We start from the raw sequence: 272,615 nt of genomic DNA, 5'->3' as shown, positions 1-272,615 counted from the left end.
CCCCCCCAATGAATGCTTCTATAGTTTTCCTTTGAAACATTTTATTAAAAGGTCCCATTGATTTAAGGATTTTCAGATCAAACTTTGTCATTTTCTACATTTATTATGCATTCTGACTCAACTGTATTGTGGGCCCAAGTTCAGGTATTTTTTCCCCCCTCAGGCAAATTTTATTTTTTTTTCTCTTTTATACTCACTTTGGTCATGAGACTAGGTTCTCATTCATTCATAAAACCAAAAACGTATGTCATTTTTTTTTCCAGCACCCTCTTCCCAAAGAGCACCGTGATCAAATCTGTAGTCAGTAATATAAATAATTTCTAGCTGTAAGAGTGACCCAAAGCATAAAACACTGTAGGGTGTATCAGTAACTACTCTCAGAAGGACTTCTTGGTTGGATTTTGTGTTAGATGATTGCTGTTCAAGGAAGGTTTTGTATTGGGTTGCCCTGAGGAAGTGAGATTAATTCTATAACGGGCAATTATAATAGTTTTTATCTATAAGGCAGAAAGAATGGTTTTGATGCTAAACCTAATTTGCGAGAAGCACCGTTTACATTAGAAGAGGAGAATTTGGGTCATTTTCATTCTTTGGAATGTTCTCTGTTACCATTTATAGACACATAGTTACAGAAGGCATGTCTGTTTATCTTGATCTATCTTGGTCAAAGAGTAGCTTTGTCTGGTGATGGACATGTGTGACATTTTTCTCTTCCACAGGGTTTATCTAGGCCCTTGAGGCAGTGTGAGGTCAGCTCCCAGTCCTCTGGAACAATTTTGCTTTTCCTGTTATCTAGATACTGAAATAATTTCGTATAGTGTATTATTGGATGCTTTCCGGAAAGTACCTCACTTAAAATGTATGGTTTTGGGGCGCCTGGGTGGCGCAGTCGGTTAAGCGTCCGACTTCAGCCAGGTCACGATCTCGCGATCCGTGAGTTCGAGCCCCGGGTCAGGCTCTGGGCTGATGGCTCAGAGCCTGGAGCCTGTTTCCGATTCTGTGTCTCCCCCTCTCTCTGCCCCTCCCCCATTCATGCTCTGTCTCTCTCTGTCCCAAAAATAAATAAACGTTGAAAAAAAAAATTAAAAAAAAAATGTATGGTTTTTTTTTTAAGTTTATTTATTTCGAGAGAGCAAGCACGTGAGCAGGGGAGGGGCAGAGAGGGGGAGAGAATCTCAAGCAGGCTCTGCACTGCCAGCTCAGAGCCCGACACGGGGCTTGAACCCACCAACCATGAGATCATGACCTGAGCCCAAGTCAAGAGCCGGATGCTCAAGCAACTGAGCCACCCAGGCACCCCATAAAATGCATATTTTCCTAATCACACATTACTTAGCAAACTGTCTGGTCTTTGTTATCTCTTTTATGAGTCAGATGAGGTTTAGAAGCTTAGATAAATTGCCAAAGAACACGAACCAAGCAAGAGACAAAGTCAGGATCTCTTCGATAATGAAGTCATGCTCAGGGACTATGGTCTTAGAACTAATTTTTCGAGATACGTCCTATGCCAGACAGTATGGACTGAAAAATAGCCAATTTAGCACAAATACCCAAGTCTCATCATGGATTGATTAAATCATGCAGTCGCAAGAAAGAAATGAATCATGACCACAGGGAATGAATGATTGACTCACCGGTGAGAAAGAGTCCCTGCTCGTACATATTTTCCATGGGATCTAAAGTTTTCACGTCGGAAACATTTTCTGAAGTTAACCATTCTAATGACCCAGAAGTTATTTTTCTTATGAAGTGCCGATTTCTTCTGGTTCCAATGCTCTTTTTCGGAACCTAAGTTCTGGAAGGATGCCCACCAAATGCATCTCTGGTATCTGTGTTTGTGCACCTTTTTGGCAAAACCGTGACAGACACCAGTGGTCAACAGTCAAGATCAAAATGGAGCTATAAACAAACCCAAGAATGCGGATGCACAGCAAAACCCTTCACGGAGACATCAGGTTTGCAGCAAGGAGAGATTTGATCGGCAGCCAAAGGAAAAATGCTTCCAGAAGACTAGCCTCAAGTTCATCTCCCCAAAGGAGGAGAGAACAAGTGTTTTATAATCAAAAGGGTTGTGATTGCATACAATTTGATGAAAAGGGTGGGGAAAACTTAACTACGCCTAAGGAAAGATGGAGCATGCGCGATGAGCAAACATACGGAACTTAACCGTTGTTCACGTTAGGATGGAAACACCACCAAAAGGAGACAAAATTCCACCCCTGAGGCGAAGAGGTTATTTTAGGACTAGGAAAAGGGCTTTGGGCATTCTCTGAGAGCCAGTATCAACTGGATGGGGTCTTAGGCTGGGCTAAGATACATTCACAGGCTGGAACTGTATCAGATGACTTTGAATCCAGGCTTCTGCCGAGATAGCTAGTGGATTTGTTACTAAGGTCTCAGGAGACACAATAGGAGATTGGGGGGGGGGGGGAGGGGGCTTGAGGGGGGGGTTGGGGGGGGGTCGGAGTTCTCCAAAAAACAAGCATAAACTTCTCGCTAGTTTCAACCTCATGAACGCTATGGGGCACGGTTTCAGAGCTCGACTAAGTATTGCATATGGAGAGGGGACTTTTAAGTGTCTGTGTTTGTAAAGAAGGATCAGAGATCCAGGAGTGGACTGACAGCACTGGTTACAAGGCAACTGTTCTGGACCCGGCGGGATCCAGTCCGCCTTAGGCTCAGACACGTAACCCTCGGCCCGGCTGTCACCCAGGCGTGGAGGGGCGAGGCCTTACGAACTGTCCAATCAGGGGCGGCGGCGGTGCGGTGGGTGGGGCATCGCTCCGCAGCCTCTGCGGAGGTCCTTGCTTGTTTCAGCCTCGCTGGGTAGCCCAGGTCCCCTTCTTTCAGCGGACGCATTGCCGTGGCCTTGTTTCTGTTCCGCTGTGATTCGTGTGTCCGCGGGAGTTGAAGGAAGGCCATTGGGTAATCCAGGAAACGTAGAAATGGAGGTTGCGCCCGCGGAGTCTGATGACCGGGTAGAAAGTGTCGCTCGAAACAGGCGCCAACCCGCCGTGGTCGGAATCCTCCCCGTGGTCACCTCCGGAGTCTGCGGACCCGAGTCCCCCATGGCGCCGCTGGGACCTCGGTCGCCTCCGGCGAGGGGCGTGGGGACCGCACTCGGTCCCTGCGCGCCACGATTTCGGCCCTGAAGCATTTGATCAGCTCTGCGCCCGCTTCGTCTCACGGGGAGAGTCTCCAGGGGACAAGCGTGACTCCTTTGCGTTCGTGTGTGGGAGGAGCTGTGGTCTGTGGGGTCCCCGGTCCCTCCTTTGTCCCCACCGGGAGCCCATTTTCTCCTGAGTGTTCCAGATGTTTGGGAAGCAGGGTCTGAAATCCACCAGCCTGTTTCGCCAGCCATGCTCTCCGACGCCTGGCAGTAAATGCCTGTTTCCATTACCTCCCTGCCTGCCCAAACGCCAGATTCCCACCATTACCAACTATTTGTTCTCTGTGGTGCAGTTCAAACGGTCCCAAAGTTTCAATTGTTCATCATTTTCCCACAGTGAATGGATGGCTCATTTTAAATGGTTTATTTTTGTCCGTAGATATTTACATCCGAAGAAAGCAGAGAATAACTGCTTGGAACTACGTTTGGAAAATTCTTGCACTTCTCCCAGGATCTTTCCTGGGCACGGACATCCTGTGGGAAGTCCTTTGGGTGGCGGTCCTTCTTGGGAGAATTTTCCCGAATGATCTGCCTTGTCAGCAGGGTTCCACAGTGGGACTGCCCCAAACTAAGTTAGTCACCTTTAAATTTTACTCATTTTTGGGCGTTTGGGTGGCTCAGTCGGTTAAGTGTCCGACTTCGGCTCAGGTCATGATCTCGGGGTTCCTGAGTTTGAGCCCTGCGTCAGGCTCTGTACTGACAGCTCAGAGCCTGGACCCTGCTTTGGATTCTGTGTCTCCCTCTCTCTCTGTTCCTCCCCCACTTGGGCACACACACACTCTCTCTCTCCCTCTCTTAAAAGTAGATAAACATTAAAAAAATAATTTAAAAAATTTACTCATTTTTAGTATCAGTTTTTTAATGAGTGAAAATTTATTTCATCAGTACAACTTCAAACCATATAGAATATTAACGAGGAGGTAAGGAAAGGGTGTGTTTCAGAAAAAAAAAAAATTCCAGTACTACATTGCTTGTATTAGAAATTCTTTAAAGAAATAAAATAAATTCTTTTAAAATATAATTTTATTTAATTATTTATTTTTTAGTTGGAAAAAAAAAGGCTTTATTTTATTTATTTTATGTAAGCTCTACACCCAACGTGGGGCTTGAACTCACGGCCCCCAAGATGAAAAGTTGTATGCTCTACGCAGTGAGCTGACAGATGCGCCTGCTCGTATTAAAAATTCTCGTTCCCCCTTTTTCCTCTCAGCATTGGTAGTAACATTCTTTTGTGTTTTTTTTTTTTAATGATTTTTTTTAAATGTTTATTTATTTTGAGAAAGAGAGGGAGCCCTTCATTCTGAGAGAAGCTGCAGGCTGGTGGAAATCTGGGATGGCACTCGGGGTGGGTGGGGTGACGAGGCAGTCGAGGCCTTTCTGGAGTTGTAGCTCTCATTGCCTTGGGCCTGTTTGTAGGCCTGGTCTTGCGCGCCCAGCGGAGGTGCGCTCAGTATAAATCACGTCCGTCGAGAAGTCTGTGAAAGTCCGGTTCTGTGTCCTGGAACCGTGTCAGTGAATGGGGGGGGGGTCATCTGGGTCAGAACCTTAAACTGAACCCTGCTGAGTGTCCTCACTTGGGAGCCTGGAACCCTGAGGCAGGGAGAGGTTCCCTTTGCCCCGGGGAGGGGAGGGGAGGGGAGGGGAGGGTGTGCAGGGCTCCCTGAGCGCATTCCTGTGGCTGCTCGGGTGTCCCTCCCTTCCCTCCGCGGGGACTGACCCACTCCAGGGCTTCTGTCTCCACCGGGACAGTCTAGACTGGGGAACCTTCTGAAGGTGGCTTTCCTCGTGTCCTGTGGGACGCGGGCTGCTCGTCCCTGCTGAGTCCAGTTTCTTTCCTGGATTCCTTTATTGATGGAACAGCGCAGCCCTTGGGCCCCGGTTTCCCCCTGCACTTGGGCCCCTGAACTGTAAGCTGGTGGAGAGAGACGGTGTGAGGCAAGGTGGAAAATGCGGGAAACCCAAGTAGGATTTGTGTTCAGTTTTACTCAAGACAACCTCATGGTGTGAGATGAATGTGTTTAAGTTCTCAGGTCATTTTTCTTTCTTTTTTCTTTTCTTTTTTTTAATGTTTATTTATTTTTGAGAGAGAGAGAGACAGAGTGTGAGCAGGGGAGGGGCAGAGAGAGAGGGAGACACAGAATCCGAAGCAGGCTCCAGGCTCCGAGCTGTCAGCACAGAGCCCGATGCGGGGCTCCAACCCGTGAACCGTGAGATCATGACCTGAGCTGAAGTCGGACTCTTAACTGACGGAGCCACCCAGGTGCTCCCCGCCCTTTTTAAGTTTTTATTTATTTATTTTGAAGAGAGATCACGAACAGGGAAGGGGCGGACAGAGAGGGAGAGAGAGGATCCCAAGCAGGCTCCATGCTGCCAGTGCAGAGCCCAACTCATGAACTTGAACTCATGAACCATGAGACCATGATCTGAGCTGAAAGCAAGAGTGGACGCTTAACTGGCCGAGCCACCCAGGCACCCCTCATTTTTCATTTTTGGGTCAGTTTTTATTTGTTTGCATTCTTAGAGAACACTGACATTCAACAGGCTAGAGCAACCGAATTTCTATTTTAATTAATGTGAGGAAAACCACCCAAAGCTTATGTAAATCTTTGAAAATCCAATGCATGTAAGGAGCTAAACTGAAAGTTTTTAAAGCATTAGAAAATGCTACTCATTCCTGGAAATATCCCAAGTGTGGTATAGGGGAGGGGCAAACTACCTGCCCCATGTCGTGTTAGAAAGAGACTTGAGAATTTTCATCTTGTATGGTTTGTGCTTTTGTAACTGTCAGTGTTATAAGGAATTAAATCTTAGAATGGCTTCTTATGTATGCAGTCTAAAAATAGAGCACCTGGGTGGCTGAGTCATTAAGCATCTGACTTCCGCTCAGGCCATGATCTCATAATTCGTGAGTTCGAGTCCCGCATCAGGTAAAAACAAGAGCCCTGGGTGAGCCCCTCTTCTCTCTCTCTCTCTCTCTCTGCCCCTCATGGAATTCTCTCTCTCTAAAAAAAAAATGTTAAAAATAAAGAATAGAAATATATCTTTATTTTATTTTGTTAATGTCTATTTCTTTATTTTATTTATTTATTTTTTTTATAAAAATTTTTTTTTTTCAACGTTTATTTATTTTTGGGACAGAGAGAGACAGAGCATGAACGGGGGAGGGGCAGAGAGAGAGGGAGACACAGAATCGGAAACAGGCTCCAGGCTCTGAGCCATCAGCCCAGAGCCCGACGCGGGGCTCGAACTCACGGACCGCGAGATCGTGACCTGGCTGAAGTCGGACGCTTAACCGACTGCGCCACCCAGGCGCCCCACTATTTCTTTATTTTTGAGAGAGAGATAGCAAGGAAGGTGCAGAGAAAGAGGACTCAAAGCAGGCTCTGCCGTGAGAGCCCGATGTGGGGCTCGAACTCACGACCCCGAGATCAAGAGTCACGCTCTCCACCGACTGAGCCAGTCAGATGCCCAGTGTTTCTTAATATCATCAAGACAAGCAATTGCAAATTCTTTGCTGTGTTCGTTCTTGCAGCCAGTGGGCGGGCTCCACATTTTTGGATGTTTGAGTGCCAAGAGCTTACGCCTCATCCCGCCTTCTGCTGCCTGTGCTTCTGGCTGGACGAGCTGATGAGAAGGCCTGAGCGGTCTCGCTAGAGCAGGCAGGAGATTCCAAGCAGAAAAGCCCCTGTCTGTGTGCCGAATTCTTACCCCTGCTCTACTCCCCAACCCCAGTGAAAACACAGGCCAGGCTCTTTCCTTCCTTCCTTTTAAGTTTATTTATTTATTTTGAGAGAGAGAGAGAACAAGCAGGGGAGGGGCAGAGAGAGAGGGAGAGAGAGAATCCCGGGCAGGCTCCACGCTGTCAGCACAGAGCCTGATGTGGGGCTCGAACTCACGAACTGTGAGATCATGACCTGCGCCGACACCAGGAGTCCGACACTTAACCGACTGAGCCACCCAGGCGCCCCTCTTTTCCTTGTTCTCTGAAGCCATTTCAGAGTGGAGATCTCTGTTTGGGGAGTCATGAGCCTTCTCGTCTCCTTTCTGTATGGGTGAGTGCGTGCCTGGGACCCCCGCTATCAATCTGAGCCACATGTCTGCAGGTGACCATAATAGTTGCCACGGGAGCAGCATGTCCAGCCATGACCATGACCGGTGGTTCTGTCTCTTCTTGTTCTGACTTGCTCACCTGCTCTGCTGGCTGACAAGGGCAGGTACCGTGGGCTGCCGGGTGCCGGGGAGCCCGTGCCGTGACCTGTGCTGCCCTGTGTTGCTTTGGCGACCCCATCAAGCCTCAGTTCTAGTTTTAGACCTATCCCAGTTGGCAGGTTTTTTTTTGTTTTTTTTTTTTAACGTTTATTTATTTTTGGGACAGAGAGAGACAGAGCATGAACGGGGGAGGGGCAGAGAGAGAGGGAGACACAGAATCGGAAACAGGCTCCAGGCTCTGAGCCATCAGCCCAGAGCCCAACGCGGGGCTCGAACTCACGGACCGCGAGATCGTGACCCGGCTGAAGTCGGACGCTTAACCGACTGCGCCACCCAGGCGCCCCCCCAGTTGGCAGTTTTGAGAGTTCCTGGGAATTTGGGAGCAGGAGTATGGAGTTGGGGCTCTCCTCAAAGTGCTCCTGGGTGGATGTCTTTGTCAGTGTCTATCTGGGTCGTAGCAAGAACCGACAGAGGCTGGGTTGGCCCCGGGTATACCCCGGGGACTGGGTGTAGCAGCTGAGACTCCACCCTGTGCTAGAGGAGGGCCCAATGGGGTTGCTCCTGAAACAGCTGCTGTTTAAAAAGAGAGAGACAAGGGGGTGCCTGGGTGGCGCGGTGGGTTAAGCGTCGGACTCTTGACCTCGCTCAGATCAGGATATCGCGGTTTGGGGGTTTGAGCCCCGCATCCAGCTTTGCGCTGGTGGCGCGGAGCCTGCTTCGGATTCTGTCTCTCCCTTTCTCTCTGCCCCTCCCCTGCTCGCTCGCTCTCAAAATGAATAAACCTAAAAAAAAAAAAATAATGTTATAGAAAAAGAGAGAGACAAGAAAGAAGAAGGTGGCCATTAGAATACAGGCTGAGTCCAGAGTCCTAACCCCACGGGGCTCACCAGGCCCTTAAGTTCCTCAGCTGCCTCTGCCCCCTGCCTCTACTGCAGCAAAGATCTTAAGCCTCCAGGCACAGGGGACGACACTTGAGGTACCCCTGTGTCACAGCAAGGGGATTCGTTCAAACCTGACTTAGGTCCACGGTCCTTAAACCCTATAAGTAATCGGTTGGCATCAGGGAGGCTCCAAACCCTGATGGCACTGCTTTGGAGATCTCTGAAGGAAAAAAGATACAAATACCAGTCTAGAGAGGACACTCCCTTCCCCCAAATACTGGACAGTAAGTATATCCAGTCAACAAAAAAACCAGAACAAAGACAGAAAAGAGGGAACAGAAGAAAATACTACTGAAACAGGGGCGCCTGGGTGGCTCAGTTGGTGAAGCGTCCGACTTCGTCTCAGGTCATGATCTCGCAGTTCGTGAGTTCAAGCCCCACGTCGGGCTCTCTGCTGTCAGCACAGAGGCTGCTTTGGATCCTCTGGCTTCCTCTTTCTCTGCCCCTTCCGCATTCATGCGTGCATGTTCTCTCTCTCTCAAAAATAAACATTAAAACAAATATATACTGAAACGAAGGTCTATTACTTGACCCATTTGGAAATCCAAAATATATTGAAAGGATTGACATAACACAGGAGATCTTTATCCGCTTGGCTGTTCAGCCTCTACAACATAAGTTCTCGGTTAATTTTGCCATCTGATGTAATGCACTAATTCAGAAGACTTCAGGCAGTTAGCCAAGAGTAGGTCTTAAATTATAGGAACAGCTGGAGTCCCACTACATTTACGCAGGGTACCCCGGATGATCGCAGGGCTGTTACTGACGGGTGCGTAGGGGACAAATAGAGCAGCTGTTCCTTCTTGACCGTCAGAAATACGGTCCCGTCTAAATCCTCCATGGTCATAGCACCCATTGTCCTAAAATATCCCATAGTGAGCTGCGACCCACAAGTGATTCATAAACTAACATATAGCCATCGCCACTCACAAGTGAGCTTGAAAAAATGGGACCCCGTGAACCTTATCCTTCAAATAAAGTGGTTGATATGGCCCCGTGTAAATTGCACAGGCCCTTGAAGGAACGAAACCGTACACAAAGCCGATTTGGCGAAGGGCTGTTTATTCCCAGGGCTTCCTCTTTGAACGGCCGAATTTGGCCTGTTCTTAGATCTGGGGTGAACAAATGACACCTCACGGTGGATCACCGCCACCTTGTAGCTGTGGCCCCACCCAACAGTCCTCGATGCCCAGTCCCCAGCTTTATGGAAAATGCTGACTCCAGCTGATCAACAACAGGCAGATATCCTGCCGTCACGGAGTCACCCGGATCTGTTCTGTTCGTTGCTTGTCTCCACAGCCCCCCAGCTGTGGTTGCCTTCACCTTGAAGGGACGTGATACACCTTTACTGGGTTATCCTCATGGATCTTCAACAGCTTTGCCCTCGCACACAATCACTGCAGGCGGGATCTGAACTACATGCTGGGTTCTCCAAGGACACAGGTGCCACATTACATTAATGACTTCCTCCTCCAAGGACCTATAGGAAACGCAAATGCTGAAAAAAGTGGCTAGCAAAAAGGGGAGGGGACGGTGTCATGCCTATAAAGTGGGCTCTGTCAACTTTATTAAATTTCTGGAAATTATCGGCAATCGGACCCCCACCCAATCCCTCCGTGATATCACGACGAAATAGCTGTTCTCCGCATCAGCACCCATAACACCTGCTACATTCTTTTGTTGTTCCAGAGGTCACCGATTCCTTGCTGATAAATTTTACTTCAACCCACTTATGCTGTTATTTGCAAATTGGCCCCCAGCTTGAGTGGACACCCCTACCACAAATGGCTGGAGGCTCTCCGAAGACATTTTTAAGGTTTATTTATTTATTTTGAGGGAGACAGAGACAGCGTGAGTGGGCGGAGGGGGGCAGAGAAAGAGGGAGAGAGAGAGAACCCCGGGCAGGATCCACACTGTCAGCACGGAGCCCAATGGGGGGCTTGAACTCACGAGATCATGCGATCCTGACCTGAACTGAAACCGAGAGGTGGATGCTCAACCGACTGAGCCACCCAGGGGCCCCAGCTCTTCAAACTGCCGCGGAGCTCCCCCCATAGGACTCCCCGAGTGACAAACCGCTGGAGTTCACGCACTCTAAGTATGACGCCACGACAGTGGTACCTGGGGGGGCTCAGCAAAGTGGTTGCTCTTTATGTCTTAACTAGGACATCTTGTGAAGGAGCAGACCCAAGGGCCATCATAAGAGACCCCACGGTCATTTTTGCACTCCCTAATAATGACCGTCTTCACCTGTTGACTATACTTGGGTGATTCTCTAAGAGTTGCCTCTTTGGGGGGTAAAAGAACTCCGGGAATCTTTTGCCCCACTCACCCTCATTTATCATTCAAAGTACCTCTTGTCTCCAGTTGGTTAAGTGTCCGACTTCGGCTCAGGGCACGATCTCGCGGTTTGTGAGCTCAAGCCCCGCGTTGGGCTCTGTGCTGATGGCTCCGAGCCTGGGGCCTGCTTCGGATTCTGTGTCTCCCCGTCTCTCGGCCCCTTCCCTGCTCATGCTCTGTCTCTCTCTGTCTCTCAATAATAAATAAACGTTAAAAAAAAAATTCAAAGTAGCTCTTGTCTCTCCATATCCTAAGGCCATAATCCAAGGCCTCGCCAGGAGACTCCTTATCTTTGTCAGGGTTCCAGACACTATGGATAGTCACAAGGGCACTCACTTCACTTCCCAGAACATACAGTGCTGGCCTCTCCAATGAGGCATTCAATGGAAGTTTCTCCATCCCTTCTAAGTCTCAGGGTGCAGGCCTCATAACGCACCATTATGACTTATTGAAATAAATTCAGATTAATTTACGAAAGATGGTCTATGCCTGTCATGAGTCAGTCATCAGGTGTGAATATTAAATGTGTCTGTCTTCATCTTTTTTTCCCTAGTACACTGTACTTTTTTTTTATGTTTATTTTTGAGAGGGAGAGACAGAGCACGAGCGGGGGAGGGGCAGAGAGAGAGAGAGACACACACAGAATCCGAAGCAGGCTCCAGGCTCCGAGCTGTCAGTACAGAGCCCGAAGTGGGGCTCGAACTCACAAACCGCGAGATCATGACCCGAGCCCACGTTGGATGCTTCACTGGCTGAGCCACCCAAGTTCAAGAATGTTTCTATCCAGACAGCTGAATCCGATGGCTTATAATGGCATGGAATACTTTAGAATCATATGACCAACTGGGCTTTGTTAAAAGTTAAAAGTTTTGTTAAACCAAAGTTTTAACTTTGTTAAAAGTTAAAAGTTTGTAAGAAATTTCCACAGGCCTCCTGGCCTCTCATGTTTGGTGGTTGGCTTCGAAGAAAAAACTTAGTTCTTTGCTGTTTTTTTTTTTTGTTTAAAAAAATTTTTTTTTCAATGTTTATTTATTTTTTGGGGGACAGAGAGAGACAGAGCATGAACGGGGGAGGGGCAGAGAGAGAGGGAGACACAGAATCGGAAACAGGCTCCAGGCTCTGAGCCATCAGCCCAGAGCCTGACGCAGGGCTCGAATTCACGGACCGCAAAATCGTGACCTGACTGAAGTCGGACGCTTAACCGACTGCGCCACCCAGGCGCCCCTCTTTGCTGTTTTTATTATGAAAAACTCCTGCAGACTTGGCCTTCTGCCTCATGGGGTGCTGTAAGTGGTGGGTAATAAGAAGGTGAAAAAAATGTTTCTCCCAAGGAATTGATGGTCTTCAAATTGCAATATGTGTGTCATCTGCACTGCATTTCTGTCATTTCCCGGCGCCCTGTGGATCCTGCTGTTAGAAATAAGGTGGAATGTGATCACAGTGAAAGTGGGCACACAACTGCCATGTGTTTGTCATGCTGCCATAGTTTCGAGGAAGTGTGCAGAGAGAGTAAGTTTCTGATGACCGAGTCCTAAAATAAATGTTTGGAGAAGACAGAATCATATGTAACCTTCCTATAAGTGGAGGGTAGTTCCCCAGTGCTGTCGGTCTCCCCCATCCACTGAACACATACGTGGGATGTGTTAGGTCCCACTGGCCGGTAAAGATGTGGCTTTGAACTTCACCCTGGAGGAATGGGCTTTACTGGATCCTTCACAGAAGAAACTCTACGGAGATGTGATGCGGGGAACCTTCGGGAACGTGGTCAGAGTAGGTAAGGGCGACGACTTAACTTTACCTTGTCAATCCGCGGACAGGTGTTTCTCCGTTAACATTGCTCTAAGATGTGGAATGCGGGAAGGGAGGACACTGGTAACTAAACGAGGCATGGAGCGGGCGGGGGGACAGCGCCTGGGTGGCTCAGTTGGTTAAGCGTCTAACTCTTGATCTCGGCTCCGGTCACGATCTCACGGTTCGTGAGTTTGAGTCCCACTTCAGGCTCTGTGCTGATGGCTCCCATCCTGCTTGGGATCCTGTCTCTCCTTCTCTCTGCCACTCCCCAGCTTGTGCTCACTCACGCTCTCTCTCTCTTTCTCGAAAGAAATAAACTTAAAAAAAAAATTTAAACAAGGCATGGTCACAGCGAACAGATGAGAGAGAATCTAATACTTTTTCTCGAATTTGTAATATTTTGGAATTGTTTGGCTCTGCATTTCGGAGGAAAAAAGGGAAGATTGTGACTTTGAAGATCAGTATAAAAGCCAGGGGGGAAACTAAGGTGAGTTAACTCACAAGAGAAAGCAGTGTCTCATGTGATGATAGTTGAGAAGAAGGAAATGGTGCGGCTGGGTGGCCCGGTTGGTCAAGTGTCTGACTCTTGATTTTGGATCAAGTCATGATCTCACGGTCGTGAGGTTGAGCCCCATGTCAGGCTCTTCGCTGGTAGTACAGAACCTGCTTAAGACTCTCCCCGGGGGTGCCTGGGTGGCTCAGTTGGAAAAGCGTCCAACTCAGGTCATGATCCTGCGGTTCTTGAGTTCAAGCCCCACGTCAGGCTCTGTGCTGGTGGTGTAAAGCCTGCTTGAGATTCTCTTTCTCTCTCCCTCTCTCTCTCCCTCTCTCCCTCTGCCCTTCCCCCGGCTCACACTCTCCCACTAAAGGAGGGAAGGAAAAAAGGGCAACGCCTGCTTCAAATTTGGTGATTCCTAGAAAATTGTCACCCAGAATACTTTCTTATATGTGACATACTTATTCAGTGCTTGCAAAATAGTTCACTCGGAAATGGTATTAATAAACCCTACATGTGAATATCACTCAGTTTTCAATGTTTATTTATTTTTGGGACAGAGAGAGACAGAGCATGAACAGGGGAGGGTCAGAGAGAGAGGGAGACACAGAATCGGAAACAGGCTCCAGGCTCTGAGCCATCAACCCAGAGCCTGACGCGGGGCTCGAACTCACAGACCGCGAGATCGTGACCTGGCTGAAGTCAGACGCTTAACCGACTGCGCCACCCAGGCGCCCCCACTCAGTTTTGATAATAGCACAATGCTCTAGCATTCCTTCGATGTGGTTTGAAACAATTTAGACAAGGGGAAAACCTACCCTTTGGGTATAAATCATAAAAATGTAGTCCAGGGGTGCCTGGGTGGCTCAGTCGAGCTTCCGACTTCGGCTCAGGTCATGATCTCGCGGTCCGTGAGTTCAAGCCCCACGTCGGGCTCCGTGCTGACGGCTCAGACCCTGGAGTCGGCTTCGGATTCTGTGTCTCCCTCTCTCTCTGCTTCTCCCCTGCTCGCGCTCTGTCTCTGCCGCTCTCTCTTAAAAATAAATAAACATTTAAAAATGTAGTTTAAATACCCTTCTCATAAATACAAAATTTGTTAAGGAAGAAGTCATTACTAACGTGCTTCTCATTTTTTATAGAAGTCATACAGTAGAGAGAGTCTGTGAAAGTCAAGAGGATTAGTGTGGAGACAAGTTCAGTGTTATTCCAAATCTCAATCTGAGTGCATGTGCAAGAATCCTCATGGGCCATTCATCCCTTAATAGTCACATCAGATGTCACACTGGCCGTAAGCCCTATGAGTACCAGAAATATGGAGAGAAGCCATACGAGTGTAAGGAAGGTGGTAAAGCCTTCAGTTCTCTCCAGTATTTTGGGGGGGGGGGGGAAAGAGGAAGAAATCACAAGGGAGAGCAAAACTGAGAAAGTTAGGAATGTGGGAAAGCCTTCCATTTTTGTGGATCCTTTAAAAGTCACCAAAGGGTTCACACTGGAGAAAAACCCCTACGAATGTAAGGAATGCGGGAAAGCTTTACGTGGTCCACAGCCTTTTCAAAGACACTTGGAAACGCATACAGAAGATGCTCCTTAGAAATGTAAGGAAGGGGGAATTTAAGCTATTCCACTTCATTGAGAACACATAGAAGGACTCACACTGGAGAGAAAACCCTACGAATCTGAGCAGCGTGGCAAAGCCTACACAGGGATTGCAGTTTGTGACAAGCACACAAAAGAACTCACACTGGAGACAAACCTTCGGAACGTGGGAAAGCCATCATTTCTCGTGCCAACTTGAAAACGCCTGTGAGGGTGAGCACGGGAGAGACACCACGTGACTGTGCAGGATGTAGGAGAGCCTTCTGTCATCCGAGTCCTACCAAAGGCACGAAAGGACTCACCGGGTAAAAACCTCTCCTGCAAACGGTGTAGGAAAGACTTCAGCGGGCGCACGCCCTTAGATGTGAAAATTCTTCCGGAAAAGAAATAGACATGTAAGTAACATGACAAAGCTTGATGCGAAGGAATCCCTTTGTAGAGTTCCAGAAAACTTTCCACACGGAAGACTTGTTATTAAAGTTGCATGTGTATTGTGTTTACTGAGCCTCTTTCTTTTCTTTTTTTTTTATTTTTATTTTTTTGTTTTTTTCAACGTTTATTTATTTTTGGGACAGAGAGAGACAGAGCATGAACGGGCGAGGGGCAGAGAGAGAGGGAGACACAGAATTGGAAACAGGCTCCAGGCTCTGAGCCATCAGCCCAGAGCCCGACGCGGGGCTCGAACTCACGGACCGCGAGATCGTGACCTGGCTGAAGTCGGACGCTTAACCGACTGCGCCACCCAGGCGCCCCAATGAGCCTCTTTCTTAAAGCACACCATCGCAGGGTGCCTTTCTCCTAATTACTCTCAGAAATGAATGTGGAGAGGAGGGAATTCTGAGTTGTCTTTCCACCACAACCCCTGAGATTATAGGTAGTTTTTTTCCCCCCTTTTATCAGTCACTCATATTTTTTCTTTCCCTGTAGAAGCCTGTTGGATCCACAGGGGAATTGAAGTCTATTGGTCATGAGTAATTCGGTTTAATTTTTTTGTGATGTTTTGTTTGTGTGTGAAAGGGCCATTGAAAAATTAGTTTGGTATTTGTTGGTATTTTCTACTGGTCGGGTGCAGCAGTTCCTGAATATCCTTACTCCATTATACATGTGTACTGTACTTTTCTTGCTGAGAAAGCTCTTTTTTTAGGTGATGGATATAGGAGCCTTTTTTTCATTTTCCATGGTAACAGCCGAAATAAAGTTTTGCCTATGGCAAGTATGGTGTCATGTGGACTTGTATTTTCATGCTAATTTCTCCGTGGCAACACCAGGCAGGGGGCTGGGAGCTGTGAGGGTGACAGGAGCAGTGGGAGATCGGATGTCATGGGTCGAGTCCCCTCAGCCACAGCCATCTCCGCTGTTGCATATTTATGAGATTTGCTGGCTTGCTTATTCACACAACACTTACAAATTGACTAGTTTTTTTTTTTTTTTCAACGTTTATTTATTTTTGGGACAGAGAGAGACAGAGCATGAACGGGGGAGGGGCAGAGAGAGAGGGAGACACAGAATCGGAAACAGGCTCCAGGCTCTGAGCCATCAGCCCAGAGCCTGACGCGGGGCTCGAACTCCCGGACCCCGAGATCGTGACCTGGCTGAAGTCGGCCGCCCAACCGACTGAGCCACCCAGGCGCCCCACAAATTGACTAGTTTTAAACGAGGAAAGAAATGGCTCCAGAATTCATCAAATAATAGTTATTTCATTCGTGTCTCTCTCCCTAGAGCCCTTTACCCATAGAGCCTATAGCAATCTTCTGGGGGCACCTGGGTGGCTCAGTCGGTTAATTAGGCTCAGGTCATGATCTCACCGCTGGTGGGTTCGAGCCCCACGTTGGGCTCTGTGCTGACAGCTCAGCGCTTGGAGCCTGCTTCGGATTCTGAGTTTGTCTGTCTCTCTCTCTCCCCACTTCCCCCACTTCCGCTCTCTCAAAAATAAACAAAAAATAAAATAAAAATAATAATAATAAAGTATGTTTGTAAAGAAAGGGTCACAGGTCCATGAGTAGGTTCGCAGCCTCATGCCAATGCCCCCGACCCAGGGAGGACCTCAGACCCTGCGTGTAAACCCCGCCTGGCCTGGCCCCTCTTCCTCTGAACAAGGGAGTCGCTCCACCGGAACGGACTCTGGACGCCTGTGTCCCCACGTTTACAAGGAGCTGCAGGAAGACGCCACGGTCCCCCTAGGGCCAGGACCAAGTTTTGTTTAAAAGCAAACGTCCCAGGAGGGGACAGGTTCCCGACCACCTAAAAGACTGGTTTTCGCAAGCAATCGGACCTGCTGCCCTGTTGTCACTCAGGAGCGGAGGGGCGGGTCCTTGCGAGCGGTCCAATCAGGGCCGCGGCAGGGGCAGGTGGGTGTGGCGACGCCCCGCAGCCCCCTGGAAGCTGGATGCCTGGCTCCGGTTCGCTTCTCACCTGCGCTTAAAAGGTCCCAGGTGGCTCTGCTGCAGCGTTAATCGCGCAGTGACCTGCACCTGCCGCGGGAGCAGCGGGCACGACGACGCCGGGCGACCCGAGAAGCCGGGAGATGGTGAGTGTGCGGGGCCGGGTGTGCCAGGACGGGGCGGAGTCCCCGAGTCCCCCGAGTCCCCGGTGGCGCCGCTCCGACCTCAGTCCCCCTCCGCGCGCGGCCTGCGGGCTGTGCGGGCAGCCGGGACCCCGCGGCGTCCTGTCCCGTCACTGCGCGCGGCCGCGTCTCTCCCGATCCGTGCGGTGACCACGGGGGGAGGGGGGGAGTCGTCAGGGGACAGTCGTGACTCCGTCTCCGGGATTCGTACGCGGGAGGTGCTGTGGTCTGTGGGGTCCCCAGCCCTTCCTGTCTCCCCAGGGGCACCCGTTTTCTCCGGAGTGTTCCAGATGTTGGGGAAACAGAGTCTCAAATCCACGACCCTGTGCCCCAGCCTGTCCTTTCCTTGAACTGGCAACAAATGCTTAATTTCCCAAATCCGGCTCCGCCTTCCCCTCTCCAGTTCACAGCCTCAGTATCAACTATGTGTCCTCCGTGGTGTATTTCAAACAGACAACAGTATTTTAATTGCTTGTCGTTTTCACACAGTCAGAGTGGATGGCTTCTTTTAAAAGGTTTATTTTGGGGGGCGCCTGAGTGGCTCAGTCGGTTAACTGGCTCTTGATTTCAGCTCAGGTCATGATCTTATGGTTTGTAGGTTCGAATCCCATGTTGGGCTCTGCACTGACAGCGCGGAGCCTGCTTGGGATTTTCTCTCTCCCTCTCTCTGCCCCTCCCGTGCTCACTCGCACTCTCTCTCTAAAAATAAATAAATAAGCTTTTTTTTTTTTTTAATTTTTTTTTATTTTTTTAAGGGGGGGGCACCTGGGTGGCTTAGTCGGTTGAGCGTCTGACTTCGGCTCAGGTCATGATCTCGCGGTTGACAGGTTCAAGCCCTACGTGGGGCTCTGTGCGACAGCTCAGAGCCTGGAGCTTGCTTCGGGTTCTGTCTCCCTCTCTCTCTGCCCCTCCCTTGCTCATGCTCTGTCTCTCTCTGTCTCAAAAATAAGTAAACATTAAAAAAAAAAAATTAAAAGAAAAAGGTTTATTTATTGTTTATGGATATTTTACATGAGGGGAAGCAGAGTCTATCCACCTGGAATTACAGCTGTATGAAATCCTTGTGCCCCTCCGGGCCGGATCTTTCCAGAGCTGAGCTATCTTTTGGAACCTTGAACACCCTTTGAAACTTTCCTGGGCGATCTGTCCTCACAGCCCCGCACCTTCCTGGGTCTGTCCCATTGAAAACATTACATTCACTCTTTTAAAGTCTCTGTTTGACAATACATGTACGATGTATTTAATCAACGGGTCTTGCAAAACAGTATAAAATAGGTCCAAGGAGGCAAGAAAGAGGAGAGTTTCCGAAAGTAGTATTACATTGCATGTGTTAAAATTTCTTGTTTTCTAAGAAAAATAATAAATAAATAGGATTTCTGGTTTTCTCTTTTTCTTCCCCTAGGCGGGGAGTTTAGACTGGCAACACCAGAGTGTTCAAGAATGACTGTTGAACAGTTTCTTGCCGTGCAAATAATAATGAATTAATATCATTAGTTTCTGAATGCGGGAGACACTTGTGGGTTTTCTTGTTAGAAAAATACCTTACAATTTTCTTGTCTCCTTTTATGTAATCACTGGGTTTGAGGGATTTTGTTGGAGTGTTTGGACACTGGGTTTGTGTCCCTTAAAATATCACTGTGGGGGGGGGGGGCGCCTGGGTGGCTCACTCGGTTGGGCATCCCACTTCAGCTCAGGTCATGATCTCACGGTTCATGGGTTCGAGCCCCGCGTCAGGCTCTGTGCTCAGAGCCTGGAGCCTGTTTTCGGATTCTGTGTCTCCCCCTCTCTCTGCTCCTACCCCATTTGTGCTCTCTGTCTCTCTCTCAAAAATAAATAAACATGAAAAAAATGTATCAGTGGTGGTCTAGAGCCACCCTACTGGGGTCAGAGGCATGCAGTCAGTGTCATTAAGGTAAGATCCCCTCCTGGAACCTGCAAAGTACCTCGGGGCTCGGATCTTTCTGGGGGGCCTCTCCTGCAGGTGTCCGACCTACTCACACACACCTGAGAAGTACCCCTTTCTACTGAGAGACAGCACAGAGCCCTGGAAAGCTGGGGATAGAAGTACACCAGGTGGGGAGGTGACACTCTTTCTGAAGTTATAACTGTTGTTCCCTGGGGCCTTTTTCTTTCTTTCTTTCTTTCTTTCTTTCTTTCTTTCTTTCTTTCTTTCTTTTCCTTCCTTCCTTCCTTCCTTCCTTCCTTCCTTCCTTCCTTCCTTCCTTCCTTCCTTCCTTCCTTCCTTCACATTTATTCATTTTTGAGAGACAGAGCACAAGCAGGGGAGGGGCAGAGAGAGGGGGAGACACAGAATCCAAAGCAGGCTCCAGGTTCTGAGCTGTCAGCCCAGAGCCCGACGCGGGGCTCGAACTCACGGACTGTGAGATCACAATCTGAGCCAAAGTCGGCCACTCAACCGACTGAGCCACCCAGGCGCCCCGCGCCCCCGCCCCGGGGCCTTTTCTTTTTTTTTTTTTTTTTTTTAATTTTTTTTTTTCAACGTTTATTTATTTTTGGGACAGAGAGAGACAGAGCATGAACGGGGGAGGGGCAGAGAGAGAGGGAGACACAGAATCGGAAACAGGCTCCAGGCTCTGAGCCATCAGCCCAGAGCCCGACGCGGGGCTCGAACTCCCGGACCGCGAGATCGTGACCTGGCTGAAGTCGGATCGGGGCCTTTTCTAAGCATACACTGGAGTTTTGCATGTGCACAGAGTAGGTGTACTCAGAGTGCAAATTGTTTACATTGAGAAAGTCTGTGAAAGTCCCAGTTCTGTGTCCTGGAACCGTGTCAGTGAATGGGGGGGGGGTCATCTGGGTCAGAACCTTAAACTGAACCCTGCTGAGTGTCCTCACTTGGGAGCCTGGAACCCTGAGGCAGGGAGAGGTTCCCTTTGCCCCGGGGAGGGGAGGGGAGGGGAGGGGAGGGGAGGGTGTGCAGGGCTCCCTGAGCGCATTCCTGTGGCTGCTCGGGTGTCCCTCCCTTCCCTCCGCGGGGACTGACCCACTCCAGGGCTTCTGTCTCCACCGGGACAGTCTAGACCGGGAAACCTTCTGAAGGTGGCTTTCCTCGTGTCCTGTGGGACGCGGGCTGCTCGTCCCTGCTGAGTCCAGTTTCTTTCCTGGATTCCTTTATTGATGGAACAGCGCAGCCCTTGGGCCCGGGTTTCCCCTGGCACTTGGGCCCCTGAACTGTAAGCTGGTGGAGGGAGACGGTGTGAGGCAAGGTGGAAAATGCGGGAAATGCATGTAGGATTTGTGTTCCGTTTTACTCAAGACAACCTCACGGTGTGAGATGAATGTGTTTAAGTTCTTGGGTCATTTTTCATTCTTGGGTCAGTTTTTGTTTGTACGCGTCCCTGGAGAACACTGACACCAACAGGCCAAAGCAACTGAATTCTTACTTTAATCGATGCGAGGAAAACCAGCCAAAGCTTACATAAAACTTTGAAAAGCCGATGCATTTAAGGAGCTAAACTCAAACCCCTAACGCATCAGAATTTGCTACCCATTCCCAGAGATATCCTGAGGGTGACATAGGGGCAGGGCAGATTGTTGATGATGCGGGATCTTTGAGCACAATGGCCCAGAAAGAATTCTTGAGACATTCTGTGGTGCAAAAAGGTGGTTTTATTATAGCGCGGGGACAGGACCTGCGGGCAGAAAGAGCCGCACTGGGGTTGTGAGCAGGGACTGATTACATAGGTTTTTTAAAAATATAATTTATTGGGGCGCCTGGGTGGCGCAGTCGGTTGAGCGTCCGACTTCAGCCAGGTCACGATCTCGCGGTCCGTGAGTTCGAGCCCCGCGTCGGGCTCTGGGCTGATGGCTCGGAGCCTGGAGCCTGTTTCGGATTCTGTGTCTCCCTCTCTCTCTGCCCCTCCCCCGTTCATGCTCTGTCTCTCTCTGTCCCCCCAAAAATAAATAAACGTTGAAAAAAAAATTTTTTTAATATAATTTATTGTCAAATTGGCTTACGTACAACACCCAGTGCTCATGCCAACAAGTGCCCTCCTCCAGTGCCCATCACCCATTCCCCCGCCCCCACCCTCAGTTTGTGTTCTGCATTTAAGAGTCTCTTATGGTTTGCCTCCCTCTCTGTTTGTAACTATTTTTCCCCCTTCCCGTCCTCCTGGTCTTCTGTCAAGTTTCTCAAGATCCACATATGAGTGAAAACATACAATACACGTCTTTCTCTGACTGACTTATTTCACTTAGCACAATACCTTCCAGTTCCATCCACGTGGCTGCAAATGGCCAGATTTCATTCTTTCTCATTGCCAGGTCGTATTCCGTTGTATATATAAACCACATCTTCTTTATCCATTCATCAGTTGATGGACATTTAGGCTCTTTCCATCGTCTGGCTATTGTTGGAAGCGCTGCTATAAACATTGGGGTGCATGTGCGCCTTATATGAGGCTTTCTATCCTATGCAGGTTAAGGTGACGTTAGGGCTTCAGGAGATTGGGTCTATAGGTTCCTGGAGTTCCTGGAGGTCTATTATTAGCACTGTGTTTTTCTTTTTTTTTTTTTTTTTTAATTTTTTTTTCAACGTTTATTTATTTTTGGGACAGAGAGAGACAGAGCATGAACGGGGGAGGGGCAGAGAGAGAGGGAGACACAGAATCAGAAACAGGCTCCAGGCTCTGAGCCATCCGCGGGGCTCGAACTCACGGACCGCGAGATCGTGACCTGGCTGAAGTCGGACGCTTAACCGACTGCGCCACCTAGGCGCCCCGCACTGTGTTTTTCTTGTAAACCATTCAGACAGTTGCAAACTATATATGTGTGTGTGTGTGTGTGTGTATATATATATATATATATAGAGAGAGAGAGAGAGAGAGAGAGAGAGAGAGAGAGTGTTAAGGGGGTGGTGGTTAAGGGGTGTCAGCTCACGTCTTGCCCTCAGCTTGTTTTTAGCCCTCTCCTCAGTAATGCTGTAACCCAACGAATGTAGGTTTGCTCTTTGGTGGGTCATAGGGGTAGAGGCTCATCCGGGGGGGAGCTGTCACACAATGGAAACTATTTGGAGTGAATAAGATCACAGGGAATAACTTCCAAAGCCTGGACTCCCCAGCAAGGGTGAGAGTGGGTTCCTTTTATTTAGAGTTAGGATGGGTGATTAAAAAAAAAAAAAAATAGAGTTAGGATGGGTGGCTCAGTCGGTTAAGCGGCTGACCTCGGCTCAGGTTATGGTTTGGTGAATTCGAGCCCCGCGTCGGGCTCCGTGCTGACAGCTTGGAGCCAGGAGCCTGCTTCCGATTCTGCGTCTCCCTCTCTCTCTGCCCCTCCCCAGCTCACGCTCTGTCTCTCTCTCTCTCTCAAAAATAAATAAACACTAAAAAAACATTTTTTAAAAATATTTAGGGTTAAGATGAATATCCAGAAAGGGGAATTTTTTCCTCATATGTAGAGGTGGGCACGAGGTTGCACACGCATCTGGACGCGTGATTATACATACAGTGTGTTGTTAATGAGGTTTGCGCTCCTTCTCGGGCAGAGAGTTTAACATTATAAATTGTTTTTGTTTAATTTTTAAAGTTTATTTATTTTGAGAGACAGGGAGAGCGAGCGAGCGTTGGGGAGGGGCAGAGGGAGGAAGAGAATCCCAGGCAGGCTCCACGCCTCCGGCACAGATCATGAACAGTGAGACCATGACCTGAGCTGAAGCCGAGTCAGATGCTTAACCCACCGAGCCGCCCAGGCAGCCCCACATGTCTCTGTTTATTTTAAATAAATCTGTAGATAGCAAAGTCTAACCTAAGAAAACTTGCTGCCCATAGATCCTGGATCCCTCCAGCACGGTTACACCAGCCCCACCCAAATACACGGTGTTTATCATTTCTTGAACTTTTGGTTAGTGTTTCCTTATATAAAAACAGCCATCACAGGGGGCGCCTGGGTGCCTCCGTGGGTTAAGGGTCTGACGTCGGCTCAGGTCATGATCTCGCAGTTCGTGGGTTCGAGTCCTGCGTCCGGCTCCGTGCTGGTAGTGTGGAGCCTGCTTAGGATTCCCTCTCTCTCTCTCTCTCTCAATCTCTCCCTCCCCCCTTTCCCCCACCTGCATGCACTCATGCTCACTCTCTCTCAAAATAAATGAATAAACTTAAAAAAAAAAAAAACCCAGCCGTTGCAAATGCATATTTTTCTTATCTACGTTTGGCCTTGTAATGAGCAGTTGGACATTTTTTTTGTTGTTTGCGGGCAGCTTACACCGGCCCCCGGCCTCTGAACTGTGCCCCCCCCCCCCGGCTCCCCCCCCCTCCATCGGGAAAGCTGATGAGAACGTCTGGAAGCCCCCTTCTCTGGCGCTGACTTCAGACTCAAAATCGCACAAACCCCTGCCTGCCTGTGCAGAATCTTTGCTCCAGCCCCACCCCACCCCCAGGGAAAGCCCGAACCAGGCAGCTCCTTTCCTGGCTTTCTGAAGCCATTTCACAGCTGCCTGCCAGGCCGGCCCTTCCTCCCCCAGGGATGCCTGTCATGTGAGTCCTGAGCTTTCCCCCACTCTCTCGGGGTGTGTTTGTGTGTGTGCCTGTGTGCCACGTGGGTGTCATTCTTTTTTTTTTTTTTTTTTTAATGTGTATTTATTTTTTGAGAGAGAGACAGAGCATAAGTCGGGGAGGGGCAGAGAGAGGGGCAGAGAATCCGAAGCAGGCTCCTGGCTCTGAGCTGTCAGCACAGAGCCTGGCGCGGGGCCCAAACCCACAAACTGTGAGATCATGACCTGAGCCAAAGTTGGACGCTCAACCAGGCACCCCAGAAGCAGCAGTCATTTAACTAGAAAAAGAGAAGGGAGAGTCCAAGGCAGCCAGTAGATGGGGGCCTGAGTCCACGCTCCTTGACCCCAGAGGACTCACCAGGACCTTTAAGGACCTCTGCTGCTTCTGCCCCTGCCTCTACTGCAGCCCAGATCCTGAGCCTCCAGTAGAGGGCATGACGCTCAGGTGCCCCTGTGGCACAGCAAAGGGATTAGTTCCACTTGATTTAAGTCCAGGGTCTTTAAACCCTGTAGGGCAGGGGCGCCTGGGTGGCGCAGTCGGTTAAGCGTCCGACTTCAGGCAGGTCACAATCTCGCGGTCCGGGAGTTCGAGCCCTGCGTCGGGCTCTGGGCTGATGGCTCGGAGCCTGGAGCCTGTTTCCGATTCTGTGTCTCCCTCTCTCTCTGCCCCTCCCCCGTTCATGCTCTGTCTCTCTCTGTCCCAAAAATAAATAAACATTGAAAAAAAAAATTAAAAAAAATAAACCCTGTAGGGCAGCCAGTGGTCACGGGAGAGGCTCTGGAGAACCCTGAGGCTCTCTGGAGGAAAATGTTAAAAATACCTGGGTAGAGAGGACACCCCCCTCCAAGTATATCCAGCGATGGGAAAAAACAAGACAGAGAAGGAAGCAGGAGAAACAAGTGTTGAAACCAAGGTCTAAAATTTGCCCAACCGGAAAGGCAACGTGTAATAAAAGAATGTACGCAATAAAAAGGAGAAAAGTACCCTGCTTGGCCCTCGGGGCCTCTCAGAGGTGGCTTCTGAATTCATGTTGCTAATTTACGAACCCTCCTGCACCTAATCAGTGGTAGGGTCAACTCGCAGTGACACCCGGGGACCCCACTAAGTTGTAGCAAGATACCCGGATCATCTTTGGGGAGTTACTGAATATCATACAGAGGACAAGAGAGTATGACTCACCTTAATCATCAGAAAACCACTGTCTCGCCTGACTTCCCTGTGGTCATACCACGGTGTCCTGAAATATCCTTCACCAAGCAGGGCAACTCTGACCGAGCAAGGAATGAATTAAATTTAAATGAAGTCTTCGGCACTTGCAAATTTTACTTTATTTCTTTGAAGATTTATTTGCGGTAGCTTTTGAAATTTTTATTTTTTTATTTTACTTAATTTTGAGACAGAGAGAGAGAATGGGAGGGGCAGAGAGAGAGGATCCCAAGCCGACTCCGCACTGTCAGCATGGAGCCCGGCGTGGGGCTTGCACTCACAAACCGGGAGACCGTGAGTGACCTGAGCCGAAATCAAGAGTCGGGCACTTAGGTGGTTCCGGGTTCCGGGGCGGGGTTGGGGTGGGGGCAGGCAAGCGGGAGCCAGGGCCTGACCACGTGGGTCCTGATGCCTCCTCCCTTGGTTTCAACACCAGGTCGCAGTGATCTGTGATAGGCTTCGCTATCCTTGGACCTGGATTACTGTGCCTTCCAGGCGGCATAAAGCCTTTTCCTGCGTTTCATACCCTTGGGAATGTTGCTGCATTGGCCAGTGTGTGCTTTTTAATGGGACCCTGAAGCAGCTGAAGAACATGCTTGAAACAATAAGATGGCTTTGCAACGATTATTCTGCTTTTTGCGTTTCATATTTACCTCGTGTGCTGCTCTTTGGTGGCACACGAGGGGACCGGCCTTATTATTCTGCATGTTGCAGTTCTCGTCAATGACCTGGTTTAGCCTGTCCTACATCCCGCTCGCAAGGGATGCGAATTAAAAGCTGTTCCTCTCTCTTAAGTTGCAAATCAGAAATTCTTTGAAAAGAGCATTGGAGGGGCACCTGGGGGGCTTAGCCAGTTAAGTGTCTGACTTCGGCTCAGGTCACGATGTTGTGGTTTGTGGGTTCGAGCCCCGCATCGGGCTCTGCGCCGACAGCTCAGAGCCTGCAGCCTGCTTTGGATTCTGTGTCTCCCCTCTCTCTCTGCCCCTCCCCTGCTTGCACTCTGTCTGTCTCTCTCTCTCAAAAATAAATAAACATTAAAAAGAATAAAAGTTGGATGCTTAACCAACTGAGCCACCCAGGCGCCCCCAAAATTTTTTGATAAGGATCAGAGAGGTTCCCTTCTGAGGTTCTGTTCTCTTGATGACAGTCGTCATGGAAACAGAATATTGCCTTACAAAAATTGCTTCCACTTCTTTCAATTGTCTTAAAAACAGTAATATACTTATATTCCTTTGGCAGCTTCCCTTTTCCTTCTAGCTTCATTACGACATAATTGGCGAATAAAATGTGCATATATTTAAGGTGTACAACGTGATGATACATACATACACTGTGAAATGATTATCACAATCAAGCAAATTAACACATCTATCCTGTAGCTAAAAGGGAGAGAGAGAGAGAGGAAAGAAATAATGGCTGGAGATGTCCCAGATCTTGGGAGAGGCAGGGACACCCAGGTAAATGAAGTCAAGTGTCACCAAATGGGTTCAACCCAAAGAACACTTCACAAACACATTACGATCAAGTCACCAAAAATCAAAGACAATTCTGAAAGTAACAAGAGGAAAGTGACTCATCACACACAAAGGAATCCCAATTAGACTATCGGTGGATTACTCAGCAGAAACCTTACAAGCCAGAACAGAATTGGATCCCTATATTCAGAGTGCTGAGAGAAGAAACTGTCAACCCAGAATGCTTTTCCTAGTATAGCTGTCCTTCAGAAACGAAGGAAATATAAAAACTTCCCCAGACAAACAACTGTTGAGGGAGTTTATTTTCTTATTTTCTTTTTATTTTTTTTAAACCTTAAAAAAATGTTTTTATTTATTTTTGAGAGACAGAGAATGAGCAGGCGAGGGACAGAGAGAGAGGGAGACACAGAATCCGAAGCAGGCTCCAGGCTCTGGGTTGTCAGCACAGAGCCCGACACGGGGCTGGAACCCACCAGCGGTAAGATCATGACCTGAGCTGAAGTCCGGACGTCTGACGCTTAACTGACTGAGCCACCCAGGCATCTCTGGTTGGGGGAGTTTTATCACCAGTAGGCCTGCCTTAGAGGAGATGCAAATAAATGGATGCTGATGAACAACGTGAAAAAAAATGTGGAAGTTTGAAACTAACGGGTTAAACTGTCTTTGTTTTTATTTTAAAGTCCTCTCTACATCTGACGGGGGGGGCTCAAAATCACAACCCTGACATCACAAGTCACACACTCTTCCAATTGACCCACCCAGGCACCCCTACTGTTGTTTTTAAGATAAACCAAATTGACAAAACTTTGGCTAGGCTAAGAAAAAAAATACAGGAGACTCAGATTACTGAAATCAGAAATGAAAGAGGAGAAACTATCTCTGACATCATAGAAATACAAAGGGATTGTTAGAGATTACTGTGAACAATTACACGCAAACCAATTGGGTAACCTAAAGTAATTGGATGACTTCCTCAAAGCACACAACCTCCCAAGACTGAATCATGAAGAAACAGAAAAATCTGAACCGACCAATAGTGAGTAAGGAGATTGAATTCCCAATAAAGCCTCCCAACAAAGAAAAGCCCAGGACTGGATGGGCTCACTGGTGAATGCTACTAATCATTCAAAGAAGAACGAATACAAATCCTTCGTAAACTCTTGCAAAAAAAACAAAAAAACAAAAACAAAAACTGAAGCAGAGGGAACACTCCTAGAGTTCTTTTACCAGGCCAGCATTACCCTGATGACAAAGCTGGACGAATCAATGAGATACACCACATTAACTGAATAAAGGGTGAAAAGCACACAATCATCTTAACAGGTGCAGAGAAAAAAAACCTTTGACAAAACTCAACACCCTTTCATGTTAAAAATTCTCCATAAATTTAGTATTGAAGAAACGTTTATAGATTCTGCATTAAGCGAATACATGAAGTATTATTTCTGTGTCTGACTTACTTCATCTGGCATAACGTCCTCCAGATTCATTCAGGTTTTAACAAATGTCGGAATTTTCCTTGCTCTATAAGACCGAATACCATTCCTTTGTCTGTAGACGCCGCATTTTCTTTATCCGGTCATCTGTCAACACTCGGGTTGTTTCCATATCTTGGCTATGGTGTATAATACTGCAGTGAGCATGGGAATACAGACATCTTTTCGAGAAGTAACAAGTGTTGGTAAGATGTGGAGAAAAGAGAACGCTTGGGGAGCCTGGGTGGCTCAGTCAGTTAAGCATCCCACTCTTGGTTTGGGCTCAGGTCGTGATCTCACAGTTTGTGGACTGAGCCCTGTGTTGGGCTCTGTGCTGAGAGTACAGATCCTACTTGGTATTCTCTCGCTCCTCTCTGTCTGTCCCCCCACCCCCCCAATACATAAACAAACATTTTAAAAAATTAAAAAAAAAAAGAGAGAATCCTCATGCACTGTTGGGAGGAATGTACATTGGTGCTGCCATTGGAAGATAGTGTAGAGGTTTCTCAAAAAATGGAAAATAGAACTACGATACAATCTAGCAATTTCATTTCTGGGTATTTACCCAAAGGAAATGAAGACACTAATTTGGAAAGATATATGTGCCCCTGTGTTCATTGCAGCATTATGGGCAATAGCCAAGATATGGAAGCAATGTAAGTACCCATTGATAGACGAATAGATAAAGAAGACGTGACAGGTATAAAATGGGAGTCTAGTTGCCATCTGTCACCATACAAAATTATTACGGTATGCGGCGCCTGGCTGGCTCAGTCGGTTAAGCGTCTGACTCTTGATCTAGGCCGAGGCCATGATCTCACAGTCGTGAGTTGGAGCCCTGCATGGGGCTCTGTGCTGATGGCGCACAGCCTGCTTAGGATTCTGTCTCTCCTCCTCTCTGCCCTTCCCCTGCTTGTGCTCGCTCCCTCCCTCTCTCTCCCTCAAATAAATAAACTTTAAAAAATTATTACAGTATTAATGACTGTATTCCCTAGGCTTTACTTTACATCCCTGTGACTTATTTATTTTATAACCGGAAGTTTGTACCTCTTAATCCCCTTTACTGATTTCATGAGTCCCCCTACCCCCTTCTCTGTCAACCACCGGTTTGGCCTTTGTATTTATAAGTATGATTCTGTTTTCTTTTCTTTGTTTTTTTTTGTTTTTGTTTTTTTTTTTTAGGTTCCACGTATAAGTGAAATCACGTGGTATTTGTTTTTCTCTGTCAGACTTATTTCACTTAGTATAATATGCTCTAGGTCCACTCATGTTGTCACACATGGAGAAATTTTATCCTCTCTGGGGGCTGAGGAATATTCCTTTTCATCTTTTTGATAATGGCCCTTCTGACAGTTGTGATGTGATATCTCATCGTGGTTTTGATTTGCATTTCCCTGATGATTAGTGATGCTGAGTATCTCTTCCAGCATCTGTTGGCCATCTGTATGTCTTCTTTGGACAAATATCTCTTCAGGTCCTCTGCCCATTTTTAAATCAGACTTTTTTAGTGTTGAGTTGTATGAGTTCTTTATGTATTTTGGATATTAACTCCTTCTTGGATATGTTATTTGCAAATATCTTCTCTAACTCAATAATTTGCCTTTTTGTTTTGTTGATGGTTTGCTTTGCTGTAAAAATCTCTTTTGCTTTCAGTTTCAGATAGTCCTACTTGTAGATTTTTGCTTTTATCTGAGAAGACATCCAAAAAGATATTGCTGAGACCAATGTCCAAGGTTTACTGCCCATGTTTTCTTTTAGGAGTTTTATAGTTTCAGGCCTTACATTTAGGTCTTTAATCCATTTGGGGTTTATTTTTGTATGTGGTATAAGAAAGTAGTCTGGTTTCATTCTTTTGCATGTTGCTGTCCAGTTCTCCCAGAATTTATTGTCTTTTCCTCGTGGTATATTTTTGCTTCCTTTGTCATAGATTAATTGACCATGTAAGTATGAGTTTATTTCTGGGCTGTATTCTGTTCCATTGAGTTCTGTGTCTGTTTTCATGCTGGTACCATACTGTCTTGTTTACTATAGCTCTATAGTATTATTTGAAATCTGGGAGCATGATACCTCCAGCTTTGTTCTTTCTCAAGATTGCCTTGGCTATTCAGAGTCTTTTCAGTTCCATACAAATTTTAGGATGACTTGTTCTAGTTCTGTGAAAAATGCTAAAAATGCTATTGCTATTATGACAGAAATTGCATTTAAGCTGTAGATTGCTTTCGGAAGTATAGAACATTTTAATATTATTAATTGTTCCAATCCATGAACATGGTATATCATTCCATTTATTTGCATCATCTTAAACTTCTTTCATCAGTTTCTTATAGTTTTCAGAATACAGGCCTTTCACCTTCTTTTTATTTATTTACTTAAAAAAATTTTTTTTAACGTTTATTTATTTTTGAGACAGAGAGAGACAGAGCATGAACGGGGGAGGGTCACAGAGAGAGGGAGACACAGAATCAGAAACAGGCTCCAGGCTCTGAGCTGTCAGCACCAAGCCCGACGTGGGGCTCGAACTCACGGAGTGTGAGATCCGGACCTGAGCCGAAGTCGGAGGCTCAACCGACCGAGCCACCCAGGCGCGCCTCAAACACATTCTAAAGTATATTCCCCCTCTCCTCATGCTTTATGTGTTTGATGCCATATTTTACCTCTTTTTATTTTGGGTACTCCTTAACTAATTATTGTAGATATAGTTGGTTTTAATATTTTAGTATTTTATCCTTTGTACTAGCTTTATAAATAAGTGACCCACTATCTTTACTACATGTTTGCTTTTACCAGTGAGATTTCTTCTTTCATAATTTTCCAAATTTAAGTGGGAAAGAAATGGCCATACTCAAAAGAAATTCCTTGATCATTTCTTGTTAGACCAGTTTAGTGGTCTTTTCACTTTTGTTTGTCTGGGGAAACTATCTCTCTTTCAGTTCTGAATGATAATCTTGCTAGGTAGAGTATTCTTGGTTATAGTTTTTTTCTCTTTCCTTTTTTCCTTTTAGCACTTTGAACATATTTAATGGCACTTGCTTCTGGCCTAAGTTTCTGCTAAAAAAGATCAGCTGATGGTCTTATGGGTTTTCCCTTATATGTAACTAGTTGTTCTTCTCTTGCTGCTTTTAAGATTTTATCTTTAATTTTTAACATTTAAAAAAAAATTTTTTTTAACGTTTTTTTATTTTTGTTTTTGAGACAGAGAGAGCGCATGAACAGGGGAGGGGCAGAGAGAGAGGGAGACACAGAATCTGAAACAGGCTCCAGGCTTTGAGCTGTCAGCACAGAGCCCGACTCGGGGCTCAAACTCACAGACCGTGAGATCATGACCTGAGCCGAAGTCGGACGCTTAACCGACCAAGCCACCCAGGTGCCCCTTAACCTTTTAATTAATATGTGTCTTGGTGTGGACTTCTTTGGGTTTATCTTGTTTAGGACTTTCTTTGCTTCCTAGACCTGAATGTCTGTTTCCTTCCCCAGGATAGGGAAGTTTTCAGCCATTATTTCTTCAAATATGTTTTCTGTCCCTTTCCCTCTCTCTTTTCCTGGGACCCCTATAGCATGCTTGATGTTGTCCTAAGGGTCCCTTAAACTATCCTCAAATCTATTATTATTTTTTGTTTTTGCTGTTCAGTCGGGATGATTTTCACCACCTTGTCCTCCAGATTGCTGATCCATTTTCCTGCATTGTCTAATCTGCTGTCGTTTCCCTCTAGTGTATTTTTCATTTCCTACTTGTATTCTTCAGCTCTGAATATTTCCTTTCTCCTTGTTGAAGATCTCACTGTATTCACGTTCTTCTCCTGCGTTTGATGAGCATATGACCCTTAATTTGGTCTACTTCATCGGGTAGATTATCTCCATTTCATTTATTTCTTTTTCTGAGGTTTTCTCTTGTCCTATCATTTAGAACATGTTCTTCTGTCTCCTTATTTTGCCTGACTCTGTGTTTGTGTCTAGGTGTTAGATCAGCTACATCTCCTGGTGTTATGTACAAGACATCCTTTGGGGCCCAGAAGTGCAATTCCTCTGGTCACCAGAACCAGGCATTCCAGGGGTGTTACTTGGATGGGCTGCCTATGTCCTCCTGTGGTATATGGACCACGACTGCTGCAGGCACGCTTGTGGGAAGGCCCTGCTATAATTGTGGGCACACTGGTGGGTGGAGCCTCCCTCCCCCACTGGTATAGGAGGTGTTTGGAGGGGCACCAGTCCCGGACAGGGCTGCCTGCCGTGTGTGGTGGTGGGGACGGGGGCAGGAGCCACCAGGCTTGTGCAGGTCCTGGCCAAGGCCACCGGCCAGGTGTGTCAGGGTGGGAACTGCTCTGGAGAGGCACCTGCTGGGGTGGGCAGGTTCAGCAGGGCGGGTCTGCAGGGGAACACCAGGGTGAGGTGAGCAGTGCTAGCAAAAGGTAGATGGAGAGTGTCAGACCTGGCAACTGGGCTGAAGGAGCACAAGAAAATTTGCCCCCACCAGTACCTCCCTGCCTTTCAAACTGCCGTCGCTGTGCTGGGTCTCTGAGTGAGCCTGGGCATTGGTCCTTTAAGAGCAGAGTCTCGGTTTCATGTAGCCCTCCAGCTTGCCTGGAGGTAAGCCCCACTGCCTTTCACAGCTCCCGGAGTTAAGCCCTGCTGATTTTCTTTCTTTCTTTAATGTTTATTTACTTTCGAGACAGAGAGAGACAGAGCATGAACGGGGGGGGGGGGGGGGGGGGTCAGAGAGAGAGAGGGAGACACAGAATCTGAAGCAGGCTCTAGGTTCTACACTGTCAGCTTAGACAGCTTAGACGCGGGGCTGGAACTCACCAGCATGGAGGTCATGACCTGAGCCCCAAGTCAGCTGCTGTTTAACCGACTGGGCCACCCAGGCACCCCAACCACTTCTTTCTAAACAGCCAGTTGTTACCAATTTTTTTCTGCCACACCCGAGAATGAAAACTGACACTGCCCCATTACAGAAGAAACAAACTTACAAATTGTTCTTTTTCGACCTTAATAACTTCTTGAAGTCTTTGATCATCCAACCTACTGAGAAAAGAGTGTACAAAATGTTTTGTGGTAGGATTTGCTAGAAAGACCAACATGGAACCGGACTCATGCTTACGAATGGTGAGGTCACTTGCGCGTGCGCTTGTGAGGAAGGGTCACGGTTCCGTGAGTGGCCTGGCGGCCTCGCGCTTCCCAGCGATGGCCTTGGAGACAACAGGCGGCAGCCCCCTGCCCAAGCAAGGTCGGCTCAAAGACGTGACCTCCGGCCCGCTGTCGCTCAGGCGGGAGGGGGCGGGGCCGTGCGAGCCGTCCAATCAGGGGAGCCGCCGGAGCCGTACGTGCGGGCGACGCGCCGTGGACGCCGTGGACGCCGTGGACGGCGAGGGCTGTGTGCGGTGGTTGCTGTGCGTCCGAGCCTCGCACCCGCTGGCGCCGTCCTTACGGGCTTCGGGAGGTTCCGCCGCGTCCTGGGTCGCCGCGACCTGCGCTGGCCGCGGCAGCCGGATGGTGGGCGACCCGGCACCCCGGAAACCGAGCGATGGTGAGTGTGCGGGGCCGGGAGTCGGGAACCGGGGGCGCGGGACCTGAGCTCGCGGCCGTGACCCCCGGAGTGTGGGGACCCGAGTCCGCTGCCGGCGCGGCACGCAGCGCGGGGCCGGGCGGCAGCCGGGACCCGGGCGTCCCGTCCCGTCGCTGTGCGCGGCCGCGCCTCCCGTAGACTGGGCGATGACCACCGGAGGGTCATCGGGGGACGGTCACGCCTCGGTCTCCGGGGTCCTCGCGCGGGAGGAGCTGTGGTCTGTGGGGTCCCCAGTCCCTCTCTCCCGGGAGGGAGGGGGGGTACCCGTTTTCCCCTCACTTTTCCAGATGTCCGGGGAGTGGGGTCTCAAAGCCACGACCCTGTGCCCCCAGGCTAGCTCTTCGTAAGACTGGAAATAAATGCCTCAATTTCCAGATCCTTCCCTGCATTCCGAAACGCCATCTTCCCTCTCCAGTTCACAGCATCATTATTAACTGTTTGTTCTCCGTGATGCATTGCAAATTACGCAGTATTTTATCGTTTATCTACAGAGCCGCGAATGGCTCTTTTTAAAGATTTTGGCGGGGGGCGGGGGGGGGATATTTTACACGAGAAGAAAGCGAAGCATAACCACGGAGCTATGTTTTATGAAATCCTGCGCCTCCCCGCTCAGGATCTCTCCTGGGCACAGACATCCTGGGGGGAAGCCCTCTGAGTGGAAGTTCTCTAAAACTTTGCTGGGTGATCTGCCCGCACACCCCCTCCTTGCATTTGTCACTTTGAAAAGATTTTTTCACATGAGACTTAGTTCGGGCTTGGAAGACACTCCAAAAGTATTTCCAAAAAGGTGAATTTCAGGAAAAAAAAATACTACTTTCCATTCGTTAAAATCTGTTCCCTTTTTCTACCAAGTGGCTATAGTAATATTCCGAGGTGTGTTCCTTCTTGCAGGTGATTTCAAGTGGCTTATCAGGGCGTAGACTTGTAACATTTCCCAGCCTTCCAGTCCAGTTGCATACAAATCTGTTTCTTTTCTTGGGAGTAATCACATCTTCATCTTCTGATAGTAGAAATCTGTTGGTTTTCTTGTTGAACTGGTAAAATTCCTGAAATTCTTCTTTCCTCCTTAATGTACAAAACACTGGGTGGTTTCACCGGATTCAGGAATTACTGGATTTCTGTCATTAAAATTTGTTAAGGGGGGGGGGGGAAGAGGGGGGAGGTGGCTCAGGCGGTTGAGCCTCCAACTTTCCACTCAGGTCGTGATTCGCGATTGGCGGGTTCGAGCCCCGCATGGGGCTCTGTGCTGACAGCTCAGTTTCTGGAGCCTGCTTCGGATTCTCTGTCTCCCTCTCTCTCTGGCCCTCTCCTGCTCCCGCTCTCTCTCTTTCTCTCAAAAATAAATAAACGCTAAAAAAAAGTTGGTTTTTTTTTTTTTTTTAATTATTCATGGTGGTCCAAAGCATGACTGGGGAGCAGAGGCCCACGGCCAGTGACTCCAAGCTACGGCCAGCTCAAAGCTGACCAAGGGAGTCTCCTTAGGTCTAGATATTTTTACATGTTCGGGTTTTGCATCCATGATACGGATGCCCTGAGAGTATAATATATGTATTGAGAAACTCTATGAAGGTCCAGAGCTCTGTCTCCGGGACAAAATGTTGATGAACTTGGGAGTTTAAACTGAATCTGCTTGAGTTTGGAGGGGGGGTTCTGCTAAGCTTCTGGGAGAGGGGAGGGTGTGCAGGGCTCTCGGAGTTCACGTCCGTGGCCGCTCAGGTGTCCCTACCCTCCCTCCCCGGGGACTGACCCACTGTGGGGCCGCTGTCTCAACGGGGCATGTGTGGACCCCGGCCTGGACGTGTTTAACTTTCTGAACGTGGGTTTTCCTGAGCTCTGGGTTAGCAGGCTGCTTACCTGAGCGGATGTGAGTGTTTGCATTTCTTTCCTTAGCTTTCTTCTCCCTGTTGACTATTTCAGCCCTTCCACTATGGCTTCCCTTCGCAGTCTGCAGTTTTATTTCTGTCCGAGTGGGCAAGATGTTTTTCTTTCTTGGGCTTTGAAAATGTAAGGTGATGGGGCACCTGGGTGGCGCAGTCGGTTAAGCGTCCGACTTCAGCCAGGTCACGATCTCGCGGTCCGTGAGTTCGAGCCCCACGTCAGGCTCTGGGCTGATGGCTCAGAGCCTGGAGCCTGTTTCCGATTCTGTGTCTCCCTCTCTTTGCCCTTCCCCCGTTCATGCTCTGTCTCTCTCTGTCCCAAAAATAAATAAACGTTGAAAAAAAAAAATTAAAAAAAAAAAAAGAAAATGTAAGGTGATTGAGAAATATGTATGAGGCAAGAAAATCTTGAAACCAGTTTTTAATTCATTTCAGGCAACAGACTCTCAAGTGGTAAGACGGGTACATTTGTGTCCTTAGGCACAGTTTTCATTTTTATTTTCTTTAAACATTTTCTTTTGAGGGCACCTGGGTGGCTCAGTTGAGCGTCCGACGGTTTGATTTTGGCTCAGGCCGTGATCCCAGGGTTGGGGGATCAAGCCCCGTGTAGGGCTCTGCACTGAGCTTTGGAGCCTGCTTGGGATTCTCTGTCTCTCCCTCTGCCCCTCCCCCCACCTTGTGCATTCTAAAATTAAAGCAAACAAACAAAAAAAAAAGATTTTATTTTTAAGTAATCTCTACACCCGACACGGGACTCGAATTTACAACCCTGAGATCAAGAGTCAGATGCTCCACTGACTGAACCAGCCAGGTGCCCCTTATTTTTCATTTTCATTTCATTTCATTTCATTTAACTTTATTTAAGTAGGCTTTCGTGCTCAGTGCGGAACCCAAAGTGGACCCCGAACTCCAGACCTTGAGATCAAGAGTCGGGCGCTTAACCGACTGAGCCACCCAGGCACCCTCATGTTTTCATTTTTATTTTTAATTTATATCGAGAGAGCAAATGTGAGTGGTGGGGGGGTGGTAAGAGAGGGAGAGAGAGAATCCCAGGCGGGCTCCTCGCTGGCAGTGCAGAGCCCAAATGCGGGCCTGATCTCCCAAACCGTAAGATCATAATCTGAGCCAAAATCAAGAGTCAGACAGTTAACCCACTGAGCCGTCCAGGCGTTCCCCATTTTTCATTTTTAGATCAGTGTTTGCATGTGCATGTCCCCAGAGAACTTTGACGTTGAAAAGCCTGTATTAAGGCAGATGAATTTCTATTTTTTTTTTTTTTTTAATTTTTTTTTTGAACGTTTATTTATTTTTGGGACAGAGAGAGACAGAGCATGAACGGGGGAGGGGCAGAGAGAGAGGGAGACACAGAATCGGAAACAGGCTCCAGGCTCTGAGCCATCAGCCCAGAGCCCGATGCGGGGCTCGAACTCACGGACCGCGATATCGTGACCTGGCTGAAGTCGGACGCTCAACCGACTGCGCCACCCAGGCGCCCCGATGAATTTCTATTTTAATTGAGGTGAGAAAAACTACCTAATCTTATGTAAATCTTTAAATTTTTTTTTAACGTGTATTTGGTTTTTTTTTTTTTTAACTTTTATTTATTTTTGAGACAGAGAGAGACAGCGCATGAATGGGGAGGGTCAGAGAGAGGGAGACACAGAATCTGAAACAGGCTCCAGGCTCTGAGCTGTCAGCCCAGAGCCCGACGCGGGGCTCGAACTCACGGACCGCAAGATCGTGACCTGAGCCAAAGTCGGCCGCTTAACCGACTGAGCCACCCAGGCGCCCCTAACGTGTATTTGTTTTTGAGAAAGAGAGCGAGACAGAGTGCGAGCCAAGAAGGGGCAGAGAGAGGGGGAGACACAAAACTGAAAGCAGGCTCCAGGCTCCGAGCTTTCAGCACAGGGCCTGACGCGGGGCTCGAACTCACAAGCAGTGAGATCACGACCTAAGCTGAAGTCAGGTGCTTAACCGACTGAGCCATCCACGCGCCCCTCATCTTGTGTAAATCTTTTAAAAAGTTTTTAGTTTTCAGGGATTAAATGCAACCCCCTCATGCAGTGCAACATGCATAACTCATTCCTGACAGTATCCCCAGTGTGAAATATAGTGGAGGGACAAACTCTGATATCCCTTTCCCTTTTAGTTAGAGATACGAAATTTTCCACTTTTTATGGGTTGCGGTTTTATATCCATTAGTGGTTAAAGAGTTAAATCTTGGGGTGCCTGGGTGGCACGGTCCGTTAAGCGTCGGACTCTTGATCTTGGCTCAGGTCCAGATCTCACGGTTTGTGAGTTTGAGCCCCACATCGGGCTCTGCGCTGATGGTGTGGAGCCTGCTTGGGATCCCGTCTCTCCTTCTCTCTGCCCCTCCCCAGCTTGTGCATTCACTCTTGCTCGCTTGCTCGCTCGCTCTCTCAGAATAAATAAACCTAAAAAAAAAAAAAAGAAATCTTAAAATGATTTCCTATGTAGAAAAGTTTAAATCAATTTAAAATTAAAGTAGCAAAAGTTAAAAACACTACTATGTAGTGAGATATAGTGTATAAAAGTTTATTTTATATTAATTGCATGCTAAGGATAAAAATTAATAAACTAGTAGACTTCAGAAAAAAATTAGGTTTGTTTATTTATTTTGAGAGAGAGGCAGAGAGAGAGGGAGAAAGCGTGAGTGGGGGAGGGGCTGAGAGAGAGGGAGAGAGAGAGAGACTCCCAAGCGGGCTCTGTGCTGTCAGCACAGAGCCTGACATGGGGCTCGATCTCATGAACTGTGAGATCATGACCTGAGCCAAAACCAAGAGTGAGACTCTTAACCAACTGAGCTACCCAGGTGCCCCCAGGGGGGAAAAAAAAAAAAATTCAGATAAAATGATGAGAGTTCAGGGTTTTTTTTTTTTTTTTTTTTAGAGCATTTTATGTTTACAGAAAAATTGATCACAAAGTACAGAGTTCCCACTTGACCCTTCTACATCCACAGTCTGCACTATTTTTAACGTCTCTGATTATTGTGATATATTTGTTACAATTGATAGACCAATAGTGAGGCACTGAAGTCCATTCTTTATATGAACATAGATATTTTGTGTTATACAGTTAATGGGTATACAATTAATTAATGGGTTATACAATTATACAATTTAATTATACAATTAAAGGTATGATGGCCTGTGTCCATCATTTTCTGTATCATAGAGAATAGTCTTCCTTTTCTAAAAATATCCACCTATTTCTTTTTTTTTTTTTTTTTTTTTTTAACGTTTTTATTTATTTTTGAGACAGAGACAGAGCATGAACGGGGGAGGGGCAGAGAGAGAGGGAGACACAGAATCGGAAGCAGGCTCCAGGCTCTGAGCCATCAGCCCAGAGCCCGACGCGGGGCTCGAACTCACGGACCGTGAGGTCATGGCCTGAGCGGAAGTCGAACGCTTAACTGACTGAGCCACCCAGGCGCCCCTCCCCTTTTCTTTAAATAATTGTTTTAATGTTTACTTTTGAGAGAGAGAGAGTATGTGCAAGCGGGGGAGGGGCAGGGAGAGGGGGATAGAGGATCTGAAGCAACTCCAGGCTCCGAACTGTCAGCACAGAGCCTGACGTGGGGCTCGAACTCACGGACTGGGAGATCGTGACCTGAGCCGAAGTCGGGCACCCGACCGAGCCACCCAAGCACCCCCTAGATGAATTTCTTGTGACGTTTCTTGCCTCCATTTTTATCTCAGAGTCTTTATGTCTCCCTTGTTTTTGAAGAAGAATTTTGTCTAACACGGCATTTGTCGGACAGTGGTGTGTTTGTCACTCTAGTCTCTTGCTTAAATAGTTTTGGAAAGAAGTCCAGTTTAATTCTTAATCCTTTTCCAGTGTAACTGATTTGTTTTTCCCTCTGGCTTCTTTCACTATTCTCTTTGATTTTTCTCCAATTTGGATAGGATGCTTGAACGTGCATTTTTGTTGTGGGGTTCCCCCCCCCCCCCCCGATGTCTTGTGTTCTCTTAGCTTCCTGGGTGTGCAGTTTGTTGTCACGGATGTTAGGAAGATCCGGTGATTCTCGCTTCACTGATTTTCTTCTGTTCCTTTCTGCCTTTCTTTTCCATCAGTTATTTCCATTGTGTGTGTTTTACACCTGTCGTCCCAAAGTTCTGGGATGTTGTGTTATTTTTTTCTGCCCCAGTGAAACAGATTCTTTTGAGGACAGGCCTTATTAAGAACATTCTGGGAGCACCTGGGTGGCTCAGTCGGTTAAGCCTCCAACCCTTGATTTCGGCTCAGGTCGTGGTCTCGCGGTTCGGGAGTTTGAGCACCGCATCGGACTCGCTCTCGAAGTAAATAAATAAACTTAAAAAAAAAATAGAATATCCCGGGCATATTTGAAAATAGCTTCTTTTCTGTCTCCACAATTTTGAAGACAGTGGTTTGCCCTGTGTCCTCAGTTCTGTAATGGATTTAAGAAGAGTTGTTCATTTTAAGTTTTTTGCTTTTTCCTTGTGAGGGAGTTACTGCTTCTTAGTTCGTCATATATGACCAAAAATGAAAAAAAAGTCTGACTCCAATTTTTAAAAAAATTTTTTTAACATTTATTTATTTTTGAGACAGAGAGAGACAGAGCATGAACGGGGGAGGGGCAGAGAGAGAGGGAGACACAGAATCCGAAACAGGCTCCAGGCGCTGAGCTGTCAGCACAGAGCCCGATGCGGGGCTCGAACTCACTGCAAGATCATGACCTGAGCCGAAGTCAGATGCTCGACCGACTGAGCCACCCAGGCGCCCCATGACTCCAATTTTTAAAAAAATTTTAAATTTACATCCAAGTGAGTTAGCATATAATGCAATAATGATTTCAGGAGGAGATTCCAGTGATTCGTCCTCTATGTATAACACCCAGTGCTCATCCCAACAAGTGTCTTGCTTAATACCCCTTCCCCATTTCACTTAGCCCATCCCCCTACCCACAACCCCTCCAGCAACCCTCTGTTTGTTCTCCATGTTTAAGAGTCTCTTAGGTTTTTGTCCCCCTCCCTGTTTTTGTATTATTTTTGCTCCCCTTCCCTTATGTTCATCTGTTCTGTGTCTTAAAGTCCTCATATGTGTGAAGTCATATATTTGTCGTCCTCTAATTTCCTTTAGCATAACACCCTCTAGTTCCATCCACATAGTTGCAAATGGCAAGATTTCATTCTTTTTGATTGCCGAGTAATACTCCATTGTATACATATATATACACCACATCTTCTTAATCCATTCTCCTGTTGCTGGACATTTGGGCTCTTTCCATACTTTGGCTGTTGTCGATAGTGCTGCTATAAGCACTGGGGTGCCTGTGCCCCTTCAAAACAGCACCACTGTATCCCCTTGGATAAATACCTGGAAGTGGAATTGCTGGGTCGAGGGTAGTTCTATTTTTAACTTTTTGAGGAACCTCCATGCTGTTTTCCAGAGTGGCCGCAGCAGCTTGCATTCCCACCAACAATGCAAAAGAGATCCTCCTTCTCGGCATCTTTGCCAACATCTGTTGTGGCCTGAGTTGTTAACGTTAGCCATTCTCACAGGCATGAGGCGGTATCTCATTGTGCTTTTGATTTGTATTTCCCTGATGGTGATGCTGAACAGTTTTTCATGGGTCTGTTAGCCATCTGGATGTCTTCTTTGGAAAAGTGTCTATTCATGTCTTTTGCCCATTTCTTCACAAGATTATTTGTTTTCTGGGGGGCGCCAAGTCTGAGAAGTTCTTTATAGATTTTGGATACTAACCCTTTATCTGATATGTCATTTGCAGATATCTTCTCCCATTCCGTCGGTTGCCTTTTAGTTTTGCTGATTGTTTCCTTTGCCGTGCAGATTATTATTTTGATGAGGTCCCAGTAGTTCATTTTTGCTTTCGTTTCCCTTGCCTCCGAGAGACGTGTTGAGTAAAAAGTTGCTGCGGCTGAGGTCAAAGACGTTTTTGCTTGCTTTCTCCTCGAGGATTTTGATGGCTTCCTGTCTTGCGTTTAGATCTTTCATCCATTTTGAGTTTATTTTTGTGTCTGGTGTAAGGAAGTGGTCCGGGTTCATTTTTCTGCATTCTGATTCCAGTTTTTGATGCTTGCTCCCAACTTGGAAGCTCATCCCTCCTTCTTCGTCTTGTGGTCCACATCTATCCAAGGCAGTAAGAAAGCCTTAGTGCTTCCTGCTTTGGCAATGGCAAGAGATTCAGTCCACAGGAGCCCCTAGCCTTGTGTGTGAACTTTTAGTCCCCCCGTAACCTGATTAAAAAAAAGCCCACGTGCTTTCCTTGCGCCCTCAAGCCACTTCATCCTGCTTGAGAGGCCTGCCTTCCTCCCCGCAGACGCCAGTTATGAAATCAACTCTTTCATACCCTATTGGCAGGATGTACTGGCATCAGCTTAGGGACTCCTATGCTTGGGTCCGGGCTGTTCCGCCTCCGCGCATCACACTGGAGCGCATAAATGAGAGAAGCCGCGGGCGCTGCCTCTCGTGTGGCCGCTCGGGAAACTTCCTCCCGAAGTTGGACAATAGAGATTTTATGTTCTTTTGGAGGAAAGCACTGCAGAATCCTTTACCTACTTGATGATCGTCAACAGATTCACAGTCAAACCATCGTGGACGCCCATGGACTCCCTCGCGACCTGTAGTTCTTAGCCTGTTCCTCGAGGTCAGCGTGGGCCAGAGTACACGGTTACAGTTTGGCCAGAAAGAGCTCTTCTGGCACCTTCTCATCTCAGTATGTGTCCTAAAAATTGAGAAGCAGCCCTGAGGCTCATGTGTATAGGGTCTTCGGGGAGATCTAAATTGTCATGCCTTTTGAGCATGTCCTGTCGTGCTGGGTTATCTAGCCCCTAACTTCTGGGTAACTTACCGGCTCCAGGAAACGGGTCAGGGAGAGAATGGAAAAACCGAGTGTAATAAATATCACACAAGTTCAAAGTGCTGCTTCTTGATGAGAATATGTTCGTTTATCCAGCTACCTCTGGCTATTTCTGATGGCCTGGAGTGCCTCAGGCCGATGTGACAAACTGATCCTTGTTACACGTTGGATTTCCACAGGCCTCCTGGACTGTCAGGTTTGGTGATGGGACTAGAAGAAACAGCTTCCGGTTCTTCACTGTGTTTTATTCATTAAAACCTCCTGCAGATCTGACCCCGGGCATCATGGAGTGCTGAGTTAAATGGTAGGTAATAAGGAAGGAGAGGAGTTTTTCTCAAAAGGAATTGGTGTGCTTAAAATAATACTTGTTTCATGTGTATAGCCTTTCTCTCATTTCTCCAAGGTGCTTCTAGACCCTGCCATTAGAGAACAGTGATCACAGTAGGGGCACCTGGGTGGCTCAGTCGGTTGAGCGTCCGACTTTGGCTCAGGTCATGATCTCAGGGTCTGTGAGTTCAAGCCCCGCGTCGGGCTCTGTGCCGACAGCTCAGAGCCTGGAGCCTGTTTTGGATTCTGTGTCTCCCTCTCTCTCTGACCCTCCCCCATTCATGCTCTGTCTCTCTCTCAAAAAAATAAATAAAGGTTAAAAAAAATTAAAAAACAAATAAAGTGATCACAGTAAAAATGCGTAAGTAATTTGCATGTGTTCGTGATGTTGTTAAGTTCCTGAGGAAGTGTGAACGGAGAATAAGTGTCTCATGAGCAAGACGTAAATGTTTGGAGATCGCAGAATCGTACATAACCTTCCTGTAAATTGAGTTTAAATCCCCAGTGCTGTCAGACTCCACGCATACTGCTGTAAACATATTTGTGATGTTTTAGGACTCGGTGACCTTTGAGGATGTGGCTGTGAACTTCACCCTGGAAGAGTGGGCTTTACTGGATTCTGCACAGAAGAAACTTTATAGAGATGTGATGCGGGAAACCTTCAGAAACGTGGCCTCAGTAGGTAAAGATGATGATATTTTTTTTTCTTTTTTTTAATGTTTGTTTATTTTTGACAGAGAGAGACAGAGCATGAGTGGGGGAGGGGCAGAGAGAAAGGGAGACACAGAATTTGAAGTAGGCTCCAGGCTCTGAGCTGTCAGCACAGAGCCCGAAGCGGGGCTTGAACTCACAGACCGTGAGATCATGACCTGAGCCGAAGTCGGACGCTCAACCGACTGAGCCACCCAGGCACCCTGATGATATTTTTTCTTACTTAACTTTGGCATTAGAGAACAAGTATTTCTTGCTCATCAATCTTGTTCTGACATGTGGAAAAAGAGTACATTGGTCAGGCTAAGCTCACCATAGATATAAAATCTGGTAATTTTTATATAATTTCTAATAATTTGGATTTTTTTTTTCTGTCTGCATTTTAGAGAAAAAATGGAAGGATCATGACACTGAATACAGGTGCAAAACCCAGGGGAGAAAAACAGGGTGAGTTGCACAATAGACAGCAGTGTCCCACATGAGAATCCTGCTATGTCATGATTTTTTTTTTAATGTTTATTTAGTTTTGAGACAGAGACAGAGTATGAGCGGAGGAGGGGAAGATAGAGAGGGAGACACAGTATCCAAAGCAGATTCCAGGCTCCGAGCTATTAGCACACAGCCCGACGTGGGGCTCGAACTCATGAACCGCGAGATCATGACCTGAGCCAAAGTCATATGCTTAACCTACTGAGCCACTCAGGCACCCCCGTCATGATTTTTTAAAAACCAAATTATTCAGCTTCAAATTTATCCTTAAATTTTTTTCACTGAAAACATTTACTTAAATGTGACATAGGGGTTCAGTGTTTGCAGAATGGTGCACTTGGAAACAGCATAAAGAATCCCTGTATGTTAATAACCACTGTTTACATAATAGCTGTGGTCAAGTCCTCTTTACAGAGCATTCAGTACATCAACTTCTCAGTCTATTCAGAAAGGGCAGGAAACCTTCATTTTGCTGTAAATTATAAAAATGTAATTCCGATAGGGACCCCTGGGTGGCTCAGTTGGTTAGGTGTCCGACTTCAGCTCAGGTCATGATCTTAAAGTTCGTGAGTTCGAGCCCCACGTCAGGCTCTCTGCTGTCAGCACAGAGCCCACTTCAGAACCCTTGTCCCCCCATCTCCTTACCCCTCCCCGGCTCCCACTCCCACTCAGAAATAAACGTTTTTTAAAAATAATTCCAGGGGCGCCTGGGTGGCGCAGTCGGTTAAGCGTCCGACTTCAGCCAGGTCACGATCTCGCGGTCTGTGAGTTCGAGCCCCGCGTCGGGCTCTGGGCTGATGGCTCAGAGCCTGGAGCCTGTTTCCGATCCTGTGTCTCCCTCTCTCTCTGCCCCTCCCCCGTTCATGCTCTGTCTCTCTCTGTCCCAAAAATAAATAAAAACGTTGAAAAAAAAAATTAAAAAAAAAAAAAATAATTCCAATACCCTACTGAGTTATTAACAAAGACATCATTAATAATATGCTTCTCAATTTTTGCAGAAGTCCTACGGTAGGAAAACCTTGTGAAAGCAAAGAGGGTCGTCAGTGGGAAGAAACCATCAGCCAGATTCCAGATGTTAATCTGAACCAGAAAACTCCGTCTGGGGTAAAAGCACCCGAAGGTCGTCAGTGTGGAGAAACCACCGGCCAGACTCCAGATCTTAATCTGAGCACGAAAACTCCTTCTGGAGTAAAACCCTGCGACCGTGGCGTGTGTGGAAAAGTCTTTGTGACTCATTCATCCCTTACTAGGCACGTCAGATCGCACAGTGGACACAGGCCCTATGAGTACCATGAGTACGAAGAGAAGCCATATAAGTGCAAGGAATGTGGGAAAGCCTTCAGTTACCGCAAATCTGTTCACAGACATGAAAGGACTCACACTGGAGAGAAACCCTACGGATGTCAGGAATGTGGGAAGGCTTTCACGTGGCTCACAACTTTTCGAAGACACATGATAACTCACACGGGAGATGGACCTTTTAAGTGTAAGGACTGCGGGAAGGCTTTCAGTTGCTCCACGTCATTGCGGACACATGAAAGGACGCACACCGGAGAGAAACCCTATCGGTGTAAACAGTGTGGGAAATCCCTCAGGTCCCCGCTAGGTTTGCGAATACACGAAAGGAATCACAGCGGGGAGAAGCCCTATGAGTGTCGGCAGTGCGGAAAAGCCCTCAGCTGCCCCAGCTCCTTTCGAAGACACGAAAGGACTCACACCGCCGAGAAACAGTACGAGTGTAAGCAGTGTGAGAAAACCTTCAGTTCTCCTCTGGGTTTGCGAATCCATGAAAGAATTCACAGCGGGGAGAAACCGTATGAATGTAAGGAATGCGGGAAAGCCTTCGTCTCTCTGTCAAGCATTCGAACGCACATGATCACGCACACCGGCGACGGGCCTTACAAATGCAAGGAATGCGGGAAGGCCTTCGTTTGCCCCAGTTCCTTTCGCTCCCACGAAAGGACACACACCGGAGAGAAGCCCTATGAGTGTAAACAGTGTGGGAAAACCTTCAGTTGGCCCAGTTCCTTTCGAATCCACGAGAGGACTCACACAGGGGAGAAACCCTACGCGTGTAAGGAGTGCGGGAAAACCTTCATTTATCGCACCACCTTTCAGGGACACGTGAGAAAGCACACTGGAGAGAAACCCTATAAGTGTAAAGAGTGTGGGAAAGCCTTCATTTCTCCCTCGAGCGTTCGAACGCACATGATCATGCACACGGGAGATGGACCTTATAAGTGTAAGGAGTGCGGGAAAGCCTTCAATTTCCCCAGTTCCTTTCGCATCCATGAAAGGACTCACACGGGAGAGAAGCCCTACGAGTGTAAACAGTGTGGAAGAGCCTTCAGTTGTTACACGTCCTTCCGGACACATGAAAAAACTCACACTGGAGAGAAACCCTATGAGTGTAAGGAGTGCGGGAAAGCCTTCATTTATCGCACTACCTTTCGAGGACACGTGAGAATGCACACGGGAGAGAAACCCTACAAATGTAAAGAATGCGGGAAAGCCTTCAGTCGTCCCAATTCCTTTCGAAGGCACAAAAGGTCTCACACCGAGTAGAAACCTCCTGAAGGTAAGCCGTGCGGGGAGAAACGTTTGCTCTTCATCCTTACGTGTGAAAACCCCCGCTGGAAAGAAACACGATAAATCTAAGAAGGCCTGACACAAATCAGTCCGTGAATAGTGTTCCAGAAAACTGTAACATGAAAGAATCATTATAAAAGCTATAAATATATTGTCTTGATCAGCGCCTCATTCTTACGGCGGATCTCTGGACTCCGGGTATTTACTGCTTGCTTCCAGCAATGAACACTGAGGTGAGAGAATTCTGCAAATACTCTTTAAGCAATAGATGAATGTTTTCTCCATAAATCGGTAACACTTACCTCTTTCCATTCTTGAGCTTGTTTGATCCAAGGGTGAAGTGAAGTGGTTTCTAAACAGGTTTAATTGTTATACAATGTTTCAATTGAATCATGGATCAATGACATTGAGGCATTTGTTGGGATTTTCCTGCTGGCCACCCGGGTCAGCCGCCAGATATCCCTTACCCATCATGTATTCCATCATTCTTACGAGAAAACCAATTCTTGTTTTGGCCAAAAGAGCCTTGTCCCGTGTTCCCTGTTAGTAAAAAGACGGCATAAGTTTGCAAATGTGCAGAGTTTATCTTGTAGCCTGATGTCTGTTCCCTTTGTCATTCCTTCTGGCTGGAATCTGAATAATCCACTTTGCATTAAGACAGACCTATCACTGGATAATAAAATGCAGAATTGGGAGATGGCTCTCTCACGTTCTGTTTTGTCACCTGGGGAGTGAGACATTTTCTACAATCTGTGTCCTCTGTGATTCCATGTTAGAATTCACCTGTCGCCTCACTTGTAGGAGATCTGGAAGGTGGTACGGGAGGCATCAGGTTTCAGAGCCACCACACAGAGAGACGGACGGATGCGCAGGAGCTTTGAGGATACCCGCTTGCAGCCTGTGTTCCCGATTCCCTGCCCTGCCAATCAAGAGTGCCCTCAGAGCCAGTTAACTGCTTGACTTCATCTTCCCAGAGGTATAGGTTTCCACAGATACCTCCCCACGCTCCACATAAAAGGTCCGTCACCGTCTAGGGGACTGTGGGGATGTGCCCACGAGGCAAATAATTTGAACTTTCGTGGTTGGGAGTATTCTCTGATGCTCAGACTCTCCTCTCCTCTCCAGATTAGAGCCATACAAGCTCTTATTTGCACAGTGAACGCCTTGTCCTGCTAATACCACGAGTGACCGTGTATTCCTGACTCCACTACAGTGACGCAGTCCATAGAACCACAGGTGACGCTGCTCCTGCACCTGCCCTGACCCTGCCCTTCCCTGGAGGACTGGCGCCTTCCTCCCGTCAGGCAGGTTATGGAGGAGGGCTCCCTTTGCTCGCAGCTGTGCGTAATTCCTCGGTACGGTTTCGAGTATGTTCGAGCGTATGTGATTGAAAGCAGTGCATCTGTCGAAATGTTGTTTCTGAAAACATTTTATTAACTTTTAATACAGTCTGTGTGCTAACAGAATAGAACAGCCCCTGCGGGCAGTACACAGTCTTCCTGGACACGGAGGCTCTCGCAGGCCCTGAGCTGACGGTCCCACGCAGCCAGGCTTTCATTTTGCCTTGGGGCCCGAGTCCAGGCCTGCTTTCCCACAGAGACCTCCTCGTTGAAAAGATCTCGGTACCTACGGGACAGGAAGAAATGGGCCTTCTCGCATATCCCACCTCTGGGAGAAGGTGTGTTCCCCTGTGCTCCAAATGATGTAATCGTTCTCGAGGAGGCCACCCCTTTTCTAGACTCACTGGCCACTTGGGGAGGCCCCTGGGACCAAGTGAATGACCGGGAGAGTTCGTGTACTTGATGGACCCTGTGCCGCCATCACACCTGATGAAGGAAGTCAACTGCAGAAATACTTTGTCCCCAGATCAGAGAGGCCGTCCCTGATCAAAGACTGCGCAGATCGATTCCAGGCGGTCACGCTAGCGCTACAGGACGCGCTGGCCGGGAGCGCAACTCACCCGCCCATTTTTATACATCGTTTGACCATCGCCAGTGACCTTCTATCTGGTCCCGCCACCAGAAACCACTCCTTATCCAAGGTTGCCCCCTTTGGGATAAAGAACGCTAGGAATATCCTGAATCACGACGATGCAAGTACAAGTCAGGGTCCCTGCTAACTCTGTACGTATGTAAACTTCAAACTACAGAGGCTTTTTCGATACTCAGGGCAATAAATTAACTCCAGTTTCTGAGACTCCTGACATCTCAGACATACTAATATTAAACTTGGCCCTGTGTGCCCATGAAATATGAAGCCACGGAGACCCCCTCTACCCTAAAGCTCTAGGCAGAAGGCACAGGACTTCCTCTGACATGGCTAAAACAGTGACCGACCAGAGCACCTGTTGTGAAAAAAACCACACCACTGGTAATATAAACAGTGGACGGAATTCCCAGGCCAAGGAGGGGGTTATAGCTGGTGGAAAATAGACTGTATGCGGCCCCTTATCTCCTACGCAGGGCTGCTTCCTATGACCAGACCGTGTTAGGTACTGAGACATGACTCACTCACCCTAACACACATGCCACTGATGACACCAAAACGCAAGGACTCATTCACTCCAGGCACTGATGTGATCAACTCCTTTCTCAAAGGGGAGGAAGGAAAAAACCCCGGACCACCGGACCCTTGCAAAAGGCGTTCATTGGGACTTGCCTATTTGCCCATCCCTCTGCCCGCCTCCCCTCCAGCCATCGGGTGTGGGGCTTGCCTCCTATAAGCTCAGGCCACAGCCCTCATGGAAGCCAGAAAGGCTTATTTAAACAAACCTTGATGTCTTCTAAATGGGTCTTCCTGCTGCTCAAGGCCTTAGACTCCACCCTTGGTTTTGGGGCCCATGACCTCGTTTTTGTCCTCATGTTTGCCGGCACCTTGTGACTAGAGGCCTTTCGGTACATGACCTTCATGTGAAAATGGTCATTTTCACGGGCCTGTGCAGTTACAATAGTGCCCACTCTCACATCCCACCCCGGGACCTTCCTCCTAGCATCACCCGCACTCTGTACCCCACGTGTCAACATTTTGGGCTCCCTTTCCCACAACAACCTCAGGGCCACCGCGACAGACGGGATGTCTTCGTACCAACAGCGCTCGTGCAGTCGTTGTCAGGGGAGTCACTGTCCACGTCCAAGGGCACGTATGGTGTCATTCAACAGACTCTCATCACGGGTCCCAATGAAAAAGTGTCCAAACGCTCTAAGCACCTACCGCAGACAGCTAATGCTTTAGAGGCTTTGGGTGGAGGAAAAACCGGTAGCTGTGGCAGCCGACTACTTGGCTTTGGGCGGTTTACTGGCCAGGCAGGGAGAGTTCTGTTCCCTTGAAGGGGCTGCTTGCTGCACGTGGGTACACAACACTGGCAAAGTGCCACCAATAACAACAAAGGAGACAACAGATGACGATAACCAACAACACTACTAAAATAACCAGAGCTCCAGAAGCCTATTGATATACCCGAATCTCTCCCAAAACCTTGGGATGACTAGATTCCAATGCTTTTTCAAAGATCCCTCATCTTTTTTTTTTTCTATTATTTTTTTAAAATATTTTGGGGAGACAGACTGGAAGCAGGGGAGGGGCAGAGAGAGAGGGAGACACGGACTCTGAAGCAGGCTCCAGGCTCTGAGCTATCAGCACAGAGTCCGACGTGGGGCTCAAACCCACAAAGCCCAGGATCATGACCTGGGCCGAAGTTGGACGCTTAACCGACTGAGCCGCCTAGGCGCTTTTTTTTTTTTTTTTTTTTAATGTTTTGAGAGGGAGAGAGCGCAAGCAGGGGAGGGGGAGGGGGAGAGAGAGAGAGAGAGAGAGCGAGAGCGAGAGCTGTCAGCACAGAGCCCAGAGCAGGGCTTGATCTCATGAACCAGGAGATATGACCTGAGCCAGAACCAAGAGTCGGACGCCTAACCGACTGAGCCACCCAGGTGCCCCAAGGTTTCCTCATCTTGGTAAGAACATGTTGCTTGTGTTTGTCACATGGCTTTTAAAATTCATGTTCGGGGGCGCCTGGGTGGCGCAGTCGGTTAAGCGTCCGACTTCAGCCAGGTCACGATCTCGCGGTCCGGGAGTTCAAGCCCTGCGTCAGGCTCTGGGCTGATGGCTCAGAGCCTGGAGCCTGTTTCCGATTCTGTGTCTCCCTCTCTCTCTGCCCCTCCCCCGTTCATGCTCTGTCTCTCTCTGTCCCAAAAATAAATAAAATAAACGTTGAAAAAAAAATTTTTTTTAAATAAATAAAAAAATAAAATTCATGTTCAAATTCAACTTTGCGTAAATGTGATGGGGCACAATTCAGTGAACAGCCACCAGGGAGTGAACTTTACTAAAGACACTATGTTTTTGATGTCTGACTATTGGTTTTAGGTGCCCCCTCACCCTGCCTAGCCCACAATAGGCAACGAAACTAAGACGGTTCACATATGCCCCTTTTCTCTCTGGGCCCATGGTAGGAGGGTCAAGCCTTGAAAACCCACAGCCCCAACTCCTTGACACATTAAAGGCTCTACGGGCTTTTCCCCCTTTACTCCAGCCACCTGAACCCACTTACACTTGCCCTGCTTTCCCAAGTGCCTGACTGATAAACTGGGAGCAGAAATCACTTCAGCCGCTAACCTGTAGGAACACAAACTCCAAGAGAGGAGTTGCTTGAGTATAGCCTACCTTGAGAATCAAATGGTTTGGGGAACCCGGTCTTGGAGGGCGCCCCACAATTCATAAATTCTTCCTGCAGGAGCCAAACCGGTTTCTCACCGTGAAGATCAGAAAAAAAATGCCTCAGGGCGCCTGGGTGGCTCACTCGGCTGGGCGTCTGACTTGCACTCAGGTCATGATCTCACAGTTCATGAGTTCAAGCCCCGTGTCAGGCTCTGTGCTGACAGCTCAGAGCCTGGAGCCTGCTTTGGATTCCGTGCGTCTCTCTCTCTCTGCCCTTCTCCCACTTGTGCTGTCTCTCTCTCTCTCTCTCTCTCAAAAATAAATATTAAAGAAAATTTTTTTTTTAATTGCCTCGTGTTTTGTGCAGGAAACAGGAAGATATGTTTTGATATGTACACAATGCAGTCTGTTGTCTGTAACTTAAACCGCCCTTCAAAGAAAACGAATTTGCCAACGCATTATCTGATTGGGGAAAGAACAACCAGACAACTCGAGCCCTCTGCACCTTTCCTCTTTGACTAATGGGGAGGAAATTTTCATAGTCCAGTCCATAGTGCCATCAAAACATCACAGGCTTCATCATCATAACATAACAGAACATTTTCCCTCCCAAATACCTTACCATCGCATCAGCAGGGCCCCAGTGTGATTAACACAGAAAGCTGCAAGACACAGACTCTACTTAAGCTTGAGTTGCTGGGATACCCAAACCCCCTGGGGAGAAAAATAAAAGGACACGGGAAGGTACTGTAGCCCCGGATACCTACAGTTAACAGTGAACATTCAACATAGTCTAGCTCCTATTCAACAACACATAAAACCTCCCATTAAAGGCCAATTTTCCCCAAATCTTATTAACTGATCCATCATGTCTGGCTTTCAAGCAAAAATTGGAAGGCATACTGAAAGGGAAGAGACAACACATTCTGAAGAGAGAAAACCGTCATCAATACAAGACTCCAGTACAGGAGAGACTCTGAATGACCGGGCTATGAATTTTAAAAAACTGTTAGTTTCACACAAAGCCAACTTCAGAACAAGGAAGATTATCTGGGAGAAAGAAGGGCATTACGTACTAGGGAATCTGCTAATTCTCCAGGAAGACCCAATAAACCTTAATACGTCATATGCCAAACAACATTGTCAAAGTAACTGATGCAAAATACACAGAACTGCACGGTAAGATAGACAAATCCACAACTATAACCTCACTCTGTCAGTAACTGGCAGATCCAGCGGGCAGAAAATTGGTAAATACATTGTTGAAGAGAGAAGGACCATCAATCAACTGGTCTTATGTGATATCGATAGATGATTTCATCCAACAGCAGCAGGATAGACATTCATCTCAAACTAACAATGGAACAAGTACCAGCTACATTCTGGGCCCTAAAACACACCTGTAAAAAAAATTAAGACCAGAAGCCCTACAAAGGATGCTGTCAGAACACGACAGATTTAAACTAGAAATCAGTAGCAGAAAAGATAGCTGGAAAACCACCAAATGTTGAAGACTGAGCCACATGCTTCTTTTTAATATTTTTTAAACGTTTATTTATTACTGACAAACAGAGCATGAACAAGGGAGGGGCAGAGAGAAGGGGAGACACAGAATCTGAAGCAGGTCTCAGGCCCTGAGCTGTCAGTACAGAGCCTGACACGGGGCTTGAACTCCTAAAATGCGAGATCATGGCCTGAGCCGAAGTCAGACGCTCAACCGACCGAGCCACCCAGGCACCCCTGAGCCACACACTTCTTAAAAGAAAATTTTAAATATTTCATCTGGGGCACCTGGCTAGCTCAGCTGGAAGAGAATGTGACTTTGATCTCAGGGTCATTTGAGCCCCGTGTTGGGTGCAGAAATTAAAAAAAACTTTAAAAAATTGCAGCTGATGGAAAATGGAAATCTACCCCACACTTATGTGTGGGATGCAGTTAATAGCAGTGCTTGGGGAGAAACTGATAGCACTTGAATGCACACATTTGAAAAGAAAATAATATAATCCTCAACTTTTGGAAACTAGAGAAAGAGGAGTCAGAAAAAATAAAACCCAAACCAGTGTAATTAAAAACAGGAAATCAGTAGAAAAAAATCAGTAAAACAGATTTTTTTAATGGTTTTGTTTTGTTTAGAGAGAGAGAGCGAGAGCACAAGCAAAGGAGGGTCAGAGACAGAGGGAGACACAGAATCTGAAGCAGGATCCAGGCTGCCCAGAGCCTGACGCGGGGCTTGAATCCACAAACCATGAAATCATGACCTGAGCCAAAGTCGGATGCTTAACCACCTGAGCCACCCAGGCACCTCATCAAAGATGTTTATTTGAAAAAAAAAAACAAAAAAACAATGAAATTGATAAAGCTCTAAGCAGGATAGTCAATAAAAAAAGAGAAAACAAACTGTTAATATCATAAATGGAGAGGCCATCACAGCTCATTTCATGAGAATTAAAAGGATGACAAAGGAACATTATGAATAACTCCATGCCCACAAATCTGGTAACCTAAATCAACTGGACCAAGTTCTTGCAAAACACATTTGACCCAAACCACACACACACACACACACACACACACACACACACGACCTGTAGCTATTAAAGTAATTGAACCAATAATTACTTTCCAAAAAAAGAAAGCACCACACCCAGGTGAATTCACTGGTGAATCCTAATAAACACTTAAGGAAGAATTATCTCAATTCTCTTCATTCTTTTCCACAAACTAGAAGCAGAGGGAACACTCCCTAAGTTAGAGAGGCCACAATTACTTTAATACCAAAACCAGATAAAGACATTTTAAGAGGGGCGCCTGGGTGGCGCAGTCGGTTAAGCGTCCGACTTCAGCCAGGTCACGATCTCGCGGTCCGGGAGTTCGAGCCCCGCGTCGGGCTCTGGGCTGATGGCTCAGAGCCTGGAGCCTGTTTCTGATTCTGTGTCTCCCTCTCTCTCTGCCCCTCCCCCGTTCATGCTCTGTCTCTCTCTGTCTCAAAAATGAATAAAACATTAAAAAAAAATTAAAAAAAAAAAGACATTTTAAGAAAGGAGAAATTAACATTCTCATGAACATAAATGCAAAAATAATAATATATTAGCAAATTGTGGCTTAGTCAATTGAGTGTCCAACTCTTGATTTCGGGCCATCCCAGGGTCATGGGGTTGAGCACCATGCAGGGCTCCACACTGAACATGAAGCCTGCTTAAGGTCGTCTCTCCTCCCTCCATCTCTCTCTCTCTCCCTCTCCACCGTCCCCCTAGTGCATGTTCGCTCTAAAATAAAATAATTTAGGGTGCCTGGGTGGCTTAACTGGTTGCGTGACTTCGGCTCAGGTCATGATCTCACAATTTGTGGGTTCGAGCTCTGCATCAGGCTCTGTGCTGACAGTTGGGAGCCTGGAGCTTGCTTCGGATTCTGTGTCTTCCTCTCTCTCTCTCTCTCTCTCTCTCTCTGCTCCTCCCCTGCTCACGCTGTCTCTCAAAAATGAATAAATGTTAAAAAATTATTTCAAAAAAATAAAAAAAATAATATATTAGCAAGTTGAATCTAACAATGTATAAAAAGAACCATACATCATGACCAAATGCAGTTTATTCCAGGTATGCAAGGGTAGATCAACATATGAAAATCAAAGTAATTCACACCAACAGGCTAAAGAAGAAAAAAAGCATAGGATCGTATCAACAGATGCAGAAAAAGCATTTAACAAATCCAACCCTCCACTGCTGATTAAAAAAAAAAAAAAACTACTGGGGCACCTGGGTGGCTCAGTTGGTTGAGTGTCCCAACTCTTGATTTCAGCTCAGGTCATGATCCTAGGGTTGTGGGATCAAGCCCCACATCTGGCTCTGTTCTGAGCATGGAGTCTGCTTAAGATTTCCCCTCTCTCTCTCTCTCTCTCTCTCTCTCTCTATCCCTCTCCCCAACTCACACTCTCTCTCTCTCAAAATAAACATTTAAAAAATTTTAAAAACTACTGACATTCTAGAAATACAACGGAAATTCCTCAACTTGATAACGAACATCACACTGAATATCATGGACAAGAAGAGGAAACCTATCCCTTCTCCCTTCCCCTCCACACAGTTTCCTCCATTTTTAACATTTTGCATTAGTGCGGTGCATTTGTTCTAATTCAAGAATCGATACTGGTACGTCATCATGAACTGAAGTCTCGAGTTTACGTTATAGTTCATTCTTTGTGCTGTATATTTCCGTGAATCTTCACAAATGCGTGGTGTCATATATACACAATCACCACATTTTCTAAATACCATTCACTATCCAAAAAATCTCTGTTCCACCTACTTACCCACCAATCCCCTACTCCCGTTTTTCAAATCTGTGGCATAGTTTTGCCTGCTCCAGAATACAAAACAGTTGGAATTATACAGAATGGAGCCTTTTGGGGTGGGATTTTTTTTTTTCACTTAGTATGTTTTTAACGTTCCCTGTGTCTGTTTTTTTTTTTTTTAATGTTTATTTTTGAGACAGAGAAAGGGGGGGCGAGCAGGGGAGAAGCAGAGAGAAGGAGAGGGAGACAGAGGATGCAGAGCAGGCTCTGCGATGACAGCAGAGAACCCGACGCAGGGCTCGAACCCATGAACCCCAGCCGGAGTCGGACGCTTAACCGACTGGGCCACCCAGGCACCCCTCCCATATCTTCTCTGAGAGCTCATTTCATTTCATCACTGAATAATAGTCCGTTATTTGAATGTATCACAAGTTGTTTATCCATTCACCTTCTGAGGGGCCTCCCAGTTGCTTCCAGTTTCTGGTGTATGTGAGTAAAGCTTCTGTGCCTGTATCTGGGCATGTTTCTTGGGACGCCTGGGTGGCTCAGTCAGTTGAGTGTCCGACCTCATTCAGCTCAGGTCATGATCTCGTGGTCTGTGAGTTCAAGCCCCACGTTGGGCTCTGTGCTGACAGCTCGGAGCCCGGAGCCTGCTTCGAATTCTGGGTGTGTCTCTGTGTGTGTGTCTTTCTCTGCCCCTGCCCCACTCGTGCACACGCGCTCTCTCTCTCTCTCTCTCTCTCAAAAATAAACATTAAAATTTTTTTCAAATAAATAATTAAAATAAATAAATAAATAAAATAAATACAGATGTACTTATTAACTGGCAAAATACCTACATTGGTTTCCTAACACACTTGTTGAGGCACATTCCGGTGGGAAAGGCTAAACGGATGCTTCTTGATCTGTTTGCCCAACCAAGATAATAACCCAGAGGTAACTGCATCCAGGGAGGAATGAACCGGGATAAGTTCTATCAGAGACCTACCTGATACAGGGTTTTTTTTTAACCTTTTTTTTTTAGTATTTATTTTGAGAGAGCACGCACACACATGAGGAGAGGGGCGGAGGAAGAGGGTGAGAGAGCATCTCAAGCAGGCTCCACACCCAGCGCACATCCGAGAGCAATGTTCCATCCCACAAACCATGAGATCGTGACCTGAGCTGATCGCGAGAGTCAGACACTTAACCCACTGAGCCACCCAGGCGCCCCTTACCACTTCCTTGTTCAATTCACATGTTTGCTTGTTAACAAAACTATGGAACGAGCTTGGAACATCACACACTTAAATAGTTTGGGATGTTAATAACCGCTGGTTTCCAAATGTGGTGTCGTTACCGGGGCGTACGAAGGCGGCCCCTGGCATTTGGTATGGCACCTGCTCTTTGCTCATCTCTGCCAGGAGAGTTCATCGGAACCCATTTTCCTTTACTTGGAAGTCACAACAGCGTCCATTTACGGTCCTGTCTTAGGGCTAGGTCATAAGACGTTATCTATGTCAAAACAGCGCAGACGCACACATATTAGATGTTGGGGTGTAAATGCTGCGTGTACGGGTCATGCACGTTTGTGGATTTTCTACAGTCTCGGTTGAGAACAGGATGATGTACCACTTGCAGCATGGGGGACAAGTTGCTGCACTCTGCAGTGCCCTCCAACATCTGATCCTGGGGTCGCCTGGGTGGCTCAGTCAGTTGAGCGTCCAACTCTTGATAATGGCTCGGGTCACCATCTCATGGTCGTGGGATCAAGCCCCGCATCGGGCTCTGTGCCAGGCACGGAGCCCACTTGGACCACTTGGAATTCTCTTTCTCTCTCTCTGCCCCTCCCCTGCTCGTTCTTTCTCTCTCAAACGTTAAAAAAAAAAAAAAAAAAAAAAAAAAAAATCTGAGCCTGCCACTCAGACTTGTTCACTGGGAGACACAGAAGAATGCCAGTTTTGTGTGTGAACCAGAAGAGAAAAAGTTCTGCATCGTGTCCACATTGCAGGGCAATGCCCTTCCATTCGGGTCTTATTACATAGGTCTGATGTACCAGAGTATGCCACACGGAGCTTAGGGAAACCCCAAAGAGGAGAATCACAGGGCAGACCCCTAAAATTTCACAATACTCACTTCTGAACTTTCTTCCATTTGAAAAATGACCTTGGCTTCCTACCGAACCCTGGTAGAGACTAAATTTCTGACCAGAAGACACTGTATAGTAATGACCCTTAATGCCCATCACTGTTATCTATACCCTGAGCCATAAAACTGTGTAACAGGAGCAGCATTCTGGGGCGCCTGGGTGGCTCAGAGCGTCCGACTTCAGCTCAGGTCACGATCTCGCAGTCCGTGAGTTCGAGCCCCCCGCCTGGGGCTCTGTGCCGACAGCTCAGACCTGGAGCCTGCTTTGGATTCTGTCTCCCCCTCTCTCTGCCTCGCCCCCCTCTCAAAAATAAACATTAAAAAAAAAAAAAAAACCCAGCAGCATTACATTGGAAAATGGGAAAGGTATATATAGGATATGGCCTGAGTAGGTTTCAGAACACAAGAACTTTTTTTAAAAAAAAATTGAGATCTGACACACAACATTGTGTAAGTTGAAGGGGTACGACACGTTGATCTGATACGTTTATTAACATGCGGAACTTTCACCTCAGCATCTGTTAACACTACGACGTCACACAGTTGTCATTCCTTTTTACGTCACACAGCTATCATTCCTTTTTTGTGGGAAGAACACGTAAGGTCTAGCCTCTCAATTTTGAGGTCTGGAATTCAGGTCATAATCACTGTGCTGTGCGGCAGACCGCCAGAGCATTCGCCTTCCAGCTCCAAGTCTGTACCCTTAAACTACATCCCCCTAATGCCTCTGCCCCCTGGGAACCACCGTCCTACTCTGTTTCGAGGAGCTGAGGCTTTTCATTAAATGGTTCAGCCTCCCTTTCTACCTGCGTCTGTAGTATCCTAGCATCCTCTCCCTTAGCCCACATCTCTGCTCTCCTGCCAGTCCTCGGTTGGGTACTTGTCATTTGCATGTAGATTTCCCTCTTGCACCCAAGGCTGTTGAACCGGTAATTTTAAACAGTTCCAGGCGGGGCGGGGGGTGCCTGGGTGGCTCAGTCAGTTAAGCGGCCGGCCCCAACTCAGGTCATGATCTCGCAGTCCGTGAGTTCAAGCCCCGCATCGGGCCCTGTGCTAGCGGCTAGGAGCCTGGAGCTCGCTTCGGATTCTGTTTCTCCCTCTCTCTCTGCCCCTCCCTCTGCTCACATTCTCTTTCTTGCTCTCAGAAATAAACAAACATTAAAAAAAAATTTAGAAACAAAAAAAGAGTGTCCATCACTTTGTCTTATATCAGAAACACTATCCCTGCCCTTTTTAAAAATATTTCCCTGGTATACTTTGTGCAGTCCCTTATTTTTTGCCTTACTAACTTCTAATTGTAGACATGTCTGCCGTATACAGTATGTATTTGGATATTGTTTTGTGAACCAAATTAAAACTATCTTTTCATAGGTTTGTTAAACCCATTCACATACAAATGGTATGTTTGGTCTCAACCCTGTCATAATTTTCATAAAACTTGCTATTTTCTTTTTTTTTTTTTTTTTGGAGAGAGTGTGTGGGCGTAAGCAGGAGAGGGGCAGAGAGAGAGAGACAGAGGGAGGGAGACAATCCCAAGCAGGCTCCACACTGTCGCTGTCAGCACAGAGCCTGAGGCAGGGTTTGATCCCACGAACCGTGAGATCATGACCCGAGCGAAATCAAGAGTCAGACACTTAACTGACTGAGCCACCCAGGTGTCCCAAAACTTGCTGTTTTCTAATGATTTTATTCACTTACTTTTCTAATTATTTTTGATTTAGAGAAAATTTTCAAAGGTAGTACAGGGAGTGGTCACATACGTGTGCCCATCTTTTTTTTTTTTTTTTTTTTAATGTTTACTTTTGAGAGAGACAGAGAGACAGAGCGCGAGCGGGGGAAGGGCAGAGAGCAAGAGGGAGACACAGAATTCGAAGCAGGCTCCAGGCTCTGAGCTGTCAGCACTGAGCCCGACGCGGGGCTCGAACCCACAAGCCGCGAGATCACGGCCTGAGCCGAAGTTGAACGCTTAACGGATTGAGCCACCCAGGCCCCCCTACACGTGAGCCCATCTTACATTAATTAGTATGGGGAATGCGTTACACTTAATGGACCGGTACCGATAGTTATGAACAACATCCACACCTTATTCAATTGCCCTTAGTTTTTCCGTGGGGCCGCTCGTCTGTCTCAGGAGCAGATTCAGGATGTCACATTACCTTCGGCCTCCATCTGCTCAGGTTCCTCACTGTGCGGGTCTCCTTGTTGCCTAACTGGAGAGTTTTGACGAGTACTGCTCGGGGATTTTGCAAAGCGCCCCACGGGGATGTCTCTGAAGCGCTTTCTCATCATTAGACTAGGATCGTGGGTTTGGGGAGGCGGGGGGCGGGGGGGGGGCGGGGGAGACCGCACAGGCCAAGTGCTGTTTTCATCACGTCGTGTCAAGGGTACGTACTCTCGACATGACTTATCACCGGCCGTGTTGACCTTGGTCACCAGACACAGGTCGTCCTTCTAGCTAGGTTATAAAGTTATTCTCACCTCCCCCCTTCATACTATACTCTTTGCCAAGTCTTCTTTGTTACACGTAAGGAGTGGCACTTAACGCCTCACCCCCCGTGAATGAATTTAATTAATTTTTTAAATTTATACCCAAGTTAGTTAGCACATGGTGCAGCAATGATTTCAGGAGATTCCTCAGTGCCCCTTCCCCATTTGGCCCATCCCCCCTCCCACAACCCCTCCCGCAACCCTCAGTTTGTTCTCCATGTTTCTGAGTCTCTTCTGTTTTGTCCCCCTCCCTGTATTTATATTACTTTTGCTTCCCTTCCCTTAGGTTCATCTGTTTTGTCTCTTAAATTCCACATAGGAGTGACAAATATGCTACTTGTCTTTCTCTAATTTCGCTTGGCATAATCCCCTCCAGTTCCATCCACGTAGTTGCAAATGGCCAGATTTCATTCTTTTCGGTTGCCGAGTAATATTCCATTTGGAATTCTTCTACATGGGAGATTTACTTTTCTCCTGCACGCATTTATTTACGTCTACTTATTTATCGAATGATGCATTTACAACCCTATGGATCACAGACACGTATTTTGTACTTTGGGTTACATCCTGGTATTATGCCGTTCATTCTGTTGCTCAACCTGATCCAGCGCTGGCCACGGGGAGCTCTTTAAGTTGGCTCCGTGTCCCTCCGTCATACGTGCTGGCATCCGAAGATGCCCCCGGGGAACATCGATTATACAGGCATACCTCAGAGAGATTCGGTAAAGTGAGGATCGAAAACAACATACGTACCTTAGTTTAAAACTACTGAAGGGGCACCTGGGTGGCTCAGTCGGTTAAGCGTCCGACTTCGGCTCAGGTCACGATCTCGCGGTCCGTGAGTTCGAGCCCGCGTCGGGCTCTGGGCTGACGGCTCAGAGCCTGGAGCCTGTTTCTGATTCTGTGTTTCCCTCTCTTTCTGCCCCTCCCCCGTTCATGCTTTGTCTCTGTCTCAAAAATAAATAAAATGTTAAAAAAATTTTTTTAAATAAATAAATAAAAAAAATTAAAAAAAATAAAAAAATAAAAAAATAAAAAATAAAAATAAAATAAAAAAATAAAAAATAATAAAATAAAAAAATTTTAAAAATAAATTAAAATAAAAAATAAAAAAATAAAAACAAAAATAAATAAAAATAAAAATAAAAAAATAAAACTACTGAAAAAATGAATGGCTAAAAAATGCTAACCACCGTCTGAGCTTTCGACGAGCTGTCATCTCTTCGCTGGTGCGGGGCCTTGCCTTGGTGTGTGGACGGCTGCGGACTCGTCAGGGTGGTGTTTGTTGAAGGGGGCTGTGGAACTTTCTGGAAGTAAGACAACAGTGAAGTTTCCTGCCATCGACTGACTCTTCCTTTCGTGCCGATGCTGTTCGGCAGTATTTTACCCACAGCAGAACTACTTCTCCCAAAACTGGAGTCCGTGTTCCCGGATCCTGCCACAGCTTTATCAACCACGTTTGAAGTCTGTGTCACATTCGAAATCCCCTGTTGTCGTTTCAGTGGTCTCCAGGTCTTCACAGCCTCCTCACCAAAGGTGGGTTCCATCTAAGGAAACCATGTTCTTTGCTCACCCAGAAGAGGCAGCTGCTCATCCTTCAGAGTTTTATCATGAGATCCCAGCAATTCAGTCCCACGTTCAGGCTCCACTTCTGATTCGAGTTCTCTTGCTGTTCCCACCACACCTGTAGTTAACGTCCTCCGCCCCAGTCTTGAACCCCTCAAAAACCATCCACAAAGTTTGGAATCACTTCTTCCAAATTCCTGTTCATGTTGATATTCTGACCTCTTCCCACGAATCACAAATGTAATGGCACCTACATGGCGAATCCTTTCTGAGGGATTCTCAATTTGCTTTGCCCAGATCCATCAGAGGAATCGATCTCCGGCAGCCTTAATGAAATGCATTTTGTAATTGACGAGACTCGAAAGTTGAAATTATTTCTTGATCCATCGGCTGCGGAATGGATGTGGTGTTAACGGTCACGAAAAGAACATTAACCTCACCGCGCATCTATCTCTGTCTCAGGTGACCAGGAACCTTTCTTTTTCTGACCAGTGGGTCTCAACAGTGGGCTTAAAATAGTCAGTAAGCTGTACTGGAAACACACGTGCCGTCAACAAGGCTTGGTTGTTCCATTTACAGAGCACGGATGGAATAGATTTAGCGCAATTCTTAAGGGCCCTTGCATATTCAGAATGGTAAATGAGCATCAGCCTCAAATGCAAGTCAGCAGCTGCGTTAGTCCCTAACAAGTCAGCTTGTCCTTTGGAGCCTTGAAGCCAGGCGTTGACTTCTCCTCTCTAGCTATGAAGTCCTATGTGGCATCTTCCAATGGAAGGCTGCTTTGTCTACATGAAAATGCGTCCTTTGGTGTCGCCACCTTCATCGATCGGCTTCACTAGATCTCTCTGGATGACTTTCTGCAGCTTCTACATCAGCACCTGCTTCAACTTCCACTGTGATGGGCTGGAGATGTAACCTCATGCACTAACTTGTGCTAGCGTCGAACTCGTCTTCTGCAGCTCCCTCGCCTCTCTGAGCCTTCCTGGAACTGAAAAGGGTGAGGGCCTTGCTCTGGGTTGGGCTTAGGCTTAAGCGAATGCTGTGGCTGGTTTGATCTTCTATCCAGACCAAACTTTCTCCCGAATCACCAACAGGCTGTTTCGCTTCCTATCATTCATGTGTTCACCGGAGTTAACACTTTTAATTTCCTACAAAAACATTTCCTTTGGGGGCGCCTGGGTGGCTCAGTCAGTTAGGCATCTGACTTTGGCTCCGGTCATGATCTCACCGTTCATGAGTTCGAGCCCCAGGTCGGGCTCTGTCCTGACGGCTCGGAGCCTGGAGCCTGCTTCGGATTCCGTGTCTCCCTCTCTCTCTCTCTCTCTCTCTGCCCCTCCCCTGCTCACGTTCTCGCTCTCTCAAAAAAATAAATAAATAATAAATTTTAATGAATTTAAAAGAAAATGCCCTCTGCCACTCTCCCCTACTCATGTGCTCTTTCTAAAATAAAATTTTAGGGGTGACCAGACGGCTCAGTTGGTTAAGCGTCAGACTTCAACTCAGGTCACGATCTCGCAGTTCATGGGTTCGAGCCCCGCATTGGGCTCTGGGCTGAGAGCTCAGAGCCTGGAGCCTACTTCAGATTCTGTGTCTCCCCCCCGACCCCCCGCCCCTCCACTGCTCGTGCTCTGTCTCGCGCTCTCTCTCTCTCAAAAACAAACATTAAAATAAAATTTTTAAAAATGAAGTTTGAGGGGCGCCTGGGTGGCGCAGTCGGTTAAGCGTCCGACTTCAGCCAGGTCACGATTTCGCGGTCCGTGAGTTCGAGCCCCGCGTCAGGCTCTGGGCCGATGGCTCAGAGCCTGGAGCCTGTTTCCGATTCTGTGTCTCCCTCTCTCTCTGCCCCTCCCCCGTTCATGCTTTGTCTCTCTCTGTCCCAGGGATGGATAAACGTTGAAAAAAAAAAAAAATGAAGTTTGAAATATGAGAATTGCCCAAGTGTGACACAGAGACATGAGGCGAGCAAATGCTGTTGGAAAAATGGTGCCAAAGGACTTGCTTGGTGCTGGGTTGCCACAAGGCCTGAGTTCACAATGCGTGCAGTGTGTGCAAAGCACGATCAAATGAAGTGTAACAGGAGGAGGTGCGCCTGGATTCCCCCTCCCCCTCCCAGCGCCCTAAAATCAGTCATCTCTCCAAGAAACCTTGGCGATTTTTATTAAATCAGAGTCTTAGAAACCGACGTGTGGATACTAGGATACTTTTTCTCCTAGGAGATCCTTTTTTTCTAGGCATCGTAAGGTTTTACGATTACACAGATTGTTTTGTAGGCTGTGTTCTCATGAGATATGTATTCTGCGTTATTTTTAGAACTTCAGGCTCACGTATTCGTTCTAGTTGTTATCTCTGTACTCATCCCTTTCTGGTACCTCTCTGTCTCCTCATCCAACAGGCCACTACCTGGTTCATGATGGGGTTTATTTTTAGGTCTTCTCATGCCCTCCAATTGCCCATACCTCAGTGAGCTTATTTAATTTCCTCTCATTTATAAGTTGCGTTATTTCTACCTTGTCGGCATGTGCGCGATTCGCGTGGACACTTGTCTCCCACCCTGATCCCCATTCCTTCCTCAGTCTTCTATGTATATTTACATACTTCAAGTGCTCGCCATCATTCCTTTGGCCGTAGTTTCCCAACTGTTGACTGTCGCTTGGTTGGATGATGTTCATCCTCTAGTCGATGGTGCTGAACATCCTATGTCCTGACGTACTGCAAACTGTTTTATGCAGCCTTGACATTTACAAGAAAGCATGTATAATCCTCGGTTCACACTTATGTCAAGTCTTGTTTAAAACACTGCTTCACTGTTGACCATTTTTTTTTTCACTGTTGACTATTATTTATCTTTGAGAGAGAGCGAAAGTGGAGAGGGGCAGAGAGAGGGGGAGACACAGAATCCGAAGCAGGCTCCAGGCTCTGAGCTGTCAGCACAGAGCCTGACGCAGGGCTCGAACTCATGAACCACGAGATCATGACCTGAGCTACAGTCAATGCTTAACCGACTGAGCCACCTAGGTGCCCGTTGATGATTTTTTATACAAGAAACTAATAAATCATCTAGGCACTTTGGGGCAAAGAAATAAAACTGAGTTGACATGCTAAGAGCAAGTCTTCAGGTAGACTTAAATGTCAGCCTGTTTGAAACTTGACATTCAATATTAACTCATAATGAACAAAAATTTGTATTCGGACTTCAAGCTGTATTACAAAGCTATAACCATCAAGACAGTATGGTACCTGGCACAAGAACACTCAGATCAATGGAACAGAATAGAGAACCCAGAAATGGACCCACAAACGTACGGCCAACTAATCTTTGACAAAGCAGGAAAGAATATCCAAAGGAATAAAGACAGTCTCTCCAGTGAACAGTGCTGGGAAAACTGGACAGCGACATGCAGAAGAATGAACCTGGACCACTTTCTTACACCAGACACAAAAATAAACTCAAAATGGATGAAAGACCTCAATGTAAGACAGGAAGCCATCAAAATCCTCGAGGAGAAAGCAGGCAAAAACCTCTTTGATCTTGCCCGCAGCAATTTCTTACTCAACACGTCTCCGGAGGCAAGAACACAAAAGCAAAAATGAACTACTGGGACCTCATCAAAATCAAAAGCTTCTGCACAGTGAAGGAAACAATCAGCAAAACTAAAAGGCAACCGACAGAATGGGAGAAGATATTTGCAGACGACATATCAGATAAAAGGTTAGTATCCAAAATCTATCAAGAACTTCTCAAACTCAACACCCAAAACACAAATAATCCAGTGAAGAAATGGCCAAAACACATGAACACTTTTCAAAGAAGACATCCAGATGGCCAACCGACACATGAAAAAATGCTCAACGTCACTCACCATCAGGGAGATACAAATCAAAACCACAATGAGATACCACCTCACACCTGTCAGAATAGCTAACATTAACAACTCTGGCAACAACAGATGTTGACGAGGATGCAGAGAAAGAGTATCTCTTTTGCCCTGCTGATGGGAATGCAAACTGGTGCAGCCACTCTTGGAAAACAGCATGGAGGTTCCTCAAAAAATTAAAACTAGAACTACCCCACGACCCAGCCATTGCACTACTAGGCATTTATCCACAGAATACAGGTGTGCTGTTTTGAAGGGGCACATGCACCCCCATGTTTATAGCAGCACTGTTGACAATAGCCAAAGTATGGAAAGAGCCCAAATGTCCATCGATGGATGAATGGATAAAGAAGATGTGGTATATATATACAATGGAATATTACTCGGCCATCAAAAAGAATGAAATCTTGCCATTTGCAACTATGTGGATGGAACTGGAGGGTATTATGCTAGGCGAAATTAGTCAGAGAAAGACAAATATCATAGGACTTCACTCTTATGAGGAATTTAAGATACAAAACAGATGAACATAGGGGAAGGGAAGCAAAAACAATATAAAAACAGGGAGGGGGACAAAACATAAGAGACTCAAATATAGAGAACAAACTGAGGGTTGCTGGAGCGGGTGTGGGAGGGGGGATGGGCTAAATGGGGAAGGGGCACTAAGGAAACTACTCCTGAAATCGTTGTTGCGCTAACTTGGATGTAAACTTGAAAAATAAATAAATAAATAAATAAATAAATAAATAAATAAATAAAAATTTGTATTAACCATACGGGATGTTTAATTTTACAAGTAAAGTTAGCTGGGCCATGGTGCTCAGGTGTTTGGTCCAAACGTTGTGAGTGTATCTCTATAAAGGTGATTTTTGAAGGAGATCAACTTGTTTTGAGACTAACATTTAAATCGGGTGATCTGGAGTAAAGCAGATTACCCTCAACAGAGTGGATGCACCTCATCCAGTAAGGTGAAGGTACCAATAAGAAAAAGAGGGACACATCCTGAGCGGGAAGGAGTCCCAGCAGCAGGCAGCCTTTGCAGCTTAAGTGCAGATCTTTCAATGGGTCTCCTGCCTGCCAGCCCGCCCTGCAGGTTCTGGACTTTAACACTTGAGAGTCATGTGATCTCATTCCTTAAGATTAATAAATTAATTAATCTCAATCTCAATTTCTCTCTCTCTCTCTCTCTCTCTGGCCTCCTCATACACATACACATGCTATTGATTCCGTTTCTCTAAAGAACATGGGCTAATGGGGCACCTGGCTGGCTCAGTTAAATATCTGACTCTTGATTTCGGCTCAGGCCACGATCAGTCATGAGGTTGAGCCCTGTGTTGGGCTCTGTGTTGAGAGCGCAGAGCCTGCTTGGGTTTCTCTCTCTCTCTGTCTCTGCCCCTCCCCTGCTCACTCTCTCATTCTCCCAAAATAAATAAATCAACATTAAAAAAAAAAAAAAAAAAAAAGAACATACTGGTACCAAGAGTGGTTTTAAAGGAATAAAATCTTAGGACACCTGGGTGGCTCAGTCAGTTGAGGGTCTGACTATTGATTTTGGCTCAGGTTATGGTCCCGGGTCATGAGATCAAGCCCTACATCAGGCTCCACGCTAAGTGTGTAGCCTGCTTAAGATTCTGTCTCTCCTGGGGTGCCTGGGTGGCTCAGTTGTAGAGCGTCCGACTTCAACTCAGGTCATGATTTCGGGGTGAGTTCAAGCCCCACGTCGGGCTCTGTGCTGATGGCTCAGAGCCTGGAGCCTGCTTTGGATTCTGTGTCTCCCTCTCTCTCTACTCCTCCCTGACTCACACTCTGCCTCTCAAAAATGAATAAACGTTTAAAAAATTGTTATTAAAAAAAAAAGATTCTGTCTCTTCCTCTACCCCTCTCCCCTGCTCACATGCTCTCTCTCTCTGAAATAAAATTAAATTAGGGGCACCTGGGTGGCTCTGTCAGTTAAGCCTCCACCTTCGGCTCAGGTCATGATCTCATGGTTTGTGAGTTCGAGCCCCGCATCGGGCTCTGTGCTGACAGCTCGGAGCCTGGAGCCTACTTCGGATTCTGTGTCTCCCTCTCTCTCTGCCCCTCCACTGCTCGCACTCTGTCTCCGTCTCTCTTAAAAATAAATAAAACGTTAAAATAAAATTAAACAAAGGAATAAAATCTCAGAGATGAGTTTTCTCAACTGATTCTGGAGTCTCTGGAATTGGCTAATACGATTATATTTAGAGATAACAGGCCCCTGAGGCAAGGCACAAAGTATGACCCATGAAGAGGTACACAGTACACCAAAAGCACTAGTTGTTTTTTCTAACTTAGAGAGAAACAAATCTAGAGTATATGTGTGGGCATGGATATCAAATATGGAGGATAACGGTGGAAGGAGCCTAAAGTTGGTTCACGCTGAATCTATTGCTACGTGTAAATGGGTGTCAAAGGCAAGCTGGAAGAGCAATACTTATATCAAACAAACTAGACTTTTTTTGAGGGGGGGTGTGTAGAGAGAGAGAAAGAATCTTAAGCAGACTCCATGCCCGATGCAGGGCTCAATCTCACAACTGTAAGACCCTGACTTGAGCCAAAATCAAGAGTCAGACGCTTAACCAACTGAGCCACCCAGGAGCCCCAAACAAACTAGACTTTAAAACAAAGACTGTAACTAGAGATAAAGAAGGGCATCGTATCATAATAGAGGGGACAATTCACAAGAAGATACAGCAACTGTAAATATCAATGCACCCAACATGAAAGCACCCAAATATATGAAACAATTAATAACAGAAAGGAACCAACTGATTATAAAAATACTAGGGGACTTTAACACCCCACTTATATCAATGGACTGATTACCTAAACAGAAAGTAAACAAGGTAACAATGGCTTTGAATGACACACTGGACCAGATGGTCTTAGCAGACATATTGAGAACATTCCATCCTAAAACAGCAGAATACACATTCTCCTCAAGTGCACGTGGGACATTCTCAGGAATACACCACATTATTAGGTGACAAATCAGGCCTCAACAAATACAAGAAGACTGAAATCATACCACATACCTTTTCTGACCATGCTATGAAACTAGAAATCAACCACAAGATAAAATCTGGAAAGAGCACAAATACATGGAGGTTAAACAACACGCTACTAAACAATGAATGGGTCAACCAGGAAATCAAAGAAGAAAAAAAAAATACATGAAAACACAAGGTTCCAAAACCTTTGGGATGCAACAAAAGCAGTCCTAAGAGGGAAATATATAGCAATACAGGCCTACCTTAAGAAGCAAGAAAAATCTCAAATAACCTAACTTTACACCAAAAGAGCTAGAAAAAGAACAAATGAAGCCTAATGCCAGCAGAAGGAAGGAAATAATAAAAGCTAGAGCAGAAGTAAAGGATACGGAAACTAAAAACAAAACAAAACAAAACAAAAACAAAAACAAAAACAAAAAAAAACAATAGAACACATCCATGAAACCAAAGGCTGGTTCTTTGAAAAAAATCAATAGAATTAATAAACCTCTAGCCAGACTTATCAAAAAGAAAAGAGAGGGGCACCTGGGTGGCTCAGTCGGTTAAGCGTCCGACTTCAGCTCAGGTCACGATCTCGCGGTCCATGAGTTCGAGCCCTGCGTCGGGCTCTGGGCTGATGGCTCAGAGCTTGGAGCCTGCTTCCGATTCTGTGTCTCCCTCTCTCTCTGCCCCTCCCCTGTTCATGCTCTGTCTCTCTCTGTATCAAAAATAAATAAACGTTTAAAAAAATTTAATAAAAAAGAAAAGAGAAAGGACACAAATAAATAAAACCACAAATGAGAGAAGAGAAATGACAACCAAACAACCAACACCACAGAAATGCAATTATAAGAGACCATAAAAAATTATATGCCAGCAAATTGCACAACCTGGAAGAAACGGATAAATTCCTAGAAACATGGAAACTACCTAAACTGAAACAGGGCGAACTAGAAAACTTGAACAGACCAATAACTAGCAAAGAAATTGAATCAGTAATCACAAAACTCCCAATAGAAGTCCAGTGCCAGATGGCTTCGCAGGCAAATTCTACCAAACATTTAAAGAAGAGTTAATACCTATTCTTCTCAAGCTATTCCAAAAAAATAGAAAAGGAAGAAAAACTTCCAAATTCATTCTGTGAGGCCAATATTACCCTGATACCAAAATCAGATAAAGGCTCCACTAAAAAAGAGAACTACAGGTGAACATCCCTGATGAACATGGATGCACAAATTCTCAATAAAATAGTGGCAAACAAAAATCCAACAATAATAAAAGAATCATTCATGGGGCACCCAGCTGGCTCAGTTGGTAGAGCATGTGACTCTTGACCTCAGGGTTCTAAGCTCAAGCCCTGGGTTAGGTATAGAGATTAGTGATTAAAAAAAATAATTATAAAAAGAATCATTCGACGTGATCAAGTGGGATTTACTCCTGGGTTGCAAGGTGGTTGAATATTTGCAAATCAATCAACATGATACACCACATTAATAAAAGAAAGGAAAGAAGGGCGACTGGGTGGCTCAGTCGGTTAAGCATCTGACTCTTGATTTCAGCTCAGGTCATGATCTCACAGTTTGTGGGATCAAGCCCCACATCAGGCTCTGGGCTGACAGTGTGGCTGCTGCTTGGGATTCTCTCTCCCTCCCTCTCTGCCCTTCCTCCTCTCTCTCTCTCAAAATAAATAAACAAACACTTTCTAAAAAGAAAAGAGGGGTGCCTGGGTGGCTCAGTTAAGCATCCAACTCTTGTTTTGGCTCAGGTCACACGATCTCACACTTCATGGGATCAAGCCCCTCGTTGGGCTCTGCACTGAAAGTGTGGTGCCTGCTTGGGATTCTCTCAGTCCTTTTCTCTCTGCCTCTCCCCTGCTCATGCTCTCTCTCAAAAAATAATTTTTAAAAAAATTAAAATAAAAGAAAGGATAAGAACCATATGATCATTTCAACAGATGCATAAAAACCATTTGACAAAGTACAACAACCATTCATGATAAAAAAAAAAAACCCTCAACAAAGGAGGTTTAGAGGGAACCTGTCTCAACATAATAAAGGCCCTATACAAACAACCCACAGTTAGAGCACTTGGGTGGCTCGGTCAGTTGACCGTCCGGCTCTTGATTTTGGCTCAGGTCATGATCCCAGCGTTGTGGGATCCTGGGGGTGTTGGGCTCAGCTCCAAGCATGGAGCCTGCTTAAAGATTCTCTCTCCCCCTCTGCCCCTCTCTTCCACTTGTGTGCCCACACGCTCTCTCTTTAAAAAAAAAAAAAGACACAGCAACCCTCTGTATGTACATGCATAACAACAGAGGGGCAAAACATGTTCGGCAAAAATTGGCAGAATTGCAAAGAGAAGTAAATGAATCCACGGGAGAGTTCAGCAGCCTTCTATCAGTAAGTAGGAGTTCCAGCAGGCAGAAGCTCGGGATGGGCAGAGTTGAACTGAACACCACCATCAGTCAACTGGATTTGACTGAACTATATTTAATTCTTCACCCACCCAACAACAGCAAAATAAACATTCTCCAAGCTCGCATGGAATACTTACCAACACAGGTCACGGTCTGGGACATAAGACACACCTTAAAATTTTTGAAAGGCTAGAAATCAGATAAAGTATCGCCTGAGTCCAGGATTAATCTAGAAACAAGTAATAGGTACTTTGAAACCACCCCCAGCCCGTACTTGGAGAATAAATGATATACTACACGTGGATAAAAGAAGAAGTCTCAAGAACAATTAAAAGTTATATTAAAGGAAAATGAAAATAAAACATCAAAATTTGAGTGATGCAGCAAAACAGTATCCACAAGGCAATGTTTAGCATTGAATGCATACACTAAAAAGGAACAGCCAGAAGCAACAATCTAAGCCTCTACTTTAGAAAACTAAAAAAACAAATTAACCCCAGAAGAAGCACAATAAAAATTAAAGATAAAATTGTGGACAATAAAGAATAATCAGGGGCACCTGGGTGGCGCAGTCGGTTAAGCATCCGACTTCAGCCAGGTCACGATCTCGCGGCCCGTGAGTTCGAGCCCCGCGTCAGGCTCTGGGCTGATGGCTCAGAGCCTGGAGCCTGTTTCCGATTCTGTGTCTCCCTCTCTCTCTGCCCCTCCCCCGTTCATGCTCTGTCTCTCTCTGTCCCAAAAATAAATAAACGTTGAAAAAAAAAAATTAAAAAAAAAAAAAAGAATAATCAAGAAAATGAAAAGCTGGTTCTTTCAAAAAGGCAATAAAAGAGGAAAGACAAATTAATTTCAAGAATGAAAGCAGGGATGGGGCACTTGGGTGGCTCAATCCGTTGAGCATCTGACTTTTGATTTCAGCTCAGGTCATGATCTCACAGTCGTAAGATCGAGTCCCATGTTGGGCTCCATGCTGAGCACAGAGCCTGCTGGGGATTCTGTCCTTCTCTCTCTCTCTCTGCCCCTCCCTCGCCTGAGCCCCCCCCCCCCACTTCAAAAAGAAAAGAAAAGAAAAAAGAATGAAAGCAAGGAAAATAAAAGAGCATTTAACAAAATCCAACATCCACTTATGATGACAAACTAGGAACGGAGGGGAACTTTCTCTTCTTGAAAAAGAGCATCTACAATAAGCCTGCAGCTAACATCATATTTAATGGCAAGAAACCCGATGCCCGCCCCCCAAGAAGATCAGGAACAAAAATATCTTTTCACCACTTCTAGCCGACATTGTACTGGAAATCCTAACTAATGCAATATGACAAGAAAAGGAAATAAAAGGTATACAGATTGAGAAGGAAGATATAAAACTTTTTGTTGTATATACCATGTATGCAAAAAATATTAATCCACCATAACAAAAAAAATTCCTGGAACCAATAAAAACACACACATACCAAGTTTGAAGGGTAGAAGGTTAATACACAAATGTCAATTGCTTTCCTATAGACCCAGACAAATGGAGTCTACCGATCTTTGGCGCAGGAACCGATGGCAATTCAACAGAGAAAACATAGTCTTTTCAGCAAATGGTACTGGAACACTGGATAACTACATGCAAAAAAAATCTAGGCCTAGGCCTTACATCTTTCACAAAAACGAATTCAAAATGGACAAGAGATCTAAACATGAAATACAAAACGATGAAATGCCAAAAGGATAACCTAGGAGAAAACCTCAATGACCTTGGGTTTGGCGATGAATTTTCATTTCCAACACGAAAGGTTCCATAAGAGAGAAAAATGGTAAGTCTACCTTCACTGAAATTAAAAACTGCTCTGTGAAAGGCAGTGCTAAAAAAAAAAAAGAAGGAAATGAGAGTCACAGACTGGGAGAATGCCAAGAATGGAAAACGGTATGTGTACAATGGAAGACAGGCAGTCTCTTTCAAAACTAAATAGACCCCGAATATACAATCCAGTAATCACACTCCTTGGTATTTACCCGAAGAAGCTAAAAACTTAGGTTCTCACAGAAGCCTGCACACGAACGTTTACAGGGGCTTTGCCTTTGCCAAGGCTCAGAGGTAACTACGGTATCCTTCAATAAGCAAATGGCTAAACAATTAGCGGCCAAAACATCCATATAGTGGAATATTATTCAGTGATAAGAAGCAATGAGGTATGAAGCCAGGAAAAGGCAAGAAGAACCTTTAAACCATATTGCTAAGTGAAGAAGCCAATTTGACAAGGCTACGTACATATGGTAGGATTCCAAGGGTAGGACCTTTTGGAAAAGACAAAACTAGGAGATCACAAAAAGATCTTTGGATACCAGAGATTCGACACTGGGAGGGATGGGTGAAACAGGGGAAGGGGATTAAGAGGTACAAACTTCCAGTTGTAAAATAAATAAGTCACAGGAATGTAATATACAGCATAGGGAATGTAATAAAATCGTAGTAACCGTGTACGGTGACAGATGGTGACTAGACGTGCTGTGACTGTTTCGTAACGTATACAAATATCAAACTGCTATGAAACTAATGCTATTGTATGTCGACTACGCTTCAGTTTAAAGAAAAGAAGAAAATTAACAGTAACAGAAGGTTCAAGGAATGGTCACCTTGGGGCAGGTGGCACTGGGGGTGCAGGGGCAAGGACATTGGAGAGGAAAAGGATATGCCAGCAAGGAGTCTTCTTAAGTTTGACTCTCTTACCTTACATTTTTTCTTAACATTCACATGCATGATTTAAAATAAAGAGTGACTGGTGGGGGGGGGGGGGTGGTGCCTGGGTGGCTCAGTCGGTTAAGTGGCAGACTCTTGGTCTCAGCTCAGGTCACGATTGCATGGTTCGAGCCCTGCATCGGGTTCCGCACATTTATTTTGAGAAAGAGAGAGAGCGTGGGCCAGCACATGAGCAAGGGAAGGGCAGAGAGAGGGAGAGAGAGAGAATCCCAAGCAGGCTCAGCACTGTCAGCACAGAGCGCGACTCAAGGCTCAAACTCTCGAACTGTGAGATCATGACCTGAGCCGAAATCAAGAGTCAGATGCTTAACCAACTGAGCCACCCAGGTGCCCCTTAAATTTCTTTTTAATTGAAAATGCATCTGAGAACTTAAATTCACGCATCTCACCTCTGGAGGTTCTCTCTCCTAAACGGAACAAATACTCTGGCTCCAGAATATTCTTGCCTAACTCACACCGTAGCTCTCAATCAACTTACATTTTCAAATGCCCCCAAATCAAAAATCCTACACATAGGAAATAAAATGACAAAATGTTAAGGAAAATCAGAGTTCCACTGGGGCCCCCATGTTCAATCGGCAGAGATGAGCGGCCTGCTTCCCTATAATTGAAAAGGAAAAGCCATATTCTCAAGGCTGAGCACCTTCCCAAGCTTTGCACCCAGACTCTCCAGGTGGAGGCAGAAGCCCCGGAGGGGGTTAGTCCCTGGGGAGGGCGGGGAGGGACACCTGAGCAACCACAGGAATGACCTTCCCCGCAACCCCCTTCCCAGGGCCTAATGGAATGCTCCCTCCCTCCAGAGTCCGTTCTCCCAGGTGCGGAAGCTCTCGGCAGGATTCAATTTGAGATTCTGAGCCAAAGAACTCCCGTAGTCACAGATCCTTTGTCAGAAGACAGGACTCCTGACCTCCGCAGACTTTCTCAATGTACACAGTCTACACTCTGAGTGCACCCACACTACAGGTCTAGAAACAGGTCCGTAGGAACCACGGTTACAACCGCAGAAAGCCATCACCGACTCATCAGCCCATCCACCATGGTACGCCCGCCCCCAGCTTTCCAGGGGTCTGTAGCTCGCTTCCCTCAGTAGAAAGGGTTCCTCATACAGAGGTGAGCAGGTAGGACATCAACGGGGGTGGGGGGGGCGCCATCCCACGAAGAACCAAGTGGTACTTCTTTTCCCCATCTCATGGGGAGGGGGTGCTTAGCTTAGAGACACTAACCTCGGCCTCTGCCCCCAGTCAAGATGCTTTGGACCACTGCTGGTAATTTTTTTTAAGTTTATTTATTTATTTCGAGAGAGAGAGGGAGCAAGAATCCCAAGTAGGCTCCGCACGGTCAGCGCAGAGCCCGATGCGGGGCTCAAACCCCTGACCTGTGAGATCATGACCCAGGCCAAAGTCAAGAGTCAGAGGCTTAACCGACCGAGCCACCCAGGCGCCCCCTACATCTGATATTTTAAAAGTGAAAACCCTGGTGTTTGAAGAATCCAGTAAAATGACTCAAACCCAGCGTTTCTAGGATCGCCACCCAGCCGGTGAAGCTTCCCACTCTTGATTTCGGTTCAGGTCATGATGTCGTGGTTAGTGAGACTGGGCCCCGTGCTAGGCTCTGCCCCTCCGAGGCTCACGTTGCCATGGGTGCAACCCCTTTCTCGAAATAAGCAAAAATTTGTTTAAAAAAAAAAAAAAAAAAAAGGGTTTCCATGTAAAAGTAAGGAAGAAAATTGTAAGGCACTTTTCTAGTTCAACCAGAAAACTCACAAATATCTATTCCTTTCAGAAAATAAAGATGTCAATTAATTGTTATTTCCATGGCAAGAAACTGCTTGGAAAACAATCACATGTGAGCCCTTGTAGGGTTGCAAGACTAAGCCCCAATATTCCATTTAAAATCACCCAAACGAGGGAGGCTGGGAGGTTCAGTTAAGTGGCCCACTCTTGATTTCAGCCCAGGTCATGATCTCACGGTTTGTGGGTTCGAGCCCCACGTTGGGCTCTGTGCTGTCAGGTCGGAGCCTGGAGCCTGCTTCGGATTCTGGGTCTCCCTCCCTCTCTGTCTGTCCCCGACTCGGGTTCTGTCTCTGTCTCTCTCAAAAATAAACATTAAAATAATAATAATTTAAAAAATCACCCAAACGAAAAGGACCTCAGAATACTACTAACCACTCCCAGGGGAATTTTAAAAAAAGGGGGGGGGGATACAAGAATTTTTAACAAATGTAAATAATACTGCGATCTGTCATTTCATTTTTTAGTTGCGAAATTTAGTTCTTTCTTGCCTCTTTGGAAATATTTTACACTTTCAAGGCTTATTGATTCTTTTTAAATTTATTGAGAAACTGAAATAAATCTTTTCAAGGTGACAAGCCTAGGCAGGGGCAGTGAGGACAGGGCAGATCATCCAGAAAAGTTTCCAAAGAGTTACCTCCACCAGAAAGACTTCCCTTTGAATGTTTGTGCCCAGGAAAGATCCTGGGCAGGAGGGGCACAGGATTTCATACAACGTAGCTCCAGGTGGTGAAATCTCTGCTTCCTCTCATGTAAGATACCCACAAACAAACAAACAAAAATAAACCTTTTAAAAATGGGTAGCTTTTTAAGAACAGGTAGCTACTGACTGTGGGAAACTGATTAAAACACTGTGGGAAACAATTACAACACTGCCTCAGTTTGAAAAACACCAAGGAGGACAAAAAGTTGATAATGCTGTGAACTGGAGAGAGGAAGGTGGCCTTTGGGGAGGCGGGGTAGAATCTGGAAAGTCAGGGATTTATTGCGAGCCCTAGGAAGAGCTAGGGTGGGGGAAAGGGTCCTGGATTTGAGACTTTGCTCCCCAAACATCTGGAACATTCAGGAGAAAACGGATGGTCCTAGGGAGACAGGAGGGACTGGGGACCCCACAGACCATACTTCCTCCCGCGTACGAATCCCGGGGACGGAATCACGACTGTCCCCTGACGACCCTCCCCGTGGTCACCGAACGGATCTGGGGAGACGCGGCCACGCGCAGTGACGGGACCGGACGCTGGGGTCCCGCCTGCCAGCCCGGCCGCGCTCCCGAGGGGACTGAGGTCTGAGAGGCGCCACCGGGGACTCGGGTCCGCAGACTCGGAAGCTCCCGCCACGGCCGGTTCCGATCAGCCCCTCCGCCCCGTCCTGGCACACCCGGCCCCGCACACTCACCATCTCCCGGCTTCTCGGGTCCCCGGGCGTCGACGCTACGGCTCCCGCGGCCGGGGCAGGTCCCTGCGCGATCCACGCGGCTGCAGAGCCACCCGAGGCGGTTAAGCGCAGGTGAGAAGCGATCGCAGGCAAGGCCAAGAGCGCGCACGCGGCTGCCCAGCGTCGCCACACCCACCCGCCCCTGCCGCGGCCCTGATTGGACAGAGTCAGCGCAGCTGGAGGTTACGCGGCCAAGCAGCACCTGCTTCCGCTCTTGGGCCCGTACGTGGCCGCTCAGAGGATACTTGCCTTTAGCCGCGCCCCCGTGGGACACACGTGTGCCGGGGGATTTCAAGACTCAGTTTCTAGATGGACCGACCCCTTGTGGGGGTACAATGCGATGGTTTTCGGTACCGTGTATTCACAGTACGTGCAATAATCCCAGTTTTAGAACATTTTCATCATTTCAAAAAGAAAACCCTCTAACCCTTAAGCTATTACCATTCCCTCCTCCAGCGCCCAGCCCTAGGCAACCACTCAACTACTTTCTATTTCTACAGATTTTAATATTCATTGACTTTCTTATGAATGAAGTTAATACCATACGTGATCTTTGCAGTTCATGTCATTTTCTCAGTTGAATTCATTTACATTAGCCTCATTTTTTATATCCATTTAAAAAATATTTATTTATTTTGGGAGGGAGAGGGAGAGGGCGGGGGAGGGGCAGAGAGAATGCGAGAGAATCCCAAGCAGGGTCCATGCTGTCAGCGGCAGAGCCCCACGTGGGGCTCGATTTCACCAACCGCGAGATCACGACCTGAGCCCCACGTTTAACCCAGGCATCCCAAAGAATCTCCACGTTGTAGCATGTATCGACACTTCCATTATGTTTGCAGCCGAGTAATATTCCATTGTGTGGATTCTTAACCTTAAAAATAAAACCTTCAGTTATTTCACCAGCAAAAATGGGATTATTCAAGAGTAACAGAGAATTGCAATCTGGAACAAGCAGGCTACAGCAAAACTATAGGCGAGGCTGGCGAACAAAGGAGTGAAAGGCTCTTTTCTGGAAGAAAGGGGGGGGGTGTGGGAGGGCTTTTATAAACAAAAATTCTATTGCAATAAACTGAGAGTTCAAAGTATAGTGGCTTTTCATTGGCCGAGTTGTGACAGTCTCTCATTGGCTATTCTCAGGGAAGGAGAAAAAAGTTCCTTCCTCCCGCTGGGGTAGTAAAGTAGCTAAAGATGTTTAAACAGGCAAGGCACACCTGTTGTTGGGGTTTGCTAATGATGGGGAGTGGTCAGGCCTGAGAGCTCCCCCTGCTGGCCTCTTGAATCTATTTTAAACGAGGTATCGTTTTATTAATTTGCACAGGATAGAGCGTGCTTTGCGTTTCATCCATTAATGGACATTTGGTTTGTTCCTACCTTTTGAATATTATGAGTGCTATCGCTGTAAACACTCATGTACAAGTTTTTGTTTGGATATGTGTTTTTATTACACGGGGGTATATGCCTGCGAGTGAAATTGATAGGCCATATGGAAATTCTATTCTTTTTTTTTTATGTTTATTTTTGAGAGAGAGAGAGGGGCAGACTGCAAGTGGGGGGAGGGGCAGAGAGAGAGGGAGACACAGAATCCGAAGCAGGCTCCAGGCTCTGAGCTGTCAGGACAGAGCCCAATGTGGGGCTCGAACCCACAGACTGTGAGATCATGACCTGAGCCGAAGTCTGAATGAAGGAAATAGTATATATAGACACGATACAGTTACTATTTTTAATCATAGGGGCGCCTGGGTGGCTCAGTCGGTTCAGCGACCGAGTCTTGATCTTGGCTCAGGTCATGATCTCACGGGTTCGTGAGATCGAGCCCTGAGCTGGGCTCTGCGCTGACAGCGTGGAGCCTGCTTGGGATTCTGTCTCTCCCTCTTTCTGCCCCCCCCCCCAAAATACATAAAGAAAATAATATCGTGTTGTATACTTAAAATTTGCAAAGCGAGAAGATCTCAAGGGTTCTCATCACACACACCCACAGGTAACCAGGTGAGGTGATGTGTATGTTAATTAGCTTGATAGTGGTCCCCCTTTTACAACGTGTACATATATGAAAACCTGCTGTACGCCTTAAATATATACCATTTCGTTTGTCATTTGCACCTCAGGGGAAGTAGGGGGAAGAAAGAATCCTGATCGGCAGCAATATTCTATAAAGGAATCAAAAGGGCAGAAAAGCAAACATCTGAACTGGCTCAGATACGCGCCCTGCTTGGCCCACAGCGCGCAAGGAAAAGGCACATTCAGAAGGTGAAACGCGTTCCTAAGCTTGGGAGTGAGACTGCTGAAATGTAGTCCCGGAGCGGGTCAGCCTGGGCCTATGGACGCGGCCCTCACCCGGGCCTGTACCCCTGGCAGGAACCCGACCCCACTCCCGGAGCAACAGCCATTTCCCAAACTACCAGCCCATGAGGTTCTTATGACGATCACAAAATGCAACCGTCAGAGACTTTTGAAAAAACAAGCCTTATTATTCCTGACAAGTGCTAGAGGGTATACAGCCTGCCATGGGCCGTGCGGGGAAGTTTCAGAGACCAAGAGAGAGAACAGATCTGGGGTTCTGCTTTGGTGGGTGTTGAGGGTAGGGAGGTGAGGATTTCTCAGGTTCACTCCTTTTTGGAGAATTGAAAATATAAGAGTGGGAATGAGGGCATGGGAAGGGATCATTCCAGCCATCAGTTATCTTGGTTACGCAGGGCTTTCTTTTTTTTCTTTTTTTCTTTTTTTTAATGTTTATTCATTTTTGAGAGAGAGAGAGAGCGAGACAGACTGCAAGCAGGGGAGGGGCAGAATAATCCAAACCAGTCTTTCTCTCGGTCTCACCTTAACAGAATTTTCCAAGTTTTTTTTTTAATGTTTATTTATTCTTGAGAGAGAGAGAGAGAGAAACAGAGTGCAAGTGAGGGAGAGGCAGAGATTGAGAGAGACACAAAATCGGAAGCAGGCTCCAGGCTCTGAGCTGTCAGCACAGAGCCCGACGCGGGGCTCCGACGAACCCACAAACCATGAGATCATGACCTGAGCTGAAGTCAGATGCCTCTGAAGTCAGAGCCACCCAGACACCCTATTTTTTTTTTTATTTGAGAGACAGTGTGCACACATGTGCAAGTGTATGTGAGCAGGGGAGGAGGAGGAGGAGGAGAAGGAGAAAGAGAGAGAGAGAGAGAGAGAGAGAGAGAGAGAGAGAGAGACACTTAAGCAGGCTCAACTCTCAGTGCAGAGCCCGATGCAGGGCTTGATTCTCACGACCCTGGGACCACAGCCTGAGCCAAAATCAAGAGTCAGATGCCCAAGCAACCGAGCCACCCATAGAATTTTTTTTAACTTTACGTACTTATTTGAGAGCAAGAGAGAAACAGAGTGCGAGCAGGGAAGGGGCAGAGAGAGGGAGGAGAGAGATAATCCCAAGCTGGCTCCACTCTGTCAGCACAGAACTTGACCTGGGGCTTTATTTCTCAGACCGGACCATGAGATCATGGCCTGAGGGGAAATCAAGAGTAGTCGGTCACTTAACTGAGCCACTCAGGGGCCCCTATCATTTCTTTTTGTTGTTGTTGTTATGTTTATTTTTGAGAGAAAGAGAGAGACAGAGCATGAGCCGGGGAGGGGCAGAGAGAGAGGGAGACACAGAATCCGAAGCAGGCTCCAGGCTCTGAGCCATCAGCACAGAGCCTGATGCGGGGCCTGAAGCCACGAACCGTGAGATCATGACCTGAGCCAAAGTCAGATGCTTAACCGATTGAGCCACCCAGGTGCAACCCCCCCCCCACCCCATCATTTCTTAATATATACAAATCGCAGTCTGACTCCAAAAACACTATCCAGAAAATGACCCCAAGGCAACCACAGTTACAGCCTGCTGGAGTCATTCACTGCCTCATAGCAACTGATCATTTCAGTGGGACAAGAGCCCTCAATCTCATTGTTTGGTAAGAAACCAGCAGAGTCGCTCTTTGCCTCCTATATTTTTGCACGTGGTAGAGAAGGAAAATTCTAAGGTATTGCTGATGGATAAAAACACTGGCAAATAATTATTTCTTTGAGACCACAAAGGTGTCCACAAACTATCCTTTTCACATTAGCAACTCGCTATACAAAACTACTTGAGTTTGAACTTTTCCCTCTGCTTCAGAGCTCTCTGACCTCCATCAGTTCATGGTTGTCACCAGGTTCTGTGCTTGAGGAAGCACATGTCCAATTTGAAAATCTCTCTAAACTCGACTCTCACCCCCACTAATCAATCCAATCATTTCTGTAGCTAAATCCTAAGCATTGCATAATTAGCTTTCTCTTTCAAGCAATCTAACTGGCTCCAGATTAAATCCAGTATGGTTCTTTAATTTCCCTCCTTTTATTTTATTTTATTTCATTTCATTTCATTTCATTTCATTTCATTTCATTTCATTTTTTTTAAGTAAGCTATACACCCACTATGGGGCTTGAACTCATGACCCTGAGATCAAGAGTCGCATGCTTTACCAATTTGAGCCAGCCAAGCACCCCTCCCTCAATTTAAATGATTAACTTGAAATTGTCTTCCAAGATAAACTGTGATATCTTGGGTAAGTACCACATCCATTTTATTTGTTTCTATTTTCCCTAACCTATAATACCACCTGCTCATTGAGGGCCCACGGAGAATATTGTAAACTGACCATCATCTGCTATAAGAGTGTGTGGATATTAATGCTGCCCTCATCACAAGAGGGAGCATCGCTGCCTTTCCATTTCTGGAAGATAGTTTAAGCAGTTTCCTGGAGGACTTTTATAGAGGGCACACAGTCAATAGAAGTAAAAGTAACACTGCTCAACTTAGTTTCATCTACACGATTTAATTTTTCATAAGTTCTTTAAAAAGCAATAGGGACATCTGGGTGGCTCAGTTGGTTAAGCGTCTGACTTCGGCTCAGGTCATGATCTTGCGGTTGGTGAGTTCAAGCCCCGCATCGGGCTCTGTGCTGGTGGCTCAGAGCCTGGAGCCTGCTTCGGATTCTGTGTCTCCCTCTCTTTCAGCCCTTCCCCTGCTCGTGCTCTGTCTCTCTGTCTCTGTCTCTGTCTCTCTCTCTCTCAAAAATAAACATTTAAAAATTAAAATAAAAGAGGTTTCTTAAAAAACAGCAATAACCCTGGGGTGCCCGGCTGGCTCAGTTGATAGAGCATGTGACTCTTGATCTCAGGGTTGTAAGTTTGAATCCCACGAGATTACTCAAAGGAAAAAAAAAAAAAAAAAATATATATATATATATATATATATATATATATATATTAAAAACAAACAAACAAAGCAATAAACTCTGTGAACCTTGATTTCCCTGATTCTAAAAAGTGTGATGAAAAAAAATTCCGCACTTGGAAAGCAGTAGGAGGAACTGAGGTGGGAGGAAGGCCACTCTCAGAGGAGTTCACATTAGGGAAGAGACCTGGTATAATTGATGAGTATACAAAAAGCAGAGGATGCTGGGAAGACGGTAGACTAGGAAGCACCAGGAATCTGTCTCCCTACCTAGACAACCATTGCACTGGCAAAATCTGTCTGATAAAAGTATTTGAACTCCGGAGTCTATAGAAGGCTTGCAACTTCCAGAGGAAGGTTGGAAGGTAAATTGAGGTAAACTACAGCTAATTTCAGCTCTTAGTACAGTAGCAGCCACCCATCCCTCCCCCCCCCCCCCCCCCCCCCCGCCCCATAGCCTGGTGCCGGTAGTTTGTGCATGGGTCCCTAGAACAGCTCGCACACAACTAGTGGGAGAAAGGGTGGCCAAAAAGGACCTTGTTCCCCAAGTATCAGGGATCTGTGCTCTGATGGCTGATTGCTGCTTCTGATAACAGAGGTATAGACACAGAGATAGTGGCCACTGTTGTTCTAATTCCTTGCATTTTTGTAAGCCCTTCCCTCTACATGTGAAATCATTTCCATTTAAAGTAGGTTGGTGGGGGCGCCTGGGTGGCTCAGTCGGTTAAGCGGCCGACTTCAGCTCAGGTCACGATCTCGCGATCCGTGAGTTCGAGCCCTGCGTCGGGCTCTGTGCCGACAGCTCGGAGCCTGGAGCCTGTTTCAGATTCTGTGTCTCTCTCTCTCTCTCTGCCCCTCCCCTGTTCATGCTCTGTCTCTCTCTGTCTCAAAAGTAAATAAACATTAAAAAAGAATTAAAAAAAAAAAAAAAAGTAGGTTGGTGCCTTTTTGTCCCCCTGCATTTTTTCCTTCTTTTGGAAACCAGACTAGAATATTAAAATCAACCATGTATACAGGGAAGATTAGAAAGTCACTGTGCATGCCCGAGGAAAGGGACACGCTCAGAAAATATCTTAAGTTTGCATGTCTTGGCACAGGGACAGCCTACAATAATAAAATAACCAAAAAAAAATTTTTTTTTAATTTTTAATGTTTGTTTATTTTTGAGAGAGAGGCAGAGCATGAGCAGGGGAGGGGTAGAGAGGGGGAGACACAGAATCCGAAGCAGGCTCCAGGCTCTGAGCTGTCAGCACGGAGCCCAATGCAGGGCTCAAACCCACAAGCCGTGATATCATGACCTGAGCCAAAGTTGGACACTTAACCAACTGGTGCCCAAAAATAACAGAAAAAGTTAAATTTTTTTATTAAGTAAGCTCAATGCCCAATGTGGGGCTTGAACTCATGACCCCAAGATCAAGATTTGCGTGCTCTACCAACTGAGCCATCTGGGCACCCCTAAAATTACAGAAATATTTTTAAAAGCAAACCCTGGAGAAGGGGGAGAATCTGATTTTCAGAGTTACATTTTTAGATTCAATTGTCCATATTTCAACAAAGACTTCACAAGTCATACAAAGAAACAAGAAAGTATGGCCATTTAAAAGGAAAAAATAAACCAACAAAAACTGCTCCTAGGGCGGATCTACTAGACAAAGACTTTAAAACAATTGTTTTGTTTAAATTGTTCTCCCTCAGAGAACTGAAGGAAGATATGGATAAAGAAAATGTATGAACTAAGTGAATATGTCAATAAGAAATAGAAAACATTAAAAAAAAGTCTGGTTTCAATGTGTATTTGTCAATTATATGTCAATAAAAATGGGAAAAAATAAACCTAATGGGGAATGGATATTCTGGAAAGTACAATAACTGAAACGAAATTTCACTAGAGGGATTCAAAGGCCCATTTGAGCAGACAGAAGAAAGAATCAGCAAACTTGAAGATAAGAAAATGGAAATTATTGATTCTGAGGGACATAAAGAAATAAGATTGAAAAAAGTGAAGAACCTAAGGGAACTGTGGGCACCATCAAATGGACCAACATATGCATTGTGGGAGGCCCAAAAGAAGAAAGAGAGAGAAAAGGGGAAGAAAGAATGTTTGAAGAAATAATGGCCAAAAACTTCCCAGATTTGATGAAAGAAATGAGATTAAGAAACATACAAGAAGCTTAATGGACTCCAAGTAAGATGAACCCAAAGAAACTCGCACCATGACACATTATGATCAAACTGTCAAAGTCAATGACACAAAGAATTTTGAAAGTAGCAAGAAAGAAGTGAATCAAAGGATCTTTAAAAAATTTATTAGCAGATATCTCATCAGAAACTTTGGAGGCCAGGAGGTGGGCTGATACATTCAAAATGATAAAACAAAACTGCCAACCAAGAATCCTATATCCAGCAAAACTATCTTCAAAAGTGAATGAGAAAAAAAGATATAAGGCATATAGAAAACAAATAGCAAACTGACAGAAGTCCCTCATGAGTATTTATTTTACATGTAAATGGGTTAAATACTTTAACCAAAAGACAGAGATTGGATTAGGGTTTCCCCATGTTTTTATGAATCATTAAGTACCAGACATAAAAGTATTATGAATTAGATGCTGGGATCCATGGGGAAAATAAAGGAGTCAAAACATCACATGGTCATTAGTTAAAATAACATCTTTAATTCATGTGTAATAGCTGTAGCATTTTCTGCCAAGTCAGATGGGCATGTTTGGAAGGTAAGACAAGATGACTGAATATAATGAATGGATAAATAATCCTATTTCCTTAGAAAATTACACACACACACACACACACACACACACACACACACACACACAATCTAATATCAGAAGACACTGTATCCCTGAAGGATAAAATACCATGCTATGAGATGCTCCTCCCCTCACTCCTCACATTAATTGCCCCGGGGATAATGTCATGTATACTTGTTCCCAGAGAGGAATTTAGAGAAAGGGCAGTGTATCCGGCTAAGTGGTAGGAGGTGTTTATTTATGGCTTTTGTATGTTTTTAAAGATTGCTGCAATTAAATAATTGATTAACATTTGATTTAAATATTTATGGAAGCTTTCAGGAAAAATAAACTTTCCTGTTACCATCATGGGGGAAAAAGTCAGGAATAATTATTCTTATGAAAAACTATATAACAAATCCAGGCCACTTGTAGGTGAGAACTAGAGGGGAGTCCTGAGACCACATTTTGGTGGGGAGTTTGGGGACTGGAAAACACATATCACCATGTGCTTTTTGGATTAGGAGGTTTCCTTTTAGTCTTCCTTTAAAAACAAAACAAAACAAAAACAAAGTCTTCCTACTGCTCAGCCTCAAAAACATTCTTCAGGGGGCGCCTGGGTGGCGCAGTCGGTTAAGCGTCCGACTTCAGCCAGGTCACGATCTCGCGGTCCGTGAGTTCGAGCCCCGCGTCGGGCTCTGGGCTCATGGCTCAGAGCCTGGAGCCTGTTTCCGATTCTGTGTCTCCCTCTCTCTCTGCCCCTCCCCCGTTCATGCTCTGTCTCTCTCTGTCCCAAAAATAAATAAACGTTGAAAAAAAAATATTTAAAAAAAATTAAAAAAAAAAAAGAAGAAAAAAAAAACATTCTTCAGCATCTGCTGCTAACTTTATATTTTTACTTTTCACCATCTCAGTGTGAGTTGATTTTACTATATGATGTGAGGTAGGGGGGGGGTCTCAGTCCATCTTTTTGCAGGAAGATATGTAAGTACCATGTTGAGTAGACTTTCCCATTGAATTGTCTTGGGCCATAGGTGTAAAATCAACTAACCAAAAATGTAGGGACTCTCAATTCTTCCTCACTGATCCATGTCTAATCTTATGCCAGTCCCACACTGTCTTGGCTACTGTAGCTTTAAAAAAAAAAGTTATGTATTTATTTTTAGAGAGAGAGAGAGAGAGAGAGAGAGAGAGAGAGAGAGAGGTGGGAGGGGCAGAGAGAGAAGGAAAGAGAGAGAATTCCAAGCAGGCTCCACACTGTCAGCATGGAGCCTGATGTGGGGCTCAAACTCACAAACTGTGAGATCATGACCTGAGCCAAAGTCAGACACCCAACCGACTAATCCACCCAGATGCCCTACTATAGCTTTATAGTATGTTTTGAAATGTCCCCCAGTTACCTTCTTCCTATTCCAGATCCTGTTTATCTCTGAAACCCAGTGACTCTCCTCATCTCTACTACTCGTCCTCCATAATTCCTCCCACTCTGGTCTCCTGCTCCCCCATACCTCAGGATGTTGCTATTTCTCCTTCTGGATCTCCGTTCTTCCTCTCTCTGGAAACCCACTCTCTGCTCCATTATACCTCTTCACTCTCATTCCCATGACCCCTTTACCTCCTGAGCTTCCTGAGCTGCTCTCCATCCTTGGGCAGATCTCTGCCCTGGGTTTGGCTCCGTCTAGGTCTGTGAGGGTGCGACTCATGTCTTCAGAGTGTCCACCTGGGATGAACATGGCAAGCACTGGCCCCAGGGGCACAGGACTCACAAACATTTCCGAGCCCTTTGCCTCAACTCCTACCTCCTGCTCTCGTCTCTCATGGGGTATCCTGGGGCTAAGTTGGGGGGTAGCCCTGAGGGTTTAGGAGAAGGGACCTTTTACCAGGGGAATAAAAGGGGCTAGAAAAGTCAGATGAATGTTCTTCTCATAGAAGACAACACACATGTGAGTTTTTACTGAACGATTTCTTTGTTTTGGGGGCTTTGGGTTTTTTTTTTTAATATTAAATATAATTTATTGTCAGATTGGTTTCCATACAACACCCAGTGCTCATCCCAGCAGGTGCCCTCCTCCATGCCCATCGCCCACTTTCCCCTCTCCCCCACCCCCCACCCCCCCTCAGTTTGTTCTCAGTATTTAAGTCTCTTGTGGTTTGCCTCCCTCCCTCTCTGTTACTTTTTTTTTTTTTCTCTTCCCCTCCCCCCCTGGTCTTCTGTTAAGTTTCTCAGGATCCACATATGAGCGAAAACATATGGTAACTGTCTTTCTCTGCCTGACTTACTTCACTCAGCATAATACCCTCCCCTGAGCAATTTCTTTGTAACACAAACTTTCACCGGCACCTAATCCGTGCTCTGGCACCAAGGCCGGGGACGGTATCCTTCAAGGAGGGTGGGCAACCATGTAACTCACTAAACTACTGTCTCTCAGCTTTGGTCCCATCCTTCTAGGCCGTCTGGTGTGTTGATGGAACGGGGCCCCAGCAACCCCTGTTTCCGTTTTCCAGAGGCTCCCAGTCAGGCACTTAGAGAAAGTAGCAGAAGTTCACCCACATGGCTTTCTCAGGACTCTAGTTTCCAGCCCCACGGGACACCCCTTCCAAGTGTATAAGCCTTCCTCATGTTCTTCCACTTGATCCCCCAGCCCAAGAGAGAAGCAAATGATTTCTGGAGTTGCTACTTCCTCTCTACCTTTGGGTTTTCTTTCTGTATTTCAGTTCTTCAGTAACAGGTCAATGACTTTTATACTCAGTTCTCCTTATTACTGTAACTTCTGGCTGGAGTGTGGATGGTCTTTATATCATCTCGCCTCCAACTCACTAAAGTTTATGCCTGCCTTAGCAGCCCCAGGTGCCAGGGGGGTTTGAGTTCAGTAGACAGACCCTGCCTTTCCCAAGCCAATCTCATGACAGGGGACTTTGATCCTTCGTGTTGGCCAAGACTGTCTCTCAGAAGCCTCTTCCCTCTCTATTGTAGCGTCTGCCTCTCCCGGCTCTTATACTCTGCCTCTCTTCCCTTTGGGCGGCATCAGTAGCTCGTGTCCCAATTTGGGGAGCCTGGCCTTGAACTGCAGGAACAGAGCAGACCTTATTCACGAATTCGTGCGTGAGACTGTCCTAACCTGTTTGGCTGATGCGAGAAAGACTGGTGCCAGGCGCTCACGTCTCTAACTCGAATCTCAAGTGGCAAAAGCAGCAGGCACTGTTCCCAAAAGCTGCCTGGCACTCTAAAGACCCACAAATACTGGGGGCAAGCGATGAGGAGATTTAGACATACCATACACTGCCTAAATTCTGGAGGAGAGACCAGAGTGAGAGTCTTTGAGATTTTAGGACATCTAAAAGCAGCTGTGTGGAAAGTGATGTCAGAGAAGTTGGCGGAGTCAAAGGAGGCGGAAGTCTTTTTTCTTTTATTTTTTCCACCTGGACAATTATACTGACACAAACTGTCTACAGTTAACTATTTTGAAACGATGGAGTCATTTTGAACTTGTGGCTTCCAGTTCCAGTTTTTTTTTTTTTTTTTTTTTTAACTTTCCAGGCTTTGAACTTGTGGCTGGTAGATTGCAGTTAATTGCAGTCAATTTCAGCCTCTAGTGCAGCAGGAGAGTGACTACCCACTGCTCCCCACCACCCCCCTGGCAGACAGCTTTGGAGAAAGTGGCCTACATTCCACGTGTGTCTTGGGGAAGCCAAGGGGGAGCCAAAGGACCTTGTCTTCTAATTACGTGGGTTCTGTGTTCTGATTGCTGCTTACTGCTTTTGGTCACTGAAGTCTAGACACCGAGGCTGACTGCCGTTGTATCAGTCGCCACCAGCGAAAGTGGATTCCAGGAGATCTCCGGGAATAGCATTTGTTGGGGTTTCTTCCCCTCCTTTTCTCCTTTTGGAGGATTATGATACTCGTAAGCAACCAAATACATGGGGGACTTCAGAAAGCCAATGCACAATGCTCAAGGAAAAAGCACGGGTTCAGGAAAGACTGTGAAGTTCTAAAGTTTCCACCTCAGGCTGATCTACAGAACAGAGACCCTACAGCAACTTAAAAAAAAAAAAAAGCACAAGCCCTGGTGAGAATCAAATTCCCAGAGTTATCACATTATAAGGTGCCATTTTCAAGTTTCAACAAAATACAAGGCAGACAAAGAAACAGGACACTATGGTCCATTCGTAGAAACAAAGTGAGCAAAAACCGTTCCTGAGGAAACTCACACGTTGTACTTACTAGAGAAACACTATAAAACAACTATCTTAAATATGCCCACAGAGTAAAAGGAAAACATGGGCAAAGATGGGGAAATGATGTATAAACAAAATGAGAATATCAATAAAGAGAAATTACAGAGGCGCCTGAGTGGCTGAGTCGGTGAAGCCGCAGACTCTTGCTTTCAGCTCAGGTCATGATCTCAGTTCATGAGATCGAGCCCCACATCAGGTTCCATGTGGACAGTGCATGGAGCATGCTTCTGATTCTCTCTCTCCCTCTCCCTCTGCCCCTTCCTCCTCGTACTCGCTGTTTGATTAAACAAAGGATTACAGGGGTGCCTGGGTGGCTCAGTCAGTTAAGTGTCTGACTTCGGCTCAGATCATGATCTCGCAGTTCATGGGTTCAAGCTGTCAGCACAGAGCCTGGAGCCTGCTTCGGATTCTGTGTCTCCCTTTCTCTCTGCCTCTCCCCAGTAGAAAGCAAATAGAATGAAGAAAAGTGAACAGAGCCTAAGGGATCTGTTGGGCAACGCTAAGTAGACCTACACACATACCTGGGAGTCCCAGGAGAAAAGAGAGAGAAAGGCCAGAAAGAATCTTTGAGGAAAGAATACCTGAAAACTTCCCAAATTTGATCAAATAAATGACTTTCTGCATCCAGGAAGCTCAGCTAACCCCAAGTAGGATAAACTCAGAGACCCACAGCAAAGCACATTATATTGAAATTGTCAAAAGACAAAGAGAGAATCTGGAAAGCAGCAAAGGGAAAGTGACTTGTCACATACAAGGGGTCACAGTAAGGTCCCCCGCAGATTTCTCACTGGAAATCTTGGAGGCCAGAAGGTAGTGGGCTGTTCTATTTAAACTGAAAGGGAAAAAAAATTTTTTTTATTTTTTTTTATTTTTATTTTTTTCAACGTTTATTTTATTTTTGGGACAGAGAGAGACAGAGCATGAACAGGGGAGGGGCAGAGAGAGAGGGAGACACAGAATCGGAAACAGGCTCCAGGCTCTGAGCCATCAGCCCAGAGCCCGACGCGGGGCTCGAACTCACGGACCGCGAGATCGTGACCGGGGCTCGAACTCACGGACCGTGAGATCGTGACCTGGCTGAAGTCGGACGCTTAACCGACTGCGCCACCCAGGCGCCCCGAAAAAAAATTTTTTTTAAAAAGACTGCCAATTGAGAATTCTATATCCAGTGACACTGCCCTTCAAAAAATGAGGTGGGCATCTGGGTGACTCCTTCTGATTAAGCATCAGACTCGATTTCGGCCCCAGTCATGATCTCACAGTTCCTGAGCTTGAGCCCCATGTAGGGTTCTGTCCTGACAGTGTGGGGCCTGCTTGGGATTCTCTCTCTGCCTCCCCCTCTCTGCCCCTCCCTCCCCTCAAAATAAATAAATAAACTTAAAAAAAGAGAATCATATCTAAAATCATGCCTCACATGATCACAGTGGAGATCATGGTGGATGTCTCACTAAAAAAAAAAAGAGAGAGAGAGAGAAAGAGATACCAGGGAGCCCTCTTTCTCTGTTCACCTCTACCCTGTGAGGACCCAGAAAGAAGGTGACCATTTGCAAGTCAGGAAGAATGCCCTCATCCAGAATTGAATCGGCTGACACCTTGATCTTGGACTTCCCAGCCTCCGAAGCTGTGAGACATAAATGCCTGCTGTTGAGGCCACCCAGCTTACGGTGTTCTGTTATCGCAGGCTGAGTGACTAAGCCAGAGGAATAGCAAAGAAGTTAACCCCTCACACCAGAGATGGGTCACAGAGGGCATAGAGTGTTGGGGTTAAGCCTGAGGTTTGGAGTCGGGAAGAATTGCCTTCTTACCCAGGCTGGTGACCTCAGACAAGTCCCCTGAGCTCTCTGAACCTCAGCATGCCCTTTGGCAAAGTGGAGGTGATGAAGCCATTCTGAAGCCACCTTTAAACTGCGTGAGACATGCTTTGGTATTATGTAAATAGAGGTAGCTGCTGGTTTTTTTTATTTTTTATTTTTTAATGTTTATTTCTGAGAGAGAGAGAGACAGACAGACAGAGCACGAGCAGGGGAGGGGCAGAGAGAGAGAGGGAGACACAGAATCCGAAGCAGGCTCCAGGCTCCGAGCCATCAGCACAGAGCCCAACGCGGGGCTCGAACCCACCAACCGCCAGATCATGACCTGAGCCAAAGCCGGACGCTCAACCGACTGAGCCACCCAGGCGCCCCAGGTAGCTGCTGTTATTACTGGTGTGGTTTGAAGTGTCGGCTTCAAAGCCAATGGCCAAGAATTCTCGAGATGTCTTCGGTGCAAGATGGTGGCTTTATTAAAGCACGGGGACAGGACCCATGGGCAGAAAGAGCTGCCCTGGGATTGTGGAGTTGGGGGGGGGGGTAAAGGCAAAATGGGGGCCTCCTGAAGGACTTTCATGTGCTAAAGAGGACTCCTAAAATACTGGAGGCCTCAGTATCGTCCTATACCTATATCGTCCCCTGCCTATACTCTCTCTCTCTCAAAAAAAAAAAAAAAAAAAAAAAGACAGTAGGAAGTTGCTGGAGAACCGTTATACTCTGTATTTGCCTCAAGTATTTGTCAATGGGCTGCGGGTTATAAAGAAATTTAATTTCACCTGCCAGTTTCTTCTTGCCTTTGTTCCCCCACATCGCTGTGGAGGGGAGGGTGATGTTGGGGCTCCAGGAAACTGAGCCCATAGGTTTCTGGAGATTAGGCTCTTGATAGGATTATTTTTTTTCTTGTAATTTACCGAGACGTTTGTAAACTAATGGAGACTCCTGTCCTGCATGACTGTGACCTCTATCAGTTTACCATTTATTTTCTCCTTCCCTTTGCTCTTGGGCAGCCAGGAGTGCCTGAGGAATGTCACACAAATCCCACCTGGGGGGGTGGGGGGTGGGCGGGGATTGGGGGGGTCAGCTTGCCTAATGCTCCCTCTTCAGGACAGCAGTAGATGAGCAGGAATTACAGGCCGGGACAGCCCCCCAAGTGATGGGTGCCTGGCCCTGGGTGGTAGCCATGGGGATGGCAGGGTGAGAGCAAGAGGGGAGTTAGGACAGGTATTAGGTGTGGGTTCCAATGGTGACCCCATGACCCAAGCTGCGAGGAGCAGTTAAGGCAAGTGAGAGGGGGGAATGTTTCAGGAGTTCAGCTTTGACCTTGCTTTGCACATGCCCTTCCGTCTGCCTAGGATGTCCTTGCTTCTTGTGCCTTCCTGAAAACTCCCCTTGGTTCTTGAAGATGCTGCCATAGGCACCTCGTCTGAGAGTCTCTCCGGAGCAGATAACAGTGTGCAATTTCCCAAGAAGCCTACAGCCCCTCAGGTTATTCTGAAAGCATCTGAAACCCCGGGTATCTCATTCGGAGTTTCTCTGCAGCAGTCCTAGGACGGATCCATCGCAGGACGCTCCAGGCGGGGCACAGGGGGGCAGGGGTGGGGGGCGGGATGAAGCCTTTGCTCACCAAAACGGAAACGCTGTCGGCAGGACGAGGCTGCAGTTCAGGCTGTGACCACGCAGGGGCAGCAGCACACAGATCAAGGGTCTGAGAGAGGCGCCTCGGCGTTCAGGTCCCTGCCGGGTGTCCCCTGAGCTCCCCGGGCCGAAACCTCCGCGCGCGCGCGCGCGCGCGCGCGCACACACACACACACACACACACACACACACACACACACCTTTTGTTTTTTTTAATGGGTAAAGGGGAAACCCCTACGACCCAGTTTATCCCACCCGGTAGCCGTGCCCCAAATCCAAGCTAGTAGAAATTATGCAAAACCTAAATTAGATCAGCCCCCCTGCTCAGAATTCTCCCCGGCACCCACCTCACTGTGGATAAAGCCCCCATCCTTGCAGCCCCCAAGGCGCAGACTGTCTGTCCCCCACCCCCACCCTCCACCCCCTTCACCTCTCAGTCTTCATCTCCTCCCACTTAACCCCTCACTCGCTCTACTCCAGCCACACTGACTTACCGGTTCCTCAAAGCAAACAAATTCCGGGCAGTGTCTGGGTCTGGGACAGCTTTGGTGCCTAGAAAAAACCATCATTGTGATTACTTTGTAAATCTATAGTTTCTTTCTTTCTTTCTTTCTTTGATGTTTATTTATTTTTGAGAGAGCAAGAGACGGCATGAGCGGGGGAGGGGGAGAGAGAGAGGGAGAGGGAGGCCCAGAATCCGAAACAGGCTCCAGGCTCTGAGCTGTCAGCACAGAGCCCCGCGCCGGCTCGAACTCACCCACGGCAAGATCATGACCTGAGCCGAAGTCAGATACTTAAGCCGACTGAGCCACCCACGAGCCCCGTAGTCCATTTAAATTATACTTTTAGAAACAGTTTCCCTGAAGCCTTTGGTTCAAATTACAGCGATTATGTTACTTATACACCTGGGTAAGTGGACCACCACTTGCAAAGAGGCCACTGGATAGGCCTTTGGATCCGTTTTGAAATATGATGGGTTCAGGTACCTGGGTGGCTCAGTCAATTGACTGAGTATCCGACTCTTAATTTTATTAAGATCCCAGGGTTGTGGGATCGAGTCCTGTGTCAGACTCCGCTGAACATGGAGCCTGCTTAAGAATCTTTCTCCCCCCCCCCCCCCCCCCCCCCCGCTCCTCCCTGATCTCTCTTTAAAAAAAAAAAAAGGGGGTAGTAGGTTGAAATCGCTTAAATATTATAGATGGCAGGGGCGCCTGGGTGTCTCAGTCAGTTAAGCGTCTGACTTCAGCTCAGGTCATGATCTCACAGTTTGTGGGTTCGAGCCCCGCGTCGGGCTCTGGGCTGACAGCTGGGGGCCTGGCGCCTGCTTCGGATCCTGTGTCTCCCTCTCTCTCTGCCCCTCCCCTGCTCATGCTCTGTCTCTCTCTGTCTCTCAATAAATAAATGTTTAAAAAAAAATTTTTTTTAAGTCTCTTATGTTTTGTCCCCCTCCCTGTTTTTATATTGTTTTTGCTTCCCTTCCCTTATGTTCATCTGTTTTGTATCTTAAAGTCCTCATGAGTGAAGTCATATGATATTTGTCTTTCTCTGACTAATTTCACTTAGCATAATACCCTCCAGTTCCATCCATGTAGTTGCGAATGGCAAGATTTCATTCTTTTTGATTGCCGAGTAATACTCCATTGTGTATATATATATATATATATATATATATATATATATATATATATATAAACCACATCTTCTTTATCCATTCATCCACCGATGGCCATTTGGGCTCTTGCCATACTTTGGCTATTGTCGATAGCGCTGCTATCAACATGGGGGTGCAACTATTTAGGGACTTTCTGAATTGAAATTATGGGAGTTGGGGGGAACGGTTCAACTTCATCCCTGTTTTTTTTCTTTCATAAAAGGAAAATGTGTATCGGAAGCAATTACAACCAGATGTTGACTTTTGCTTCTTCATGTGGAGGTACAGGGGTGTGGGGGGGATGACCTTCTGTGCTTTTCTGTGTGTCAGCTTTTAATTTTAGTAAAAATACAAGTAACATAAAATTTGCCATCTTTACCATTTTTTTTTTTAATTTATTTTGAGAGAGAGAGGCGCACACGCAAGCAGGGGAGGGGCAGAGAGAGAGGGAGAAACCCCAGCAGGGTCCTTGCTGTTAGCACAGAGCCAGACTCTCATGAACCGTGAGATCGCGACCTGAGCCGAAACCAAGGGTCGGACGCTTAACTGAGCCACCCAGGTGCCCCATCTTTACCTTATTAAGTGCACAGTTCAGTGGCATTAAATACATTTCACGTTGCCGTGCCAACATCACCACCTGTGTCCTTCGGGACTTTTTTCATCTTGCAGAACTGAGACTCTGTCCCTATGAAACATTAACTCCCCATCCCCCTCCCCCAGCCCCAGGCACCCACCCTTCTACGTTAGGTCTGTACGGATTTGGCCACCCTAGGAACCTCCTATAAGTGGAATCATACAGACCTTTTGTAACTGGCTTATTTCACTCAGCATAACGTCCTCAGGGTTCATCCGTGTTGTAGCAGGTGCAGGAATCGTGTCTGTGTTTTTCAAATTAAATTTAAATTACAAATGCAAAAACATGGCTCAGTCTGTTGGGCATCCGACTCTTTGGTCTCGGCTTGCGTCGTGATCTCGGTTTAATGGGTTTGAGCCCCGCTTCCGGCTCTGTGCTGTCTGTGCTGTCGGCTCCAAACCTGCCTGGGGTTCTTTCTCTCCCTTTCTCTCTGCCCCTCCCCGCACTCACGCACGCTCTCTCTCTCTCTCTCTCTCTCTCTCTCTCTCTCTCGCTCAAAAATAAACACTTAAAAAAATACAAAAGCAAGTGCACATGATTAAAACAGATGAGCCCTTTTGCAGAGCATGTAATGAATGGCAAACACCTGCGGAATCCTCGCTTTCTCTCTCTGGTCATTTCCACCGACCATTCTGAATGGGAAGTCTCCCTCTATCCACCCATAGGTGAATGGAACCCCCACCTGCTGATTTTCTGGGGCAGTGGACCAGGATTTAGCTCACAGCCTCCTTCTCTCTCCACCTGTCTCCCCACACCCATGCAGATCCCACATCGACAGGCGCTGGCCATCTTTGAAATGTTTCAGAAACATGTTTACTCTGTTATTTCTTCTTCCCCAAACTCTTTCCTTTGTTGCAGCTGGGTAATGTTAACAGTGAGTGTTTCCACGGCACCTCCTGGGGCCCAGGCCCTCCCCGATGTTTCTACATAGATCAATTCGTTTCATATCCGCAACAATGACATCTGACCTCAGGTGGGTACCCTTCCTAGTCCCATTTCAGAGAAGCCGAGGCCCAGAAAGGTTAAGTCACTTGCTCTAGGTCACAGACAAAGGCTTGGCAAGCGGCGAAGCCCTAGCTGCCTCTGGTTATTCTGAAGTGTTTGCTTTGACTCTCACTGGGGGTGAATAAGCTATTCCTTTAATGGCTCTAGCCGAGGTTTACGAGAGACACACGCGGGGCAAGGTACACTTGGGATTTGTCCACATCATTGTATGTAAATTTCACATCGAAGAAAAGAACGGTCAACAAACATTGAACTCCAGTTCATAGAGGAAGCACTGAAGCTTGGGGAGGGAAGCGTGCCGGTGTCCGTGACGTATTAAAATGAGTAAAACGTAAGATGGCCGGACGGGCAGGGATCAGGGCAAATACATTCAAATGTTAATTACCGTATCTAGGAGCGTGAGGGCATTCGCCGTTTGATTGCACAATCCTTTGAACTGGGCTGTACGTTGGAAATATTTCAGAACAAAATGCGGGGACCTCTGTCCTGAGCTGCCCACAGGAAAACATCTCTTCTCTCACCCAGACGGGCAAGAGGCCCCCTCAAACTCAGTACGTGCACACTGGGATTTGCCTACTTCCTCAAACACCGATCCTGACCCTCAGTCTGTCTCTTCCTCGGGGTGCTTCTCACTCCCCGGGCTCAAGAGCTAAGGAGTTGCCAGAGATTTCTCCTCCTCACCACTGGGACCCAAGATTTAGCTTAGGGTGACCAACTGTCCTCCCGTTCTCACCCAAGACTGAGGGTTCTCGGGCGGTGGGGCCTTTGGGGCTAAAGTCAGGGAAGTCCCAGCCAAACTGAGATGAGAGGTTGGTCCCCCAACTGATCATTTCTGCCTCTTAAACACGTTCAGTTTAGGGGCGCCTGGGTGGCGCAGTCGGTTAAGCGTCCGACTTCAGCCAGGTCACGATCTCGCGGTCCGTGAGTTCGAGCCCCGCGTCGGGCTCTGGGCTGATGGCTCGGAGCCTGGAGCCTGTTTCCGATTCTGTGTCTCCCTCTCTTTCTGCCCCTCCCCCATTCATGCTCTGTCTCTCTCTGTCCCAAAAAAATAAATAAATGTTGAAAAAAAAAATTAAACACGTTCAGTTTATCCAAATTGCCACTGCCCTAGTCTATGCCAATAACACACATAATAGCGATGACAATAAACTGTGGTAACTGCTTATAGCTAGTCCTCGTTAGGTACAAGGTACCGTCCCGCACATTCCATCCGCGGTGGGTCTTTTGATCGACACAACACCCTGTGTTGAACAACTGTAACACCATCTGTGTTAAAGATAAAGAAATAAGACACAGAGAGGTAAAGTCTCTAGCCCCCAGTCACACAGCTAAAAAACAGCCGACGTGCTGGCATCTGAACCCAGACAGATGGCCACAGAGCCCCCGGGCTCGACCACCTTTGAACAGCCATCCTGGAGCACCGATGCCAAGATGCCAGCCCCCTCGTTCTGGGCTCACCCTCGATCAACAACCACCTGTGCTCTCATCAGAATGATTATTCAGGTGACCATGGTTTTCCTGGCCACAGACACGTCACCAGCTTACAGTTTGTAAAGACAAACTCAATACAGAAACGAATAAAGTAGAAAGTAATAATTTCCCATAGCAATCCCCTCTAGGGATACCTTTTTTTTTTTAAGCTTATTTATTTTGAGAGAGAGAGACTGAGCAGAAGAGAGGGTGGGTTCGGGGGGACAGAGGATCCGAAGCGGGCTCTGAGCCAATAGCAGAGAGCCCAATGCGGGGCTCAAACCCACGAACCATGAGACAATGACCTGAGCTGAAGTCAGACGCTCAACCGACTGAGCCACCCGGGCATCCCGGGGTGCCATATTTTTTTTTAAATTTTTTTAACGTTTTATTTATTTTTGAGACAGAGAGAGACAGAGCATGAACGGGGGAGGGGCAGAGAGAGAGGGAGACACAGAATCGGAAGCAGGCACCAGGCTCTGAGCCATCAGCCCAGAGCCCGACGCGGGGCTCGAACTCACGGACCACGAGATCGTGACCTGAGCTGAAGTCGGACGTCGGGGTGCCATTTTTAATTGGGTTCCTGTTGGCATCAGAATCTCTTCTTGGGGTACAGCCACCAGCACTTGTAGGTCTGATTCATGATATAGTGTGACGGATGGGTAGATAGATAGATAGATAAAGTCGAGATAGAGAAATAGACAAATGGATGCATAGACTGCTAAATTAGACATAAATCGATATAAACAAATAGATGATACACCCACAGATCTGTCTTTGTCTTGCTTGTTTCCAGACTGATCTCGTAAAAACGCAGCTCAGGACCCATCCTCCAAACCTGTCACCTCCAGAGCAGGTCCACACTCCATGGCTCCAGGATCTTGTTCCTGTGTCCCCTTTACCCGTGGCGGTCTGGTGCACACCTCCCTTCGCTGACCTGCTCTTGTCAGAAGGAATGCTAACACTGTGCCCCCATCTGCCCCCACCGAATGTCCCGTTGTCCATTCAGACCTGCTTTCATGGGAACGCCCAGTGGGGAGGTGGGGAGGGGTGGTTGGCAACAGTAGAGATTAGGGGAGTGGGTGATGGAGCTGCTAACCGAGCCAAGAGGTCAGGATAGTCTGAGGAGGTGGCATTTAAGCCAAGTGCTCAATAACAAGATGAGGGAGAGTGGCCCGGTGGAGGGAAAGGCAAGTGCAAAGGCCCTGTGGTGGGAATTAGTTGTCCTTAGAGTGACTTGAGCACTACCTAGACAGGAGCGGGACGCAGAATGTAATCAGGGGTCAATGAAATATCTCCAAGAGTTGTGTCCTGGGTGGATTATAAACAACAACCAGGTTAGACCTGAAGCCAGCTGTAAGAGATCTGGTGGAACCCACTGGAGAGATGAGGCCAGGAGAGCAGGGGGGGAAGGCTGCACGCAGACAGGAGGGAAGGGTGTGTCCTAAAAGGGCATTCCTTCATTCCACCATTCCCCAAATAATTCCCCGGAAACAGCCCTTGTGTGTTCCAGATTCTAGATGCCAGAAACATAGCCGTGATCAAGACCAAGGAAGTTCTTGTCCCCAAAGAGCTCGTTCTGGGAGGGAGACAGAAAACAAGATAAACAGGTGTGTGGTGTGTCAGGCAGGCAGAGTGATAAGGGCTAGGGAGGGTGCGGAGGGTGAGAGGAGTCAGGTGGGAGCAGGGTGCGTTTTAGTGAAGTTACAGGAACTTGAACACTACGGGGGGGGGAGCCCCCACCCGGCATATCTGGGGAAGGAAGAGCCTTGTAGCAGGCGGGATGGCCAGAGCCAAGGCCCTGAGGTCGGAGTGAGCTTCTGTTCCAGGAAGGGTGAGAGGCCGCAGGAGTGTGGCTGCAAGGAGAGAGGGGAAGGGGGGGGGGGGGGCAGGGCTTCCAGAAGTCAAAGGAGGAACTCAACCATGGGATTGACGTTGGTGTTGGGAAGCAAGGCGGGAGTGAGCCAAGTCCCCATCCACCGCCACAGAAAATCTGCAGAACAGGGCTCGGCCAGGCCGGTGGAAGGATAAGAGCTCATTGAGAACGCAGGAGGTGACCAGAGACATAAAGCCAGGAATGCGTGAGGTCTCCTTACATGCTCAGCACAAAGCCTGGTTTATTTTGTGTAATTTTTTTAAGTTTGTTCATTCATTATTTATTTCAAATTTTTTAAATTTTTATTTATTCCTGAGAGAGAGAAAGAGAGGGCGTGAGCAGGGGAGGGGCGGAGAGAGAGGGAGACACAGAGTCCGAAGCAGGCTCCGGGCTCTGAGCTGTCAGCGCCGAGCCCGGACGCGGGGCTTGAACCCACGAACAGCAAGACCATGACCTGATCCGAAGTCGGACGCTCAACCGACTGAGCCACCCAGGCGCCCCAATTGATTTATTTTTGAGAGAGAGAGCGGGAGCGTGTGCATGCGAGTAGGAGGGGGGGAGAGAATCCCAAGCAGCCTCCACGCTGTCAGCGCAGACCCCGATGCAGGGCTCGATCTCGTGAACGATCTCACCAACTGTGAGATCAGGACCTGAGCTGAAACCAAGAGTCGGACGCTTAACCGACTGAGCCACCCAGGCGCCCCTGAGTCTGGTTTAGTTCATCGTGTGCCCAAGCTTTTGCATTTTTCTCATTTAAAAAAATATGGGAAATGTTAACACTTGAAAAAGGTATAGAACGGTAAGTCTCACTAGTATCTCATTTTTCTTTCTTTCTTTTTTTTTTTTTTCAACGTTTATTTATTTTTGGGACAGAGAGAGACAGAGCATGAACGGGGGAGGGGCAGAGAGAGAGGGAGACACAGAATCGGAAACAGGCTCCAGGCTCTGAGCCATCAGCCCAGAGCCTGACGCGGGGCTCGAACTCCCGGACCGCGAGATCGTGACCTGGCTGAAGTCGGACGCTCAACCGACTGCGCCACCCAGGCGCCCCATAGTATCTCATTTTTCTGAAGACAAACGTGGGCATAGAAAAATTGACAGAAAAAAAAATTAATGGGTAGTAACTCTCTGGGCAAGAGTGTCACTGGCGAGTGTCATATTTTCTTTCTATTGTTCAATATTTTGTAACTTTTTTATAAAGACCACGTGTTACAAAAAGATAATAACGATAATGTTGTGTGATCTCACACTAAATACATGAACGGAGGCGCCGGGGTGGCTCAGTCGGTTAAGCATCCTACTTTGGCTCAGGTCATGATCTCCCGGTGCCTGAGTTCAAGCCCCACATCGGGCTCTGTGTTGACCGTGCAGAGCCTGCTTCAGATTCTCTCTCCCTCTATCTCTGCCCCTCCCCCACTGCACTCATTTCTCTCTCTCTCTCTCTCTCTCAAAATAAATAAATCAACTTAAAAAAAAAAAAAAAGCAAATGTTAACACTTAGTCCTAAATGCTTTGGGTAATTCCCCCCCCCCTTTGTTGGTAAAAGAAAACAGCAGGGATAAAATAGAACCTACCTCCCCAATCCCCCTTGTCCCCAGCCCCAACTGCATTGTCTTGTGGTCTCCCCAGAAAACACCCATTGCCCTGAATCTGGAGTGAGGTCTTTGTTTCCTGAATTTACTTTTTTTTTTGTTGTTTTTTTTAATGTTTATTTACTTTTGAGAGCAGGGGAGGAGCAGAGAGAGAGGGAGACACAGAATCCAAAGCAGGTTCCAGGCTCCAGGCTCTGAGCTGTCAGCACAGAGCCACATGTGGGCTCAAACCCATGAGCTGTGAGATCATGACCCGAGCCGAAGTCAGATGCTTAACCAACTGAGCCACCCAGGTGCCCCCTGAGTTTACATTTTAACATACAGGGATGGTGAGAGGAAGTCTGCATTGATTTCTGCTGGCAAAATAACAAGACTTTTTTCTTTCTTTCTTCCTTTCTTTCTTCACTGACAACACTTTTCTTAAATTTTTTTTTTTAACGTTTATTTCTTTGAGAGAGAGAGCGTGTGCATGCACGTGCATGAGTGCAAGCAGGGGAGGGACAGAGAGAGAGGGAGACACAGAATCCGAAGCAGGCTCCAGGCTCTGAGCTGTCAGCACAGAGCCCAATGGGGGGCTTGAACTCACAAACCACGAGATCATGACCTGAGCCGAAGTTGGATGCTTAACTGACTGAGCCACCTTGGTGCTCCTATTAACAAGACTTTTCAAACAAAAATCCAAACAGTACATGGAATATAAAATGGAAAGAGAACACCCCACCCCACCCCCAAAGAAAGGAAAGCAATTAACAGCTAGAGTATGAATTTCCCTAGCATGTCAGCCCCAACAGGGCAGGAATTCCGGTCTGTCCTGTTCACTGCTGCTGAGTCAGCCAGTCCTGGGCATTACAGTGGGTGTTCAATGCCCGTTCAATCAAACTTTACCTTCCTTGGATTATGCCCATTTTCATTTTTGAAAAAAAAAATGTTTTTAATGTTTATTTTTGAGAGAGAGAGCACAAGGAGGGGAGGGGCAGAGAGGGAGGGAGACACAGAATCCGAAGCAGGCTCCGGACTCTGAGCCATCAGTACAGAACCTGATGCAGGGCTCCAACTCACAAACAGTGAGATCATGTCAGACGCTTATCTGACTGAGCCACCCAGGCGCCCCTGATCATGCCCATTTTCAAAGCACACTTTTTTCATGGGAGCCTGGACCATTTGGTTAAGATGGTATCTGTCAGGTGTCTCCGCGGTAAGGTTCCTGTCTTTTGCTTTGCCACACTTTATTCTCTGAAGGAAAGTCACTACCTCTTCTGAGTACAGCCCACATGGAAAAGGAGGCGGGAAGGGTTGAGTTCTGGCTGCGGGACCGAGCATTTCAACTTACCCTATTTGGAATTAATCTTTAAGGGAAGATTTGACTTTACCGCCCTCACGCCCATTTTATTTATTTTGAAAAAGAGAGCGGGGGAGGGGGGCAGAGAGAGAGAGAGGGCATCTTAAGCAGGCCCCCCACGCTCAGCGTGGAGCCCAAGCGGGGCTCCACGGAAGGACCCTGGGATCCTGACCTGGGCGGAAATCAAGAGCGGGATGCTTAACCCAGTGAGCCACCCCGGGGCCCCTGCCCTCCTCGCGCCCATTTTAAAGACCAGGAAGCTGAGGCTGAAGACGACAAACTTCCTCACTAGAGGGTGGCCCAGCCCAGGGTGAGGCCCGACCCAGTGATCGAGGGCCGTGGGCCCTCCCAGGTGGGGAGGAAGGGGGCGACTCGGCCCGCGCGGCGGGGAGGCAGAGGGAGGAACTTCGGTCTCTGAGCCCCGGCCCCGGCCCCCGGCGGCCCGGGCTGCAGCCCAATCGGCGGGCCTGGGCCGTCCCCCGGGGTGCTCTAACCCATTTTACAGACGTGGCTGCCTGCGCCCCGGAGGAGGCGTGGCGGCGCTCGGTGGCCCAGCGGGATTCCGGGGACGGCGGGCCAGGCCCGGGAGGACACCCGAGCCCAGGAGGCCGAGGCGCCCGCCCTCCCCGCCGGGGATCACCTGGGCCGGCCCCGGGGCCCGCGGGCCGGGCGGAGAGGGCCGCCGCCTCCTCGAAGCCCGGCAGCCCGCGAGCGCCCCGCACTCCAGCCGTCCGGGCCCCGCGACGCCGCCTGCCCCGCTGCCGGCAGGTGAGACCGGCCGTGACCTCCGCCGCGGCCCCGCGGGAGGGGGCTCCGCCTGCCCCGGTGACCCACTTCCTGTTTGTCCGAACTGCGGGGGCGGGAGGCACAACCGGCTAGCCCGCACTGGGTGACCGGGGGCAGGTCACCTCACCTCGCTGAGCAGGTGACCTCCGCGCTGGGTGAGCCCTCGCAACTGGCTGGAGGGACCCGTCGTCGTGAGTGCGCAGGGGAGGAATCAGGGCGGGTGGAGGAAGGCAGGGAGGTGAGGGGCAGGTCAGACGGGCCCCAAGGGCAGAGGTCCCACTGGCCAAGCGCCTGCCTACTCTCAGGGGCAGCGGCCACCGGAGGCGGGGGAGCGGGGGGGGGGGGGGGGGGGGGGGGGGCCTGCGGGCAGCCGCTGAGGGTGTGAGGGTCAAAAATCAGTGGTCACAAGGTGTGTCACCAGCTGCCTCCCCGCCTGGGTTCCTCCTGTGGGGAATGGGGGTGGGGAGGAGGGGAAGGTGTGGGCAGGACTTCCTGGAAAAGGGAGACCCTGGCGTTTGGGGGAGGGAGGTGACCCTGGGACTCAAACCCATAGGTTGTCGAACACACATCACCCACCAGGCACACAACTCACGTGAGACACGCAACCCAAACACACGCAACCTGACTCAGGCCCAGAACGGGGACACAGATGGGTGTCCCACGAAGTTCCACTTTAGAGCCCAGGCGAATGTCACAGACACGCCCCCCGGGGCCTTGCAGGCTCAGTGCGCACATCTACAGGGACAAAGGACTCCCGGGCACACAGCAGACATGTGACCCAGGCAGGCACGCTTGGCTACACACAGGAAACAGCTCAGACACACCCGTGCACAGGCAGCAAGCGCGTCCCCGGAGTACATGGGCGCACAGGAGGTGTCGGGCTGGGGCGCACACATTCAGCCCCAGACCCAGCACACGCACCTCACCGGGTGCCCCGGGGCCCACGACACAAGCGAGCCCGTGTGGGCACGCTTAGAGGCCGTGAGGGCAGGCGCGGCTGCACGTGGGCCAGCCCCCGACCCCGAATCCCGTGTCCAGCACTGGGGAACTCCAAAGCTCACATGACCCAAGGGGAGGGCTTCTGGAACAGTCTGCGGAGAAACTGCATCATCCTCACTAATGATCCATTTCCGTCCGCCCCAGGGAATAAAGGCTCAGTGACCGCCAGTTCTGCCCAGGAGCTCACCTGCCTCTCTGAGCCCCCGGCTGACTGGCTTGTGCCTCCCCCAGGGTGAGTGCGGGGTGTGGGACGAGGGAGGCCGGAATGGGCCCGCACGGCCACCCTTCCCCGGCCCAGGCCGGGCCCCGCCTACCCTCTGACCCTCCCAGCCCTGCTGCCCTGAGGTCCTGGGAACTAGGGCCCCCCCCACCCCCCAGGGCTTTCCCCGGGGCCAGCCCTGCAGGGGTCTCCCGGGCCTGCTGCCCAGGCCTTAGCCCCGGGCCCTCAGGCTCCGTCTCTCCCCTCCCAGATGGACACACAGACTATACTGCTCATCTTGCAAGCCTCCCTGGTGCTCCCCCTGGCTGACGGGGCCAACCCAGTCCTGCGCTTTGTGGCTGTGGGTGACTGGGGAGGAGTCCCCAATGCCCCGTTCTACACAGCCCGGGAAATGGCCAATGCCAAGGAGATTGCCAGGACCGTGCAGATCCTAGGCACAGACTTCATCCTGTCCCTGGGGGACAATTTCTACTTCACTGGCGTGCAGGACGCCAACGACAAGAGGTTTCGGGTGTGTGACCCCAGAGTGGGGGTGGGGGGCCATACGTGGAAAAGCCGCTGGGCCTTTGGGACTCTGGGGAGGGCAGAGGGAAGCTGACGCTTGTGCGCACCTGGGGCGCTCCGTGTCTCCCTTGGCCTCGGCCCCTCACTTGGTGGGAGCCTGGGGGTAGCTGCTTGACCCTGGGGGTGGGGGTGGGGCGTCCCTTCTGTGTGCCACAGGAGACCTTCGAGGATGTGTTCTCTGCCTCCTCCCTCCGCAACGTGCCCTGGTACGTGCTGGCTGGCAACCACGACCACCTGGGGAACGTCTCCGCGCAGATCGCCTACTCCAGGATCTCTCAGCGCTGGTGAGCCGGCCCCCAGCCATGCCGCACCCCCCCCCCCGGCCCCCGCCTCGCCCAGGGGGACCGAGAGCCGAGAGCCCAACCCAGGGCTCGAACCCGGGCCTCGTCTGCTCAAGAGGTGGCGCCCTGTGCCTCTGTCTCCTCCGCAGGAACTTCCCCAGCCCTTACTACCGTCTACGCTTCAAAGTCCCCCGGTCCAATGTGTCTGTGGCCATCTTCATGCTGGACACAGTGACGCTGTGCGGCAACTCGGACGACTTCCTCAGCCAGCAGCCCGAGAGGCCCCGTGACGTGGCGCTGGCCCGCACGCAGCTGTCCTGGCTCAAGAAGCAGCTGGCGGCGGCCAAGGAGGACTATGTGCTGGTGGCCGGCCACTACCCCGTGTGGTCCATCGCCGAGCATGGGCCCACCCGCTGCCTGGTCAAGCAGCTGATGCCGCTGCTGGCCACATACAAGGTCACCGCCTACCTGTGCGGCCATGACCACAACCTCCAGGTGAGGGGTCTGCGGGGGAGGTGAGGAAGGGGCCCCCAGCCCAGCCGGCGTGCCACACGGCACACCGGGATCGGCCTGCCGCCTGGCGGTCTCCCGAATGTCCCTCAAGCTGTGTGCTGTCTAACCAGGAAAAGAGCCCAAAGTTTCCCCAAAGCCGTCATAACCAGCCACCAGCTCCTAGTTGCTCATTCGCTTCTCTAGCTGTGAAGCAGGATCAGTCCATTGCTACAGGGGAGGAAACTGAGGCCCAGAGGGTTTCTGCTCCTCGCCCGAGGTGACGCTGTGGTCGGGGACAGACCCGACCCTGGATTCGAGACAGGGGGGCACAAAGCCCGCGGTCAGCCTCATCGAGGGGCTGGGGCCGCTGACCCTGACCCCGCGCCCTCCGTGCTCAGTACCTCCAGGACGAGAACGGCGTGGGCTACGTGCTGAGCGGGGCCGGAAACTTCATGGACCCCTCGAGGAAGCATATGCGCAAGGTCCCCAACGGCTACCTGCGCTTCCACTATGGGGCCGAGGACTCGCTGGGGGGCTTTGCCTACGTGGAGATCAGCCCCAAAGAGATGAGCGTCACTTACATCGAAGCCTCGGGCAAGTCCCTCTTCAAGACCAGACTGCCGAGGCGAGCCAGGCCCGAGCACCCACGCGTGCGCCACTCTAGGGCCTGAGGCAGGGGGGCCTCCCTGCCGGCGGGTGGCTGGGCCCCGCTGGGACGCGTGCCTGTGGGCAGGCTTCCTCACGGGCCCGTGGAGCTGCGGCGGAGCAGAGGGAGAACCACAGATGAGGAGCGGTGGCGCCAGGTGGCCCTTGTGGCAAGGATGCCCACGTCTGTGAAAGCAACGTGCGCACGTGGACCAGCCGGCGTGCCGTGCCCCGTGGCCGAGCTTGTCCAACCTGAGCTCCAGGCAGTGGGGGGGGGGGGGGGGGCAGGGAGGGAAAGCTTTCTCCTGAACCAAGCACCTGTCACTGCCGAATATTCAATAAAAAAAAAATAGTTGCAGAGGCTGCACGCGTGCCACGGGCATCTCTCTCCTCCCCTCGCTGGCGTGTTACATCACCCGTGGGTCTGAGAGTGTCGGGGCCGTGCTGCCCCTTCGTCGCTCAGCGGGCCTCACGCGTGGAGGCAATTTGAAGTAAAGACCGAACCGAAAGGGGGCGCCCGGGTGGCTCAGTCGGTTGAGCATCCCAGACTCTTGATTTCGGCTCAGGTCACGATCTCATGGTTCGTGGGTTCGAGCCCCGCATCAGGCTCAGCACTGGCAGCGCAGAACCTGCTTAGAATTCTCTTTCCCTTCCCCTGCTTGCTCACTCTCTCTCTCCAAATAAGTAAATAAATAAACAAACAAACAGACCAAACCAAAAGGGTTACCAGACGAATCAAGGCTTCCTCCTCTGTGCCCACCTCCCCAGGCGCCCCCCCATCACTGTTTCTTTCCTGCCAAAATGGATGCCTCTGTAATAAAAACACCCCCCCCCCTTTTTCTTTTACACAAAACAACACGATAGGGGCGCCTGGGTGGCGCAGTCGGTTAAGCGTCCGACTTCAGCCAGGTCACGATCTCGCGGTCCGTGAGTTCGAGCCCCGCATCAGGCTCTGGGCTGATGGCTCAGAGCCTGCAGCCTGTTTCCAATTCTGTGTCTCCCTCTCTCTCTGCCCCTCCCCCGTTCATGCTCTGTCTCTCTCTGTCCCAAAAGTGAATAAATGTTGAAAAAAAAAATTAAAAAAAAAAAAAAAAACACGATACACACACAGTTCTGCGCACGTTCTTTCTGCTAACCACAACTCGGCTGTTCGTGACAGAAGATTCCTTTTTGTTCACTCCGATATGATACTGGTAATGCAGTCACATACATCAAAAATCTAAAGTTTATGGAAAAGTGAAACATCTCCCTCCCTCCCTGTACTTCGGTCCCCCTCTCCAGAAGGAAACAACTTTCTTATAAATGCTTTGTTGCCTTCCAGGATTCCTGTACTCAAATAAAAAGCAAACGTGAAGTTTTCTTCTCCCCTCTCCCACTGATCTGCACCTGGCTTTTTTTTGTTGTTTTCAAACCAGCTCTATGGACGTGTGATTGACACATTGTAAGTGTGCAATCTGTCAACTGTGGACAAAGGCACATAGCCACAAACCCACCCCCACAATCGAGACTGAAGCATTTCACATAGCCCATGGGTTCCCTTCGCACTGCTGTTTCTGTCTGTTGTACCTGGAGATCTGCCCATCAGATCTCAGGGGGACTTCTGGCTCTTTCCACAGCTACAGAGGTCCTGCCGTATGCCTACCCACTGTCTCCGAACCAGCCGTCGACCGAGGGCCACCTGAATTGCTTCCAATAATTTTGCTATCCTCAAACACCGCTGCAATAAATGACCCTATGCATTCATTTCCTATGTGTACAGACAGATTGGTAGGATACATCAGATACATTCCCCAAAGACTGCCCTTCTTTTTTTTTTTTTTTTAATTTTTTTTTTCAACGTTTATTTATTTTTGGGACAGAGAGAGACAGAGCATGAACGGGGGAGGGGCAGAGAGAGAGGGAGACACAGAATCGGAAACAGGCTCCAGGCTCTGAGCCATCAGCCCAGAGCCCGACGCGGGGCTCGAACTCACGGACCGCGAGATCGTGACCTGGCTGAAGTCGGACGCTTAACCGACTGCGCCACCCAGGCGCCCCCCCGAGGTTTTATTTTTAAATAATCTCTACATCTAACATGGGGCTTGAACTTATAACCCTGAGATAAAGAGTCACATGCTCTACTGACAGCCCCCCAGGTGCCCCAGGAGTCCCTCTTTATGACAGCCATGGAGCTTCCACCTGATGTCACTGGCTCCTTGCCGGGCCTGCTGAAATCCATTCCAGTCTTTCCCTCTTACCAACCAACTGCAGTGGGTGCCCCTGGCCCCATGCTTTTTGCACATCTGTGCAAGTATGTACGCAGGAAAACTTCCAGAAGCAGAGCTGCATGAGGGCCTGTTTCTTCCAGTGGATGCTGAAAGCTGCAGACAAGCCCAGTTCCCCTCTGGGAGGGAGTTGAGTAACACCCACCCACAGCCAGCCAGGGCCACCCAGCGCAGGGCAGGTCCCAGGGCTCCCTTGGCCCCTCCCTCAACTGTCACTTCAGCCGCTACAGGGCAGGGGACCCACTTGTTTGGCTCCAACTGTCAGCCTGAGCTGAGTGAAATGAAATCGCAACCTGGATAAAATGTAACTGAGGTTAGTTTTAGGGAGAGGAACTCAGGGAGTGTGACACCTTCCATTCGCTACTTTATAGAAGCTGATACTGTTGAATCTGTTACAGATACAACCCCGGGGAGCATGTGTTAACTGTTAAAATTAAGCAAAGCTATCTTACCAAAATGCCAGCCCTGAGTTCCTTCCTGGGATTACTACTACCAGCCGAGCTCTACCCCCCAAAACACCATCGCTTCTAATCCTCACCCATGAGGCAAGGGCCAGAATCATCCTCGCTTCTCTGAGGACATTACAGAAACTCGACAGATTAAGTAACGTGCCCAAGGTTATGCCCAGGAAGTGGCAGACCCTTGATCTGAACCGCAAGAGTCAAGGCGGTTCGCAGCCACCCTGCCTGTTCCCACTGACTCAGAGGCTCCAGGCAGGGCAGGGATCTGAATCAGAAGTCAGCCCAGCGTCCCTGTTCCCAGGGCCGGGAGCGTGGAATTAGCCCAATGTCCCTGTTCACAGGGCCCAGCACGTGGAAAGGAGAAGTGACCCACCCAAGCTGACGCAGGGAACGAGTGGCAGGGAGCGGGCTTGTCACCCAGGCCCCCTTCTCCACAACGACCAAGTGCTGTCGCCATGTACCAAGCACAAGCACCAGGCAGCTGGGGACCCAAGGAACAGCAAAAAGAAGAAAGCAGGGAGGACACTCGGGCTCAGAGGGGTTCCATCCAGCCTGGGGGGACGAGGCCAGCTAGCACGCAGCCATTGTTAGAAAGATGCCTTCTAAACTTCAAAGAACTGGAGGCCAGAGATTCTCAAGGCCAGCCACAGGCTTTCATATCCTCTCGCTCTTCCCAAGCAACCGGCTGTGATTCGCCCATCATGGATGTTATCATCTCCCCACTCCACTCCTCACCCAGGTGCCAGGACCGGCAGTGGCATCCTCTTGCAGCCAGCAGCTTGTCCTGGAGGTCAGGCCACACCCTCCACACCCTCGCAGGCCAAGGACCACAAATAAGAAGGTGAGAGACCTGCCTTGCGAAAATGCACGGTCATCAGAGCAACGTGACGCCAGCTCAGAGCAAACGTCCGGAGGAAATCCAGAAACGAGTTCGAGAACACACGAGACCGCAAGGCAGGTGGAAGGTGGTGCAGCAGTTTCACGGGGAAGGTGTTATTTGCCTTGTCAATTTCCCCAGAGGACAGAGCCCTGATCCTCCTTCAGACCACACACACAAAAATAAAACCCAGAGGGACCACATGTTTGAATACAGAAATAAAACACCACAGGAGTCGAACGCAAACATCCGCATCCGAATGAGATGGCTCAGGGTAGCTCTGTTCATCATTGCCCCGGAGTGGCAACAACCCACACGTCCATCCATAGGTGCAAGGAGAAACAAATTGTGGTCCATCCACGCGATGGACTACGACTCAGCGATAAGATGGGACAAACGGCTGATAGACATGACATGGACAAGTCTCCAGCTGAGTCAGCTGAGCAAAAGCAAGTGAAACTCAAAAGACTACAGAATGTATGATTCTGTTCATATGACTTTCTGAAAACTACATAAAGGAACTGAAAGCAGGTCAGTTGATGCCAGGGGCTGGGCACAGGGGAAGGAATGGACTACAAACAGACACGAAGAAAGTTTTGGGGGGTGATGGAAACATCCGTTATCTTTTTTTTTTTTTTTTTAATGTTTATTTACTTTCGACAGAGACAGAGATGGAGACCGAGCATGAGCCGGGGAAGGGGAAGTGAGACAGGGGGACACAGAACGGAAGCAGGCTCCAGGCTCTGAGCTGTCAGCACAGAGCCGGAAGCCCGGCTTGAACTCACGAACCTGCAAGATCACGCACAAAGAGAATGAGAAAGAAACAAACCCCACAATCATGAGCAGATATGGGATGGTCCATATATACTATGGCCGAGTTGCACTACGAATTGTGTAACTACTAAAACCAAAGTTACCTGTACGTGTTTGGACTATTAAGTGTAAATAGCAAATCGATCCCTCCTGTGTGCACAAGTTTGTAGGAGCAATGAAAAACAAGAGTCCGGTAGAGCCAGTTCCAAGGGTAACACTGCCCCCTAGGGGACACCCTGAAGATAGCTCGACCTAAAATACATCTTCCAAATTCCTTTCCTGACCACTGTCAGGAAACGGCTCTTATCAAGGTCACCAGGGACCAAACACTTGCAAGGTCAACAGTCAATTCTCTTTCCACGTCTTAGTCAAACTCTCAACCACAGGTGACACAGCTGACCACCCTGTCTCGAAATACCTTCTTCTCAAGGCTCTGGGAAAGATCACCCACCTCTCTCTCCCCCTACCTCACTGGCCTACCCAGTCGCTTGCTGACTCCTCCTCCTAGCATCTAAGGTTGGGGTGCCCCTGGTCTCCTTCTTAGCCCTCTTCTTTTGCTATACTTTGCCCCTCACCCTGAAACCAGGTGACTTCCTCTGGCCCCAAGGCTTCAAATAACCTCCCTAGGTGAATGACTCTCAACATCACTTCCAGATCCTTCACTTGACCTCCAGACTCCTCTTCCACGGGGCTGTTCCATCCCTCCTTTTGCTCGTCTCCAAAATCATGGCTAGAACACAACCCTGGACTTCTCCCTGCGCCTTCCTCATCTGAGTGAGAGGGAGCCCCCAGGGGCTCCAAGACAGGGGAGTGTCTGTTCCCTTCTCTCCTTCCCTCCATCAGAAGTTCTGCAGGTGCAATTTCTGTGTAACTCCGGCTCAGCCTTCGATTTCAACCTGAGCGGCAGCCTCCCGGAGAAGCCTTCGCTAACCCCTCAGACTAGCTTGGCAGCCCCCTCCATCATCGTATGCTCTGAGATCCATACGTTCTCCTCTGCTGAGCTGAAGGGCGTAGTAATTGAGCCTTTTATGTTTATGTCCAGCCTCTCCCCTAAACTGTGGGAACTGTAAAGCCTTATTCTCTCCTCGCCCGACTCCAACAGAGTCCTTAAGGTGCCCACGAGACCACGTGATCTGGCCCTTGTTCGCCTGTGCAATCTCTTCTATTATAACTTCGGCGCTCAGTGCGGTCCGCGGACCAGCGGCACGGACGTCACCGGGGAGCTAGTTAGAAATGCAGCCTTTTAGACCACACCCCTGACCTAATGGATCAGACCTGAATTTTAATCAGATCCGCAGGCTCTTATTAACGTTTGAGAAGAGCGTCCTACAATCTCCCCCATCACCACGATTCAGCCGTACTGCTATTTGCAATTCCTCAGCACGGAAATCTTTTGAACGTGTCCGCAGCTGGGGAGATCCGGGCGGGCTGCGAGGGGCTGAGGCTTGAACTGGGAGACACGACACGTGCAGACGCTGCGGCCTAGAGCGAGGATGCCTTTCCAACGCCGGTGCCGCCCAGCCCACCGTCGCTGAACCGCCGGCACCGCGACAACTCCTCAGAAGCGGCGGCGCGCACCGCCTCAGGCCACGGCGCCAGCGCCCTCGCGCAGGCGCACTGCGACCCCGCCGCCCGGTAGGGTGTGCGAGTACGCATGTGCACCGAAAAGATGCGGGAGAAGGCGGGGCCTCGCCGCGGGGCGTTCCCGGCCGCAGGTTAGAGGAGGAGAGGGGGTTCCGCTTCCGGCTGGAGCCGGAAGCCACTGTCTCCCGGGTGAACGAGGCCGTCGCAACGAGGGGCGGCGAGTGTAGGTGACTGTTCGCAGGGGCGGGCGTTGGGGCCAGGCCGGGTTAGGCGATCTTCTACCGGCGGGGGGGGGGGGGGCGCTCACGGGATCCTGGAGGAGGCGTCGAGGACCCCGGGGTTGGGGGGGTGGCCGGCCGGGGAGCTTGACTCCCCCGGACCCCAGCCCTCTAAGCGCGGCCGCTCGGAGGCCTGGCTCCCGCAGGCGGAGGGCGGGAGGCGACGCCGAAGCCTCGGTGAGCTTGGAGGGACCGCCGACCCTCCGCCTTTTGAAGGTTGGGAGCCGATCCCTTTTCCAGGCCCCTTTGGCGCGCTTGGACTTAGGTCGCCATAGGGCAGGCAGGGCCCCTGGAGCTTTGTGTACAGGCTAGACCCCCTTTCTGGTGTGCGATTGGGGGTGCCGTAGACGCCGGATAAAATGAGATTCTGGAGCCCATCCATACTTTCTGGTTCGGGAGCCTTATCTGTTCGTTCAACAAGTAGTTACTGAGCGCTTAATGCATACCAGGCACCGTGCCTGGTATGGGGATTCAGCAGTGGGTAAATCGTGCCTCCCCCCCCCCCCCCCCCGACACTGCATTCCACTAGGGGCAGATCTGAAATGAGGTTCAGGAATCTGCATTTTTGACCATCCCTCAAGGGATTCTGTTAACAGGTGGTACCCAGAGCCAGGCTTCGGGAAAACAGAACACTGCCCGGAGCAGGTGAGGCAGGGGCTATAGAACTGGCTACGTTTGCGGAGGCGGGGCGGGGTCTGGCTGCTTTCCCCTGCGGGCCCATCTCAGACCCTTTCTCCCCCTTGCTCCCTGAGCTTCAGCTGTACCAATCTTCTTGCTCTTTCGGGGGGCGGGAGGGGGGGAGCTGCTTCTGCCTCGGAGCCTTTGCAGTTGCTGTTCCATCAGTCCGGACTGTTTTGCACTGTCGCCTTCTCTCATCATTCAGGCCTCAGTTTAAATGACTTTTACCCAGAGGGTCCTTCCCACCCCGCTCCTAGGTGAAGTTGCCCCATTCCGGAAGTATTCCCTTAGCCCTGCTAATGCCCTGCAGCATTGCCGTGGTTAGCGGAGGGCCTGGCATTGGTTCATTCGTTCATTGAGTAAACATTTGTCGAGCGCCAGCTCTGTGCCACCAGCAGTTGTAGGCTCTGGGGATACAAAGAAAAGACACAAGTCCCTGCCATCGTGGAATTTACATTTGGAGGGAGGTGGACAGGGTAGGAGGTGCAGGGAGAGCCATAGGGAGGCTGTTTTGAAAATGACCAGGACTGGGGACTCGGACCACGGTTTTGGCTCTGGCGAGAAGAGAAGCGGGCAGATTCTGGATGTCTTTTAGAGGTAAAGCCGCAGGATCAGGACCCGATAAGGGATGTGAGAGGGAGTGGAAGGAATCGAGGGGGAGTCCAAGGTTTGTGCAGAGATGGATTTGCTATCTGCTGAGCCGGGGAAGACGGAAGGGGCCTGTTGAGGTGTCAGCAGCTTGGGTTTTGGACGGGTGATGTTGAAAAAGTGGGTTAGCATCCGGTGAGGGTGTAGCCGAGGCGGGTAGATGAGCCAGTCTGCAGCGGAGAGGAAACGTTGAGGGTGGCAGATCGGGAAGCCTCAGTGTAGAGGAGGCATTTGGAGCCCTGAGGCTGGGCGAGGTCTCCACGGAGGTGAGAGCAAATGGAGAGGAGCCCAAAGATTGAGCTCGTGGGCTCGTCGTGTATCCTCACGGAAGTCCGGGCCGGGGCCGGGGGAAAGCAGCAGAAGAAACTGCAAGTCCCCACCAGTGAGGCCGGGGCAGAGTGCAGGGTCCTGAGAGCCGCGTGGGAAGGGTGGGAGGACGGACCAGTGCGTCCAGTGCCCTGAGGAGGCGGGGAACTGCCCCCTGGGGGGAGCAGTATGGTGGGGGGGGGGGCGTGTAGAGGGAGAATGGGAGGAAATGAAGACCGGGAATGCAGGCAGCTCTTCTAGAATTCTGGTCTTTATTCCTGTGTCACGGAGGAAGAGCCACACAGGTGGAGTGTAGGGGGGACAGGGAGAGGGGAGAGTGCCTGGGGACGGTGATCCTAGAACCCTGAGCTCAGTGCCTGGCGTGGGAGGCCCCTGTCTCCAAGACACCTGTCCCTAGATGTGCCTCTGCTGCTTGAGCCCATCATCTTCCCCCAGCATCTTGTTCTTCCTGTGCGTTAGGCATCAGAGGATGATGCCACCTTCTCCCCCTACCTACCCTGTTCATCCCCCACCACCTTAGGAGTCATCCCGGTCCCTCCTTCTCTGGCCACACTCTGAGACTCTCTCACCGCCCGCCATCCCTCCACCCTGAACAGCCCTGGCGTGGTTCTGACTTCATCTGTATCCACACCTCTGACCTGTACTCCTCGATGCCCTAGAAAGGCAGTGATTTCATCCTTTGTCTCCCCACTGCCCACCCTCCCACCCAGGATCCATCCAGGCCCTTCCCCCCTGCCCCCGCTCCCTGTTTAGCCTGCCCCTCGCCACCCCCTGCCCCATGTGGTCCCCCAACGCTGGCCAGGGCCCTCAGACACCTGTCTTCGGTCGTGGTATGTGGCAAGGACCAGAAATGCTTGTCCCCCCGTCTCTGCCCACCAGCCCCTTGTGTGTGGAGAGTTAGCCCAGGGGGCTTCTCTGGAGGATCTGTCCTATCCCTTGAGTGTCATTCCTCCTAGGTGTCCCTTGTGTGTCCCTTTGACGAGAGGAGTAGCTGCTCCTAAAAGCGCCGGCTTCTGGGCACTTAGGCTGTGCCCATCCCCGCGCAGCTGGTCCGTCAGAGCCTCTTGTGTCATCCTCACCAGGAACAGTGGCGTCCTGCTTGGGTGCTGAGGATGGGTGGGCCGGGTCCCGTGCTCGGCACTCCGTGTACCGTTTGTCATGGCAGCCGCACAGACCCCTGTGTGGGTAGCAGCCTCATCTGTGTTTTACTGACAGAACACTGAGGCACAGAGAGCTTAAGTCGCCTGCCCGGGGCCACCCAGCAAGTGGAGGGCCACGACTAGAACTCAGGCCACCTGTTGCCGGAGCCTGCTCCCATCCCCCGCCCAGAGTGTGCCTGGATCCGCCGCCTACCTGGGGACTGGGAGCCTCATCCCTCAGAGGCGGAGCCTTCTTCCCAGCCTGCCCCCTAGAGCATCGAGCTGGAGGGCTCTGTGGGTCCCCTGGGTTGCTGACTCCTGTCCCCCACCGCCACCGCAGGTTTGCCCTCCTACAGACATGGGGCGCAGAAAGTCCAAACGGAAGCCACCCCCCAAGAAGAAGATGACAGGCACCTTAGAGACCCAGTTCACCTGCCCCTTCTGCAACCACGAGAAGTCTTGTGACGTGAAAATGTGAGTGGGGGACGGGGCCTCCCCTCTCCTCCCAGAGTCGGGAGGCAGCTTCCCTGCTCCCACCATCCTTTCTGCCCCAGGCCCTCCCACTTAGGGCGATCGTCACCCATAGACGTGGCCTCCTTTACTCACCAGCCCCTCCTCCTGTTCCAGGGACCGGGCCCGCAACACCGGAGTCATCTCGTGTACCGTGTGCCTAGAGGAGTTCCAGACGCCCATCACATGTATCCTTGGGAAACCAGGCTCTTGCGGGGAAGTGGGGTGGGTGGAGAGGGGTGGGGGCAGTCAAGGCTCCCCTGCCCCTGGTGGGCTGCTCTAGGGCACCTGGCCAGGGGCGAGGGGACTAGATCCAGTCTTTGCTCCTCTGGCCCTCCTGCTTACGCATTTGTGGGCCGTGACCTCCCTGGGGCGGGGACAAGGCGCCACCTGCTGACTTGCGTAGGGTGCGGGGCGGGGATCCGGCTGACGCCAGTGAGAGGGGTGCGTACAGGGAAGGGCCCTGATGCCACCAGTTGCCCTTGACCTCAGCGGCCCAGATCTGTCAGAACCGGTGGACGTGTACAGCGATTGGATAGATGCCTGCGAGGCAGCCAACCAGTAGCGATGCAGAGGACCCACTCCCGCGGCAACCCTGCCTGCTGTGGACCTGCCCCGCTGGGTGCCAATCCAGAGACATTCCAGGGTCCGGGGTGTGGGTCCAGGGCCTTCACAGCCCTCTGCGTGTATGGAGTGGGTGTGGGTGTGAGTGTGGCCGTGGCAGCGTGCCTGTGGGCACGGACTGGAGTTGAGGCGGGGTTGTTGGGCCCCCCCCCGGGGGCCTGAAGTGCTTCCCTTGGCTCTGAAAGCCTTTGACTTGCTTGCTCCTCCTCGGGGCCCGCGTCCTGACGTTCTGGGCAAGGACAAGCCCAGCAGAGGCTGCCTCGGGACTCTCCAGCCTCCTCACCCATCTCACCAGCACCGTGTGAACTGGACTGCCCCCCGCCCCTCCCCTGCCTCCCAAGGCCTGTGGCCTGGGATTCAAAGCCACAGTCCCACAGGCCCCGTGGCTGGGACCTGGCAGAACAGCCCCTTTTCCTGTTTAGTTGCTTTTGTAGAGGAGGAAGGGGCTGGGCTGGGGATCGCCGTCGGCCACGAGCCCCTAAATAAAGCAGCTGATGCAAACTCCTGCTTCTTTGTGATTTCCTGGGTTCTGGGTCAGGCCCAGGGGTTCAGTGAGGGAGAGGGGGAGACTGAAGCACTCTGAGGTGGCCTGGCGGGCCATTGGAAATGGGGTTTGGTTAGTCCTTCAAACTGTCCATTTTGTCCATGCAACAGGCATTCGGGGTGAAACCATGGCAGTGCGGGGCCCGAGCCACACGGATGAACCCACAGACACCTGGCCAGGCATTTACAGGCACAACAGAAAATGGGGCCAATGGAGCCCGGGGTGACCAGAGAAGGCTTCCTGGGGGGCGGTCCGAAAGAAGAAGTGATACTCAAGGGCTGCCCTGTGCCAGAAGCTGCTCTCAGGCTTGCCTGCCCTGCCCACCCCACCCCACCCCCCGAAAGGTGCCTGTGAGGTAGGTGCCCCAGGCTCACAGGTGAGGAATTGGGCCAGAGATGGCAAGTCACCGGCCCAACGTCCCACAGCCGGAAAGCTGCAGAGTTGGGCCTTGAACCTGGGAGGCCTGGCATCACAGCCCGGGGTCTGACTGCCTAAGAGTCCAGGGTCCAGGCTGAGAGAACAGCTCTCTGCTTCCAGGGCTGCAGCGGTGACAGCATTGTAGAGGAGTAAGGGTCCGGGAAAGGGACCTTTTTCCGAGGGTGGTGAGGGGCCTCTGAAGATGAGGTGGGGCCGATGCTGGTGCGGTGTAATACATTTTGGTCCCTATCTCTAGTTCCTGGCACAGCTCCTCAACCCCTTGGAATTTCCTGAATGGCAGCATCTTTTGCCAACAGAGCCCGTTTTGATCACACCTACGTTCATGCCGATCGCTGTGGGGCCCCAGATCAGCCTCAGGATGGGGCTGGTCACCGGAAGGTCCGTGATTACTGAGTGGGACCCTCAGTAACACCCACAACCTCTGAGGAAGGGAAAGGGGGGCTACAGATTAAGCTGTATAACAACTTCAACAAGATTGGACAAGCTCGGGGGGTCGGTGAACCCACAGAAGTGCTGGGGGAGTGGGGTGCCCCTTCTCCCGACTTGGGCCTGTACACCGGCTCCATCGAGCGCCTCCTGATTTATATTCTTTTCTAATAAACCATAATCTAGTAAAACGCAATGTTTCTCTGAGTTCTGTGAGCCACTCTAGTAAATTAACGAAATCGGAAGAGGTGGTCATGGGAATCCCTGATTACCACTGGTCGGTCAGAAGCACAGGTCATAACCTGGACTTGGAATTGGCCCTAAAGGGGAGGGACAGCCTCCTAAGACCGAACCTTATCCTGGGAGATCCAATGCTGTCTGTCTCCAGGTCGTGTCAGAATGGAGTGAATTGCTTGGTTTTGGAAAAAATGCATCTGAACCTTGCTGATGGACGGTGCCCTCAGATGGTCTTACAGGTGTGGAGGTCCTGACGCTCTGGCAGCTTGGGGCCCATCAGCACCTGCACCCGGCTTTGAGCCTGGGCAGCAGGTGGCCTGTGCTTTGCATTCCTCGTTGGTACAGCAGAAAGGACGCTAGAACGTTCCAGGGCCATGCTGAGACCGGAGGGGCCTAGCACAGTGCCTGGCACGGTTTAAGTGACTCTGGGACCCACTCAGGGCACTAAGGGGTGTGGGACAGCCGAGGGGGGATGCTGAGCTAGCCACCAGGCCCGGCCACTGGGTCTGGCATGTTCCCCCACTCCCACCTAGAAGCCCACCCTGCCCTGCCCTTCCTGTGGTGCTCTCGCCTCCCCCCTCCAAGGTCCCAGGCAGGAGCCAGTGGGCACGGGCGGAGCGGTGGACAGGTGCCTGGGCGGGGGGTGCCCTCTGGGGTCCAGCAGAAAGGGGGCTCATTCCTCTGGCTTCCAGGGCCCGCCCACCCCAGTCACACAGGCCAAGTGCTAATATGGTGCTGTTTTCTCGAGGAGGCAGGGCCCTGGGCCAGGCATGGATCCTCCTCGGCATAGCTCCCCCTGTGCTGGCCCTGGGGGAGCAGGACTTGTACTAGCCAGGCCAAGAGCGCCTGGAATCCCTTTTACGAGGCCCCAGGGGCTGTGTGCGTCCGTGCACGCGGGTCTTCTGGTGTGTCTCCGCAGGTCCCCGTGTTCCAGCTTCATCCCCTGCTGTGCGTAAGGAAGGGGACACCACCGTTCTGTAACCACCTGCCACCCCCACCCCCCACACGGCCGCACCCTCCCCTTGGAACTCTGACAGGTGGTGCGTTCCAGGCAGGACCGCTGGTGCTCACATCACTGGGAGGACAGGGGCCCCTCTGAAACGTGGAGAGGTGGGGGCTGTCCACAGACTCCGAGGGCCCTGGGCTGGCAGGCCAGGCTCGGGAGTCAGCCCTCAGAAGAGGGCAGAGAGCGAGCTGGGCGCACAGGGCGGCCGCGCCTGGCAGACGGCTACTCCCCTGCCCCGTGCCAGTCTACAAAGGGCCTTTGCCCCGCGCCCCCAAAGTGCCCATCCTGCCCCACTGCCTTGTCCCCTCCCACCTCCCCACAATCCGGGGCTGAAGGGTCCCGCCTGCCCACGGGGACCTCCGGAACCTGGCTGGACCACGTTCATTGGTCAGTACCAAATGCCTTCCCCCGTCCGGGGGTGTCGTTTCAGCTTCCCCATGTCCCCAGGAGGCTCTCTGACCTCATTTTCGTGTTGGGAAAACAGGCCTAGGGAGGGCAAGTGACTTGCCCCGAGTCAGTCAGCGTGTGAGAAGCAGAACTGTGTGATTCACACCCCATCTAGCCTGTCCCGACGCTTGGGCACTTTTACACCGCCCCCCCCTTCCCCCCCCCCCCCCGCAGACTTCCCAGAAAGGCACACGGGGGCCGAGCACGTGCGCGTGGATATTATGTGTGAGGGTGTGCGTTTACGTGTCCTGAGTGGGAGTGTGTGCCGCACGTGTGCATCTGTGCAAGGGGAGTGTGTGTGCTCCACACACACAAAGTAGGGCACGGATTCTGCGTGTGAGTGCCTGTCCCGGGGCCCGCCAAGTGGCCGCGCGCTCCGTGTGCGCATCTGACGGTGTGAGCGCTGTGCCCCTGCAGACGCGTAGGCGGGACGCGGAGCCGATCCGAGCAAGGCTGTTTGCACGGGTGCAAGAGACACGCGGGCTCCAGCAAAGGGCAGCCCCGAGTCCATGATTTTACAGCCGTTTATTGTGCTCCAGTGAAATAGAAAAAGAAAGTGCTCGCGTTACAAACGCCGCTGTCACATCCACGTATGCCTGTCGCTGCAAACCAAACCGCGTGTGTCCGCTGGGTCTCTGGGCATGCAGTTTGCTCCCACTGTGGGAATGGGGTGGGGGCAGGCCGAGCCTGGGCTCTGGGGGTTTTGCTTGGAGGGGGGGGGGACTTCTTGTCCTGGGGGGACCCACTTGTGAGGGGGGAGGGAACGACAGCCGGGGTAGCCTTGCTCAGTGCGTCCTCTGGGTGCTGTTGGGAACACCCGGCTCGCTGTTGGGTCCCGCGGCGCTCCAGGGAGGAGGGCCCCCTCCCCTCCCCGGCAAGCCCCCCAGTTTGCCCCCCTCCCCCACCAAATGCTAACCCTGTGGGCAGGTGCCGGCGGCCGGCGGGGGCGGGGGGACGCCATGCAGGGGGAGGGGTCGACGGGGGCGGCGCGGCCCCTGCCGAGAGCAGCAGGCAGCCTCCCTGGGGGGAAGGCGGGGCGGGGGGGGGGGTGGGGGGCCCCAGGGCCCTAGGCCGAGTTGTAGTAGTTGTGCGGGTGGTGGTTATGGGCAGGCTCGCCCAGCTCCGGGTACTCGGGCGTCAGGCAGTACTTGGGGTCATAGACCTGGCGCGGCAGCCCGTACACCGTCATGCCCCGCTGCGAGGCCCCCTTGTTGCTGCCCATCTGCAGGCTGACGTTGAGCGTGTCGCAATGCTCCATGCCCAGCCCCGGCTCGAAGATCTGTCGCTTGGTCCCGGGTGCGGTCATCCCGGCCTGCAGAGGGCGCAGCCCGTCAGACCGCGGGCACCCAGCAGGGCAGGGGCCACCCCAGCGGCCCAGCCCGTACCCCCGCCCTCCCCCCCCACCCCACGCACCTGGCTGGCCCCCTTGTTGCTGCCCATCTGCAGGCTGATGGTAGCCTGGTCCAGGGGCTGGTCCGTGCCCAGCTTGGGGTCGTACAGGTGGCGCCGGGTGCCGTAGGCGGTCATGCCCTGCTGGCTGGCAAACTTGTTCGTGCCCATCTAGAAAGGAGAATCAGCCCGAAGGTCACAGAGCCTCACCCCGGGCCACGAGACAGAGCGTGTCGGTGGACCCTGTCACGCCCTCTGCCGAGGCACCTGCTTCCATTGGCAGGCTCCGGACTGGACACTGAGGCCCAGAAAAGGCAGGTCACGTGGCCTGTAGGTGGCTCGGAGCCCCGGGGCCTGGCTTCCAGGGTTCGAGCCCCAGCGCGGCCACGTATCACGCGGGCAATCGCGGTAAGTGAGCCGGCTTCTCCAGGCCCCAGTTTCCTCATCTGGATAAAGGCTGTAACAATAGCACCCACCGCTCAGAGCCGCTGGACGCCAAGCACAGTGCCCGGCATACATCCGAGGTAGGGCCAAACAGCCTGTGCCCCAAAGCCTGCCGGGACCGGGGTGCCCTCCTCGCCTCCTTGACCTCCCCGCCTAGCTCAGCAGCAAGACCCCCGGTGAAGAAGGGGCAGTACCTGAAGCCCGATGATGTTCCTCCCTTCTCGTAGCTTCTCTGGCTCAAATCTCCGTTCCTGCTTCTCCGCGTACTTCACCCCTACGTTCACTTTATTCCCTTTCGTCTTGGCCTGGGGAGGGCCAAGGGAGCAGGGACTGACAAGGGAGCCTCCAGGCACCGTCCCCAGTTAGCACCTGCTCCCCCCTCCCACCCATGCTGGGCCCCGGGGGCACGAGTGGCCCCCACTCGCATCCCAGCCCACACCCTCCACAGCCCACCCGCCCCACGCCCACCCTTCAGCCTCACTCACCATGCTGGCCAGGGCCAGGAGGGTAGACTGCACCTGGGTGTGGTTGGTGTTCTCAAACAGGTCGTTGGCCTCAAAAATGTCGTGGGGCTTCACCCCATACTTGGTGATGGCCTTGATGAAGTTGCCGATGTTTTCCAGCTGGAGGGGAGCAGGCTCCAGTCAGTGGAGGGAGGCGGGGGGGGGGGGGGGGGAGGGCCGAGGGGCGGTGTGGGCCAGGGGTTGAAAGAGTTCAGAAAAGAGGCTGGGCTCACCTGGTGCCAGTTTTGGGTCGACTCATTGACCTTCTTCACGGAGCCCGGCTGGAGTTTATTGATGAACCTACAAGGAGCCGGGGAAGGCAGCGAGGAAGGTACGCCCAGCCCCGCGGTGGGACAAGGGGTCAGGGTGACAGCCAGTGGGCGATGTCGCGGGTTCCCACGGCAACCAGCTCAGCTGCGGCCCCGCTGATCCACCCCGCACACCCGGGCAGGACTGAGATGGGAAATCGGGACCTGGGCTGGGGTCTCTAGCAGAAAGTCCCCTTATCCCAGGCTTGCAGGAGTCCCCTGCTGTGACCTTGTCTCCCTGGCAACCACCTTTCGGGCTGCTGGTCCTCTCCAGGCATCCGCACTGTGGAAAGCCTGCAGCCTGGGCCTCGGACTTCCCTTCCTGGCCACACTCACCCCCTTGATCTCCTCCAGTCTCTTGACCACAAATGCCACCGATACGCCAACAGCTCCCCAGTGTCTCCGTGCAGCCGGGCCCCTCACTCCCCAATCCAGCTCCCTACATGCCATCTCACATCCAGTGCACCCACCCCTGCCTCCTGACACCCGCTTCCCCCAACTCAGCCCCTTCCATCTTCCCAGGCTCAGTAAACACAGCCTTCCAGGTGCTTGGGCAAAGCCCTCAGACTTGCCTTTGACTCTCCTATCCTTTTCTCCCATCCACACACCCAGGCACTCAGCAAGTCCTTTGGCTCTGCCTTCCAAAGACATCTAGAAGCCCACAGCTCCTTGCCACTCCCGCCCTGCTCCGAGCCGCCCACATCTCTCTCCTGGGCTCTTTGCAGGGGCCTCCCTGGGGCTCCCAGCTTCCACCACGTCTCCTCCCGACCCTTCATCTTATAGCTCGAATGGTCTTTTCAACAATAATTCTAGTTACTTCCCAACTCAAAGCTGTCCCATGGTTTCCCTTCGGAATAAAGATCCTAATACTTAGCATGACTGAAAGTGTGCCCCCCAACCCCCCCCCCCGCCCCGCTCCGCCCAGCTAACTCCCTCCACCTCCTCATATCTCTCCTGGTTGTTCCTTGAACACACTATACTCGCTCACTCCCACCTCAGGGCCTTTGCACGGCTGCCCCTCTGCCTGACCCACTCTCCCCTCAGACGCCCTCCCAGGTCCCTCCCTCACTTCATCCAAGATTCCTCTCAAATGTTACCTCTTCAGAAAGACCTGCCAGGCCATTCTTTACAAAGCAGCCACCCTTTTCCCCACCCCGGCCCCCCGTCCTTCCCCACCAGACTTCTCTCCACGGCACTTCCCACCCTCGGCAAGTATGTTATGTGATTATCTCATTGATTATTTGATCGATCTGCCCTCACTAGGACGAAAGCTCTACGTGAACTCAAAGTCAAGTCTGTTTTGTTCATTATCCCCAGTGCCTAGACCTGGCACGCAGCAGGTGCTCCATAAATTCTCGCGGCATGAAGGACTGAATGCGGGCAGGGGTGGGGGGTGGGCTCGGCACTCTTTAATGTCCAAGCAACCCTGTCCGAGCTGGGACCCCAAGGTGTCCCCCTATTCCTTGTCCCGAGTGGATACGACAGAACAGGATCTCCCCACCCTGCCACCTTTCCAGCACCTAGATCTTGGTAAGCCTGCACCTTCGGGAAGCTTCTCAAGGGCACTCTCTGGCCACCACGGTCACCCTGCCCTGGGTCAGGCTCAGAGATGCAGACAGGACCCCCACTGGGCTCAGGGCCCTAGCCAGCATTAACGTTGCCGTGGAATCTGGAATCAAAGCTTGGGAGCTGCGTGGGCTTTCATTTCTCTCGATGATTTAAGTTCTGAGAAGAGTAGAAGATGGGGACCCACTTAAATGACTGTGGTATATCTCTCGTGTCAAGCCAGTGATGGACAGCCATCATTGCCTGTTGCCCTCTGGCCACGATCTCTCTTTCTTGGAACTTGGAACTCTTGGAGGCCATAAATGGGCCCGCCCTGCCTTCCTAGAGTCTGGAGTCACTTCTGTTGGAACAGTATGGGACTTGGGGCCATGTGTTTTACCCGAGCCTCAGTTTTCTTTCCTGTTAAATGGGCACAATGATTATTTGCCACCACTATTCCCAGGTCTCGGATATAAAGTGCCTGACCCGGCTTGGAGCCCCTAGTTGGTTGAGGGGCGGGGATGAACACCCAGGTTGAGGGCAGCCCAAGACAGAGTCTGCTCCACTCACTCGCAAAGAATGATGCCATCTTTGAGGCCGTCCATGAAGTTGTTGCCGATGCGGCGCCCTGTCACCCCCTCGATCCATTCTCGAAGCTCCTGCTCCCGCTGGTGGTCGTACTTCTGGGCCAGCTGGGGGTGGGGGGCGCAGAGAAAGTGGTGAGGACGCAGCGTGGAGCAGACTCAGTCCTCGGACCCCACCTGATATTCCCTGGGCCTGATCTTCTTCATCCCCTTCCCAACTAAGGCAATTCTGCCCCAGCGTCCATGGGGGGGGTAGGGGTGGGGGTTGAAGTGGGCTGAGGGCCAGGGCTGAGGTGGCACCTGCCCAGGGGGCCATTCCGGACATTCTGAGGTTTGGCACCAGAGAATGCGGACAAGGCGGGGGGTGGAGAGCGGGGGGTACTCAGAGCTGGGGGCGGGGCGGTGCCTGGCCTCTTGGTTCCCCCTCCAGGCCAAACTTGGGGCTTAGCTTCCCCGGGGGCCCTGCCCATCCCCCCTGCTGGAAGCCTGGGCCCCCAGGCAGGGGAGGAGGAGCCCTAAAGAGGTGCCCTGAATACTGCCTTGCAGGGGACTGTCCTGTCTTGCATGCCTGCCTCAGTGTCCCTTCAGGCCCTCATCTCCTGGGCTCCAGCTCCGGGTGGAGGGGCCGGGAGCTTGTCTCTGTCTTACTCCTGGCCCCGTGCTTGTGGCCGTATTTCTCCCTCTTCCCATCCCCGTGACCTCTCTCTCTCTCTCTCCAGCCCTGCCTGTCTTTCCTTGGCCCTGTCTTCCTGTCCCCATCCCTCTGCGTCTGGCTGGGGGTGGGGCTCCTGGTGGGGCCATCTCTGCCTCGCGGCTGGTCTCCGACTCCAGGTTCCCTGCCTCTGGTGGGGGTGGGGCTCGTCAGGCTCCTCTCTCGGCCTCCCCATCCCTGTCTCGGTCTTATCTCGCTCGTGGCTCACCCTCCCCATCCGTCCCTCTCAAGTCTCTGGGCTCCCAGAATCTCCGTCCCTCGCCCTCTGCCCCCCTCCCCACGTTGCCCCCCTCCGTTTCTCCAGAACCCTCAGCCCCAGCCCCGACAGGCTCCAGGACTCTGGGGGACGGAGCTGGCCCTTCTCGTGGGGGCGGAGGAGGTGGGAGGGGGCGGCCCCTCACCTGGCCCCGGCCCTGCCGCCCCCCTCCCCACCAGCCCGGCTTTATAAAGCAAACCGGCCCTTATATAGCGCGGCCCCGCGGGCCGGGCTCCCCGAGGCCGCCTTATAAGGCGCGGCGGCTTCTCCCGGCTCTGGGGCCGGCGCTGGGGGGGAGGGGGGCGGCGCTGGGATCGCTCCCGGCCCGCGCACCCGCCCCCCCCCACCAGCCCCCTCCTCCAGCAGCCAGGATCCCCCGACCCTAGATCCGATTCCAGCTCTCCGCGTCCTCGCTGTACACTGGGACAAGCCACCCCGAGCCTCAGTGTTCCCCTCTGTCAAATGGGGCTGGGACTTCTCCCCTGGCAACGCTCACGGGAGCATTCCAGTGAGTTGGGGACTTCAAGTTCACTGCCCTGCAGAAGCTGAACCCCCATTCGGGGGTGTGTGTGTGGGGGGGGGGGGAGGCCAGGATCCTAGCTCTGCAGCTCCCTTATTTAGAACCCTAGCTACTTACCCCTCCTCTCTGAACCTCAGTTTACCCATCCATAGCATGAAGGTGGTGTGTGCATGTTCTCCCAGCCCTAAACGAGGACACGTCCGTCGTGTCCCTAATGCTCCCTCTCTGACCTCCCCAGCTGTCTCCGCCCCCCCCCTTCAGGATCTCCCACACTTTCTGGGCCTCCCTCCCCCACCATCCCAGCTCTCAACCACTCCCCAGTTGCTTTTTGAGATGGTGGTGCAAGGAAGATCAAGTCCTTTCCCAGCCCCCCGCCCCCCAACATAAAAGGAACAGGGGACAGGTTAACAGGAGGCTCTGATCAAGCGGGGTCTTCACCAGGGACTGACCTCCTCAGTTTACCTATATGGTTGCCTGCATGCCCCCCATTTTACACGCCCCACCCCAACAGTCGCTGAGGGCTCTGGGATGCTCAGGATGGGGAGGAAGGCGGGCTGTACCCCATATTTGTCCTTTTGTCCCCCCTGGTCCCAAATCACATGGGATAGACCAGAACCCCATGGGGCCGTTGGCCTGCCGGGGTGTATGGGCCGGGGTGGGGGGGGGGGCCTACCTTGTTCTTGACCTCAGCTGACAACCCATAGGCGGGGCCCCGGTTGAAGTGAGCAGAAGACATGCTGGCTGGTGGTGGGCAGAGGCACTGAGGACTGAGGCAGCAGCTTAAGGCTCCGTCTGCAGCCCCTTCTTCCCTCCTCACACGTTTTTGAAGCTCCGGAGGCGGCCCGGGCCTCTTCCAAGGCCGTCCCATTGGCCGCAGGGGCCTGCCAAGGGGCGGGGCACCCCCCACCTCGGCCACCCCCCTCTCCCCCCCACGTGATGTCAGGGCCTTGGTATTGGGAGCCGATTGTGTCATTGTTTCCACCTAGGGGGGCGGCCTGGGTTATTATTGGGGGGGGGGGGCTTGGTCATAAGAGATCAAGCTTTCCCCATCCTTCCCTACCCTCCACTGTTCTTTGGACCTCTGGCAGGGTCACCTAGTCTCTCCGTGTCTGTCACTGAGGTCACCTCTCCTTGTCTGTCTCCGGTCTTGAGGCAAGACCGCAGCCCACGGTAGCTTAGTGAGCACCACCCTGGGTTTAGCTCCAGACGCCAACGGTCTGTAGCTGAGCCTCTGTTGCCACATCTGTGAAATGGACCAATGGACAGTCCGTGCCCGGTGTGGAGTGCCTGGCACAGGAAAGGACTCAGGATAAGGCCAGTATTTCCCCTGAGCGTCTGGCACCCCACTTCCGTCTCCTCCGGTCCCTCGGAAGGACCTGGGGGAGCAGAGATCCTGGATTTTACCCTCCCCATCGACCTGCGGGTTGCCTTGGCCGTGGGGTGTCTGTGTTAGCAGGTTTCCTTGTCCCAGCCAGGCCGGCCTGGAGGGATCCCACGTAAACAGCCCCATCTGGCCAGATCTCACCCCCGGGGACCACAGAGGAGGATGACATTGACCACATCATGCCACTTATGGCAAGGCCACGTTAGTGACACTTGGATGATGTCAGCAATATCTGCCATATACTGATGGGACGTGCAATTTGCTGGCCACATGCTAAGGGCACGGCTGTGATATGCTGATATGACAGTGGCTCTTATGTCAGGCCCTGTTACAAGGACTGTACATGTACCAACTCGTGCCTCACAACGCCCTTAGAAAGGGATGCTGTTACTTTTTTTAAGTGAATTTATTTATTTTATTTAAAAATTTTTTTTTAATGTTTATTTATTTTTGAGAGAGAGATAGACAGGGCGCGAGCAGGGGAGGGGCAGAGAGAGAGAGGGAGACAGAATCCGAAGCAGGCTCCAGGCTCTGAGCTGTCAGCACAGAGCCAGACACGGGGCTTGAACTCACAAACCGTGAGATCATGACCTGAGCCGAAGTCGGGCGCTAACTGACTGAGCCACCCAGGCGCCCTTATTTATTTTGAGAGAGAGAGAGAGAGAGGGAGAGCGCTCGCCCGTGCACGAGTGGAGGAGGGGCAGAGAGCGAAGGAGAGAGAATTCCAAGTAGGTCCCCGCCGGCAGTGCAGAACCCCACGCGGGGCTTTATCTCATCAACAGTCAGATCATGGCCTGAGCCAAAATCCAGAGTCAGACACTCAACCGACTGAGCCACCCAGTCGCCCCCAGATGCTGTTATTATACACACTTTACAGATGGGGAAACTGAGGCATGGGGTGTGGAATCGCTTTCCGAGTGTCACCCGGTGTCAGTGGCAGAGCAGAATTTGACCCCAGGCCCCTGCCCCTAATGCCATCGCGCTCAGTCAAGGTTCCTCAACCCCAGCACTGTGGACAACAGGGCTGGATAATTCTTCCCGGCCAGAGTCTCTCCTGGGCCTTACCGTAATTGAGGCGGCATCTCCGGCCTCTACCTACCAGATGCCAGTAGCACCCCCTTAGTCTTGACAGCAACGTCTCCGGACATTGCCAAATGTCCCAGCAGGGAGATGGGAGAGGGAAGGCAGATCTTTCCTGTTTGAGAACCACTGGTCTAAACCAATAGGCTAAAAGACATAAAACGAGCCCACAATTAGCTCCTGGTATAATCCTAAATGCACTGGGTCTGTTCACTCATGCCTCACAAGAGCCTTCCGACGTGGGGTCTGTACGCGGCACCGAGAGGTGACGCCGCCCGCCTGGCCTTACACAGTACGAGGGCGACGCAGCCAGGATTCGAACGCGCAGATTCCGGGATCCTGCCCACGCTGAGCGGCCCGGGGCGGGCCACGGGTCTCTCTCTGCGGCGCAAGGCGGGGAACGCGCGCCTCGGCGGAGCAGGCGGCTGGCGCCCCCTGGCGGCCCGGGAGGGGCGAGGGCGGGAGCGGGGCCCGGCGGGATCCGGCCGGCGGTGACGCGAAGCGCTGACTCACTCGGCTCCGCCCCGCCCCGGCCCTCGGCCGTTTGGCCATTTATAGAATCCGCGGGGCCTCTGAAGTCACTGCCCAGGCACGACGGGGGCGGAGTGGGGGAGCTCTTGGCGCGTCCCCAGACGGGGCAGCCCGGGGTCTCCCTAGGGGGCGACCCTCTCTGGCTCTGCCCTGTCCCTCCGATTCTAGTCCGTGTCGGTGTCTCTTTCTCTAGGTCCGTCTCTACCTCGCCCAGTCTTTTTATGTCTTTGTCTCCGAATCTGCCAGCCTCACTGTCTCTCTCTGTCTGTTCCCCTGTCTCTCCATCTCTGGGTCTCTGTTTCACCTTTCTAGGTCACTGTTTCTCTCACTCCATGTCTCTGTCGTTTCTGTCCTTCCCTGAGTCTCTTGTCTGCTTGATGGGGTTGAGGTGGAGGGAGGCAGCTGATCCCGTCCGGAGGCCCCCGCCCCAGTGGACTCCCCCATCACTGGCTGTCCAGTGTGTAGACCCCTTCTCAACTCCTGTCTGGAGTTCTCAGGTCCCAGCCCCTCTGTGCCTCAGTTTCCCATCTAAATGAAGGGTGGGATCTTGTAAGAAACGGAGTCGCCCCGAAGGGCTCGCGACGGTTATGAAAGAAAAACTCTGCCTTTCCTTAATCTAGGGAGTCCCCTAGAACCGTCCTCTCACGGCCACCTAAAAATCAGAACACACAATGCTGTACTTGTGTGTCTCCGGGAGAGAGCCGCTGCCCCCTTCCCCCTGCACCCGCCTATCTGGGCAGCCCCCACTATGCCAGCCCCCTCGTATCTAGCTTCCCCTTCCTGAAAACAGGCAGAAGCTGTTGTTCATAATGTCTTCTGTTTCTGGAGGGCTCACTCCATGCTAGGCACTGTGCCAAACACAATCCCATTTAGTCCTCACTGCCACCCTCTTGGGATGGAAATGTGTAGACCCATTTTATAGATAAGGAAACTCAAGATTCAGAGAGACCAAGCCACTCTCCTAGGATTACGCTGCTCCCGCTGCTCCTAGATCCTTCCACATGTATTTCTTATTTATTTATTTTGAGAGAGAAAGGGAGCATGGGCGGGGGGGGGGGGGCAGAGGGGGAGGAGAGAGAGAGAGACAAAGAATCCCAAGCAGGCTCCGTGCTGCCAGCACAGAGCCCGACTCGGGGCTCAAACCCACGAACTGTGAGATCATGACCCCAACCGAAATCAAGGGTCAGACTCTCAACCAGTATTTGTTGAGCACCCAAACACACTCCCACCTCAGGACCCTTGCACCAGCGGTCCCTTCCAGCAGTCACATTTCCAAAAGATGCCTGCATGGTGATGGCTTCACTTCTTCTGCTCAAATGTCACCACTTTGGAGAGGCCCTCCCTGACCGCCTGCTCTAAAATAACAGCATCGCCCAGACTGACTTTGAGACGGTGAGCACGAGGGAATTGTTCACATGTGTTTGCACCTGACAGTTGCTGTGTCTGCCTCCATAAAAACTTTCACTTTAAAAAGTCATTTTTAGGGGTGCCTCGGTGGCTCAGTCAGTTAAGCGTCTGACTCTTGATTTCGGCTCAGATTATGATCTCACGGTTCGTGGGATCGAGCCCCGCATTGGGCTCTGCACGGACAGTGGGAGCCTGCTTGGGATTCTCCCTCTCCCTCTCTCTCTCTCTGCCCCTCCCCTGCTTGCACTCTCTCTCTCAAAATAAATAAACTTTTTGCAAAGTCATTTTAAAAGCCCCCACTTATACCTGATGCTAATATAACACTGTATGTCAATTATATTTTAATGAAAAAATTAAAGGCCTACCACGCTATCTCCTTTCCTCGCTTTCTTTTTCTTATCATCTCCTGTTTTGTCAACTTGTATCTCATCCTGTGAGCATAAAAACTGCACAGGCAGGGCTTTGCTTGCTTTGTTCACCGCTCTGTCTCCAGTGCCCGTACATTGCCTGCATACAGCAGGCACTCAAAAAAGGCTCGCTGGGTAAAAGGAATTAAAGTTGATGAGCCAGGACTCAGACATTTGTCTGCAATGTTGGTGTTTAAGCATGCACAAAGGAAGGGCATAATTTCCAGGAAGTTCCTGGACTAAGGATAGTTGAGCTGGGGATCTGCTTTGTGTTTCCATCCTAACTTTCCCCAGAAGACCAGCTTGGGGGTGGTTAGGGGGTTGGGCCTCGGGCCATGGTGGGAGTTATGTAGGCCATTCTCCAGTTGCCCACTCCCTGGTCCAGGCATGAGCTCTGCAAGATGTTTTGTAGGAAAAACATCTGATTGAACAATGGAGACTTTTTTTCAAAAGGGGACCTGTGACTACCAGATGGGCAAAATTCAGAACACCCAACAACACCAAGTGCTGGGGAGGCCGCAAAAACGTTGTGGATGGATGTGGGCAGTTTGTTGAGAGGTTTCAAAATGACAAGTGGCCTTTCCTTTTCTGGTGGTTATAATTTTATATATCAAGTCGACTGAGCCATGGGGTACCCAGATGGTTGGTCAAACGTTCTTCTGGGTGTGTTTGTGAGGGTGTGTTTGGGCGGGATTCATATTTGAATTATAAACGGGAAAACAGACTGCCCTCCCCAATATGGAGGGGCCTCATTCAACCAGGCGGAAGCCTGAACAGAACAAAAAGACTGACCTTCTGTCCAGTAAGAAGAAAACGCCTAATGTCTGACATCCGTCTTTTTTCTCCCTCCAGACTGGAACTTCTTGGATCTCAAATTTGCCAGCTCTCACACCGGAACTTACATTCATTGGCCCTCTGGGTTCTCAGAGCTTCAGACTTGGACTAGAACTACATCGTCTGCTCTCCTGGGTCTCCAGCTTGCCAACTGCGATATTGGACTTAATAGCCTCCATAATCATGTGAGTCATTTCCTTGTAATAACACCCCCTCCTCTCTCTCTGCCGTTCTCTTTGTTTCTCTCTATTCTAACTGGTTCTGTTTCTCTGGAGAATCCTGGTATTTAACACATCTTCTGATCCAGAAAATCATTTTTAGAATATACCTAAGAAGTCCAAGTGGAGGTGTGAAAAGAACATTTATTGCAGTATCTTCTTGACAACAAGTTACCCTGGGGGCATCTGGGTGGCTCAGTCTTTAAGCGTTCCACTCTTGATCTCAGTTGAGGTCTCAGTCTCAGCTCGGGTCTTGATCTCAGGATTGTGAGTTCAAGCCTCATGTCTGGGAACCACGCTGGGTGTGGAGCCCACTTAAAAAAAAAAAAAAAAAGAAGAAGAAGAAGAATAGAGAGAAGGGGGTTCTGGATCCATATTCCATGGGTTTGGAACATGCCCTGTTGCTTCCTGACTGTGTGACCTTGGCTAGATATCTTAACTTCTCTGTGATTCCGTTTCCTCCTCTGGGAAATGGGCATATTGATAGTACCTGCTTCCTAGATTTCTTTCTTAACTTTTTACTTTTAGATAATTTTAGACTTACAGAAAAGTTCAAAAATAGCATAGCGTGTTCCCATTTACCCTTCACCTTGCTGCCCCTACTGTTAACATCTTATGTAACCAAGTACACTTATTAAAACTAAGAACTTAACCTTGGTGCAATACTATTAATAAACTACAGCCTTGATTTGGATTTCTCCAGGTTTTCTACTCCTCCTTTTTCTGTTCCAGGACCCAATCCAAGATCTCTCATGGCACTTAATTGTCATGTCTCCTTAGACTCCTCCAGTCAGTGACAGCCCCTTGTCGTTCATGCCCTTGGCACTCCTCAAGAGAACCGGTCGGCAACTATGTAGACTCTCTCCACTTGGTTTATCTTGATTGGATTGAGGTTTTCACATTACTGGGAAGGATACCAGAGAGGTGATGTTCCCTTCGCATATCGGGGGCTTATGATGTCACCGTGACTCACTGCTGGTGACTTTAACTTCCATCCCTTGGTTAAGGTGCTGTCTGCCAGAATCCGACACTGTGAAGCTTCTATCTTTCCCAGGGTCGTCGTGTGGACCGCGCGTAAAAGGGTCTGTGTCGGGGCTCCACACATACTGTTCCGCTGCGTTAGTAAAAACAAACACAAAAACACAAAAGACACAACTACGTAAAACGCCTGTGCTTGAATCCACTCCTTCTGTAAGGATCAACAAGAAAATAAGAGCCATAACTGCTTTAAGAGGAGAAGGGACACTGGGAGCCCCGAAGACGGCGGCCAGGTCGCCGACACGACCGCCACTCACGCACGCCCTCGCCCACGTCCGAGCTGAGCAGAGCAAACTGCGCCTGCGCAGAGCTGGGCTCCGGCGCTCTCCCAGCAGTGCCCACGTGGCTGTCAACGTGCTGGGGAGGGGGCGTGCACAAGCCCCCTGTACCGGCAGTTGGTTGGCTGGCGCTCCTCTCAGCCTGGCCAATCACAGGAGTCTTGATGCCGCAGGCTTTCAGGCGGCCTGAGGGTGGCGCGCGCGCGTATCCTGTCCCTGCATGGCAGTGCCTTGCCTTATGGAGGCCAAGGGACTGCAGATATGGCTTTTGCGGGGTGGATAACTGCCCTTGCCTGGAGCCTCTGTTACTGCCAGCCCCACCCCCCCCACCCCCCCACCCCCGTTTTATGTGCTAATCCTCTTCGGTTAATAGCCTTCAACTGGGGCTTTCCAGGGGGGCCTGGGAGCGCCCTACTCCAATCTGACCTCATCTCGTATCACTTCTTTTTCTTTTTTATTATTTTTTTAAATGTTTATCTATTTTTGAGAGAGACAGAGACAGAGCTTGAGCGGGGGAGGGGCAGAGAGAAAGGGAGACACAGAATCCGAAGCAGGCTCCAGGCTCCGAGCTGTCGGCACAGAGCCCGACGCGGGACTCGAACCCAGGGACCCGCGGACCGTGAGATCATGACCTGAGCCGAAGTCGGAGGCCCAACCGACTGAGCCAGCCAGACGCCCCATTTGTCTTTTTTTAAGTAGACTTTAAAAAATTTTTTTAAATATGTACAACATAAAATTTACCATTTTTAAGTGTACACTTCTGTGTTATTAAGTACATTCACGTTGTTATGCAATCGTCACCACCATCCATCACCAGAACTTTTTTCAGTCTTCCAAAATGGAAACTGTAGCCATTTAACGCTAACTGCCCATTCTCTATTCCCTTCAGCTCCTGGCAAACACCATTCTACTTTCTGTCTCTCTAATTTCTAGGGACCCCCTATAAATGGAATAATATAGTATTTGTCCTTTTGTGACTGGTTCCTTTCATTTAGCACAATATCCTCAAGGTTCATCCATATTGTATCATGTATCAGAATTTACTTAATTTTTATTATTTTATATATATTTTAAATGTTCATTAGAGAGGGAATGAGAGAGCATGGGGGAGGGGCGGGGGGGGGGAACAGAGGATCTGAAGTGGGCTCTGTGCTGGGCCGCCTGGGTGGCTCAGTGGGTTGAGCGTCCGACTTCAGCCCAGGTCATGATCTCGCAGTCAGTGAGTTCAAGCCCTGCGTAGGGACTTGCGCTGACAGCTCAGAGCCTGGAGCCTGCTTCGGATTCTGTGTCTCCCTCTCTCTCTGCCCCTCCCCCACTCATGCTCTGTCTCTCTCACTCTCAAAAAATGAATAAATGTTTAAAAAAATTTTTTTTATTTTATTATTATTTTTTTTTAACGTTTATTTACTTTTGAGACAGAGAGAGACAGAGCATGAACGGGGGAGGAGCAGAGAGAGAGGGAGACACAGAATTGGAAGCAGGCTCCAGGCTCTGGGCCATCAGCCCAGAGCCCGACGCGGGGCTCGAACTCACTGACCGTGAGATCGTGACCTGAGCTGAAGTCGGACACTCAACCAACTGAGCCACCCAGGCGCCCCCAAATTTTTTTTTTTTTAATAAAGTGGGCTTTGTGCTGACAGCCGACAGCCCAATATGGGGCTTGAACTCACAAACTGTGAGATCATGACCTGATCCAAAGTTGAATGCTTAACCCACGAGCCACCCAGGTGCCCCCATGTTTTAAAACGTTTAAACTGAGCTATTACACAGAGTAAAATGTATAGATCTTAACGGAAAGCTCAATGAATTTTCACATATATACTCGTGTAGTCGTTACATAGCTCAAGCCATAAAAGATTTCTTTTTAAAATGTCTTTATTGGGGCACAAGCAAGCAAGCACACAAGCAAGATGGGGCTAAACTTTTGGGCTAGTTACACGGGGTCAACGTTCCAAGTTCAAAATAGATTAACATTAACAAGATGGCAGCCACAATTATGTCCTAAACAGTTCTGACGTTGTACTTCATCTTTTTCAAGCTGCCAGTGGTTGGAAAAGGCTTCAATGGAACAAGGGTCTTTGTCCGTGTCCCCAGTTAGAATGCCAGCTCTCCAAGGCCAGGAATTTTTTTGTGTTCACTGCTCTTCCTCAGTGCTTAGAACAGTGCCTGTTATAAAGGCAAGCCCTCAACAGATTCCTGTTGAGTCAATCTGAGCCTTCTCATGGTGGGGTGGGAAAAGCCTCAGCCTCCTGTGCACAACCTCCCCCATTCTGGCCCAAGGTCCAAGTCTCCAGCAGTGTTGAGGGAAGATCTTTGAGATCTCTTCAATTGCTTCCCACTGTCGGCTCTGGGTCATGAGGGGCTCCCCTGCCTCACGCCTTGGACAGGGTGAAGTGGTACATCCATAGCATGTTGAGGATGCCCAGGACCAGCATAGCCAAGGTCAACACCCCTCAAATTTTAGAATGGCATCACAATGATGCCAGCTACATAGCCCAAAGCCACACCACTCAGTGAGGCCACTTGTGAGTTTCAGGGGCAGCTGACCGTACTCAGGAACCAACTGTGGACAGGTGGGTTAGAGGATCGGAGGTTGAGGGAAGGGGAGGGGAATGCAGAAGACCGCGAAGGTCCCCTCGTGTCCCCAAACCCAGGCACCCAAAATTAGCAAAGGGCTTTGAGCAGAGAAGTAACTCAGTAAGGCAGACTGCCCTGGGGCTGGGGAAAGATGCCGAAAGGCAGGGGCAGGGTAATTAGTCAGGCATGTGGAAGGTGAGCTACAGGGGGCTGTCACAGAGGGACTGGTGGTCTAAAGATTGGGGTGAGCATTAGGCACATTTATCCATTAATCTATCCATTGTGGTAACTAACATCTGTTGAGCACCTACCATGTTCCAGGTCCTGTCCCTACAGCTGGGGACACTACACGTCACAAACAAATTCCCCCTGTCCTCATGGAGCTTATAGTAACCGAGCCCACAGATGTTCAATCCATGCAGGCAAGGAGGAGGGGAGAGGTGTGTCCAGGGTTCTTTACATGAAGCAGCAGAAGCCAAAGAGAGAAACTGCATGGTAACACGGGCACATCTGATCCCGGTTCGCGGAGAATCCCCACCAGGTCTGGAGAGAGCAGGGGTCAGAAGTGTGCCAAGGATTGTGTGAATGTGACCCTGGGGTCCCACCCAGCTGGATCCTATCTATCTTAGGGCGGGTAACCAGAGCCCTCAGCCACAGTCTGTGGGGTGAGGTGAGCAGGGGGCCCCCTGAACCCTGGACAGCCGTGGACAGGGCAGCTGGGGGCCTGGTGTGGAGCGGTCAAGCCCCTGGGTCAACCCTCCCCCGGGGCTGGGGCAGAGAGAGACAGCGGGCTGGACAATGAACCCCTTAGCTGGGCCAACCTCCATCTGAGAACCTTCCTGAAGAGGTCCCTTCCTCACCTGGTCACCCACAGCAGTGTCCACCCCACTCCCCTGTGCTGCCAGTTCCCCACCCTCGCAGGAGTGTCGAGTGGGGGTGAGAGTGAAATGGACATCGTCCCTCTGGGCCTGCTGACTCTGTTACAGAGTGCAGTTGATGTTGACTGTCTCCCGGGAAAGCAGGTTGTACCTGCTGAGAGCGCTGATGGCGAGGGAGAGGAGGAGGAACACACACCTGGGGAGGAGACAGGGGCAAGTTAGGTGCCCGCCCTCCTGGCCCCGCCCCTCCCTTCTGGCTCCGTCCCCGCACGACCGGAAGTCCCACTGGAGGCATTTGCTTGAGTCCAAATCACAGCCGGAGGCTGACGAGCACGCGCTGGCTGAGCACCCAGGAGCTCCTTTGGTGCGAGACCAAGTCAGAAGGCTGCACTGGAGAGGGCGCCATAGGAATGGGCTGGGGTGGTCATTGCCCTGTGGCCAAGTCTCCGCCCCAGGTACCGCCTATGCCCAGCAGCTTTATATATATATATATATAATAAAATTCATAAATATAAAATTCATAAATATAAAATTCATATATATATATATATATATATATATATATATATATATATATATAATCCCATGAGGTTATTATAACTGGCCCATTTCAGAGTGAGATGACCCAGGCACAGATGAGTTAAGCAGTAGCCCAGAGTCAGGGAGCTAATTAGCAAAACTTGTCTCCTTCACTGCTATGTATCAGCCCAGTATCCTCAGCGACTAAAACTGCGCCTAGCACACGGTAAGCGCTCAATAAAGGTTAGGCGAACAAACGAAGGAATCCACATCACTTCTACCATCAATATTTTATCTCCACATTTCAGGTGGGAAAACTGGGCCGCCACCTGGAGTCACAGGCCGCCTAAGTCCAGCCTCCCAGCCCGGATCGGTCCAATGATTCCTTTCCCTGCCTTAATGGGGGTGCGGCTTGCCCTGTTAGGGGTGGGGTCTGGCTCGGCGTGAGGAGGGACCAAGTTCTTTCTGCCTTCCTATTGGTGCTCCTCCATTTAGGGCGGGACCTCTCTAAACCTGTGTTCTCGATTTGCTGTCTCCCCGGTGGCCCCTGACCTGGAAGCTCTCTGGGTAAAATGGCGGCGCCCAGAGTCACGACCGAGCCGGCTTGGAGTCCGCGGCTTGCCGCGTGAGTATGTAGATCGCCCGTGGGGAGGCGAGAGCAAACTGCTGGGTCCTGGGGTGGCCGGTTCTGGGCCGGCAGGACGGGAGCACAGCCCAGAGCGACCCAGCTGCAGGGCCAGGGCACCGTGACCTTTGGAGGTGCGGGGCGGGGACGTGCTGGAAAAAGCCGATCTCTGTATACTACCCTCCCCACGTCCCTAATCTCCTATTTTGCAGATGAGACAGCTGAGGCTCAGAGAGGTTAAGGGCCTCTCCCGAAGTCACGCCGGAAGTTGGCAGCTAGGCTGGAATTCGGACCCGCGTCTGTTTATCCCAAGGATCCCAGAATCCTGGCAGCCAGCCTCAGAGCTGCTGTAGGTACACCCCGCCACGGCGTTCAGATTTACAGATCATAGATGTTTTGTAGCAGTTTAGCTCTTCTCCCCATTCAACTGATACTTGTTAGGCACCTGCTTTGTACCAGGCACTGTCCAGGTGCTGGAAACACAGCAATGAGGAAGACAGACAAAAATCCCCTATCTCCTGGGGTAGCCAGACATTAAACACGTCAGAAATGCAGGGAACAGGTGATTTCAGATGCTAATAATTGTTAACAGTGCATTCATCAGGGTGATGGGTGCTTGGATTGGGAGTGGGGCTGTGGTCCAGGAAGCCCTCTCATTTGAACATAGACAGGCACGACCAGAGACAGCTATGGACGAATCTAGGAGAAGAAATTTCCAAACAGGGGGAATAGCAAGTGCAAAGGCTCTGAGACTGGAATAAACTTAGCTTGTTTAACAAATAGCGTAGCTAGAGTTGTGAGAGCTAGAGTGATAAGAGTTGAGTTTGGAGAGGTAGACCCTGTCTACACCCCACCACGGGGTTCAGACTTACAGATCTGAATATCTGTGTAATATAACACTAGTGATTTTTAGGCAGAGAACACTGAATTTAGTTTACATTTAAAAAAAGCTCCCTCTGGCCATGGCGGGGAGAACTGACTGGAGGGGAAGTTGGGTAGGTCTTAAGGACAGAGATCATGGGATTGGGGTGGTGGCTTGCCGATGCAGAGAAATGGATGTATTTGGGACGGACTTGGACGTACTCATCAGGACTACTTGGTGGACTGAATGGGGCAATGAGGGACATAGCGGATGCAGAAATGACTTCTAGGTCTGTGGCCCGAATGACTAGGATTGGTGGTGTCATTCGCTAGGGGGGAGAGGAACACGTTTAAGCAGGGATATCACTTTGGAGCAGATTAAGTTGGAGATGGCTGGGTACATGCCAAAATGGCAGTTAGGTATGGGGGTTGGAGGTCAGGACTGGCAATAACTGTTTGGAATCCATCAGAACATAGATTGTCATTTTTCAGACTTTAACACACATAGGAGAAACCTGGACTCTTATTAAAATGTGGATTCTGGGGCGCCTGGGTGGCGCAGTCGGTTAAGCGTCCGACTTCAGCCAGGTCACGATCTCGCGGTCCGTGAGTTCGAGCCCCGCGTCGGGCTCTGGGCTGATGGCTCAGAGCCTGGAGCCTGTTTCCGATTCTGTGTCTCCCTCTCTCTCTGCCCCTCCCCCGTTCATGCTCTGTCTCTCTCTGTCCCAAAAATAAATAAACGTTGAAAAAAAATTTTTTTCAAAAAAAAAAAAAATGTGGATTCTGACTCAGGAGATCTGGGTTAGGGCTGAGATTTTGCTTTTCTAACGAGCTCCCAAATGATGATATTGATATAGCTGATCCCTGGAACACACTTTGAGTAGTGAAGATTCAGATTAAGGTCTCAATCTTAGCAGCATATTAGAGTCACTGGAGTGTTTTATTTATTTTATTTTTTATTTTAGAGAGAGCGTGAGCGGGTTGGGGATAGAGGGAGAGAGAGAGAGAGAGAGAGAGAGAGAGAGAACGAACCCCAGACAGGCTCCATGCTGAGTGCTCAGCGTGGAGCCCGGCTCGGCCGATCTATGACCCTGGGATCATGACCTGAGCTGAAGTCAAGAGCCGGGTGCTCAACCCACTGAGCCACCCAGGCGTCCCCATTGCTGTACTTTAAAATGCTGATGCCTACCTTTAGATTCTTTGATTTATTATATCTGGTGTATGGCCTGGGCATGGGAATTTTTAAAAGCCCCCAAGATGATTCTAATATGAACAAAGTTTGAGAACCATTAAAGCTGCCTACAAGAATACAGAGAAGAGGGGAACAAGTTGAAAGACACTTCAGGGTAGCAGACAGACAGATTCAGGATGTGGGCCTCTTTGCAATCTTAGTACTCAAAGTGTGGTCCCCACACCAGCAACATCAGCATCATTTGGAAGCTTGTTGGATGTACAGGATCTTTAGCTCTATGCCAGACTTGCTGAATCCAAATCTGCATTTTAACAAGATCCTAAGTGATTCATCTACACATTCAAGTTTACAGACATTGTAGCTTTAAAGAAAGAAGTGGGTCATGTCAAAAAGGTGGGAGGAGGCCCTCACCCATGATGTATGTTTCTGAGAAATTGAGCAAAATGAAGCCTTAAAAATAATCATTGGCTTTCATAAGTGCAAAATGCAAAAGGGGCCTTTACAAATGGTATTAGTGGGGTGGTTGGGGCAGCAGCCAAGTTGGAGAGAGTGAGGAAGCATAATGTGTATACACCTCTTGGGAGAAACTTTACTGTAAAGGGAGCAGAGATATGGAGCAGAGGCTGGAGGGAGTCTTCAGGTCAAAATGGGAGATGTTAGAGAAAGTTTAAATGGTGATAAGAATGATCCAGACATTTCCCATCTCATTTTATGAGGTCAGCATCATCCTGATACCAAATCAAACAGACACTAAAAACTACAGACCAATATCTCTTACAAATATGGATGTAAAAATCCTCAACAAAATAACAAGCAAACCAAATTTTAGCAACATATAAAAAGTATTATATACCATGATCAAGTGGAATTTATCCCATAAAAGCAAGATTAGTTTAAAATCGGAAAATCAGTTAATGAAATATACCATATTAATAAAATAAAAGATAAAAACTACATGATTATTTCAGTAGACGCAACAAAAAATACTTCACAAAATCCAGTATCCTTTCTGATAGAAGCATTCAACATCTGGGTATAGAAGGGAATTTCTTCAACCTTATAAAGGCCATGTATGAAAAACAGACAGCTCACATCGTACTTAATGATAAAAGACTGGACACTTTTCCCCTGAGATCAAGAATAAGAAAAGGATGTCCACTCTTGTCACTTCCATTCAACATTGTACTGGAGGTTCCAGCAAGGGCACTTGAGAAAGGAAAAGAAGTAAAAGATACCCAGTTTGGAAAGGAAGAGATAAAACTATACTTGCTGATGATGTGATCTTGTATATAGAAAAGAATCCAATAAAAAGCTATTGGGACTAATAAGTGAGTTCAACAAGGTTGTAGGATAGATCAACATATAAAAATAGTATGCCAATATAGAAATACATATAGTGCCATACTGGCACTGAACAGTGTGGAAATGAAATTAAGAAAATAATCCCATATACATAATAGCTTCATAAAGAATGAAATATGAATAAATTTAACAAAATAAAAGACACACACAGTGAAAACTATAAAACACTGTTGAAAGAAATTAAAGATGATCTAAATAAGTGGAGAGGTATCCCATGTTCATGGATCAGAAGACTTAATATTATTAAGATACCAATATTCCCTAAACTGATCTGTAGACTCAATACAATCCCTATCAGAATCCCTCTGACTTTTTGCAGTCATTGACAGCTGATTCTAAAATGTATATGTAATTGCAAGGGACCCAGAATAGCCAAAACAACTTTGTAAAAAAAAAAAAAAAAAAAAAAGTACAAAGTTGAAGGACTTCCTGATTTTAAAACTTACAAACTATAATAATGAAAACAGTGTAGTGCTGGCTTAAGACTCAATATAGATCAATAGAATTGGGAGCCCAGCATTAAACCCTTACATTTATGGTCAATTGATTTTCAGCAAGAATGCCAAAACAAAAAGTACACTTACCACGATTAGCACTGAGTAATGTATAGAATTGTAGAATCACTATATTGTACAGCTGAAATGAATATAACACTGTATGTTAACTATACTGGAATTAAAATTTTAGAACTTAATTTAAAAAAGAAAAAGAATGCCAAGACCCAGAAATACAGAAAGAAGAGTCTCTTCAACAAATAGTACTAGGGCAACTGGATATCCACATGAAATGAACCCCTTTTTCACACCATACAGAAAAATTAATTCAAGGTGGATCCCAGGACTAAATGTAAGAGCTAAAACTATTAAACTCTTAGAGAAAACATGGGAGTAAATCTTCATGACCTTGGGCTAGGCAGTGGGGTTTTTTTGTTTGTTTTTTGTTTTAATTTAGTGGGTTTTTTTTTAATGTTTATTCATTTTTGAGAGACAGAGAATGAGCAGGGAAAGGGCACAGAGAGGGAGACACAGAATCTGAAGCAGGCTCCAGGCTCTGAGTTGTCAGCACAGAGCCCACCGTGGGACTTAAACTCAAGAACTGCGAGATTATGACCTGAGCTGAAGTTGGACGCTCAACCGACTGAACCCCCCAGGCACCCCTTAATTTAGTGGTTTTTTTAGATATAACATCAAGATCACAGCTATAAAAGAAAAACATAAATTGGACATCATTGGAATAAAAACTTGTCCTGCAAACAGTAACATCAAGAAAGTGAAAAGTAGTCTAATGAATGGGAGAAAGTATTTGTAAAACACAAGGGTCTAGTATTCAGAATATATAAGGAACTCTTACAACTCAATAATAAAAAGATAAGTAACCCAATTTTTTAAATGTACAAAGGATCTAAATAGACATTTCTCCAAAGAAGATACGCATCGGCCAATAAGGGCATGAGAGAATGTTCAACATCGCTTTTTAAGGAAGTGCAAATCCAACCATGAGATATCACTTCACATTCACTAGTGTGTCTGTAATCAAAAAGACAACAAGAATTGGCAGGGCTGTGGAGAAATTGGAACTCTTACATGTTGCTCATAAGAGTGTAAAATGGCACAGCCACTTTAGAAAATCGTTTGGCGGGTGTGCCTGGCTGTGTCGGTTGGTAGAGCATGCACCTCCTGATGTGGGGTTGTGAGTTCAAGTCCCACATTGGGTGTGGAACCAGCTTAAAAAATTAACATGAAAAAATAAAACAGTTTGGTAGTTCCTGAAAATGTGAGAATTAACCATATGTCTCAGCAATTTGACGTCTGCGTATCTACCCAAGAGACGTGTACACACTTTTTCCACACAAAACTTCCACCCAAGTGTTCATAGCAGCATTAGTCCTCATAGTCAAAAAGTCGAAACAACCCCAACTATCCATCAATTGAGGAATAGATAAATAAAACGTGGCTATATCTGTATAGTTGAATTTTTTGGCAAAACAAATGAAGTCTGTTACATGCTACGACATGGTTAGCCTTAAACACATGCTAAGGGAAAGAAGTCAGCCACAAAAGAGCACGCGTCGTGTTGTACAAACTACCCGGAATAGGCAAATGATAGAAACAGTAAGGTTAGTGCTTGCCTGGGGTTGAGTAATGAGGGGAAATAAGAGAGACTGCCGATTGGGTATAGGTTTTCTTTTTGGGGTGACAAGAATGGTGTAAAATTAGATTGCAGTGGTGGTTGTACAACTCCGAATGTACTAAAAAAAAAAACCCATTGAATTTTACGCTTGAAAAGGCTGAACTACATGATACGTGAATAAAGCTGTTAAAAAGAAAGAATGATCCAGTAGGGAGGCAGGCCATGGCAGGAACAGATTCCTCAAGGCAGTGAAAGGTTTAGCCCAAGAAAATCGGGACGCTTGATCCTAACAGCCATTGGAAGTCCCTGCGGTGAATGAAGAAACCAGTGGGGCTGGTGAGTTGTCCATGCAGTCTGGAACACGGCCACAGCCCAGAAGGGGTCTCCTCTCCATTAGTTGGCTGATGCTGGCTTTTCTCTGTCTCGGCCAGGTGGTTGTCTGACAAGTGGAGGCAATGAGCTGGGCCCAAGCCATCCTGCTGGCCCGGGGCCTCTCTCGGGGCTGTGGAGTCATCTGCGGGGCCACCGTCACGGGAGCCCCCTTCTCTCAGGTAACCACCAGCTGAACAGTCGTCCGCTCACCCCGGCCGGCCTCTCTGCTCTGAGGGCCAGTTGACCCCGCCTTAATTCACTTTAAGAAGGGCTGGTGCCCATGCGGGTAAGGGAGTTGAATTTGGAAATAAGGATTTGTGAGCTAAGTAGATGCGGGTGGTGACTGTGGGTAACCCCTGTATCCACTTGTTGAGATTTGGGCAGAAACTTGAACTTCCATCCCTTCCCGGGGTGACCAGATGGCCCAAGCCAGTCAACGGGCATAGATGGCTACCACAGCGATGGTGGCCGCCGACCTTGTTCTGTTGTGCTTCACAAACAATGCGGTTTTGGGTTTTGTTTGTTTGTTTTTACAAATCGAGGGTTTGTGGCGACCCCGTGTCGAGCAAGCCTGTTGGTGCCGTTGTCTGACAGCATTTGCTCACTTTGTTCTCGGTGTCCCGTTTTGGTAATTCTAGCAGTACTCCAGACTTACTCATCATTATCCTATTTGATCTGGGATCAGTGATAGCGACTTGCCGGAAGCTCAGGCGCTGGTTAGCATTTTTTAGCAATAAAGTATTTTTTATTTAAGGTACATGCATTTTTTTGAGACTTAGTGGTATTGCACACTTTATAGGCGACGGTGTAGTGTAAACATAACTTTCGTGCGCACGGGGAAGCCAAAAAGTTGATTTGACTCCTATTATTGTGACACTTGCTTGATTGCCGTAGTCTGGAACTAAACCCTCGATATCTCCGAGCTATGCCTGTACCTCCCTTCCCGAGCACTCCCTCTGGGCCAGGCCGCGTGCTATGCTTTTTGTTACGCTTTTACCTCATTGGTACTGTCTCCCCTTCTTTCGGCCATTCTAGAGGTTCCTTTCAATGTTTATTTATTTTTGAGAGAGAGAGATAGAGCATGAGCCAGGGAGGGTCAGAGAGAGAGGGAGACACAGAAACAGAAGCAGGCTCCAGGCTCTGAGCTGTCAGCCCCGAGCCCGACGCGGGGCTCGAACCCAAGCTGAAGTCAGATGCCTAACCGACTGAGCCACCCAGGCGCCCCGCTTCCTTTCTTATTTAAAAAAAAAAAATTTTTTTTAATGTGTTTATTTATTTTTGAGACAGAGAGAGACAGAGCATGAGCGGGGGAGGGGCAGAGAGCGAGGGAGAGAGAGTATTCCAAGCAGGCTCCATGCCATCAGCGAGGAGCCCGCCTCTGGGCTCGATCTCCCAAATCGTGAGATCATGACCCGAGCCGAAATCAAGAGTCAGACCCTTAACCGACTGAGCCCCTCAGGCGCCCCTCGCCATATATTTTTAAAGATGCCGTATGTAATAACCATTGTAATTTAAACATTCAATTCCATGTCAAGTCAGAAATTTGGTGGTGTTGCCATCCACACGTGGGTTAGCGAACATTTTTGTACTGAGTCAATAAGTATTTTTGGCCTTGCAAGCCACCTGGCTCTGCCCCTGTAGCACAAACACAGCCCCAGACTAGACGTAATAAATGCGCGTGGCTGTATTCTAATCCACCTTTAGTGACGAAAGCAGGCCGTTGGCCATATTGGCCCCACAGGCTGTAGTTTGCTGTCTTACGTTGCGGAGGGATCTCGCCTGTCCCCAGCAGCCTCCATTCTTCACTCTGGGGAACAAGATCTTCTTGACCCAAGAGAAACACCATCATAACAGAAGGGGAAGCCGAGGCCTGAGCAGTAAAGCGGGATGTGGTCATAACCTAGCAGAGGACAGGCAAGCCAAGATTCCTGCCGACTCCAAAATGCGCCTTTTCTCTTTTAAGTTTTCGAAAGCTATCTTTTGAATAGACAATACGGCTAGTTACAGCGGGCAATTTGGTTCAACATTCAAAAGGTTCCGGGGCGCCTGGGTGGCGCAGTCAGTTGAGCGTCCGACTTCAGCTCAGGTCATGATCTCGGAGCCTGTGAGTTCGAGGCCCGCATCGGGCTCTGTGCTGCTGGCTCAGAGCCTGGAGCCTGCTTCGGATTCTGTGTCTCCCTCTCTCTCTGCCCCTCTCCCGCTCATGCTCTGTCTCTCTCTCTGTCATAAATAAATAAACATTTTTTTTAAAAAGGTTTTTTTTTAATTAAAAAAAAAAAAGTTCTAAGGCTACACCATGACCCCACTTAGCTCCCCTCTCTCTCGAGGCAAGAGAGGTTCCCCACTTCACGCATCCCCTTCCAGATGTATTTCACAGGAGCAAAAAAATTATATACGTACAGTTGATTCTCATTATCCGCCGGGGTTATGTTTGATAAAGTGGCCACATACACTGAACTAGTAAATACTGAACTGTCGCCTCCAGGGAAATGTGGGGTCGGTTCCCGTGAGCCTCTGCTCACAGTTTCATCAGCGAGTCAGTATCTTGTTGGATGTGCGTTTCTGTTTAAAGACATCTTACTTCATATATATTGTTGGCTCATTAACGTTGAACTCACCGCCAACAGCACTATAACTCAAGCCCGAATGTAGCTTATCTACCACACGGTATTTTCTCTGTAAGGAACAGCAGAGCCTTCTGGCCCGTAGGAACGCTGGACGGCCCGTCAGTACTATGCGTGGGGGCCATTTTCAACCGCAACAGCACCTACCAGAAGATGTGGAAAATGTGCACTAAGTAAATCTCTTAACAGGACGCTTGTTGAGAATACAAGCGCTGAATCCAGAAGGCTGAGCGTCACCTCATTCCATCTCAGCTGGGAATGAACGGGCTTGGGTGACTCCGATTTCTCACTGCACAGCCTGTGTCTGTGAATGACCAGGAAAGTGCTGAGACTATCGGCGTTGGGATTGCAAATCAATGTAGCAAGTAGGCAAATTTCCAAATACGGAATCCACAACTAATGAAGATCCCTTGTATGTCAGTGGGTGAGGCTTCTTTATACCTATGGGACCCTACTGAACGCACCACTTCACACATTGCTTGCTTTGCTTTCATAATATATACCCTGGGGCTCGTTCTGGGTCACACAAGACCCTCCTCAGTGTGTCTGATAGACGCAGGTGCCCCTCGTCCAGGTTCATGGCCATTTGCTTAACCATTTCCTTGCTGGTGCGCGGCGGGGCCGCTTTCCCCTGCTACGGTGGACAGACAAAAGTCATTGGGCACAGGTTGGTGGGTAGCTGTAGGATTTAAAAACCAGACGCAGGATCGCTGCTGTATCCGAGGGTGTGTGTTTGTTATCCTGGCGAATATTGCCGAGCTGCCTCCGTGGGGGTTTTACCATTGTTTTCTCACACTTCGTAATGGTGCCTGATCTTGGGCTTGTTACCACAGCACCACACAGGCCTCAGAGGCCCTGAGGGATGCCCGCTGGCACCTTTCCCAGGAAAGCGCCGGCCCGGCAGTCCCCCAGGGGCCCTGGGAGGGGCCAGATTCCAGCAGCGGTTTCTCTGTCCCCAGGTGTCCCTCCAGGCCCCGCGGGGTCTCCACTGCAGCGCAGCCACCCACAGCTCTGACTCCTGGCTGGTCCCTCCCCCACCTAAGCCCCCAAGGGGACCCACCAGGGCCCTGGCACCCCACGAGGAGCTGTTTAGGCGGGCACCAGATGGGGCGCAGGACAAGGCGAACTTTGTGCGGGCCGTGCAGACCTTCGGGCAGCATAACGTGCACAAGCGGGGCCACGTCGACTTCATCTACCTGGCCCTGCGCAAGATGCGGGAGTACGGCGTCGAGCGGGACCTGGCCGTCTACAACCTGCTGCTCGACGTCTTTCCCAAGGAGGTCTTCCGGCCTCGAAGCATCTTCCAGAGAATCTTCATCCACTACCCACGGCAGCAGGAGTGCGGGATTGCTGTCCTGGAACAGATGGAGAACCATGGTGAGGCCGGCAGGCCCAGGGGCAGGCAGCGGGCTCTCCCCCCGGGACGTGGGCCCCTCCGTCGCTCCATGGCTCCAACTTGCCTTTCCTCGGTCTGTTTTGCTGGCTCGCGCCCCCTCCCCCCTCCCTCAATCTCTCCTCTGTCTCTGGTCTCTTTCCTCTTTCATCTCTCCCTCTGACCTTGCCTTTGAATTCTGATTCTTTTCTCCCTCACCGTCATCAGTTCCCTGACTAAATTCTCCCTGCCGCTGGTTCTTTCCATCTGGCCCTCCTCGTGATTCCCTCTTGGTCCCGGCTCTTCTGGCCCTCTCCGTCTCCCATGTCTCTGTCTCCCCTTCTCCCTCCTGCCCCCTCCCTGAGGCTCTGCCTGCTTCTGCCCAACACAGGGGTGATGCCCAACAAGGAGACCGAGTTCCTACTGATTCAGATATTTGGACGTAAAAGTTACCCCATGCTCAAGTTGGTGCGCATGAAGCTGTGGTTCTCCCGCTTCAAGAATATCAACCCGTTCCCACTGCCCCGGGACCTGCCCCAGGACCCCGTGGACCTGGCCAGGTTGGGCCTGCGGCACATGGAGCCCAACCTCAGCGCCAGGGTCACCATTTACCAGGTATCCACCCCTGTTCGCACCCTCGGCCACAGCCGCGGGCTGAGCCCTCGCTAGATTCCCGTGGCCCTCACTCCTCCCGGCGGCCTGACCTCTGACCTCTTCTCCCGCCCCTCTCCCCCTACTGTCTGTACTCTGGGCATCTGGCTTCCTTTCTGCCAGTTTTCTTCTCAGGCTTTTGGGCTCACCCTTCTTTCTGCCAGGGACACTTGTCCCCCAGGACTTCATGTTCTTCAGGTCTCGGCTCTGCTGTCCCTTCCTCGGGATCCCCTTCCTGACCACCCTAGCAGAGGCACACTGGGTGCTTGGCTTGGTTGCTCATTCACCACGACTCAGTTTCCCCTGTGTCTCTCAAGGCTCAGCACAGGGTCCGGCACAAAGCTGAGCTCAGCAGGTGTTTGCCGAATGACCGAATGAAATAGTCCACACACAGACACACACACACACACACCAGTATTCTAGGGGCCCCACTCATGCCAGACCACATGGGGGGATCCTGTGGTCCTGAAGGCTGACCCCAGGTAGCAGATAGTTTCTCTCAGAGCTGCTGGTTCTGCGATGGAGAAGCACTGGGGGCTCTGGGAGCCCAGAAAGGGCAAGGAGCACGGAGGGCTTCCTGGAGGACGTGAGGGTGAGCTGCACTCAGGCAGGACAGAAGAGACAAGGAGAGCATTCTGGGCAGAGGGAGCAGCCTGGGCTGGGGTTCAGAGGGTGCAGGAGGTCGGGGCTGGGGAGAAGAGACCAGGAGGGCACCAGGTTAAAGAGCGTGGTTTGGACCTGTTGGTGAAGAGGGAGCCACACAGAAGTTCTAAGAAGAAGGAAGGATGGGGTGGGAGCTCTGTTCTGGAAGGAGTTTCTGTTTCGAAAGCATCCTCTGGTGCTTGGCCACATGGGTGTTGAATGGGGGCTGGGTGGGGCTGGGTGGGCAGAGGACCGAGTTAATAGGAGAGTGGGTGATGGGGTGTCCGGGTGAGAAAGGACAGAGACTTGGCCGGGAGCATATTCCAGAGGAAAGGTATTCTTTAACTCACGTCTTCCTTTTGAAAAGTAAAGCTTTAGAACCCAAGTGGTACTCGAGAACACAGGATGAAGAGTTCTCCCACAGCCTGGTCCCCAGTCCCCACTCTCCTTCCCTGGAGGTGACCACATCTGTGCCTCCTTCCAAAGAGATTCTGTGCCTCCTTCCAAAGAGATTCTGTGCATTTGCAAGCCGATCTAGCCTTTGTATTTATTCTTTTCTCCCCCTAATTATGAAAAGCACGTACAGAAAGGTTGAAAACATGGTAAAATGATCACCAACACTGCCTAGATCTCAAATGGGAACGATCCAAGCTCCATCAAGAGGAAATTGTCGGGGCGCCTGGGTGGCGCAGTCGGTTAAGCGTCCGACTTCAGCCAGGTCACGATCTCGCGGTCCGTGAGTTCGAGCCCCGCGTCAGGCTCTGGGCTGATGGCTCAGAGCCTGGAGCCTGTTTCCGATTCTGTGTCTCCCTCTCTCTCTGCCCCTCCCCCGTTCATGCTCTGTCTCTCTCTGTCCCAAAAATAAATAAACGTTGAAAAAAAAATTAAAAAAAAAAAAAAAGAGGGAATTGTCTACATAGATCATAACACCTCAGTCAGGTTGGTAAAAAAAAAAAAAAAAAACACAAGTGAAAGGTTGAAGTATGTTCAGTGGTCCAGTTAACTCCCTTCAGCATGAGAAGAGAGAGGAAATAAAAGTTCATTCATCGATTTGCCTATTTTCACAAAAATAAATAATGCCAAGATAAGTCTGAAATGGGTAGAAATCATGATCTCTGGGCAGGTAGAGGAGATGGGGTAGAGAGAACAGGAGTGGAAGAGAGACATCTGTTTAAAATGAATCAACATTTCAACTATGTAAATGTTTTAGTGTATTTTTTTTTTTAACGTTTATTTATTTTTGAGAGAGAGACACAAAGCACGAGCGGGGGAAGGGCAGAGAGAGAGGGAGACACAGAATCCGAAGCAGGCTCCGGGCTCCGAGCCGTCAGCCCAGAGCCCGATGCGGGGCCCGAACCCACGAACCGTGAGATCATGACCTGAAGGGAAGTCAGACGCTTAACTGACTGAGCCACCCAGGCACCCCGATGTTTTAGCGTATTTAAAACAAAATCAAAGACATGGGGAGGAGGGGGAACCACCATACTGGCAACAAACAGAAACAAAAGGGAGCGGACGAAACATCTCCTTGATGGCAAAACCACTGAGACAAAAAGTTCTTCTGAGTCAGTCATCCAACTGCCCATCCTCTGTGGCATCTATTCTAAGAACACACAACTCTGTAGAGAAATCCCAAGCTTAAGTCCCACAGCGTTATGGTTAGCAGTAATATCCAAACTGTGTATTTTGATGGATAAGTAAAGGTGCTACTGTTGACAGGAACCAAGGTTTTTAGTGTGCGAGAAAAAGAAAAATACACAATCAAAATGCTAAAGAAAGAAGAAACACGTGTGAAATTTAAAATGAAAAATCCATATTAGAAAATCAGACTAACTATATTTTTCAGTAAAAAGGCCCAGGAGCAAAACATACACTGTATCTCCCTCCCTCCCCTTCACCCCGCTCCTCCCCCAAAAACTTCTACTTTAAAAATGTTTCTCTGGAGCACTGGAGTGGCTCAGTCAGTCAAGCCTCCGACTCTTGGTTTCGGCTTCGATCGTGATCTCACAGTCTTGAGTTCAAGCCCCACGTAGGGATCTGTGCTGGCCGTGCTTGGAATTCTCTCCCTCTCTTTCTGCCCCTCCCAACTCATGCTGTCTCAGTCTCTCCCAAAATAAATAAACAAACCTAAAAAAAAAAAACAAAAACGTTTCTCCAGTGAAACAGCATTCTACCCGTGTTCTGCACCTTGCCTTTTGCTGTTTTTATTTAAGAATATGGCTGGGAGTTTGTTTTATGTCCATACCTATTGATTCACCTCTGTTCTTTTTAATTTGAAAGGATGGATGATATGTGTTGCAATAGTTGTAAGCTCTCAGACATTTCAATCAAAGAATAGATGCATTTTTTTTTTTAAGTTTACTTTTTGAGAGAGAGAATGTGCGCACGCGCCCGGGGGGCACGTGAGTGGGGGAGGGGCAGAGAGAGAAGGGAAGAGCCCAAAGCCGGGCTCGAACTCAAGAACCATGAAATCATGACCTGAGCTGAAATCAAGTCAGGTGGTCGGTGGGACTGAGTTACCCAGGCACCCCAAGATGTGTTGTTTGTTTTGTTTTTTTTTAATTAAATTTCATCTGGTTTTTTGAATCACGGCAGTATGTGAAATCAAAAAGATATAAAAGGGATTTCCTTTCCTCCCAGTTTTCTGCAGAGGCAAACCCTGATTTGCTTCCTGTGTCTCCTCAGGAGCACACTGTGCCTGTGAAATTATTTTTCTTTTTAAACCGTCACAAGCACAGAGCCCTTAGTACGTGCCAGGCCCTGTTCTCAGCATTTTGGGACCTTCCGAATTAAGTGCTGTCATCCCCATTTTGCATCTGGAGAAACGGAAGCATCCAGGTACGTTGGCCGAGCCACAGTCACACAGCCTGTGGCAGAGTGGATTTTAGCGCAGGTAGGCGGGCGCCAGGGTCCCCTCTGTGTGCCCATCTTCAATGTCAGCGGCTCTTGCCAAAGTGGATAGAAATGAAGAAGGGATGGGCTTGAGTCGATGGGTAGGAGGCTGAGAGGAGCCCTGAATTTGCCGGGACCTCCCGCTCCCCATTTCTCTCCCCAGCTCCCCTGTAGGGGCTGGGGCCCACAAGCTTCCTTCCACCCCTGCTCCTCCTTGCAGATGCCTTCTGCCAAAGACTCCACAGGTGCGGCAGATGCCACTGAGTCCCACATTGTAGGTAAGGCTCTGGCCGGGGGTGGCTGGGTTCTCCCCAGGCCTGCTGGGTGGGCTCCATGGGCCTTCGGGTAGAGCCCCTCAGCCAGGGCTCCCTGGGCACGTGCGTCTCCATACCAGGCATCCAGACTCCTGATCAGCAGGCTGCCCTGGCCCACCACAACCCAGCCCGGCCTATCTTCGTTGAGGGCCCCTTCTCCCTGTGGCTCCGAGACAAATGTGTCTATTATCACATCCTCAGAGCTGACTTGCTGCCCCCGGAGGAGAGGGTGAGAGCCCAAAGCTTGAGTGGGGGGCATGAGTGTGTGTGAGGTGGGGGTGGGCTGGCACCACCCTGAGGGCTCATGTGAGATCTCAGAGGTGCAGGGGGGAAGGGGAAGGGAGGGATAGCCCCTGGTGTGGGGGGATAGGCTTCAGCCGGCTGCGAGATCCTGGGCCTCTGACTGCCTGCACCCCCTTCCCCGGGTAGGAAGCGGAGGAAATTCCAGAGGAATGGAATCTCTACTACCCGATGCAGCTGGACCTGGACTATGGGAGGAGTGGCTGGGATGACTACGAGTTTGACATCCATAAAGGTACAACTGGGATGGGCACCAAACACCAGCTGAGGTGAGGCCTCTGGGGTGGAAGGCTGGCACCCAGGCTGAGACCTAGCCCAGTCGCCACATGCAGACCCAGCAGATGCCCAAGTACGTACACACATACACACACACACACACACACACACACACACACACACCTCACTCCCCAGGGGCTCCAGGCCTGTCAGCCCTGGGTCATGGAACACTTCTGTGCTGGCTACCGAGTGTGACCAGGACAGGCTCAGTCCTTGCCCTTAGGCGGCTCTGGCCAGTGGGGGAACAGGCAAGTCAAGTTATATTCTTGGCGCCTAAGGGGAGGAGCACCAGGCTTCAGGTGGGGTGTGGGGAGGACTTCCTGGTGGAATGTCAAAGAACCAGGAGGCATCACTTAGGTGAAGCATGGGATTGGCAGTCTAGACAGAGGGGATATCTTGTGCAAAGGCTTGGATGCGCAAGAAACATCCGCCTGTGGCCCGGAAGGGGTGCAGGCACGGGGGTGCTGCTCCAATCCCCACGGCACAAACTCTGAGTGCCTGTTTCTCCCAACAGTGGAGGAAGGCCCTGTCTTCGCCATATGCGTGGCGGGTGCCCACGACCAGGCCACGCTGGCCAGGTGGATCCAGGGCTTGCAGGAGACCAACCCAGGCCTGGCCCAGATCCCCGTGGTCTTCCGCCTGGCGGGGTCCACCGGGGAGCTCCTGGCGACCTCCTCAGGACTGGAGGAGCCGCCCCCGCCCCCACCAGAGGGCCAGGAAGAAGCGGAAAACAATCAGCAGCGACAGCAGCAGGGACAGAGCTGAGGCCGATTGGTCGCCAGCACAAACTGTGGACTGGTGTAATAGCGTGAGGTGCCCTTTGAATGTACAGCAAATAAAAGTTTTCCGGCTCGGGGCGGCCTTCTCTCTTCTCTGACAGCGTGGCGTCTCTGCCCCTTTAATGTTTGGTGGCCTGGTTTTTCAAGGGGTCTGCGGCATCCGGGACTGACAGATCAGACCCCAAGCTTTCCCTTTGTCTTCACCTGACAACTCCTACCCTTCCCTTGTCACCCTCAGGATGCATTCAGAATAAGTCGTGGGGAGAGGAGCCCCTACCTCCCAGGGTCTACGGGCCCATCTAGGTCTTTCTTCCCGAAGCTGGACTCAAACCTCAGCCCTTCCCTCGGTCTCTGAGAAGTTAGAAAGTTTAACAGAGGAAAGGAATAAAAGAACTGGCTGCTGCTAGCCCTCGCTTGTCGCGCGCATGCGCAGCTTCTGCTCCCGTTCTCCTTTTGGCGCCGTGGGGCAGTGAAAGTCCATGAGAAATTTCCCGTCGGCGCGGAAGATGCGCGCCACTTCCGGCCGGGCTCCTAACAACGGGGGAGGTTGGTAACCAGGGAGGGGGGGATGGCGGAGCGGGCGCCGGAGCCCGAGGCGGAGGCGGAGGCTGAGGCGGGCGCAGGCGGGGAGGCGGCGGCCGAGGAGGGCGCGGCGGGCCGCAAGGCGCGGGGTCGGCCGCGGCTCACGGAATCGGACCGAGCCCGACGGCGGCTCGAGTCCCGGAAGAAGTACGACGTGCGGCGTGTGTACCTGGGCGAGGCGCACGGGCCCTGGGTGGACCTGCGGCGCCGCAGCGGCTGGAGCGACGCCAAGCTCGCAGCCTATCTCATCTCGCTGGAGCGCGGCCAGCGTAGCGGCCGCCACGGGTGAGGGGGCCCGGCCCCAGGGAGGGAGGGAGCGAGCGAGGGAGGAGACGCCCCCATTCCCCGCCGAGCGTGGTCCCGCCCCCTCTGTCCACGGCCCCGCCCACGGCACCTGTGAGCCCCGCCCAGTGTCCGGGCTGCCGGCCGGGGTCTCCTACCGCCGGTCCTGGGACGCTCCTGGCTCGCGGCCCCGCCTCCCGCCTTTCCGACTGCCCAATCCTGGGATGCGCCCAGCCTCTCGACCCGCCTCCTGACGCTTGGCCCCTCCCGTTAGATTTCTGGCTGCCCAATCCTAGTACAGACCCCACCTCCAAGCGTTCTAACTGCCCAGTCCCCGGAGGGGCGGCCCCGCCTCCTGAGGCCTTAATGCCCCTTCTTCCCTGCTGGTCTTTGGCGTCTCACAAGCCTCATTCTCTAAAACCCTTAGGTTGTAGTCTGAGACTGTGACTGGACACCCTGGGCCACCCAGCCCTGTCCCGTATAAGGTTCTGGCACTCCATCTGAGACTGTGTGTGGCCTCATTCCCACAACCTTCCACCCCAGACATGGGAAGACTCCTCACGATCCAGATCTTTCTCTAAACGTCTTGGCTCCTCGGGAGCACCTTAGCCCATAGAGACTCAGGTGAAGAGGAAGCCCCAAGTTAGCGGCTCAGGTAGAGGGCAGAGGTCTTTGCGGAATCTCCATCTTGAGAAGGAGCGGTGTGGATGGAATTTTTCCCTTCCTGCTTTATAGGTCGGTGTGACGACTAAATGAGTTAGAATACAACAAAAGGCTTAGAACATGGTTGGCACATAGTGAGCACCTCAAGTATTAGTCGTTATAATGATACGTGTTCGCTGTCACAAGCAGTGCCGCGACAGAATCCTTGCTGTGCTCTGGTTTTTGTTTGCATACATTGGCATGTTTCCCTAGGGGAAGATTCTGATGGCCAAGAATCCACCAGATCCTTCTGAATTGCATCCACGCCCTCCCTGGGTGGCAGACTGGTTTATATGCCCAAGAGTGGAGCAGGAAATGCTGGGCATTTCAAAAACTCAAGCTCATGTTGCATTATTGGAGTTTCTGATTCAGTTAGTCTGAGCGGGGTTGCAGACCTTGTATTTTTTTCTGCAAAGCTTCCAGGGAGACATGAGCAGGTGGAGCTGGGGACCACTGGCCAGAGGGAGCCCTTGAAGGTCCCTAAGCTGAAAGTGCTATTTGCAGTAGCTTGGTTTGTGTAAGTCATGGCAGGACTGGGGCCTGGACACTGAGACAGCCCAGGCAGTGCCTAACAAAAACCGGGCCCTGGGACACGTGGGTAGTCGGGAAAATACAATAACCTGAGTGAGGGGTGTCCTGTGGGGAATGGACATGGCCAGAGATAGGGGGCCCGTTATTTTGTCTGCTCACTTACTTGTAACTGCCTTCTACCTGGAAGGATTTCAGTTCAAGACTCTGTAAACATGGACCAGAAGGCAGAAATGAGAACTGGGATGAAAAGAGAAAGGAAAAAGAGGGATACAGGGGGGCCAGGATCAGCGCTATTGGATTGAGGCCTAAGTCACAGGGGACACAACAGAGGGCACTTTTGTGGCATGTTAAGTTAAAAGCCTGACCAGAGTTCAAAAGACATGAAGAAGTGGGAATGGAGAAGAGGCCATGAATTTGCCTCAGAGCTTCCTAGCGACCAGTGGGAAAAGGGAAACAATGGTCAGTCATGGAGTCGCTGGTGTCATTCGTTTAAGGGATGTTTATTCAGTATCTACTATGTGCCAGACACTTGCAGAGGTGCGGAGGGTGCAGAAATGAACAACACAAAAAAAATCACTGCCTGATGGAACTGCCAGTTAAATTTTTTTTTAATGTTTATTTGAGGGAGAGGGAGAGAGAGAGAGAGAGATAGAGAGAGAATGCACGGGGGAGGGGCAGAGGGGGAGACCCAAAATCTGAAGCAGGCTCCAGGCTCCGAGCTGTCAGCACAGAGCCCGACGCGGGGCTCAAACTCAAGAGCCGTGAGATCATGACCTGAGCCAAAGTCAGACACCTAACCGACCGAGCCACCCAAGGCGCCCCTGGAGCTGCCATTCTAAAGGGCAGAGGGCAGACTTGTCCACTGTGCAAAGCCTTGTCTACTGTACGTACTACATGTTTACTATTACTTATTATTCTAAATTACATTACTATACTATAAATACTAAATTCTATTACTATAATTTGCTAAATTGTGGAGGTTGTGAGAGATCGATAGGGGCTATGGAAAAAACAAAAGTGAAGTAGGGAGGGGGGTGTGTGTGCTGGAGATTTAACTAGGGTGTTAGGCTGGGCCACAGTGAGAGGACAGCATTCACGAAGGAGCCAGGGAGACCTATGCAGATACCTGGGGGAAGAATGAGGAAAAAGGATTGGCCAGTGCAAAGGCCCTGAGGCAGGACCCGGCCTGGTGTGTACATGGGGCAGTGAGCCGGCCCATGTGGCTGGAGTGCAACGAGAAGATGAAAAGTGGGGAAAGTGAGGACAGGAAGTTGACAGAGCCTTGTGGACGGCATGGAGAACTCTGGCTTTTCCTCTCAGTGAAGTAGGGGGCCTGATAGGATTTTTTGCTTTTGTTAAGTACAGAATTTTGGACAAAGAGGTCACATACCTGGCTTATATTTTAACAGAGGCACTCCCTAGGGGCTGTGTGGCAGGAGGATTGGGGGAAATGCGAGTTGAAACAAGGTTGGCTGAGAATTGGCTGCCGTCGAAGGTCCTCGGACCTTGGCTGGTGAGGGGCTCGAGGAGGTTCACTCTTCTCTCTAGCTTTGTATGTGTGTGAATTTTTCCTTTTACATCTTAAACTGTTAACAAGACAATCGAAAGAATCCCGCTGACCCCTACGTTGACCCCTACGCTGTGTTCCTATGTCGAGGCGACTACCTTGGTCCAGGTGAGTCCTGACAGGGCCGGGCCCAGGCGGGGCCATGCAGAGGTGGAGAGAAGTGGTTAGAATTAGGGCCAACAGGGTTTGCCGATAGGTGCGGAGACGCGAGATGCCCCAGGTTTGGACCTGAGCACCTGGAAAGCTGCAGGTGCCGTTAACTGAGAAAGGGCAGGTCACGGGACCATAGGACGGCTCTCGTGTGAGATGTCTGGGGACCCCTGCACGTAGTGTCAGGGAGGGCTGGTGGCGGTGGTGCGGTCAGGAGAGGGCCGGGTGGGAGATCCGGATTGGGGACCCACAGCGCCGTGATGGCATGGTGACAGAGGTTGCCAAGGGCGAGTGGGGAGACACGCAGGTCTGAGCCCCGCTTTCGCTCTCTGCGCTGAGAGAAGTCAGGGTCACAAGGGAGGAGCAGAGGCCTGGAGGCGCGTGGAGGACCCGGTGGGGCAGCGTCCTGGAGGCCCCTGGAAGGATCCGCAGGCGGCTGGAACGGGGCAGTTTGGGGCTTGGGGGAGAAAACCCTGAACGGAGGGGTTCAAGGGAGATGGGGGAGAAGACAGGAAGACTGCACGCGCATAGACGGCTCCCAAGCGGGGGCAGGGGAATGGGCAGAAGTTGGCAGAGAAGGGGCTCAAGATTATTTAAGTCCGGGGTGGAACTGCTGGTGTGTTTGGACACGGGTGGGGATGAGGGGTCAAGCGTGAAAGCAAATGGCAGAGGAGAGCGGAGGAGAGCTACTGGGCACAACTGTCCTCACGCGCAGGTGGCCTCTACAGGGCGTCGCGTAGGCGGTAGAACGCGGAGAAGCGGGCAGAGGGAGGGACGGCAGTCGGGGGGAGAAAGAACATAGTCTGGCCCCATTGAATCCCCACAGCGGCTCTGTGTGAGAGGCACCGCTGTTCTCCCCACTTCGCAGGTGGGGACACTGAGGCTCAGAGGGGACGAGAGCCACTCGCGGTCACACAGCTAGTCGACAGCAGAGATGAGACTTGGACTCAGATCTGACTGACACCCGAGCCTGTCCCCACCACTAAGTGGCGTTCCCAGCACCCCAGTCATGGCGAGGCTGTGAGTGCGGGGAGGGGGCCGTGGGCATTTGGACTTGGGTTTGGGTGAGGATCTGGGTGGCCGGCCTGCCCCCTTGGAGAGCAGGGGAGGGGAAGGGAGGGGAGAGTCATGGGAGGGGGTGGAGGGCATCTGGGATGGGGCGGGCCGGGGGGTGCAGAGGCTGGGACAAGGGCAAAGCCTGGGGAGCTGTCCTCGGACCAGACGTGGGGTGTGGGGACTGAGAATTGTCATCAGGCTGGACGGGGGTCAGATGGGGCGGGTGGGGAAGCTGACAAGAGACTTTGGACTGGCTGTCAGGACATTTGCGGTGAGAGCAGGGTCTGGGCCATGGCAGGGAGGTTGGCGTTCCAGGGCCAGACGCTGTGATAACGCTGATGGTCACGGTGAGACCATCGCTATGCTGAGCAGTTACCCAGTGCGAGGGGCTACACCAGGCTCTTCCAGTGCGCGTAACCTCATGCCAGCCCCACGAGGCGGGTACTGTTACGATCCCATGCTACAGATGGGGAAACTGAGGCCCGGGGAGGCAAGGTCACGCAGGGTCTCGGGGCCTCCCACTGCAGTGTAGAGAAGGGAGGATGAGGAAGTAGCCAGAGTGCGTGGGCAGACTCAGAAGCGTGGTGTCAGGAAGGCGGGTGAAGGCCCCTAGTGGGTCCAGGGGAGATTACTCCAAAGCACCCGCCCTCGGCATGTGTAGACCCAGTGCTGGGCCACGGCCAAGCAGCCTATAGGGGGTCAGGATCCCACCTGGCAGTTCTGGCGGCCTTCCTGGTGTGGGAGGCCTTGGGGCAGGGGGGGTGGGTTTGGGCCCGGCCTTGCCCAGGGCTCCCTGACGCCTTGGTCACTGGGGCACACAGCAGTTAGGGTGCTGGGCCCCAGCCAAAGTGGGGAAGGCCCCAGGGGCGGGTGGGCGTGATGGCCAGGGCGTCTGGACCTGAGCTGGCTCCCCGGGGCGGGACTGATAGAGGGGGCAGCACCTTGGGCTGGGTCCTACATACAGCAGCCAGTGAGGGTCGGGGGCAGGGTCCCTAGCAGTACCAGCCCTCCTGGCTGGGTCTGGCAGTCTCCCCAGGGCTCTCAGCCTGCCTGGGGTTGGGCGGGGGGGGGGGGGGGGGGGGGGGGGGGGGGCGGGCAGGATCCGCAGGGCCCCGGATGGGGCAGTGCAGGTTCTGAGGCCGACTCCGCCAATGTTCTATTGCTGTGTGACAAACGACCACAGACTTAGTGGCTTAAAATCACAAATGATGTCACATTTCTGTGGGTCAGGAGCCCAGCACGTTTTAGCTGGATCCTCTGCTCAGGGTCTCACAAGGCCGAAATCAGGGTTTCAGCCAGCTGCGTCTTCATGTAGAGGCTCAACTAAGGAAAGAGCTGCTTGCAGACACCCTCAGAGCGTTGGCTGACTTAATTTCCTCCCAGGTTGCACAGCCGAGGTCCCCACGGTCTTGCTGGCTGTTGACCAGGACTGCTCTCAGCTCCCAGAGGCTGTTCTCAGGTCCTGGCCCCTCCTGGACCTGCCATATTCTCGGCCTACAGTCTCTGACTGCAGCGGGGCCCGTTTAAAGGTTCCCCTGATTAGGTCAGGCCCACCTGGGAAAGCTTCCTCCTGACTCATTCCAAGTCACCTCGCCCCAGGGGGTGGTATCCCATCATATACTCAGGCCGCCCGCTCATGGGCAGAGGATTCTGCGGGGCGTGTGCCCCCGGGCACGGGAGTCGTGGGGCCAGCTGAGAATTCCGCGTGCCACGCGTTCTGTACCCCTTTTCTGACTTCTCCGCTCCCCGGCCGTGGGCCCCTGGGCAGGCAGCCTCACTCCTCCGAGCCTCATTCTCCCACGTGGTGAAATGCGTGGTGATGCTAGACCACCTTTAAGGGCTGGTGTCCACGGAGGAGAGAGTGGAGACCCCTGGGAAATAGAACAGGCCCTGTGCTTACTCCCCCTGCCTCTCTCTCTTACAGGAAGCCTTGGGAGCAGGTCCCCAAAAAGCCAAAGCGGAAGAAAAGTAAGTGGGGCTTCAGCCGGGGCGGGGGGGGATGGGATGGGTGTTGGGAGTAAGAGGCTTTGTTGTGCGTTCCCTCACTCATGCTCAGGCACCACGGGCCAGGGGCTGTGCGGGACAGGACAGACCCAGCCGTGCCCCCACGTGGCCCATGGTCTCATGGGAAGGCAGGGGACAGGCCCAGTGGGGCCATGGCAGGGAGGTGGGGGCACTGCGGGCCCAGGGACACAGCCAGGCCTGCGGAGGGGGGGACGGGTGGGGGCAGGAAAGGTCCCAGAGGGGACTGGAACGTGTGCTGTGCCCAGTGGGGGTGCCTCCGCCATCCCCAGCTCCCACACAAAAGGCTAAGTCACCACTGGAAAGCGGTTACAGTTGTCAGAGGCATGGGCCAAGCTAAATGTGTGACCTCCATATCCCAAAGTGTGGGAAGGGAGATGACTGGAGAGGCTGCTGGTGGTGGTGTCCCTATTTGCCCGTGGTCGTCACTGGGTGGGAGGCCCCAGGCAACCCCCCTAGGCCCAAGGACCCTTCTGGGCCGCCTCCTCATGTCCCAGCTTGGAAGACGGGGAGGACACTTTCCTCCCCATCGGCTGCAGGACAGGCATCATTACACATATCACAGGTACCATTTCTTGGGCATTCAAAGTGTGTCCAGCCCTGTTCTGTGCCCTGCCGACGTCTTCACTCCCTCCTCTCTGGTAGTCCTCGAGAAATGGGGACCATTATTCTCCCTGACCCAGAAAGGGCAGGTGAGGGTCAGAGAAGCCAAGTCACTTGCCTGGAGCCACCTAGCTATGATGTGGCAGTCAGGATTTGAATCGCACGGTCTAGCTCCCCCTGGGCCCACCTCCTGGAAGCATTTACTCATCCAGCAAACATTTGCTGAGCATCTACTATGTACCAGGCCCTATGTAGGCATTGGGGATACAGGAGGAACAACACAGATAGTGTCCCTGCCCTTGGGGAGTTGACATTCTATTAGGGAAGACAGAAACACGGAAACAGATAACCACAGACGGTATCTAGGTGCTACCTGGAGGGAAAGGGCAGCAAGTCAGGTCAGCTGGAAGGACAGTGGGGAAGGGGTGGCAGACCGAGGGAAAGACCTGAGAGGGGGAGGGCAAGGCAGTTATCTGGAAGAAGAAGACAGAGTCTGTGCAAAGGCCCTGAGGCAGGACCGTACCCTGCTCATTTCAGGAACAGGGAGGAGGCCATGAGGCTGGAATAAAGTGATCAAGGGGAAGGACGGGAGGCGATGGGGCAGAACATTCGGGGCCTGGCGGGTCGGGGGAGGACTTTGGCTTTTACCCCCAGCCAGGGGGAGCCCTGGTGGGTTCTGGGCAGAGGAGGGGCATGGCCTGACTCCAAGTGCTTGCAGCAGGGGCCTTCTGCCCGCCGCGGGCGAAGTAGACAGATGTGGGAGCAGGGAGACCAGGGCAGAGGGGCTCTGCTGACCCAGGCCAAAGACGCTGATGAGGACGATTCTGTTAACAACAGGCAGCTAATAATTACTGCGCACCTACTACGTGCCAGGCTCCATCGTTTATGTGATTTCGCTTATTCAGTGAGGACAGCCTGGCCCGCCTCTGTTATCAGCAGGGTGTGTGGCACCTCCCGGAGCCCGTTTCTCCATCTGTGAACCGGGGACGGGCCCGGACAGGGCTCGGGAAGGTGTCTCAGCCCCGCCCCCACCGGGTGCCGTAAGGCCGGGGTGTTCCGAGGCCCTCGGAGGGACAAGCGCCACCCCTGACCCCGGGGCCCTGCCACGCGTGCGCAGGGAGGCGACGCAACGTGAACTGCCTGAAGAACGTGGTGATCTGGTACGAGGACCACAAGCACCGCTGCCCGTACGAGCCGCACCTGGCCGAGCTGGACCCCACCTTCGGCCTGTACACCACAGCCGTGTGGCAGTGCGAGGCCGGCCACCGCTACTTCCAAGACCTGCACTCGCCCCTGAAGCCACTCAGTGATTCAGACGCCGACAGCGACAAAGGTGGGTCTGGGGCCGGGGGGGGGGGGGGGGCGCGCCCGCCGGCCTCCAGGGTGTGAGGGCTCCACGGCTCCTTATGGGGGGGTCACCCCGGACCCCCGGCCCTCTCGTGGGTCTTGTTAGCCTCAGGCCAGCACTAGAAGCCTCACAGTGACGAGAAAGGCACGGGTGCCGGCCTCAGGGACGGAGCCCGGCTCCAGCAGGCTGGTCTGCACTCTTCCTGTCCTTCTGGAGCGGAGAGGCAGCCCCCGTCTTCCAGGGGACACCTGCGAGGGCTTGGCCCACCTGTGCTCAAGGCCGGTGGCAGGCAGGGCCCGGCTGGGGTGCGGGACACCTGGCTCAGCGGCTGGAGGGAGGGGTGGGTGCCGGGCCTCAGGCCTGGGTGCTCGCCTGGCCTCTTCCCTCCTCCTCTGTTGTCTGTGGCCCTTTCTCTTTCGGTCCCGGGCGGTCTCTCCCAGCCTCCTCTTCTCGCCGCCTGTCTGCCCGGTTCTCCTCCTCCCTCCCCATTCTCGGCTCTTGAGTTCTCTCTTGTTCCCCCTCCCTCTGTTGCCCATCTTTTCTGTTTCATCCTCTCCCTTCTGTTTCCTGCCTTTTCCCTGCCCCCCCCGTCTCTCCCTGTCTCCCCGACTCCCTTCCCCCCCATCTGTTTCTCCCCCCACTGCGCATCTCTCACTGTCCCTGACCCTCTCTTGCCATGCTCTGTGGGTCACACGTCCTGAGCTGACGGTGGGAGTGGGAGGGACTCAGTTACGAAGGCCCAGTTGGCCCTGGTGGGTGGTGAGGAGCTGCCCGCCTGCCTCGAGCTCGGCTTCAGCCTCGGGCTCAGGAGCACAGGGCTCACCGCCAGGCGCCCTGCCAGGGTGGAAGGTGAGGTCAGTCACCAGGGTTGAGCCCGTGCTGGCAGGAATCTCGGAGCAGGTGGCATCCCAGCTGGCCAAGGGGAAGCCGTGGGCGAGAGGTGTTCCAGGTGGGCACCCTGGCCAACGGCTGTCCCGTGTGCGTCCGCCAGACCCCACCACGCGGCCGGCCCCTCGGCCATCATCTCCCCACTCCGGGTCCTGCCCCCAACCACGCTCAGTCCTCCCTACAGCTCTTCATTAGCCCCACTTGGCAGTTGAGGACACCAAGGCCCTGGGACTAATGTGACTGACCTCCCTGGTGATGGGTCCGCCGGGACGGGGAGCCCCCTTGCGCCCCCACCCAACTCTGACACCGGTGGCTGGTGGATCTGGCTCTCAGGAATGAGTGCGGGGATCCTTGGCCGGGTCTGCCATGGCTGCGGGGGAGGGGGGCACTGTGAAAGGAGGGGGGCTGTGTCCCTGTCCCAGCCCTGTTCCCTCAGCAGCACCCTTATCAGCTCCCTGCCTGGGGTGGCCCTGCCACTTCTCAGTAAGAGGACCTCCTGCAGGACTTGGAGAAGCCAGGGGGTGCACAGCCACTTCTGTGACCAAGGTCATGGTCAAGTGGGGAGAGGTCCAGTCTGGCCTTCACAGCTGGACACTGCATTTGGGGATCCAGGCACACACCCTGGCCGAGCCCCCAACTTACTAGGTGACTGCCCCTTGCTTTAGGGTGGGGCCAGGGAGCTCAGCTCACCCTGTAGATTACAGGGTGTTACAAGGAGGGGCCAATCCCCCTACCCCACCCCTGCTATCCCAGGGCCGTGAGTCAGGGATGGGGCGTTATGATAAGAATGATAATAGAAACATTGATAGGGTGCTTACTCTGAGCCTGGTACTGTCCTAGGCCCTTTACATATATTTACTCACTAAATACCCCAGACAGCCCCTGGAGTAGGTGCCGAGTTATCCCCAGACCCACACAGGTTCCATAAGGCCCCCACATCCACACAGCTGGAGGGGTGGGCGCCAAGATCCCACCCCCGAAGTCTGGCTCCAGAGCCTGCATGCTCCATCTGACCCCCTGGGAGTGTAGGACACGTGGTCCCCGGACAGTGTGCCCGACTCTGCGGGAGTGTGGAACGTCAGGGTCAGCTATTGACTTTTTCTTTCTCTCGCTCTCTCTCTCTTTTTTTTTTTTTAAGTCTATTTATTTTGAGAGAGACAGAGACAGCATGAGTTGGGGAGGGGCGGTAAGAGAGGGAAATCGAGAGAATCCCAAGCAGGCTCCGTGCTGCCAGCACAGAGCCTGACGTGGGACTCGAACTCTGGAAGCCGTGACCCGTGACTCTCGAACTCGACCCGTGAAGCCGTGAGATCATGACCTGAGCCGAAACCAAGAGTTGGACGCTTAACCGACTGAGCCACCCAGATGTCCCAACAATTGGCTTTTTCTGTCCCCAGTCTCCCTGTGTGTGGGCTTTAGCACGAAATACCTGGGTGAGATGTTGGTCGCCTTGGCCTTCATCACGGTGTCGGTTTGAGATTCATTCATTTCTACAAACATGTGCTCAGTGTGTGCTAGGCGGCCTTCTGGGCACTGGGGCCTGTGCACAGGGACCCCAGTGGTTATGGAGCTTACGATCTAGAGGGGAAGCAGACAGTAAACAAGATAGACCATTAAAATCTAGAGTACAGTGGAGGTTCCTGGGTGGCTCAGTCGGTTAAGCATCCGACTGCGGCTCAGGTCACGATCTCACGGCTTGTGGGTTTGAGCCCCACGTTGGACTCTGTGCTGACAGCTCAGAGCCTGGAGCCTGCTTCCGATTCTGTGTCTCCCTCTCTCTCTCTGCTTCTCTCCCGTTTGCACTGTCTCTTTCTCTCTCAAAAATAAATAGATGTTAAAAAAATTTTTTTAATTAAAAAAATAAAATCTGGAGTATGGTGGAAGGTGATCTTTTGGGGGAAATTAAGGAGAGAAAAAAGTGCTATTTAAGACAAGGTGGTCAGAGGCCTTCCTGAATAAATACCATTTTCTTAAAGGGTCTGATGGAGGTGGGGGAGAGGGAGCCCACGCAGGTGTCTGAGAGAAGAGTGTTCAGGCAGAGCAAAGAGCAAATGCAAAGGCCCTGAGGCAGGAGACTGCCTAGGGTCCCTAAATACATGACCTACACTGGGGGGCAGCAGAGGAGGCGGCGGGATGGAAGAGCCCCCAGCCCCCACAGGAGGTCCAGGCGGCAGCTGTCCACATGGAGGCATCGGGGTATGGGTGGCGGCAGTATAATGAAAATAGGTATTTGGTCTTTGTCCCCGGTTCCTGGCACAGAACTCCTACAGCCCTTGGAATTGCCTGAGTGATGGGAATATTTTTCATTGTTTGTGAAGAGCCCTTTTCATGAGGAGCCCCTTTGGATCACGCCTGAGTCTATGCTAATGAGGTGACTCAGGCAGGGTCCCCTAGAGAGCTTCAGGATGGGGACTGGTCACCAGAAAGACCAAACACATGATTAGAGGGGGGACTCTCAGCCCCACCCCTGACTCCCAGGCAGCAGACTGGGGCTGGAGACTGGGTTACAAAAACTCTCAAGTGACAAGATCCAGGGAGCTTGCGGGTTGGTAAACACCTTGAGGTTCTAGGAGGGTGGCGGGTCCAGAGAGAGCACGATAGCTCCCACCCCAGCAGCCCCTGCACCTCACCCTACGCTTCTCTTCCATCTGACTATTTGCTGTGGTGCATCTTTTATGATAAAAGTGTAGTCGTCCGTCGGGGCGCATGGGCGGCTCAGTCGGTTAAGCGTCCGACGCTTGATTTCGGCTCAGGTCATGATCCCACGGTGGTGAGTTGGAGCCCCGCATTGGGTTCTGCACTGAGCATGAAGTAAGATTCTCTCTCTCCCTCGCCCTCTGCCCCTCCCCCGCTCAAGCACACACTCTCTTTCTCAAAAAAAAAAAAAAAGAAAAAGAAAAAAAAAACCACCCCAAAACCAAAAGAGAAGAGGCTGTCGTAGAAACCCGCCATTTATGGCCAGAATTACAATGGCCTTCAGCCTGCAGCCGGCGTCTGCAGTGGGGGCGAGCAGTCTTGTGGGACCTGAGCCCTTAGCCTGTGGGATCCGACACTCTCTCCAGGTAGATAAGTGTCAGAACTCAAAACGAGTTGGTGTCAAGATGAGGGCAGGGTTTAACACCATCAGGCTGGTTGAAACCCTGGGGCGAGCGAAGCGCGGAACCTCCCAGGCCTGCGGGAGCTGAAGAGGCTGAGCAGGAACCCCCAGGGAGGGGCCAGGAAGCCAGCATTCGGGTCTGGAGGCCGAGGGAGGGGAGTGTCTCTGAGGAGCAGAGGTAGGGGGGCGGGGGGGGGGGGACTGAGAAGTGACCAGTGTTTGTGGCACTAAGGGGGTGACCGTGCCCAGCCCGTAGTAAGCACTCAGCATACGCCTCTGCTACTGCCACTGTTGCTACCGTAACTGTCTCCTTTCCTCTGTCGCCACAGTGGGCAATGGCCTGGCGGCCAGCAGCTCCGACCCTTCTAGTTCCGGCTCCGGTTCTGACTCTGAGGAGCCCCCCGAGGGCCCGCCGGCCAAGGGAGCGGCCGTGGCGGCGGCGGCGGTGACCCCCTCCAGCCCGGCGGGCAGCAGCGGGCTCATCACTCAGGAGGGCGTGCACATCCCCTTCGACGTCCATCACGTGGAGAGCCTGGCGGAGCAGGGCACCCCGCTGTGCCCCAACCCGGCGGGCAGTGGGCCCGAAGCCCTGGAGACGGTGGTGTGTGTGCCGGTGCCCGTGCAAGTGGGCCCGGGCCCCGGCACCCTCTTTGAGAACGTGCCCCAGGAGGCGCTGGGCGAGGTGGTGGCCAGCTGTCCCGTGCCAGGCATGGTGCCCGGCTCGCAGGTGATCATCATCGCAGGCCCCGGCTACGACGCCCTCACGGCCGAGGGCATCCACCTCAACGTGGCAGCAGGCAGCGGTGCCCCCGGCGGGGGCCTGGGGGACGAAGTGCCCTGTGCCGTGATGGAGGGCGTAGCAGCCTACACCCAGACGGAGCCCGAGGGCAGCCAGCCCAGCACCATGGACCCTGCCGCCATGGCAGGCATCGAGACCAAGAAAGGTCTGGGGGCCGCGCCGGTCCAGGGGGGCTGCCGCGGTCTCTGGGAGGTGGGGGGAGTGGGGAGGAGTGGCCCCGGAGCCCACTCCTCCGCCACGCAGGCCCTCCACGGACACCCGCCCTGTGTCCACCTCCCCCCGTAGAGAAGGAGGACCTGTATGTGCTCAAGAAGGAGGAGAAGGAGGAGCCCGTGGCCCCAGAGCTGGCGGCGGCGGCAGCACCTGAGAGCACAGAGCCCGAAGCCGAGGCAGACGGGGAGGAGCTGGACGGCAGTGACATGTCGGCCATCATCTATGAGATCCCCAAGGAGCCCGAGAAGTGGGTGCCCGGGCAGCTGGGGGCTGGGACGAGGAGCAGCCGACGGGCCCACAGCCTGCCTGGCGTGGGAGCCCTGATGCCATGGGCCCCTTCCCCTCCAGGAGGCGGCGGAGCAAACGCACTCGGGTGATGGATGCCGACGGCCTGCTAGAGATGTTCCACTGCCCCTACGAGGGCTGCAGCCAGGTCTATGTGGCCCTCAGCAGTTTCCAGGTGAGGCCGCCACCCGAGCTGGCCGAGCGGAGCCCGCTTCTGTTTCCCGCCACCTGTGTGCTGGCGTCCGGGCAGTGTGGCTCGTGGAGGGCGCTGCTTGGCCCCGCCAGGTGCCACTGGCCTGCCTCCCACGCAGCTGTCTCTCAGCAGCTTCTCACCGACCCTGCCTCAGCCACAGGGCACCAGGCGTCACCTCGCTGCCTTCCCCTCCTGCTCTCCAGTGACTTGTCCTGCCTTGTCAACCAGCCTCTCAACTCCTCCTGCCTTTGCCCAGGCCACCTTCTCGGCTCAGGATGCCCCTCCCCCAGGAAGCCCACCCTAGTCCCCCAGGGCGGGTGGGGCCTTTGAGCCCCAGATGACCGCACCACCAGGACACGCCTGTAGTTTGTCCTCTGGAGCCTGGACGGGACGCCCCAAGGGCAGAGCCAGGGTCTCGTCACGTTCCCACTGGTGGCAGGAGGCGGCACCAGTGGCCCTTTGCATTTGCCGAGTCTCGTTTTCATTAAGCATGTATTGAGCACCCACCAGGTGCCAGGCCGGTGGTGCCGGGCACTTGGAGCTGCAGGGGTGCTGCAGGGGTGAGTTAAAGAATAAAAGAGCAAAGGAATGAATGACTCGGGGTGGGGGGCGGGGAGAGCGAGGTGGCTGCCTGCTCCAGGCCGTGGAGACAGCATAGCTCCATGGCAAAGCCTACTGTGGGAGTTCACCCTGGAATCCAGTCCAGCCCTTCCCCTGCCCACCTGTGAGACACACGCCAAACTGGAAGCCTCTGGAGCCTCATCCCCCATCCACAAAGTGGGCAAAGGGCGGGGCCCCAGCACAGGGTTATGACAAGGCTGACTGATGCCCCAGCCCAGGCCCTGGCTGCAGCAGGTGCACAGTGAAGTGGCAGGGGTCCCTGCTCAGAGCTGGGAGTCCCTCCCAAGGGCAGGGGCACCCATCTTCCTCCAGGGGGGCTGGCCCCAGCCTGCCTCCCAGCGCCCCTTCTCTGTCCCCACCCTGGGGAGCCCTGGGGGTGGCCCCTGGCACCCACAGCCCCGCTCCACCCCTCTTGCCTGCAGAACCATGTCAATCTTGTGCATCGGAAAGGGAAGACCAAAGTGTGTCCGCATCCTGGCTGCGGCAAGAAGTTCTATTTATCCAACCACCTGCGGCGGCACATGATCATCCATTCAGGTCAGGCCCGGGGTGGGGCTGGCAGCACGGGGCATGGGGTCCTGGGCCTCAGGTTTAGGGTGGGGTCAGGAGTCCCCCGGCACAGGACTGCCACCCACGGTGTGGGCTGCGGACCCAGTGGGGAGCTGTGTTGCCTCTGTCCAGTGGGAGGGCCTGGCTTCAGATTTTTCGAGCGGCAGGAACTTTGGATTTGTATGTGAAGTCGCCCCAAAGTTCAAATATTGGGGTCAAGTTCAGACCCGCTTAGGCTTGGCAGTTTGCACACGGTGCCTCCCAGGGAGTCGAGTTCACATTTCCAGCTCTGCCCGTGGCCTTACCCCGCACATTCTAAGCATCACCTTGGGCTGTAAGCTGCCCTCCGTATTAGCCGCCCTCGTTTCTATAGTCAAGCGTTGGCTCCCAGAAGCCGTGGGGTTTGGGTCGCTCGCGCCCCTACGTCCGGGAGACCACTCTCTACCCGCTTTGGGCGGCGCCCTGCAGCCCCCGCCCCCAACGGCGGCGCGCTCAGCCCCGCCTCTCCCCAGGTGTCCGTGAGTTCACCTGCGAAACCTGCGGCAAGTCCTTCAAGAGGAAGAACCACCTGGAGGTGCACCGGCGCACCCACACCGGGGAGACGCCCCTGCAGTGAGTGACGGGCCTCCTGCGAGGGCGCTGGGAGGGAGGGGGTCTGGGCCCCGGGCCGGCAGAGGGCGGGTCCACCCCTCGGGTTGCCTTGCCCAGTTCCACGTGCGCTCGCATCCCGGATGGCGCCTCCCCTTTCTGGGGCCAGCTCGGTCCTCGTAACTTGGGGCCGGCCTCCAAAGGCGGCTCCGCCCCAGTCTGACCCCGACCCGGCGTCGCTCGCCCCGGCCCACCCCCCCCCCACCCCCCGCAGGTGCGAGATCTGCGGCTACCAGTGCCGGCAGCGCGCGTCGCTCAACTGGCACATGAAGAAGCACACGGCCGAGGTGCAGTACAACTTCACGTGCGAGCGCTGCGGGAAGCGCTTCGAGAAGCTGGACAGCGTCAAGTTCCACACGCTCAAAAGCCACCCGGACCACAAGCCGGCCTGACCCATCCAACCACTGACCGCCCCTATTTATTCGTCCACTCGGACACCACGCCTGGGCTTGCTGGGGCCCAGACAGCCGCGGGGGCCTCCCGGACCGCGGGCCGGAAGGAGGCGCCCCTGCTCTGCCCTGGGGCTGGGCCCCCTCCAACCCCGCCCTATCTCTGGAGGTGGCGCCTGGGGTTGCACTGCCAGAACTGTGTCAAGAGAGCAGAGCGAGATTAAAGAGCGAGAAAGGAGATGCCCTTCCCCTAGGCCTGGATGATTTGGGGAGCTGGGCCCCTCTGTCTCCAACCTGGTCCCTTCCTGAGCGAGGCTAAGGCAGGCGGTGATGCCCCTTTCCTGACAGCCTCTGCACTGCCTCGGCTATCTGGGCCTGGAAACCCCGAACACTCCGTCTCACGGGGTCAGAGGGTGGGAGGTTGGGAAACGGGAGGCCACCGGACATCTCCTGGGACTCAGGATCTTGATGCCCACTCCTAATCCCTCATGGAATACTAATTCCCCACCCTCAGAGAGCTCAGGGGCCGGTTGGGGAGATGTTCAGTAAACACCTATGTAAGACATCTACAGCTGTTGACAAGTGCCGTGCAGGAGATAGGGTGATATGTTAGTTTCTGGAGGCGCTGTTTAAGTCGGTGGTCAGAGAGGACCTCCCTGAGATGGTGGCATTTGAGCATAGTCCAGAATGACAAAGAGGTTCCATCCCTGAAGAGAGCTGGAGGAGGCAAATCCCAGGCCGAAGGAACAGCCAGTGCCAAAGCCCCGAGGTAGAACGGCTCGGCGTGTTCCTGGAACAGGAAGCCTCGTTGGGGAGGGGAGCTGGCAGCGGCGGGGAGGCTGCCCTGGCCCCATTTCCCGGAGGAGGATGCCTGAGGTCGCCGCCTCCTCCTGCTGGCTGCCAGCAAGAGGCGGGTGCGATACCAGGCCGGCGGCCGCCAGGTGGCGCGCAAGCTGCGTGGGCCCTGGTGGCCGCAGCCACGTGACCCCGGGGACCGCAGCCGCGAGCCAAAGCACGTGCCCGAGGGAGCCCTGTGGCGCCACGCGCAGATTGGCCCCTTCGGCGCCTCACCAGCTCGTGGGGGCGGGGCCGCAGCTAGGCTTCATTTTACACTTTGGATCGGGGTTTATTCTAACCAGGGACAGAGAGGTATCGGCGAGGATGAGCAAGTCCGGCCGTTGGGGCCACCCACGCGAGCTCCCCAAGTCCCCCAGGGCCCAGTCCCCTTCGCTGCAGCCAGAGCCAGCAGTTTCCATGGAAACCGCAACCGGGTCTTTGCGCCCAGGAGTAGCTCCGCTCACGGCACAGGCACAATTTGCAACCCGACAGGAGCCGGGAGGGACACCAGGCGGGGAACCAGCCACCGCTCGGGGTCCCTAGGTTCGACAGCCAGGTCGCCCCGGCAAACTCAAGAGGGGCCACCCGGGACCTGCAACGCCACCGCCCAGATTGCGCGGGCCGCGATGATTGGCCTGTTCTCTCCATCAGCGTGGCAGTGCTCTCTGCTGTGCGCTCTCTCATTGGTTCAATCTCGAGGGCATCCTCCTACAATTGGTTCTCTCGAGGGCAGGCCTTGATTGGTCAAATTAGGCTCTCTCGCTGAGTTTGATGGCATTCTCCGACAGTCTGGAACCTAAAAGGGCGTGCAGGGACGAGGTTAGGGCGGAGGCTGCGACTCTCGGATTAGGGGTCTCTGGCTACCCAGCCCACGGCGCTCTCGGAGAGAACGTCGGGCCGCTGTCTGTGGTGCTGAAGTCTCAGTCGAAGGCGACCCTGCCTTAGTGAGGACTCTTCCCCCCGCCTGATAGCCGTCCCAACGTAAATGTGCCCTTGAGCCCGCTCACCAAAAGAGGCTGCACCAACTTCTGTCGCCTGAGAGAGAAGCCAGGTTCCCCCTAGCTGAAAGAAAGCGTGACTCCACAGGCAGACCAATCACGAGCCCGAAAAGCCAGGACATTTACACAACAGCTCTGCCCACCCAAAATTTATGGGGTCTCAGAAGGCCCGGTGGTTTTCCGGAAACACAGGGCACCAATGAGTTTTGCCTGAAATCCTAAGCCCCAAACTTTTTCACCCGCTTTGGAGAAGTACCGAGTGCCCTTGCGCCGTGGAGTGCCAGTCCCCACTTTTCGAACCCACCTTTTGAACCTATCCCATTCAAAAGCCTCAGGGTCACAGTTCCTTCTGTAGGCAGACGAGAGCCCCTGCCACCCCCATCCTTCTCCACTGGTCTTGGGAGGCTACACCCGATGCCTCCAAAATCTGCGGACCTGGGCCTCTGCTCATAGAAATCTTGGTTCCTCGTCCCTTTCCAGTCTTCTTGATGGACAGCAACTCCGGAAGTTCGTACAATCGGTCCACGGATCTCCCTCTTTGCTCCAATAGCTCAGGTCGTTGGACAGAGGAGGGGAGCCTTCCCTGTCTTGCGGGCAGAAAGCCCGCCCAAGAAGGGGCGGAAATGCAGGAAGCAGGGTCCACGGGGGCAGAGGGGCCCGAAAATGGCAACCAGAGCCCCCAGGGAGTGCTTTCTGGGGGTGCGGAGTCTTAGCCAGCTCGCGCTCTCTTCCACCTGCCGCGCCGTCGGGCGCCGCGAGGAGGCGGGGCTCAGCTACCGCAGCCAATAAGCGACGCCGGCTCTGGCAGCTGCTCCTATAAAGGGCTGGGGGCGGCGGCGGCGCGGCCCAGAGCGCGGAGCGCGCAGCGCGGGCTGGAGGGTGGGAGGGAGGGCGGGCGAGGGGAGAGGACTGAGCATCCAGGACCGGACAGGCCGGGCCGGGGGGCGGCGGCGAAAGGCAGAGCGCCGTGATCTCTGTCAGGAAGCGCAACCTCCCCGGGCCCCGCGGGGCCGCGCAGGGGGCGTTCTCAATCCCGCGCCCGCTCCCTCTTTCCATCCCCTGCCGCCCGCAGGCCACCCCGGGGCCCGGCTATCCGCGCGCGCGTCCTCGGGCTCGGGCCCGTCCCCGGCCCTCGAGGGAGCCGCCGCCTTCATCGACACCTCTGCAGCGGCCGCGCCAAAGGCCGCCCGGGCGGGACCCCGGAGTGAGCATCGAGCGCCCCCCAAGGAGTGCACGACCCCCGGAGCCGCCCTCAACACGGACCGCGCCCGCCGGGCACACAAGAATGGTCACTGTAGGTATTCCCTTGTCGCTGAGAGAGAACCTGGGTAGGGAGGGGTTAGGCACAGCCTCCGCGGAGATGGCGGGTGGGGGGGGGGGTAGGACCAGGCCTAGCTAGGCCCCGGTGGGGGGGGTAGGACCGAGCCTCGGGGCCTGAGAGTGGGCAGGACCGCACCCAGAGTGCTGGGGGCGCATAGAGTCTGGTCTGAGAGGCCCTAGGAAGCCGAACTCTGATTTGGGGTGGCGTCCTACGGCGTCCTGGGGGCGGGATTGCCCCCCTCCAGCAAGCCTGATGGGGGAGGGGCCGCAGCAGCGGAGGATGCCTTCTCCATCCAGGCCCGGACCCCGCAGGCCGCCCAGGCAAACGCAGGGCTCCTATCACTGGTGCTGGGCCAGGACAAGGCGGCAAGCCGTTCCCGAGAGCCCCGGGGAATCGGGTGGCGTCGGATCGCGCGCCCCGGGCCGCGGCCGCGCCCGGGGAGCCGGGCGTCTCGTCCTCGAGCCCGTCGACCTTGCGGCAAGCGGGGAGGGGAGAGGAGGGGGCGCGCCCGGAGGCCCCGCGGGCCCGCCGCCGCTGCCGCCGCGTCCCTTTGTTTCTCGGAGCTTCTTAGCGGGCCGTAGCCTCGCGCGGGCGCCTCAGGCTTCGGGGAGGGGGAGGGGAGAGGAGGGCCCGCGGGGGGGGGGGGCTTCCTGGCTCCTGGGCCCCCGCCCCACGGGGGATGGGGTAAGGAGCTCAAGGATGTCCCCTAGGCCAGGTCCAGGCGCCCCACCCTTCCTGGGCTCTGGGCCTCGGGGTGACCTTGAGCGCGCCCGCCTGCACGCCCGCGCCGCTCGCCCCACTCCCGGTGCTTTCAGCAGCCACCGAGCTGGTCAGCTCCCGAGCCCGCGGCCACGCCCGGCCACGCCCTGTATAACCACGCCCCTGCCCCGCCCATCCGGACCCCGCCCCCTGGGGCCCCCGGGGCCCGGCCTCGCCCGAGCCCTCGGATTTCCACTCGGCTACCCGGGCGTATCCCGGGGGCGGGGCTGGCCAGTTCTAGCCCCACCCTGGCTCCACCCCCGCCCCCGCCGCGCGACTCCGCTCCCCGCGCCGCCGCGCGTCCTTTGTCTGGTCCAGCGCCCAGGCCTCCTTCTTCTGTACTTACTGTCTTTCTGGTCTGTGTGTGTGTGTGTCTGTGCCCTGTGTCTCTGGGCCTCTTCTTGGAGTCGTGGCGAGCACAGTGGGTGGGGGGATGCTCAGCACTCCCTCCATGTCTGGGACTCTGGGACCCGCCCACCTGGCTCAGAGAAAGGAGGCCCTGAGAGGCCCTGCTTCCCTGCTGTGTGACCTTAGGTCGGCTCTCTCCCTTCTCTCGGCCTCAGGCTGCTAAGTTAGGTGCGAGACGTGAGTGCAGCCTCCTGAGGACCCTCAGAACCCCCACAACAGTCCAGCATCCATTCCTCTGATCTGTTCCCTTATTTAAAAGAGGGAAACTAATGCACAAAAGGGCGAGGGTGTGGTCAGAGGTCACACAAGGGCCTTGAAGCCCTGGAAGGCCTAGTTACTCCACTGGAGGACACTCGGGCAGAGGTCCACCATGAGAACAGGCTGGGAGGAAGTGAGGGGATAGATTGAGACAGTGAGGGCCCTGCATGGATGGAGAAGGGCCCAGAAGTGGGAGGCCTAGTTAGCACCACGTGGTGGCCTAGCCTTACCATGCATAGCCACTCAATGCCCTATTGTCGCCAGTATCCAGGCATCTATCATTGTGACTGGGGCCAGGAGGCCCAGCTAGGGGCCAAGGGGGTCAGACACAGAAGGGTCTACATAGAGAGTGACTGCAGGTGTATTCGCTGCAAAATCCATATGTCATGTATGTGCAATGGTGCAAAAGAGTTGGAAAAAGAGTGGCTGAGAGAGAAAGGGGGAGAGAGACAGGCTCAGAGGGGAGAGAAGAACAGAGAAATGGGGGGGGGGGGGCGGGGAGAGGGAGAGAGAAACAGAAAGAGGTGCGGATCCAGAGGAAGAGCTGGAGAGACTGGGAGGAAAGGTTCTATTGCTCCCACTTGATCTCTGCCTATCCATCTTTGACCTGCCCTCCTCCCCTCTGACTTCACCCCTCCACTCCTGTCCTGAGACAGCCCTCCAAGGTCCCTATGATCCCGGAGTCATCCCAGGCCACGCATTTGTCATGGGCTGGGGCAGAGCGGGTGTGGTCTCCACCAATCCGATCCCTATTATCGGCTCAGCCGGCTGAGCTGCAGAGGAAACGCGACACTGATCCTGCTAAGCTCTGGCACAGCTGGGAGAGAGATGGGGTGGTGGGGAGATTAGTGGGCTGGGTCTCAAGATCCTGGATAGGAACCCCAATTACCTTTTAACCGCATCCAAGCTGAGGACATTTGGGGTGGCCCTGGGGGCTCTGTCTGGAGTAATCAGATCAGTAGTCAAACTCCATCACTACCACGGCTCCGTGTCATCCCCAGGCAAATCACAGGTCCCTCTGACCCTCGCTTTCTCCACCTGAGAAACGGAGGTGATCCCCAGCTTTCAGTGTGGTTGTGGGAAGTCAATGAAACCTTTGCACCTGCTCAGTGCCTGGCCACATAGTAGGGGCTCCAGACCTGGAACTGGTTTTGTACTGTTAATTATTTTGGGGACTCCCAGCGCAGACATCATCAACCAATCACAGAACTCTAGTCTGTTGAGCCAGAAGGGAATACAGAACCCATCTTTGTACGTGGGAAACCTCTGTGCCATATCTTTAGTGGAGGGACAGAAGCCCGGAGAGGCAATGTGAGTGTCAGAAGATACACAGTGAGGAGGGTGGGGCCAGGAGCTGGCACCTGATGGTACCCAGCAAGCATTTGTTGAATTGAATGAGTAGACTTGGCCTGCAGAGTGGGGTTAAGTGCCGCAATGCCTGGGCTTGGTGTAGAGTAGGGACACAGCTTCACTTTGCTGTTATTTTCACTATTGTTGGCCTTTTTGTTAGTCAAATGGGCTGATGTCCAAGCTCCGGATTTGAATTCTTGACCCACCATTTGCGAGCTCCCTGACCTTGTATAAATCCCTACCCCTTCATGGAGACTCTGTCTCCTCTTCTGTCAAATGGAGAAAAGAGTGCCATAATGTTCAATGTTGGGAGAGCCGGCCCTCAATACATGGCCACGCTATCAGGAAAGTCTTAATCTTATGAAACTGGGCGCAGATCTGTAATGTGCGTTACTGTCTTATTGCCGGGGCCTATGGCAGACATTGCTCATCAACCCCGTGGATGATCCTGCTCCGTCTGGATGTGGCTTCAGAATAACCCTCCAGCCAGCCCCCAGACAGCCACTCTCAGCCAACTGGAGATGCAGGGGGGTTGACCCTCAGGGCCATCCTTTTAATAAGAATAAATGGAAAGGAAACAGAGGCCCAAAGAAGAGCTACGATCACCCCCCGAGGATACACAGCTAGAAGGTGCCCCCCACCATCGCCCCCGTGCCTTGGCCACTGTCATTAAAAACAGTTCTGAAGTCCGCCAACATAACCAGGTTTGAAATCAAGGGCCCCATGTATATATCACTCAGCGTCTCTGAGCTCTCTCACTTATAAAATGGAAACTGTGTGGCCATCTCTAAAGCTGATTGGGAGAAATAAGGGAAATGTTGCCTGTAAGCACCTCACCCGGTGCCTGGCTCCCAGAAGATGTCCGTGGGGCAGGATGAGTGTTACTAGCCGTATTTTGAGGCAGGGATGGCAGACATGACGAGTTGCTTCTCGTAATTGTGCTCATGGCAGACTTGGCTAACTGATCCCAGAATGCTTCCCAGCCGCGCGAGTAGCTTCAGATCCTTCGGTGGGGGTCACCGCGCCAATAATTTGGAGTTTGCAGCAAAGTGGAGCAGAGGCCCAGAAGCGTCACGTAGTCTACCTGAGGACACATGGCTGAGAAACGTTAGAGCAGTTAGAATTACAGACTCTGGATGAGGAAATCTTGCGTGCGAACCCCCGTTTCACTATTTATAAGCTGCGTGATCTTTGGTAATTTCTTTTTTTTTTTTTGAAGTTTATGTATTTATTTTGAGAGAAGGAGAGAGCACACAAGTGGAGGAGGGACAGAGAGAGGGAGAGAGAAAGAGAATCCCAAGCAGGCTCCATGCTGTCAGCGACGAGCCGTCAGGGCTCAAACTCACCAACTGTGCGATCGTGACCTGAGCTGAAATCAAGAGTCGGATGCTTAACTGATTGCGCCACCCAGATGCCCCGATCTTTGGTAATTTTTAAAACATCGCTGAACTTCCCTTTCCTCGTCTGTTGTCTTAGCTCAGGCTGCTATAACAAAATACTGTCAACTGGGCAGCTTAACCAACAGACATTTATTTATCACAAATCTTCTTCTGGGTTCTGGGAAGTCCAAGATCAAGGTGCCAGCTGATTCGGTTGCTAGTAAGGACTTGCTCCCTCCTTTGCAGATGGACGTCTTCTTGCTGTGTCCTCACATTGTGGAGAGAGAGAGAATGTCTCTCCTGTCACTTTTTTGTTAAGGACATGAATCTCATTCATGAGGGTTCTGCCCTCATGACCCAATTACCTCCCAAAGGCTCCACTTCCAAATACCATCACATTGGGGGTCAAGATTTCAACATATGAATTTGAGGGAACACAGGCTTTATGTTCATAGCATCTGTTAAGCAGGGAAAATTAAGCCCTCTTTTCAGGGTGGTTGTGAATAAGAAAAAAAAAACAAAAACAAAACGTTGCCCATAGAGAGCTTTGCACTATACCTGGCACACAGTATGCCCAATATTTGGGAACAAATATGGTATTGTATTTTTGGTTAGGGATGGCTGAGATGATGTGTACCTGCTGACTCTAATTCTGTAGCCAAAGACATTGCTAATCAATCACAGTGATCTTTCCCGTGGAAACTGAATCTGGTTTGTAATCCTTCCTAATTTGTCCCGTTAGGAACACCCTACCAATAGATTTGATTTTTTTAGGTGAAGGCCATCCAACGGCCAGCCATGCCTTGGGAGAAAAACCTAAGGACATGCTGGGTATTATACCTTCCTATGCCCATGACAGACAATACAAATCCATCCCAGTACTTTTCAATATATACAAATATTGAATCGTGTTGTACACTTGAAACTAATATTCTATGTCAACTATTAAAAAAACAGGTGTAGGAAAAAAGTTAAATAAAATTCAACACCCATTCTTGAAAAACGAAATCTTGTTAGGATACTAGGAATAAAATGAAACATTCTTAATGCGATAAAGGCCATCTACACAGAATCCATATCAAAAATCAAATTTAACTGTGAAACGTTTAAAGCATTTCCTTTAACATCATGAATAAAGAAGCCACTGTCGCACAGTAGCCCCTGCAATAAGACAAGAAAAATAAAGAACAGGTCTAGATTGGAGATAATTAAAACTGTCCTTGTTTGCAGGTGTTATTATGTGATACATTTAAATAGCTCAGGGGTGCCTGACTGGCTCGGTCAGGAGAGCATGCGACTCTTGACCTCGGAGTTGTGAGTTCAAGCCCCACACTGGGTGTAGAGATTACCTAAAAATAAAATCTTAAAAAATCATAAATAACAATAAGTAATAAAATGAAAAAGAGCTCAGTGGGGAAAACGTGGGGGTAAATGCCTAGTGGGAAAATTATGCATGAAGTAAAAGAAATATTAACACATCTGGGATGTGGATGAGGGCAGTCCCTCATCCTTTGATGGACGAGGGCAGTCCATGGCTAGGGAGGAGCTTATGAGGACTTTAAAGCTAATAAAAATATATTTCTTATTCTGAAGACAAAGGTGTTCATTTTACTCTTCTGGAAATGCACAGATTGATTTTAGGCAAACAGGCAAACGTAGACACCAGACATGTATGGAATTTTTCACAGTAAGATCACACGTAAGGTGCTATGCCTGATGCTGGAGGAGTGGAAGAGATTAATAGGATAATATGTTGTCCTCTCTCCATGTTTAAGCCCATGTCAGACATGACTGATGCATCACCACTGATCCCTGGTGTGGGGACTGGGCCGTGAGCGGGTGTGGCCTGTTATCTCCAGCAGATACTCGGGGCCATGGAGTCTCAGGTGGCGGGGGGCCCGGCCGGCCCGGCCCTGCCCAACGGGCCACTCCTTGGTACAAATGGAGCCACTGATGACAGCAAGACCAACCTCATTGTCAACTACCTGCCCCAGAACATGACCCAGGACGAGTTCAAGAGTCTCTTCGGCAGCATTGGTGACATCGAATCCTGCAAGTTGGTTCGGGATAAGATCACAGGTGTGGCTGCTGGCAGGTGGGGAGGGAGGAGACAGAGATGGTAGTCTGGGGAGCACGGGTGTGATGGGGGCAGGTAGCACCCTGGGGGATCGGAGGTGCGATGGGGAGACAGGTATGACCCCCGGTAGGGTATCCCGGGGGTGATGGGGGCAGGCAGGACTCTGGGGGATCTGAGGTGTCCTGGGGACAGGGTGGTACTGTGGGAGAATACTAAGGGGGGGATTTCGGTCAACCTTGAGTGACGGCGGTCAGCCTCTCAGGACTGGGTCTGGGAGGACCCTGGTAGGTGTGGGGAGGTCATCACCCTGGTCCCGCCCACAGGGCAGAGCCTCGGTTATGGGTTTGTGAACTACTCTGATCCCAACGATGCAGACAAAGCCATCAACACCCTCAACGGCCTCAAACTGCAGACGAAGACCATCAAGGTTAGTGCCCTCATTTTCCTCTGTGGCCCATCCCCCCTGACTGCCCACCTGCAACTGTCCCCAACCCCCCACATTACTTCCCCTTGGACTACCCCCTTCACTGCCACTCCACCCGCATGTCGCCTACCTTCCTCACTGCCACCCCTCCTACCCCGTGGCTCATCCTCTGAGGGATTCAGACTCTCCCCTAAGAATTCCTGGCTGGGCACCCAGGGCCCGATGGCTCTGCCTCTCTGAACCTCAGTTTCCTCATTAGTCAGTGAGAATACCGGCTCTACATTCTCTGCTGGCTCAGGGAGGTAGCCATCCCCTTGGCAGTAGGAGAGTGACCAGGGTCTGGTGGGCAGCCCCCCCCCTTGCCTTTGTCATGGAAATGGAGAGGGGTGGGGGTCCATCTGCCATCTGGAGCCTAATTAGGGTCTGGGAGGGCGGGATTAGGGGTGAGCCCCTCCCCCATCTTTGTGCAATGCCCCTCCCCCCACAACCTCCCCTCTCAGCAGCTGCAGCTGGGACTCTGCTAGCCCAGGTTCCCTGGGGGGGGATCGCCATGGAAACCCCCCTCTCTCGGTTCGCCTGGGGGTGTCTGGACTCCGCCCCACAAATCTGCTCTGGAACCTTGGGGGAGGCTGGGGGGGGAGCGCCCATCTGGCCCCCCGTTCTCTCTGAGAACAGAGGTGCAGGAATCTCTTCCTCTTCCCGTTGTGGGGGAGGATGAGGTCGTGACCTAATGGGTCCCTCCATGGCCAACTAGACCCAGAAGCCCTGGGGCATGAGGGGGACGGTAGTGACAAATCCAGAGGGCCATTGTGTGCATGTGATGCAGTGCGCGCGCGTGTGTGTGTGTGTGTGTGTGTGTGTGTGTGTGTGTGTATGTGTGTGAGATAGACCTGGGCTGGGAGCCATTGTGTTTGTGGGACACACGAGTCTGGCTACTAGACTCTGGGTGTGTCACGATGGGTCTGTGGGATGTGGTGTTTATTTCACAGGTGCTTTGTGACACTGCAACTCTGGCTGTGACCTGGTGGGGCTGCGTGGGGGTGTCGGCTGTGCCCTACTCGGGGTGCAACGTGTGTGATGTGGGCTTGTGTGGTGGGGTGACAGGTGTGTGGTTCTGTGCCTCTTACTGTAATTATCCAAGACCCCCGGAGCCGCTGTGGATGTCACAGTGGCTCCGAGTCACCCTTTGGCTGGTGTAGCCACTGGGGCTGTGCAGAGGGTGACAAAGTGTGGCCTCGCGTCTCTGTGTGTGTCTGCCTGGGTGGCACTATGTAAGGTTGGTCCCAATTGGCTGCTTTGGCAGATTTTGCCCAAGACCTGTCCTGGTGAGGGGGGCCGGAGGAACCCATACCCAGCTGAGGGGCCTGGGTCAGCCCACATCATGGAAGGTTGGCAAAGACCCCTAAAGACCAACTCAGTGCCTCAAATGACCCCTGACCCCAAACACCCACCCAGGAGCTCAGGCCTCTCTTCCCCTCACCCCTCCCTCTGATTCATCAAGTCCTCACCCCTCAAAACTCACCGCCCCACGGGCAAGAGCGGAAGCCATGAAAAATGTGGCCGTGATTTTTAATTTTTTTTTTTTCAGCGTTTATTTATTTTTTTTGGGACAGAGAGAGACAGAGCATGAACGGGGGAGGGGCAGAGAGAGAGGGAGACACAGAATCGGAAACAGGCTCCAGGCCCCGAGCCATCAGCCCAGAGCCTGACGCGGGGCTCGAACTCAGGGACCGCGAGATCGTGACCTGGCTGAAGTCGGACGCTTAACCGACTGCGCCACCCAGGCGCCCCTTTTTTTTTTTAATTTTTTTTTTCAACGTTTATTTATTTTTTTTGGTGGCCGTGATTTTTAATTAATATTATCGAAAAAAACAGCAGCTGATGTGTTTGTGGGTTTTTTTCTCCGCGGAGGACCCGGGTGCTCACAGTTGCATTCGTTAGAATCCCTCTACCTCCAGCCCATGAGTGCCTTCACCCTGACCCACCCCTGGCCCAATTTACTCATGTTGTTAGCTTTTTTAATTAGTTACTTCTTTTTTTAAAAAAAAATTTTTTTCAACGTTTATTTATTTTTGGGGACAGAGAGAGACAGAGCATGAACGGGGGAGGGGCAGAGAGAGAGGGAGACACAGAATCGGAAACAGGCTCCAGGCCCCGAGCCATCAGCCCAGAGCCTGACGCGGGGCTCGAACTCACGGACCGCGAGATCGTGACCAGGGCTCGAACTCACGGACCGCGAGATCGTGACCTGGCTGAAGTCGGGCGCTTAACCGACTGCGCCACCCAGGCGCCCCTAATTAGTTACTTCTAATGCAGGGCTATGCCCTCTCCACTCACCATCACAAACAAAAGCCGGACCCTTGACCGTGACCTTATCTACCCAGAGGTTAATTTAGAAGATACAGGAAATAGACATTGGCAGAAATAAGTGGAAGGGGCACCTCCTGTCCCCTGCTGCCCCCCCACCAGCTCTAGGCCCACCTGTCAGCATCTGGGGGCGGGCCCTGCAGACTGTGTTTCCAGGACACTGATAAGCACAACAATGAGATGGGGTCACACATCTCGCCACTCTGTAAATGGACTTTTCTTTCCCCCAGTTTACAATACTCACCACTGTTTCTGGGAAATAAATATACACGTCCACCATTTTTTAACCAGCTGCAGGGAGTTTCATTGTTGGTCTGGACCATAATTAATGACACAAATCGAATGCCCATACCAAAACGCGTCTAATTCCCCACTGAGAGAAGTGCTTTGGGTGTGTGTGGAGGGGGGGGGGGGTGCGGTGAGGCGGAGGACCAAATTCAGATGGGAAGAGGACAGGGGTTACTTTTTGAATGAGGCTGGAGGAAGCAAGGAGAGGAAGGGCGGTCCAGCCTGAGAGGAACAGCCAGAGCAAAGGCCCTGAGGCCGAAATGTGCCTGGTGTGTTTGAGGAACTCGGGAGGAGACTGGTGTGGCTGAAACAGAGCACTCAAGGGAGAAATTGGCAGAGATGAGAGTGAGGGTATGGGGTGGGGTGGCGTGGGGGTTGTGCAGGGCCTTGTGGGCTGGGAGAAGGACTTGAACTGTGGGGCAGGTGGGAGCCACAGAAGGTTCTGAGCAAAGGGAGGATGTGCCTTGCCTCAGTTGCTCACAGGCGCCCCCTGGCAGCTGTGGAGGGAACAGACTGGGGAGGTTAGGGAGGTCTGTGGGAGCTATGGTGGGAGCTGAGCAATGAGGCAGGGTCCGTGACGGATTGGATGTGGGTGTGAAAAAGACCAGCATCAAGGACGATGGGGGCCTGAGCACCCAGGAGGACAAAGCTGCCATTACTGAGCTGGGGCAAGTTGGGGACTGGATGCCGCCTCACTGCTTGTGATCCCCTGTGGGGCGCCACGTGCGGTGTCTGGAGGCAGGTGTCACACAGGTGTGCAGTTTGGGGGTCAGGCCCACACTGGGGACGGACATTCGGGAGTTGTCAGCATTGAACTGGTGGCTAAAGACCTGAGTGACCTGGAGGGTCCCAACGTGGACGGGAAAAGGGCCAGCGTCCCAGGCTCACTTGCCAAAGCAGTAGGAAGCATTGTGTTGATGGAATGTACCTCGTGAGAGCAGGAGCTGGGGACATCTGACCTCCAGGGCCCAGCAACGACATGTTCCTCCCACCACTTTAATTTTTTTTTTTTTTTTTTTTTAATGTCTACTTATTTATTTTGAGAGACAGAGCACAAGCAGGGGAGGGGCAGAGAGAGAGGGAGACAGAGAATCCCAAGCAGGCTCAGAGCTGTCCGCGCAGAGCCCGGCTCGGGACTCAATCTCACAAACTGCGAGACCGAGCCACCCAGGCGCCGCCCCCCACCACTTTATGCTGGCCGGCCCACATCATCATCGGCCACAGCCATGTCCCCTCCCTCAAGCCTTGGCCAGCCCCGCCCATGGTGACTACCCAAGAGATACTTGTTGAGCGAACAGACGAGGCACTTCTGCCTCCCACTGGTGGTCTGGACGTGGCCTCACCCTCCCCATCCGTGAAACGGGTCTTCCCCTCACCTCTGTCCACCTGCCCCCCCCCCCCACTCCAGGTGTCTTATGCCAGACCCAGCTCTGCATCCATCCGAGATGCTAACCTGTACGTCAGTGGACTCCCCAAGACCATGAGCCAGAAAGAAATGGAGCAGCTCTTCTCCCAGTATGGCCGTATCATCACTTCTCGAATCCTGGTGGACCAGGTCACAGGTCAGGCTGCTGGGGATGACGCACTGGGCAAAGGCACGGAGGTGGGGCCAAAATGGAGAAACCGGGAATGGCGGGGGAGGAGCGGGGTAGAGGGCCACACAGGAGGGGGCAGGGGTGCTCATGACGCCCTCACTCCCTGGCAGGTGTCTCTCGGGGTGTGGGGTTCATCCGCTTTGACAAGAGGATTGAGGCCGAGGAGGCCATCAAAGGACTGAACGGGCAGAAGCCGCTGGGCGCGGCGGAGCCCATCACGGTCAAGTTCGCCAACAACCCGAGTCAGAAGACTGGACAGGCCCTGCTCACTCACCTCTACCAGTCGTCAGCCCGGCGCTACGCAGGCCCCCTGCACCATCAGACGCAGCGCTTCCGGTAAGCCCCCTGGCGCCCCCCACAGATCCCTGGACCCCATCCCTGCAGGGCAGAGGGACGCCGGGAGGGTGCCCGCAGGCCGGGGCCACTGAGGGCGGCAGAGGGGAAATGTGTGTCTGTCAGGTGCTGAGGCCAGGCCCTCGTATGCAGCAGGCAGTCAATGTATGCAGGGCACTTTGAGTGGCATTATCGGTGTTAGGAGTGTTAGAGTCTCCCGATGGGGCCGCCCCTCCCTCGGGCATGGGGCTCCAGCTCTCTGCGCCCCCAGGTATCTATACCTCAAGAGAACGGAGATTGTCTGTATTTTACGAACAGAGAGGCTTTGTCACTCGCCCAACCCACCTGCCACTGCCGAGAAGAGACTCGAACCTTCCCTTCTGGGGTCCTGAGCCCCGCAGGGTGGGGGCAGGAGAGTGGGGCTGGGCGGGCTGGGCTGGGGAGGACGGGACACGGGTGCAGGCCAGGCAGCGGCAGGGCAGGCGAGAGGCAGTGCCCGAGTGACCACGGTTCCGTGCCAGGCGGTGTCCAGCCGGGCGGGGAGCCGGCGGGTGGGGGCAGGGCTGGGCTGCCGGCCGGCTGGGTGGGGGCGGGGAGGGCAGGCAGGCAGGCAGGCCGACATCACAGCTGGGGGTGTGCCCGGAGGCCACCGGTGACCACCCTTTTGCTTCCACAGGCTGGATAATTTGCTCAACATGGCCTACGGAGTCAAGAGGTAACAGTGCTCCCCGCTGCCCCCAGCTCCCTGCCGTCCCTCCCTGGACTCTTGCCCCGATGGGCCCCCTCCCCCCCCTCCCCCCCCCCCCCCCCCCCCCCCCCCCCCCCCCCCCCCGCCTCACCACCGGGACTGCCAGCTTAGCTGGGTCTGCGCTGTCTGGGAATAGCGTGTCCATTAAGAGAATCAGGGGCTCTGGAACCTAGTGAATGCCTAGAAAGAGCTACTACTACTCTTTGGGTCCTGGAGGGCCTGTCCGTGGCCCCCTCCGGCCCAGGGAAAGGCTGGCCATGTTGCCTGGTCACAGCCATGTCCCCCCACCCCACCCCCCCACCGGTTCCCACGTTAAGTCTGAGTTCCACCTGCCTCTCTTGATGGCTGGGGTCACAGGATACCACCCTCTTTTCCCGCATAGTCTGGGGACGGGCCCTGAGGCCCGCACGACCTTGTCCACATCCCCCAGCCCTGTGAAGGTCCCCATGTTTATTGCATCGCGAGCTGTTGAGCACACACTGAGTGCCGGGCGCTGGGCTCGGGGCTGGGGACCCAACGTGGCCCGGCCAGACGTGATCCCTCGTGGAGATGAAATGCTGTTGAGCACAGGGCTTGGCACGTAGTGAGCGCTCAATAAAAGTAGCCGCTCGGACGATTACTGTTCCTGTTGTCAATTACCTCAGTCTAGCAGGGAGGGAGCAGCGAGCAGGGCTGGGAAGGGGGCAGGAGAGGAGGTGAGGGGGACCCAGCAGAGACCCCGCCCACCCCGACACGCCCAAGGTGCCAGGGCCTGTGCAGAATCGGGAAGGAGGGAGCAAGCGGTGAGTCCCCAGTGGTCACACTGAATGGGGCAGACCCTGGGGCTCCCCCTGAATTGAGTGAGGCCTGGGGGGCAGGGAGGCAGCGAGGCGTGTGGGTGGAGCCAATCTTGCCCGTCAGTCGGTCAGTCAACAAACCCTCCCAGGGGCCCTGCTGTTCCAGGAGCTGTTCTGGGCTGGGGCACCGCAGGGAAGGTGGAGTGGATCCTAAATATACAATCTGAACAGGAAAAGGCTGGCAAGGGGCAGAGGAAGGCGGCGGGCAGCGAGGCTGCTGCCCTGGGACCTGATAACGCAGGGCAGCGCTTCACCGGTTGCAGTCGTGGCCTGGCCTTGAGCGGTGCCCTTCTGGCCACGTAGGGGTAGCAGGGTGACCAGGGGCAAAGGGGGCACAGCGTTGCAGAGGGCAGGGTGGGGTTGGTGGGGGGAGGGCAAAAGGGGGGGTGGGAAAATCTGCCAAGGGAGGAGTAGTAGTCAGGAGTGGGGAAGGGGTCAGGGTCAACAGGGCCAAGGACCCAGTAGGGTCAAAGGTTGTGGGGCCAGGGTGCAGACTGGGGCTCTAGGCAGGAGTGTGAGTGAGGGCCTCATGTGCAGGGAAGGTCACAAGTTATAGGTCAGGATGGAGACTGGGGGCCAGTGTCTCAGAGCAGGCCGCAGTTTAAGGTGTCTTGGGTGGGGTCAGAGGTGGAGGTCGCGGGGCCGTGGCTGGCTCAGGACGATGCAGGGATCACACGGTCCCAAGATCGTGGCGCGCCCAGCAGTCATGACCACATCAGGGGTCACAGGGACTCAGGGGTGTGCCGGGGGTCAGGGCAGAGCCCGCGTGACCCCCAAAGTAGTCCCCTGTCGCTCATCGCCAGGTTCTCGCCCATCGCCATCGACGGCATGAGTGGCCTCGCGGGTGTGGGCCTTTCGGGGGGCGCGGCGGGCGCTGGCTGGTGTATCTTCGTGTACAACCTGTCACCGGAGGCAGACGAGAGTGTGCTGTGGCAGCTGTTTGGGCCCTTCGGGGCCGTCACCAACGTCAAGGTCATCCGCGACTTCACCACCAACAAGTGCAAGGGCTTCGGCTTCGTCACTATGACCAACTACGACGAAGCGGCCATGGCCATCGCCAGCCTCAATGGCTACCGCCTGGGCGAGCGCGTGCTGCAGGTGTCCTTCAAGACCAGCAAACAGCACAAGGCCTGAGCCACCGCCGCCCGCCCTCCCCACCCTCCCCGGGCAGCAGAGAGAGAGAGAAAGAGAGAGAGAGGGGCCCCGAGAGAGACAGCGCAGGCAGACCACCGACGGCACACGGGCCCCGCATCCCTGCGGAAGCCACAGGGTGAGCACTCGGGGTGGGAGAGTCTGCAGGGGATGGGGGGTGCCTGGGGGTCCCCTCCCCGTCCTCCTGCCCCCACCCCAGGCTGGGCTGTTCACTCTCTCGTCTTGGTTTTGTTCATGGCGATGGTTTTTGTTTCTTTTTTCGGCTAAAAAGAAAGCAGAGACGTGCCCCCACCCCGCCTTCAACCACCCTCCACGGGATGGCTTTGCAGGGGCGCTGGGGGTGCCCCCCACCCCCTTGCCCAGGCCTCCCCAACACCTAGATGAGCCTGAGGGGAGGGGGGGAACAGGTTTAAAAATCCCCAAAAAAGCGAAACGGAGGAGGGGTGTGGGCATCCCTGGCCCAGAGCCCCCTGGTTGGAGTATGAGGAGCAGGGGGAGGGGCTGGAAACAGAAACAAAATGAAAAAAAAAGGGGGGGGTGGGAGGGGAAGAAAAACTCTATTTTTGTAAAAAGGGAAAAAAGACCTCGTGGAGAATTTTTACTGGGGATTCTTGAACTTGAAAAAAAAAAAACACAAAAAAAGACAAAAAAAAAAAAAAAAAGAAAATATTTTGGCAGGTTATGTTTACCAACTGGGGCAGGGGCAGGGAGCAGGGCTTGGGGCCCGGGGGTCCACGGGGCCAAACAGAGAAACACAGCCACGCAAAGACATGCGGGGGCACGCGCACACACACATCCTGCAGGGACACACGGAAGCACTGACAGACCCAGAGACGCGCCCCGGACACCTTCCAGGAGCTCGCTGGCCAGATTCAGACACGCAGACATATGGATAATCACGGGAGACCGAAGTACGTATGGGGCTATGTAGACGAGGCCGCGGGCAAATGTAGCCACAGGTGGGTGCGGGGTACACACATTTCCACGTGGACATGGGAAAGTAGAGACAGACACATTCGGACACACCAGTCGAGACACGCCACCACGGAGACACAGACATGCACAAAGCCTCCCTCAGGCCCAGGCGAGAGGTCGTAGCCCAGATCCTGGCCCAGTCCGCTTCCTCCAGCTAGGCCGCCGGGCCTCCTCCGGACACGTGGCCCCACTCGCCCCAGGTTCTCTGCAGAGCTCTCTCCTGGCTCATCGGTGGTCCCTGCGGCCCACGAACACAGGCGTGCACACACAGCATCCATGCATCCAAACACACGATACCTCGTTTCACTTTTGGCATCATGGCGGGCTGGAGGCAGCCCCCCCCCCCCAACACTTGAGGCCAAAGGACCCCCTGTCCCCCGGGGCTGAACCTCCCTGGGCCGAGACCCTGGCCCAGAGGCAGAGGGGGGAGGCTGGGCCCTGAGCCTTCCCCCTCCCCCAGGGGCCTCCCCAGCAGGAAGTACCCGCTGTTCCCTCCAGTCCCCCTCCCCCCAGCCCCGAATTCCCTTCCTACCCACTTGTCACCCCCTTTCAGTTTGTTGGGTTTTTCCGTCTTTCCAAATTCCCGAGGGCGGTGGACGCAGCCCCCATCCCAAGCCCCGGTCCCCCACCGGCTTCTGTCTGGATTTTCCATTCTCCTAGTTTTCATTCTTTGTAAGACAAAAAAAAAAAAAAAAAAAAATTCCAACAGAAGCCAGAGGCCGGAGCCCCTGGGAGCCCTCGCAGCCCCCCACCCCCCGCAGTGGGCCCAGTGGGAACTGAGAATTGCAAACCCCGAATTCAGCTTCAGTTGCCCCTTCCTCCGGTGTCCCTGCGTTTGGTGTCCGGCCATGGCCCCATCTGACTGCCCAGCTCTCTCTCCCCCACCCCTCCCGGTGTTTGTTATTAAACGTCTGTGGAGCTTCTGCTGCAAGGAACAAAAAGAAAAAAAAAAAAAAATCAAAAAAGCGACAAAAAAACACAAACAGAAGAGAAAAAAAAGCGACAAAAAAAGGAAGAAAAATAAACACACAGAAGAGATTAAAAAAAGAAAAAAAAAAAAAAGAAAAAAAAAAAGACATAAACTGGCACCAGTTAACTTTCTTGTACTTTTTTGCCGAATTTAGCTTCTTGTAGTTTTAACTTATTGCTATGTTAACTATTTATTCTCCTTGTTGCCCTGTAAGGACATTTGTGTATATTTCTGTTACTTCATCCAGTTTGCAAGTTTAAAGGAACCACGATGTTCTCTTTGTTTCTTTAAGTTTTGCTGAGACGTGGTTATGCCTAATTTATTTATAAAAGGGGAAGTGGAATCATTAAAGTAATAATAATTATTAATAACAGTAATGGTAGCCGAGCAGCGCCCGGGGGGGCGTGTGCTCTGTGGGGCGGTCCCCGCGGCCAGCGACGTCCGGGGTCTCAATGGGATTCTTTTTTGCTCGTCTTGAGAATTTTTTCAGTCCTATTTAGCTGGTGAAAACCCTAGCTTGTTCTTGATACACGAACCTATTTATTCTTGTGGTTTTTAAGTCCTCAACCTCCCAGCTCCCCTCCAGCAGGGCGGGCACCCCCAGCGGGTCCACCCCTCTCCCTCTGCTGTTTCTTGGGGCTTTCTCCCCTCCGACCTCCGAGCGCGGGGACACGTGGGCACACGTGGGCAGCGTGCAGGAGGCGTCTGTGAGCAATAAAGGCTGGGTTTGTCCCCTACCCTGGGGCAGCCAGGCTCTGCGGAGGGGGCACCTCCCCACCCCCCCACCCCCACTGAGGCCTAGGCCCCTGACACCCCCAAATCTGGGAGGGGACTTCTTTTTCTAAAACACAGAACTCAGCCCAGCCAGGCCCCCTCCCCAGAGGCCAGCCCCTCACCCCAGGGGCTGGGGGTGGGGGGGCACCTGGGGTCTTCCACATCCCTGGGGGTCAGGGGCAGGGCCCGTGGGATGGGGGCTCAGCCCCTCCAGCCCTCCCTTCATCCTGTTATTTATTCAGAAGGTTTCAAATCACGACAGAGTCCATGTTGGAGGTGATAAAGAACTGTAAAAAAACAAAAAAAACAAAAAAAAGACAAAAAAACAAAAAGACAAAAAAAATCACAAAAACCCAAAACCCAACAAGAACACTTTGCGTTGCGTTTAGACTATTTATTACCGGGATTACAGGCCTGGCCGCGGTAACAGACTTTTACATGGAATTGTTTAATTATTTGTACTTTTCATGCCAGAAAATAAAAGTTCAGAATCTTACGGCCTCGGCTCATCTGTGTGCGGGTGGGTGGGAGGGGAGCGTTAGGAGCGTGTGCCCTGACTGCGTGCCCATTCCTAGGCTGCCGTCCCTCTCTGGGCCCAGCTCTCATCTGCAGCCCCTGGGCCTCCCCAGGACACACGAGACTCGGGTGGGGTGGGTGGGAAACTGGCGCAGGCAGAAACCCAGATGGGCGTGGCCCAGGGTCCGTCTGTCCTGTGGTGCTGGGCTTCGTTGCCATCGCAGAGATGGGGCATCTCAGATACGAATCGGGGGCTGGTGAGACCCTAACTGCGGAGCCGGCCCTGCCTTCCACCCTCTGCCCGTCCCAGGGGTCCGTTCCAGACAGGAGCAAAGCAAGACAGACGCGACCTGGTTGGGGGATCACGTTTATTGTTTTGAGGTCACAGGTCAAGCCACTCGTCCCCACCAGGAGGGAGGCAGACACCCTGGGCAGGGTTGGGGGGCACCCACGGAGGGCGAACTCCTCCACTCCACCCCTGGAGGCCGCCGGGGCCTGGGAACGTGGCCGTGCCCTGCCCGCCCCCCCGAGAGCAGGGCACAAAGCTCCACGCGGTTTCTGGCCCCACCGTGAGGACGAGGAGACCGGAGGGGCGGGCCCTGGTCCGTGACTGAGGAGCAGGCGGGTGGGTGGCGCCGCTGGGGCTATTTCCATGCCTTGAGGTTCTGGAACCAGAGAGAGATCAAGTGAGAGAGAGGGGGCTGGAGGCGCACGGGCGGGCGGGGAGAGAAGCGGCGGCCGCTCGGGTCTGTGTTCCTGGCGCCTGGCCGCACCCCCGCTCCCTGCACACCTCCGCGCCCAGGAGGGCTAGAGCTCGTCGTGGTCGCCTTCGGTGGGCTGTTCGGGCGGTGGCTCCGGGCAGGCGGCCGGCGTCATCAGCTCCATGAGGTACTCGCAGCGACTGGGCTCCGTGGTGCTGGTCACCACCGTCTCCTTGCCACACAGCAGGCGCACCTGGGGCGGGCGGGAAGGGGCTCGGGTGGGATCGGACGGGATGGGGCCCCCGCGGCACCCCCCAAAGCCCCTCGGGCACTCACAGTGGTGGAGCGGTTGGGGCCCTGCCAGCAGCCCGTCCCTTGCTCGTACTTCATGGCACTGAACTTGTCGTGGTCGGGGCCAGCCCACGAGCCCCAGGTGCTGCGGGAGAGCGGAGTGGGCTCAGTGGGGGGGAGGGGGGGGCGGGGGGGCGGTATGGGGGAGGGGGGGCCGGGGAGAGGGAGCCCAGTCTGAGCCCACTCACCCGAGGCTGGTGGGGGAGCCACCGAGTTTGGGTTTCTGTGAGACGAGCTTGAAGGGGCAGAGCCGGTAGACGTACCTGTCACAGGAAGGGGGTGGTGGGCAGGGGACACAGGGCCCCGGCCTCCTCAACGTGCCCACACGGACGCCCCAAACTCCACTGACCGCCCTTAAGGCAGCCCCTGCCCCCACTCCCCTGGGTCCTGGCCCAGGCCCCGCCTCCCACCCCGCTGGCCTGGGGGGGCGGGGGGGGGGGCGCACTCGTTGGTGGTGAGCTCGTAGCACTGGCTGTACAGGTAGGCGAACTCTCCGTTGGGGCCAAAGTCAAAGGAAATCTCCTGCTCCAAGTTCCTGGAAGGGGAGGCCAAGCAGGTAAGGGGCAGCCGGGTGCGCCACAGCCTCATTCAGGACAGCACGGGAAGGCCCACTCGGGGGCTGGACCGTCTGGGGACCCTCCCTGCAGGAGCCACTGCTCAGCGGAGGTTGCCTGGGCAACTTCCCATTACACCTCCTCTGGGGAGCTCGGCGGCCTTGGAAACCCAGCCCTGCTGCAGCCAGACCCCGCCCCCCTTACCTGATGGACTCCTCCATGTCCCTCAAGGACCGCTCGGCGTCCTCAAACTTGTTGCGGGCCTCCTGGGCGGCTGGAGGGGATGGGCAGTGTGGGGGGAGGTCAGAGGTGCCCCAGGCCCCATCCGGGAAGAAGAGGGGGGGGGGCCGCAGATACACCCGCTCCTGCCAGCAGACCCCACCCCGCTGCCCAGGCTCTCAACCCCTGAGGGAGCGGGGCCGGCACTCTCGGGGCCTAGCTGGCTCCTCACCCGCCAACCCGACGACACAGACACAAACAAGCCGCAGCGCAGAGAGGCAGGAGAGGGCCCCTGGGGCTGACAGGGGCGTCGAAGGTTTCTCCAGTTCCAAATGCCCCCTCCAGGACGGCCCAGCCCCCCACCCCGCCCCCCCCTCCGCCAGGCTTGCTCAGGGCCAATGCGAGCCCACCTTGGGAACCAAGCGAGGCCAGCTTCACGGGCCCCTGTGGGTACAGGTCGTGGGGGCACAGGTTTGGACACGGTCCCCTCCCTCCCCTGCCCAGCCCTCACCATCAATGAAGGCCTGCGTCTGCTCGTCGTAGGGTGGCATTTTGTCCTCTTCGGGGGGGCTGGCTGCAGGCTGCGGGGGCACCAGTGGGGGCGGGGCCTCCTGGGGGAGGGGCAGAGTCAGCGAGTGACCCGGCCCCCGCCCAGTCACCCCCCTTCTCCCCCAAAACACACACCTTGGGCTGCTCCCCCTGCACCTGGGAATCTTCTGCCTCCTCGTCGTCCTCTTCTTCGTCCTCTGTCTCTTCTTCCTCCTCCTCCTCTTCCTCCTCTTCCGTGGGTGGTGAGGGCACCGGAGGCCGCTCCTCCTTGGGCTCTGTCAGGTCAGGCTCCGAAGGTGCGGGCGGGGGGCTGGTGGGCAGCACCTGGTGGGGGTGCGGGTAGTCGTGCCACGGACTCGGCCGTGGCTCGGGTCCCAGCTCACACCATCACCCAATGGGCGGCCTCGGTGACTCCACCCCTCCCGAGGGGCCTGGAGGGAGGGACAGATTAGCTGTGTGGGGGGGGCCTCCACGGAGGGTGCTTGGGTCACCCAGCTGGCCAGGGTGGCCCTGCGCCAGAACCAGAGGCAGTTCTTTTGTAAGGCACTGGTCGGTGGGGGGGGGGGGGGCGGAGCGGGGGGTAGACTGGGCAGGGAGGGGGTGCCGCATCCCCTCTCCTACCCCCACTGACCTCAGGCCGGTACTTGTCCCTGACGGCAGCCCAGACGCGGTCATAGAAGGCAGCAGCGTCACTTTGAATGTCTCCCCCAAGAAGGGCCTGTGTGCGTGTCGGGGGTGGCGTCAACGTCAGGGCTTCCGCGCGCCCCCCTGTGCCCCAGGCACTCTCGAGGGGGGCCTCAGGCCACGGTGCCAGGCACGGATGGGCCCTGACCACCCATGGCCAGGCCCGGGCCGGGCCGGCTGTAGTGGAACAGGCTGAAGGGGGCAGCACCGGCCCGAGGGAAAGAGGAGGGGACCCAGAGGAGGGGGGCAGGTGGGGGTGACGGCCGGAGAGGCCAGGGAGAGAAACCGAGGGACAGAGAGGGAGAGGGGGCTACAGAACACAAGTGCCCGAGGCCGCTGGGCCCTCAGGGAGAGGCAGAGGCCCAGGCAAGGCAGGGAAGGACCCAGCAACAGGGATCCAGACCCGGCTAGGCCAGGGAGCCACGACCCGCATGCCAGGGGGGCAGAGTGCATACACACACTTGAGGGAGCACCATGGGGCTCTTTCCTAACCAGATGCCCCCGTGGCCCCCGTGTGGTGCCACCAGGTCCCAAAGGACAGGGAGGAAAGCAGGGCTGCTACCCTCTTGCCTCATGGAGGCAAGGTCAGGTGGGGCCCTGGGGACAGTCCTTAGCAGCCTGTCCCCCCCTTCCCCCCGCCTCCCAGCCCTGAGGTCACCCTAGGGCAATGCCCTCCGAAAGTCCCAGGACAAGGAGGAGGAAGAGATACCTGAGCCTCCCCTTCAGACAGGGCCCCATCACCATCCGTGTCCAGCTCTGGATGGGTCTGCAGCTCAGCGACTGAGACCCTGCAGGGGTGCAGGCAGAGGCCGATGGAGGGGTGAGGCCCACTGGCTCCGGGCCAGCTACCTGCTAACCCCCCAACCAGGACCCCTCCCCAGAACTTGTTTTAGGACCTCAAAAGTGGGGAGGGCAGCACGAGGTGGGAGAGGGTGAGCTCTGGCCTTGGGGTCAGAGTGGGGCCCAGTCCCCCGTCTCCTACCCCATCCTGAGGACCCCACAACCCTCCAGGGGCTCCCAGGAGAGACAGACTCCCTCTTCCCAGCAGCCCACCCTCCACTCAGCCGTTAGCCTGGGGCCGGCCAGCAAGTTCAGGGGCACAGTGGCACTGGAAGGGGTCTGGCTTTTGTCAAAGAGTCCCAGGCCACAGAACAGACTTGAGAAAAGTAATGGGACCCCCAGTCACCTCGCGTGGCTCCTCGAGGGGGTAGTTTCCTTCACCTCCTACCCTCAAGGTTTTCCTGGACCCACTTTATACCTGAGCGAGCAGAGGCTCATTCAGATATAATCTGGGACTAGCTGAGGACTCGAAGGGGAGGTGGGGCTGGGGCGTGGGGTAGGGGGAGGTGGGAAGAGGGAGCCCGGGATCCGGGACAGGCCAGGCAGACTCACAACCCATCCATATTGTCGTCCAGCTCCTGGAAGGCACTGGCTGCCAGCTCCTGTTCCCGCTGGGCCTTGGAGGCAGCCTGCTGCTCTGTGGAGGGACCAGCTCTGTCACTCGCCACCCCGAGACCGGCCCTGCCCCGACAAGAAGGGGCTGGCAGACCGCACAAGGGCAGGGGGGGAGACCAGGCGTAGGCTTCCCGTGTCCGGGAGGCCGCCTCGAGAAGCAGCCGGCGCACCCCACCAGGCCCACTGGGCTCCAGCTGGGCTCTGGGGTGGGGTGTGGCCAAGACAGGAAGGCTTATGGGGGTGGGGGGGTGGCAGGGAGCGTCCCAGGAAAAGGGAAAGCCAGCCCCACCAGAGCAGGAACTGGGCTGCGGCCGGTGGACGCTGGACAAGGGGCCACAGCTGTGCCTCTGCTCCGACGGCACCTCCCCTGCTTGCCTCACCCCCACGTAGGCTGGGGGGAGGGAGAGAGGCCACAACGCAGCTGCAATTGCTAAGCTCATACTGTATACCAGGCCTCAACTCAGCCCTCTCTAGCGGGGCAAGCAGCGTCTCCTCGGCCACGCTGTGGGTCCCCCCCGGAGACCCCGCAGTGTCCCAGCAGACCAGGCTGGCACTGTGTCCCTCTCACACAGGAGGCTGGACGAAGGGACCTGCCCACGGTTACCGGGCCGGCAAAGGGCAGAGCCAGGGACAGAAACGCAAAAAGGTGCGGCAAGGCCAGCTTCCGTCAGATTGCGGGGAAGAGACTCCCCGACGTCACAGCAGGGAGAGGAAGGCAGGGCTTGGGGACAGCCATTTGACCAACAGAGCCTGAGCATGCTTCTAGCTGGAGACTGCCCCGGAAAGAGGGGAGATAACAAAGCCCAGGGTCTCCAAAGAGCAGCGGACGGGGGAAGCCAGGGGCTGGGGGCAGAAACAGCCCGTGCTGAGGGGAGGAAAAAGGGAGTCCGCAGACGCCACGAGGATTCTGGACGGGAGGCCTCCCTGTTCACCTGCCCCAGGTGGGGCCCAACAGCTCCAGTCTGCCTTCAGGTCGGATCCGGAACCTGCCCACTTCTCTCCACCCCCACGCCCCCCACTCCAGTCCAGCCCCTCCTCGCTCGCCTGCACCAACGCGATCAGCTCCTCCCTGGTTTCCTGGCTTCTGTTCCTCCGCTGCTCTGAAAGCTCTACGGCTCCCACCTCACTTGGGGTAAAAGCCCTCCCCATGGTCCCCAAGGCCCTGCCCTGGTCTCCCTCCACACTCTCATTCATTCCCTCCAGCCACAGGGCCTCCTTGCTGCTCCTTAGAAACCAGACACGATGCCGCCTCAGGACCTTTGCACCTGTGCCCCCTGCCTGGCTCACTCCTCCCCTCGGCAGGCAGCGGCTTTCTCCATCTTGTTCGGTGCTGAACTACTGGCACCTGCGGTGTGCCTGGCACGTAGCAGCCATTCCAGCAATGCTGGCTGGCGGAACTCCCGGATTACTGACTATGAGCAGCCAGGGCAGACAGACGGACACAGAATGCAGTCGGAGAGATGGGAACCATCAGTGTGGACTCAGAGTCAGGCTGCCCGACTCCTGGTTACCAGCCCTATGAGCAGCTAGGGCCACGCTTCCAAGTCCTTCCGGCAATGCTATGTCCTTCAACTGGTCTCGTGTGGCCTCCTGTCCGCCCGTCCCCCCCCCCCCCACTATCTGCTGCCACAGCGTGACCCCCACTGGACAGACAGACTGTGAGAACCGGGGCCGAGGCTTCTGACTTCCCATAATGGCAGCACGACCCGCCACAGGCAAGAAAGTGCTGGACAAAGCATAAAAAACCACCTCCAAGCAACCAAGGTGACATAGATTGCCGGGACGAAGAACAACTCAGGAAGGGAAAAGAGTACGAAGCTCCTGGCAAATGGGGATGTCTGTCTGGATGAGAACATGGGACACAGGGAGAGCGAAATCAAAGCCCCAGGTGGGGAGGAGAGCCGCCCCCGCCCCATTAAGGGGTAACTAAGCTGTGACCCCTCAGGGCCATCCCCTTAAGGAGAGACTGGGCCAGAAATCACCTAGCCTGTGTTCACACCTCGGCTCACTCTGCCCGAGAGGGATCTCCAGCCTTCGATCTGGACTCGGGAGACCCCCTCCCCCCACACCGAAGGTAGTGTTCCCACGTGGCTGGCAGAAAGAAAAACCTCTCCTCCCAGAACACAATCACTTCTGCTGAGCTGCAAATGGTTCCTACAAATAAGTTTCAAATCCGATGACTGACAGGCAAAGACACCGAGGTGCGTGGGGAGCAGAGGCACCACGATCAAAAGTCGGTAGACGCACGGGGCGCCTGCGTGGCTCGGCTGGTTGAGCACCCGGCTCTCGATCTCGGCTCAGGTCAGGTTTGTGGGGCTGAGCCCCGCAGCGGGCTCTGCGCTGACAGCACGGAGCTGCTTGGGATTCTCTCTCTCTCCCTCTCTGCCCCTCCCCTGCTCACGTATGCACGGGCGCGCGCTCTCTCTCTCTCTCTCTCAAAATAAGTAAATGAAAAAAAAAAAAAAAAAAAAGGCTGGTAGACGCCAAGAAACAGCAGATAACGATAACGAGCAAGAGTCTCCCGGGCCCAGGCTCCTCCCGGGCAGGAGACACGGGCCAGCCGTGGCCACCCCATGACGCACCTTCCCACCGCTTCTGGTGCCGGTCCTTGGCCTCCTTCTCTGGCTTCTCAGCCTCCTCCTTCGCCATTCGCAGCACCTCCACCTCGTCCTCCAGGGATTTCTTTCCGGCCTGCAGCTCGGCGAGCTTCTCCTGCGTGGGCCAGAGACACGACGCTCCACCTCTCCTTGCGTGCTGCCCTCCTCCTCCCGAGCGCCGCCCCCCCACCGCCACACCATACGGCGGCCACAGGCGACCTGGCCCACACACACACACCTCCCTGGATCTCCCCCTTCGTGTGGCTCCCCACGGCTTGCCGGAGACCCGAACACCCCAACGTAGCCCCCGAGGTCCCGTATCACCAGGCCCACTTCTGCAGCATCTGCCCACGGCTATCTCAAACTGTAGCCCACGGCTACCCCAACAACAGTTAGATGGCCCCAAATGCTCTCTGCCTCCAATCCTTCACACGTGCTTTCCCTCCGTCCAGAGCGCTCTGTGTGGCCAACTCTGTATGACCCTATGGACTTCACTTTAGATAGAGGCCGCCTCCTCCTCCTCCTCCGGGGGCCTTCCCTGCTTCCTGCCCCCACAACGGGGGGAGGAGGGAGACGAGTCGGGCACGAGTCTCCTCTATGCCTCATAGCCCCAAATGTCCCTTTTTCCAGGGGCCCTGGGTGTCACTTTGTCGTCTGTTCCTCTCATTGGACGACCTGCCCTTGAGGGAGTTCCAGGTCTGCTTCCAATCTCGTGCCCAGTACACGGCACATCCTGGGCCTCTGTGGACATTCTGAGAAGGAACGAGTGTGCTGCGTGGATGGGGCCCCAAGCTGAAGGGTCTTAGCCCAAGCCCCCACGGGATCATTTTCCTCCTCAGCCCTCGGCCAACACCTCAGCTGGGCCCGCTTCCAGGATCTTCCTACCGCCCCAGGAGGGCAAAGGTCACTTGGAGCCAACCTCACCGCATGGCGTCCCCACTCGCCCCTGAACTCAGAAAGGACTCCGCTGCCCTCCCCACCCCAAACTCGGGAGGGACCTCACTGGCCAGGGCACGGAGGTGAGAAAGACCTGGAACCTTCCCTGGGCAGCAAAATACAGCTGAAGCCCTTGTGCGGTCTGGCAGGAGTCCGGGAGCAGGTGGAGGACTCCGACCCATCTAACAGCCAAGGGGGTGGCAGGCAGGGGAGGAAGAGACACATGTCCGGGGACACAGTTTCCTCCAGTCCCCGCGGCACTCGCCCTATTGAACCAACCCGGCTGCTCGGACAATGTCCTGAGTCCTCCCCCCAGAACCGGGAGGTCACATGGTCACCGGCCTCATCTTACGGATGATGGTACCACGGAACCAGGATGCAGAGAGGCATCGCTCCTGTTCTAAAAAGCAGGAGGGGCGCTCCTCTGAGCCCACATCAGCCTGCCGCCCGAGGCCCTGGTGGACACCTGTACTGACCAGCACTTGGGAATGGCTTCACCGATGGCTAACCCAGCGGACAGACGGTCACTGGCCCCGGGACTCCGCCAGTCAGGGGCGGGAGTCAATCCAACCCAGCCTCGCCAGCCCATGGCTCCAGGCCTCAGGGCCCAGATGGTCCTGGGTCGGCCCCAAGGGGTCCCTCACCTGCTTCTCCTCCCGAGCCTTCTTCCAGTCTTCAATAAGAATCTTCTTCAAGCGGAACCCCTCCCGGGTGACCTCTGCCATCTGCTGTAGAGTCTCTCTCTCCTTACGGCCCTTCTCTCTGCGGGGCAGGGGACACACAGGCACCACTAAGCACGCCCTTAGGGCTCGCCAGGTCTGCCTCTTCCAAAAGGGCCCAGCCCCCGACCTGCTGCTCCCTGGCCCCCCTCCCCATTGGGAACATAAAAGGCAAACCCTCCTCCCCCCCTTCCCCAGGCTCTCTTGGCTTCAGAGCCCATTACCCCTGTCCTTGGGAGGGAACACAGTGGTCAGAGCCTCAGCCGCTCTAGGGATCTAGGGAAAGGGCTGGGGAATGCTGGGATGTGGGGCTAGAAGTCGGCTCCCAAAAAAGAAAGAAAAGCACTGAAATCACAGATTCCCAGACAAAAAGATCACTAACTGTGTTGCACCTGACCCAGCCCGTACTTAAACGATCGTCCATCAGGTGGGTTTACTGGGACTTCCAGCTTCTCCGAAAAACGAATGTAGCTTGGCCATCTGCCCTCAACTGACAGGAGTCAAGGGGCAACTGTCCCTTCAGAAGCCATAACGCCTGCCACTCCCTACGGCCTCGTACTCAGCTGGCTTCTGCGGTTTAGGCCACCTGCCTGTGGGCATTTCAGGTTTCAGGTCCTGCCGCAAGAGTGCGGCAATTGAAAGATCGGGGAGTCCCGCGCTGGACCGAGCCTGGGTTCGAGTCCTGGCTCGGAAATCTCCCAGCTACAGGAACACCCGGGGAAGTCACTTTTTTCATTCTACACTGGAGTCTCCTCATCTGTTGAATAGGGAAACAACTGCACCTGCTTCTGGGCCCGAGGTCGTGTGGCAATGTAGCGTTCGTCACGAGACGCGTGGTACAGATACACGAAAGCAGGAAAGAGAGGGGCTTGGTTCCCTGGCCGGGGGGTGAGGCCAGGTCCAGGGAGCAGGGGGCATCACCCACGTACTTGCAAGTATTCTCACAGACGATCCCGCTGTTGTATTCATCTGTACCGTCACAGCAGTCTGAGAGCAGAAGCGGGGGGAGGGGGGGGACTCAATCAAACCTGGCGGTGGCTCCTCCTTCCTCCCTCCCCCCCACCCCCCGCCCCCGGGTGATCTCACTCACCGCAAACTCCATCGTTGACCCATCGGGAGGAGATGTACAGAGGCTTGTAGCCAGTGTTGGTGCAGTGGAAACTGCCATTGGGGCAGGCGGCGGTGCCTGCGGGAGGAAGGGAGAGTTTTCCGGCCGTGCTCAGGGCCAGCATGCCGCATCCACCCGCAGGCAGACCACGGCCCCCCGACCCACGTGCACGTGGACAGCACGTGAAGCGTGAGAGCGTGACCGATGCCGAGGAAGGGAAGCAAGGGCAGCCCCACACTCAGGGCCTGAAATAACCCCCCCCCATGCCCCCTCCCGCCTCTCCGTGCGGGGCGCTCAGAACAGGGCCATGCCAACCGCCGTCCCTTGCCTCCACTTCTTTGTCTGCCCCTGGACCCCACCTGCTCTCCCATCCCTGAATATTGGCACCTCCACTGTCCGCACACTTGGGGATTCAGTTGAGACCTCACTTTCTGACCCTCGGGCTAGGTGGGGGCCTCTCTGGGCTCCCACGGGGGCGGTGGCCCTCCTCGCCAAACCACAAACCACTTGCTTCTAAGTGCCTGCTTTCCCCCACTCAACAGGGAGCCATGTGAGGGCAGGGCTGGGTCTATCTCGGTCACCACCACATGGCCTGGTATTTCCCAGGCACTCAAACAACACAGGAGCGAATGAATGGAAGGAAGAAAGAAAGAATGAATGAATGAATGAATGAATGAACGAATGAACGAAGGAGAAAAAAAAACAACTCACCTGGCTCATCTGAGCCATCCTTGCAGTCACAGTAGTCATCGTTGACCTGATCAAAAGGGATGGTGGCAGAGCCATCCAGGCAAGTGAAAGGCTTGGACTCGTCGTAGAAGTGATGGTCTGGGGACGGGGGTAAGGGGCTCAGCCCAGGGCCAGAAGAAGCCCTCTCAGTCGAATGGCACCTCTGCCCCCCACCCGGCAACTGAGCATTGCCACCTCCCCTACCCAGAGGCCAGGAAACTGAGGCAGAAGGCTCAAGTCGGGACCTCCCACACCCTACTGCCACCTCCAGCGGCTGACTCACTGGTGAGGGAGACACCCCGGGGTCGCTTGACCTCCACGGCCCAGCACAGGGGCAGCAGCAACAGCAACAGTAACATCTCGCCGGAAGCTCGCAGGCCGGAAACTGGTTCGGCGAGGGGGGAGGAGGAAGCCGGCTGCGGGGAGATGTGCTGTTCCCCCACGCTGCGACAAGAAAGGGACGGCAGGTCAGTGGGAGAGGGCTACTTCCAGCCAGAGGAAGTTACCTCTTCCTCCAGCCAATTGGATTCCTCCATCGCTTCCGGGCAATGGGGGCTCAATGTGTTTCCGATAGGGGGGTGGGGGCTCCCCAATCTGAGCCAGAGGGAGTCTCACTTTGCTTTTATCAGTAGTGGCTCAAAACCTCCGCTCACTGTTGGGGCGGGTGGTGAGCTCTCCAATTCCCGCCAATAGGCCGAAGGGGTTAACAGTCTCCCTCTCTACTGACGCACACCCTCCGGCTGCCCCCAGTAAGAAATTGGGGTGAGCCCCCCCCCCCCGCGCTAGTTCACCACCTACACGAGGCCGGGGCAAAGGTCAATATCCACCGCGCCCCCCGGCTCTGCAGCCAACTGTTCCTCCCGAAAAAAGAAAGCGGAAATGTGTAGGACTCGTCACTTCCGACATCAGGCCGCGCGGCTCGGAACGGCGACTCGAGGGTGCCATGTTGGGAGTGGCAAGTGGAGGAGGGGATGGGCTGGAACACAGGCGGCCATCTTGAATAGGACTCTGAAGTCTTAGAGGGGATCGTTCTGACGATTCCCGCTTAATGGCGGCACAAGATGCCTCCATCTTGGGAGTGGCAGATTCCGCGGCCGGAAAAGAAGGTTCCTGAAAAATGCTCTCCAATGCCCGCGGAGTGGTGGACAGGGGGATTGAAAAAAACAAAAACATGGGGACGCTTGGCTGGCTCGGTTTGTGGAGCTTGCGACTCTTGATATCAGAGCTGTGGGTACGAGCCCCACGTTGGGTATACAGGTTACTTAAAAATCAAATCAAATCTTAAAAAAAAAAAAAAAAAAGTAAGCACGTGACCCCAAAGTACCCTCCCCCCAATATCCTGAGGCGCGGCTTTGCCAGCCCCCTATTGGGCCGCCCCTCTGCGCAGCGCTAGCCAATGAGAGTGGCGGTATGGAACGCGGGCGGTTTCCATGGGAGCGCTGGAAGGAGGAGGGGACGGAGGTTACCTAGCAACCGGGAGATGCTGCGAGGCCGCGCCAAGCAGTCAGAAAGTGCATTCTCCCTGAGCCTGAGGAACCCGCGTCGACGACGGATCTCAGACAGGGGCGATTGCTGGTTGCCACCTTAAAATCTCCAGGGGCTCTAGGCCCCAACCTAGTCATGACGTCTCCTCTGTGCTGGGGTGCGTCAACCAACGTCCTGCATGCTCAGGACCAGGCTTCGACCTCCTCCAATGTCAAGAGCAGTCCGACTCGGGCCAAGCACCGCCACCCCCAAGGCAAGGGCGCGGCCCACGCCTGGCTCCCACTCCATTCCAAGGCGGGACCCCTCCACACCGGCGGGGGGACGTCCACTGTGAACGCGCAGGTGGCAGAGTTACAAAAGAAGGTACAAGTGTTAGGTAAGATGGCTCGAAAGGGCACCAAGAATCAGGAGTCAACAGTGTCCACCCAGCCCTTCGACCAGGCACGGTGTGACAAGGGCCTTTCCCCGGCCTTCATCCAGGTGACCAGCTTCTGGAGGCAAAAATCCGTACTCGTTCGTGGTTTTCCTCATCCCTCTTATAAAATCTTCCCTGGGCCCAGAACCAGCCGGACTGTGGTTCATACTTTTGGGTAATGTCAACTCCCATCACGCACGGGGTGGTGAAGAACATAGATTCTAGAGCCAGATTTTCTGGGTTCAAATCTAGGCTCTGCGCATGCTGTTTGATCTTGGGGGACTGCGAGTGACCTAATAGGTCTCAGTTTCTCTGTTCGTAAAATGGGGATAGTAAGAGTACAGCACCCCAGACAGTTGAAATGTATAACGTGCTTAGGACAGTGCCTGGCACATTAGTAAAGCACTCTAAAGTGTAAACCAATGTTTTTCAATGGAAGAGGGCTATTTTGCTCCCAAATGGACATTTGGCAATGTCTGGGGACATTTTTGGTTGTCACATTGTTGGGAGGGGGGTGCTACTGGCATTTAGTGGGTAGAGGCTAGGGATACTGCCCAACACCTGACAGTTCATGGGACAGCTCAAAACAAGTAATTATCCACCCCAAATGTCAGTCGTGCCAAGGTCGGGGAATCCGGACATACACCATTAGCATTATCGTTTTGTTATTATTAGAAGGTTATCTTGCACAGTAGTTGAAGGAATGGGCTCTGGAATCCGACTTTCTGTAACCTCGAACAATCTAATAAGCCTGAGCCTCATTCTTCTCATCTGTAAATGGGTATGATGTGGGGGGCACCTGGGTGGCTCAGTCAGTCAGGCACATGACACTTGGTTTCAGCTCAGGTCATGATTTCACCGTTCGGCTTCGGGCTCCGTGCTGACAGTTCAGGGCCTGCCTGGGATTCTCTCTCTCCCCCTCTCTCTCTGCCCCCCGCCCCGCTCATTCTCCCTCTCTTTCTTTCTCTAAGTAAATAAAAACTTTTCTAAAATGGGTATGATATGGGTATGAGTACATACCTATTCACATATGGTATTTGATACTTGGAAAGTTCTTTGTCCGGCATCCAACACAGAATAAGAGCTCCAACTGAAGTCTAGTTACAATATTAAGTCGATAAGAAGAGGAAGGGCTTCCCTCTGGGAAGCCCTCCGCCCCCTGTGACACTGACTGTGTACCTCACATGACTCAGAGGGTGACCGGAAGGCCTTTTATGAGAGCACCCAGTGGACCATCAAGAAAAATCAGAAGACCATCAGCCAGCTCCGAGAGGAGACCAGGACGCTGCACCTGCGTTTGGCGGACCTGCTCCAGGTGAGGCTGCCGAAGTGGACGAGAGGGTCCCAAGAGGCAGGGCGGCACCTCGAGGGGCGGGTGGGCTGGGTGTGTGGTGACTGAGCTCCCCTTCTTGCAGGGAGATGAGAAAATGGTCCAGGCAGTGATTCGGGAGTGGAAGTCGGAGAAGCCATACCTGAAGAACAGGACAGGCCAGGTTTGTCCCACCCCACTCCACAGACCATCTGCCCTCATCTGGCCTCATTTCCAGCTCGTGTCCCCTCCCCGCTGGACTCCCTGCCTCCCATCTCACCCTCTTCTATCCTTTCTCCACACCGGCTGGCATTCAGTTATTGGCTCAGTTAATCTTTATCCCACACCGACCATGTGCTAGGCGTGGTATTAGGTACTGGGGACTATGCAGTCAAAAAAAACCAGACCAAACCTCCACTCCCCAAAACTTCATATCGTAGTGAGGAAGAAAGGAAGAAAGAAAGAAAGAAAGAAAGAAAGAAAGAAAGAAAGAAAGAAAGAAAGAAAGAAAGAAAGAAAGAAAGAAAGAAAGAAAGAAAGAAAAGAAAAGAAAGGAAAACAAAATAACTTCCAGTAGTGACAAGAGAAATGAATAAAACAAAACAGAGTGGCTTATTAGAGATGGATAGGGCCAGGGGTTTGCACTTTAGATTGGGGGGTGGGAGTCAGCAAAGCTCCCTCTCTCTAAGAGGGTGATATTTGACCAGAGAGTGAGACAGGCAGGGAATGATGTGGGGAAAATGCTCCAGGCAGAGGGAACAGTAAGCACAAAGTCCCTGAGGTCGAAACAAGGCAGCTAGTGTGGCTGCATGGGAAGGAGGGAGTGGGGCTCTGTAGGAGATGAGGTCAAGAGAGTCAGCAGGGGGGTGCCCGGGTGGCTCAGTCGGTTGAGCGTCCAACTCTTGATTGCGGCTCAGGTCCTGATCTCATGGTTCAGGGGGTCGAGCCCCACATCTGTCAGCACGGAGCCTGCCTAGGATTCTTTCCCTCTCTCTCTCTCTCTCCCTGCCCTCCCCCACTCGTTCTCTCCCTCTCTCTCTCTCTCTCTCTCTCTCTCTCTCTCTCAATAAAGAAACTTTTAAAAGAGAGTCAGCAGGGGCTGAACCCTGCAGGAGGCTTTGCTGGCCAGGATGAAGGGTGCAGGTTTTATGAAGAATCAGAGAAGGGGAAAATGGGCTGTGGGGATGCAGGAGTGGAAGCCGGATGGAGGTCATCCAGGTGAAGGCGGTGTTGGCTGCCCTGAGACACAAGTGGTGGAAATAGGAAGAAACAGATATCTCTGGGAAAACCTTTGAAACAAAACAAAGCATTGCTAACAAGCTGGACGTAGGTGGGATGGAAGAAAAGAACAAGATGACGTCAAGCTTTTGGACTCGAGCCGCTGGAAGGATGAAGCTACCATGAGCCGAAACGGAGAAGATTCAAGAAGGGCAGGTTTGGAGGGAAATGATGTACTCGATTTTGGTCATGATGGTTTTGAGATGCCGGTGGAGATGCCTGGAAGGCAGTATAAATATGGGCATGTGAGCCTGTGCAGCGGGGGAGGAGGGAGAGAGTCTTCAGTGTATGGGTGACCTTTAAAAATTTTTTTTTTCAACGTTTATTTATTTTTGGGACAGAGAGAGACAGAGCATGAATGGGGGAGGGGCAGAGAGAGAGGGAGACACAGAATCGCAAACAGGCTCCAGGCTCTGAGCCATCAGCCCAGAGCCCGACGCGGGGCTCGAACTCACGGACCGCGAGATCGTGACCTGGCTGAAGTCGGGCGCTTAACCGACTGCGCCACCCAGGCGCCCCAATGGGTGACCTTTAAAACCCTGAGACTGAGGGCACCTAGGTGGCTCAGTCAGTTGAGCGACTGAGTCTTGATTTCAGCTCAGGTTGTGATTTCAGGGTGGTGGCGTTGATCCCTGCATCGGGTTCCATGCTGAGAATGGAGTCTGCTTAAGTTTTTCTCTCTCTCTCTCTCCCTCTCCCTCTCTCTCTCTCTCTCTCTCTCTTTCCACCCCCCCCCCCCCCCCCGCCAAGCTCGCCCTCTCTGTCTCTAAAATAAAAAATAAACCCCTGAGACTGGATAGGATCGTCGAGGGGGTGGGTGTGAACAGAGGCGAGGCTGTCTCTCCCAAGGCCAAGGAAATGCAGAAGCGACAGACAGACGGTGTGGCAAACTGGGGAGCGGGGGTCCTGGCAGCCACCAAAGAAGACAATGGGCGGGAAGAGGGGATCAACCAGGTCAGATGCTGCTGAGGCCGGGAGATGCGAACCAAGATCTGGGAGAAGAGAGGGAGGGTTAGGTGGGAGGGTTCAGGCTCCCGCTCTCGGCCCCCCTCCCCGCCCCCCCCAGCAGGCCCTGGAGTACCTGGAGCACCAGCTGAGAGAGAAGGTGAAGCAGCTGGACGCCCTGCGGCACCAGGTGGGTTTGCAGCGGAAGTTGCTGGATGAGCTCTGGCTGCAGTACAGCCTACGCGAGCTGGAGCGGGCAGAGGCGCAAAGTGGCAACACGGAGGTGGCCAAGGTGAGGCTGTTGAGATGCAGGGCGTGGGGCGGGGGTGGGGGGGATCCTGGGGAGAACTGGAGAGGCGAGGGGACTCAGCCCATCCTTGATTCCCTCTAGACCGTGCGGAACCTGGAGAACCGCCTGGAGAAGGCCCGGATGAAGGCGGAAGAGGCCGAACACATCACCAGAGTATACCTGCAGCTCAAGGCCCATCTCCAGGTAGGGACCAGGACGTCTGGGGGTGGGGTGGAGGCAAGCGGGAGGGCCAGCCTGCCCAGGGACGGCGGTCACAGGCCTGTCCCACCCCCCCCCCCACCCCCCAGGAGGAGAGCCTTCACTTGGAAAACCGGCTGAAATTCATGGAGGCTGAGGTGGTGAAGACAAAACGTCAACTAGAAGAACTGCAGGTGGTGGACCAGGAGGCGTCCAACGCCCGGGACATGGCCAAGGTGCCAGCCTGCCAGGCCCCGGGGATCCTGCCCCGGCGCCACGGTCTCCTGGGGCGCAGAATCGGAACCCCAGCTGTCCTCGAGCCCCTCCCACCTACCTCCCGGGTCCCTGGGAGGTCCCAGCTTGTCCTGCTGTGCCCCTGTCGTTTCTCCAGAATCAGCTGCAGTGTTTGGAGGAGTCCGTGTTCCGAGAGCGCAAGAAGCGTGAGCGCCACTTATCCGAGTGCAAGAAGCGCGCGGAGGAGAGGAAGCTGCAGAACCAACGCTTGGAGCGCCAGGTGGGCGTGTCCAGGGGGCGGGGCGGGTCCCCGCCCCGGTCCCAGCCACACCCCTACTGTTGGCCCACACCCTAGACCCGGCCCTACGCCACACGGGTCCTGACTCCGCCCCCACCTCCACTGGATGCCAGCGCCGCTCCCACATCTCTGACCTTGCCCTCCCTCCATCTGATCGCCTCGTCTGGAGAACCTCCGGACCGCCCCTAACTCGCGGGTCTTCCCCATCCTTCTCCGTCTGCATACCCCCCACTCCGAAAGCTGAGCCTGCCTGCTAGCCCGCCCCCTCCTCACAGGCCCCGCCCCCGCTCCTGACCCCGCCTCTTTGCCCTGCCTCTGAGGCTGCGGGTCCCCGACCCGCCCTTTCCCGCACTCCTGGCCCCGCCCCCTCCCGGGCCCCTGTCCCGAAACTCCTCTCGGGCCCCGGCCCTAAATCCTTGTCTGAGCGCTAGCCCCAGCCCTGACCTCGACCTGCGCGCAGACCCAGCGCGAGCACGTGCTGCTGCAGTCCGAAGATTTGACCCAGGAAAACCTGCGCGCCAAGGAGGAGACGCTGAAGCGGCGCTGGAGCATGTACCAGATGGAGGTGCTTTTCGGCAAGGTCAAGGAAGCCACCGGCGTGGCCGATACCCACGTGAGTGCTGCCCGCTGCCCGCAACCCTCCCCGCCCTCCAGTCACGCTCAAACTGAGCCCAGGCCAGTGAAGCCAGCACACCCAGCCGCCCCTTTCTGCTGGCCCCGTTCCTCAGCACACAAGCCTGCCCTCTACTTAAAAGACACTCCTTCCTCCTCCAGTTACTGCCCCGTTTTCCTGCCGCTCCTCACAAGCAAAACCCCCTCGAGCTGTCTACACTCGCCACCATTCCCCCTCCTGTTTGCTCTCATGCTAGCACTAACTTCTTTGGCATGTCAGCTCTGTGAGAACTGTGAGTTTGGTCTCTCCTGTGTCTCCAGTGTCTGTAACATGGTCCGGGGCACGGTAGACTGACTGCCCGGTGCCACTCTCAGACCCTTGGCAAGCTGGGCCCCTGCCCTGGGGCCTATGCTTTGGAGCATTTTCCTTGAAATTTGCTAAACCCTATGTTTCCCGCCGGTGGATACTGGTTCCACTGGACCCCAGTTCAGTCTCTCCCCTTTGGACGCTCTCCCACTCGCTACTCCTCCCATAGGGCAACCCCGATCTATGGGGTCATCTGGGGCACTGTGACCAGGCAACTTTCCAGAAATCGACCTGATGGGCAGATAGCTCCGGAGATTGGCCATGCTCCCTCACTGGGTTGGGCGAGATTCACAGGCCTAACACGGATGGCAGGTTGATTTTGGAAAGCAACTGTGTTCTCTGCTGCCCTGCACCACACGCTGGTTTTACCTGATTCAAATTCATTATAGAGACAAAGGCCCCACAAAAGTTGTGTGTTGGGGACTGCCCACCCTCCAGGCAGCTCTGAGTCTAGCTCACAGAGTCCAGAAGCATCGCTGCGCAGAAGCCACCAGCTTAGGCCATCTGTCCCGCGTGCCCAGGGGAAAGGAGGAGGGGGTGCACCCAAGCCTGCCCCGGGGCCCTGCCTCTGACTAGGGCTGGGCGGCCTGCAGGCGGTGGTGAGGCGGTTCCTGGCACAGGGCGACGCCTTCACGCATTTGGAGGCGCTCAAGAACAAGAACAAACAGAGGCTGCTGACGCTGAAGCAAGAGAAGCAGCGGTTGCAGCGAGAGTTCGAAGACCTCAAGTACTCGGGGGAGGCCACGCTGGTGAGGTGAGGCCCCGGTGCCCAAGGGAGAGAATGGGGGCCCCGGGGGGCTCCAAGGCGCTCCAGCGGCGACCTCCCCATCGCCTGTAGCGAGCAGAAGCTGCAGGCTGAGTTGCAGGAGCGCCTCAAGGCTGAAGAGCAGCGGCGCACCGAGGCCCAGGATAAGCTGGAACACACCATTCAGTCCATGCAGATGGCCAGGGAAGGCCTTGAACACCTGGCAGGCAAAATGAAACACATCGCCGTGGTAGGCCTCACCCGCAGGAAGCTGGGCCCACAGCCTCCCACAGCCCGAGAGGCTGGGGTTCCCGCCCCTCCTCAGGGGAGCCTACTCCAGGGGACCCACCCTATGCCCTGTCCGGGATGTCAGAGGCCTGCCTCCAGGGGGAGACCTCCCCCACTGCTCAGAGTCCCCAACCCCTGTCCCCGCAGAGAAACCCCTTACTTCTCAAGAGGCTCAGGACTTCAGAGAGCCTGTCCCGGCTTCACGGGAAAGTCCCACCTTGCCTCCGCACCCCAAACCCCAGAGACCCCACTGCAGTGCTTGGGCGGCCTGAGACAGGGGAAGCCCCAGCCTGCCGGAAGCAGAGTCCCATTTCTTCTGGCTTCTCCCGAGTTAATACTCCCTTCTCCCACTAAAACCCCTCGCTCCACCAGTTGTTTTCCTCTGGAGTTCAGAGGCTCTCCCTTCACCTGCTTGGCCCCTTGACAACAGAGGTCCCGCCGCACAGGGGAGATAGTACCACCCCTGTTTGGTGGTCCCTCGCCTTCAAAAATCTGGTTCTGTTGGGGGAAAGCCCCCCCCCCGCCCCCGGGCTGACTCGGCTCCACCCCCGGCCTCAGGACGCCGGCAGTTTCGCTGGAAAGGTGCTGGATCCCAAGGCAGATGACTATCTGCCAGCCCTGCTGGGCGTCGTGGAAGAAAAGCTGCTGAAGCTGCAGGCGCGACTCGAGAGCCAGGACGTTGCCGCGATGGTGCACCACCTCGTCAACCGCGAGGTGCCGGTTCAGCCAGGGGGCGGGGCTGAGGATGCAGGGGCTGGGGCGGAAAACCAGGGAGCCGGGGACACCCCTTGGGAGACCAGGGAGGAGGCCTATGGGCCGGGAATGAGTTTCAGGGGCAACGTGTGAGGTTTGAGGGGTCGGGAGACCTTCCAGAGGGACCAGGAGGCCACTGGGCAGGGCTGGGGCTTGCGTGTGCGGGGATCAAGGGGCGGGACCCCAGGGACCAAGGGCGGGGTTGGGTATCTCGGAACGCAGAATTCGGCTGGGCCCGAGAAAAACTAAACCGGAGGGGTGGGCAGAGGTCTCCTGTGGAATCAGGGTACATCTTGGAATGGGGTGAGGAAGGGGCGGGGTACAGAACTTCCCTGTAGCCTCTACCCCGCCCACTCTTCTTTTCTCCCTCTCCCTCCCTCCCTCCAGTTCTACTCCATCCTGGAGGGAAAGCTGCCCCGGTACAACACCCGCATCGCTCTGCCCCTTGCCAGTCACAAGGACAAGTTCTTCGGTCAGTACGGTCAGGGAAAAGGGGCGGGGCTGGGGGCCCAAGCCGGGCAACGAAAAGTGGTCCGAGGCCGGGCCTGGGGCCAAGGGGGGGGGGGGAGGGGCGGTAAAATCGGGGAAGAGAAATCTGAGCCAAGAATGGGAACCCGGATCCCCTCACTGCCCCCCGCAGATGAAGAGGAGAGCGAGGATGAAGAGAGCAACGTGGCGACCCGTGCGGCGCTGAAGATCCGTTCCCAGAAATTAATTGAATCCCGCAGCAAGAAGCGCAGTCGTTCGAGGAAGTCCTAAGCTCACGCTCACACCCACCTGGTGCTTCCGGGCCCTTGCGAGCTCCCAACCGTTCTGGGTCCAGCCTCAGGCCCTCGGGCCCCTTGGAGGGCCAAACGCGACCGGTACAAGGGAGCGGAGAAGGCCAGTGGCGCCGGGAGTAGAAAAGGGGGCCGGGCCGCCGGACGTTCCCACAGTAAATCTTCCAAGGCGGGCCGCGCTGGCCTCGGAATAGCGCAATAAAGGTCACCGACCAGCCCCCCGGGTATTTGCCTCTCCTTGACCCTGCACCGCTGCAAACTAAACCGGCCGCCCCTAAGATCCGGGGCCCGTAGACTCCACCTTCTCTGACCTGGGGAGTGAGGACTCCCATCAGCTGGGGACACAGATTGAGCACCCCCACCAACAGGAAAGTAGGAGATACCTCCACACCTGGAGAGGACCAGGTGTGGTCCACTTGGAGGACAGGGTACTCTCCTCCTGGGGCCGCAGACCGCCGCCCCCCCCCCCCCCCTTAGCTGTACACACTGGCTCACCCACACCTGGAGACACAGAAAAGAACCCTTCCCTGGGACAGAGAGGTGTCCTTTCACCTGAGCACAGATTGATATACCCCTATAGGGAAAGCCTGGACCTCTCTTCCCTGGGCCTGGGCTGGCGCTGGGGTCCAGCTGGGGGCATCCGAGAGCCGTGGGTCCTGCCCCGCCCCTGCACGGCCAGGTCGCCCCGCCCTGCCCTACGGGCCCCAACGCCCGGCCACTGCCCGCCGCCCGTCGGCCCTTCCGCCTCACTCAGCCGCGCCGTGGAGCGGGACGGGCACTGGCCATGGATCGGACAGCGGGCAAGGACCTCGCCCTGGTAAGGGGACCAGGGGTCCCGGACGCCACATCCCTGGCGATCCCAAGGTCCCGAAGCTCCAGGTCCTCGCCTTCCGGACCCTATCTCCCCTCAAATCGGACACTTGATTCCCAACCCGGCCTCCCGGTCCCTGACCCAGTGAAGTGGCTGGTAACCTCTTAAGGATGGGGGCGTCTCCGAGCTCATCTGGGGGGGGGGGGAGGGGACAGGGACAGACTCCGTGAGCCTGGACCCTAGGACGTCCCCGAATGCCACTCCATCCTCTCAGGACCAGGGAGGAGGGTACCCGCGGCGCCGAGGGGACTTCCCTAGCCCGGGACGCCGCCCCGAGTTTCGCAGAGTCTGACCGGGAAGGGGGAGTGGTGCCGGGAGTCCTCGCCCCGGACTTAAGTCCTCGCGGGAGAGGGGCGCCGAGGTCCCGGGCCCCCTCCCCCCGCGGCGCCCTCAGCCCGCCTCCGCGTCCAGGCGCCGCTGCAGGACTGGGGCGAGGAGACCGAGGAAGGAGCGGTGTTCAGCGTGTCCTTACGTCGGCAGCTCAGTCAGCGCTCGAGCCCGAGGGAAGGGCCTGGGGGCAGCCAGGTGAGGAAGGGGCCGGAGGGCGGAGCCGGGCCGGAGGCGACCAGGTGAGGGCGGGGCTGAGTGGAGGAGCCCGCAGGCAAAAAAGGTGAGGGCGAAGCCGAGGGGCGGGGCTGAGCCCCAGGGAGGGGCGGGGCCTAGAGGCAGACGTGGTCGCGGTAGAAAGGCGCCCCGGGGGAGCGGCCTGGTGAATGGGGTCGAGGGGCTGGCCGCGCGCTTCCGGAGCGGGGACCTGGGGACTAAACTGGACGGCAGGTCCGCCAGGCCTGGCCTAGGTCCGCCAGGCTTAGTGGGCGGCGCTGGAGGGAGGGGTCGTCGTTAGAGGCAGCCGGGTGAGAGCGGACCGGGGTGGAGGGCTGGGGCGGGAAAGACCAGCGAAGCGCGTCTGGAGAGCTGGGAGCCGCGCGGGGAGGGGTGGGGGCGAGTGAGTGAGGGCGCGGGGCGGGGCCCGGAGGACGACCTGGTCCTGGGCGAGTCTCGAGGGTCATTTGGGCCTGGAGCAGAATAATGAATCCAGGAGGCCGGATTCCGAGCAATGGGCGGGACCAGACGTAAGAGCGCTGCTGAGCGCTGGGCATAATTGGAAAAGGGGGTGCTCCGAGCCACTCCTCTGTGTCCCTTTGCCGCCCCCCGCCCCTTGCCCCGCAGGCCTCCAGCCCCGTTGCGGACGCCTTCCTCCATTACCGCACGAGCAAGGTGCGGGCGCTGAGGGCCGCGAGGCTGGAGCGGCTGGTGGGGGAATTGGTGTCTGGAGACCACGAGCAAGACCCGGGCTTCGTGCCTGCCTTCCTGGCCACCCACAGGGCCTTTGTATCCACTGCCCGTGTGCTGGGCCTTCTCCTGCCACCACCGCCACCGCCCCTGCCTCCAGGGTCAGTACCAACGGGTAACCTCCGTGTTCTCACCCCCAGACTCTCCTTTGGGTGCTCGCTCCTGCATTCCTTCCCCCTAAGCTCCCCCTAGCCTCCCTCTTCTCCTGATGGGGGATTGCTTTTCCCAGGACAGAGATCAAGAAGACAGACGCAGGAGGTCTGCCCGTCAACAAGAACTTAAGGTTGGTCTCCCATAGGTGAGGGTAGGGGGTCCTAGAGGTCCAAGGTCGCATCTGAGGTGTAGGGGCCCCCAAGGTCCAGAGCTCTGGGCTGGGCTCTGAGGCCCTCCATTCTGGCCAGGGCTGTGGTGTCCGTGCTGGGCTCCTGGCTGCGGGATCACCCTCAGGATTTCCGGGCTCCCCCTGCCCACTCGGACCTAGGCAGCGTCTGCACCTTTCTGGGCTGGGCGGCCCCAGCAGGGCCCGAGGCCCAGGAGGCAGAGAAGCTACTGGGAGATTTCCTGGAAGAGGACGAGCGAAAGCAGGAAGACGAGGAGCAGCCTGAGGCATGGACAGGTGAGGAGTATGGGGCACGATAGTGCCCTGAGCACGACTTTTCCTCCACGACCCATCCCCCAGGGGCCTTCTCCCCTCACAGAGCTGCTACAGATCTTGGGCAGAGTTCTTAACCCTGTCTGAGCCTTAGTTTCCCCACCTGTAAGATGGACCTTTTGTCTAACATATTAGCATCTGTCTACTCCTCAGCACAAAAAACACTCTACCATTGGGTCAGGACGCCCTGTGTTTCTAGCTACTACTCCTTCCATTGCTACTTACCCTAGGAGCCACAGAGAGCCGGATTCAAATCCCAGTTCTGCCTTCTGCTGACTGACCTTGGCACTTCAGTCTCTGAGCCTCAGTTTCCTCATCTGTGAAAGGGGGGTGATAATAGTATTTGCCTGATTGACCTCTTTATTCATTCAATACATGCGTAGCTACTGGCTCTGGGAAATAACAGTGGACAGGAGCTCCCAGTTCCCTAGGGAGGACAACAGTAAACAAGGATATAAGTAAACAGTGAGGGCTTGGCAAATAGTATTATCTTCATTATTGTTGTTATCACGGATTCTCGCTTATTGGAATCTACCACCTGTAACGAAAATACATAAAAAGTCATAGTGCGATTGCTATTTTCTTGCACAAGAGGCATCAGCAAGCTATCTGGTCCTTTACCGAGTTTGCCCACCCGTGTTGTAGAGAGCTTTGCGGGGGAGGGAAAAATATCTACCTACTTCATTCAGGTCTTCGTTCACTTCCTCAGACCTGCTTTCTCTGATCACCTCCCAGCAAATATATCCCCCTACTCTGCGTCCTCGCCAGCCTTATTTTTCTGCCTGGTCGTAGACTCTGTCCCCAGGGGCAGGAACAACCAAGATTTGTTGACTGAATAATTGCATCCTGCTTATAAAGTATCATCTTTCACCAAAAGCATCTAAATCCCTAACCCCCATCTTTTAATCCTCAGATTAAAGCGGCCACATTCCTCTCTGCTTTACAAAGTAGCAGCTATTTTTTTCTCTCCCTGGTGACAAAGTCTCGGTTATTTATGTATATTTTATCCCTCCGTCTTCCCTCTTGGTTTTTTTAAGTGTCTTTCTTCCTCTGCCTGCAGGATTTCGCCAGCTGATTTCAAGGCATTAAAGCTAAATGGTCCAATGGGGTAGCTACTAGCCGCATGGGGTTATAGACACTGAACTGAAAATAAAAATGTCAGCGATATGGTCACACTGGCCACATTTCTAGTGCTCATAGCCATAGTAGACCGCGCAGGTAGCAAAATGTCTCCACCACTGCAGACAATTCTATTGAAAGAACCGCCCTGAGCTGTGAGTTCTTGAAGTCAGAGGAGAAATGAGCATTTATTGGACACCTACTGTGGGCCCTGCTCTGGGACACACTGCATTTTAACATCTTTCTGGGGGGCATTACTTTTTAGTATGAAAAATTGCCGACACACAGGAAAGTAGAGAGAATGGTATAAAGAGCCCTCAGACACCCCTTTCTCATTTTTAACAATTAAGAATTTGACACAAAAATGTCTTTTCAGGATAACTTGAAAACAAATCCCATGTTGATGTCACTTCACTCGTAAATACTTAGGTATGCACCTTAACTGCCAAGGACTTTTTAAAAAATATTTATTTATTTTTGAAAAAGACAGAGACAGAGTGTGAGCAGGGGAGGGGCAGAGAGAGAGGGAGACACAGGATCTGGAGGAGGCTCCAGGGTCTGAGCTGTCAGCACAGAGCCGGCTCGAACTCACAGACTATGAGATCATGACCTGAGCCGAAGTCGGAGGCTTAACTGACTGAGCCACCCAGGCGCCCCTGACAAGGACTTTTTTTTTTTAATATAACCTTGTGCCTACAATCTTTTCCAACAAAATCAGCAATAATCACTTAATATCAAAAAATACCTAGTCCAGAATCAAATCCTCCCATTGTCCCTAAATCTAAATGGTCTTTTTTTTTTTTTTTTTTTTTTTTTTTTTTACAGTTGTTTCTTTGAAATCCAAACATCCATTAAGGCACTTGGTCTTCCTTCCTTTTTTTTTTTTTTTAATTAATTTATTTATTTAGAGAAAAAGTGCACATGAGGGAGGGGCCAAGAGAGAGAATCCCAAGCAGGATCCACACTGTCAGTATGGAGCCCGACACAGGGCTTGAACCCATGAACCGTGAAACCATGACCTGAGCCAAAGTCAAACGCTTAACTGACTGAGCCACCCAGGCACCCCAGGGCACTTGGTCTTTCATTTCTTAGGTCTCTTTTATTCTATCACATTCTCCCTTTGCCTTTTGTTTATGTCATTGGGCGGGGAGGCGGGGGGATGAGTCATTCATCCTGAGGAAGGTCTCACATTCTCCACTTACCTGTTCGCTGTCTCATGGTGACATGTAGCATGTTCTTCTATCCCCATATTTGCTGTAAGACCTACAGATTTGATTAATTGAGGTGCAATTTTTTTTCCAATGACAACTTTCTAAAACTATGATTTTGCAACGCCATCTGTCCTAATTTGAAATTAAAGACAGCTAATTAAATGCACTTACAAAGGTAAGTAAAAAATAATACTATGGTGCCGTAACTCTAATATGAAGGAGAAATAAAGTGAAAGCAGTTCATACAATAATAAACTATCCTTGTTGCTGTGTTAGCCCTTAGGCATGTCTTACTAGGGGACATGATGAGGTTGTCCAGAGCCTTTGTCTCTCATAGCGTCATGGTGAATGTGACAGTCACAAACACCAACTAATGCACCACACAGGTGCAGTAGCATAAACACTGGGGACATTGCTTTCCAGAATGGCGAACGCTCGTAATTTCCAAACAAAAAGGATCCAGACTTTGACAGTTCTTGTAGTCCTGGAGCCAAACTAATGGGTGGTCATGAGCAAGAGAGTTGGGTTGTAGGTGCAGATTATTGTAAACAGGTTTTCCAAAGACGCAAATGTCCTGAAGTGGCATTTGGAGGTGGAGTGGCACAAATTCACTGAGCCTGTCAGCTCCCTGGTGGCAGATTTCAATTTCCAAAATGTCCCTAGGGGGCGCCACCACCGAATCCCACTATGGGAAAAATCTTTTTGTTTTGTTTTGTTTTAATTAAGTAGAATCCACGCCCAATGTGGACTTGAACTCACGACCCTGATATCCAGAGTCTCATGCTGTACTGGCTGAGCCAGCCAGGCGCCCCAAAAATCTTTCCTATTGATTATTTTATGGCAGTCTAGTATGTATGATCCTGTTTGATTTTTTAAAAATCCAGATAAAGAAATCAAGGCACAAGGGAGGTTAAAGTTCACATAGCAAGCTTGGTGGACAAATTTGGATTTGGACTTGGGACTGCCAATAGCCTTCCCTTACCTACAAAATTAAACCATCTCTCGCCACAATAGGGTAGACAGATCTTATTTTAATATAGGTTCAAAAACAAAACAAAACAAAACCCACAAACCTCTCTTTTCTACTGTAACCTGTAAGCACCTGGCTTCAAATCCCTGCCCTGCCATTCCCTGAAGGTGCGACTTACGGCAAATTTTTCCTGCCTCCGTTTCCCCATCTGTGGAAGGTAGATAATAATACCTCCCTCACTGGGTTATTGTGTTAAATCGCCTAGTGTGGACTACCACCCAAGGCGCTAAATGAACGTTTCTGTTGCTCTGACACCCTTAAAAATCCTCAGGGAGGTTTCCATTTTGCAGATAAGTAAAGTGAGACTCAGACACTAAGGCACTCGTCCAAGGTCCCAAAGCCAGTCCTGGATTCGAACCCCTTCTTATACTCCCTCAGTACCTCCTGGAGCTACCCAGACCCCACGCCCAGACTCCCCAGAAGGCTGCTGGGAAGAGGAGGAAGCAGTGGCGCGGGAAGGCCCTGAGCTCCTAGACTTCAGTGTAGACGAAGTGGCCGAGCAGCTGACCCTGATGGATGTGGTGAGGCCCGGGTGGCACGCGGTAATGGGGCGGGTTCCGCGGAGCACAGATCCTACCCACCCACCCCCACCGCCTCCCTTCGCCCAGGAGCTCTTTTCTCGGGTGCGGCCCTGCGAGTGCCTGGGCTCCGTGTGGTCACAGCGAGACCGTCCAGGGGCCGCAGGCACTGCCCCCACTGTGCGCGCCACTGTGACCCAGTTCAACATGGTGATCGGTTGCGTGCTGGGCTCCGTGCTCGGAGCGCAGGGCCTGGCCGCCCCACAGAGGGCGCAGCGGCTGGAGAAGTGGATCCGCATCGCCCAGGTGCTTGTTGGGGGGTGGGGGGCGGGGGCGGGGCATGGGGTGGGGAACAGGCCTGGTGAGAGGCCGGGGACTGGAGGCGGAAGGCCCAAGACAGGGCTCTGGCAAAGAGGGGTGGGTTGGGGTTGCGAGGTACCTAAGGGAAAGCCTGGAAGGAGTCCAGGGCTAGGGTCCAGGACTGCAGAGGGACACTGTGGGTTTAGGGATAAGAGGATGGGGTGGGAGAAGGTAATGGGGAGGCCGTGGATTGGAGGAAGGACCGAAGCCCAGAGAAGGGGGCGGAGGTCCCTACAGGGACTGGGTAGGGTAGGGGCGGGGCAAGAGCCTCAAGGCTGAAGAAGAGAAACAAATTGGGGGCCCACTAGAGTGGGGGGGGAGGGAAGAGGGGGGAAAGAGGGTAAACGGTTGATACCCACGCGGGGTGAGACATAGCTTCAGGGAGGAGAGCTCTGGGTCCTGGGGAGATACTGTGGGTACCTCTAGGGCTCGGGGAGAAGCGAGGAACGGGGACAGGTGCCAGGTAAGGAGTGGAGGGGCAGGTGGGGGAGAGCGGAGGATCCCGAGGGAGGAGGCTGACTCTTGGTAGCCTGTCAGATGGGGGGCGAGTTGTAGGAGTCTGGCCTGGGGTCAGAAGTCTCGGATCAAAGGTGGATCATAGCTGGGGGTCAGGCTTGGGGTGTGACCAGCGCCCCCGCCCCACCCGTCCAGCGCTGCCGCGAACTGCGGAACTTCTCCTCCCTGCGCGCCATACTGTCAGCCCTGCAGTCTAACCCCATCTACCGCCTCAAGCGGAGCTGGGGCGCCGTTAGCCGGTGAGGACGGGAGAAGGAGGGAAGGAGGGTTGGTGACGCTGGGGCGGGCCCTCCTCCTCCCCAGCGTCGCTCTGACCTTCCCAGGCGCTGATCCGTGACCCCTCTCTTGCCCCCGCCCCAGGGAACGATTATCCACTTTCAGAAAACTCTCGCAGATTTTCTCCGATGAGAACAACCACCTCAGCAGTAGAGAGATTCTTTCCCAGGTAAAGATGGCTGTGGACCCCGAGGATCCCCGGCCGCCAAAAAGGGACCTGGGGCCGGGCATGGCATGGCTTGTCATTGTCATAACATTCAGTGTCCTTCCAACACACCTCAGCAATGACCTTCCTCCCGTGTTAGCGGACAGCCCCAGGGCTTTACTGCCCCGGCCGCCCTCCTTACAGCTCACACGCAGTGACTGCCTTGTTTATTCGTTCAACAAATACCAGAAGTTACATGGAGAAGGTCGCTTGGGGCCAGAGTCCTAGCAAAGAGTAAAAAAATAAAATTGTGCTAGGACTTGACTTTGATAAGCAAAACTAAAACTTACGTGCCCGCAAGGCAGACGAGGTGTAGGCCAGATTTAGATTTTAACTGCAGCTGGGTGCTGGTTCTTAGGGTGAATCCAGACTAGATGGAATGTGAAGCCTGTTCCTTCGGCCCAGAACATTCTTCACATTCACCTTCTTCAGGTCTCGCTTCGCTTGCTGCCTTATCGCCCTTATCTCTGCCTGGTACATGTGTAGCTTGGTTATTGCTGCCTCTCCCTGGCTAATGTCTGCTCTGCGAAGCCAGGATTTTCTGGTCTCTTTGGCTCACTGCTCCCTCCCTAGCACTCAGAACAGAGCCTGGCCCAGAGTAGCTGCTCAATAAATATCTGTGAGTGAATGCATGTCTCGAATAAGGATAAGAGGTCAAGGAGCAGGGAGCTCTGAATTCAGCGCCTACCGTGTGGCGGGCACTGTGCCAGGAGACTCCTACCATGAGCCAGACAGACGAGGTTCCTGCCCTGGCGGGGGGGGGGGGGGCGGATATCAGGCCTGATATAGGGAGACACACAACACAATAATAACGGCCTAGCGATGATATAATGAATTACCAGATAGAGCGATGCTGTGAAGGCAAGGTTCAGGGTATGGATAGCAGGCCTGTGCCATTCAGGCCGGGACAAGCCTTCTCGCCCGGGTTGAGGCCAGCCCTGGAGGAGGCTGCTAATCGGCTCGCTTCCCTTGTTCGGTTTTCCCTGGGTTTGGTTTTTACAACTGGCTGGTGGCCGCTGAAGGCAAACAGGTGTAGGTGGTGGGTCTTGAGGCATGTTTCCTGAGAAAAAGGGTCAGAGAGACCCCAGGACTGCTCAGTTCTTCCCTTCCCCCAGGAGGAGGCCACCGAGGGCCCCCAAGAGGAGGACCCCCTCCCAGGAAGCCCGCCCCCAGTGAGTGAGGTGGTTTGGGATGGGGGGACGAGCAGAATCTTCACGGAATGGGGTGCTACGTGATGGGGTCAGTGACGGCTGAGAGTGACTGGAGTTCTGGGGCCGCAGAAACTGCCCCCAGGCCCTGTCCCTTACCTTGGCACCTTTCTCACGGACCTGGTTATGCTGGACACAGCCCTGCCGGACATGCTGGAGGTCTGACCCCTGACCCTTGACTCCTGACCCCAGCACCACTTCCCCTCAGCACAGTGGGCCTCCTGACATCCTCCCCTTGACCCTGCCCGCACTCCCTACCCCAGCCCCCTTAGCGCAGTGGGGCTCCTGACATCCCAGCCCCTGACCTTGACCCTCAGTCCTCGATTCTGGAGGCTCCAGTTCAGACAAAGTTTGCCCCCAGGGGGATCTCATCAACTTTGAGAAGAGGAGGAAGGTGAGTGGCACTGGGTGGGCATGGGGGGGACAGGGTGGGGGCAGGGCCAGGGCAGGTTCTCAGAGGCCCCGCCCCCTCAGGAGTGGGAGATCCTGGCCCACATCCAGCAGCTGCAGAAGCGCTGTCGGAACTACTGCCTGAGTCCCCGCGCACCCATCCTGGTGGCCCTGCGTGCCCAGCGCCAGCTCAGCGAGGAGCAGAGGTGACTCAGTCCAGCCACCATCCCCCTGCGATGGCACACACGTATCGCTCCACCTCCTCAGACACCCTCCTGAGCCCCGACCCCCAACCTATGACCTTGCATTCTCCCCAGTCCACCGAGGGTCCCAGGTCACCTCAGATTTTGACCCCATCTGACTTTCTGACTTCAGCCTTTAATGGACAGCTGGCCATTCCAGTCACCTGGCCCATCCGTTTGCCTCCCCACCTTCTGACCCTATCTGACCTATGACCCCATTTGTAACCCCAGTCTGGATCTCTGAGCCCAGTCATTGGCCCCCGGTTCTGAATAACTGACTCCAACTTTGATGTGCATCTGACCATCCAACTCAACTCTCCCAACCGTTTCTTTTCATTCTGTTGAATCCATTGCCCCCGTCATTGACCCCAATGATCACTCGACCTGGAACTCTATCTTTGACCCAATTTTACTCCTCGATCCCACGCAGCCAATCCCCACGTGACCTGCCAACCAAGCCATCCCTTCTCATAACTAGTAAGACCCCGGTGGCCTAAAAGCCTGCCATTTACTACCCTGACACTGACACTTGGTGCCCAACTCCTGCCGCACCCCCCCCATCCCCCAAAATGCGGCTCTTCACTGATTCTAGCCAAGCTTTCAGCTCATTCCCTGCTGCTTCCTGGCCCCACCCCACCCCATGTGCACCTTGACTCCTCAGCTACCATGTCTCCCGTGTCATTGAGCCACCAGCTGCCTCCTGCCCCAGCTCCCCACGCATCCGACGGCGCCTCAGCCTCACCAAGCGCCTCAGTGCGTGAGTCTCGGGCTGTGCGTGGGGACAGGGGTGGGCAGAGACGGGAGAGCGCTCCTGGGCCCGAGACTGATCTCCTCCTCATCCCTCGTCTCTATCTTTAGAAAGCTGTCCCGAGAGAAGGGCTCATCCCCTGGTGGGAGTCCTGGGGACCCCTCGTCCCCCACCTCCAGGTGAGTATCCCAGTTAGTGAAAGGACTGGAGATGGCAGGGTCAGAGGTCAGGGCAGCCGCTCGACCTCAGGCTCTGTATCTCCCTCAGTCTTTCCCCAGGGTCCCCGCCATCTAGCCCTAGAGCCAGAGACCCTCCTCCTGGCAGTCCCCCGGCCTCTCCAGGGCCCCAGAGCCCCGCCACCAAGGTACTGAGACTGCCTGTGTGCATGTGGGACTGTGGGCACGCAGGGCCGTGTGTGTGTGTGTGTATGTGTGTGTGTGTGTGCGTGCATGCGCGTGTGTGGTTTCATGACCACGCATGTACATAAGTGGCTGTACACGTGCTTGGCTGAGCACCCTGGGTGTCTGTTCAGGAGACCCCGTGCATCTCCATGGCCCTGTTTAAGGGATTATCCCTCAGTCTGGCTTGTGCTCGGACCTGGACCCATGAGTCAGCTTGCCCACAGTGCACTTTTGGGTGTGATCACACCTTTGCAAGGATATGTGTGTCCCCAGGAATGCGCATACCTAGAGTGGAAACATGGGCATAAATATCCCCAGTATCCACGGGACCGTGAACGGGGCTGTTGATGGACTTGTAGATGTATACCAATCATAAGCGTTTGTGTGTATTTGCTGCCGTCCGTGTACATAGGATTTCTCATGTGTCTATTGGCCATGTGTAAGTTTGTCTTTGTAACAGGGCACGAAGGTCTGTATGTGATGGGATGGCGTAGATGTGGGCTCGCGAGTGCACCCTGATTGCCCGTCCCCAGGCTCCAGCTGTGTAGCGGGATGTATAAGGCTCCCACCACTCAGCCCCCACCCCCACTGCCTACAGCTGCCCCTGAGCCCGGACCTGGCAGGCCCCCGGCCCTTGGCTTTGCCTCTGAGCGGCTCTCACATCTCCTTACTGGGGCAGCAGGGATCAGAGGCTCGAGTCATCCGCGTCAGCATTGACAATGACCACGGGAACCTGTATCGGAGCATCTTGGTGAGGGGTTGGGCCGGGAACCTACCGGGGCAGCCCTGCCCTTGGAACTTGGCGGTCACACCTCACCACCCACCTTCTCTTCCCAGCTCACCAGTCAGGACAAGGCCCCCAGCGTGGTGCAGCGAGCCCTGCAAAAGCACAATGTGGCCGAGCCCTGGGCCCGTGACTACCAGCTTTTCCAAGTCCTTCCAGGGGACAGGGGTGAGTAGGGACTGCTTGGAGGCTGGACTGGGGATTAGCTAGGAGGGCAGCAGGTTGATGAGGGTCAAGACTGGCCTTAACAGGGCCATGAGGTGGTTCCAGTCGAACACAGAGTAAGGGTAAGATAAAGCAGGGTGGGGGTAAGAGGCAGTAAAATATCCGTGCCTTGATTTTGTAGGGTCACGAGGTTGCCCTGGCTGTGTGAGAGAAAGGGGGACACGACAGGTGTCTTGTTGGGATCTGTGGGGAAATGAAATTGTCCAGGGTCACATGGCAGAGGGAGGAAAGGAGGTTGCCTTGGCTTAAATTTGTAGGATCATGAGGTTGTTCAGGCTCAGCCTGGCAGGGTGGGGGTCTAAAGAGGGGTCTGGGCTTGAGTTTGTGAAGAAATGGGTTTGTCCCAGCTCAGCATGGGGACCCTGAAGTCTCTGAATGTGGCACGCCACGTGGTATTGAAATTCAGGGTAGGGGGAACATGATGATGCCCAATCCAGACACAGATCGAAGGTTCCCAGTTCTCAAGAAGGAGAGGACACGGCATGAGTTTGGGGGGACGTTAAGAAGGCATATAGGAAATTGTTCAACTATCAAGTGCGAGGGCCACAGACTATACAGGCTGGATGTAGGAAGTCAGAAGGTGTCCAAGTTCATGGTGAGGGCGGCAGGAACTTGGCTGGGAGTTGGCCGGGTGAAAAGGAAGTTGTTTGGGATGGGTGAGCCGAGTTTGTCCAGCCTTCCGGCACAGGCTGCGTAGACTCCAGAGAGAAATAGCGGGAGGTTGTCCAGGTCCGTGGTGGACGTGGTGGGAGAGACTTGAGGTTGTGCAGGCTTTGAGCGAGAGGTTGTCCAGGTTCCCCACGAGAGGACGGCTCAGCACTGGCTGAAGGGACCCAAGGTGGTTGTGCCAGAATAAATGGCAGAAGGTTACTTCGGTCTTCCGTGGTGGGATATGAGGTGGTGCAGGCCTTTTACCATCATGTCCACCCCTGGCCAGAGCTGCCGATTCCTGACAACGCCAATGTCTTCTATGCAATGAGTCCAGCCGCCCCTAGAGACTTTGTGCTGCGGCGGAAGGACGGGGCCCGGCACACAGCTACCGTCTCCTCGACCTGAGGGGGCCCTCTTCTCCCTCTAGGGGCCTGGTCCCTGCCACCATGGATGTGGGAGAGGCCTCCTCTCCCAGAAAAGTCCCATTGCCCCATAGAGCCATTGTGCTCTGTACCGTGTGACCCCCACCCCCCACCCCCAACTTCATCGAATGCCATCTCTCTGACACTCCCGGTACTTGATCCTCTTTCCAAAGCCATCAGTCCGTGAGTGACCGGATGAAGAGTTTCATCCCATAAACATAGAAGGCAGGTGGGGCACGGATGGGGGCAGGGGGGGGTCAGACCCTTCCCCAGAGAAATCTGACAACCGGGGGGGACGGAGGTGGATGAAAACAGTGCCCAAGGTTATGAAACAGGAGATGGGTCTTGTCTGTTCTGTGCCTCGTGTTCTCTCTTGATCAAGATCAAAATTAAAAAACAAAAACTGAAAAAAACCCAACGGCCTCATGAAAGGGTCTGGGCGAGACATGATCGGATGCCGGAGGGGGAGGGGCTGTCACACACGCAGGGGGCGGGACTCCCCAACATTTGGGGGCGCGATACGCTGCTTTTCTGCCACGGGTGTGGGAGACTGAAGAAGTCAAATTCCACTGGCATCTGAGACAAACGACGTCATCACCCTTAAGTCGATGGGGTGTGAGGGTGAGAGGGGTACCCTGTCTCTCTGTGCTGGGGTAGGAAGTAGAAACAGAGCAGGTAGAGATAAAGGGACCCATAAGGCCACCTGCAACACAGTCCTAACAACAGAAACAACTACATTCATTTTTTTGTAAGTTTATTTATTTATTTAGAGAGTGTGTGGTGGGGACGGGCAGAGAGAGAGAGAGAGAGAGGGAGAGAGAGAATCCCAAGCAGGCTCTGCGCTGAGTGCGATGCGGGGCTCGGAACCTGACTCGGGGCTTAAACTCACGAACTGCAGGACCATGTCCCGGAGCCGAAGTTGGACGCTTAACCGACTGAGCCACCCAGGCGCCCGCCACAACCGCATTCGTAGCAATAGTGTGTTCACGTAGGAACTTCTACTCCATGCTGTACATCAACTAGGGGCTTTATATATCTCACTGTTAATCAGGGTTCTTTGTGCTTCGAGTGTTCAGAAACCCAATTCAAACAGACATGCAAAACGGGAAACGAATGGCTCGCGTGTTCGAAAAGTTCAGTTGAGTCCAGCGTCAGTCACCGTTGGATCCAGGGATTCCAAACATATCAGGATTTTGTTGCGGTCTTTGGGCTCTGATTTGCTGAGGAGACTGAACCCCCCCCCCCCCCCCCCCCCCCCGCCAAATCCAGCCACCTTTTGTGGCAATAGAGCAACCACTGAGTGTAGAAAACACATTTCCAGTCTCCCTTGCAGCAAAGTGTGGTCATGTGACTAAGTCTTGGCCAATGGGATGTGAGCAAATTTTAGTCCGGGTTTAAGAGCCGGCTCTTAAACCGAAGGCCCGTGTCCTCCCCTTCCCTCTTTTCTGCCCCCCCCCCGCCCCCCGCGCTGGTTAGAATGAAGCAGTGGAGTGGATCATCTTGGATTGAGGGGGGTTCATGTTCTTTGAATAACTGAGCAACAAACTTGAAGGTGCCTGGCCTTCTGAGACCAGGGTGCAGCCATATTGTATTGCCGCTACTTGGATTGTTCCATAGAGAGAAATAGATGTATATCTTACTTAAGCCACTATTATTTGGGTCTGTTACAGTAGCCAAAATAGCATCTAATTAATAGAGCCCCACTGCAAGGCAGGCTCACACCTTCCCATGCAAGGAGAGCCCCTCCTTTCCATCAGGTGAATCAGAAGTCCCAGAACAGATGCCCATTGGACCAACTCATGTCACGTGGCCACCCCTGCACCAATCACTGTGCTCAGAGAAATATTAATAGGCAGATTGTCCAGGTCTGGGTCCTGTGCCCATGCTTTGAGCCAGAAGAGCAACTTCAGATCACAAAGACTAGAGCCTGGGAGGGCGCATACATGGAAATTACATTTGAGTACTGTTACTAGGGGAAGGGTGGCTCAGTAGATTAAGCATCAGACTCTTGATTTTGGCTCAGATCATGAATGTATGGTTCATGAGTTCGAGCCCTGGGTCGGGCTGTCTGCTGTCAGGGGCGAGCCCACTTTGGATCCTCTGCTCTGTCTCCTTCACTCTCTGCCCCGCCTTCCCTCTCTCTCTCTCAAAAATAAAATAAAATAAAATAAAATAAAATAAAATAAAATAAAATAAACAACAACAACAACAACAAAAAGGAGAACCTAAGCATCACGTACCGTCTGGGAAAAGACCAATTACAGAACAGAACATGCTATTTTGCAGGCTTTTGTTGTTGTGGCTATGAATATTAAGACCATAGGACCAGTCAGATGTAAGTAACAGTATCCTTCTTGAAATGGCTTAAGCAAATAATAATTGCTACGCAATGTAATATGTCAGTTATATTTCAATAAAATAACTTATTTTTACTGAGGGCTTACTATGTACTGTCCTAAGAACTTTACCTAATCGATCTCACCAAATCCTGATACTAGCTTTATGGAATAGCATACATTCCATGTGTCTATTTTATACATGAAGAACTGAGCCTAGTGAGGATTAAGTAATTTATCCAAGGTGGCAAGGTTGGGGCTCAAACTTGAATGATGTGTGATGTGCCAGAACACATGCCCTCCCTTAACCACTGGGTTACTTTTCCTCTCGTAACCACAGCGTATACTTTCTGCCTCTCACGCTCTTTCACGCACGGTGCAAAGGCCAATTTCCTGAGGGAGGGATTACCGCTGCATCACTATGGCTTTTTTTTTTTTTTTTTTTTTTTTTAAGTTCAGGGGTGCTCAGGCACAGCTGTATCCAGGGGCTGACACAGTATCACCCATTTCTTTACATCTCCTGGCTTAGTGTTTCTCTAATCTTTTACGCCACAGATATATTTATTTCTTTTGAGAGAGAGAACGGGGGAGGGGCAGAGACAGAGAGACAGAATCCCAAGCAGGCTCTGCACTGTCAGCGAGGAACCCGACATGGGGCTCAAACCCACAACCCGGGAGATCATGATCTGAGCCGAAATCGAGTGGGAAGCTTACCCACTGAACCACCTACGTACCCCTCCACAACTATTTCTCCTACTGTGTGCCAGGCCCTGTTCTAGGTGCTAGGGATACACAAATGAACAAAATGAACTAGTGAGGGCGGCAAATCAGTAACAGAACATCAAATGCTTATTAGGTGATAATAAACAGGGAATGTAAAATCATCACCATCATCCATTTAAGGGCGACAGGGGTGTGGGATGAGAAGGTCGCTATTTTTTTTTTAAGTTTATTTTGAGAGAAAGTGGGGGGGGGGGTGGTGTAGAGAGAGGGAGATACAGAATCTGAAGCAGGCTCCAGGCTCTGAGCTGTCAGCACAGAGCCAGACATGGGGCTCGAACTCGTCAACCACAAGATCATGACCCGAGCCGAAGTCGGAAGCTTGACCGACTGAGCCACCCAGGCACCCCCAGATGGTTGCTATTTTAAATGGGGTCATCCTAGGGGGCAAATGTCACTGAGGAGGTGGCATTTGGGCAGAGGCCTGAATAAAGGACTGAGCCCCGTGGATATTTAGAAGAAGAGTTTCAGATAGAGGTAACAGGGTGTAAAATCCTGTATTAGCTTCACCATCAGGCAATTTCTCCCCTCCTCAGTAGAGAAGATATCTCTGGATACGCCCTCATGGCCCAAACGAAACAGTCACCCTTTTCCCAGTAACTTTGAGTAAAGTCCCAGGGCGGAGGCTCATTGGATCCCTTTGGGTCACATGCCCACGCTGGACCAATCACGGTGCTCCAGAAAATGGAGTGTTCTGATTGGCTACTCTGGGGCAGGGCAGGCGCAAGTATCCACCCCTTCCCCCCAAGCACTTACCTCTGTTCCGGTGTTAACCCTAGTTTAAGAAGCTGAGCCCAAGCAAATAGCTTTCACGCTTTGTACTGTAATTCCTGCTTCGGATTCTGTGTGTCCCTCTCTCTCTCTTTCTGTCTCCCTCTCTCTGTCAAAAATAAATAAAAACTTTTTTAAAAATCACAAGTTTCGGGGCACCTGGGTGGCGCAGTCGGTTAAGCATCCGACTTCAGCCAGGTCACGATCTCGCGGTCCGGGAGTTCGAGCCCCGCGTCAGGCTCTGGGCTGATGGCTCAGAGCCTGGAGCCTGTTTCCGATTCTGTGTCTCCCTCTCTCTCTGCCTCTCCCCCGTTCATGCTCTGTCTCTCTCTGTCCCAAAAATAAATAAACGTTGAAAAAAAATTTTTTTTTAAATCACAAGTTTCAACATCCAGAATGTTGTTTTACCAACATGCCAGAATATATGTATGGTATATATTGTCTGGCCACACTGCCTAGCACTGCGCACTCAACCGCCCGTCGCTATTACGATTATTTATTCCTACCCAGGCTGGGAAGAGATGTTGATTAGCACGATAATACCAGTATGTTACATTTTTGGAATATTTGCTATGTGCCAAACCGGATTTGATAGATGAGAAGGCTGAAGCTCAGATATGCCACCTGTCCAGAGTCACACAGTAAGAAAGTGCAGAAACCGGCACTGTCCCTGACCCCCAAGCAGTCGCGGGGTCTCTAAGGGCCCCGCCCCCTCCCGCCGCGGCGGCAGGGCGGCCGCCTCCCGCTTATCTCGGCCCAGGCTGCGTGTGGTCCCGCCCCCTCGGGGGAGCTGCCACTTGGAGGCGCCTGGCCGGGAAGGGCCTGGTCAGCTGTGTCCGGCGGAGGCAGCTGCTGACCCAGCTGTGGATTGTGCCAGGGGCGGAAGGGGAGCAGGGGCCCTGCGCCCCCCGTGGCGGGGGTTGCATCATGGGTCACCTCTGGGCGCCCCTCTGGCCTGGAGTCGGCTCTCTCTGTCTCTTGCTCGCTGGGGCCGCCTGGGCTCCCCCACCCAACCCCCTGGACCCCAAGTTCGAAAGTAAAGGTAAGGGTGGATCTGTGTGTAGACCCCCGCAATGGTTCCTGGAGGGCAATGCCGAGGCCTGAACTTCCAGCCTGGGTCCTGGGAGCCACGCCGGGTTCTGACCCTACAGTCTAGGATCTGGGGGCTGGGGGCTGAACCTCCTTAGAGTGGCACCTGGCGTAGCATGCTGGGGTCTAAGACTCCAGACTGTGTTGTGGGCGGGGGTGGGGGGGTGGGGGGGGGCATAAGTTTCCCGTTTTATCTTTTCAGGGAGCCTGGGACATAATAAATCCTAACGGGGCAGGGTTGGTGCTGGGTCTAGGCCTCGAAATCTAGAGTCCCCAGGAGAGGGGATCTGGCCGACCCTCCACCGGGGGAGGGAGGACAAAGCCCGCGTCGAGGCCGAGGGGCCGGGCCTCAGGCGACTGTAAACATGGTTTGTATGCGGGCGCCAGATGCCTCGGCTTGCCGGGTCGAGGGAAGAGGCGAGGGAGGGGTTCACGGTTGGCGCTATCGGGCTGCCGGCAGCCTGCCGGGGCCGATAGGGGGCCCCGCCTTCTCCGCACACGTCCAGTGGCTCGCCTGTCCTGGGCCGGGGCGGGGCGGGCAGCGGGGGACCGCGGCCCTCCAAGCCGCGCGCGGTCCAGCGGGTTGTGGGGTGGGCGGGGGCGTGTGTGGGAACAGTAAGGCAAGCCACCAGCGCTTCGGAGTTCGGGGGGGGGGCACCACCTCCGCGGACCCTTCGAGGGCCCCCGCTTGGGCTAGCGAGCGAGGCGGGGCTTTTTGCTTATCGGTTCGCACAGGCGGCGGGAGGGAGGGGGAGGCTGCTGTGGCCCGAGGACTGGGCTCTCCCGACCCCCTCCCCGTGTCCCCCTCCCCCCGCAGCGGCCCTGCTGGCTGCCCGCGGGCCCGAAGAGCTTCTGTGCTTCACCGAACGGTTGGAGGACCTGGTGTGCTTCTGGGAGGAAGCGGCAAGCGCCGGGGTCGGCCCCGACAACTACAGCTTCTTCTACCAGCTCGAGTGAGTGCGACGGGGCAGGTGGAGCGCTCCCATCCTCTGAGGAGGGGGAGGGTGGGCAGGGGCTCACACTTTGGGATATCTGCTGGCGTCGGGAGCGGGAGGACACTGGTGGGACGCGAGGCCACTGGCGGTCACTGGTGGGAAGCCCCGGGGTCAGTGCCGACGCGCCCCCTAGTGTCTGGGGCCGGAACAGTCTCGCGATCTCTGTTGCGGAGCGATCCCAAACATTCGGGCAGGGACAGCACCCCTCCAGATAGGACTAAGGCGTCGCGTAGTCGGGGGCCGGACGCCCCCTGGTGGTAGTGTCCAAACCGGGCCCCAGCTCCAGGCAATACAAACTCTCTCGCACCCCCCACCCCCAACTTGCTCCCTTCCCTCTCTGGCCCCTTGGCGCACAGGGGCGAACCGTGGAAGCCATGCAGCCTGCACCAGGCGCCCACGGCTCGCGGCGCTGTGCGTTTCTGGTGCTCGCTGCCTACGGCCGACGCGTCGAGCTTTGTGCCCTTAGAGCTGCGCGTCACAGCCGTATCCTCGGGCGCTCCACGCTATCACCGTATCATCCACATCAACGAAGTGGGTACGTGCGCAGGGAATGGGGAAATTGTCGGGTGAGGGAGTCTCGGTCACCGCCCACCTGATCAACCCCTCTCGCAGTGCTCCTGGACCCCCCCGCGGGGCTGCTGGCGCGGCGGGCCGACGAGGGCGGCCACGTGGTACTGCGGTGGCTCCCGCCTCCTGGAGCCCCCGTCGCAAGTCTGATCCGCTACGAAGTGAACATCTCCTCAGGCAACGTCGCAGGGGGCGCTCAGAAGGTGAGGCCGCCCCGACCGCCAGTCGACCGACAGCCCCGCCTCCCCTTCTAAATCCCGCCCCGATGGCCAGCATGGCCCCGCCTCCTGGCCTCGCCCCTCCAGGCCCACCTCTGACGCCCGTCATCTCTTTGCCCAAAACACATCAACTCCCACTGACATGTCTTCCTTCCCGGTGCCTCCCAGTCCACCTGGACCCAAGCCCAAAGCCCACTTACCCCCTTGTCCCAAATACTACACCCCTTCAACATCCCGACCCTTTGCTCCCTGGCCCCGCCCCTAAATAGCCCGAGACCGCCCCCTGCTCCCTGGGCCTCCGTCCTGATTGGCCCGAGCCTTCCTGGAACCCGCCTCTTGCTTTCATTGCCCTTCCCCCTCACCGCAGTGTTGCGAAGCTGTCCTTCCTTTCTCTGATTGGCTCAGTGCCGCCCCGATAAGCTTTTCTCTGCTCGCCCCGCCCCTTTTGACCACGCCTCTCACCCAGGCCCCGCCCCCAGGTGGAGATCCTGGATGGCCGCACTGAGTGCGCACTGAGCAACCTTCGCGGCCGAACGCGCTACACTTTTATGGTTCGCGCGCGTATGGCTGAGCCGAGCTTCGGTGGCTTCTGGAGCGCCTGGTCCGAGCCTGCGTCGCTGCTGACAGCTAGTGGTGAGGCCCCAGCTAGGAGCTAGGAGGGCCTGGGGAGGAGCATGGGGTAATCCTACTGCCCTGACTTCCTCCCTGCTTTGTAGACTTGGACCCTCTCATCCTGACGCTCTCACTCATCCTCGTGCTCATCCTGCTGCTGCTGGCCGTGCTCGCCCTGCTTTCCCACCGCCGGTGAGCGCCCCGTTCGGGCACCTAGCCCAGACTCCAACGCACTTACGTTCTCCTTTTGCTGTGGAAAGCTAGGCTCAGAGACGGAAAGGCACTTTGCCCAGGGACACACAGTGAGGAGTCCGTGGCAGGGCTGGGATGCAAGCCAGACCATATCCAGAATCTTAGTTAAAATTCTTGGGAACATTCACCTGGTTTTCCTTGAACCTCAGCGGTTGCTCCTTTTTGAATTCCTTTGCTTGTTCCTTTTCCCAATTTCATCAACTTTTGTAAAATCCCCAGATGGGCCTAATGGAAAGATTTAACATCCTGAGTGCCTCCTGCCTCTGTTATCAAGCTCCTTAGATTGTTTATGGTAGGACCAGCCATCCTGAGGTTTTTGTTATTCGTAGCTCATACTATGTGGTTTCATACCCCCAAGCCTTGGCACATGCTGTTCCTTCTGCCTGCAATGCCTTTCCTGCCTTGTCTGCCAAGCAGTATTCCGTTGTCTTTAAGGGCCTTGTTTATTTATTTGGTTGGAAAATACATACTGAGTAACAACTCTGTGCTAGGCACTGGGGAGAAAGTGGAAAACAAACATCTCTCTGACCTTGTGGATCTCAAAGCTGAGTCAAATAGCAAACAAGGGTACCAACATATATGGGAGCAGAGAGGAAAGAGAGAGAATCCCAAGCGGGTTCCATGCTGTCAGTGTAGAGCCCAACGCAGGGCTTGATCCCATAAACAATGAGATCATGACCAGAGCCAAAATCAAGAGTTGGCTGCTCAACCGACTGAGCCACCCAGGCACCCCACCAACAGATATTTGATTATCCATTGTGGTAAGTGGTATCACAGAAACAAATGGGGTGTGGGGCCGTGACAGGATGGTCAGGGAAGGCCTCTGGAAGATGATATCAGAATGGAAACCTGACAGTTGGACAAAGACAGCCGCGGGACAATTGAAAAGGAACAGCAAGTGCAAAGGCCCTGAGGTGGGAATGAGCTTGGAGCACTGAAGCAGCTGCCAAGAAGGTATCTCTGGCTAGAGCAGAATATATTACGAGGAAGTGGTGAATGATGAGGTGAGGGAGGTCACAGGGGTCAGAATGTGCAAGGTTGCAGGGCTGTGGAGAAGAGATTGTTATTCTTTTTTTTTTTTAATTTTTTAACTTTATTTATTTTGAGAGGGAGAGAGAGAAAGCATACATAAGATGAAGAGGGACAGAGAGAAAGGGAGAGAGAGAGAGAAAGAGAGAGAGAGAATCCCAAGCAGGCTCCGCAGTCAGTGCAGAGCCCAATGCAGGGCTCGAACTCACAAACCTTGAGATCATGACCTGGGCCAAAATCAGGAGTCGGATGTTTAACCAACCGATGGAGCCACCCAGGTGCCCCCGAATTTTATTCTGAGTACATTCGGGGAATTATGGAAAGGAGTGAGAAGGGAAGTAACATAATGAACCTCCAGACAAGCCTGGGCCAGGTTAAGGGAGAGCACCAGGCAGTGTATGTTGAACTCCTATGCATCCTTCAAAACCCTGTTCCAGTCACCCATCTGTAGGGCCTTGCAGATGCTTCAGCCAGAGCCTCTGTTCCTCAGCCCCTATGCACTCCTCTGCCTTGTGATTATGAGGGACTAGGACTATCTGTGCCCCTGCGGCTGCTTTTTTAGGGGGGTATTGGTGAGCATTCAGTGACACATATCCCTGTAATTGTTTCTTGTTGGCTTCACCAGGACTCTGAAGCAGAAGATCTGGCCTGGTATCCCAAGCCCCGAGAGTGAGTTTGAGGGCCTCTTCACCACCCACAAGGGTAACTTCCAGGTAGGTGGCCTGGTTGTCCCCTCGGGGCCTGGGGTTTCCCTGCTCCTGTGGCTGAACCGTAGGTCTCTGAGCAGGCTGGTGCTGTTTCCCCAGCTGTGGCTGTACCAGAATGAGGGCTGTCTTTGGTGGAGCCCCTGCACTCCCTTTGCAGAGGACCCACCCTCCCCGCTGGAAGTCCTCTCTGAGCGTTGCTGGGGGGCTACCCAGGCAGCGGAGCCGGGGGCAGAGGAGGGGCCCCTGCTGGAGCCGCTGGGCAGTGAACATACCCAAGACACCTACCTGGTGCTGGACAAGTGGTTGCTGCCCCGGAACCCACCCAGCGAGGATCTCCCGCGGCCTGATGGCAGTTTGGACATGGCAGCCATGGATAAAGGCTCAGAAGCCTCCTCCTGCTCATCTGCCTTGTCCCTGAAGCCTGGGCCAGAGGGGGCCTTGGGTGCCAGCTTTGAGTACACGATCCTGGATCCCAGCTCCCAGCTCTTGCGCCCAAGAGCACTGCCCTCTGAGCTGCCCCCCACCCCACCCCACATAAAGTACCTGTACCTCATGGTGTCTGACTCTGGCATCTCAACTGACTACAGCTCAGGGGGCTCCCAGGAAGCCCAGGGGGACTCATCCACTGGCCCCTACTTGAACCCTTATGAGAACAGCCTCATCCCAGCCACTGAGCCTTCACCCCCCAGCTATGTGGCCTGCTCCTAGGACTCCAGCCCTCAGATGCTTGGGGACCCAGCGTGACCTCAAGTGCTAGCCCAGGCCCTAGACTTATTGAGCAGGGTTGGTGAGGGCTCCCTCAGGACCAGGGGCATTGCTAACCTCGGCTTTCTGCCCAATCCGTCCTGCTCAGTACAACCTTGGAGTATTTTAAAATGTATAGAGTTGTATGAGTGTATGTGTGTTTGTGTGTGTATGTAATTTTTTCCCCCTTTCATGACTTCTACAAACATCCTTGTAGGCCCCATCTTTCCCTGGGCCCAGACCATACGGGCAATGGTAAAAGGCCTCGAGCTCAGTCTGAAATTCTGGACCTGGCGATATGAATAATAATCCTAATAGAATGAAGGACTCAGTATATGTTATACTAGCTGCCATAACAAAACAAAAACCTCCTAAATATGACTGGCTTTACACGTTAAATGGTTTCTCTCTCATATTTCAATGCAAGCAGGCAGGCAGCCATTTCTGGGATGAGTCAGAAGCCCAGACCCTGCTGGTCTGTAGATGGACCCCCGGCATCTTGCTAACCAAGCAGCAAAGAGAAAACAGAAGATGCTGGGGGCCATTTTAGGGATTAGAAACAGTCCCAGGACCCCAGCTTGATCCATGGACCGCTGGTGGGGGGGGTGGGGGTGGGGGTGGGAAATGCAGTTTGGCTGTGCTCCCTGGGGGAAGGAAAGCTGTTGCCTGAGCCTCTGGCTAGTTTCTGCCACGAATAATAATGATATCACTAAGTTAGACATGACCTAGGAAAGATGGGCCTATGCAGGACTTCTAGAAGCTCTACCAAAGCCACCCCTAGCTAAATACCCTAAAAACTCTCACACGCGTGAGCCAGGACATGTGTGCAAGAATGTTCATAGCAGCAGATATGTCCATTTGATGAATAAATTGGGATATGGTCACCCATGGAATGGTTCCATGCAGTAAGGAGAAAGCAGTGAACTAAAAAGTGGCCTAATCTTTTAAAAAAATTTTAACATTTATTCATTTTTGAAAGACAAAGTGCGAATAAGGAAGGGGCAGAGAGAGAGGGAGACACAGAATTTGAAGCAGGCTCCAGGCTCCAAGCTGTCAGCACAGAGCCCGATGCGGGGCTCGAACTCATGGACCGCTAGATCATGACCTGAGCCGAAGTCGGCCACTTAACCAACTGAGCCACCCAGGCACCCCAAAACTGGCCTAATCTTAAATGATAATGTTGAGTGGGAGAAGAAGGAAGTCTCAGAAGATTACATTTATCATGAAACTTTTTATAAAGTTCAAAACAGCAAAATTCAACAATGTTAATTGGGCATAACAGGTACATGATAATGCTATTTTTATTTTAAGTTTATTTATTTATTTTGAGAGAGAGGGAGTGGGGGAAGGGCAGAGAGAGAGAGAGAGAATCCCGAGTAGGCCCCGTGATGTCAGTGCAGAGCTCGACGTGGGGCTCGATCCCACGAACCATGAGATCATGACCTGAGCCAAAATCAAGAGTCCAACATTTAACCAACTGAGCCACCCAGGTTCCCTGATAATGCTACTTTTAAATGAGAAAAAACATTTTATATTCTTTAGGTCTTTGAATCTGCATGTGTCCCTGAAGTACGTATTCCAGGCATGGGAAACTGAGGCACAGAGAGGTTGTCACACACCAAAGCTCAAGGCTGGCCTCCAGAGCTTGAACCTTTGTCTAAGCTGAGGTTACCAGCCTGAGAAGGCCACGGGGTGATTGTCATCTCTCCGTTTGGTCGGAAAGCCACGCACCACTCTGCCCTAGGCCCCAGCCCACCTGGATCCAGGCAGGCTCGGAGGCGGTGCTGTCCTGGGCCTGGTGTCTCTGCCTGCAGCCAGCACTGGGCAGGGAAATACCGCTGGAGCAGTGACACCTGCAGGGCATCCCCACTGACTCCCTCCTCTTGGGTCTGTAGGGCCACAATGAGCCCACAGCCCTGGCCAGGCCCAGTCTGGTGGCTGAAGTGGGCAGCTGTGTCCAGAAGCAGCGCAGCCAGGTAGGCGGCGTCCTGGGGTCCCTGGTCTTCCACTAAGTACTCCTCAAGGCCATCCAGTAGCAGCAGGGAGGGGGCTGGACCGCGGGCCTCATGGGCAGAGCACAGAAGCTGCAGGAGTTCATGGGTTGAGGGTGGGTACTGGAAGCGGATCTTCTAGAGGTTGGAAAAAAGGAAAAGGCCAGATTCAGCTCAGGAAGGCAGGCTCCAAGCTAGAGCTGCCCTGCTTCCTTGTATATACTTCCCTGCACTAGGCTCTCACACCCCAGACAGCTGGTTCCGAGTGAAGCAGTTCAGAATGGCCGCATGCTCTTCAATTCATACCCACTCACCACCCTTTTCTTTAATAACAAGGTTTTATTTTTAAGTCATCTCTGCCAAATGTGGGGCTGGAACTCAGCATGCTCAAGAGTCACATGCTCTGCGCCCACCCCTGTTTTTTATCCCGCATTGATCACTGCCCGGTGTTAGCTAGGAACAAGGTATGTTTTTCTTACCAAGTATCTAAGGCAGTCTTTCCACGGAAAACCTGCCCATAGCGTTCTTAGTCGGACCTCCTGATGGGCTCCAAAGGAAAAGCTGGCGTTCAAACTGGACTCAGGTTTAGCCCCACCCCTTACTCACCCCCCCGACTAACCCCACCCGTTGGGCACCGCCTTTCTTCGCTAACTCCGCCCCCTCACCAAACGGTTTCCCAATCTTAACAAAGCTTCCTATGGTCCCGCCCCTATTATTCCGCCCCGCGCATTCATGACTCCGCCCCACAATGGCCGCTAAGGCTCGCTCTTCCTTCTTCTCTTCCATTGGTCTGTCTACCTGTCGCTCAATCCTCAATTCGCCCAGTACTAACTAGCCCGCCTCCGGTCCCGCCCCTCGGTTACCTGTAGCCGCAGGGGGTCGAGTGCTGCGCCAGTCCCGCGGGGCAGGCTTTGAAGAGGCCTTCGAGTCAGAAAGAGGACGGGGCCTCGGCCCTCTCCTGCCGCTTCCAGGGCCGCCGCGAATAGCAGCGCTGTCTTTCCAGACCCTGGGCCGCCGAGCAGCAGCAAAGGCGGTCCAGCCTCAGCTGTATCCTCCTCCCCGGACCTTGCTGAGGTGCCTACGTTTAGCACCCGCCTCAGCGTCTCCGCCATTCGTAAGATACTCCTGTCCAGTCAGCGGCCCTTTCCTGCCCTTAATCCCGCCCAAGCCGAGGTCTCATTGGTTACAATGCACTTAGCGTCTCCATTGGTCCATGGATCTGCCATCAAAGTTAGATCGGCCTTTACTGGCTCCTCCCCTGGTGAAGGGGCAAATAACAGTCTGAGGGAGGAGGTATAGAGGCGCTTGAAGGAGAGATTGCCCTTCCCTTGTGCGAGTTCGCTGAAGGAAGCAACGCGAATATTACTATTGTGAATTAATCAGCTAATTAGACACTTACAAGGGTTGAGAGTTGGAGGAAGCAGGCCCGAATCACTGACACATTACTTAAAGTCTCCTAGCCTCAGTCTGCTCACCTATAAAATGGAGCTCGTGATATCTCAGAGGACTATTGTGATGGGAATGTTGTCTGTGTGTGTTTCTGCTGATGTCACCCAATGACAACTGAGGAAGTGAGGGAGGGAGGCACTTGTGTGCTTGTCTCTCCCTCTGCACCTTAGTATCTGCACAAGCTGTGTTGGAGGCCATTCACGTGCAAAACATCAGCAGCCGTCTCTGAGGGTCTGTGAGAAGAGGAATCTCAACCGGTTTCCTTATTGGCCAGGGGGCTCCTTGGGTTTTGCTTGGAATAAGTGGGGTGGGTATGACCATAGATCAAAGAAGCACCAGGAGAGACAAAAAGACAGGGGGGTGGGAGACTAAGGGACAGCCAAGGCAGGGGACCTTGTTTGTCTTGTTCACTTAGGTGTCTCCAGCGCCCAGAACAGTGACTAGATGGTTGCAGATTTTCAATATATGCTTGTTAAATGAATGAGTGAAGAAAGGAAGATAGGATTTTTGAGAAACTGGGAGAGGAGAAACAAGGTGAGTGGTTAAGTGAGGGTTGGCTGGGTCTCCTCACCCAGACCTCGCCCCAGAGCTGCCACTCACCCCTGTTGCCCTGGCAACTCTCTCCTGGTAACTTCAAAGTGGTGCTGTTGCCAGGAGACACAGGGGCGGGGTGGAACTGATATTTCCTGGGCTTTCTCTCTCCCTCTGGGGCCAGAAAACAGATCCGCCACATCCCGCAATACGTCCACCCACACAGCTGGGCACCTCACACACCCCCCCCTTACACACGTGTGCGCGCGCACACCCACACGCATCTCTGCCTATATTCCACTTTCAAAACCCCCTTCACCCACATGCTCACAGCCCTATCCTAACACAAAACATCCCATACACACTTTCTCTCACACTTATGTCCCCACACTCTTTCCCTTGCACACACACAAGAACACACTCTGATACAACCATACCATTGCTATTACACACACACACACACACACCCGGACACATTTCCTTAGCTAATGTGACTGCAGCTCTTTCTGTACACACACACACACACACCACCGTGTTGCATTCCTTGTCAGAGGCATCACCTCAGTCCCCCCGCAGCAGATGCACAACCATGATTCACCTCACTTTGCAACACTCCAAATGCACAAACACCCCGTAGTGACACGTATATCACGTCGTCGTGCAGTTACGTACACAAGAGCATGTCCAACACAGCCCCATTGCACTCACTATTCCCTTGCTGAGGGAACTCAGCTCCCAAATATCCCTGTGGCTCATTTTCCCACACCATTCAGGTCACGGTCAAATATCTATCACCTCGTTACAGAGGCTTTCCCTGATCGCCTGTGTAAAATTGCACGCCCTACACTTTTTTAACGGCTTCACCGTCTTTGTTTTCAAATAACTTATCATTTCCAATGTCTTGTTCTTCTTGCCTCTCTCCTCACTAGAATGTCAGCTCCACCAGGGAGGTTCTTCCTTTTGTTCACTGCTGGGCCCCCAGCTCCTAGAACAGTACTCAGCACACAGCAGGTGCTCATAAGTGTAGACTGAGTCCATTGGCAGAGATGCAGAGGTTTGGCATGTTTCTTATACACACAGTACTTCTTTCTTTTCTCAGAAGCCTGTCTTCATATCCCGATGGAAGGACTTTTACCACAGAGAAGGTCCTGGGAGGGAGGACCAAAGGGTGAGGAGACCGGGGAGTAGACATCTCAGTCAGTCTGTGTTTCTCCCTTGTTTTTCAGCATCACGTGATTAAATAATTCATTTAACAAAATTTTATTGAGGACCTACTGTGTGTCGGACCCTGTTTGAGGCCCTGGGGCTTCAGCAGTGAAAAGACAAAGAAGTCTCTGTCCTCGTGGAGCTGACATCCTAGTGAGGGGGAAGATAATGGCCACTAAGCATAAAGAGGAGTTTAAGTAGTCTATGAGTGGATAAGTGTATGCAAAAAATTTTGCCCGGGGGGGGGGGGGGAAGCTGAAAGGACCAGTTGTTTGTTTCTTGCCATTTTAAAGAGGGTGGTGGAGGGGGCAGGTCTCAATGAGAAGGTGACGTTTGAGAAGAGGCTTGAAGGAGCTGAGAGAGTAAACCATGCAGAGCACGGAGGGAGAGCATTCCAAGTGGAGGCACCTGCAAGTGCAAAGGCCCTGAGACACTGGGAGCACTTTGACTTTTACCAGGATGCATGGGAACCAGCCATGAGAGGTTTTGAGCAGAGGTAGGTTGTGGTCTGACTTGCATGATAAACCAGAATTCAGTTTTGGTTGAGTTGAGTTTGAGATTCTGTGAAGCGTACAGGGCATGTCAACAAATCTTTTGAGTAAGTACATATACCTTGGTCTGGGTTTTCTACCTAAAATTATCCATCCTGGGATGGGGTGTGGACAAGGTAAGGTCGGCCGTCTCCACCCCCTCTAGCAGGCCCAAACACTTCTTTGTGTCCGGCAGCCTTCACTTTACCCTTTCTTAGCCAGCACTTGGTTTCAGGACCACGGACAGCGCTAGCTGGGTTGGCTGGAACGCTGTCCGCTGTGCTGAAGTGTTGCTTCTTTCCTGGCCCGTGTGGAGGTAGCTGTGTAACAGAAGGAACCAAGGTCTCAGGGGTGGGATCCCTGGAAATAGAAGCTCTGTTTGGTGAAGAAGAGGGCTCCGTGATTCTCTCTCTCCTCTGCCTTAAGCCCTCTCATGCCCCCATATAATTCCCCATGGCCCACAATCAGCCCTGCCACCTACCCCACCTCCTCTCCTATCTGCCCCCTGCCTCGTTCAGCTCCAGCTGCACAGGTCTCCTCACTGGTCCCTGAACACAGGGGGTTGGTTTCCACCTCAGAGCTTTGGTGCTTGCTGTTCCCTCTGCCTCAAACGTTCCTTCCCCCCTGCCTATTTACATGGCTCTCTCCCTCCCTCCTCATGCTTTTGTTTGTTTATAAGCAGGCTTCACGCCCAGCATAGAGCCCAACTCAGGGCCTGAACTCTTTATATCTACCTACCTATCTATATTTTATTTATTTATTTTTTAACTAGTCTTCACGCTCAGTGCAGAGACCAACACGGGACCTGAACTCATGACCCTGAGACCAAGACCTGAGTTGAGATCAAGAGTCAGATGCTTATCCAACTCAGCCACTCAGGCTCCCCTTTATGCCTCTTTAAACTGCAAGCTCTGTTCCCATCCCAAAGGTGTCCATTGTCCTCTCTAGCTTGAATTTTCTCCTATCGCTTGTCAATATCTAATGTATCAGAGATCCCAAACCCTGACCTAAATCCTTGATCCTAGAACTTGGAATTCAGAATTCTTCAGATCTTGTTTGAAAGGTACTACGGTATAAATACTATGTATTGCATAACATCCTAGTGGGGCCTGGGATAACATCTCAAAATCAAACAATTTCCTTTATCTGCCATGAAACATGAGAATATTCGAACCAAAAGGCACCTGGGTGACTCAAATGATTAAGCCTCCAGTTCTCGATTTTGGCTCAGATCATGATCTCACAGTCCATGGGTTCAAGCCCCGCATCGGGCTCTGCACTGATAGCATGGAGCCTGCTTGGGATTCTCTCTCTCCCTCTCTCTTAAAAATAAATAAATAAACTTTATTTAAAAAAGAATATTCACATAAAGTTCAGTAAGTAAAAGCTATAATAACTGTATGTCAGTAAAGGTCAGGCTTTGCCACAAATGAGCTATGAAAGAAGTTTGGTTTTCAGACATTTTTGAAATTTGGAGTTGTGACTCTGTGTCTAGTGTATTTATCTTGTTGTCTGTCTCTCACATATTAGAATATTAGCTTCCTGATGGCAGAAATTTGTGTTTCTTCTGTTCACTGCTACAACCTCTGTGCCTAACTACACAGAACCTGGCACACAGTAGCTGATCCATAGTGTTTGTTGAATGAATGAGTGAATGAGTGAGTGAATGAATGAATGAATGAATGAAATAAGGGGGGAAGGGAAGCAGATAACCCTTTCCTGGCTCCGGAATAACTCCATGGCCCGAATGGCCTGTCTGAAGCCCCTCAGACCTGCAGTGGGTTGTGGGGAGGTCTGTGCCTCCATGCCCCTCCTACCCTCCTGGTTTCCACTGGGTCCTCAAGGGTTGGGTCTCAGCACAACCTCACAGAACCCTTGCTCTCATCCATGAAGCCAGGTTTTGGCATGGGGGTCCTAGTGCCCTCACCCTATTCCCCAGGTCCTCTGCACCTGACCATAGTCAAAAACAGGCCAACTGCCTGGAGGAGGCGGTCGTGTGAGGCTGCTCACCATGTGTTTGTGTGCCTTCCATGTGGCACTGTCTGCGTTTGACAGATGAAGAAACAAGAGAACGGAGAGGTTAATTAACTTTCTTGAAGTCACGTGACCAGGAAATGCTGAGCCAGGATTTAAACCCAAGCCACTGGCTCGATGGCCCCACACTGCTTTTCCACATCACTCTCAGATACACTGTGACAATAAACCCTCGCCCAACCTCACCTACGGACCCACAATTAAAGTCCTCCACACCCCAACACCTGGGGGAGGAGGAAGGCAGGTGGCCAAACTTCTGTTACAAACAGGTCTTTATTAAAGATAAGGTGGGGGCAGGAAAGGGGGGCAGTGTCTCCTCTGCCCACTGCCTTTGGCTGCCTGGGGCAGGGGAGCCCTCTCTGCTCCACCCATGCCCCCCATGATGGCACATCTGCATGAGGCTGGAGCCCGGGGTGGGGGGCAGTGTAAAGAACAGGGACAGACTCCAAGGCAAAAAAAGTCCCTCCCACAGCCCTAATAACAGAGGGGTTTGAGGTGACCTGGGCACAGACAAGGGGAGAGACAGCACCCTGAACCCCAAAACCTCTGAACTGGGGCAAGCCCTGTGTAAGTTGGGAGTTAGGAGGGACTGAGTGAGAGGTTGCACATGGGGGAGGGGCTGAGAGAGGAAGGGGTGCTCCAAGAACCCTGCCACGGGGGAGCCTGCCCCCCATTCTCCAGCTGGACTCTCTGATTCTGAGAGAGGACCCAATGACACAGGATGACCCCATCTCCCTCCTCTCCTCTGCACATGCTTAGACATTGGCGGTCCCCCATTGACTGGAATCATACCCACCCATCCTAGAAGTTCTGAAAACCAAGGACTCCTATTGGTTGTTCAGACACTGAACACAAACTGGAGTTACCCTCTTGCCTGAGGATTCTAAGACGTGAGGGGAGGCTCCATTGGCTGGAGTAAACTCCTTTTGAGTAGAAGTTTTAGAACTGGGGACTCCCATTGGCTCAGCAATGGCCAATGGGGTCAGGTTTGGGCCCTAAAAGAGCCATCCTGGGGGCAAGGGCCCACCTCCCAGTTATGCCCACTTGGATGTTCCAGAGGGCAAGAGAGGCAGGGGCCCCCCAAATGTCCTTCCAGCCAGCCTCTAACATCTAGGCCTGGCTGGTTTGTGCACAGGGGGCTTTGGCACTCACATGGCACACGCACACTCACGTGTGGCAGGGAAGGAATGGGGACCTGGAAGATTCTGGGTGGGTGGTGGGGCCTCACAACAGGTGGTCACGGCTGGCAAACAGGTAAGGGCTGAAGTTGTCCCGGTGGAAGGGGGAGGGATAGAGTCCACTAAGGGTGTACAGGTCCCGAAGCAGGGGTGTGGGCAGAAGCAGCTTCCGACCACGTCCACCACCCCCACCCGGCCCCCCAGGCCCAGGGGAGGAGGGTGAGGGGCCCTGGCTGGGGGTTGGTGCTGGCAGGGGCAGGGGCAGAGGCAGGGGCGTCGGCTCAGACCTCAATCGAGGGCGGGGCACACGGGGCGACGAACACATGGCTGGAGCCCTGGAGGACACGCAGCTGGGGATCAGGTGGCCACGGCGGGCACAGTTCTGCGACTCTGGGGGTCAGGGTCAGAGGTCAGGGGATCAGAAAGCTTGGGAGGGGGCCACGAGAGCATAGGCGAGACCTCTGTGGCAGTGACTGGGACCTGGCAGTCCCCCCGGCTATCCCCCCACCCCCTCGACACTCACTGGATGGGGTGAGCCGTGCCGGTGTCGAATGCGGCCTGCAGGCCTCGGGTTCCTGAGACAAAGAGGCAGAGGGAAGGGGCTAGCGGCCCCCTGGGCCCCACCGGCCACAGCCATGAGGGGCTCTTTGGGCAGAGAGCCCAATGGAAAAGACAACTAGAGTTTTCCAGATTAACCATGACACATTCTTCTATTTTGTGTGACTGTCCCCCAGGACCTAGGTCCACAAAGACGAGCAATCCCTTTACCTCCCTGGGGCCCAGAGACCCCCACCTCTTGCCCGAATTCCTTGCCTCCTTGGTCCCCCTCCACCCACCACCCTCTCCAGCCGGGAGCAGACCCCGGCCCCCCTTACCTGGGCCACACTTAACTTTTCGAGGGGGCTGTCCATGGTGGGGGCTTGGCCCAGGTCTTCCCAGGGGGAGAACCTTCGGCCAGAGGGCCGCCGGCTCTGGAAGTTGTGTACAACGCAGGTGACCTGGGGCAGAGGGAGAGGTGCATTCGAAGCCTGAAGCCAATACTGTAGGCATTGTGTAAATACCATCCCCAGTTTTCAGATCGGGAAACTGAGGCTCAGTTAACCTCAGTTAACATTTTAGCAGTACGTTTATGTGCCAGGCCCCGTTCTTTCTACTTTACTAAGAGGTAGGTACTATCATTATTTATCCCACAGGGCCACGACTAGGGCGAGACAAATAAAGCTAAGTCGTGCAAAGGCAGGATCTGATCCTATCTTTAAGTTTTCGATGCTTGGGACATTATGTGTTTTTGCACTCATTGTGATTTTTAAAAATATTTCATTAAGACATTATCTTCCTTGATCACCGAGTGTTTTGGTGCCCCCTTAAATTCTGCATTCATAGCGAGGACCTCACTCTACTTACCCTCGTCCTGTTATCCCATTTCACAGATGAGAAGAACATCTAGGCAGGGTGAGGGTAAGGGACTTGCCCAAGGTCACACAGAGGCCACCCCCTTCACTATCATGTGGTCCTGCTTCTTGGGTCGGAGCTGACAGAGGGTCTCCCGTATCGGGATGGATGGCTCACCAGAAAGGTTGCGATGGCAGCGCCTGTCAGGAAGCCGGCCAGCACGTCAGACCAGTGGTTGCGGTACTCGGCCACGCGGACCACGCCCACCAGGAAGGCGGGGCACAGCAGGGCCAGGCAGAGCGAGGGTTTGACCAGGCGGGAGCCCTTCACTCGGAACACAAGCGTCACGTACATCTGCAGGAGCCGAACCAGTCAGGGGACACAGTGCAGTTTGCCGAACCCGGATTCGGCATTCCGGGCTGGGGGCGTGGCCAGAATCTCTAGGAACGGCGTTGGGGCAAGAGGCTGCGGCCGGGGGCTCCAGGGAACAGAATCAGGGGAACAGGAGTTTGGGAATGGAGTCGTGAACTCCCAGTGGGCCCTTGCAGGGATGGGGGAGTGGCCAGGGCACCAAAGAGCAGAGGACAGAGTCTGGGGCCCAGGTCTCCCCAGGACCAGTCAGAGACAGGGGAAGACGCTTGCTAGGTTAACACGAAGCTTCAGGCCCAAAGGGTGTAGTCAAGGCTCAGGGGGCAGGTCCAAGAACTCCAGGAGGTGGAATCCCCAAAGCCCCGGACCACTGACAAGAATAGAAGCTAGTCATGAACACCCGAAAAAGGAGTCAAAGCAACAGGAGGTGCGAACCAGGGAAGAGCAGGGGACAAAGGAAGTCCCAGTGGGTCAAGTCAGGGACATGGCCAGATCAACAGAGGGCAAGGACAAAAAGACTCCAGGGGACCAAGTTGAAAGCACCTCTGTCCAGTCTCCCAGCCAGTATCTAGCACCTGTAGCATCATGGGGACATGGCTAGGCTCCCGGAAACGGAGTCCAGTGTTCCAGGAACAGCGTTTTGGTCCCGCAGGGCGGAGCCAACAGCCTCCTTTGAGTACAGCATTCCTGGGTCAGGCAGCGTGGCCAGACCCAAAAGGGGCAGTCACGAACACAGCAATAAACTCAGACTCTGGGACCGGCCATCCAGAGGGGTGGGGCCACCCTAGGGACCATGTCACAGCACCGGGGCATGACCTTCCCCTGGGAAGGAATCAGAGGCTCCAGCCCAGGGTGGCCTCCTGCCCACTGGCCGCCGCCCTCCCCCCCCCCCACTTTTGTGCCCCTATTTTGGGGCTCACCGCTGTGTAGGTGACCGCGTAGGCGCAAAGGGCAGCATCCTTGCAGGGGAAGGCACGGCGCGCAGCGGCCACCAGGCTGGGGCTGCCGGCACAGGCACCCTGGTCGGTGACGAAGCGGTCGGGCCCCGGCCTGTCAGGCGAAGGCGGTGGGCAGCCCAGGGCCGTGTAGTTGGGGCGACACACGGACAGGAAGTGCGGTGTGGGGTTTCCGGTCACCACCTGCCCAGCGTTGGCGAAGATGGTTGTGGTGAAGAGGCCGAAGGAGTAGACCCCTGGGGGTGGGGTGGGAGACAGGGTTCATGCTGGGCCCCTGAGATGCCAGGGGCCCGCCTCCTGCGAGCCCCTATGGCTCATCTGGGCGTCCTGTCTCCTTGCTGCTGTGACCGTCATTAAAGCACAGCTGAGAATCCCTCTAAAGCCATATCACATTACCGCTGGGCCAAGGTCCTCTTCCCTTGATGGCACTCTGAGCATCTTGCCTCTCTCTTGGATTGCTGCCACATCAGGAGGGGGTCCGCCCCTGGGACCCCCATATATCCAGGCCCAGGACCCCTCAACAGCATTACATCAGGATTGGGCCTATGCCTGGAACCTCCTAGGACTATCCTGATGGCATTTCTGGGCCTTTCTGCACCTGTCCTGGACTCACTGAGTCGATCACTTTTTACCCGGACGAACAGTCAGCCAGAGCTGTATCTGTAGCCTTCTGTCACAGACGCCACCGTTTGGGATGAGCTCAGCCCCTCTCCTACATTTCTCCGCCACTTGTGGCTGGGATCGCACTTAAAGCACAGTGGTCCTGTTCAGGGTGCGGTGGAAGGTGGGATGGTATTTGGGCTGGGCCTGTGTCCCCCTTTTTGGCCTTGAGATTCTCCCTGTAGCAATCTGGGAGCCCTCATGTTGCCATCATGGTTGGCTTAGGCCCCCGCCATGTCCCTAGAACCTCCATCATGCCTGGCCTCAGCCCAAGTCCCCTTTTGCTCCAGGAAGTCACCGTCATGAGAGTTCTAGGCCCTCTGCCCTATAAACTTCTTATTATGGCTGAATCTGGCCCATGTTTCCTTTGCACAGCCGACCGGCCGGCCATGTCACTCACCCAGGAAGCGGACCAGCCTCCGCAGTGGGGGGCTGAAGCGGCAGCAGGCCCCTGACACGATGGTGCTCTCCCCGATGATGGGGACGGCGGAGGGTGGCGCGGGGAAAAAGGCACGCGCCAGCTCCCCCAGCAGGATCTGTGGGCAAGATCAAGGCAGGGTCTTCCTGGCCTTCAAATCCAACCCTCCCCCCACCCCAACCCCTCCACCTCGCCCTCCCGCTGCCTGGGCCTGCCCAAGGCTACCCCCAGTCTCACCGTGAGGGTGGGCCCAGCAGTGACTAGGGCATAGATGAGAGCAGGAGGCACTCGGCTGGCAGCCTCAGGCCCCGGGTAAGGCTTCGCATAGGTACTGTCATAGCAGAAGAACCCCTGGGTGTGCACGGGGAAGGTGTCCGTGAACTCCAGGCGGTAAGCGAGCAGGACCACGATGCCCAGAAGCACTGACTGCCACCCAGTCATGGCGGAGAGATAGAGAGAGAAGAGACAGGGTCAGGTCCAAGCTGGGGCCGTGGTGAGAGACAGAGACGGGGGGGAGGGGGGAGAGACAGAGAGATCAAGATTGAGAGAGATAAAAAGGGTGAGAGAGAGCGAGAGAGAGGTGGAGAATGGTCAGGGCCTGGCAGACACAAAAAGATGGAAACAGAAGGTGGGAGAGGTGGGAGAGGAGGGGAGGGGAAGAGAGAAGAGAAAGAGAAGGGACTCATGGAATGGGAAGGAAAGAGGAGATGAGATTGGGGAGAGCGAGAGTGAGGACTGGGCCAGGGCTCAGACCAGAGAGAAGGGTCAGTCGGTGGGGGGAGGACAGACCAACAGGGGAGAAGATAATAGTACAATCCTTGCTGGGGGTGTCATACTAACCCTCATCCGTGAATTGTAATACATTTTACCTTCATAACCACGCTAGGAGAAAGGGACTCTATGTGCCTATTTGACAGACAAGGAAACTGAGGCTCGAGAGCAGGGTATGCGAGGTACCCAGGGTTCTGCGGGAAGGATGGACAGAGCGGGATTCGAACTCTGGGAGTGTGGCTCCTGAACGCACCTCCTCCCCGCTGAGGGTCTGGGAGCGAGTCAGGGGGGCACGCAGGCGCAGGCAGAGAGTTCCCGGGTTCCTCACCTCCACGAAGACAAAGCAGGGAATGATGGAGAAACTCCTCTTCAGCTGAGGTCTCCCTCCTGCCATGGTGAAGGCCGGGCCTGCGGAGGTGGGGAGGGAATGGGGCGGCCAGGGCGGGGCCCAGGGGGAGGCTCTGGTCGCCTGGGCCCCTTAGGCCCCAACACTGCCACAAAGGAGTCCCAGCTCCACCCACTGAGCCTCCTGGCCCGGACTCTGGACATCCAGGACGCTGCCCATCGGAGGCTCCGGCCTCCCCTGACCCAACCAGCGGTCAGCCTCTGCCAGGGATCCCAGAGGTTCTCCAGTGGTCTCCCCCGACAGCCCACAGAGGAGATTCAGACCCCATGCCTTTTAGGAGGGCCTTCCTCCTTATCCTGTAGGTCACCTCCCCTCGGCCTCTGGAAGAGGCTTCTTCTGCTTAATGGGACCCCTCCCCCACAGAGAAGGATCCATTTAGAAGGGATCTAGGCCCCCACTGGTTTTTAGGGGACCCCATCCTCTTTCTCCGTGTGCTTTATAAGGGACCCCCATGCTCCGTGGCCCCCACCCCTCCCAGGCTCCTCCTCTAAACGCCTTCCCCCGTGGCCCATAGGAGCCTCTCTCTCCTGTCCCCATGGGCTGTGCCTAACTAGTTTGGGCTGATGGCCAGGCCCTCCTTCTCTCCCAGCTGCCTCTCCCTCTCCCCCTCTTCCCAGCCTGTCTGCTTCTCTGGATCATGAGGGGGCTATCTTCTCCCAACAAGCCCCCTCTCCCCAATATGTGACCTCAGTCCCCAGCACGGAGGGGCCAACACAGCCACACCTGCTCGACCCATTCTCCCAGGCTGACCTCACCTGTGAAAAGGCCCTATGGCTTCCCACAGGCCTCCGCCACACCCACAGACTCACAGCCGCTCCTGGCGGCCAGCAGGACGGGGATGGTCAACCCCATTGCACAGAGGTGGAAACTGAGGCCCAGGAAGGTGAGGGTAGGCACTCTGGGTCCAGTGCCCCATCCACGCAGCTTGCTCTGCAGTGTGACATGTGGGGTAAGGGTCACCAGATATCTCGGATGCGCACCTGGCCACGGCCCCTCACCCTTCCAGAGACACAACCACACGTGCTGGCATCCCTAGGGTACACAACTCAGCCACAGCCTCCGTGGCCAACACCACACACACGGCACGGCGTTTGTCCATCCCACAAACAGGGATCCAGGGCCTGCCGGGTTTTAGGCACTTGGCTTGTGGTGAACAAGACGGGCCTGCTCATTCAGACAGGTGCCCAACACCCACTCGCACACAACGGTACACTCACACACACGGCACAGTGTGCACACGGCCTGTCACAGACACCCACACAGATCAAACAATCCCCCCCCCACACACACACACACACACACAGACTCAGGGACACAAGAGGAGGCCCTTCACACATTTCGCAGCCCCGCATACAGCCCCACACAAGCGCTCACCCCCGCCCCCCGTCGTCAGGGACATACTCGCAGCACACTTCGGAGCTACATCCGAAAGAGTCACCACACACAGTGGGGGTCATCGGCCGGGCACAGCGTCACGCCCCCAATTGCCAGGCACTCAATGACAGCCACGCACATTAACCATCTCTCATCCACGCGGACACTCATAGGAGACGATGTCATCCACCAGCTCAGCCACACGGCTACACAAGGGCACATATATGGACCGTGACACGGATTTGCACGCCGAGCCACACAAGAGAGGCGCGTGATCACCGCCACACTGAAACACAGAAATGGGCCCCCCCACACCATCAGGAGGAACACACAATGGCAGTCATGTGCACACAACCACACAGCCACACACACCCTCAGAGTGATACCCCGTGACGACAGCCACACAACGACAGCCCCAAGAGACAGCCACACGCGCGCCACACAGGCATCGCCAAAGCCACACAATTGCAGTTACACAACCACACACTGATACATAATGACAACCACACAATCACAGTCACCCTCACCACCGCCGCTTGGCTTCTCGGGTCCGGGGTCCCCTCTCCACGCTCCCCTCCCCGAACCCGGTCCGCGAGCCCCAGCTCACTGCCTCCCCTCCCCCTCCCTGGGCTGGACCCACAGGGGACCCGAACCGCAGGAACTGAACCTTGGCCAGACAGACAGACCGAGGATCGGAAGCCCGCGAGGGGGGTGGGGGGAGCAGGGGGCGCCCCAAGCCCCTCTCCCTCACCCGGTCGAGGCTGTCACCGCCTGAGCCCCCGCTCCGCTTAGAAGTCACCCGGGCAGCAGGACGAACAGACGGACGGCAGGCCCGGCGGGCGGACGCGGAGATGGGAGACTCCGTCGGCCCCGCCGAGCCGCGCAGACTCAGCGAAGGGGCGAGGGGCGGGGCCTCCGGGCGCCTCATTTGCATAACCCTGTGAGGCGGGGACTCGAGGCGTCTTATCAGCATGGTCGGGCGGGGCCACCGTTGCTCTTGGGGACCAAGAGCGTTAGAACAAATTCGGGAGGGAATGAGGGCTGCAGGTGGAGGGAGAACTAGGTGGTGGGGGCGCTGAGGGGAAGAGGAGGGCAGGGTGTGAGAGGGTGACCCTGGGCCTCGACCCTCTCCCGGTGCCTCAGTTTCCCCTTTGGGGCAGTACAGGCAGCAGGCTGGATGGCCTGGGCCCCCCCGAAAGGAACTCTGGTGGCTAGTATAACGAGCCTGTCTGGACACTCTTATCTGGACAGACTGACCCCTGACTTTGTTATATACTAAATCTGGCCTCACTCTGTCCCCTGACCCTAAGCCTATATATCCTGAACAGCCTCTGGGGTCTCCACACCGCCCCCAACCCTCGGAAGTAAACGAGGGTGGGGAAGCGGCGGGGGGGGGGGGGGGGGTTGTTGAGGATCATTCTCAGGCATAAGAAGCAGCAGGAGAAAGTCCACAGGTGGAAGAGGGTCTTGGCTAGTTTATTTTCTCTCTGGAGGGGTCTTCAGGGAGAGCAGTCCCGGCTGCTCAGGCTGTGGAGGGAGAGTAGGGTCAGGGCCCGGCTTAGCCCAGAGGACCTCAGGGCTGGAGGTCAGGGAGCCGATGCCCCGGTGGGGAGCTGGGAGGGTCTGTTCCAGGGCGGGCCAAGAGGGGAAGGGTGGAGTGAGGCAAGGGGGGATCCGCACCAGGTGGGAAGGAGTGGCTCTTGTTGAACGGTGGCTGGGAAGGGTTCTGGTCTGAGTCTGAGTCCGAGTCCCAGGAGGGGAACGGAGGGCTCAGGCATCGGTGCTCCTTGTAGCCTGCAGGAGGGACAGGTGCAATTCTGGCCTTTTACCCACGAGCCCTGAATGTGACCCTTGAGTGGCATCGTGATCAGGGGCCAGTGGCCCTTGATTATGCCACTTGAATGTGACCCAACACGATACCAAAGTATGACCTCAGTGACCCCTGAATTTTACCCCACTGATCTTTTAAAAAGATCCCAGTGACCCTGAGTGACCCCTGGATGGAAATCCTTAATACGACCCTAGAACAAGATCCAACAGATGTGGCCCCTGAACACGGCCTCTGAACGTGACCTCTAGGTGTGTAACTGGAGAAGGAACCCCCACACCTCCCCCCCCCCCCCAGAGGGCATCTCATCCCCCTCACCCCTGAGGTTCCAGGCCCTGGGGCAGCCCCCTGCGGACATGGTGAAGCCATCAAAGGAGTTCTCCAGCAAATGCACGGCGGACCTGCAGGGAGATGGGGAGGTGGCGGCCCTGGCGGACTCCAGGCTGCTCAGGGCTGGGGCAGGAGGGTCATGGTGGGGACACGGGTAGAGGTGAGTCCTGGGAGGAGAGGGACGTCTGGACTCAGGTGGGTTCCGGGTTCTGGTGGTCGCTGCTTGATCTGACTGGTGGGAGGGCAGGGGGGGGGGCGGTGAGGGTCAGGAGTCAGAGGTTAGGTGGGAGCAGGGCGTCACCATATGTCACTCAGCTCCTTTTGGAGGTCATCCCTCCAGGAGCCACTGCCTCCTGGTGGCATCTCCTCAGTCTCCGGCCAGCGGGAGGTCTCATGCCCCTGCTGCTTCATCTTGGTCAGGACCTGGGGCCGAGGTGGGGGTGGGGGGCGGGGGATGTTAGTTAGTACAATAGTACTAACAACGGCCATGGTGAAAAACGCTCACTGTGTATTACACGTCAAGCCGCCCTCAAAGTGTTTAACATTCGGTTCATGCAGCCACTCCTTCAGGTAGGGATGGACTGTTATGCCCATTATATGGATGGGGAAACTGAGGCCCAGAGAGATGACGTGGTTTGACCACAGTCACGTAGCGGTAAGTGGCGGAGCTGAGATTTGAACCCAGACCTTCCAGCCCCAGTCCTATGGAGGAGGCCGACAGAGATTCCCCCTGCCCCCAACTCCCACAGGGTCCCGTCCTCTCCGCTCACCTTGCGGCACTTCACCTGTGTCTTCTGCACCTTCTTGATGTTCATCAGGTTCTCCGTGATCTCGTCCTCCTGAGCCTCTGTAGGGGGGAGGGGACTCAGGGGGCCAGAGCTGCAGAAGGACGCCCCCCCCTCCTGGCTGTGGGCTCCGGGCACTCACGGAGCTTCTGATAGATGAAGGTCACCTCCTCCCGCACCAGTTCCAGCTCCTCCCACAGGAACTTCTTGCTGAGGGGACAGTGCAGCCTAGACCCACAGTCCCCGCTCAGCCTTCGGCCTCCTATTTCCTGGCCTTCTGCCCTCCCGTTTGCCAGCCTGACTCCTCAAGCCTCCAACTCCCATGTTCCCATCTGGTCAACCACCCCCCCCACACCTCCCCCAGGGTCTGCCCCTTCCTGCAACCTGCCAGCCCACTTTGCCCCTCCCACGGCTACTCCCCCACCTCCAATCCTTCCCCCTCGTCCTCGCCTCCTGACCTCCGGCCTCCCGTTGCCTCAGCCTCTTGCTGCCTGGCCTCCGGCTCCCGCCTTCTGCCCCTCTGGCCTCCCATACTCTACTCCCATGCCCTCCGCCTCTCCTCCCTCCGGTTTCCCAGGTCACCTCCAGTTTCCTGATCCCCTGCTCTCTCTCCCCATCCCATCTCCAGCTTCCTGTCTTCCCTGCCTTCTGGCCTCCAGCTTCCCACACAGCCCTCCCCCCCCCCCCCATTGCTTCACGGCCTCCTCATCCCCTCGTCTGTCCCCCAAGTCTTCCAGAGGCCTAGTCCCCCTTACTCAGGCCTCTCCCACCCGCCTCATCCCACCTTCGGTTCCTTCTCCCTGAGCCTCCCCCCCCCCACAGCCGTCTCCCACCTGCCCTCCTGACGATGCCCACCTGTCCCGGATCTCCTGGGCCAGCAGCTGCAGACAGCGAGTGGTGCGGGCCCTCTGTACCTCCTCACTGTCACGCAGGGTCCTCTGTAGCCCTTGCAGGCCTTGAGCCAGGGCCCCATACAGCTCCTGCCGTCCCTGCTCCACGCCCCACTTGTGTCGCTCCTTCTCTGCCTGGCGGCTCATGGGGCTCAGCACCTCTGCAGATGAGACTGGGATCTTGACTGAGCCCCCTCCACGCCTGCGCCCAGCTTTGAACCCAGCTTGCCCTATCCCTGGCCAGACCCTGACCCTGACCCTGACCCTGACCCTAGACTCGCCCAACTTCTTTCACCTTGGGCTAACCCAGCTGACCTCAACAGGACCAGCCCCCAACCTGACTTTGACCCTTGGCCAGTCCTCACCTTCAAGCTGTTGGATCTTGATTTGCTGCAGGCAGCTCTCCTTCTCCAACATAGTCACGGAGTGGTTTAGGAACTCGAAAGCCTGCGAGGAAGGGGTCGGGCTTGGGGACAGGGACCGGGAGCGGGAGAACAGGGCCAGAGGTTGCTGAGGGCGGGGCAGAGGTGGCTCACACCTTGGTCTGGGCCTGTAGCTGGCTCTTGAGTGACTCCAGCTCGCATCGCAGGTGCTTCTGGGAGTCAGGAATCATCATGGTGGACTTAACTATGAGCAGAGGTAAGAGTCAGCCAAGGCCAGGAGGGGTGGGGGCGGGGGCAAGGCGGGGTCAGGGGTCAGCAGAAACTCAGGGGAGAGCGAGGGGCAGGGGCAAAGTAAAGAGCTAGGGTCTGTGGAGGCGGAGGTAGAGAGGCAGGCGTGCGGGACAAGGTCAGGGGCAAAACTCCAGCTGATGCTGGGGCAGGGATAAGTGGGCAGCAATGGCGTGGCTCCTCCCAGGCCAGGGCGGAGGGTGGAGGCAGGACCTGGCAGATCTTCCACACACGGTCGTGTTGGGAGGGAGGTTTCTCACCTTTGACTTTGGGAGAGCTGGCCTCCAAGGGCTTCTAGGAAACAGGGACATGAGGGCAGTAGAAATTCATCTCCGTGTTTCTCCTCGCTCACCCCAACCCATTGTGTGTGGGGCTGGGCATGAGTTGGGTCTGCTGAGTGCTGGGTGTCCCGGACCCTGCGTGCAGGCAAAGCTGCCTCTATGCACCGGTGCGCACCACCACCCACCCCACCCCCACCCCCCGACCGGCCCACACACGGTCAAAGGTATACTTGTGTGGCTTGTCCCCTACTGGCGCACGCCCGGGGGCTGCCCCTGTATGACAGCACACGCCTGCAGAGCCCCGTCCCTGGCTTGGGCTCAGGCGACGGCCCTCCTCCTTAGGGGCAAATGACATAGGCCATGCCTGTGGGGAGCTCCAGCAGCCCCGAAGCACAACCACGCACGATCATTGAAACACAGCTACAGCCACACAAGCTCGGACACAGCCATGCCCGCCAGATGGTAAAACCCAGGGCATCCACCCGCCTCCATCTCAGACGCACGACCACAAGCACCACCATAGACACAATCACAGACAAGACCCCACAAAGAAACAATCGTGCGTCCCGTCCATTCATCCCTTCGTCCACTCATTTAAGACATTTTTGGGGCGCCTGGGTGGCTCAGTCAGTTGAGCGTCCGACTTCGGCTCGGGTCATGATCTCGCGGTCTGTGAGTTCGAGCCCCGTGTCGGGCTCTGTGCTGACAGCTCAGAGCCTGGAGCCTGCTTCAGATTGTCTCCCACTCTCTCTGCCCCTCCCCCACTCATCCTCTGTCTCTCTCTGTCTCAGAAATAAATAAACATTAAAAAAAAAAAAAAGACATTTTTAGTGTGGGCCAGCTGAGCACCGGGTGCTGTTCTGGGTGCTGAAGACACACATCTTGAGGAGGACCCGTCCCCCTCCCCCATGGCTCCCTCCCTAAGTCCCGGAGCAGTAGACTGTGGTGTGGCCAGGAGGGGTTTCCCCTGGTGGGGGTGACCTTAGCGATGCTCTGATGCTTCTTCAGGTCCTGGTCATTACACTGCTCCTGTGAGTCTGGGCTCTGGATGAGAGGAGACCCACACGACTGAGGCCCTGAGTCCCTCCCAGGCCTCCAGTCTATACTCCGCACTGTGTTCTCAGAAGCAGCTGGCCCCAAGATCTCTGGCTCTGGGGTCCTGGACCAGTGAATTGTATAGTCCAAGGTCTTGTCTGAGGAAGAGTCTGAACAGAGGGTGGGGGTGGGAGAATGAGGGGGGTGAGGGCTTTCTGGGGCCAACCCAGAGCCCTCCAGCCCCTCCCAGCTCCCCAGCCCTAGGGAAGTGCCTCAACAAACCCCAGTACTTGTCACACTTCCCGTTAGCAGGCACACACACGTTGGAGGGCAAGGGAGATGAGGAGCAGGGCAGAGAGTAGTCAGGGTCCTGGGGTAGGCCAGCCAGGAGAGGGTCGCTTCAACAAGGGGGGGAACAGGGGGCTGCCCTGAGACCAGCCCCCATGTCCTGACACCCCCAGACCTTCCCTAATACCCCAGAGAGGCCTCAGCCCTGAACCCAAGGTCTCCCAGTTATGGCAGGAGCAGAAGCTGGATGAAAGATGATTCCAGCCCCAGGCACTGGCTGGGTAGTGAGAAGGATCCAGAAGACCCCCCACAGGAGAAAGTGAGGCCTCAGAAGAGCCTAAAAGCAAAAAAAGGATCTTGGCATTGGGCACTAAAGGAAGGGCATTCCCGGCAGGGAAGAGCGTGTTGCAAAAGCATGGAGGTGTGGAACCGCATGCTCTGTGCTGGTAAATTCAGGATGGCTAAGGTAGGGTCCAAGAGGAAGCGGGAGGTTAGCAGGGCAGCTCAAGCAAGGCACTGAAAGCCAAGCAGGGAAGTTTAAAAACACAGCTCTCGGTCTCACATTCATGCCCCCTGTTCAACATTCCAGTGTTGTCAGGGCTGGTACAGATGGAGACCTGGGGCAGGTCTGCCTGGAAAAACTCCCAGGTGAAAGGCATTCTGTCCTGAGTCACATTCAGCCAAAAAGCCCACACTCCAGGGCTTTTCCTTCTGCCCTTGCTGGGTTGGCTGGTGCCCTTCCTCTGGCTCAGTCCTCCTAAAAGACTCCTCTATGCCTTTCACAACTCTACTCAGCATTTGCTTTGTAAAATCTTCCTTAGTCTTTTTTTTTTTTTTTTTTTTAAGCTCATATTTTCTGAGCACCGCACTGAGTGCTGGGCACCACCATAAGCACTCACTGGGTCTTTATACCCATTTTGCGATATAGGAGCTTTTCTTCTGCCCGAAATGTTCTAGGCTACCCCTTCAAGAATCACTGTCTCGGGAGGCCCGCACTTCCAGAGGCAGAAGAGCATGATGATTAAGCGAGGAGACTCTCCAGCTGGGTGGCCTGGGTTCGAATCCTAGCTCTGCCCCTTCCTGGCTGTGTGATGTTGGAGAGTTATTGAACCTCTCTTCATGCCTTGGCGTCCCCAGCTATAAAAATGGGATGTCATACTATCCACCTTGCTGGGTTATTGTGATTAAGTAAATTAATCTATGCCAGTGCCTGACATACAGTAGTGGGCAACTGCCCTCCCACGTCACGCTGAGAACCTGGGAAACCATAGGAGCCCTGGGAGGCTTGAAGGGAAAAAGGAAAGATGCATTTCTGAGCCCCAACTGCGGGCAGGTCCCCAGTCGAGCCCCCCTCCCTTCCCCATAACCCTCCTACCCCTCCCACATCATCTGTTTCTCCCGCTGTCCCCGGGAGAGTTCTTGGGGGAAGGGGGCGGGGTCATTAGCCTGAGCCCCGCCCTCCGGACCGAGAATCCTGCGCCTTCCTGGCTCCCTGCCCCCTTCCACCCCCACCTACCACATACCACCTGCTCATGCTCTCCCCTCAGGGACCGCAAAGCCAGTCCCCAGCTGTGACGCTGAAATTTGATCCCGTGGGGACACCATCGCATTAAAACGCGCAAAGCCTAAAGGTAGAGTCACAGAGAGGGGTGTGGCTGACATTTTAGCTCCGCCCCCTCCGATGCAGCCAAAGGCCTCATTGGCGCCTTCCTGCTTCCGCCGATCTTAGGAGCCGCGGTGTAATTGGATAAAATCTAGTCGACGGGGCGGGATTCCAGGCTGGTTTCCGCTAATCGATTAGTCAATATCTAAGAGGGTGGTGCGGGGGGCGGCAGATCTAAGATCCAATTGGCTTCGGACTTCGCTGGGAGGCGGGATGAATCCTTGAGAGGTGGCTGACGAGGTCTGCGGGCTACCTAGGAGCGCGGGAGTGAGGTAGCAAGCCCAGGCCACCTGCCCTACGAGATACGGCCTGGGTGCCTCTGTTCTCGGACTCCTGGGTGCTGCGGGTTGAGGTCTGGGTGCAGTGGTAGGGTCGGTGTCCTCGGGATGAGATTTGAGGTTTCCCAGGATTCGACGGGATCTCCGGGGGTGCTGTGGGGATCTTCGTAGTGATATCCGGGATCCTGAGATGAGAACAGGGGTCTTTACTGTCAGAAGTAGGTCCCTGAGCTGATTGGGGGGAATCACTAGGAAGACCTCTGAATACCCAGGGCTGTGAATTTGTACTCCTGGGCCTAACTGAAATTTTCAGCTTTCGGAGGCGGCGTGGATGCTGGGGTCCAGAGAGCCCGAGATCTTGAAGGCTGACATTTGGAGAGATGGGGTTGGAGGTTGTCACAGGACTGTTCTGGGTCCTCCCCACTCCCATTCCCCGGGCTGGTATCCCTTGATCTCTGCTGGGTTGGCGGTGACCCTGGCCTTGAGCAGGCTCACAGGCTGAAGGCCATGGGGCAAAGGTAAAATTCTGAGCCACCCGGTGCCTCTTTCCCAGGCCTGCAGGATGGAGGAAAGTGGGAATCCAGGAAGCCTGATTAAGATGGTCCATCTACTGGTCTTGTCAGGGGCCTGGGGCATGCAAATGTGGGTGACCTTCGTCTCAGGTAGGCACCCTCCACCTGGACATCATGGGTGTCCGGGGTGGAGACAGGAATGGGGGGGGGGGGCCTGGAACCGTCCTAACAGGAGTGTGGTCCCTTGTACCCCACAGGCTTCCTGCTTTTCCGAAGCCTTCCCCGACATACCTTCGGCCTCGTGCAGAGCAAACTCTTCCCTTTCTACTTTCACATCTCCATGGGCTGTGCCTTCATCAACCTCTGCATCTTGGCTCCACAACATGCCTGGGCTCAGCTCACATTCTGGGAAGCCAGCCAGGTATGCGGGCTTGGGCTCCACTGCCCTCTGGAGACTCGTTCCCAAGACCCCACTGAGCACCTATGGCTATACCTTTGTGAGAACTGAAAACAAAAACAAAAACAAAAAACAAGCCACTGCACCTTCCTGGTGGGTACAAAGCTGGGCTCTGGATACCCTTGAGCAGTGCACAGCCTGCACAACCATCGCTAGTAGCCCTGTCTATCCCCCAGCGTCTCTCTGCTGGCTGCTGCTCCCTCTCTTTTCCCTGGCTAGGCCTGTTGCCAAGTTGTGGTGACTCAGCTGGGTTGGGGCAGTGACCCCAGCTCATTGTTTAAAAACCAGCCCGACTGGGAATTTACAGTTCCCCACTCCCATCCACACTTTTTCCCAGCCACAAGGCAGGGAACCATCTCTGCATCTCATATTTCTCTATCCTGCCCTTCCCCCTGCCCCCCCCCCATTATGTTCCGCAGCTGTAGGCAGGTGAGGCCTGACAAAGGTTTCCAGAATAATCCCACTGAGACAGGGTAGGACTATCTGTAACTAGAATTTACAGGACTTTCTCTTCGCTCCCTGTGGGCCCAGTCTCGGCTTCTGGAGTCTGGGCAGGGTTCACAGAGGAGATGGACCCCGTCTTCGTCTCTCTTTGCGGGGGGGGGGGAAGGTTATGGTGTTCTGTCTCTGTTTGGGAAAGAGAGGTTCTGCCCTGAGATGCCCCCAGTTTGGGGAAACAGGAAGGGAGGAGACAAGGCTGTGTTGTGGAAACTTCCAGTCTGGGTATCGGAGGAGGAGAGGCTCAGAAGGTGTTGGCGGGAACAGAGGAGACAGTGATAGAGCCTTTCCTTAGGAGCTGCTGGCCTCAAGGGTTTGAGAGCCAGATCTCCGTTTGGGGCCTCTAGACTGGGTTCGGGGAAGGAGAGGGAGGCCTTCGCTTTGACCTAATGCTGTCTCCCACCCCCCTCTGGGCTTCTAAGGACGCAGGGGGACCCCTCCTGCCTCCTGCGCATGACTCACCTTGCCCTTCCGCCACCCCGCCAGCTCTTTCTGCTGTTCCTGAGCCTCACGCTGTCCACCATCAACGCCCACTGGCTAGAGCCCCGCACCACGGCCGCCATGTGGGCCCTGCACGCGGTGGAGAAGGAGCGGGGCCTGGGCGGGGAGGTGCCCGGCAGCCACGAGGGCCCCGACCCCTACCGCCAGCTGCGGGGACAGGACCCCAAGTACGGTGTCCTCCGCCAGATCTTTTTCCGCTACCACGGCCTGTCCTCCATGTGCAACCTGGGCTGCGTCCTGAGCAACGGGCTGTGTCTGGCGGGCCTCGCCCTGGGCCTCAGTAGCCTGTAGCACGCACTGCCTCTCTGGCCCTGCTGAGGGCCCCGGTGTCAATAAACACTTCTTTGGAAACGGCTGCTGTCATTTTTCTCCCAACCGGAAAGCTGGCAGAGGCGGGGGCCAGGGTAGAGCCTCGCTACCTCCTTCACGTGGCCTGATGATTTGGGATGTTACCATCACAGCCCCCAAGCTCTTCCCATAACAGGGCCCATTGACTGGGCTCCTCCGTGTGCCGGACACGGCACTGACCCGTTGCGCAAACCGTGTCTTATTGTAACAATGGCTGGTTCTGATCCCTAGGGAACAATCGTATTTCCCGCCCCCCTCCCCCCCCCCTCCACCGACATCGGGGACGGCCACAGGACTTGCCAAAGCCACGGAAATGTGAAGAGTCACGGGCGTGGGAGCCCGTGCACGGTTAGCCACATTTTCCCCTTCACCACAATGACCAGGGTGAGTGAGAAGCATGCTTTGGATGTTGAGTGCCATGGAGATTTGGGGACTGCTTGTCACTGATCCCACGCGGCCCTTCCTGAATCGTGCATGCCCGACCCGCTCGTGATAGCCCTGAGAGGGAGTTACTACTGTTCCTAGAAGCAACAGGGGACCCAGAGAAGTGGCTTCAGGTGCAGTTACTGGGGTATGAATCCCAGCAAAGCCTGCAGATCCTCTCATGGCTTGAAGAAACACTCTGGGGCCTCAGCTGGGCCTGGATGCCAAGTGTGTCCCGCAAGGGACTGCCCGGCTCTGAACCTCCATTTCCTTATCTGTAAAAGGTTTTAATTCTAAGGGCCCGGAAGTGTATTTCGCAGGGACTAGCGGGCTTTAGGGTCAGGCTTTGCACTTTACAAACACTGTCTCCGATCAGAGCCTTCACACAGCGCTGTGCGGTAGGGACTCTTGTTATGGACCCCTGGATTGTTGGGGAACCAGGCCCAGCGGGGTTAAGGAACACGTCCAAAGTGGAACAGAACTAGACATTGATGGAGCGGGGATTCGAACCCGACTCCAGAATCCGCGCTCTTCACTTCTGTGCACGTAGTAGGCGCTCTACATATAGTTAGGAAAAATGAGAAGTTTATTGGTGACGGGAGGGCTCTAGACCGCTCCAAGCCTAGGGCCGCTTCCAGCCTCTGCTACCCCCTCCCCGCCGCCTCACGGCCCCGGCTTTTACAAGCCCCGCCCCGGACTCGGCCCCGCCCCGCCCTCTCCCGGGAGCGGCCCCTCCTCCCCCGCCTGGGCGGAGCCGGCGCGGGATCCGGGTGGCTGCGGGCAGCGGCGGTGGCAGCGGCGGCGGCTTGAGGGGTCGGCGTCGGGGCGGGGGCCGGGCCGCAGCGAGTTCGGAGGACGAACGCCCGCGGGTAGCGCCTCCGCCACGCGAGGTGACCCCTTCGGAGGGAGCGTAGCCTGCCCCGTACATCCGCTTCCCAGCAGGTCTGGGGGGCCGGGGGTTAGAGGGAGGGCCCGGGGCCCCGGGAACAAAGGCGAGCGGAGGGGGAACGCCTCTTCCCTCGCCCCCACCCAGCTGGGCTCCCCGGGGAGCGCTAGTGGGGCGCGGGCGGGGCGGAGAGTCCAGCTGGGAACCGGAGATGGGACCATATGGTGATGGGAGGAAGCTCCTGAGCCCCCCTGCACCGGCGGGGGCGCCCCGAATCCAGCAGAGGGACAAGGCCAGGCCCTCCGGGGACCCCCATCTAGTGCCAGGCGTGAGCGAGGGTGGGCAGATGGTCAGGAAGAGGTGGCACAGGCTGACAGGTGGGCTGGGGCTGGGGGGTGGGGTAAGGGCCCCAGCCTGGCGGCCCTGCCCAGCATGGGGAAAGGTTTCCTGCCACTTGTCTTCCCCTCCTCGAACTCGTTCTCCCGGAACACCGGGTGGGGCCCCGAGGGCTGGGCAGGAAAGCGCACAGGTTCGGTCCTCTTTTAAAATGGAAAAAAGCCCCACAGGCAGTTGAGAAATAGCTTTGCTAAGGGTTCCTCCGCCCGGGTGCCTTCCTTTCAACCAGGCCTCCTGGATCGCCTCCTTGTGTAGCTCAGGGAGTAGCCATAGACAGCTGGGGAAACTGAAGCCTAGGGAGGCAGTGAGGGCTGAGGGAGGGTCCCTGACGCGGCTGAAGCAGCCCGGCTGTGGGGACAGATTGCCAGGAAAGGCAGGATCAGGGGTGGAGGGGTGGTGGTAGGGTTCTTATTGTGTGGCTTCCTTGGAGTTGGGGACTGTCACTGCAGCCTCTGCAGGCTGGGGCTGGGGCCCGGGTGAGTCAGCCCTGCCCGGAGGGAGACGGGCCCACCCCTTTGACAAACAGAAGGTGGCAGTACCCATTTGGGGGTAGATCTGGGCTTTAAGCCTGGACTGTGTCCACTGAAATCCCCCCTCCCCGTGGAGGTCAGGGAGGGGGTTAAACCCAGCTTTGGAGGGGGTGTCACGGCAGGTGTCCCTGCCAAAGTCAACACCCAGGCCCGGGAGCGGGGCGGGGGCGGGGGGGGGGGCTCTATCCACCAGCTGGCAGGCCCCCCCTCCCCCCCATCTCACACCTGGGCCCAGCCAGCTGCTCACTGTGGGGCAAAGTCCACACCTGCGCTTTCTGCAGGGTCTGGTTCCTCAGTGGCCACAGGAGGCACGCCATGTGCCCCCTACAACCTGGGCCCTTGCACTTGATAAACGTCCCCATTTTCCAGACGAGGACACTGAGGCCCACGGACAGCAAGTGACGCGTCGGAGGCCGCTTAGCCTCCAAGTGGCAGAGGGAGGATTTGAATCCAGGTCTGGTGTATACACCGCAGCCATTCCTGGTGTTTTATTGTTCTGCGGGGCGACAGCCCTTCCGCCCCCAGCAGGCTCTCTGCCAAGATGGCATCGGCCGGAGACCCCCCCGCAGGCCCACGGGATGCAGCAGACCAGAACTTCGACTACATGTTTAAGCTGCTCCTTATCGGCAACAGCAGCGTGGGCAAGACGTCCTTCCTGTTCCGCTACGCGGACGACTCCTTCACACCTGCCTTCGTCAGCACCGTGGGCATTGACTTCAAGGTCAAGACGGTCTATCGCCATGACAAGAGGATCAAGCTGCAGATCTGGGTGGGCCGGGCGGCTGTTGTGGGTCTGTGGCGAAGGACGGGAGTCCGTCTGCGGGCCGGGAGGGCCTGGGGTTCCTCCGAGGATGTCCATGATAGGGTGTGGGGCTGTGGGGAGGGGTCCAGGGTTGGGGAGGGGGCTTGGGGTAGAGGTGAAGAGGAGGGGGATAGTGTCTATGAGATGAATTCATCAAGATGAGGGGGGTAGGCCCTGCCCTGTGGGGTCTGAGGGGCAGACAGTGCCCATCCAAGGCAGGTTAGATGTCCTGGTGACCAGCGGGGCAGAGGCTTGGGTACCATCGCAGGGGCGAGCCCAGGGTCCCCCCGCTGAGCCTCTGCGCTCTTCGGAGATGCTCTCCCTCCCAGCGAGGCTGCTGGTGATGATTGTCATGGTATTGAGCCCCGGGGTGTCTGCGTCAAGATGGCGCTCTCTGACCCTGGTCGCCACGTTGGTCTTGGAGAGGCACTGGTCTGTGGGAGGCACTGACGCCTCAGACTGGCAATTCCTCAGGGGCAGGGCCACGTCTTCCGGCAGACCGGGGCTATGAGCACGGGGTGGTGCCCCGCTTGGGACCCTGCAGGGGTGGGGTGGGGAGCAGAGTAGCACCTAGCCGCCTGACCCTGCTGTGTTCCTAGGACACGGCGGGCCAGGAGCGCTACCGCACGATCACCACGGCCTACTACCGCGGCGCCATGGGCTTCCTGCTCATGTATGATGTTGCCAACCAGGAGTCCTTCACCGCTGTGCAGGACTGGTGAGTGCTTGCTGACCCCTGGCACCCTGACCTTCGCCCTCTCCCCCTGGCCCTCAATCTCTAGCCTAATGGCCCCCAAACTCCACAGGGCCACTCAGATCAAGACCTACTCCTGGGACAACGCGCAGGTCATCCTCGTGGGGAACAAGTGTGACCTGGAGGATGAGCGTGTTGTGCCTACTGAGGACGGCCGGAGGCTCGCTGATGACCTTGGTTAGTGCCCAGCCTGGGCCCCGGGCCCCGGACCCCTCAGACCAAACCCCAGTCCCCGCCCTTGGGTTCCAGGTCCAACCGCAGTCAGCAACCCTTTGCCCTTGGAGGATCTGCTAGGAAAAATACCCATGTGTGCAGCACCTTCCGCATTTAATTTCAGAGAATTCAGTTACAGGTATTCCCCACCCCCCTGCCGCAAAACACTACTGGAAATGTATCCTACAAACATGCCACGCATGTGGGAAGTGGCAAGGATATCGAGTCACAGCGCTGTTGGCAGGAGGGGAACCTCGGTAACCTCTTAAATGTCTCACGGTGGGGGAAGCGGCCAAACATAAAGTATAGTCACGTTGTGGAATACTACACAGCTGTGAAAAAGGGTGAGCCCTTTCCTTATGCTCTGCTCTGGCAAGATCTCTGGGCTATATGCTTACTGTGGAAAAATGGGCTTGGCTGCTTCCTTTAGTCTGCGGCTCAGCAAGTGTTGTTGTCGTCATTTTTTAACTTTACTTATCTATTTTTTACATTTTATTTACTGTTTATTTATTCTTGAAAGACAGAGAGACAGAGTGTGAGCAGGGGAGGGGCAGAGAGAGAGGGAGACACAGAATCCGAAGCAGGCTCCAGGCTCCAAGCTGTCAGCTCAGAGCCCCTCACGGGGCTTGAACTCCCGAACCGCGAGATCATGACCAGAGCTGAAGTCAGATGCTTAAGTGACTGAGCCACCCAGGTGCCCCTGTTTTTAATTTTTTTTTAATGTTTTATTTATTTCTGAGAGAGAGAGGGAGACAGAGCGTGAGCAGGGGAGGGGCAGAGAGAGAGAGAGAGATAGGGAGACACAAAATCCCAAGCAGGCTCCAGACTCTGAGCGGTCAGCATAGAGCCCGACCCAGGGCTCTAACTCACGAACTGTGAGATCGTGACCTCAGCCGGAGTCCGATGCTTTAACTGACTGAGCCACCCAGGCGCCCCTTACGTAGGCTTCAAGCCCAGCGTGGAGCCCAGCACAGGGCTTAGACTCACAACCCTGAGAGATCATGACCTGAGCCGAAATCTAGAGTCGGACACCCACCGCCTGAGCCACCCAAGTGCCCCATCAGCCAATCTTTTCTTAAAGGGCCAGATAGGAAATATTTTCAGCCCTAGGGTCTCTGTCGCCCCTCAGCTCTGTTTGAAAGCTACCAGAGAAAATAACTGAATGAATGAGTGTGACTGTCATCGAAACTTTGTTTATAAAAACAGGCAATGGGCCAGATCTTGCCTGTGACTTAAAGTTTTCTGACCCCTGCATTAGTGTATAAAAAGGGTAAGAATAAGAATATATATTTATGTTTGCCTGAAGAAACTCCGGGAGGATACAAAGGATCTAGTCACAACAGTGATCTGTGTGTGTCCGAGAACTGGGGGCCAGGGTACAAGGTGGAAGGAGGGCTTTTTCAGCCTACCTTTTTGAATCAGGTAAATGGAAATTTAAGCTCAAAGGGAATCTGGCCTGGAGTATTCTAGTATCCTAAGCCCTGCCTAGGACTCCCGTTGCAGGAGACGGTGTGACCACTGTAGGGGAAGGTGGGTTAAGGACCCAGACTCAGGAGCTAGAATCCCATTATGCAACCCACTAGCTGTGTGACCTTGGACACATCGCCTCCCCTCTCTGTGCTTCCATTTCTCCATCTGGGAAACAGAGTGAAAACTGCCTACTTCCTAGCGCTGTTAGAAAGATGAAATAAGCCAACACTGGCCCCGTTTGAACGTTAACTCGTATTATTTCTCGATCGCTTTGTGCTCTTGTGTTGGTGACTTCAGCCCCCTGGGCCCGCACTCCCTCTTGTGTGAAGTGGATTTAGTAACAGCCTCACCGCGTCGAGTTGTCGCGGGGGTTAAATGAGTTACGACCTACGAAGCAGGTATCACAGCCGGGCACGCACGTAGAATGTATCGGAATCTCAGCTAGCGTGATTGTGAACTATTATTGATGCTTTGTACAAAAAACTCTAGGCACCTTATAACAACCTGCAAATCCTAAAGTAGTTACTATCTGGCCCTTTACAGAGAAAGGTCAGGGACCCCGGACTAGAACGGTTTTTTCTCTCTCTCTCTTTTTAATTATAACTCTGTCATTTTTTAATTTTTTTTGATGTTTATTTATTTTTGAGAGACAGAGCACAAGCGGGAGAGGGGCAGAGAGACAGAATCTGAAGCAGGCTCCAGACTCTGAACTGTCAGCACAGAGCTCGATGTGGGGCTCAAACCCACAAACCGTGAGATCATGACCTGAGCCGAAGTCAGATGCTTAACCAACTGAGCCACCTGGGCGCCCCTCTCTCTCTCTCTCTCTCTTTTTTTTTTCTTCTTACCATCTGTTTGTTGGACAAACTGGGTCTTTGTTCTATGGAATATTTCCCATTTGAGATTTGCCTCTTTGCTCCCTCGCGGTGTCATTTAACCTGCTCCTTTGTTCCCTGTGTTTTCTGGGAGTTCTGGCTTTGGCTCTCAATTGCAGGTATGCTGGGGAGTCAGCTTTTGCTGCTGGGGACTAGATCCCCAATTTGCCCGGAACCGGGAAAAATCAGCTATGACCCAACCATGGGCTGGAACACTTGGGGATGTTGCCCACACCTTGCAGAGAACATCTAGTTGGGGGGGGGGGGGGGTGTCTGACCTGGCATTAAGTTTCAAATATTGACATACAGAGCAGGAGGCAGAATTTGACCCCAGTTTTGTCGGGAAAAGAATACACACATGGGGTACCTGGATGGCTCAGCGGTTTAAGCGTCCGACTCTTGATTGCGGTTCAGGTCAAGATCTCACGGTTCGTGAGTTCAAGCCCTGCGCCGGGCTCTGTGCTGACAGCGCGGACCCTGCTTGGGATTCTCTCCCTCTCTCTTCTCCCTGCCCCTCGCCTGCTTGCACTCTCTCTCTCGAAACTTAAAAAAATAAAAAAAACCACACGCGCAAGCACGCACACACGCGCACACATACCCCCTGCAGACCCAACCCCAATGATTGTGTATTTATGTTAAAAAAATATATAGCGGAAAGCCAAATATCAAGACACCAATAGTAAGTGTTTCTCAATGATAAAATCACAGGTAGCTTTTCTGTCTTGGTAGTTTTCAGGAGTTTCTAACTTCTTCAGTGGATTTCTCCACTGAATATTTATAATCAGCAAAAAAAAGTATTAAAAAAAAAACTAAGATTGTTTGAGACAGAGCTGCACGCAGATAAGGAAATGCCAGTCTTGCTTAGGAGGACAGTGGAGTGACACTTATGATCACGAGGCTTGGAGTAAGAGATCTGAGTTCATGCCCTGCCTCTGTCATTCGTTCGTTCAGCCATCCATTCATTCATTCATTTATTCAGCAAGTAGTTTCTGAGCACCTGCTCTGGGCCAGGCACCAGACGAGACAGACAGAAATCCTGCCACCTTGGAGCTGGCATTCCAGTAGCGGAGACGGATAGTAAATGGGTAATTACACACATAATTACTTAATTACAATTACATTTTTATAGTGCCGCATGACAGGTGCTGGGAGAGAGGCCTGTTTGCCCGGTGCTGTGTGCATAGTATGGTGGGTGTTTGAATCTCTGGCCCAACTTGGCAGGTGTGGTGGGTGCGGACATATCGGGGACCCCTAGGCAGAGCCTGAACCAGCCTTCCGGGGTGCGGGAAGCCTTGTCATGTACGTGTACGCCCTTATTTTTAGGTTGACAGCCCGCTTTTTGTAGCCCAGGGACGACAGGCAAGTCCCCAAAGTATATTTACTACCTTCCACGTTTGGGAGGACAAGTTTCGTTTTGTTTTGTTTTTTGTTTTTCAAGTTTATTTATTTATTTTGAGAGAAAGAGAGAGGGAACAGGGGAGGGGCAGAGAGAGAAGGAGAGAGAGGATCCCAAGCAGACTCCACACTGTCAGCACAGAGCCCGACATGGGGCTCAAACCCCCGAACCGTGAGATCATGATCTGAGCCAAAAATCAGAAGTCGGATGCTTAACCGACTGAGCCACCCAGGTGCCCCAGGACAAGCTTTTTTAAATTTTTTTTTTTTCAACGTTTATTTATTTTTGGGACAGAGAGAGACAGAGCATGAACGGGGGAGGGGCAGAGAGAGAGGGAGACACAGAATCGGAAACAGGCTCCAGGCTCTGAGCCATCAGCCCAGAGCCTGATGCGGGGCTCGAACTCACGGACCGCGAGATCGTGACCTGGCTGAAGTCGGACGCTTAACCGACTGCGCCACCCAGGCGCCCCAGGACAAGCTTTTTTAAAATGAGAGACAGGTATGCTGGTCACTCTGATGCTAAGAATATATTCAGGGACACTTGGCTGGCTCAGTTGGTAGAGCATACGACTCTTGATCTTAGACTTGTAAGTTTGAACCCACGTTAGGTGTCGAGATTACTTTAAGAATAAAATCCTAAAAAAAAAAATCCTGGGGGGCCCGGGTGGCTCAGTCGCTTAAGCGTCTGACTTCGGCTCAGGTCATGATCTCACGGTTCATGGATTCGAGCCCCGCGTCAGGCTCTGTGCCTCTCTCTCTGCCCCTCGCCCACTCATGCTCTGTCTCTCTGTTCCTCTAAAACGAATAAATGTTAAAAAAAATATATATAAAGGACCCTCGTGTCCTCCTCCCCAGAAGGACTCAACCAGCGTGTCTTCCCTCCTGAGGCCCAAGGTGGGACCCTAGGGATATTTATCATCATTTATTTATTTAGATCCAAAATATGTATTTCATGTTTATTAACTATCGCCACTTAAGCCAGGCGGCCTGGGTGTGAATCCCAGCTCTGCCGTGTGATACCTTTGGATGAGTGGCTTTTCCTCTCTGTGCCTTGGTTTCCTCATTTGTAAACTGGACTCTAATAGCATGAACCTCAGAGCATCACGAAATGAGTCAGTTTGCAGAAAATGCTTATTATCCTTATTACCATCTTTAGCCCGTTCTGTGGGTCAAGAACGGTATGCATCGCATACACCCCTGGGAAACCTGCCGTTCCTTATGTGCCTGCTGGGCACCAGAACGTCACCTGCGGCCACTGCTCTGTGACAAGGAGATTCTTAGAATAGTCCCCACGGGGGGCTGCCGCCACAGGTCTTATCAGCATCAGCGTCGTTCCCATCCTACCGATGAGCAAACTGAGGCTTCGAGGGATCGAGGCGCTCAGCCAAGGTCCCACGGCTGCACGAAGGGCAGACCTGGGCTCGGAAGCCACGTTTGGGTGATGCCACAGCCCGGGCTTACTGGTGTTCCCACCCTGTGTCCATCCAGGTTTCGAGTTCTTTGAGGCCAGTGCCAAAGAGAACATCAACGTCAAGCAGGTCTTCGAGCGCCTGGTGGACGTCATCTGTGAGAAGATGAATGAGTCCCTAGAACCCAGCTCCAGTCCGGGCAGCAATGGGAAAGGCCCGGCCTTGGGGGACACCCCACCCCCCGAGCCCAGCGGCTGCAGCTGCTAGAGATGGTCCCCAACCCCTGTCCACCCCTTCCTGCCTCGGCAGGGACTGTGACTGAGGCATGAGCCACAAGGGCTGTTTCTAAGCTCAGGGCACCCCCTTCCCTCCCCCCAGCTGTCAGCCGCCCCGACTCCCGCATGGCTCATTTTCTCGCCATGGCCGCCAACTTGCCCAAAGCAGCCTTATCATAAGCTCCAGACCCTGGGGACTCTGCACGGCAGGCAGGCGGGGTCTGGGGATGTTGACGTGCGCGAGCTTGCTGCTTTTCAGGCATTTTAATGGAGGGAGCAAGGGCGGCCTGTCCCACCCTGTCTGGAGGAGGGGCATCCACAGTGCCTTCTGGGTTAGAACTGTTGTTCTCGTCCATTCTGTGTTGGGCGTTGCCTGGAATTCACAAGCTGGTTCGTTCGTCTTCTTCCTCCTGCGGTGTGAGTCCTCAGAGTTCACCCTCGGAGATGTGGAAGGCGACTCCTTTCTCAGGGTCCCCCGGGGTGGTCCCAAGCCTGCCCGTGAACCTCCTCAGACCTCAAGCTTCCAAGGCGGGGAGGTGATTCTGGCCCGCACAGTCCCTTCCCTTCTGGCCTGCAGATCGGCTGCCTGTGAACACAGTATTAAAGCAGGTTTTCCCATTGTAAAGGGACGGGAAATCAGAGCCCCACCCCCCAGCACCCCCCCTGCCCCCCCGCCGGCTTCAGGGACCCCAGAAGTGCCTTCTGAGCTTCCCCAGTATTCCACATCACCCACAACCCTGCCACTGTTTTACTCTTTTCGCTAGATCTCTGATCCCTGGATTGAATTCTAGAATTATGGGCCGCATCAGGCTGGGCAGAGAATGGCCCAACCCTGGGTGTTCCTGCCTGGGACTTTTTGCCAGGAGTTAGCCTCAGAGCCAGGAGCCCCGGCCCTCCTGCCCATACCTGCCTCTCCCAGACCCCGTTTGGCTGGCGATGTTTTAAGCAAGGTCTTTCCACATCCTACATCCTGCTAGAAAAGGAAATTGAGCAATGTTCCTATAGCCTGCTCTTGCTGGCGGCTTGCCGACGGAAGGACTTGGGCTCTTCCCCATCAAGGACCCTTGAGGACCCAGAGTCCATTTCCTGAGTCACATCAGTGGTGGGGCCCAGTGATGTGATGCTTCCTACAAATGGAGGCGTCCCGCTAAGGGAGGCTTTAGGGTTGGGCAGAAGAGGCAAGAAGGCAGCGTTGTGCAATGGTTATTGCCACATGGGATTCGCAGATACAGCTCGGGAGGGGCAGGCTGATGGGGGTGGGCTGGAAATCAGTCTCCCCGGTTGACTGGGGTCCCCAGCCGGCAGGGAGGCTCCTGCTGGGAGGTTATGTGCAGTTTGAGGATCTACAGCTTGACCTCCATCCCCCACCCCAACTCAGTGTCCCTCCTACCCCCCGAAGTCCGAACTCCGGTGGCATGGCACCTGTTTGGGCCCCGGCACACCAACTAACCTCCCATAACTTGACAGGCCCTGTGAGGATGGCCTGAACAGATGGTTCGTATTCCACTCCCAGCCCCTGACACCAAAATGACTTCCTGTAGCCTTAAAGATCTCAGCCTCCTCCTGCTGGAAGTTCAACTTAGCTCTTCCCTTTATAGAAGCTGTGGATTGAATTTCTTTCTAGAGGGCCCCGTTCATCCCATTGCCGAGGGCTGCCCTGAGAGCTCTCAAAGCGAGGGTAGCTTTGTAAGCCGACACATCAGACAACAGGGGTGAGACAGACAAGTTTCTGGAAACACGCACAGCAAGTTTGGGGAACGTTTGGGGCAGGAGTCAAAAATGTTAGTTGCTCTAGCGTAAAAGAGAAATTAAGGCAGCTAGGAAAAAGCCTGTTAAGATGCATCATGGTCTATCAAGAGTCTGTTGGCCAGCCCATTTTCTCAGGCTGCTGCCAGAAAACAAAAACAAAAACAAAAACAAAAAAAACAGTGGACCAGACTGCTATTATCTAAAGGGACGGACCAACCTGTCCCTTGTACCTGACGTGGGCTAAGCCTTGTGTTTACACAAGATTTTTGAACAGTTCAGCTTTGAGTAGCCCTGAGACAGCGAGCTGCCTCTGGGTTTTCTCAAGACTAGGTTTATGTAGGAGAGGGATTTTTTTTTTTTTTTTTGGCTTGTTTCTTCTAAAAATAATGCAAGTGGTTATTTTATAATTTTAGGTGGGAGGCTTAACTCGCGATGGTCTCTGAGGAACCGCAACCAATATCCTCGAAGATCACGGGCAGGGGGATGGAGATTTGTTGAGTTTTACAAACAAAAACGAAGCCAAAAGCTGCGGGAAAGCCGCTTCTCCGGGGAGAGTGGAGTCGGGAGAGGCCACGAACCGGCTTCTCGCCTCCATCCCGAAACACTACGGAGGGAGCTCTCGGCTTGGTCATTTGTATTACTGGATGTGGTTCTCCTGTGTAAGCGATTCTTTGATGTCCACTCGGCAAGATGAGCACTTTTATCCACAAGAGAAAATAAAGCCGTTACGCCCAGATGCCCTTGTTCTTGTATTTCCATTAGTGAAACGTGGTTTCCAGGAAGAGAGGGGTTGAATCAGCCAAGTAGATGCTTGGTCGAGGGCCGTGCGTTCTGCAGCAGAACCTGAATCAGGCTAGAGAGGCTCGGGTCTGGGGCTGCCTCTAGCCAAGGTTCGTGCCCACCACCTGGGCCCTGGAAAGTTTGCTGTGTGGTGGGGGGGGGGGGGGGGGAGGGGGCGGGGTAAGACATCTGTCCTCCCCGCTGCAGCCAGAGGGAGCCCGTGAATAGCCAGGTCAAGGCAGATTGCTCCTCTCCTCAGAACCCTCCATGGCTCCCACTCAGAGTAAATGCCTAAGTCTTCCTTGCGGCTCACGAGGTCCTGCATGATCTGACCTGTCACTTCCCTTCCCTCAGCTCTTCCCACCTGCCCCCCCACATTTGCAATGCTGCAGTCACATTGGCCTTGCTGCTATTTGAACACACCAGGCCCCTGCCCCAGGGCCTTTGCACTGGCTATGCCCCCTGCCTGAAGTCAAATGGCTCCTTTCACTCAAGCCCTCTTTGTGCAAATCTCACCTTCTCATTGACCCCCTTTCCCTCTTCCCTCCCTCCCCGCGTTTAGCGCTGTAACCTCTCTGCAGCATTTTTTTTTTAATTTTTTTTGAATGTTTACTTATTTTTGAGAGACAGAGACAGAGTGCTAGCGGGGGAGGGGCAGAGAGAGAGGGGTCTCTGCAGCATTTCTAATGTCGGTTTTCCTGTGTCCCTCTCCACATAGCCCCTAGAATGGAAACTGCTATACAATTTACTTATTTAAGCGCCTCTTTCAATACAATGACAGTTCCTCAAATGCAGGGATTTTTAAAAATTTTTCGCCACCACTCCCAGCTCATTTCCTGTTTGACAGAATAAAAAAGAAATATTAGATCTTTGTCCTGGGGTTCCTGGCACACAGCTCCTAAAGCCCTTGGGATCTCTGGAGTGATAAGAGTGTGTTTTGTATGCTTCGGGATGGAGGCTGGTCTCCAGAAAGAACAAGCCAAGACGAGAGGGTGGGAACTCTGAGCCCAGACCCTGACCTCCGGGGAGGGGAGACAGGCCCGAGCTGGAGATCGAGTTCATCCCCAATGGCCAATTAAGGGGCTAGGGAGGTGGGGGGGGGGGCGCCCCTGGAGAGGACACAGAGGCCCCGCGCCCCTTCTCCATACCTTGCCCGGTGCGTCTTTTCCATTAGGCTGTTCCTGATTTATACCCTTTCATCATTTGGGACACCTGCGTGGCTCAGTCCATTAAGCTTCTGACTCTTGATCGCAGCTCGGGTCTTGATCCCTCAGGGTTGTGAGTTCGAGCCCCGCGTCGGGCTCTGTGCTGACAGCTCAGAGCCTGGAGCCTGCTTCGGATTCTGTGTCTCCCTCTCTCTCTCTGCCCCTCCCCTGCTCGCACTCTCTCTCTCTCCCAAACATAAATAAAACATTAAAAAAAAATTTTTTTT

General features: G+C 53.2%; 16 protein-coding genes and 1 long non-coding RNA gene across 54 annotated transcripts; 11 read left to right on the top strand and 6 right to left on the bottom strand.

Moving 5' to 3' along the window:
• Positions 1–33,118: 33,118 nt before the first annotated feature.
• LOC123605322 (zinc finger protein 791-like) lies at positions 33,119–47,596 on the top strand. Of its 3 annotated transcripts, XR_006715720.1 has the most exons (7): positions 33,119–33,291; positions 42,249–42,373; positions 42,952–43,078; positions 43,494–43,554; positions 44,595–46,418; positions 46,987–47,203; positions 47,311–47,596. XR_006715720.1 is itself a non-coding variant. In XM_045492046.1 (6 exons), exons 2-5 carry the CDS (start codon positions 42,371–42,373, stop codon positions 46,159–46,161), a joined length of 1,758 nt encoding a protein of 585 aa, XP_045348002.1. In that variant the 5' UTR covers positions 33,133–33,291; positions 42,249–42,370; the 3' UTR covers positions 46,162–46,174; positions 46,987–47,596. The 3 variants fall into 3 exon arrangements, 1 of the variants encoding a protein (XP_045348002.1); XR_006715719.1 differs by having other exon boundaries at positions 46,987–47,596; XM_045492046.1 differs by having other exon boundaries at positions 33,133–33,291; positions 44,595–46,174; positions 46,987–47,596.
• A 51,128-nt stretch (positions 47,597–98,724) lies between these two features.
• ACP5 (acid phosphatase 5, tartrate resistant) lies at positions 98,725–106,070 on the top strand. 3 transcript variants are annotated; one of them, XM_045492043.1, is made up of 6 exons: positions 98,725–98,819; positions 103,722–103,809; positions 104,048–104,308; positions 104,518–104,645; positions 104,792–105,137; positions 105,533–106,070. In XM_045492043.1, the coding sequence occupies exons 3-6, from the start codon at positions 104,048–104,050 to the stop codon at positions 105,803–105,805; spliced, it is 1,008 nt and encodes a 335-aa protein (XP_045347999.1). In that variant the 5' UTR covers positions 98,725–98,819; positions 103,722–103,809; the 3' UTR covers positions 105,806–106,070. The 3 variants fall into 3 exon arrangements, with proteins under 3 accessions (XP_045347999.1, XP_045347997.1, XP_045347998.1); XM_045492041.1 differs by lacking the exon at positions 98,725–98,819 and adding an exon at positions 102,110–102,560; XM_045492042.1 differs by lacking the exon at positions 98,725–98,819 and adding an exon at positions 102,660–102,766.
• A 5,819-nt stretch (positions 106,071–111,889) lies between these two features.
• On the top strand, positions 111,890–116,483 carry ELOF1 (elongation factor 1). Of its 5 annotated transcripts, none has more exons than XM_045492040.1 (5): positions 111,928–112,001; positions 112,653–112,701; positions 115,189–115,322; positions 115,476–115,546; positions 115,859–116,483. In XM_045492040.1, the coding sequence occupies exons 3-5, from the start codon at positions 115,207–115,209 to the stop codon at positions 115,921–115,923; spliced, it is 252 nt and encodes an 83-aa protein (XP_045347996.1). In that variant the 5' UTR covers positions 111,928–112,001; positions 112,653–112,701; positions 115,189–115,206; the 3' UTR covers positions 115,924–116,483. The 5 variants fall into 5 exon arrangements, with proteins under 5 accessions (XP_045347993.1, XP_045347994.1, XP_045347996.1 ...); XM_045492039.1 differs by having other exon boundaries at positions 111,945–112,001; positions 115,854–116,483; XM_045492035.1 differs by having other exon boundaries at positions 111,971–112,005.
• A 3,105-nt stretch (positions 116,484–119,588) lies between these two features.
• On the bottom strand, positions 119,589–126,215 carry CNN1 (calponin 1). The gene is made up of 7 exons (XM_045492034.1): positions 126,015–126,215; positions 123,840–123,961; positions 121,650–121,716; positions 121,399–121,536; positions 121,108–121,218; positions 120,494–120,640; positions 119,589–120,392 (listed from the first exon to the last, which is right to left on the bottom strand). Exons 1-7 carry the CDS (start codon positions 126,207–126,209, stop codon positions 120,147–120,149), a joined length of 1,026 nt encoding a protein of 341 aa, XP_045347990.1. The 5' UTR covers positions 126,210–126,215; the 3' UTR covers positions 119,589–120,146.
• A 10,774-nt stretch (positions 126,216–136,989) lies between these two features.
• On the top strand, positions 136,990–152,961 carry ECSIT (ECSIT signaling integrator). Of its 4 annotated transcripts, none has more exons than XM_045492025.1 (9): positions 136,990–137,117; positions 137,330–137,466; positions 143,094–143,213; positions 146,618–147,035; positions 147,422–147,645; positions 151,436–151,493; positions 151,610–151,758; positions 151,959–152,064; positions 152,620–152,961. In XM_045492025.1, the coding sequence occupies exons 3-9, from the start codon at positions 143,118–143,120 to the stop codon at positions 152,868–152,870; spliced, it is 1,302 nt and encodes a 433-aa protein (XP_045347981.1). In that variant the 5' UTR covers positions 136,990–137,117; positions 137,330–137,466; positions 143,094–143,117; the 3' UTR covers positions 152,871–152,961. The 4 variants fall into 4 exon arrangements, with proteins under 4 accessions (XP_045347981.1, XP_045347984.1, XP_045347982.1 ...); XM_045492028.1 differs by having other exon boundaries at positions 137,330–137,470; XM_045492026.1 differs by having other exon boundaries at positions 137,030–137,121.
• Positions 152,962–153,087: 126 nt separating this feature from the next.
• Positions 153,088–169,649, top strand: ZNF653 (zinc finger protein 653). 2 transcript variants are annotated; one of them, XM_045492017.1, is made up of 9 exons: positions 153,406–153,751; positions 159,679–159,722; positions 161,497–161,712; positions 166,042–166,656; positions 166,797–166,971; positions 167,073–167,184; positions 168,246–168,360; positions 168,885–168,984; positions 169,235–169,649. In XM_045492017.1, exons 1-9 carry the CDS (start codon positions 153,453–153,455, stop codon positions 169,410–169,412), a joined length of 1,854 nt encoding a protein of 617 aa, XP_045347973.1. In that variant the 5' UTR covers positions 153,406–153,452; the 3' UTR covers positions 169,413–169,649. The 2 variants fall into 2 exon arrangements, with proteins under 2 accessions (XP_045347975.1, XP_045347973.1); XM_045492019.1 differs by lacking the exons at positions 168,885–168,984; positions 169,235–169,649 and having other exon boundaries at positions 153,088–153,751; positions 167,335–168,276.
• Positions 169,650–172,146: 2,497 nt separating this feature from the next.
• ELAVL3 (ELAV like RNA binding protein 3) lies at positions 172,147–189,754 on the top strand. 4 transcript variants are annotated; one of them, XM_045492031.1, is made up of 7 exons: positions 172,147–172,538; positions 178,582–178,798; positions 179,120–179,223; positions 183,284–183,437; positions 183,581–183,806; positions 184,480–184,518; positions 186,170–189,754. In XM_045492031.1, exons 1-7 carry the CDS (start codon positions 172,530–172,532, stop codon positions 186,519–186,521), a joined length of 1,101 nt encoding a protein of 366 aa, XP_045347987.1. In that variant the 5' UTR covers positions 172,147–172,529; the 3' UTR covers positions 186,522–189,754. The 4 variants fall into 4 exon arrangements, with proteins under 4 accessions (XP_045347987.1, XP_045347989.1, XP_045347988.1 ...); XM_045492033.1 differs by having other exon boundaries at positions 178,495–178,798; XM_045492032.1 differs by having other exon boundaries at positions 172,148–172,538; positions 178,579–178,798; positions 186,191–189,754.
• A 371-nt stretch (positions 189,755–190,125) lies between these two features.
• PRKCSH (protein kinase C substrate 80K-H) lies at positions 190,126–201,282 on the bottom strand. 2 transcript variants are annotated; one of them, XM_045492023.1, is made up of 18 exons: positions 201,175–201,282; positions 200,660–200,820; positions 200,359–200,475; positions 199,630–199,725; positions 199,469–199,526; positions 198,465–198,582; positions 196,870–196,999; positions 194,225–194,309; positions 193,542–193,620; positions 192,780–192,866; positions 192,284–192,472; positions 192,111–192,210; positions 191,585–191,654; positions 191,272–191,361; positions 191,015–191,089; positions 190,812–190,911; positions 190,565–190,728; positions 190,126–190,439 (listed from the first exon to the last, which is right to left on the bottom strand). In XM_045492023.1, the coding sequence occupies exons 2-17, from the start codon at positions 200,733–200,735 to the stop codon at positions 190,582–190,584; spliced, it is 1,617 nt and encodes a 538-aa protein (XP_045347979.1). In that variant the 5' UTR covers positions 200,736–200,820; positions 201,175–201,282; the 3' UTR covers positions 190,126–190,439; positions 190,565–190,581. The 2 variants fall into 2 exon arrangements, with proteins under 2 accessions (XP_045347979.1, XP_045347980.1); XM_045492024.1 differs by having other exon boundaries at positions 192,305–192,472.
• A 138-nt stretch (positions 201,283–201,420) lies between these two features.
• ODAD3 (outer dynein arm docking complex subunit 3) lies at positions 201,421–210,588 on the top strand. 3 transcript variants are annotated; one of them, XM_045492021.1, is made up of 13 exons: positions 201,421–202,237; positions 203,470–203,591; positions 203,692–203,769; positions 205,933–206,100; positions 206,200–206,301; positions 206,406–206,531; positions 206,687–206,809; positions 207,288–207,440; positions 208,400–208,560; positions 208,645–208,801; positions 209,398–209,553; positions 209,980–210,064; positions 210,233–210,588. In XM_045492021.1, exons 1-13 carry the CDS (start codon positions 201,997–201,999, stop codon positions 210,349–210,351), a joined length of 1,791 nt encoding a protein of 596 aa, XP_045347977.1. In that variant the 5' UTR covers positions 201,421–201,996; the 3' UTR covers positions 210,352–210,588. The 3 variants fall into 3 exon arrangements, with proteins under 3 accessions (XP_045347977.1, XP_045347976.1, XP_045347978.1); XM_045492020.1 differs by having other exon boundaries at positions 205,930–206,100; XM_045492022.1 differs by lacking the exon at positions 209,398–209,553 and having other exon boundaries at positions 205,930–206,100.
• Positions 205,620–206,746, bottom strand: LOC123605317. The gene is made up of 3 exons (XR_006715716.1): positions 206,630–206,746; positions 205,945–206,055; positions 205,620–205,855 (listed from the first exon to the last, which is right to left on the bottom strand). It is a non-coding gene; the product is annotated as an uncharacterized LOC123605317 (long non-coding RNA).
• A 278-nt stretch (positions 210,589–210,866) lies between the features above and the next one.
• Positions 210,867–223,973, top strand: RGL3 (ral guanine nucleotide dissociation stimulator like 3). Of its 2 annotated transcripts, XM_045492015.1 has the most exons (19): positions 210,890–211,188; positions 211,654–211,767; positions 212,413–212,636; positions 212,765–212,818; positions 212,937–213,151; positions 216,926–217,068; positions 217,156–217,371; positions 218,077–218,180; positions 218,302–218,386; positions 219,538–219,594; positions 219,703–219,789; positions 219,992–220,024; positions 220,105–220,226; positions 220,924–221,019; positions 221,121–221,189; positions 221,278–221,374; positions 222,010–222,162; positions 222,249–222,363; positions 223,358–223,973. In XM_045492015.1, the coding sequence occupies exons 1-19, from the start codon at positions 211,156–211,158 to the stop codon at positions 223,474–223,476; spliced, it is 2,136 nt and encodes a 711-aa protein (XP_045347971.1). In that variant the 5' UTR covers positions 210,890–211,155; the 3' UTR covers positions 223,477–223,973. The 2 variants fall into 2 exon arrangements, with proteins under 2 accessions (XP_045347972.1, XP_045347971.1); XM_045492016.1 differs by lacking the exons at positions 222,249–222,363; positions 223,358–223,973 and having other exon boundaries at positions 210,867–211,188; positions 220,924–221,015; positions 222,010–222,127.
• Positions 223,974–226,949: 2,976 nt separating this feature from the next.
• Positions 226,950–239,334, top strand: EPOR (erythropoietin receptor). 3 transcript variants are annotated; one of them, XM_045492012.1, is made up of 9 exons: positions 226,950–227,527; positions 227,763–228,422; positions 229,287–229,422; positions 229,821–229,999; positions 230,077–230,234; positions 230,729–230,882; positions 230,966–231,053; positions 232,768–232,855; positions 237,449–239,334. In XM_045492012.1, exons 2-9 carry the CDS (start codon positions 228,308–228,310, stop codon positions 237,515–237,517), a joined length of 987 nt encoding a protein of 328 aa, XP_045347968.1. In that variant the 5' UTR covers positions 226,950–227,527; positions 227,763–228,307; the 3' UTR covers positions 237,518–239,334. The 3 variants fall into 3 exon arrangements, with proteins under 3 accessions (XP_045347968.1, XP_045347966.1, XP_045347967.1); XM_045492010.1 differs by lacking the exon at positions 237,449–239,334 and adding an exon at positions 232,949–233,954 and having other exon boundaries at positions 226,963–227,527; XM_045492011.1 differs by lacking the exons at positions 226,950–227,527; positions 237,449–239,334 and adding exons at positions 228,672–228,837; positions 232,949–233,954 and having other exon boundaries at positions 228,310–228,422; positions 229,931–229,999.
• On the bottom strand, positions 234,805–237,388 carry SWSAP1 (SWIM-type zinc finger 7 associated protein 1). 2 transcript variants are annotated; one of them, XM_045492013.1, is made up of 3 exons: positions 236,448–237,388; positions 236,064–236,123; positions 234,805–235,722 (listed from the first exon to the last, which is right to left on the bottom strand). In XM_045492013.1, the coding sequence occupies exons 1-3, from the start codon at positions 236,694–236,696 to the stop codon at positions 235,219–235,221; spliced, it is 813 nt and encodes a 270-aa protein (XP_045347969.1). In that variant the 5' UTR covers positions 236,697–237,388; the 3' UTR covers positions 234,805–235,218. The 2 variants fall into 2 exon arrangements, with proteins under 2 accessions (XP_045347969.1, XP_045347970.1); XM_045492014.1 differs by lacking the exon at positions 236,064–236,123 and having other exon boundaries at positions 236,448–236,836.
• Positions 239,335–241,588: 2,254 nt separating the features above from the next.
• PLPPR2 (phospholipid phosphatase related 2) lies at positions 241,589–250,194 on the bottom strand. Of its 4 annotated transcripts, none has more exons than XM_045491992.1 (10): positions 249,610–250,194; positions 248,294–248,414; positions 247,407–247,486; positions 246,545–246,733; positions 246,290–246,425; positions 245,194–245,465; positions 244,082–244,258; positions 243,388–243,510; positions 243,036–243,087; positions 241,589–242,902 (listed from the first exon to the last, which is right to left on the bottom strand). In XM_045491992.1, exons 1-10 carry the CDS (start codon positions 249,829–249,831, stop codon positions 242,559–242,561), a joined length of 1,716 nt encoding a protein of 571 aa, XP_045347948.1. In that variant the 5' UTR covers positions 249,832–250,194; the 3' UTR covers positions 241,589–242,558. The 4 variants fall into 4 exon arrangements, with proteins under 4 accessions (XP_045347948.1, XP_045347949.1, XP_045347951.1 ...); XM_045491993.1 differs by having other exon boundaries at positions 246,545–246,729; positions 249,610–249,725; XM_045491994.1 differs by having other exon boundaries at positions 242,864–242,902; positions 243,404–243,510.
• A 124-nt stretch (positions 250,195–250,318) lies between these two features.
• Positions 250,319–256,612, bottom strand: CCDC159 (coiled-coil domain containing 159). Of its 7 annotated transcripts, none has more exons than XM_045491996.1 (13): positions 256,490–256,612; positions 254,961–255,048; positions 254,625–254,848; positions 253,623–253,656; positions 253,230–253,318; positions 253,057–253,138; positions 252,657–252,864; positions 251,944–252,029; positions 251,787–251,863; positions 251,318–251,439; positions 251,005–251,087; positions 250,539–250,652; positions 250,319–250,385 (listed from the first exon to the last, which is right to left on the bottom strand). In XM_045491996.1, the coding sequence occupies exons 1-13, from the start codon at positions 256,574–256,576 to the stop codon at positions 250,381–250,383; spliced, it is 1,299 nt and encodes a 432-aa protein (XP_045347952.1). In that variant the 5' UTR covers positions 256,577–256,612; the 3' UTR covers positions 250,319–250,380. The 7 variants fall into 7 exon arrangements, with proteins under 7 accessions (XP_045347952.1, XP_045347955.1, XP_045347953.1 ...); XM_045491999.1 differs by having other exon boundaries at positions 251,944–252,011; XM_045491997.1 differs by having other exon boundaries at positions 252,657–252,852; positions 256,490–256,611.
• A 157-nt stretch (positions 256,613–256,769) lies between these two features.
• TMEM205 (transmembrane protein 205) lies at positions 256,770–259,226 on the top strand. 5 transcript variants are annotated; one of them, XM_045492006.1, is made up of 4 exons: positions 256,770–256,901; positions 257,461–257,569; positions 257,677–257,840; positions 258,861–259,226. In XM_045492006.1, exons 2-4 carry the CDS (start codon positions 257,470–257,472, stop codon positions 259,164–259,166), a joined length of 570 nt encoding a protein of 189 aa, XP_045347962.1. In that variant the 5' UTR covers positions 256,770–256,901; positions 257,461–257,469; the 3' UTR covers positions 259,167–259,226. The 5 variants fall into 5 exon arrangements, with proteins under 5 accessions (XP_045347962.1, XP_045347963.1, XP_045347964.1 ...); XM_045492007.1 differs by having other exon boundaries at positions 256,776–256,981; XM_045492008.1 differs by having other exon boundaries at positions 256,900–256,995.
• Positions 259,227–260,399: 1,173 nt separating this feature from the next.
• On the top strand, positions 260,400–271,139 carry RAB3D (RAB3D, member RAS oncogene family). 3 transcript variants are annotated; one of them, XM_045491989.1, is made up of 6 exons: positions 260,400–260,588; positions 261,961–262,227; positions 262,860–262,978; positions 263,067–263,191; positions 268,459–268,536; positions 270,817–271,139. In XM_045491989.1, exons 2-6 carry the CDS (start codon positions 262,000–262,002, stop codon positions 271,095–271,097), a joined length of 831 nt encoding a protein of 276 aa, XP_045347945.1. In that variant the 5' UTR covers positions 260,400–260,588; positions 261,961–261,999; the 3' UTR covers positions 271,098–271,139. The 3 variants fall into 3 exon arrangements, with proteins under 3 accessions (XP_045347945.1, XP_045347947.1, XP_045347946.1); XM_045491990.1 differs by having other exon boundaries at positions 260,404–260,536; XM_045491991.1 differs by having other exon boundaries at positions 260,401–260,588; positions 268,459–271,139.
• Positions 271,140–272,615: the final 1,476 nt, after the last annotated feature.

Source organism: Leopardus geoffroyi, chromosome A2 (assembly GCF_018350155.1).
Source record: "Leopardus geoffroyi isolate Oge1 chromosome A2, O.geoffroyi_Oge1_pat1.0, whole genome shotgun sequence".
Taxonomy (NCBI): Eukaryota; Metazoa; Chordata; class Mammalia; order Carnivora; family Felidae; genus Leopardus; species Leopardus geoffroyi.
The sequence above is the reverse complement of the archived record's forward strand: the minus strand, read 5'-3'. Positions and strand labels throughout refer to the sequence as shown.

Excerpts from the sequence above, each read along its gene's own strand:
- LOC123605322 (XM_045492046.1), top strand. Across the intron at positions 43,079-43,493 it reads CAGAAACGTGGCCTCAGTAG|AGAAAAAATGGAAGGATCAT; the intron begins GTAAAGATGATG and ends TCTGCATTTTAG. Across the intron at positions 43,555-44,594 it reads ACCCAGGGGAGAAAAACAGG|AAGTCCTACGGTAGGAAAAC; the intron begins GTGAGTTGCACA and ends CAATTTTTGCAG.
- ACP5 (XM_045492043.1), top strand. The coding sequence starts at position 104,048 with ATGGACACACAGACTATACTGCTCATCTTGCAAGCCTCCCTGGTGCTC. Across the intron at positions 104,309-104,517 it reads CCAACGACAAGAGGTTTCGG|GAGACCTTCGAGGATGTGTT; the intron begins GTGTGTGACCCC and ends TGTGTGCCACAG. Across the intron at positions 105,138-105,532 it reads GCCATGACCACAACCTCCAG|TACCTCCAGGACGAGAACGG; the intron begins GTGAGGGGTCTG and ends CTCCGTGCTCAG.
- ELOF1 (XM_045492037.1), top strand. The coding sequence starts at position 115,207 with ATGGGGCGCAGAAAGTCCAAACGGAAGCCACCCCCCAAGAAGAAGATG. Across the intron at positions 115,323-115,475 it reads AAGTCTTGTGACGTGAAAAT|GGACCGGGCCCGCAACACCG; the intron begins GTGAGTGGGGGA and ends CTCCTGTTCCAG. Across the intron at positions 115,547-115,858 it reads GTTCCAGACGCCCATCACAT|ATCTGTCAGAACCGGTGGAC; the intron begins GTATCCTTGGGA and ends TCAGCGGCCCAG.
- CNN1 (XM_045492034.1), bottom strand. The coding sequence starts at position 126,209 with ATGGGACGGCCTTGGAAGAGGCCCGGGCCGCCTCCGGAGCTTCAAAAA. Across the intron at positions 121,537-121,649 it reads CGACCCAAAACTGGCACCAG|CTGGAAAACATCGGCAACTT; the intron begins GTGAGCCCAGCC and ends GCTCCCCTCCAG. Across the intron at positions 121,219-121,398 it reads TCCTGGCCCTGGCCAGCATG|GCCAAGACGAAAGGGAATAA; the intron begins GTGAGTGAGGCT and ends GGCCCTCCCCAG.
- ECSIT (XM_045492025.1), top strand. The coding sequence starts at position 143,118 with ATGAGCTGGGCCCAAGCCATCCTGCTGGCCCGGGGCCTCTCTCGGGGC. Across the intron at positions 151,494-151,609 it reads CACTGAGTCCCACATTGTAG|GCATCCAGACTCCTGATCAG; the intron begins GTAAGGCTCTGG and ends TCTCCATACCAG. Across the intron at positions 152,065-152,619 it reads CGAGTTTGACATCCATAAAG|TGGAGGAAGGCCCTGTCTTC; the intron begins GTACAACTGGGA and ends TTCTCCCAACAG.
- ZNF653 (XM_045492017.1), top strand. The coding sequence starts at position 153,453 with ATGGCGGAGCGGGCGCCGGAGCCCGAGGCGGAGGCGGAGGCTGAGGCG. Across the intron at positions 168,361-168,884 it reads GCACATGATCATCCATTCAG|GTGTCCGTGAGTTCACCTGC; the intron begins GTCAGGCCCGGG and ends GCCTCTCCCCAG. Across the intron at positions 168,985-169,234 it reads ACCGGGGAGACGCCCCTGCA|GTGCGAGATCTGCGGCTACC; the intron begins GTGAGTGACGGG and ends CACCCCCCGCAG.
- ELAVL3 (XM_045492030.1), top strand. Across the intron at positions 178,799-179,119 it reads GGTTCGGGATAAGATCACAG|GGCAGAGCCTCGGTTATGGG; the intron begins GTGTGGCTGCTG and ends TCCCGCCCACAG. Across the intron at positions 179,224-183,283 it reads TGCAGACGAAGACCATCAAG|GTGTCTTATGCCAGACCCAG; the intron begins GTTAGTGCCCTC and ends CCCCCACTCCAG.
- PRKCSH (XM_045492023.1), bottom strand. The coding sequence starts at position 200,735 with ATGTTACTGTTGCTGTTGCTGCTGCCCCTGTGCTGGGCCGTGGAGGTC. Across the intron at positions 199,527-199,629 it reads GGTCAACGATGGAGTTTGCG|ACTGCTGTGACGGTACAGAT; the intron begins GTGAGTGAGATC and ends TTCTGCTCTCAG. Across the intron at positions 191,090-191,271 it reads TACGAGCTCACCACCAACGA|GTACGTCTACCGGCTCTGCC; the intron begins GTGCGCCCCCCC and ends TTCCTGTGACAG.
- ODAD3 (XM_045492020.1), top strand. The coding sequence starts at position 201,997 with ATGACGTCTCCTCTGTGCTGGGGTGCGTCAACCAACGTCCTGCATGCT. Across the intron at positions 202,238-203,469 it reads AAAGAAGGTACAAGTGTTAG|AGGGTGACCGGAAGGCCTTT; the intron begins GTAAGATGGCTC and ends CACATGACTCAG. Across the intron at positions 206,302-206,405 it reads AGCTCAAGGCCCATCTCCAG|GAGGAGAGCCTTCACTTGGA; the intron begins GTAGGGACCAGG and ends CCCACCCCCCAG.
- RGL3 (XM_045492015.1), top strand. The coding sequence starts at position 211,156 with ATGGATCGGACAGCGGGCAAGGACCTCGCCCTG. Across the intron at positions 212,637-212,764 it reads CCACCGCCCCTGCCTCCAGG|GACAGAGATCAAGAAGACAG; the intron begins GTCAGTACCAAC and ends TGCTTTTCCCAG. Across the intron at positions 219,790-219,991 it reads CCCTGCCGGACATGCTGGAG|GGGGATCTCATCAACTTTGA; the intron begins GTCTGACCCCTG and ends GTTTGCCCCCAG.
- EPOR (XM_045492010.1), top strand. The coding sequence starts at position 228,308 with ATGGGTCACCTCTGGGCGCCCCTCTGGCCTGGAGTCGGCTCTCTCTGT. Across the intron at positions 230,000-230,076 it reads CATCCACATCAACGAAGTGG|TGCTCCTGGACCCCCCCGCG; the intron begins GTACGTGCGCAG and ends CCCCTCTCGCAG. Across the intron at positions 230,883-230,965 it reads GTCGCTGCTGACAGCTAGTG|ACTTGGACCCTCTCATCCTG; the intron begins GTGAGGCCCCAG and ends CCTGCTTTGTAG.
- SWSAP1 (XM_045492013.1), bottom strand. The coding sequence starts at position 236,696 with ATGGCGGAGACGCTGAGGCGGGTGCTAAACGTAGGCACCTCAGCAAGG. Across the intron at positions 236,124-236,447 it reads TCGACCCCCTGCGGCTACAG|GAGGTCCGACTAAGAACGCT; the intron begins GTAACCGAGGGG and ends GGAGCCCATCAG. Across the intron at positions 235,723-236,063 it reads AAGACTGCCTTAGATACTTG|AAGATCCGCTTCCAGTACCC; the intron begins GTAAGAAAAACA and ends TCCAACCTCTAG.
- PLPPR2 (XM_045491992.1), bottom strand. The coding sequence starts at position 249,831 with ATGCTGATAAGACGCCTCGAGTCCCCGCCTCACAGGGTTATGCAAATG. Across the intron at positions 243,511-244,081 it reads CTGCCATCGCAACCTTTCTG|GTCACCTGCGTTGTACACAA; the intron begins GTGAGCCATCCA and ends CCTCTGCCCCAG. Across the intron at positions 243,088-243,387 it reads AAAAGTTAAGTGTGGCCCAG|GAACCCGAGGCCTGCAGGCC; the intron begins GTAAGGGGGGCC and ends TCTTTGTCTCAG.
- CCDC159 (XM_045491996.1), bottom strand. The coding sequence starts at position 256,576 with ATGCGATGGTGTCCCCACGGGATCAAATTTCAGCGTCACAGCTGGGGA. Across the intron at positions 255,049-256,489 it reads GGGGAGAGCATGAGCAGGTG|GACCCTGACTACTCTCTGCC; the intron begins GTATGTGGTAGG and ends GGCCTACCCCAG. Across the intron at positions 252,865-253,056 it reads CAAGATCCAACAGCTTGAAG|TCTCATCTGCAGAGGTGCTG; the intron begins GTGAGGACTGGC and ends TCAAGATCCCAG.
- TMEM205 (XM_045492004.1), top strand. The coding sequence starts at position 257,098 with ATGAGAACAGGGGTCTTTACT. Across the intron at positions 257,119-257,460 it reads TGAGAACAGGGGTCTTTACT|GCCTGCAGGATGGAGGAAAG; the intron begins GTCAGAAGTAGG and ends CCTCTTTCCCAG. Across the intron at positions 257,841-258,860 it reads CATTCTGGGAAGCCAGCCAG|CTCTTTCTGCTGTTCCTGAG; the intron begins GTATGCGGGCTT and ends CCACCCCGCCAG.
- RAB3D (XM_045491989.1), top strand. The coding sequence starts at position 262,000 with ATGGCATCGGCCGGAGACCCCCCCGCAGGCCCACGGGATGCAGCAGAC. Across the intron at positions 262,228-262,859 it reads GGATCAAGCTGCAGATCTGG|GACACGGCGGGCCAGGAGCG; the intron begins GTGGGCCGGGCG and ends CTGTGTTCCTAG. Across the intron at positions 262,979-263,066 it reads TTCACCGCTGTGCAGGACTG|GGCCACTCAGATCAAGACCT; the intron begins GTGAGTGCTTGC and ends CAAACTCCACAG.